Here is a 267309-nt window from a genome sequence, read left to right on the forward strand (position 1 = left end):
GAGCTATTGTCATTTCTGACCAGACTCTTGTTCCCTAGAGGTAAGCCAGGCTATTCATTAGGAGTGTCAGTGGAATGGTGCCTCAAGATCCCTTTAGGCTCTATGGTGGGCGTAACTGTGCGTCCAGTGCAAGGGAATAAGAGGGTACAAGGAATCCTCTTCTTCAGTGAATAGGCCACCCACATTGTCGCCACCTGTGCATTCTGGAGCAAGGACTGGGCAGAGGTTTGGCTCCACTCACAGCAATGCATTTGTATCAGTGTGGGAAAGCGGGAATAAATGATACAAGACAGAGCTCATGCAACTTACTTCTCCCCAGGGCAATCAGGGACTGATTCATGAGTGAGTCACAACTCAGTCCCTATCCTCCTCTGCTGGCAGCAGAGCTCTGTGCCAGCCCTTAACGTGGCCTGGACTGCACGGTGCCTATGTAGCCCTTGATAATGTCATGAAGTACGAGGCCAGAATTAACTGCAGTCTTCAAAATGCCATTCCGCAGACAGGGCCTGGGTAAATTATGCTTCTCTGGTGGAAATTTCTCAGTTGACTCTTAGTAGATAAAAGAGAGCCTCTGACACCCCAATGAATGGTGTGCCACTTCCAAAGAAGCTCATCTGAAAATCAAAATCGGGATACCCAAGCCAACTAGCAGAGATAGTTAAAATCAGAAGGGAAGTAAATCCAACCAAGCACCACAAAACAGATATCTTTGACCATTTCCTCTTTTTTCATCCTTGACAGTCATTTCACCTTGTTCATATTTTGAGTGCTAGCTCGCAAGAGTATAAAAGTGGGTAGAAGTAACACCAGCAAAGCATCAAGTGAAGGAGAACCAGTTTTTACATTTCTGCTCTGAACAAGTGTGGACCATATTCTAGCCTGCAAGCTTAGAAAGCAAAAACAGAAATGATTAATTACTCTAATTAGGGCTCTAAATGGGGAAAAGCTAGCTCCCTCGAGCAAAAGCACACTGAATTTCCTCATTTATGTGCAATTGTAGTGCTCAGAGGAAGAAGCCATCAAAGTGCATCTCCAAAACAAACATTTTCCGACTTTAATTTAAAAACACATTCAGGCCCTCAAAACTAAAATAACTAATGCCGAGATGCAAGAGGCTAACTAGCCCCTGGCCAACACAGCTCAGCTGAAGCAAGCTTTTTCCCTATGGAACTCTTACAAAAACCAGTGCATGGAACAACAATAATCTTTATGTCAGAAGTGTGTAACTGAGTCCTGAGAGAGAGTGAGCTGGCTGATACCAATTGCAGAGCAGGGGGACTGATTCTGACCTCTGTGATGAGAATCAGAAAGAAACCAGAAACAGTCTCATAGTACCAAAGAGAGAGCAGCCTGTGAAAGGAATGTGTACATCATTGACCACTTGCTCTGCCCAATGGTAAACAGAAAATCCCAGCAAAGTTTTTTGGTGACAGGATGGAAAATGTTATGCAAAAAACCTTTTAGTTAGATTCTCAATTTGCTCCACTCAGTCCAGTCACAGACCAATGTAGCAATATTCTTTCCTTGTACAAGATTCATTCCTATCCCAGTAGCCTAATAATGAATCATTATGCTAATTTTTGCTCATGTTTTATAATGGATGCAAACTACACAATAGTCATAAATTGGGGAAATACTGACTCATCTCTAAATGACAGCACAAGAAGCGTGGATGCTTTGATCAGAGTGAAATTAACTTACTCCTCAAACAGTTAATATTGAAGTTAATGAGCTACATGCTTCCCCTTTCTTAATGAAAATGAAAAAATGAAGATTACTTACCAGGGACTGCAGCAGTTCAAGATGAGTGTCTGTACATTCACCCCACTGGGAGATGCGTTGGTGATAAGAATTTTCTTCTGACTTGGCTAGAACGCACTGAGGAACTGTGAAATCCCCGAGTATGGAAGATCCTTCCCTTCCTTTATTCCCAGGAGAACCACTAATCTCATCTGAAGGAAAGGGCAACTGTGCATATTCAAACATTTAATAATTTTATGGTGCACTCTGGAGCGTAATCCATAGAGTTTAAGATCACAATGATTTACACATTCTAAAGAGGCAAGTCACTTGGGATCCAGCAAAGGTGTTACTTGGTCTTACCAGAACAAGTGAGCAGGATGCCTGGACATTCCCAGAAGATGGTGCCTGGAATGGGCTGAAGACATCAAGAACCAGATGAGGGAAGGAAGCTTCCCAGGTTTCCCTGGAGATGATATCCCACTGCTGGAGGGTTAGCAGACTGCCAGGCTGACAGCATAGGAAGTAAGGTAGAACCAGGGCCTGTGGGGAGATAGTGCTACTATGGTAAGGGTTTCAGGGTTTGGTGGGGCCAGGTCTTAAAGTTTTGGAAAATTCCAATCAACTTCCGACTTGCCGAGGTTTATCCAGCTGAATCCAAGGGCCTAAACCTTCTTTCAGGCATCACTAATCTCACATAAAATTAATATTGTAAATTACAGTAATCCCTAGGAATTTAGGCCTCACATTCCCTTCTCTGCTTCTCTCTTGCTCCTGGGGTGTGTATATGTGTAGTAATTTGCTATTAGTTTATGCTAATATGCTGGGGACAGACTTAAGACTCTGCTTACTCCCCACCTATATGCTCTATTGGGGAGTAGTAAATGCACAGCACTCAAGTACTGCTGCACAGGGATATCGCCAATGTCACAATCCAGACCAATGAGACTTCTTATGTAGTAAGGGTGGCAGAACCCAGCTCTTAGATATTAGGTACCACAATTGTTCTTTAAATGGAACATGAGATGTGAAGTCCATTCTGTTATAGTGCATTTTCAAAGAAAGCGTATTAGCTGAACTAATTTCAGATCAAGAGGAAATCAGTGATTTGTGAATGTCACATTAAAATCAAGTGGTGGGGAAATGTACATAAATAAAAATATAAACATTATAAACCTCATCAGAATCGCAAAGCAGCATTACACATGGAGCCAGTTGTCTCAGAGGTTAGTGGTGTGCCAGTCCCTGAGGGCCCCTAAATATAAAAAGATAAATGCATTTAGTACCTGCAATTAGCTTGTCACAGAAGGGCCACATTTTATCATTATTGCTGTCTGCAGATGAAAGCTTTTCCATCAAGAAAGCATTGGCCATTTAAGAAAGCCAATCCTCATGGGGCAGCCAGGTCATCCTTTTCCATTTTCTCAGAATGACCCTCTTACCGGAGACCAGTAAGAGATCCATTTAGAAGCAAATGGAGTGAGATTTAGCCTGTGATCTTCAAACCAGAATACAAAATTCAGCTGATGGAATAATTAAAGGAACATCAAAGAGGGGGAAAGAACCCTGCGGGGTTTGATTAATGGGGGTTGCATGAACTTCACTCGTAAGCTTCCTTTGCAGTCATCTTCAATAGGTGAACTCCTGTAATTTCACCAGGAGACTGAGATGAACATCCAGATGGAACATTCACACTCCTCAGTCCGCTGCTACTCCCCATTTCTTCTTGGGAACCAGGGACCTTAGCCCCCCCACCCCACATTGCTGCAGACGGAGAAAACACCTTCTGTCCGATGACAGTCACTGCTAGACTGAGACACAGGCAGATAGCATCAACATAGGCCATCGCAGCTACACGCTAGGAATTAAGGGGCTTCATTTCCCTGTTGCAGGGTTGCTAGAGAACTGCTGAGGTTTCTCTGGATACCATGAAAGCGATAACAAGGCCCTACCTACCTCTCCCTATGTGGAACAGTGGCTGCAGCCAGAGTGGGAATATTTCCCCTCTTATGCTCCTCCGTGAGGGCTCACGCTGCTCTTGCCTCCTGGAGACCCTGATGGATTAGAAGGTGATGGCTCCCACTTAAATCCCATCCCAAAGCAACGGGATCAGGGAGCCTCTGGACTTCCTTTAACACAGGTTAGCTAGGGGTGTGATGGCACCTCCCATAAGGCTTTATGGAAATATGCTTAGAATGTGTTTTATGCTACATATGCCATGTAACATATCTCAAAGGCTATGATCTACTGAATGTATTGTTCCTATTTGTATGCATGTATCGTTATTCAAGGTTATGAATGTTGGCTGTGTACTGGCTTGATTTCTAAATAACCTTAGTAGAGCATTCGGTCAACTCCTGGAGAAAGAAATGTTGAAATTAAGTACCTAATCAAGAAACACTTAAAGGACAATGGATCTTGGAATGCTCCAATCCACATAAGGAGTCTACTTGAGGACGTTCAAGGTAGCATGTAAACAATGGATGCTACCTGTAAAAACTGTGAGTCATGCATGGACATGTGACTTTTCCAGGTGACTTCTAAACTCCATCTTGGAGCTGGACTTTGCATAGGAGTGAGGAGAAAGTCTGTTTAAACCCCTGGGAGACTCCTCCATTTTGTCTTCAGCTGGCTAAAGAGAGAGTATCTTCACTCCCCAGGATACTTGGAAGAAACTGGAACAAAGGGCAGTGACTGCAAGGGATGTGAGTGACTGCTGGACCCAGTTTGTAAAAGGAGATTAGTCTGTAAAAGGGAGCATTCTGGAACTGGTGAGGATCTTATCTGTATTCAGTTTGATTAGACATAGATTTGCGCATTTTATTTTATTTTGCATGGTGACTTACTTTGTTCTGTCTGTTACTACATGGACCCACTTAAATCCTACTTTCTGTATTTAATAAAATCACTTTTTACTTATTAATTAACTCTGAGTATGTATTAATACGTGGGGAGCAAACAACTGTGCATCTCTCTCTATCAGTGTTATAGAGGGCGAACAATTTATGAGTTTTTACCCTGCATAAGTTTTATACAGAGTAAAATGGATTTATTTGGGTTTAGACTCCATTGGAAGTTGAGCATTTCAGTGTTAAAGACAGGAACACTTCTGTGAGCTGCTTTCAGGTAAACCTACAGCTTTGGGGCAAGTAATTCAGATCCTGGATCTTTGTTGGAGCAGACGAGAGTGTCTGGCTCAGCAAGACAGGGTGCTGGAGTTCTGAGCTGGCAGGAAAAGCAGAGGTAGAAGCAGTCTTGGCACATCAGTTGGTAGTTCCCAAGGGGGTTTCTGTGATCCAACCCATCACAAGGGGATCTCTAGGCATTACAGGAGCTTCTGGGGGGGAAGAGGGACCTGAGATGTACGCTGCGGTAATAGGGATGCCAACTTTCTAATTGCTGAAAACCGGACACCCCCTGTCCAACCCCTCCCCCCAGAGGTCCCACCCTCACCTCTTCTCCAGGCCCTGCCCCCCATTCACTCCTCTCCCCCTCTCCCTCCATCATTCGCTCCCCCTCCACCCCGTTACTCACACCCTCCTGTCCCAGGATTCACCTGCCACCTGCCACCCTGGGTGGGGAGGAGCTGACGTGGAGCCTGCCTCCCCCCCAGTTGGAGCACAGAGGGTGGAGGAGGGAGTCGGCTCCTGGAGCGAGAAACTGAGGCAGGGGCACAGTGTGTGTGTGTGGGGAGTCCCTGGAGCAAGGGGCAGGGACAGGAACACAGCGGGGCAGGGATGAGGTGGACAGGATCCCCCCCTCCCAGGCAGAGGTAGCCCTGGCACTGAAGCTGGGTCTGGTAGCAAGATAGCCACTTCTCTCCCTCAGCAGCTGAGCAGAAAACAGCTCCCCCAGGCCCCAGCAGCAGCTGCTGCTCTTCCTGCCCTCTTGGCAGGGAGCTTGAGGCCTGGTCTACACTACGCATTTAAATCGAATTTAGCAGCGTTAAACCAATTTAACCCTGCACCTGTCCACACAACGAGGCCCTTTATATCGATATAAAGGGCTCTTTAAATTGGTTTCTGTACTCCTCCCCAACGAGAGGAGTAGTGCTGAAATCGGTATTGCCATGTCGGATTAGGGTTAGTGTGGCTGCAAATCGACGATATTGGCCTCCGGGCAGTATCTCACAGTGCACCATTGTGACCGCTCTGGACAGCAATCTGAACTCGGATGCACTGGCCAGGTAGACAGGAAAAGTCCCGCGAACTTTTGAGTTTCATTTCCTGTTTTCCCAGCATGGAGCTCTGATCAGCACGGGTGGAGATGCAGTCCCAAATCCAAAAAGAGCTCCAGCCTGGACTGTACGGGAGATACTGGATCTGATGGCTGTATGGGGAGACGAATCTGTTCTATCAGAGCTCCGTTCCAGAAGATGAAATGACAAAGCATTTGAAAAAATCTCCAGGCTATGATAGACAGAGGCCACAGCAGGGACTCAGGACAATGCTGCGAGACAAGCGTAACGGAAAGCCAAAGAATCAAATGGACACTCATGGAGGGAGGAAGGGGGCAGTGAGGACTCCAGCTATCCCACAGTCCCCACAGTCTCCGAAAAGCATTTGCATTCTTGACTGAGCTTCCAGTGCCTGAAGGGTCAAAAACATTTTCCCGGGTGTTTCAGGGTATATGTCGTCAATTTACACCCTCCTCCCCGAAAGAAAAGGGAAAAAAAACATTTCCCGCCTTTTTTCAATATCACCCTATGTCTGCTGCATGCTGCTGGTAGACAGGGTGCTGCAGCGCTGAACACCAGCATCCCCTTCCCGGGGGCAGACGGTACAATATGACTGTTATCCATCGTCATTGTCAGCCCATGAGTGCTTCTGGCTGGTCTCGGTGAAGTCGGCCGGGGGCGCCTGGGTAAAAATGAGAATGACTCCCTGTCATCCCCGGCAGATGGTACAGAACGGCTGGTAACAGTCTTCATCATAGCAACTGGAGACTGAGCTCTATCAGCCCCCCCCCCTCCCCTTTCATGTCTAAAGAAAAGATTCTGTACAGCCTGGACTATCATAGCAGCGAGAGGCTGGGTTCCTTTCCCTAACCACCCTTTAATGTCCTGCCTGGACTATCATAGCAGCGGGAGGCTTCCTCCCCCTCATTTTATCTCACTAAAAAGTTAGTGTTTCTTATTTCTGCATTCTTTATTACTTCATCACACAAATGAGGGGGACACTGCCACGGTAGCCCATGAGGGTTGGGGGAGGAGGGAAGCAACAGGTGAGGTTGTTGCAGGGGCACCCCCTAGAATGGCACGCAGCTCGTCATTTCTGCAGGATCTCTGGGGCTCTGACCTGGAGCAGCTGTGCTCTCTGGCTCTCTAGTAGACTTGCCCCATATTCTAGGCAGGACTGACTCTATTTTTAGACAAAACATAAAGAAGGGAATGACCCGGGGAGTCATTTCCATTTTTGTCCATGCGCCCCCGGCCGACCTCAGCGAGGCCAGCCAGGAGCACCCATGAGAGCAGCAGACGGTACAGAACAACTGATGACCGTCATCTCATTGCCAATTTACAATGGCAGACGGTGTAAAAGGGATGATAACCATCTCTGCTACCTTGCAAAGGCAAATGAATGCTGCTGTGTAGCACTGCAGTACCGCGTCTGTCAGCAGCATCCAGTATACATATGGTGACAGTGACAAAAGGCAAAATGGGCTCCATGGTTGCCGTGCTATGGCGTCTGCCAGGGCAAACCAGGGAAAAAGGGCGCAAAATGATTGTCTGCCATTGCTTTCACGGAGGAAGGATTGAGTGACGACATTTACCCAGAATCACCCGCGACACTGTTTTTGCATTGGGATCTCAACTCAGAATTCCAATGGGCAGGGGAGACTGCGGGAACTATGGGATAGCTACAAGATAGCTACCCACAGTGCAACGCTCCGGAAAGCCTCAGTACATGGACGCACATCACCGAATTAATGTGCTTAGTGTGGCTGCATGCGCTCGACTTCATACAATCTGTTTTACAAAACCGGTTTATGAAAAATTGGAATAATCCCGTAGTGTAGACATACTCTGATTGTGGTTACTGTGGTAACTGGACTTTTAGTATCCAGTCAGCACTGTTGACCGGACGCTGCCAGATCCCCTTTACTGGAGGCAAAGTGGGGATTGGGGTGGAGGCTGACAGCTTGCGACCCCCCATGTAATAACCTCATGACCTCCTGAGGGGGTCCCAACCCCCAGTTTGAGAATCCCTGCCCTAGATCCTCCTCCTCCTCACACAATCCTGGCACCAGAGGTTCCCTGCTAGCTATAATCTGAGGCCAGACATGCTTTTAGGTAGCATTTTTATTTCCACCTTTAAAAAAAAAATCTCTCTTGGGGAAAAATGCTCAACCAAGCATCCCTGGGTTCGGCTTCCCCGTGCAGAGGCACTGGTTTCCATGGCTGGCCACCCCCTTCATTCCTGCACATTGAAGACACCACGGTGAGTAAGTCTAAGTACGTCGACTTCAGCTACGTTATTCAGGCCTAGATCAGGCCTAGGACAGAGAATGGAGAATAAGCTCTGTTCTACACTAGGGGGGAATCGATCTAAGTTACACAACTTCAGCTACATGCATAATGTAGCTGAAGTCGACGTTTGTACATGGACTTATGTTGTTTTCATCGTGGTAAGTCGACTGCTGCTGCTCCCCCATCAACTCTGCCTACGTCTCTCGCGAAGCTGGAGTACAGGAGCCAACGGGAGAGCACTCAGGGGTCAATTTAATGCATCTAGACTAGACACACTAAATCGACCCCAGCTGGATCTATCACTGCCCGCCAATTTGGCGGGTAGTGTAGACATACTCTAAGAAAGCAAAAAAATGAGCATCCCCTGCCAAGGGCTTGTGCCCCTGAAAGGTGAGGGCAGTTCATCTGAGCCCATTCATTCACACACACACACACACACACACACACACACACACACACACACACACACACACACACACACACACACACACACGTTATACTAACCCATTCACACACATGCTGCCAGTCCCTCAAAAGCAGGTTTTAGCCAGTGGAGGCAGTGCAAGCAACATCCTCACAGCTTCCATCTGGGCCAACCCAGGCAAATCAGGGTGGGGTTAAGGAACAGCAGTGGGAGGAGAGGATTGACGGGATTGGATGGAGCAGAGTCCAGCCAATCACCCCAAGTTGGTGCGCTGACCAACTCCACATCCAGCTCATTTGGAGTTCCCTGGCAATTGGGGAAGGCTCACATATATGCGGGACCAATAGCCAGCAGTGAGTGGGGGATAGCCACCCGTATGTAGGCAGTGACAAGGCCCAATCCTTGGAGGGATTAACATGGGTACTTCTGGGGTCTCCATGCTCTGCTGCTGCTGCTGCTGGATGCACAGGGCAGTTCCACAGATGCCAGAGCAGGGACATATTGCTCTTGCCCCGTCCTGTGGACACTAATTTATCCATGTTCTTAGGAGGTAATTTGCCCATGCACAAAGCAGCCAGTCCTGGCTGCCTCACAGAGCATCCAAGTTCCCCTCAAGCCTCCCCCGAGAGATAGAGGCTTCTATGGAAATGGGAAGTGGCTGCCATTTATCGGCATGCAGCACTCCTGGGATACCACACAGGAACCAGGGATGTGTAAACTCACAGATCTCAAAGGGGGATCAGCTGAACACCAGACAGCTTTGTAAGGTCAGAACATGGAGTATGCCCAAGATCCCACTCACCGTATCAGATCCAGTTGGGAGGAAGACATCGTAACAGCAATTCATTATTTAATTAGATTTCAGTGACAATACAAAGACTCCTACCCAAGGCTCTAGAGGCTCTAGCTATCATATCATTAGCACCACACAATCCCAGCAGCATTAAAATAATCATTTCAAACAGGAACTCAGCCAATTACCCACCTTTGTGTCCTTTCCTTGTTCCTGGAGCACACCACCAACCTCTCCAAACACCAAGCAAGCAGACATCCCACTAGATGATGGGAGACACATTGCTTATCCCTGGGGCAGATCCTCACTGTGGCACTGAGTCCCCAGACTCCCAACCGGGGGAGCTGAGCTGGAGTGGGAGAGAATGACACCTCCTGCACTGGCTGCCCCTGGCCTTTCTTTCACAGTCAGAGCTGGAGAACGTGCAGACCCAAACTGTGTGTCCGAAAAATGGAAGAGTGTCAGGTAGGAGGGGCTCAGCATGCAAATGAGCATATTAGCACCTCCTCATCCGCATGCACTTGCAAAAATCTGTGACCTTCACAGGAAAGTCCCTTGAGATTCTCCACTCCCAGCACATGCAGCCGTGGAACTGACCCAATATGTTGGCTGGGATTGAAGCTCGAGCCCGGCCACTGCCTTACAGCAAGACTCAGACACAGCAGCCGCTAGGCCAAAGCACTTGAATCCAACCTTTCAAGAGTTATTAAAAAACAATCCCTCCTGGGCCTGCTCTGGCCATGGCCTCACTTAGAGATGGGACAAGCCTGAAATAAGACAGTTTCCCAACATTCACACTGATACCATCCCTTTAATAAAAACAACACCAAGCAGCTAACGCTCATAGCAGTAATAAGTAGTTAATGGTTATCCCTTAACAAGGCTAACAGCAGCAATTCTCAACAGCTAATCACAATGGCAACGTTAACAAAAACAGTGTCCTTACACATAAATAATAGTAATCGTTAGTTAACAGTAATAATGAGAAGAGTGAACAACCATTCCAGAATGGAATGGTCCATCACGGACTCCTCTGTGAAGAGTTACAAAAGGATCTCACAAAACTGAGTGACTGGGCAACAAAATGGCAGATGAAATTCAATGTTGATAAATGCAAAGTAATACACATTGGGAAATATAATTCCAGCTATATAGACAAAATGATGGGTTCTATGATTGCTGTTACCACTCAAGAAATATTTTTGAGTCATTGTGGATAGTTCTCTGAGAACATCAGCTCAATGTACAGCAGCAGTCAAAAATGCAAACAGAACTTTAGGGACCATTAGGAAAGAGATTGATAAAACAGAAAATATAATGGCACTATATAAAACCACAGTACAGCCACAGTTTGAATACTGTGTGCAGTTCTGGTCACCCCATCTTAAAAAAGATGTATTAGAATTAGAAAAGGTACAGAGAAGGACAACAAAAATGATTAGGGGAATGGAAGTTGTGTCACATTTTTGCCTGCCATCTGGAGGCTACATTGTTGCTTTCTGCTCCATACATTCCTCTGCACACAGCCCCCCTTCCTAAATTGACTTGGATTGTCAGCATTACTTATTTCGCCCACCAGTGAACCCTCTTGCACTGAACTTCACCCAGCCAAATTAGCCACTTGGGATCCTCCTCCCACCACTGGGAAGGTGTGACACTCTGTACCTCAAAATAGCACCCTGGAACCTTTATATTCACCACTGTGACATTGTGATCCGTTTTGAACAAAGGATGCCTTGTGAGATATCATTGTGCAAGTCTTGATCTGTTGAACAGGAATAACCTGTTGGATTGTATGTACTCTCACAGTATGTGAAGTTATGAAGTATTACTCTATGTGTTACTGAAATACATTGTGAGGTTGAGAACACCCACAACCAGCCTTTCAGTTACAACAAAGGAGTAGCCATCAGTAGCCAGACAGCGTTAATGGCTCATCAACACACCATCCACTACCCCAGAGACTTCTCAGAGAAGGCATGTACACCAGGGGGCAGACTAACTCACGTCACAGCAAACATCTTTCCAGCAAGCTGGTAGAAAGTATAAAAGACAGACAGTGACATCGTCATTTGGCTCCTTTCCTCTTAAACTCAACACCTGGAGGAACGTCTGGGAGGACAAAGACTTTGAACTGGGGAAGTTTGGTCCTAGACTGCAAGGTAGTGCCAGCCTCTGTATTGTGGAACTGTAACCTGCTTGTACCCTCAGTCAGGGTGAGAAAAGCTGTTTGATTCAACATTTGCTTAGACTAAAAAATTAGGCTCTAGAATGTCTGTTTCTATTTTTATTTCTTAAGGTAAGTATTGTATCTCTGAGCTTTATGTCTACCACTTATAATCACTTACAATCTATTTTTCTGCAGTTAATAAAGTTATTTTAATGTTTTATCCTTCCCAGGAAGTTTGTGTAAAGTGTTTGGGAAATCTCAGGTCAGGTTACAGAGGCTGGTGCATATCCATATGGAGAAGTGGTGAACTAAGTAATGAACTTACCCTGGTCAGGCTTCTGACCAGTGCAAGACGGTACATTTCTGGGGTGCAAGACTGAGGAGCTGGGGGGAACTGGCTGGAGCGTCGCAAGTTATGGTTCATGAGTGGCTGGGAGATCGTTCAGGTAACACATCTGGGTGTGTCCCTGCCTATGGATGGCTGTGTAAGTGCAGTGCCTATCAGAGGTTAGTAGCTTGACATCAGCATCACAACGTGAGAGGCAACTCAGGTGTGTGGGTTTGGAGAGCTCAGTGGTTCCACAGTCCAGGTTGTACCACGGAGACCCTATCACAGGATCTCCCCTCTTCTAGATCAGTGGCTCTCAACCTTTCCAGACTATTGTACTCCTTTCAGGAGTGCGATTTGTCTTGTGTACCCCAAGTTTCACCTCACTTAAAAACTTACAAAATCAGACATAAACATACAAAAGTGTCACAGCCACACTATTACTGAAAAATTGCTGACTTTCTCATTTTTACCAAGTAATTATAAAATATGTCAATTGGCATATAAATATTGTGCTTACATTTCAGAGTCTAGTACACAGAGCAGTATAAACAAGTTATTGTCTGTATGCAATTTTAGTTTGTACTGACTTCACTAGTGCGTTTTATGTAGCCTGTTGTAAAACTAGGCAAATATCTAGATGAATTGATGTACCTGTGATGTTGCACTTCATATGATTTTATGAAAATATGCTAATAAGTGTGAATATAATGTAACTGGAATATGCTTCATGGAAAACGTCTCTTGTAAGTTATCACTACAAAGCTTATAATCTACTGAATATGGTCATCCTATTTGTATGTATGTATCATTCTTGTATCTGAAACTAGAAATATGAACTATAACTCTGAGGGCCTATTGTTGTTATACAAAGTGTGGGCCATTAATGGTGGTTTGGAATCTTGATGGCTCCCATCAACCAGGACAATTGACTGTGGATGGCTCTGTTTGCTTGCAAGCCTTCCTGTGAGTCAGGCTGGGAGGAATGAAGGTTTGGGGTCTCCTAGGACGTGTGGCCTTGTCACCTGGTACTGGAATCCATCTTAAACCTGGTGCTTTTCCATTTAGGAGGAGGGGTGGGAACCCAGAGAGACAAAAGATTCCTGCCTTGTGCCAAAGATATATAAGAGGGTGGAACAGAACAAAGGGGGCTGCAATCACGAGAAATCCCCTAGCTACCACCTGAGCTGGAAACAAGGGCTGTACCAGGGGAAAGGATTGTGCCCAGACTAGGAAGGCATCCAGTCTTTGATAGAAGCTTATTGAAATGTTTGAGAGTGAGATTTTATCTGTATTCAATGTTCTTACTGTACTAGGTTTAGACTTGTATGTTTTATTTTATTTTGCTTGGTAATTCACTTTGTTCTGTCTGTTATTACTTGGAACCACTGAAATCCTACTTTTTGTATTTAATAAAATCACTTTTTACTTATTAATTAACCCAGAGTATGCAGTAATACTCGGGGGGGGGGACAGCTGTGCATATCTCTCTATCAGTGTTATAGGGGGCGAACAATTTACGAGTTTACCCTGTATAAGTATACAGGGAAAAACAGATTTATTTGGGGTTTGGACCCCATTGGGAACTAGGCATCTGGGTGTTGGAGACAGGAACACTTCTTAAGACGTTTTCAGTTAAGCCTGCAGCGTGTGTAGGACATGATTCAGACCTGGGTCTGTATTGCAGCAGGCTAGCGTGTCTGGCTCAAACCAGGCAGGACACTGAAGTCCCAAGCTGGCAGGGAAAACAGACCCAGAGGTAGTCAAACTACATCAGGTGGCAGTCCCAAAGGGGGGTTTCTGTGATCCAACCTGTCACCGTACCCTCTGGAAGACCTCTGTGTACCCCCAGGGGTATGTGTACCCTTGAGTGAGAATCACTGTTCTAGAATTGTAGCTATTTCCCCTTGTGGGGTCCTGGAGTGCTGTGGTACCACTCCATATTGGCATAGCCTGTTGTAGCACGCCAAATGCACAATGACTGAGGCAAGCACTGTAGATGCTTCACCTGCTAAGGCACTTGTCATGACCTTGGATTTCCCATGGCCAAGTCTTAGGTAACTCCTGACACCACCAAATTTTGCATTTGGAAATTTGATACTGTCTCACCCCTCTCTCTCCTCCCTTATTCCAAAGGCCCTGGTCCCAGGAGCAGGTGCTCATTGATAAATATGGTAGGCGCTCTTCAAGGGAGACTGCAGGAAAACCCAGGCACCACAGCTCCACTCCAGACTGGATTAACAAACTCGTACCTTATTAATTACAAGTAAACCCATGAATAAACTAATTTAGAGTCTCTTCTGTGCATTTCCAACCTTGCCCCAGAAAAACTCACCTCCAGCTGGCCAGCCTCAAATCCCCTCCCCCAGGTCCTTGCCTGCTGCCGGAATTTGAACCAACACTCCATGGTGACTCTTAGCAACCTGAAGGGACTTGCAGAGTCCTCAATTGTAATGTCAAGGTTCCCTGTCCAACCATAACTTTTGTTTCCCACCAAGCCCACATGTAAAATAACATTAATGCAACACATTAACTCATGTTCTCCGCAGTTGTGAGAAACTGCACGCCTGGTAGTCCCAGACTCCCAACACGCTTCCCAACGGCCACCACACCACACTCCCCCATGGCCTCCCATGTTCATGTAGATGGAATAAATGGGCCCAAGAGTCAATGGTGTCCCAGCTCCCCACACACTCTGTCCTCCCTGACCACCCCTCAAAACCCATCTGCCCACCCCAGCACCATGCTCCTCCTATAGACCCAGCTCCTTTGACATCGCCACACCCAGTGATTCCCCCAGCACTACACTCCTTCCACAGTTCCAGACCCACAGCCTCTCTGACAATCCTCCTTCCCAATTGCCCCGGCATCAGCATCTGTGGTGCACAGACCCTGCATTAAAATACTGCTTCTACTTACACCATCACATGCCCTACGGTATCGTGTGTAAAGAAGGGTAAGTAGTAGAATTCCACTGGTAGCATAAGAACTTTATTTGCAACAAGCTTAATCTTATTATACTCGCTTTCTTTCCCCAGTGGGGACATAGCAGCAGAAGAAATCTGTGCCAGGTGGACTTCCCACAAACCCATGCCTCCACCAGAAGCAGCCAGGGAGGAATATCAAGCGACTTTTGGAGATTTGAGAATGAGAAAAAAGAGAGTGAGTTTTTCTAAAGTTTGGAAGGCAGACTGCCCCTCCTCTCCCAGGAACATCCCACTGGGGCAAGGCGCCCACAGGTTCTGCCTCTCGTGAGGAAGCAGCTCTGCTTCTCCAGTCTTCCCCACCATCTTGTCGTCTGGAGGACATTTTACAGCCACAACACACACTGCTGAATACTAAGTCCTAACTCCTTTCCTCTCTCCCAGAGCAAAGGAGGGCAGTAGGGGTGCCATGACAAAGTATTTCCATGAAATAAACTGCCTGGCGCTATGAACAGCCTCCTTTTTTGTTGTGCTCAATCCTACCTATTGTTATTGTCTCTGTTATTTCCACTGTTATGCCACCGTACTTACAGTACACCCACAATTACACTCCTCCCATTCCTGGCATTCGACCAGGTATAGTGCTAAAAAGGAACCCACAGACCTGTCTTGCCCATTGCATTTGGCAAACCAGACAATCATTCCTCCACTTAGATGATCCCATGGCACAAACCCCTACTTCATCTAACACAGTCCAAATGCGGAGGGACTGTCCAAGGAAACTGCAAGCATAGGAAACCAGATACCAGACACCTATTCTGTATCCGCTGCACCAGATTATTACCTGGGCACAAGCCTGAAGCAGGCAGCTCTAAAGCTACACAAACTAAAACTGATGCTGATCAATGCAAAATTAATTGCCAACACGCTATACATTCCCTCATCAGTTATGAAACACCCAGTACAGCTTGCGTCACAGAGACCTGTCTGGATGCTACCAAAACCCCTGTGCTAGCCCGCTTATCTCCTCAGGGTACTCTGTCCATCACAGACCCAGACAGGATAAGGCAGCAGGCAGCACTGCGTTCACCTGCTCATCAATTATCGTGTCCTAGAGAGGTGCCTCAGGTAAGAAAAGTTAATTTGAATTCATTCATCTAATAGAAACCAGAGCCAACGCTGACAGACTTCATGCTTATCTTCAGACTACCACAGACTAAGGGTACATAAAGGATCTCACACGTGTCTTGTCGTCTATGGTGGCAAAATACTCCAGAGATTTGTCATCCTGGGAGAAGTACGCGATGTCTTCTCGGAATCTCAGTTCAAGACCTGTGAATCTGACCCCTTCCTTTCCTGGCTGGTGAAAGAATCATGAGTAACTGGGGCCACTAATGACCAAAATAGCCAATGCCTCATCCAGAGAAGGGATCTTTCTTTCCTTCTTCAAACACACAATTGTCTGATCAAATCTACTCTGGAGGCATTGGTTCTATTACCCAGTATCAAGCCTCCTGTTCCTGAGGACACTCATAGAGAAGCTAGCCAAAAGCTGACAACAAGCTCATCTAACTGAAATAATATCCTAGGCCAGCACTGTCCAGGTCAGATCAGGACATGGGACAGAAACAGATTGCCTAAAGCTCCAGGTTGAGGACCGTAGAACAAACTCCTACAGGAACTAAGAGTCATCACAAACTTCCCCACCTTCTGCTCCAAGTGCAAGGTGCAATTCTTTGACCTGCTTCTTCCAATATAAATTTTCCCTCCTACAAAAAAACAAACTAGTACATTGCACACACACTTCTCCCCCTGGACAGAGGATAACAAACCACACATGACAGATGTCGGCCATATTGCTTAATGCACATCTGGAAAGTGCTGCAATACTATAGTAATGCAGGCAGCATAAGAACCTATAGAAAATGGAACAGAATTTATTTCCTGCCAATGCTCTATTTTTTATGACTGGCCACACATCTGGGAGGTGGAGACCAGAAGACTTCTGACCTCTCTTCTGGTGGATTTAATGAATAAATTTACAACAGAAAAAATCTCAGTATATCCTCTCGCATCTGAAATCCAAGCTCAGTGGAAGAATGAACTCCAAGGTTATCCATAGCCTTGCACCTTGCACCATATACAAAGTGGGTGTGAAATGACAGTAACCTTTTATGCCCAGTTGGTGAGGGAGGGGAGAATCAGGCCCAAGTGTCCCTGTCTGTAAAGAACAGGACAAGATCTGGTTCTGTCAAGGGAATGGCTAACTTCCTACCAGACCCATCTCCATAGGGAAGCTACTGAAGGGCACCACCTGCTCTCCTCACGGACTCTCCATTCCTACCTCCAGCTTCCCACTCCCTCACCCCCCACATTCATCCGCTCCTCAGTCACTTTCTTTGCCTACTGATGGCATAGGTCTGGCCCTGCTCTCCAGGCTGACCAGGAGAGCTATACCCCTGTCCTACCTTGACTCTGCTGGCCGTTCCCCACCTGCTTTGAGCACAGCAGGGCAGAGCAGAGGGGCAGATGTGCAACAGGCAGAGAGGGGATGGCCCCATGATACCAGTATTGCTAGCCCAGGAATCAGCCCCAGTAAAATCATGAGATAACTTCTTTAATGTTTTCAGTCTTCTGATTGCTTACCCTGTTGCACAGTGTGCAAGATCACATCAGGTTGAACATTCAACCTTAAATGCATACGCAAATGCCTGGCCTTCCCCATGGCTGCTCAGTGGGGTTCTCCATTTACCCTCTTCTCGGGGGTTACAGTAAAAAGAACAGCTCCCCTGCTCCGCTAAGAGCAGAGTGAGCTCCTCCTCTGCCTCTGCTTGAGTAAGCAGCAGTTTACCCTACAACTCCCCCAGCCCCCTTCCTTGCTGGGAGGTGAAGTGAGAGCTCCCCGTTCTGTTTCAATCTGCTCTAGCCACTGTCTCCCTTATCTCCTGCAGAGAGAGAGCGGTTAATGCCCCTCCCTGCAGATCTTCCATCCATGACTTCCCACCCCTCCCCTCAGTCATCTGCCTCTATCTGCTCCTTTCTGCCTCAGCCCGCCCCTCCTACAGTCTTCCGTTTCCCTGCAGTCTGTTGCCATTGCATACTGTACCCTTCCTGCCCCCATAGCCATCTTCCCCCGTCCTGTGCCCATTTCCACCCCCAGCTCCTCACCCCTCACTCCAATATCCATCCCCTCCTCAGTCACACTCTCTTTGCCTAATGACCGGTCAGTGTTCAGCCATTTTCACTGAGGGCAGCCTGGTTTCAGTTCAGTCCAGGCAAGTAACAGCCATCTTTGCTCCTAGCCACCCGCAAACGTTAGAAAAATGGTAGTGTTAACTGAACAGAGAGGAATCTAGCTTTCATTCCCCTAAGAGCAAGGGGGGAGGGAGGATTAGCCACTTTGAAAAAGAGCAACTCTTCACAAGCTTGTCCTGACTGGTTGCCAACTCTCATGATGTTTGGAGTGCTTTTTTCAAGGCATCTCATAGCTTTCATTTTTGGGGCGCTTAAAACGTAGCCTTTTTGGATAAAGGCAACACTAACTCCTGTTCCTGCTGTCAGTGGGACTGAAGCCACAGGCTGCCGTCAGCCAAGATAGCCATTCCTTCCCTATAGCCTTTGCAGGTGAAAATGAGGAGGTTGCCGGTAAAGATGGTCACCAGCTCCCATTGTTTCTAAGGAAGCTGAAGCCAGGCTGCCCTCTGAGAAGATGACGGTCTCATCAATGGTCACCAGGCTCAGGCAGGAGCACTGGAATGGGGGAAGAGACCCAAGTGAGTAGGGATCGGGGCCACGATTCTGATGTTGGTGGCACCCCACTTTTAGGAAGCTTCCGCCGCCCCTGGGCACAGGCAACCTAATTCTGGTATTTTCTGACATCTGAGTGATTGACTCTGCCACTTTATCTATTTCAGACATAATACATATGAAAACAATTACCACCGTTTTTAGCATATATTCACAGACATTGAAAGAAGTAAGGTTACAGCCTGGTCCTCCTCTGCCAGTTGTGCGATTCTTTGGAAAATACAGCAAATACAAGTAAATACAGATTTACAGAAGCACTGTGACGTCTTGGGACAGATTCTTATCTGATTTATACTGGTGTACATCTGGAGTTACTTCACTTAAATCAATGGAGGTATTCGGGGGATTAAGACCAAAGTAAATGAGAGCAGACTTATCTTCATTTTTCACCACGTCTGTATTTAAATGGTTCCTTTTTATTTGCAACAATAATGCATATAAATATAAGACTTGTTATGGTTGATTAGCCCAGTGGTGATCCACGCCAACATCCTGTCCTCAACAGTGGCCAGTGTCAGCTATTGCAGAGGAAGAAGCAAGAAACCCCCGTGCATTGGACGGTTATGAAATAATCTGCCCTCAGAGGAAATTTCTTCTGAACCCCTATTAATTGGAGGTTGGCTTATGCCTCAAGGTATGCACAACACTGAAAGAAGTTGTTACTATTTCAGTACAATTAAGCATGTTATGTAACTAAACTGAAATGCACTTTTTTGGCCCTCATTAAAAGAGTGATTATTTCATGGGCTAACCTATAATGTTTATTTATGTACTTACATGGTCCCTGTTGCTACAGTATCTGAGCACCTGTACTATCTATCTGTCCTAACTAGAAAATGCCAGGGAAAGCCATACAGACGTCTCATTGTCTTTAGTATCAGAGGGGTAGCTGTGTTAGTCTGGATCTGTAAAAGCGGCAAAGAGTCCTGTGGCACCTTATAGACTAACAGATATATAGGAGCATGAGCTTTTGTGGGTGAATACCCACTTCGTCAGATGTAAGATCCCACAAAAGCTCATGCTCCAATATGTCTGTTAGTCTATAAGGTGCCACAGGACTCTTTGCCGCTCTCATTGTCTTTAGCATTCCTTAGGTGGAGATTTGTAGGTTAATTCATATCTTCAGGAGCCATTTTTAGTGATGCAAGGAGCCAGGTTCCAAAGCTGGCAGGCAGTTTATAGAAGCAGAAATGGAGAGTCTAATCTATTGATTACTTTCAGGGAGATGAATAAATTCTTTAAAAGTTGTTCAACAACCAAATGCTTGTCAAAGCAATGCTATGTGAAGACAAACAGCAGGTTCTTATGTTAGTTACATTGGCATTTGCCCCAGGTAATTCTTCTGAAATCAGTTGAGTTCCTCTGCATTTACAGTGATGTAACAGAGATCAGAATCTAGCCAATAGCCATAGTCAGAAATCACTGAAAATCCAGTGAGAACCAGGAGTTATACTTGTCTAAGTGAGAGGTAAATCAGGCCCATTACTGGAGAACAGCCATTCTGGAGAGTGCAAAACTATGAATCGTCCCAGCTTCAGATATCAAAAGCCCCATGGACCACTCAGTACATAGCCACAGAACCTGCTGAGAGGGGAGTGTTATCTTACAGGTGGCTGAGTAATGCTCATCCCTTTCCAGGATATTCATGCAGTCTGATGGCCATATATAGCATGTGACAAATAATATGGAGTAATTTCTTCCCTATTTAATGAGAAAGGATTTTTCTGTGTTAATTTAGTGATGGTGAAAAGAGCCAGTAACCAAAATCATGGAGTCCAGTGCCCCCGTTATCTGCAGAACAGGTGCACCACGGATAGTGGCAGACACTAGTGTCTCAATATTGCTGCATCCCTGACTGGAGGAAATGCCCTTAGGAATAAGATCATTCAGTCTCCAGGTCTCTTCAATTTTTTTGCATCTCTCCTGAGACTGCCAATTAGAGCCAGTTGTGATGGTGGTTTTTGTGATATGGGTAACTGTCCATTGGCAACAGGACTGAGAGTGAACAGGTAACAGGTGGAATCGGCTTTTGGCTACAGCTGAACTGAATTCACATGGTAACCCAGAGGGGATTCACAGAGGACATAAACCCTGAGAATTCAGTTTCCAGCAGAGAAATAGTGTTAAAGGAACTGTAGGCCAAAATAATGGGGTTTCTCCTGGATGATAGGTACAGTTCATTGACAGCCATGCACAAGGAGAAGATGACATGGAAGAGAAGTCCTTGCACCCAGAAAAATATCATATCCATCACCCCAAGCTCACTGGAAACAAACCGACAGGAAGAGAAAGAAAGACAAACCCCTCCAAAAGAAAGGAAATTAGCAGTCTTTTTTTGGGGGGGAGGGGGTCAAGCAATTGTATTTCTATGGACTTATCCCGTGAGCTGGAAAGAGATCTCACGATTGCTCCATTGTCTGAATACAGGAAATCTAAGAATATTTGTGGTGTTCATTAAAGGGCTCAGCTTTGTGAAGAGATGTGTGACACATTTATGATTTCACATGAGCGAAGAGCTGACAGCAGCCTCCTCTGCTTCAGATGTGACTCGGCCACCCTCCCACACACCCCAAAGACTGTGGATATAAAATCCCAAAGATCCCTTGGGTCTGTGATGTGAGTGCCCTGGAAACAGTTTAAAGAAAGAGATGTTAAATACAAATTCTAGTCACTTACAAACATAGGTCTGGGAAATACGTTCATGTTAGTTCAGTGGTGGCTGCTGCATAGCTGTGTATATTTTTAATATAATAGTTGAAGTATGTAAAGCATTTTGGGATCCCTCAGTACAAAAGGCACTGTAGAGAAGCCATATTTTTATTGGCAACACTGTAACAATGCCTGTGATTTTATCACAAGGCTCTCACTAGTGTTTCTCGCAAAGCCCCAGCTTCCGGAATCATGTGATAAAATTTCATCTTTTGTTTTAAAGAAGTTTCTCCACAAACATGAAGGCTAGAAAAGCTTGAAAGAGTGAAACATAAAAGCTAAAAAAAAAAAAAAAAACCTCCAACCAAACGAAACAAAAATAGAAAGGAAAGTTATCTTACTTGAAAACTGGAGTTCGAAATGGACTCTGCACATTCACGGGATCTGCCACCCAGGTGCAGCTCAGACAGTGAGACCTTAAATAATAGTGCTCATTGAAACACTTTCAAGCCCTCTCTTGTCCCTCACCCTGACTGTTCCTGAATGTTCTGAGGGCGAGGCAATAAAAGATGACTTAACACAAAGATCACCTCAGTTCCTCTGCCTCCTCGGCTCCATTCTAATTACGCCTCTGAGGAAGAGGAGATGGTGGGCAGGGAGTGTCAACATGCAGAATCCTTCCCTGAAAATTCCAGTTACAAGCAAGAAACTGCCATTTCTCCTTTGAGTGGTTTCCGCATATTCCCACTCATGAGACAGATTGGCAAGCAGTAGTCCCATTAAGGGAGGTGGGATGAGAAGTCCTAATTAAAAAAGTGATTGAAGGCCTGCTCTGCCAAATTGAGGATCAGATCTGGACACTAGATCCAGAGAGTAATGTCTTGTAACAATGTGTTTGGAGCTTTACAGCTTTACAGATTTCTACAATTAGTATGTGTCTAAAGCAGTGATCCTCAAATTTCTTACCTCACGCCCCACCTTACCACTGTCTGCACACACACACCCCAGGAATCTGGGCCGGGAACAGGGCCATGGACAGAGCCGCGGCAGGGATCAGGGGCTGAGGCTGGAGCCAGCGCCATAGGCAGACTGGACCCGGGGCCAAGGCTAGGGCCATGGTTAGGGCCACAGCAGAGCTGGGGGCAGAGCAAGGCTAGGTGGCACTCCCTTCCCACCCACGCCCCATGGGGACTGACCCATGCCCCGTCTTGCTCTCGAACATTCCTCTATGCCCTCCTAGGGAGCATGCCCCAGTTTGGGGACCACTGGTTTAAGGCATGCCATTGAGGCCACCTGAGCTCTCGTAGAGTGGGAGATTATCCAGAGGAACCAGGATGCCAGCCAAAGTGTAGGCCTCTAGTATACAGAGCTTAAACCATCTGGATAATGTCTATGACGATATAGCCTGCCCTTTTTTTATGATCAGCATAGGAAAATGCCAGAACTCTTTAACCCTGTCTAAATAGTAAACTAAAGTTCCCCTTACATCTAACATATGCAGTTTGGCTTTACCCTTACATGTCTAAATGCGTAGATTTACTGACTGACTAATGTAGAAATCTGTGACCGCTTCAGGGAGAAATTTGGGATGATGTACTAATACTTTGTCCTGACGAAAAGCCATAAATGGTGGCTCTGACATAAGCCTGTAATTCGCTCATTCTTCTTGCAGATATGATTACAACCTACAATGCTGCTTTAACCAATAAGTGAAAGAGAGAACATGGACATTTCATTAGCTGTATGAGAACTAAATTAAGATCCCATGAAGGTATAAGGCAGGGATTTCAAACTCAATTTACCTTAGGGCCAGTGCCAGTCCTCAAACCCTCCCAGCAGGCCAATAATGTCACTGACGATGGTGTTCAGAAAAGAAAATGTTTATATTGTATTTTTTATTTTGAATTTATTAGAAATAATAAAACTGTCATACAACTTTATACAATTTTTCGCCTGTCAGAGTTTTTAGTGTTTGCCAGACACCTGGCAACACTTCAGTTCTGTCAGTTTGATGTTTGGCCTCAGTGACTGAGCAGCTGAAACCTTCAGGATTTCAGCAAGGTGAGCATCAGATAGTTGGGTTCGCGATTTTGACTTGTTTATATTCATTGTGCAAAAAAGTGATTCTGCCTTCATGGCTGACTCTGTTCCTTTCCCCCAGCTAATGGGAGTTGTTGGGGGCGGTGCCTGCAGCAGACATTACGGGCAGTGTGGCTGCATGTGTCTCCTCCATGGGCTGCAGTGGGGAGGTTCTTGGGCCACAGATGGCCGTGGGCCTGGACTTTGAGACCCTGGTATAAGGCTTCTGATAGGAGAATAGCCATTGAAACCTTCTTGAAATGTTTTAACCATTTCATGGGCACACATTGATTCATTGTTAATGAATGAATGGAAAGCAGATATTGCTGATAGATGAACCTTAATCAATGATGGCGACAAGCCCAAGAGTTTATGCTGCAACAAATCCTCAAATATGGAATGGATTGGAGCCATGGTTGGGTGTATACTGCTGGGATCTGCCCACTTATGAATCTTTTCCATTTTAAATTGTAACACTTCTAAGACATTTTGAACAAGATTGTTCCAACTCCATTATGAGCTATCACCCCACAGTGGAGTGAAAGGAGTCCAGGTTTGGATAATAAACTTGATCATTTTGCTGGGTCAGGAGGTCTAGGCTGACAGGGAGTGGTTGGTGGATCCCTGCCGAGAGCTGAAGCAAGTTTGGGAACCATTGCTGTGTGCTTAAAATCTTGTCCTTGTCCTGTTTTTTCTTTCTTATGACCTCCTATATGAGGTAAAGGGAGGAAAAGCATAAAGAAGCCCTTGGCTCCAGGTTAGAAGAAACGCATCTGAAATAGAATGATTATCCCTCCCTGCTCTTGAACAAAGTTTTTGGCATTTCACACTTTGTTTGGTTGTAAAGAGGCCCTTGTCTGGGTGGCTCCAGCAGCCAAAGATCTCCTTTAGTACTGACGTTTTGAGTGACCGCTCATGAACGTCCATCACATTTCTCCTTAATTAGCTTACCAGATTGCTCTCTTTCCCTGCCAAGTTCAAGGGTACTGGATGCATATTGTGGAGAATGCACCATTCTCACAGACCTATTGCCTCCCTCCAAAGCTGCATGGAGGGCACCTCACTGTTTGATTATACAAAACATTGCTGTGGTGTTGCCTTGAACAACTTGATGCTGGAGAGGAGGCGGAAAAGTTTTTAATGGCCAACACATCGCACTCACCTTGCAAAGGCTGATCTATAACTTCCTTATTAGGGATTCCAAAGTCCCTGCACTGTCAGATTGTGGTGGTGAGCTCCCCAGCCTGTGCTGGATGCATCTGTGGTCACAGCTGTATACCAAGCTGGCTGGTTGAAAGCTATCCTTTGAGGCTGTTGTAAGGCCGAATCCAATACTTCAGAGACAGAAGCACCTTTTTCAGAGTGATCAACTTTGGACACATGCTGCTGTGCCATGTCTGCAGTTGCCTGCCAGTCAGTGTTGAAGGGGTCTCATTTTGAGATGTGCATAAGGAATGAAGTAAGTTGCTGAAGCTGTAAAGCCCATAGAGCATGACTGAGGCACTGCCAAAGTCACGGCCATGAAAAACACGTCACGGCCCATGAAATCTGGCCTCTTGTGTGCTCTTACCCTATACTAGACGGATTGCAGAGGGGAGACCAGGGTTTCTTAAATTCAGGGTCTAGACCCAAAAGAGAGTTGCATGGGGATCTCAAGGTTATTGGGGAGGGGCAGCCAAAGAGTGGTGGCTGTTGGCAGGCCACCCAGCTCTGAAGGCCGTGCCCCACCAGCAGCAGTGCAGAAGTAAGGGTGGCAACACCATACCATGCCATCTTTACTTCTGTGCTGCTGCCTTCAGAGCTGGGCGGCCGGAGAGCGGCAGCTGCTGGCTGAGAGCCCAGCTCTGCATGCAGTAGTGCAGAAGTAAAGGTGGCAATACCATACCAGGCCATCCTTACTGCTGCACTGCTGCTGGCAGTGGCTCTGCTTCAAAGCTGGGCTCCTAGCCAGCAGCCACTGCTCTGCAGCTGCCCAGCTCTGAAGGCAGCGCTGCCACCAGTAGCAGTGCAGAAATAAGGTAGCAGTACTGCAACCCCTCCACCCCCACAATAACCTCGCAACCCGCCCATGACTTCTTTTTGGGTCAGGACCCCTACAATTACACCACCATGAAATGTCATATTTAAATAACTGAAATAATGAAATTTACGATTTTTAAAATCCTATGACCGTGAAATTGCCCAAAATGGACCATGAATTTGGTAGGGTGCTAAGTATGACCCTTTGGCAAAGCGATAAGGTGCAGAGTGTCTATTGCTGCCTGGCTCTTCAGAAATCTCTTGAGGACAGAGCACTCTGCCCATGTGAGAGTCTAGGATAGCTCAAATGAAGGGAACACCCTGAAAGTGTTGCAAAAGAGTTAATTTTTTCCATTTATCACAAGACCTAGCCTCTCAAAGAGAGTGCATGTGCATGAGATGGTGCGGTAAAGGTCTTCCTCTGATGGTACCTTCATTAACGAATCGTCCAAATAACAGTAAATGTGTAATCCTTAAGTGAGCACCTACTGCAGACGTACATTTTGTAAACTCTCTTGGGGGCAGTAGAAAGGCCAGAAGGGAGGACCTTGTACTGAAAATTATCCTTCTTCATAGTGAAATGGAGGTATTTGCAATGAGAGCATCTTATGGAAATAGGTGTCCTAACTTGACAGTTGGAAATAAACCTTTTGGAGAAAGGACGAATATGTTAGAGGCCAGGATTAGCATTCCAAAACAAAATCTTCTGATGCAAGTACAGAGCTTTTTGAGGTCCAGTATACAGCACAGATCTCCATCCTTCTTTGGAACCAGGAGGTATTTTGAATCAGATTCTCTGCCCCTTTACTTCTTCTATAGCCCCTATCTTCAGAGAATCAAGAACCTCTTGTCTCAACAGGCTGTCATGAGAGGAGACCCTGAATAGGGATGGGAGATACAACTGGGAGGAGGAATGGTTCAAATTGTATCAGAGACCCATGTGAATGCTTTCTAAAATCCACTTGTCTCTGGTTCCAGTACTGAGTATATCTAAGAAGCAACACACACAGTGTGAGGGGTAAGGAGGGCAAATGGGTTAAAACTGGACTGCAGCTCTCAGGCATTATATCAAACTTGGGACGTAAGGCCCAACACAGATGTTGAAGATGATTTACCCCTTTTTCACAATTTGAAACACCTTCTCCTTTGCTGAGAAAGCTATTAAAGGAGGATTTGAAGAAGTTATCATTATCTTCTTTATCAAGTGTGAAATGGAGGAAGATGATGGATTTTGCCATCTCTAGTACTTCCGTTCCAGGGCCACACCCTCCTTCTCCCGCAAAGGAGAGATCCTCAAACTTGGATTTAGATCTTCAGAGCTCCCTCCAGAAACCTCAGCCTAGCATATCTTCTGATGGAGATTGATTCTGTAAAGACTCAAACAGAAGCATCTGAAGAATCAAATGTTGCTCTTACAGCATGTGCTGTTACCTGCTGATTCTCTGCAATGAGGGCATTTACAAACTTTGTCTGTCATCTGGCAAAGACTTGGCAAAATACAAACCTTTTCTCGCAGAGCTGGAATTGGTAGTGTGCCACTATGACCTGATTATTTGCAACACTCTAGCCTAGAGTTGAGAAGGAGATGAATTTCCTCTTCTAAAAACATCCATTTCCTTTCTATCCCTATCTGACTGAGTAGAATGCACCTATCCTTTAGATGTCTGAACATCCACCAGGGAGTTTGGGACCAGGGGTGTGTGGAAATATGAGAAACCCTCTTGGGGAAGCTGATGTAATTTGTCTCCTTTTTTAAGCATCACCTGAACAGAAACTGGATTTGACCAGCTGAATTTCACACATTTCAAAAGTCTATCTAAGACAGACAGTGAAACTCTACTCAACAATGGAGAATCAAACTTATTACATTCATGTCATGCTTTTTCAAGCCAATCTCATGATTTGCTGGGGGAGGGAGCTGGCTCATATTTGAACACTTACGACTGGCAATTTCCTAAAAACTGTTTTCCTACAAATATCCTCAGCTATATTTGTTGGTAACATTAAAACTTACATCAGATGGTGATAGTCTGGGCTATTAAAGAGTCTCTACAATGAAAAATACCAGAACATTTAAATTAGCCTGAAAATGTCAAATTGAGATAATTTTCTCCAGTTAACTATACCACTCTATTCCTAAATTCATACCCCCCAGTAACAGTGTGAGTTTCCTTTTTAATTATGCAAACATTTTATAAAACACAATTCTGTGTGCATTTTTATGCCATATTTTGCTGCTAGAGTAAAGCTAATAAATCACTTGACTTCCAGGAAAGGAAAGTTACTTTAAACTTCATAGAAATTCAGTGGGATTTTCAGAAACACTAAGTGTCGGCCTCACTCTCCTCCCACTGAAATCAGTGGCATCGGTATCAGTGGGCATGGTGAGCGCAATTTTTTTTCCTCAGAAGCAGAATTTTTTGAAAGGCCAGCTCATCTCCTGGGACGCAGGATTCTGACCCTGACTGCTATTCACGACCAGAATAATGAGTAGGTCCATGAGGCGCAGGCCTACGATGCAATGATTTTGGAGGCAACGCTTTGAAGAACCAGATAAGGAGATACAATAGTAGCAAATCTGGCTAGGCAAGCAGACGACCAGCCAGTGTGCATTCAACACTTACTGGACACTGCTTGGCAAAATACCAGTTTATTTACCTTACTCGAGAAATTCCTCCTACTCACTTTCTGCTCAACATTGATCAGCTAAGGTCTAATAAATCTGGCTGTTCCAAACAATTCACTCACTTGAAATTTCTAGCATCGTCAGAGAGCTGGAAAACATTAGGCATAACGCATTAGCGCCCACAACCTTTATACCAGAACGCTCGGTTGCTTTGTAGTTTGGATCAATTAATTTTCTATACGTGTGTGTACCTGTTACTATAGACCTGTCCAATGCCATTATGATTTGGGGGTGGGGTGGCATGCAGGGAAGAGGGAGCTACTGGTTTTGTCTGACTTTATATGGTTGATCCTAAAGTTGAGCTGTTAAAAAAACCTTCTGGTGTGGCTTGTGAGGGATCTTAGCTGGATCAACATTGTGAAGACAAACTGGCTCCCAATAAGTTTTACTGGTGGAAACACATTTTAATTATTATTCTGCCTGCTGCACACACCTTGACCTGGCCCATCCAATCAGAACTGAAGTCTCCCACTCTGCCCATCCATTACACCAGAAATCAAGCCTCCTTGCCCATTAATAGAGGGTGCCGTGTGAAGAAGAAGGGGAGAGAGATGGAATCTCTTCTATTTCTTTCTTACTAAGAGATCAGCTCTGTGCTCCCCCCAACCATCCACCCCCTATCACTGCTCTCAGGGCACGATGCAAAGCCCTTGGAAATGAGCCAGAAAAAATCTTCTCCATTGGCTCAAGCCCTCAGTGCTCCTGCTGCCTCATATACCTAGGAGACGGATTTGCCATTATTGCTAGTCTGAACTAGCATGGGCTCCGCATTGCCTAGAGGCCCTGTGAAATCAATAAAGGAAAGAGCTACATGATCCTGGGGACTCACTTTATTAAATCACTCCTTGACTGCTCTTACACATTGCAGGGTGGGGGAGGGGACCAACAGGGAAAGGAAACTGTTCCACAGAGAATGCCCAAGGCCAGAAGATAAAAGGAAAAAGGAGAATACAATGGATATAAATAAGCTCCCCAAAGCCCTGGACTTTAGAAACGTGGAAAATATGCAAATAGACATTTTCACTGTCCTTAAAAGCAATCAGAAGACAGAAGTCCGTCACTATTGTCACCTGATTTAGGAGGCTAATATTTATTAAATTTGGATAGGATGGGTTATAGGCTCACCAATCAATTTGATGAGAAGATAAGAAGGTTTTCCCAGAATCAGGCTACACAGAATATGCAAAAGGTCTCTCGGGGATATGACAGGATGCTCACACCGATACCAATATAGTCTCAAAGACTTTTATTGAGATAAATAGAATTATAATCGAATAGTAATGAAATGGTAAAATTATCCAAGTTACAAATGCAATATTATTATTCTAAAGATACATATGATATTATGCACTATAAAGTTTTTGATTAATATACCCACACCTTTCCTTGATGACCTGGTGATAAGAGACGAAGGACCAGCCTTGCCTTGAGTTTCTCAGATCTTGAGTGGGAGGTGCAGAGCTTCAAAGAAGGTGGAGAGCTAAGAGCTATTGAAGCTAATTTACAATTTCACTTAACTAACAAACTAAAACTAAGAAAGATGGTTGGAACTTAGAAACTTTGATGCCTAGCTTTTTAGGTGCGTAGATGATAGACGCATCCTTGGTTCGGTGTGCTCTCTCTCTATGTCCTAACTTAGTTCACTCACCCTGCAAAATGTTGGGGTGCACTTACTCCATAGGCTGGTATGTTTGTACATATTGATGATACACACACACATATTCATGATATTAGATCGGGGTTCTCAAACTTCATTGCACCGTGACCTCCTGACAACTAAAATTACTACACAACCCCAAAAATGGGGGGGACTGATGCCTGAGCCTGCCTGAGCCCTGCTGCCCCAGGTGGGGTGAGAGGGCAAAGCCAAAGCCCAAATCCCACTGCCCCAGATGGGGACGGTCAAACCAAAGCCCAAGGAATCCAGGCCCATGCAGGGGGCCTGCAACCTGAGCCCTGCTGCCCAGGGCTGAAGCCCTCTGGCTTCAGCATTGGCCCAGGCAGTGGGGCTGGAGTTGGAGCTCGGGCTTTGGACCTGGGCCCCAGCAAGTCTAAGCCAGCCCTGGAGTCCCCATTAAAATGGGGTCCCGATCCACAGTTTGAGAACTGCTGCATTAGATCATTCCCACATTTAGGGGGAGGAATAGCTCAGTGATTTGAGCATTGGCCTACTCAATCCAGGCTTGTGAGTTCAGTCCTTGAGGGGGCCATTTAGGGAACTGTCTGGGGATTTGTCCTGCTCTGAGCAAGGGGTTGGACTACATGACCTCCTGAGGTCCCTTCCAACCCTGATATTCTATGATTTTTGTCCTCCCGGTTCTTTCCTTGTGGGGTACTTGTTTACAGAGGGCTTCGGAAAGCCCCCTAAGCCAACCTGCTTCAATACATCCTTTATCTATCCAAGTTAAAGGTCACTGCCATATATGGACCTTATGCTTTAATGTATCACTATCTATCTGAGTGAAAGGTCCCAGACATATGTATGCTAACTTTACCTTAGCTTAACAGACAGAATATGGCCTGTAGGTCCCTTGCGTTGTAGCCGAACTATTTTAATATAAACCTATAAAACTATGATAATAAAACAAATAATCAAAACCATACGAAAATAAGAAACCTATACGAAAAGATATATAGGCCAGCAAGCAGGCTAACCCTAGGGGCTACACCGTATGACTCGGGGACAACTGGACATACACACACACACAGAGGGTGTTGTTTTCAGGCTCTGCTGTCTTGAATGCAGCTTCTAGCCCAGGCTGGGTGTGGCCAGGAGGAGGTCAGAGTTTGGTAACACAGGAGCAGCACAACCTTTAGACAGGCAAGGGTTCCTTTACTGCGAACTGCATCAGGTACCTTAGCAAAGATGCAGGAGAGAAATTGGCTGTGACAGAGGGCACTTCTGATGCATGCTGTTCTCCTCTCCGCAAAGGAGCAGAAAGGTGGTATGGTCTCGTTGACTTACCCTCCTTCCCAGCATGCAGGGTGTCTCCCTTAATGGGAATTCAGTGTTTCTCCCTGGAGCGCGCACTGCAGAGCAAGATATCCACCATCATCCAAAAGGAAAGAGGAGCTCTAGGTGGACAGGATGATCCATTTGCCATATGTTTCCCTGCAGAATACAACAGCCTACAGAAAACGATGATGCTTATTGTCGCCAGCAAAGATTAAAAGCTGAGTCCTTTGATTAGGGAGTCACATGAGCCCCTGGGAGAAGAGATTGGCTGCTGGGCTGGGTATGAGCAGCAAGGTCAGGTTAGAGAGCCTGAATTACCCCTCCAGGGTACAATTAAAATCTGTCAGGCTAGCAAACGAACTGAAAAGAGCTGCTGAATCCTTCAGCCAGGCCCTGTACTGCTGCTGCAAGAGAATAAAGCAGCAACAGTGGGCTCACTGTGCCAGGACTAGACAGGCAGACTGGAGGAGCAGCATCTGGGTAGCCGGAAGGGGAAGCACAGAGCTAGAAGCAGAGACTCATTGGAACAGCTGTGAAAGGGATGGGAACAAAGATCACAGCAAGGCAGTGGCTTCCCCTCTATATTGATAATGCATCCAAAGCCAGGATGTTCATAGAAAGTTAAGGTTGCAAAGTCGAGCACTCAGTTATTAGGAAATGCCAGAACTAAGGTAGCCTGTGCAGGCCTAATTCAGCCCATTTGTGCCTGTGCTTTATGATATCGTCTCTACTTACATGATCACATACTGTCTGTTCCAGAGGGCCCTGCTTCCATGTTTTTGTTTTGCTTGTTTTTTTGGGTGGAGGGGGGGAGCAGAGTATGGTGAAGAACAGCAATAGGACACAGGGATTAGGCAACATACCCAGGCTATATGATGACTCAGTGGCAGGACCCACCCTACTAATCTACCTCTCCTCTGTTATATCTTGGATTGTGCAAGTTCAGTGGCACCGTCCATGAATGGCTCCAGTTTAGGGGGAAGAGTGAACAAGGCAGCGGTATGCCACTCCACGTGCAGTCCCTGGTCAGGGGCATGGTGTGGGGGAAAGGGGTATTATGCTCTGGCTAGTCCTGGCCAGGGCCAGCTTTAGGGTGATTCAGCTGATTCCCCGGAATCGGGCCCCGTGCCCCTAAAAGAGCCCTGCAACATCCCGAAGGAGCTGCTGCTCAAGTCCAGCCACTGTTTTTGGCAGCAGCTCAATCGCTGCCGCGGAGGAAAATCCTGCCGCCGAAGGCACCGACAGCCAATTGAGCTGCTGCCGAAGACAGCAGTGGGACTTCAGCGGCAGCTCCTTCGAATCGGGCCCCACGGTGCCTAAAGCCAGCCCTGATCTTGGCTGTTAGAATTGTCCCTTGGAGCTGTTTTCAGCCGTACATAGGTCAGTACAATCCTAAGGCTGATGCAACTGACACTGGGAGGGTTGACCTGGCCTGATCTGATCTGACCTCTGCCCACCCAGAACTGGGAGGAAGCCAAATTGCCTTCCCTTTGGGTTCTGCATTTAATACAGCATGGTTGGAGCAAGAAGCAGGACGTGCACATGACAATGTTACACGGGGCATTGGAACAATTTGTATCATGGAGGTGCTGCGAGCCATTGAACCAAACTGTAAACCACTCCAAGCTGCTGCACTCCTAGCTCCACACCCCTGGGGCTACATCTGAAAAACTGAACTGAACACTTGACACTACTAAAGGATTTTAATAACTTTAATATTTCTATTGCTGTTAGCACCCAGAGGCCCCAGGGAGGATCAAGGCACCTGCTGCAAAGATCTCACACTAGCTTCTTGCACTAAATTTCTCTTGCTCATCTAGTATTTTAACTGTAGCTCTTATTTCCAGTATTTCTTCTTGACTTCCTCACCTGAGCAGTTATAAAGGTTACATTCTGCTTGGCTCACTACTGAATAGAAAGCGCTCTCAGACATCTTTGTAGATCCAGGCCAAAAAGCCAACTGTTTTTCTAAAAGTTCTGCGAAATTTTTTTTATTTTTGAAGATCATTTTTGATAAAAACAACTGGCTGTCAGTAGCAATTATTCATGTGCAAAAACCAAAGAGATGGGCTTTTTGTTTTTTAACCAAATTTTTGCTTTCTAAATTTTCCATCAAAAAGCATTTTGATGAAAGAATTCCAGTCAGCAATTCCACTTCTTCTCCTTGGAGAAAGGGCCCCAGCACGTTCCAAGTGACAGTCTGGAGCACAAGTTGTTTCCAGTTCTCTTTATTTTCACACGCCATTCAAATAGGTGGCAATACCAAGATTTTTTCTCTTTTAACATGGCTGCCAACTTGACCTTTAACACAATATACAATTTATTCTAACTTATCTCAAAAGCTGCATAGTCCTACAATAAGTTAATTGCACACATTAAAAAAATCTAATACCTCCACCTAGTGTACTACTATAAACATGAGAAGTGTTTACATTTGATCCTTTAATTCTTTAAGAAGCATTGTTGAGAAGCTATGCTGCAGCACACAGGGAAGATTAGAACATGAACCAACTGATAACACTTAGTAATCTTGTGTAAACATAAAACCCCAAACCAAGATGTTGCTGCAGCTTCTAAATTGGACACCTAACTAAAATATTCGCACACTGCATAATGTTGCATGCAGTGTTAGTGTAGCCATGTTGGATTTTAGAGCGAAAGTGAATAATGGACCATCATCTTTTGTGAAGAATGACAAGTTTTGAAGCTTACACAGAAGCTTGTCTCTCTCACCAACAGAAGGTCCAGTAAAAGGTATCACCTCACCCACCTTCTCTCTCTAGTATACTGCATAAGGCGGGGGTAGGGTGGGAAATCACTAAACTCTTTGGTCTTGGGGTCAGTTCTTAAACTTCGACTGATATTGTGGAGTAAGATCCATATTGGTTTGAACAGCCAGCCAGAGCTACTAGATGGCATAATTCATGTAGCTATTTACTCCAGTTGCTACTACATAACGCTAATTTTGTGCAAGCAGCAGTCACAGAACGGCAGCCTGAGGACGATTTGGCTTCCCATTGATTCTTGTCTTTTGGAATAATTTATTTAGAGTTTTGCCAACCTCGCAAGTTCAAATATCATGAGGCAGACAAAAAGAAATCACGAGAATTCAAAAGAAATAGTTATTTTAAGCCAAATGTTTTTCTCTCTCCGTTTTAGGACGTTTGAGCTGCTGCGGGAATAAATTGTTCTGTTGGTGTGTGCATGTCTCAGGAAACTTAGCCAGGACTGGGACCACACTAAAAGCAACAACAGAAAAGAGAAGGTCCGTAGCCTTAATGGGCAAATGGGAATGGTCTCTATTGTAGCCTATGGGCCTTCCCCCTTCCATCATAGCCCGTTTAATACGTCCCCCAGCCACACACAAAAAACACAACCACTAATCTGAGGAAATTGACATTTGACTGGCCCCTGTCCACCAGCTCTCTCCCTGCTGCACTCTAAACTCTGAACCCAGCTCCTTCCTGTGGACTCTGCCTCCACCCCTCGGATCATGTCCCTGTCCAGCTGTCCCTTTCCTGCTCCCATAGAGCAGCCCTGCAATGTTGGAGGTGGCATGGGGGTCCTAGATTCCTTCGTCTTCCCCAGCTCCCCATTGCTCCTCCCCAGCGCAGCATTATACAGCGTGAAGCAGAGGGGTGGAGCTGCCTCTTGCAGCTCAGCTTGCTCCCATTAGTTGCTGCTCCTTGGCTCTGTGCAGACATCACATGCCAGGGACGCAGCCTTTAACGGTGGCAGCCTGAAGGGCAGGCCACAGCCTAGGTTGCCATGATGGGCATCTAATGGCTGAACGGGAAGAGAAACACCAGCTCCAGCTGAGTTACAAATCCCTGAGTTGCCAGGAATTGCTTGCGAGAAGCAAGTAAAAAGTGCTCCCCAAAAAAATCACAAGACTCCTGCACAGAGCTGGCAACGCTGCCTTCAGTAGGGCTGTGTGAGTACTGTGCTGTCCCATTCTCAAAGGAAGGCATGATACAAGATTACTTTCCCAGCTGTGTGTGGTGGCACTCGCTATTTCTCCAGTTGAGGCAAAGTCTCCTGCTACTAACAATAAAACAGAGGTACAGTACCAAACCTTATTTTCTTTGAAATTGGTTTAATCCACAGACAAGTTCTCAGATTTCAGAAGCAGGTTCCCAGAACCAATAGCTTTAAAACCAATTATATATGGATGGGAATTAACACTTCAGCAATCTGCTGTGAGAATGCACATAGCAACACTGGTGATAATCATTCTTTGCACATACACGGCCAAGCCTATCCTTTCATACTTGATATCTTTCAACTGCAGAAATCACATTATGATCACTTCAAACCCTAGAAAATAATCACTTCAAAAGATGATAAAGCTCTAAACATCCCACACAGAACTGATTGCTCTGAGATCTCTATTCTTTTTAGCACTGTGAATGCATACTTAATATTTTTCAGTAGCTACTAAGAAACTGAAGACAGAAAAGGCTTCTAAAAGAACACATACTATTTTAAGAGGATCCAAATTGAATAAGTTCCAACCAAAATGTTCCTAGGTTGAAAAGTTTTCTATAGCAACTTGTGAATACAAAAAACCACCAATCTCCAACACACTCCTAGCTAATGTATCTTTCCATCACACGCCAACACTACAATATAGAAAAATGGGCAAGCGGGGTTGGGTTTCATTGCAAATATTTTAATAAAGTTGCAGTAAGTCACAACTTATTGGGAAGATTGTAAAGAAAAGTAAATTACCCACCAAAACCAAACATATACTTCCCAGGGGTAAGGCACCAATAATCAGAAACTAGAGGAAATTAATAAGCAATAGAACTTCAGGGCCTGTGCCTGGATTTGCTGGGCAGGATCCTTCATGGGTTCAGACTGCAGGAGCAGGGCCCATAGATGTCCATGCAAAATTTCCCTTGGATTTCAATGGATCAGACTGCAGATCCCAGGCAGCCTGCTGCAGAATTGGGCTCTTAGAGTCACACATCTCAAGTTTTGAGCCCTTCTATTGATTTTTTTGCCCAGCCTAGGTGAGATTCCATTTCAGTAAGAGAAGATACAGAATTTGGGCCAAGATTTTAAAAACCCAGGAGCCTAACGTTGGGTGTCCAAAGCAGAGGGCTGGTTTTCAAGAGTGCGGAACACCCAGCAGTGCCTGTTGATGCCCTTGGGGACAGCAGTGTTCTCATCATATTGGAAAGTCGGGTGACATATTTACGCACCTAGCACTAGGCAGCTACTTCTGAAAATACCGGCTGCAGCTCCCAACACAAGGTCGCCGCCTCTGTAGTTCACTGAATGCTGTCAGCAGCATGGCCAACCCCATCCTTTCAAAAATCATGAATCAGACCTTCAAGAATAATGAGTTCAGGGGGTTATTTTTTAAAAAAAATTCAATGTGGGGGCTTTTCATTTGCCTTTTGGTTTCTGAGCCTTCAGGACCAAGGCAGGTCACATTTTAAAGCTTTCCTCCACAACCATGAGAGCTAGAGATGGTCAGTTTTTCAACAAAAGCTGAGATTCTCATGAAATCACTTGACTCCAGGAGCTAGGGTCATAAGAGAAACAGCAAATATCTTGAGTCTCAATAAAGGCATATGAGCTGGCCACACTCTCAGTAACAGCCTGAGTCTAACCCACAGCCTGAGTCACCTGCTAGGCTGCGGAAGCTCTCACAGCCTCCTGCACAGTGGTGGAGCTAATGAGGGACCAGGGAGGCAACTGTCCCATCCCCTGGCAGGCTTTAGGTGCACATGTGGTGCCTTTTGGAGTCAATAGGTATAACTGAATGTGGCCCCACCAACAACCCATCGACCCTCAGGCTCCACCACTGCTCCCGCACACGTCTTTGTGAGTGGTGAAAGTGCCACTGTGGAGCTGATCCTCCCCTCAGATGGATTCCACCTGCCGTTAAATGGGTTTGTCAGCTTGCGGGACTGCTGCCCTTTCATGGACTGCTTGCAATTACTCTGCGTGATGCTGCTTAACTAACCTTGACTTTCTCAACCCATTCGCTCCCACTCTTGTTCGACTGCTTGGCTGCAATTAACTTGATCCTTAATGTAGCCCTTCCAAGTGGCTGAAAGTTTGCTCCTGCCTGTAAATTCATCGCTAGCTTTCTCCTTCTTGCTGCTACTTAATACAAGCTCAGCAACTGCTCTAACATTGCCTTTCCTGCTCACAGGTCCCCTCCCCCACACCTTTTCACTGTCTTTGTTTCACTCGGCTCTTGCTCCTTTTCATGCCCACTTCGTCCTCCAATGCCTTGTAGAGTATTAAAAAGAAAGTGTAAGTCCAACCTTGCCGCCAAAGCCACCATGTAATTAAGTACTAAAATAGAAGGAAACACGATGCCTATGTGAAAGAACAAGAAATCACAAGATCATATTTGTTCCCTTTCCCCCCCACCTTAATCACTTATTTGTATTGCCCTCCTAGAGGCCTCTATCAAAGATCAGGGCTTCATTACATCCTTTGTGGTAAATAAGAGTAAAAGACCATGTCTGCCCAGCAAAGCTTAGGAGGTGCCGTTTCTCACCCCTAGCAGGAGATGTTCACTGCTCCCCTCTCTACATGATGCCCAACCACTGCCTCTATCTTCCACCAATCCCAGCCCCAAAGCTTTGGCTGGCCGAGCGTGCCGCATCTGGCTACAATACTCACCCATCTTTAAGACTGGCTCTGTATCTACAGAGAAGCAGAGGGCTGATACCAGTTCCAGCCCCGAGATGCCCATCCTGCTCCCTCTTTGGGGGAATACAGGCTCCCAAGTTCTCTACTGCATTGCCTGTCCACAGAATCCAGCACATACGGAGGCCTTAAGGCCATCAGATCAGCAAGGAAAATCCACCAGGGTTAGTTGAATCACAGCAGAACAGCCTGACAACGAAAGACCATGGATGCACATACATACACCAGAATAGATTGCTACTGCCTCTGCTTTCTCCTCACAGAGAGCATTAACCATGGTGCCTGTTCTAACATTGCTGTTTTAAATAGCAGTTATCCCCACAAGTCCACGAACTCAACGGTGAAACACAAGGAGGAAAGCTTGTGATAACCTATAAATCCCAAATTAATTCATGCTGATCACTGCTGTCAAATTATTTTAAGTGGATTAATAGTGACAGATACAGTCGAAGGAGTATCAAAACTGTTTGGGAAGGTTTAGTGTTTGACAACACATCTCAAGACAGGCCCCACACAGCAAATTTGAATCTCTATAACCTAAATCATCATCTTCTATATGCTACAAAGATCACTGATCAAGAAAGCTAGGGCCCCAAGTCAGCAAGGTAATTAAACACATATCTAACTTTAAGACCAGGAGTAGTTCTACTGAGATCAACCCAATTACTCACGTGGTTAAGCACCTTTCTGAACCAGGGCCTGAGTGCATAGATTCAGCTCCTAAGGCCACATTTCTATGAGATTTGTGGGTGCTTCCGCATCCTTGAAAGTCCCATCATTGTTATTCAGGTATGTAAATATGGACTCAGAAACTTAACTTCAGGTTCCCAGTTGTGAAGAAGTTTGATTCTTTTTTCCATACGCTTATAAACAGGCTACTCGGTTACCGGATGTTCTGGTTCCAGGTGATTATTCAAAATCTATGAGATAAGTCTGAAAATTGATGTTTGTGAGAAAAAGCCAACGTGACCATAAAAGGATCCTGTCACCTGGCTTTTACAGTTGCAGTTTGATTTCAGAACCAGTTAACGTACTGAGGTCTTAAAGTATTGACAATAAAATGCCTGTGATCAAATTGCAGCTTTTACAGCTTGAAAATCATTGACAGTTTCCCTCCCTGTATTTCCTCTGCAGCAAAAGTCATCCAAAGAACTTCTGAGCTCTCTGACCCGACAGGCCAAGGCTGTTTTTATGATTTATTTTTATTTTATGTTCCTGCCTTTTCATTCGCTAGTCCTTCAATTCCCTGAATTTATTGTCAGCTCCAATTGCCTTCCCAAGTAACTTATCCATCCTCTTAGAACCCTCTTGGTGAAACCCTTCCCCCAGAGCTCCTAATTTAGGCTGTTTCCTCACTGTTAGATCACGTGCCTGAGATTTTGATCATCTTGCAGCTTGTGTCTTCGAATACAAGTGCATCCAATTACAGCTCCATCCTACTCCTCTTCTAGGCCGTTGCTGCTGGAGCAGACGTCTCCCGGCTGACTCTAAAGTCACAGCTAAGGGAAGATTTTTGTGTTCCCTTTAATGTCTCATAAAAGACTCTTGTTTGAATTCAGTAAAAGGCTCCAAATCAATAGTCACTCACTATACAGTGCAGTGTTGCCATAGCATATAGCCGTGGTTCTCAACCAGGGATCTGAGGGCCCCTGGGAGGCCACGAGCAGGTTTCAAGGGATCCGCCAAGCAGGGCCAGCATTAGACTCACTTAGGCCCAGGGCAGAAAGCCAAAGCCCCACTGCATGGGGCCGAAGCCCAGGTCCCTGCCACCCAGGGCTGAAGCCGAAGCCTGAGCTATGTAGCATGGCGGTGGCGGAGGGGCCTGTGGCATGGGACCCCAGGCAATTGCCCTTCTTGCTGCCCCCTAACACCAGCCCTGGCTTTTATAAGCAGAAAACCAGTTATTGTGGCACAGGTGGGCGTGGAGTTTTTATAGCATGCTGGGGGGTGGGGGGGACTCAGAAAGATAAAGGTTGAGAACCCCTGGCATATATGACAAGGGGCAACATTTTCTCTAAGAGCTTAGCTCCCCTTTAGGCACTTACATGACATTGCCAGATTTCCAAAAAAGCTCAGTACCCAACTCTGAACTGGAGCTGCTGAGTGCTCAGCACATTAGGAAGTGCTCCGTGTGCTCTGCTCAAACTCCCCCGCTGGACTGTTGCTTTCCTAGCTTGACACCGTTCATTGCAGAATGACAGCCCCCAAAGAGGAATAACCTCTTAGGTTTAACAGTCCAAGCTCCAGTCAATGCAGAATTGTTCCCTAAAGCGGTATTTTGAGTTTTGTCCAGTCTGTTTTTAAATAATTTAAGCAACTGGACTTCCACCACTTCCCTGTGGAGACAATATTCCCCACCTACAGGACGGCACACATCACTAATAGGAATTTCTCCTTAACAAGATATTTGTTTTTCCTTAGCACAATTATTCATAGATTCTAGGACTGGAAGGGACCTCGAGAGGTCACTGAGTCCAGTCCCCTGCCCTCATGGGCATTCGTTATATCATTGCTCTTCATTATACACTCACCAAACTTCCTGAACAATCCCTCTCCTGTGGCGGAAGTAACTTTAAAATGCTTCTTACTGGTCATCCCATTGAATCACCATTTAGTGGAGTTACACACCCACGAGGCCCCCTACACCCTACATAAAGCTCTGCAGAAGTCAGTGGGGCTCCATGCTGGCAATGGGATCTGCCTGCATGCAGCTCTTTGCAGAACAGGGGTCTTACAAATTAGCATCTTCAGCCCTTTAAACATCTGTCTGGTCAGAATTTTTTCCAGCTTGTCAACATGATGCTGTTGCTGTGGGCAGACCTCAACAGAGTAGACTATTGCAAGACAAAAAAACTACATTGAAGTGGAGTTATGGTTGAGAGTACATATTGCTGGTGTGAGAGTAAAAATGTTACAGGGGTGTGTAACTATCCCAAAAACAAGCATTACAGCCTCAAGAAATTCAGGGCGAAGGTTACACTTAAAATGAATCAACCATGATAAGGTATGGAGATGCACAGTTAAGACGCCCACACCAGTGACACCTTGCCATAGTGGTTAAGATGTTTTAGTGATTCTGTTCCAGGTTAAAGTAATTTTCAAGACAAATATTTTTCCTCCTGTGATGGGGCGTCTGCCCCACACTGGGCTCTAAGGGATTAATAGGGTCCTAGGAAGGCTGTGCAGGATGCAGCTAATCAGAGATGCTCTGAGAGGAGCGGCCAATCAGGGCCGGGCAGGCCCATATCAGAAGAGTTGCAGGGCAGAGCAAGCTCAGTAGCTGGCTGGAGCTGCAGGGGAGAAAACCAGGCTCCTAGCAGGAGGAAGGAGTGTCAGCACCTTGGACAGAGCTGTGCTGCAAGCAGTGACTGAGGGAGCTACAGCTCCTGGATGGCTGCTCAGGCCTGCAGGCAGAGGCCCTGAGGTAAGGGCAGAGGAAGATGCTGGAGCTGTATGAGAAGTGGCCCTGGGACAATGGATGGCAGTTGCCACCGAGAGAGTGGCTGGACAGAGATTGCAGGTCCCCCAGAAGGGGGGAAACACAGAGGGTGGCACAGCCGGAGGTCCGTGTCACTGAAGAGGATGCCACAGTCTTGGGAGTGGCACAGGTCCTGGAACAAAAGTGCCAGGGGCAAGACACCACCAGAGGAGGGTGCCCTGGCGAGCAGAACTAATTCCCATGACAGTCCGCAGGAGGTGCCAGAGTGGTGAGTGAACCCCATCACACTCCCCTATTCTTATCACTACACCACAGTTCTGAGAGTAGCCATGCTCACCCTAGGCAGTCCAAAAACCAGAGTGACTTTTTCTAGCCATATCGCATCGCAAAATCATTGCTCATTTATTGACCACTATGAAACCCACGTCTCTTCCAGCACTACTGCTTTCTATATCCCAAACAAAGAAACAAAAAAACCTATTTCCAAAACCATCCAAAGCCACTAGATAAGCGTTTACTTACTTGTCACATGGTTTACAGAATTCAAGCACTTAAAAATTAATAGTTATTAATAGTTAAGTACAAGAACTCTTACGCTGCCAACTTGGCATTCTTATCAGTTACAACAAAAGCATGCTCCATTACAACACATTGCATTGTAGGCTGGTAGGGTTTTTTAGAAATGAATTGTTGCCTTGAATTCAGTATCTAATGATCCTCTGAAAGGACTATCAGTCAGGTGAGCAGTATCAGGTAGTATAATTTTGAATTATGTACAAGAGCCACTGTGACAGGTTGGATCCCCCTTCTGGGAGGCCACCTGATGTACTGGGATGTCACTGAGCCTCTCCTGCTCCACCAGCCTGGGTTCCCTCTCCCTGCTTTGCTGGATTAGGCTCTCCGGCCTCTTGCAGCACCCACACACAGGTAGGGCCACACCCACCTGCAGCCACAGACCAAAGTCAGCTCTGTGTGAGAGGACTCCCCCAGCACTCATGTTCCCACCCCTTTTGGGAGATAGTATTATTTGGGGTTTATCTTTCACTATATAGAAAAATCTGCACAAAGCACGGTCATAAAATCCCGCCCTCTTCCTCAGTGTGAAGAGAGATATGCATGACTTCTTCCCTCCTGTTAGAAATTACATAAACTGGGTTTAATAAAGTTATTTTGTTTATTATTAACTACAAAAGATAGATTAAGTGGTTAAAGGGATAGCGAACAGAACAAAGCAGATTACCTTAGTAAAGACTGATCTTAACACACTAGATAGGTAGGATACAAATGAGCAAATTCTCACCCTGAGTGATAAACAGGCTGGCAAATTCTTAAGGCACAGGTTACCTGGGCTTTTCCAGGTTTTCTTACACAAGCTTCAAATCCTTTCAGCCTGGGACCACCACTTCCCACAGGTCAGTCTTTGTTCCTTAGGTGATTTCAGGTGTGTTGTTGTAGGGAGAGTGAGGTCCAGTCATGTTGTCATTGTCCCTCTTTTACGTCATTCCCCCCCCCCTTGCTGGAAAGCTTTTTTGCTGTGACCTGGGTCAAATAGTTCCCCTTGTATAGAGCTATCTGACCTGGGTCAAAGAGTTCCCATTTTACAGGGAGCTATCACTGAGAGGTTTCTATTGCACACAGTTCGTGGGGTGATGTTTATGTTCGTGTGCATTTCTTCAACAAGCCACTAACATAGTTTGGTCTCATCCAATATAGCACATTTGGAATACAGAGACATGGTCAATATTCCCAGCTTCAGATATAAAAATGATACATGCAGACAAATTGGATAAATACATTCAGTAAATCAGAACCTTTCCAATGATACCTTACAAGACCCATCTTGCATAAAGTATATCTTAGTTATACCATATTCATATCACAACCTATTTCTAAAAAGAATATGGGGTGTAACATCGCAGCCACATTAAAAGAACACTAAGACTGCAAGGTTAAGCACTCAAAAGTTCAGTGTCAGAATTAGAACTTGCCCATATAAGTCTGTTCAACCCTAAGCATAGATATATATATCAGGCAGTTCCCTCTCCCCATCCCCTCTGGATTGAAGTCAGGTATCTTCCCCTCCTGCTCCATGGGCACTAATGAGGGGGCACTGATAGCCCAGGAGAGAGCCTGTTTGCCTGCTCTCAGTTCTGGTGCCTTGGGTCAGCGTAACCCCTAGCAGCCGGGAGAAGTAATTGCAGAAAGTGTCCGGTTCAGCCCCTGCAATCCTGGGATAGAGCACGCTCAGTTATTCTGTTGGGAGGGCACATGCACGTGATGGTCACATGTAGGAGCTGGGAACCACTGGAGCCTACCCAGAATGGGTGAAATATTCAGAGAAAAATGCTGCCAACTTCTAACCAGCCTCTACTGAGCACATACAAATCCCAATTTTCTAAGGCTTAGAACTTGTCTGAATTTGGGCAGATTTTCATGGGGTCAGCAAAAGGCACACACCTGACACCAGGGCAACCTCTTGTCAAATGTTAAGTTCCTGCTTCTAAGCATGGGGGCACTAGAACTGCTCAACAAACCAATTGTAATTTTCAAAGTTTTATTATGAAACACAGGCTGCTTTTGAGTCATTTTCACTTAGCCCCTTTTATTGCTAGTTTGGGCCTAATCGAGCTTTCATTAATTCAGTGGGAGCTGGACTGGATCCTAAAGCAATTGTTTTTTCCTGCTTATGTGGGCGTTTTACATAGCAACAGGATTGCAAAAATGTGTTAAAAAAGGAACATGTGAACGAACATGTGCCACAGAAATTGACAAGGGGTTTCAAGGCTGGGAGTATGACCTGAAACCTCTTCGAACCGGCTAGGTTTCAGTTTGACATTAGTCGTCTGAAATAAAGGCAATGTAGGAAAATAGAGGATTGAGTGTATGCTTTATAAAAAGTTGTGTACACCCTTGAAAATGTATGCAGCATTTATTTACATACAGTTGACTTATATGCAGCTATGTGATGGAAGGATTTTAGAACCTGTGAGAGGAAAGGCAAGAAAGCTTGGAAGGTGTGTAGGTGAAATTACTTTGGAGCAAGAAATGCTGTCAAATGCATATAGTAAATTGGAAAGAGTGAAAAAAACCCCTCTAATCTTCCAGTTACAGTAATAACCAGTTACAGTAATGATGTTAGTTCTAACAATAGTAGCTACATTTTCAAAGAGGGTGTTTTTTTCATTACAGTTCCCTCAAGACAATTTTCCCCCTCCCCTATATTTAGCCAAACAGTCTCTTCAAAAAGGATTATTTCCCTGACATGTTCAGGCCTTTTGAGTTATCCATTGAAAAAACATTTAAAGAAAAAAGTTATTCTCTTTTCATTCACAGACATCTGAAAGAATTTTGCTAAAAAATTACAGAGAACAAGCATGGAAAATTACAGCCCCCAAGATGAAAGTTTCATAATCTTGTGTGTGAGAAAACGGGGGATTATGGAAACTGTTCTGTACCATTTACTAAAGTGGTGGGTGCATATGCCTAGAATTCACACTGGATTCACAGTTCTTCCCATTATTCTAGCTCTTCAATTGCTCTCTGCTGTGGCATGGATCAGTGTGAAGTATTAACTGTTCTCAGGTCTTGCCATACGAACACGGTTGGTCTTCAGGGGAACTGTTCATGGAAAGCACATAAGAAGACACAGTGAGGGGTCCCTAAAGGGCAGTTTGCTCATAAGCATGAAAGCCTGAATTGACAACACAGTAAAAAATCCACTTCCATCAGTATTGTCCTTACACGGATCTCCTTTTCTGAACCACCACCATCCTGCTTCCAGGGCCGGCTCTAGCAATTTCGCCGCCCCAAGCAGGGCGGCACGCCATGGGGGGAGCTCTGCCGCTCGCTGGTCCCGCGGCTCCGGTGGACCTCCTGCAGGCTTCCCTGCGGGGGGTCCGGTGGAGCTGCTGCAGGCGTGTCTGTGGGAGGTCCACTGGAGCCGCGGGACCAGTGGACCGTCTGCAGCCACGCCTGCCGCAGCTCCGCCGGAGCCACCTGCTGCCCTCCTAGCAACCAGCAGAGTGCCCCCCACGGCATGCTGGCCCAAGCACGCGCTTGGCGTGCTGTGGCCTGGAGCCGGCCCTGCCTGCTTCTTTTTCTCTTCCCAAGCCATCCTCCCAATCACACTCTTTGTATCCTTCTCCCTTGACATCTTAATGCTCTTAGTCATACTTGAACTGGGCAAATCAAGCACAGCAAACCTATTTGCAAGTTATTTGTGAACAGACGTCAACCTTCTACTAAATTGGTCATTAGTCAATGACTGCTTTCTGCAAGCAAGGAATAGGCTGAAATGTCTCTATGGGCTTTGATCATTGCTTCAAGCATTAACTGCTCTTGAGTGGCTATTTGCTCTGTGCTCCCCTTGGTCACTGGTTTATGTCCCCAGACTGGATGACTCAAATCCAAAGTGCGTCCAACAAGCCCATGCAGATTCCTGCTGCTTTTCTCCATACTGCCCCTTATGTTTACAGTACTGCCCTTATTCCTCTTGGGAACTCACTTGTCTTTGCAAAGACTCTCTCTCTCTCTCTGTGCCATCAGAGATTAGACCTTCCAATATGCTGCAGCTGGATTCAGTCTGCCTGACTGAGGCCCCAACCCTGTGAACGCATGCAAGTACATCCTTCACCGGGGTTTCTCCATGTGCCCAAGGGTTTGCAGGGCTGGGGCCTTTGATTTTGGGATCCTTAGGACAGGGAACCTGTTTTCCACTTTGTATGTTCAACACTACTGAGAACAATTGTGCTCTAATTCTATTATTATTCAACAGCTACAAGCTCACATAAATGAGCCCGACAGTCACATGATCAGATACATCGGCAAATTGCTGCAGCCTTTGCTGCCAGGGCTTAAAGAAATTCTAAGCAACACAGCATCAGACAAGAAAAGAACTTTAAGGATAGGGTTAAGAAGAGGGCTTGGTGTCTCGCTGCTCCCACTGACGTCACTGGTAAAACTCCTTTGGACTCACTGAGAATGGAATTAGGCCAACATGCAGTGCATTAGAACACTCCACTCTAAAAATACACAAATGTTTGGTATTTGTATTTTATTTGAATGGTGTGTTTAAGAATAAATTAACGTTTCAAGAAAATTAACGGAACCAATGAAGAGCATTTTAATTTAAACATTCAGCAACATGTAAAACATTAACAGAGAAGCCAAGTTTCCTTTATACTTAGCAAGAGTGTTTTTCAGTCACATGCAGAAATGAATTATATAATGCTTTGCATCAAACAAATAGGAACACTATGTGATCTCAGTGCCTTTGTTTTAGATAATTTACATTTGCTGCACTCCATACAAATGAGCACATTTACTGGAAACTGAGTGATTTCACGCTGCTAATCTACAATTGTATTATCAAAATTGTAGTCTTTAAATAACTTGTTTACACTACGCATGTTCTCTAGCTATACCATCTTGCGCTGTGACCACATCACTTCTTCCAAACACTCCTGCACGAAAGTGGGTTAGCACTTACATTGAAGGCTTCCAAGTAATTCAAGAAGAAATGCTGGCAGTTCAGCAGTTGGCATTGCTCTTCCCGTATCTGTCCGGATCCCATATCTGTGAAACATTGGCAGAGCACTCTGCTGTTGAAGGTGGATGAAAAATTTGTACCCTCTCTAGATGGTGTCTATGGGAGGGCTTTGGCTTCCTTGACCATGGGATGCTGTTCCAGGAAGGAGCACTGAAGGGAAGAGATGGGGTCCATGTGACCAAGAACAGGACACAAACTCACCAAACTAGTGAAAGGGGCTTTAAACTAGGTTCCAAAGGGGCAAGTGACAAAAGCCAATATAGGTAGGTATAAAAAGAGGTGACATTAATACAGGACTTTCTGTTGTGGGGGGAATGGAAAACTACAGTAGCATCATAGGAGCAACAAGAAGGAAATCATTGGAGAAATCTGCTCAACATAGTTATCTATATGCAAATGCAAGAAGTATGGGGGAAAAAAAGGAAGAACTGGAAGTGTTAATACATAAGATAAATTATGACTCAGTTGGGATCACTGACACCCAGAGCATGGGGTTGCGTCCCTGACTATCTTGGCTAATAGCCATCGATGGACCTATCTTCCATGAACTTATCTAATACTTTTCTGAATACAGTTACTGAAAGGAAGGAGTGAGAGCTAAGAATAAGGACAATGGACTTCGAAAAAGCAGTCTCCAAAAAACTCAGAACTGGTAGATATGGTCCCAAGCAAAGAAAATCTAAGGGGGAAAAAAAAGAGTTTGAGTGTGCTGTTTCTCAGCGAGTGTAAGAGTAAAAATGGTACAGGGGTGTGTAACTATCCCTACAGCAATATTAATTTCTCAGAGACAATATTAAAGACACAACAACAGAGTATCCCAATGCAAAGGAAAGACAGGAAGAATAGTAAGAGGCCAATATGGCTCCACCAGGAGCTCTTTAGTAACCTGAAAATCAAAAAAAGTGGAAACATGGACAAACTGGCAAGGCTGAGTATAAAAGAACAGCACAAGCCCGAAGGGACGAAATCAGAAGGCTAAGGCACAAAATGAGTTACACCTAGCAAGGTATGTAAAAGAAGAGGTTCTTTACCTTTCTCTTGCTCCTAATGTATTTAAAGAAAAGTGTAAGTCCTCTCCTTAGTGGGGAAAGAGAACTAATAGCGGATGACATCGAAAAGTCTGAGATTTTAATGCCTGTTTTGCTTCAGTCTTCACTAAAAAGGTTAATTGTGACCAGATACTTAACATCTAAAGTCAACACAGGTGAAGAAGCATAAGCCAAAATCTGGAAAGGGCAGTTCAAAGAATATTTAAATCAGATACATGTATTCTATTTGGCAGGGTCTGATGAAATTCATCCTAGGTACTTAAGGAACTAGCTGAAGCAATCTCTGAATTGTTAGCAATTATCTTCAAGAACTCAGGGAGGCTGGGTGAGGTCCCTGAAGACTGGAAAAGGGCAAACATAGTACCTATCTTTAAAAAGAGGAACAAAAAAGATCCAAATTCAGCCTAACTTCAATACCTGGAAAGATACTGGAACAAATTATTAAACAATAAGTTTATTATAAGCACCTCTTAGAGGAGAGTATGGTAATATGCAATAGCTAACATGGATTTGTCAAGAACAAATCATGCCAAACTAACCTAATTTCCTCCTTTGACAGGATTACTAATCTAGTGGATGGGGGAAGCTGTAGATGTGGTTATATCTTGATTTTAGTAAGGCTTTTGACAGTCCCACATGACATTCTCACAAGCAAACTAGGGAACTGTGGTCTAACTGAAATTACTGTAAGGTGGGTGGCACAACTGGTAGAAAGACCATACTCAGAGTAATCATCAGTGCTTCACTTTCAAACGGAGAGGGCATATCTACTAGAGTCCTGTAGGAGTCAGTCGTTGGTCCAGTACAAGTCAAGCTAGGAGGGGTTGTAAGCACTTTGGAGGACAGGCTTAGAATTCAAAACAACCTTGAGAATTAGTCTAAAAATCAACAACATGAAATTCAATAAAGAGAAGTGCTAAATACTTCACTTAGGTATGAAAAATCAAATGCACAAATACAAAATGGGGAGTAGCTGCCTAGGTTGCAGTACTGCTGAAAAGGGATGTGGGGGTTAGAGTGAATCACTAATTGAATATGAGTCAACAATGTGATGCAGTTGCAAAAAAGACTAATATTCTGGGGTATATTAAAAGGATTGACTCCTCTTGGATTAACAGGAGTGTTGTATGTAAAAGGGAAGGTAATTATTCCACTCTATTCAGCATTGGTGAGACCTCAGTTGGAGTCATGTGATCAGTTTTGGGTGCCACACTTCAGAAAAGATGTGGACAACTGGAGAGAGTCCAGAGAAGAGCAACAAAAATAATAAAAGGTTTGAAAAAACCAAGACTGAGGGAGGACCTAGTAACAGGCTTCAAATATGCTAAGGGATGTTATAAAAAAGGAAGTTGATTGATTGTTCTTCATGACCACTGAAGGTAGAAGTAATCAGCTTAATCTTCAGCAAAGGAGATTTATGTTAGATATTAGGAAAAACTCTCTAACTATAAGTGTAGTTAAACTCTGGAATAGGTTTCCAATCGAGATTGTGGAATACCCATCACTAGAGGTTTGTAAAAACAGGTTAGACAAACTGCTGTCAGATATAGTCTAGGTTTACCTGGATCTGCCTCAGGGGATTTAATAGAGAACCTCGAGGTCCCTTCCAGCCCTACATTTCTACATGTAATTATTCTGCTGCTTCCCATTCTGGTTTGAGCCTGACACAGTTTATTTCACTGGTGCCTGTCCTAAACAATCACGTAGTATTGCTGTATGCTGCTAAGCAGAGAAGGTTGAAGCATCCTCTTGGCTACCTCACAATCGTAGTTGGAGACCACACTAAAACAACTACACAACAAAAGACATTAAGGCAAAGTTAAGGTTGCAGACACTGACAGTGGTTTGAGTGTGAGAGCAAGAAAATGAAAAATTCAGGACAAATAGGTTACTATTTCATCTCTCAAACATGGCACTTTAAAAGCTTCTCCCCATCCTATGTCAGCCAACTATCATCCCTTCCTTATGTGCAGAACGTTGAAAATGTGCACCATGCAATATTGGTTTTGTAGTTTGCTTCATACATACACATCTCCGATACAATCGATTGCTGGGCCCCCTCTTCAGAAAGTAGATGGTCTGCTGCAAGTAGCACTAACATATAGGGTACTCCTTGAATAGGTTCTTCTAGAAAAGTTAATAAAATCAGATGAAAACATCAATCCACATGAGTAAGCTTGCCAGATCTCAGCGTTCACTTTAAGGCTAATGCTCGTCAGTCTCATTGAGCCTATCCTGAAGAAAATCAACCTGGTAGTCACTGGTTTTGGTTTACCTGTGTCTGATGAGGACATCCAGTCTAGATAACTTATTTCTCAGACTAGAGCATCACAAAATGCTGCCATTTTGTTCAAACAATTTTTGCCTATATGCAGCAATGGTTTCTAAGAGCTCTCTTCCCTGGGCCCTGCTCACTAGGAGAACCAAGATGAAAACCTTCCTGAACAGCAGCCACTTCTCTCCCTACTGCTATTGTTTTCTTGTTTCACTCTGTCCCTGTTCTTCACAGACGTTTTGGAGCATGAGCTTTCGTGGGTGAATACCCACTTCGTTGGATGCATGTAGTGGAAGTTTCCAGGGGCAGGTATATATATATGCAGGCAAGCCAGAGATAATTAGGTTAGTTCAGTCAGGGAGGATGAGGCCCTGTTCTAGCAGTTGAGGTGTGAAAACCAAGGGAGGAGAAACTGGTTTTGTAGTTGGCAAGCCATTCACAGTCTTTGTTTAATCCTGAGCTGATGGTGTCAAATTTGCAGATGAACTGAAGCTCAGCAGTTTCTCTTTGAAGTCTGGTCCTGAAGTTTTTTTGCTGCAGGATGGCCACCTTAAGGTCTGCTATAGTGTGGCCAGGGAGGCTGAAGTGTTCTCCTACAGGTTTTTGTATATTGCCATTCCTACTATCTAATTTGTGTCCGTTTATCCTTTTCCGTAGCGACTGTCCAGTTTGGCCGATGTACATAGCAGAGGGGCATTGCTGGCATATATTACATAGGTGGACGTGCAGGTGAATGAACTGGTGATGGTGTGGCTGATCTGGTTAGGTCCTGTGATGGTGTCGCTGGTGTAGATATGTGGGCAGAGTTGGCATCGAGGTTTGTTGCATGGATTGGTTCCTGAGCTAGAGTTACTATGGTGCGGTGTGCAGTTACTGGTGAGAATATGTTTCAGGTTGGCAGGTTGCCTGTGGGCGAGGACTGGCCTGCCACCCAAGGCCTGTGAAAGTGTGGGATCGTTGTCCAGGGTGGCTTGTAGATCCCTGATGATGTGTTGGAGGGTTTTTAGCTGGGGACTGTATGTGATGGCCAGTGGAGTCCTGTTGGTTTCTTTCTTGGGTTTGTCTTGCAGTAGGAGGCTTCTGGGTACACTTCTGGCTCTGTTGATCCATTTCCTTATTTCCTCGTGCGGGTACTGTAGTTTTGAGAATGCTTGGTGGAGATTTTGTAGATGTTGGTCTCTGTCTGAGAGGTTAGAGCAGAGGCGATTGTACCTCAGTGCTTGGCTGTAGACAATGGATCGTGTGATGTGCCCGGGATGGAAGCTGGAGGCATGAAGGTAGGCATAGGGGTCGGTAGGTTTTCGGTATAGGGTGGTGTTAATGTGACCATCACTTATTTGCACCGTGGTGTCCAGGAAGTGGACCTCCTGTGTAGATTGGTCCAGGCTGAGGTTGATGGTGGGGTGGAAGCTGTTGAAATCGTGGTGGAATTTTTCCAGAGTCTCCTTCCCATGGGTCCAGATGATGAAGATGTCATCAATGTAGCGTAGGTAGAGAAGGGGCGTGAGTGGACGAGAGCCGAGGAAGCGTTGTTCCAGGTCGGCCATAAAAATATTGGCATATTGTGGGGCCATGTGGGTGCCCATAGCGGTGCCACTGATCTGGAGATATAGATTGTCATCAAATTGGAAATAGTTGTGTCTGAGCATAAAGGCACAGAGCTCAGCTGTCAGTTGTGCTGTGGCATCATCAGGGATACTGTTCCTGACAGCTTGTATTCCATCTGTGTGTGGGATGTTCGTGTAGAGAGCCTCTACATCCATGGTGGCTAGGATGGTGTTTTCTGGAAGGTCACCAATGCATTGTAGTTTCCTCAGGAAATCAGTGGTGTCACGAAGATAGCTGGGAGTGCTGATGGCATAGGGACTGAGTAGAGAGTCCACATATCCAGACAGTCCTTCAGTGTGAGTGCCAATGCCCAAGATGATGGGGCGTCCAGGATTTCCAGGTTTGTGGATCTGGGTAGTAGATAGAATAACTCTGGTCGGGGCTGTAAGGGTAGGTTGATTTGTTACGGTGTTAGTGTAGGGAGTGTTCTGAGTAGATGTTGCAGTTTCTTAGTGTATTCCTCAGTGGGAACTGAGGGAAGTGGCCTGTAGAATTTGGTGTTGGAGAGTTGTCTGGCGGCCTCCTTTTGGTAGTCAGACTTGTTCATGATGACAACAGCACCTCCTTTATCAGCCTCTTTGATGACAATGTCAGGGTGGTTTCTGAGGCTGTGGATGGCATTGTGTTCTGCACGACATAGGTTATGAGGTTCAATCGCATCTGCTCTAACCCCTCAGACAAAGACCAACATCTACAAAATCTCCACCAAGCATTCTCAAAACTACAATACCCGCATGAGGAAATAAGGAAACAGATCAACAGAGCCAGAAGTGTACCCAGAAGCCTCCTACTGCAAGACAAACCCAAGAAAGAAACCAACAGGTCTCCACTAGCCATCACATACAGTCCCCAGCTAAAACTCCTCCTACGCATCATCAGGGATCTACAAGCCATCCTGGACAACGATCCCACACTTTCACAGGCCTTGGGTGGCAGGCCAGTCCTTGCCCACAGGCAACCTGCCAACCTGAAACATTCTCACCAGTAACTGCACACCGCACCATAGTAACTCTAGTTCAGGAACCAATCCATGCAACAAACCTCGATGCCAACTCTGCCCACATATCTACACCAGCGACACCATCACAGGACCTAACCAGATCAGCCACAGCATCACCGGTTCATTCACCTGCACGTCCACCAATGTAATATACGCCATCATATGCCAGCAATGCCCCTCTGCTATGTACATCGGCCAAACTGGACAGTCGCTACGGAAAAGGATAAACGGACACAGATCAGATAGTAGGAACGGCAATATACAAAAACCTGTAGGAGAACACTTCAACCTCCCTGGCCACAGTATAGCAGACCTTAAGGTGGCCATCCTGCAGCAAAAAAACTTCAGGATCAGACTTCAAAGAGAAACTGCTGAGCTTCAGTTCATCTGCAAATTTGACACCATCAGCTCAGGATTAAACAAAGACTGTGAATGGCTTGCCAACTACAAAACCAGTTTCTCCTCCCTTGGTTTTCACACCTCAACTGCTAGAACAGGGCCTCATCCTCCCTGACTGAACTAACCTCATTATCTCTAGCTTGCCTGCATATATATACCTGCCCCTGGAAATTTCCACTACATGCATCTGATGAAGTGGGTATTCACCCACGAAAGCTCATGCTCCTAAACGTCTGTTAGTCTATAAGGTGCCACAGCATTCTTTGCTGCTTTTACAGATCCAGACTAACACGGCTACCCTTCTGATACCTGTTCTTCACCTCACTTTCATCTTCTATAATTTGCTTTCCCCTCTTGCTCCTCTGACAGTTCTTTACATGTGTAACACCTGACACCCTTCTGAAGGGTCATTATGCTTCTCACAACACTTTCCTCAGCTCTCCATCTGCCCAAACCAGACTGCATAGAACTTTCTGGCTTACACATTCCATCCTCTTAAAGGGACATCCCTTGAAACCTTCTTCTTTCTGACGGAATAGCAGTATAGAGAAAAGTATTGCTTCATTTACAGTGTAGTCCTGTTATCACACTTAACTTACCTGCTGCATGTGTTTTGCAAGCCACACAACTTTGTACCCATTTACCATCACTCGTAGTCAGGAAAGACGCATGTCACCTCAACTACGTTCCTATAAAGTGCACTATACTGCAGTCTCCCTGCTGGTATGTTCATATTTGCTTGCACCGGTGCTCTGCTACTTGATAGGTTCTGAGCTAATGGGAAACTTAAGGTTTGGCTTCTTTGGCTACAGTCTCATGGGTATTGGTAGGAACCGGATTGGGAAATTGTGGAAGGGAATTTTATTTTATTTTATTTTTTTAAAAACATATAAAAGAAGGTGGAAATGAGCTAGCCAATTTCAGAATGTCATCATTAGAGGCACAAGCAATGGAATCTCTTGCTGGGAAATCTTCAATACTCTTGTCCAGTATTTGATTTAATGAGGACATGAATAGCAGGGGGACAATAACCCCTCCCACCCCTGCATAAAGGTTGCCTGGTTGCAACAATACCCGGATGACATTTAGTAACTAGAGTAATGCTACCAGCAGTATCAAGTTACACAAGAAGTTTTAATTTATAACAGAATTCAGTTACTTCAGTCAATTCATGGTATTGGTTTAATTTTGAACCCACTGACACCAACAACTCTAGTCACATGAACACAGTAATGGCCATCCAGCAGCAGAGCCCAATGAAGGCAATCTGGGGTCCCCAGCCACACCAGAGTTTCAACCCTTGCACCATGGCCCCAGCTGGTACTTGAAGTGGCAATATCCTGGGTCCCCCCGTTCCTTCCCAGAGAGGCAAGGGCAGCTGTATGGGCCCCGTCCACCCTGACAGGATTGGCAGTAGGAACTCCCATTGATCAGGAGCAGCTGCGAAGGTCCCCTTTACCCCCTGGAGCAGCAGCATTGGCAGACATTCAGGCCCATTATGTCCCTCAGCAGCCAGGGTGTGTCTGCTTGTTTGGGGGTGCAGAAGCACAGGGCTCTGCCCTTCCTGCCTTGCAGAGATCTGTACTGGGGGGCTAGCAAAGCCCCCACAGCAGTGGGTCATGGACTTAACATCCCATCAAGGCACATGGGGCTGTTCACACATCTCCCGTCTACTGTTCCAGATTTCTGCAGACGCAGTTACATTTCACTGTGTTGGTTACACTTGAGTCATGTTTTCAAGCATTACTTCAAAAGCATTCGAGGTAGGAGCTTTGTTTTCAAAGCAGGTGGAGATTCTGAGGTCATCTCATGTTTTCAGAAGCCAGAGCCCTAGCCAAGAGCCTACTGTGTCCATGCCTTAATCCAGCCTTGCCCAGCAACATTAACAAGTTGTGAGTAAACTGAGCTCTCTAGCAGCATTGAACTAAGGGTAACAAATCAGATTTGCCAAACCAGTAAGTCTAATGCTTTCCCATTGGGGAACAGACCCTCAACCTTCCCCGAACACCCTACCAAATAAATGGTTTTTGCTGCATGCCTAGAAGGTTCTCAAGTCTGGTCTACTTCAAATCAAAGAGGGGACGCAAGGCCCTCATAGTGAATGTCCTGCCAGCAGCCCCCTCCCTTTTTTAATTGAAAAGGAGCTTTTTAGGGAAAACATCCCCTTAAATTCCACCTGGAGACCAATAAGGAGCCAGAGCAGACCCTGGCACCTGAGTGTCATGTGTTGTCGGGGAGATGCTCTACTCACAAAGAGCTACGCCACTTTCTGCACCCGCTTCTGTCTCAAAAAATGGCAGTCTGGTTCACCACACTGCAATGGTTTAACCTTGAGGCGCTAAAGGGGTGAACAGTGGCAAGGTCGCATCTGAACAGAAAGGTCGCATCCTCAGGGCCAAGTGCAGATGATAAAAAAAAGATGACAGGGTTACAGCTGGAATATCCAGTAGCACAGCTGGGGTCCAAAACACACTACAATGGGTCTGTCTACACTACCACGGTAGGTTGACCTACGCTACGCAACTCCAGCTATGTGAATAATGTAGCTGGAGTCGACGTACCTTAGATCAAGTTACCGTCTACAATGCAGGAGGGCAATGGACTCCCATTGACTTACCTTACTCTTCTTGTCAGGGTGTGTGTGTGTGTGGCGGGGGGGGATACAGGGGTCGACTGAAGAGTGATCTGCAGTCGATTTGGTGGGTCTTTACTAGACCTGCTAAATTGACCGCTGGTGGATCGATCTCAGAGCGTCGATCCCGGCTGTAGTGTAGACCTGCTCTAAGTTGCAAACTCTGGTGACCAATGGCAGACACTCCTTCAGAACTAGTGATATTATCTTGGCTATCTCCTCAGGCTGTTTTCCCCAACATCCCCTCCATCTTTTCTGGGTTGAGCTATATATAGCCAGCACACTTGCATCCATGCCCCAATCTCAATTTGAGATTGGCTGGTGTGTTGAGCTGCATCCTTCTCCAAGCTGGATGAGTGGATGAGAAGCACACATTTGGGTGTCGTCAGCATACTGAAACACACCGTAACCAATACCTCCTTACGAACCCCCCTCAGGACCCCATGTGCAGCTATGCTATTTTCCACGCTACAAAGGCATTTCTCTGTAAAACTATGAGAAAAGGATTCCAGGCTGCTCCACTGATATTCTGACACTTGCTCTCCAAACTTCTGAGTACTGTGCATTTGAACAGCAACAAATCTCATGAACTTCAAGGTGACAGTTCAAAAGTCTCTCTCATCATTTTTCAAGCTGCTTTTTCTTAAAAAGAACCTCACCTTCTCTTGTTGAAGTGCTGCTACTATTCTTGTTCAGACCCTTCCAATGTCAAGTGCAGCAAAAAGTGGTGAAGCTGGAAAAACGTTCATTATGAAGTAGATTTGAGATAGGAAAGCGTACATTGTGTACATAAAGCAGTATGCACTCTGAGTCTGACCATTCATCTCTCCTATAGAATGAATCTACTTCTGGAGCCCACTTTTTTCCTTACTAGCTAGAAGCCATAAAACCAGAACTCAGGAAAAAGAAGGATACCACCATTTACCTATGCGTGATACTTTCTGAATTCATTTGCAGTGCCTGTTCCCCTTGTTTAAACTCAAGCTTTGGGCCTAACTCCCCATTTCACCACACCAGCTCCATGTGGGTGGAACTCAATTCCAAGCACACCAGCAACAATATTTCATTTAAAAAACTTAAGAGTGAGAACCACAGCTCAAAAACTGAAGCCACCACATTTTCTTGCCATACAGCCAAAAATGAAGAGTTAGGGCCTGTGGATGGGTGATCAAAATGCCTCCCTCACAGCTCAGGCCTGACAAGCCCAAACACCCTACTGTAACACGTAGAGTAGTTGTCCATCTGCTGCCCCTCGGTGTGACCTGCACACACTTCCACACTGTGTGGAGGCAATGCAACTGTGGGAGTTAGTGCTGGTCCAATCAAAATTTCTTTTTGCAAACTGCTGTTGACTATCATATCCTTCCAAGCTGAGCATGCCATATTACAGCGGTGTCATCTCTCATCTCACCGCCCACAAGGCCAAAGGAAGAGTTCCCAACATATGAGGATAAATTGCTTAGATAAGTATCTTCAGGCCAGAAGGGACTACTATGATCATTCAGTCTGACCTCCTGCAGAACAATCCATACAATTGCAATCAATAATTCCTGTAGTGGAGGATTTTAAATTGATTTGCTGGACCCCAGAGGCAGCTTCCCATATCTGTGTGTGTTAGCATTTCTCCCTCCACCCATCAGGCTCTAGGCCCCTGTAATTACATCCTAGACTAAAATTAGGAAGTGTTGCTCAGGAATTTACCAAATATAGAAGATGGCAATAATCCCTATGCTGTTGCCAAGCAACAAATAACCAGAAAAATATTCGACCTGAGTATAAAGAGAATTCTCATTGTGCTATGTGCGTGCGAGACATTTTAGCAAATACAAAATACTTCCAATATTCAACACTTTGTAGTTAAAGCGTTTTTATTTAAGAAAGGGTATCCAGAAAATGAAAGTTTGCCCTAACACAGGTCACAATTAATGATGTTCAAGAGCCATCAGTTTCTTATGTAGTTTTCTCCAGCTGAACACCAGTTATAGAAGGCCAACATTTTGAGATTGCCCATTCACAGAATTCACATTATCGTGATTAAAATAGGCCGTTGGCTCCTTTTGGTAACAGAGATGCCATATACCAGAATAGATGTGGCCTCTTTCTGAACCTCACAGTGTCTGAAAGTTGAGATGAAGGTTATAAGCAACCCTAACAAATGGGCCATCAGCCTCAGGAGTGAATTACAGGTCTCAAAAGCATTTGTTTTCAAACGGATGCAGTACAAGAGGGTACATCATCTGTTAAACCCATCAATATACCTCTAATACATTTAACTGTGATACTGATTGTGATTATGTTACTACACAGGTCAGAGTGAGAGTTTAAAAAAATATGGAAAGACTACTTAAATCTAGTATAGTTAACATTGATTTGTTTTCTTGATGATAGCTTGGAAAATAGCAAGATGTGCATTTACTGTGCCACATTCCCTGGGGGCATGTTGTGAGGTTTCAGGCTATCAGACAAGTGCATCCGGAGCATAAGTAGGGAATCTGACATCATAACATACCTTAGTGCTTGAAACTGACTCTATTAGCCCTTCCAATGCTCAAAGCTCTAATGCTTCTGTAATGTGTGAAAATCAAACAGGTTAAAATCTAATCATACATATTTAATAATAAGCAGCAACACATTCTAGAACTGAGCATTCAGACTCTGTAAAAGATTCATTACTTTGTCTGCCCTTAATGCTTCTTATTCATTGTATGATGCTCAGGAAAAGGAATACAGAAGTCTCACACACTTAATCATGGCATTCCTCTACAGGATGGAATACTGCATTTATAGGGAAAAATGCATACATTAAGAAAACTGCTAGAAAAACTGACACTGAATTATTGCACAGAACCCACCCACTAGTTTGATGAAAAGGTTAAATATATACGGGGAAAAACACAAATATCAGTTAAAGAATATAAGATCTTGTAAGTTTCACCAAGAAATCCTGCATTATCTTGCAGTGACAATCTAAAAGGAAGGAAACTGTCATTCCACATTATGGTGACTGCAAAGTCAATCCCACACATTTACAGCATGTAAAATACATATTTCTCATTTCATAAATGCCTGCTAGGCACTGACATACGTATTTACACAAATCTGCAATTTCAAGGAACTCACGTTTATAGAATTACATATTATTTAATAGAACTGAAAATATTTAATACCACAGTGAGTTGTCAGGCTTCAACTATCAAAGTATCTACCAATGTAGGCTTGGCATTACATATTGCCTTCACCTAGTAACCTTCTCATTGTCAACCTCAAATATACATAAACAAGTAAGATTTGAACATTATTTGTTCCACACAATAGAAAAATAATATTCTTCAATTTACAAACACACCTTAATCTTATGACTAAAGTCCACAAGGTTACTTCAAACTAATGTTATTCCAGTTTATAATGGCTTTTGGGACTGTGGTTTTAATGAATTACCTTTAATATTTTATTGTCTAGCTAAAAATAGCTGTATAAAGATTGTGCCACAAACCAGCAATTTTAGAGTAACTGAAGAAATCTAAACTTAGTGAGCACAGTTTTTCACCTAATTGAATGAGGACAGTCAAGTGTGTCCTCATTTAAAGCCCGATATCTCCCATTGATCGGGATCAGGCCCTTAACATTGAAGGCAATGGTGACACTGACAAAACACCAATAAGACTTCATTACTAAGGAAGTTCTTAATATCTGATGCCTCATTAAATAAGATGGTAGTGGCTGCAATGGTGAAGATGGTAAAGATCTGAGTTCTGAAGTAACTGATACAGAATAAGGGAGCTGTAACTAATGATGAAAAGGTGGGTTTACTCTGATTAAACATTCTGAAACACAAACCTATTTAAATAAAACAAGCCTTTTATAACATACGTTTTCCAACAAATGAAAGAATTAAATTTCACAGGATAATTTAAAACCATTATTTTCATTATACGACTCCAGTCTGTGGAGTACTGTGATGACAGCCTTTGGAACAATACATTCACTTTCAGTCGTGGATTTTCTGAGACCGGTTCTGATCCATGGCTGTAAAGAACAGGCAAACAGCAGCTGTGATGAATACACGCACTCCCTCATAAAGAAGTTTAGGTGAGAACACACTCCATATGAACAAGTGGTACCGTAGACCCGTTACCAAAATGATGTAGACTGTGACTGGAACCGAACATATCAGTGCATAGCAGAAACAGCCATGACCCATTGCTGCCGAATTCCTGTTAAAAGAAAAAAAAAAAGTTAATGTTCACGTACTATAGATTCCAAGATCAGAGGGATCATTTTAGCTATCTGGTATGACCTCCTTGTGTGACACAAGCCAAAGAACATCCCCCTCCAACTGCAAACTCAGAGCAGATACTTTAGAAAAACACCTTGCGGTGATTTAAAAATGGTCAGTTATGGAGAGTCCACCATGACCTTTGGTAAACTGTTCCAATGGTTAATTACTGTCACTGTCAAAAATTTACACCTTATTTCCTGTCTGAATTGGCCCAGCTTTAACTTCCAGCCACTGGATCATGTTCTACCTCTCTGTTGGACTGAAGACATCATTATTAAATACTGTTCCCCCTGTATGTACTTAGACTGTACTCAAGTCACCCCATAACCTTCTCTCTGTTAATCTGAATAGACTGAGCTCCTTGAGTCTATCACTATAAGGCATTTTTTCTAATTCTTTAATAATTCCTGTGACATTTCTCTGAACCTTCTCCAATTTATCAACATCCTTCTTGAATTGCGGGCACCAGAACTAGAAATAGTATACCAGCCGCGGTTGTACCAGTGCCAAATACAGAAGTAAAATAACCTCTTTACTGCTATTTGAGATCCTGTTTATACATGCAAGTATCACATTAGCTCTTTTGGCCACAGCATCACATTGGGAGCTCATGTTCTCTGATAATTCACCATGACCCCAAATCTTTTTGAGTCCTCCATCCAGTAAGCATGGCCCAGGGCAGTAGTACCCAAACTTTTTCATCTGGCAGGTGCCAGATGATAAGCCGCCGAGGACCATGGCTGGCTGATAAGCATCCGCCGAAACGCTGTCGAGAAGCGGCAACATCAAGAGCTGTCACTGCTGAAATGCCACTGAGAAGCAGCAGCATCAAGAGGTGTCGCTACTGAAATGCCACTGAGAAGCAGCATCATCAAGAGGTGTCGCCACCGAAATGCCGCCAAAAATTAGCGGCATTTCGGCGGCGATGCCTCTTGATGCGGCTGCTTTTCGGCAGCTTTTTGGTGGCGATGCCTCTTGACGTTGCTGCTTTTTGGTGACATTTCAGCAGATGCTTGTCCGCCGGCCAGTACGTGGGTGCAGATAGATGCTCCAGCAGGTGCCATGGAGCCCACAGGCACTGCATTGGGGATCACTGGCCCAGAGTCTTTATTCTTTGATGCATACATTTACACTCAGTTGTATTAAAACACATATTGTTTGCCTGTGCCTAACTTACCAAGTTGTGTGTCAGCTGCAAACTTTATCAGTGATGATTTTATGTTTACTTTCCAAGTCACTGCTAAAAATGTTAAATAGCATAGGGTCAAGAACTTATCCCTGTAGGGAACACATCTGCTCAATGAGGATTCCCTATTTGCAATTGCATTTTGAGACTTACCAGTTAGCCAGTTTTTAATCCATTTAATATCATTCTACTCTTTTTTAATAAAAATATCATGTGGTCCAAGTCAAATGCCTTACAAAAGTCTTAGTAACAGAAGTCAACACTATTACTTTTACCAACCCAACTTGTAATCTCATCAAAGTTAGTCTGACAAGGTCTGTTTTGCGTAAACCCATGTTGATTTGCATTAATTACATTACCTTCCTTTGATTCTTGATTAATCGAGTCTCATGTCAGCCACGCCATTATTTTGCCCGGGATCAATGCCAGGCTGACAGGCCTATAATTATTCAGGAAATCCCATTTACCCTTTTTAAAAACTGGCAGAACATTAGCTTTCTTCTGGTACTTCCCCACTGCTTCAAAACTTATTGAAAATAAACATTAATGGTCCAGTGAGCACCTCAGCCAGCTCTTTTAAAACTCTGGGATGCAAGTTATCTGAGCCTGCTGAGTTAATAAAATGTTGAACCTTAGTAGTTTCTGTTTAACATCCTTCAGAGACTGGAGTGGAATGGAAAGTGTTATCAACATGCAATAAGATGTCATCTGTTTTTCCCCCAAATACAGAACTGAAATCTTTATTGAACACTTCTGCCTTGCTGCATTATTACTGATAATAGTAACAGCCCAGTACCAATGTCAGGATTCTCACCCCCATCCCGCAAAATGAACAAACACCTGTTATATAGATCTCTCAACTTTTCGTATCTTCATCTAACATTGTTTTATTATAAAGGCACCTCTTACATGATCATCTTTATTTAGAAGACTAATGCCATATTTATTATTCAACGGCAATAATGTAACTAAAAAGGGTTTCTCTATTGCCTTATATATCTTTGTCCTTTTCCGTACAGCCTCTGAAGCATCTGTCACTGCAGCAGCTGACCACCACAATAAAGGTGCCTGATACTATGGCGATGGGAGTCATCTGTGTATGGAGATAGATATCCAGATGTCTACTTTCAATATTTTTTCTATGTAAAGACTCCATAAAAGTTATGTTGGCAACTTTTAACAATGAAGGATGTGTCTTTTGCACTGTTCCCCTTCTGATGCACAAGCCCCACGTTTCTGCAGAACCATTCTATAGGAAGGGGTGATGACAATTTTCCCAAGACTAGTTTTCCCCTCTTTGCTGGATGGTACAGAACAGAAAAGGATTATTTATGTCTTAGTGAGAGCTCTCTAACATTAGTAAAGGGTAATTGGGCAGTGCACAAAACTTGGCACTCTCAAAATGAACTGCTGCCAAGAAGCGAAGATACTGTATTAAAGCAATGTAAAAATGAGAGTATTAGAAAAGTTAACAAGCTTGGCTTTATATATGCCCTCCAGAAAAAGATTGTATTTCAAAGTGAGAGAGAGCAGTCAATTAAATCCATGTCATAAAGGCTGACAGCTTAGCATCATCCTAACCATAAATTAGTCTTCTCATAAAGTACAGATCTGCCAATCCAGTGAAATATTAGAAGTCTGATGGAAGTAGTATATTCTCATTTTTTGACATAGTTTTTAACAGATTTCCCTCATGACCCAAACCCCAGGCTATACCGTCTCCATTGGTAAAACTGCAACTCTATCCCTTTTCCTTCTCTTCTGCAACTCTGAACTTCTGCAACTTTTATCCGGCCCCCCACCCCCCATTCTCATTTGCCCCCTTTTCTCCCTTCCCTTTAGCTAGCAGGATCCCGCATCACAGGAGAGCTCAGCCGGATGTTCCTCTCTCAGAATGATCTAGCCCAGTTGTTTTGCCCAATGTGTCGCAACAAGCTTCTTCTCAACTCAATCTGTGTGGTCGGAATCCTGGTACCCACATGATACGAGTCAGAAGACACCCAAATGAGGCAGTGTGGAAATGGAAGGCTCTGTAGAAAGTACCCAGGATTGCAAGATATGCAGACTCACTGTTTCTATTCAGAGGCACTTCCCTCTATAGTAGTGATGTCACAGTAGTGCATACCCTCCCTGCCTTCCACATGCGTGTGTCTTGACTTAGCTCGGCAGAGATTGCTCACCCACTCCAAATTATGCGCGCCTGGTCAGGTTGGTAGATGGAACAAAGCTCAGTGAATGGAGGGAATAATATGATAAGAAAGTTTCTTTCCACAAAGATTTTTATTTTCTTAGTAACCAAGCCCATGAACAGAATCCATAGATTATAGTTTGTATAGACTCAGATTCTGAGTGGATAGTGAATGACATTCCTCTCAGTTTTTAACTACATGAACCTTGATATTCTTCTGAACAGAAAATCATTTAAGATGGCCAGGTAGGTCTAAGATACACTGTCTTTTTATATTAGTGACAAAATATCAAGCCCTCAAATTGTCATGGTTTATATGGGTCACTAAATACATGAATATACTATTCTTTAAGTTCAGTTAGTAACTTCAGGCCAAATCCTGCTCCCATTGAAATCAACTGCAAAACTCCTACTGATTTCAGGGGGAAAAATAATGGGCCACTGCAGCATATTTCCACTCTGGCAATTGATTAAAAATGGCAGTGCCATATTCATTGTTACTCAGCAACTCCAGAACAAATATGCTCAGTTTATAAATAAATGTCATTCCCTAACTACCAAGCCACGGAAACTCAGCTAAGATAGAAGAATAGGCTAGGTTTCTCCCTTCTTACACATAACCAATAAAATATTCTGTAGGCAAAATTAGACCTCAGTTACACCAGTAAATTTCTATTGTCTTCATTGGCTTGTGCAAATGTAACTGATTCTAAATTTAATACGGTATTTTGTTACTACATAGACTGAACAGAATCTGCAGCTCACTCAATCCTAGCAGTCTGTGCTAACTGAAGTAAAAAGTAGCGGAAATTTGTCACTAAACATATGGCATGTCTACACTTACCGAGGATCGACACTGCAGATATCGATGCACTGGGGATCAATTTAGCAGGTCTAGTGAAGACCTGCTAAATCAACTGCAGATCACCCTTCTGTCGACTCCGACAGGAACGAGAAGCGTAAGATAAGTCGATGAGACAGTGTCTCCCATTGACTCAGTGCAGTGTAGACCCACAGTAAGTAAAAGACAATTACTCACCTTTGTAACTGTTCGAGATGTGTTGCTCATATCCATTCCAATTAGGTGTGCGGGCACCACGTGCACGTTCATCGGAAGATTTTTATCCTAGCAATACTTGGTGGGTCAGCTGGGTCACCCCCTGGAGTGGCATCGTTATGGCGCTGGATATATGCCCCTGCCGACCCAACGAGCCTTCAGTTCCTTCTTGCTGGCTACTCTGACAGAGGAGAAGGAGGGCGGGTTTGGAATGGATATGAGCAACACATCTCAAAGAACAACAGTTACAAAGGTGAGTAACTGTCTTTTCTTCTTTGAGTGCTTGCTTATATCGATTTCATTTAGGTGACTCCCAAGCCTTACCTAGGCGGTGGGGTAGGAGTGGGATGTTGCAGAATGTAAGACTGCTGAGCCAAACACCGCATCATCCCTGGACTGTTGCACCAATGCTTAATGTGATGCAAAGCTGTGAACCGATGACCAGGTAGCTGCACGACATATCTCCTGGATGGGTATATGCGCCAGGAAGGCGGCAGATGAAGCTTGAGCCCGAGTAGAGTGGGCGGCAAGGTGACTAGTTGGAACGTGGGCCAAGTCATAGCAGGTACAGATACAGGATGTCACAAGATGAAATTCGCTGCAAGGAGACCGGCAAGCCCTTCATTCGATCTGCCACCGCTACGAAGAGCTGGGGTGTCCATCTAAATGGCTTTGTTCTTTCAATATAAAAGGCGAGAGCCCTACGGATGTCTAAGGAGTGCAGCTGCTGTTCCCGACGCAACAAGTGGGGCTTCGGGAAGAAGACTGGAAGGAAGATGTCTTGATTGACATGAAAAGCCAACACCACCTTAGGGAGGAAGGTGGGGTGTGGTCGCAGCTGTACCTCGTCCTTATGAAACACTGTGCAGGGTGGGTCTGCTGTGAGAGCCCAAAGCTTGAACACTCACCTCGCCGATGTAATGGCGACGAGGAAGGCTGTCTTCCAGGAGAGGTACAGCAGCGAGCAGGTGACTAGCCGCTCGAAGGGAGCGCCCATAAGCTTGGCTAGAACGAGACTGAGGTCCCAGGTCGGGGCAGGACGTCGAACCTGTGGGTACAAACTTTCCAAGCCCTTGGGGAACCTTGAAACCATAGGGTGAGAAAAGACTGAGCGTCCGTTCTCCCCTGAGTGGAAGGCTGAGATGGCCGACAGATGCACTTTTATGGATGAAACCACTAGGCCGTGTTGCTTCAAGGACAAGAGGTAGTCCAGGACCATAGGGACTGGTATCTGTGTGAGAACAGCGTTACGTTGAGCGCATCAGCAGGAGAAACGCTTCCACTTGGCCAGGTGTCAACCTAGTGGAAGGTTTCCTACTGCCTAAGAGCACCTGTTGCACCGAGGCAGAGCAGTGCAACTCGGACTGGCTTAACCACGCAGCAACCATGCTGTGAAGTGAAGAGACTGTAGGTTTGGATGGCGAAGTCTGCTGTAGTCCTGACTTATGAGATCCGGCCAAAGTAGTAGGGGAAATGGGTTGGTCACCGACAGGTCGATCAACATGGTGTACCAGTGCTGCGTCGACCACACTGGGGCGATCATGACCAGGCAGGCCCTGTCTCTGCAGAGCTTGAGCAGGACTCTGTGGACCAGCGGGAACGGTGGAAAGGCATACAGCAGATGGTTCATTCACAGTATCAGGAATGCGTCTGAGAGGGAGCCAGAGAGCGACCCTGGAAGGAGCAGAACACGTGGCATTTCTGATTCTCGCGAGAGGTGAAAATTCATCCAGATGTCTGGATGAATGGATGACATCTGGATGAATCGACCACTCGTGGGTTAGGAAGGATCTGCTGAGGTAATCTGCCAGGGTGTTCTGAACTCCTGGGAGAAAGGATGCTACCAGGTCGATTGAGTGAGCTATGCAAAACTCCCAGAGCTGAATGGCTTCCTAACAAAGAGGGGAAGAGTGAGCTCCGCCCTTCCTGTTTATATAAAATATGGCTGTTGTGTTGTCCCTAAATGCTGAGGCACAACGGCCTTGGAGTTGATGAGAAAACACCTGGAACGCTAGGCAAACTGCTCACAGCTCCCGCACATTGATGTGTAAGGTTAACTCTTGAACCGACCAAAGGCCTTGTGTATGGAGACCCTCTAGGTGGGCACCCCAACCCAGAGATGATGCGTCTGTGGTTAGGGCCATCAAAGGTTGCAGTGGTTGGAATGGCATTCCTGCACAGACCAGGGAGGGGTTCAGCCACCAGGTCAGAGATGCTAAAATGTTCGAGGGAACCGTGACTACCATATCCAGGCTGTCTCGGCATGGTCAGTACACTGAGGCGAGCCAGGTTTGAAGTGGACAGAGGTGCAGTCTGGCGTGTTTGGTCACGAAGGTGCAGGCAGCCATGTGGCCTAGGAAACTGAGACGAGTGTGAATTGACGTTGTCGGGAAGGTTTGAAGGCCTTGAAAAACTGTTGCCATCGCTTGGAAGCAAGGCTGTGGCAGGCAAGCTCTGGCAAGACTGGAGTCCAGAATCACCCCAATGAAGTCTATTCTCTGCGTGGGTACCAGATTCGACTTCTCGGCGTTAATCATCAGGCCTAGTCTCGTGAAGAGATCTTTGATGATGCAGAGGTGACTACTCACCTGTGACTTGGAGGTCCCTCGAATGAGCCAATCATTGAGATACGGGTAGACGTGCACCCGATGATGGTGAAGAGAGGCAGCAACTACCACCATGCATTTTGTGAATACTCGCAGGGCCGTAGAAAGGCCGAATGGAAGGACCGTGAATTGAAAACGTTGATGATTGACCACGAAACGAAGGTACGGTCTGTGTGGTGGGTAAATTGCGATGTGGAAATACACGTCCTTCATATTGGTGGCGGCATACCAGTCTCTGGGATCCAAGGACGGGATGATGGTCCCCAGGGATACCATGCGGAACTTCAACTTTATCATGAACTTGTTGAGTCCTCGCAGGTCTAGAATCGGTCTAAGACCTCCCTTCGCCTTGGGGATTAGGAAGTAGTTGGAATAAAACCCCTTGCCCCTCAGGTCTTTTGGTACCTCCTCTATAGCTCCAATGGTTAGGAGCGTCTGGACCTCCCGTAAGAGGAATTGCTTGTGAGAGGGGTCCCTGAAGAGGGACGAGGAGGTGGGGTGGGAAGGAGGGAGTGAAACAAACTGAAGGTAGTATCCCAATTCCACCGTGCGCAGGACACAATGATCTGATGTTAGCTGGGACCACGCACGGAGGAAATGGGAGAGGCAGTTGTAAAAAGGTGGAGAAGGATCCGGGAAAACAACTGGTGCGCCGTCCTTGGGCGCCCCTTCAAAAGTTCTTTTTGGGCCCTGCAGATGGCTTTGGGCCCTGCAGATGATTTTGACCGCCCTGGGGTCCAGACTGCCTTCTACGATTCCCCCTGCCACGCCTTCTGGTGAAGTCCTGTCATGGCCTAGGAAGGGGGTAAGTGCGGTGAGGCTGGGGGCAGAAAGACCAGTGTGGGTTACTGGGGTGTGCACCCCAGCGAGCGCATAATTACTCTATTGTCCTTTAGACTTTCCAGCCTAAGGTCGGTCTTTTCTGAGGATAGCCCCTGGCCTTCAAAGGGCAAGTCCTGTAAAGTCTGCTGTAATTCAGGTGGAAGGCCTGACACCTGGAGCCAGGAGATGCATCTCATCGCCACTCCAGAAGCTAGAGTCCTAGCAGCAGAGTCCGCTGCGTCCAGAGAAGCTTGGAGGGAGGTTCTTGCTACCTTTTTCCCTTCTTCCAACAGGGCCGCAAATTCTTGGCGGGACTCCTGGGGAACAACCTCCGTGAACTTCCCCAGGGACATCCATGTATTATAGTTGTATCTGCTTAGGAGGTCCTGCTGGTTTGCTACCCTAAGCTGGAGGCCCCCAGCCGAATATATTTTGCGGCCTAGCAAGTCCATGCGCCTTGCCTCTTTGGACTTGGGAGCAGGAGCTTGCTGGCCATGACGTTCCCGCTCGTTGACCGACTGCACTACTAGGGAGCAAGGAGGAGGGTGCACGTACAGATATTTGTAGCCCTTGGAGGGCACCATGTACTTTCGCTCTACTCCCCTGGCAATGGGGGGAATAGAGGTTGGGGATTGCCAGATGGTATCAGCGTTCACCTGTATAGTGCGAATGAAGGGCAGGGCCACTCTTGTAGGGATGTCTGCTGACAAGATGTCCACGACTGGGTCCTCTATTTCAGGGACCTCCTCTACATGCAGATTCATATTCTGCGCCACCCGCCTCAAAAGGTCCTGATGGGCCTTAGGTCAATTGGGGGAGGGCCGGAGGAGGATGTCCCTGCCACTGCCTCATCTGGTGAGGAAGAAGAGAAAGGCCAGGGACAAGAGGATCCTGTGGGGGCTCCTATTCTTGAGGAGTGACGTCAGGCTCAAGTGGGGCCTGGGTATCTGCTGGTGGTACCGAAGCCTCATTCGTACCCATGGTGGGGGCGGCTTATAGTTGCCTCTGGCATCAGGTGTTCCGATGGAGCAGACCGTGGTGCAGCTGATGGATCACCTTGGGCTTGGTGGTACGCCTAATGTGTCCAGAAAGACCACTGATGGGCCCCTTGCTCGTGGCCATGGCTCTCCGGAAACGTGTGGCTAGGCACGTCCAAGTCGCGGTCCTGTGCGTAGGAAACACTACCAGCATGAGACGACACCGAGGTGTGTCTCGATGGCTAAGGCAGTGCTGAGCGGCCCTGAGAAGGAGCCCTGTCTCTGGCTGGTCGTTCCCGGGATGGCACTGGGGAGCTGTACCGGGAGCTGTAACGGTACCGTGAGCGAGACCGGGACCTACAACCATATTGGTGCCGGGAGGTCCACCGCGATCTCGATCCCCTTCGCCTGGAATGGCTGCGAGATGAGCGGTGCCATGAACGGTGCCGGGAGCTGGATTGGTACCAGGTAGGTGAGCGAGAGACTGAGCAGTGCCATGAATGTGACCGGTACCGCAATGGAGAGTGGTGCTGGGACTGTGAGTGGCGTCGGGACCGGGATTGGTGGCATGACTGAGATGGTCGGCGGGACCGAGATCTTGAACGATGTCTCTCAGCGGCTCACATGGAGGGTGGCCTCAGCAAGGCAGGCTTCCCAATAGATTGGATGACCCGCACTGGCGGTGCCAGGGGTTGAGGCAGCGCGGTCTCCGTCAGCGCAATCAACTCCCGTGCCATGGAAGTCTCCAGCGTGGATGGGAGAGCGAGCTCGACCATGGTGTGAGCCGGTGAGCTTTCAGGCACCGGACTCAATGGCCCTTGCAGGACTGGAACCGACGGTGCTGCGGCAGATGTCGGTGCCAGGCGATCTGTCTTAGACATATGCTCCTTCTACGGTGCGGATGATACCGAAGCCACTGGAGCTTTGAGTTGCTTCCTGGGCCGCAAGAACAGGGAGCAGTGCTGAGCCGACATTGGTGCAGGGGAGGGTCGGTACCGGGACTGCTTCACGGCACTGGAGCGGTCCGGAGCCAAAGGACCGCTCCTTACAGAAGCAGATTGTTCAATGCTCGGTACCGACGGTGCTGGGCTAAGTGCCGCCTCCATGAGGAGCTGTTTCAGACTAAAGTCTCGTTCCTTCTTCGTCCTCAGCTTAAAGGCTTTACAGATGCGGCACTTGTCAGGAAGATGGGTTTCCTCAAGGCACTTGAGGCAGGAGTCGTGGGGATCCCCTGTTGGCATCAGCTTTTGGCAGGCCGAGCACGGTTTGAATCCTGGTGACCCGGGCATGGGTCCCAGTACCTGGGGGGGGGGAAGGGGCTAATCCCCAGTCTCCCTTCAACTATATACACTAACTATATATATACAAACAACTAAGACTAACTATAACTGTAAAAGTTCGAACTATATACACAACTAACAGTAAAGAACTACGAGTAAGCTAGGGAAGTGGAGATCAGCTAAGCCGCGCTCCACAATTCCAACAACCGTCACGGGCGGTAAGAAGGAACTGAAGGGCCGTTGGGACGGCAGGGGTATATATCCGGAGCCATAAAGGCGCCACTCCAGGGGGTGACCCAGCTGACCTACCGAGTGTTGCTAGGGTAAAAATCTTCTAACGAACGTGAACGCAGCATGCGCACACCTAATTGGAATCGATATGAGCAAGCACTCGAAGAAGAAACCTAAGCTATGTTATTCACATAGCTGGAGTTGCGTCAATTAGGCAGATTTACCCCCATAGTATAGACAAGACCTTAGCTAATCTGACTGAATAAACAAAAGACAAGACCTGTTCAGTATGAAGATAATTGTTGTTTGTTTCTTGGTTTTGTTTTACAGTCAATTCTCAGAGTCACACACTTTGAGGACAGATGTGACCGGGTGAAGATTATTTATGGCTGAATGCGTCTGATGTCTGTTAAACACTAAAGAGTATGAATGAGATTGTCAAAGGAATCTACATGAGTTAGGTGACCAACTCAATGGTAATTATGCGTTTAACTGCTGTAGGCCCCTTTGACAAAGCCCAGCCTTTATTTTTTTAAAACAAAGACAGTTTCTGTTCCCAATGTTCCCCCGCCAATACATTTGATATAGCCTTATGTTAAGTGAAAGATTTCACAATCTCAAAAATTAATCAGTTGGAAGGTCTAAAAATGGCAATTCCCTTGATTAGAAATAAATTGATTAAGAGCAAATTTTAATGGACGGAATGGTATTTAGGCATGTACTGACTGACAAAAATAGACAAATGCTGATTTTGATATCCCATACTATAAACTGAAAAACATAGGAAAATACAGTTTTCTATCAAAAAAAGATGAACCTTTCCAATACTTTTCCCATCAGGACTAGAAAAACAGTATCTAAGCTAAATAGTAATATAGAAAGCACAGAACTACTCAGATACAGTAATATCTGACTACCTTCTATTTGTATAACACTTAAAATTCAAAAAGAGCTCACCACAACTTCAAAGTAGGATTCACCTTCCCTCTAAATGAAATGCAGCCAATGTGGGGGAGAAAGGAGAACTGTTTCATCGCTCATAGCAACACTGCACTACACTTTCTGGAATTATGACAGAATGTGAGTAGCCTAAAGCTGACTCACCACTCTGTGCAACTTGCAAGCATCCCACATGGGCCAAACAAAAGAGAGAAATGGTTAAGAACTGGATGATTAAGCTACTAACAAAATGATTCGGCTCATCAGCTATGGACACTTAAAAGACGAGGGGGAGGGAGGGGAAGGTTGGGCCAGAGAAGCCCAAGGTCTAAGATGAGATTCCTTGCCCCCATTCCTGTTGTGAGGGACAAGTGTAACCCACAAGCCTAACAGGGAGAGATCTTTAAGAATCTAAAGGGAAGAAAGGGGGAGGAATGAGTTGTGGCTGGGTCATTGCTCTGAGATGCACAATTAACATTTAACCCCCAGAAATGTCTGGAATTGGGTGTGGTAGTTTTGGGTATGCTGTGTAGCGGGGGTTTGAAATCTTTCTTTCTGAGGCTCCCTCTATGTGCCATAAAAACTCCAGGGCCCAGTGGGGCACTCAGGGCTATGGGCCAGGGAGTCCCTCAGGCATAGGCCTAGTCTAACTTCTATTTCAGGGCATCAGGGGCCAGCGGGGCTTAGGCCAATTGCCAGGTGGGGTCTGGGCAGGGAATGCCACATCCACCCCCGACTCACCTCAGCAGGCACCCAGCCTGTCTGGGTTGTGGGCACAACCAAAAATTATCACTCAAAAGGGCAGGGTGCTCAACTCAAAAAGTCTGAAAATCGTTCAGGGTGCAGAGATGGGGTGGCTAAGGGCTGTGTGCAGGCAGTGGGGTAGCTCAGGATACAAGGAGGGGATAGCTAGGGCTGTGTGCAGGAGGGCCCCCACCTGCAGTCTCTGCTCCCTGATGGCTCTGCCGGGAAACAAACAGGCTGCTTCCATCTAACTTTGAAGCATTGTGCAGCAGGTTACTGATATTGTTAGATTTCTGACGGGGAAGGAGGGGCAGTGCTAGTTACATAAAGGGGAAGTTGACTCTCAGACTGTACAAAGCTGAGGAACCAAGACTTAAGTGACCCTAACCCTAAAGCTTCTGGAACTTAGAGTTACTATTTCTTCTGTGGGAACTACTTTATTTAGATTTAATGTGAGTTTTTATATTTATGTACAACTGTGAAGATAATGTATGTGGATTATAACATAGCCTTGTTATTAAGTAGAAATTAAGTTATTTGATTATGTTTCTTTATCATTCTAAAATTTTATTAAGTTGGCATCTAAATATTAACTTAATTCCTCTTGTTCTTTTTGGACTTGATTGTGAGGAGACTGACCCTCTGCAATCCTTGCTGACAATCCTCAGTGACTGAATTCTGAATCTCCATGTGCTTTTCTAGGAGTTGGGTAGAAGCACTAGGAGAAGGTTGGTAAAGTAAACTCGAGCCCACACAAAGGTTTCAAACACTTGTATAGCACATTATAAATGAAGCACACAGTGTTCAACCTGTGCAGGAATGTAAGAAGACTGTGTGCAGTGAGGAATCCAGGCTGAGGTAGTTCAGTGCTGACAGGAAGGGATTTCAGTAAGCCGAATGTAGTTATTTTTAATATATTTTAGATGGGTATAAGAGCTAATCCCCTAACTCATGAAGAAAGGGTCATGAAATGTGTAGTGGGCATAAGTGATTACAATGGTTTTAATGTCATATTCCCCAAACAGTCCTTCAGCAGCACAACATTCCATAAAAATGCTGGCGTTCTGGTTTGCTAATGGCTCCAAGAACAACTACTGTACTTAGCATGAAGACTATTCCATAGTAGATTGATTTTCCTTGAATGTCTCCAAACCCAATAAAACTCAGACCCAGTTGGCTTAACTGATGAAATCACAATCTTTGGGTAATTAGGTTAAAGTTTTTGAGTAATAAAAAAAATACACCTTCCATTTCAGCGTTTGATACTAATATCAGCAAACCATTGAGTAGGGCTGCTATAGCATTTGATCACTCAGAGGCTCTACCATGAGAACACCCTCTGGACTCAGTAAATGACATTAACCATCATCCCAATTGGGTGATTTACCACCATCCCATTTAAAACTTTTAACTTGACAGATGAGTTCAACTAGGTGAAGGAGTCACATGAGACAGCTGTTCCACTGCCCTAGTCTATACAGTGTACATTTTGGTGGGGACTTTAAAGCATCAGCCAGTTGTGTTCGTTAACAGCCTGACAGCCACAGAGTGCCTTTAAAAATGAGCATATGCAGGACTAAGGCAAGTTATAGGCTCCATCTAAAACTCTGATCTATGGCTGCTTTCCTAGCATATTACTTCCTTTGTTGGTGAGGTAAGGGATAAGGTACAGAAAGAGGGAGAAGTACGTACTGTGGATAAAGTGCCATTAGAAACATCTGTTGATATTTATTCATGTTTTAGTGCGGTGCAGGAGGTTGCATCCATTTTTACTCTTTAAAAGTTCAGCTCATTTCCTAGATTATCTTCCGACACTACGGAGTACTCAGAATTCATGAAGTGTAGAAATACTTAAACGTATGCTGACAATAACTAGAACCAGAAAAATCAAAGGCTTATCAGACTCTTGCGCAGCAAATAGCTGCACTGAATGATGCAATTACTGCAAATTCCCTATTCCGAGTACTAAATATAGTCCAGCTCAAATCTTCCTTCTAAATTAATATTTAATGACATACAGGGAGGCAAAGCCGGGAACTCCCACACTATTTATGGATTTTCTGCTCGCCTTGCTCTTACAAATCCCAACCGTTAACATTCTTCACCAAATCCTTCACCCTATAATGGCTCGCTCATCTATTTCTACTAAAAATAGGGTATACTGTATGGAGGTGAACTTAAAAAATAAAAACATTATGCTGGCAAAAAATGTGAGAAGAAAACCACTTTTTTCTTATAAAAGTACATCACCCATTTACACTGAATACTTGTGTGACCAGGTGCCTGGATGCACCACACTGAGGATGCTATATTCAGGGCAGACTGCAAGGAATAGGGCAGCCAAATCCCCAAAGTGGTGCTTTATTCTCTAATTAGATTCACCAAGCCAGTAACAAAACAGCTCCTGTAATACCACCCGTTACCAAGAAGCCAAATACAGTCTCCTTTAAGCGTTCCAGCCCGTGACTCCCATCTAGACAGCCAAGTCTAATATAGTGAGAGGTTTCTGAAAACCTGATTCACCACATATGAGGTTCACCAGTCCCAAAGGACCAGACACTGATTACCAGGCCAATACGAGTCTCAGATCTTACACAATAACCACGCAGATGCCAGTCCTTTAGTAACTAAAACACTAAAAGTTTAATAATAAAAGAGAAAAAGAAGGAAGAAAGTTGCTGTAGTTAGAAGATCAATATACATACAGGTAAGCGTAAAGGCCTTAGGTCAGTTTGAAAGCAGAGATGGTGAGGCTGCTGATTTGTAAAAGTCTTTTGGGAATCAATTTTAAAGGTTATAGTCCAATGAACAGTTCAGGTTCAAGTTCTTCCATGAGACCTTCAGAATAATCCAGGTTAAACCTGGAAACTTCAGTCTTTAAGGCTCAGACCTTCCCTGTTAAAGTTTAGGCAGACGGGAGATAAAAAGGATCAGCCTTGAAGCTGTCTTTATAGTTCCCTACCCAGCTGATAAGTCTCTTGACAGCAATTGTCACAGCAGGACCTTCCCCCCACCCCGATGAAGAATGGGCAGTGCAGATTATTGTTTTGAAACTAATCTGTTTCCTGTGCATACACAGGTAGACTATCTGTATCCATTCACATAAGACAATTAGCCTGGCAAACTATTAAGACAGCTCACAGGTGGTTTACTATGTGGAATTATAACTTCCAAAGACAGATTAGGACAATAATATGATTATACCACAAGTCCCATCTAAATGATAATATCCCCTTTTGATCTCTAATAGAATAGAGTAATGAAGCATTATGAGACAGGAGCAGGATTAGTATCTACAAGCTAAGTAGATCACACTGTTAAACTTGTAACAAGATTCAGGTAAACACAGACAAATACCCTTAGCACCTACCTTTGATTTCTATTCCTACAAATAAATGGGATAATGATTGCTCGGGTTAATGACTGCTCGTCTAGGACATCTCTTTGAAATTCACACACGTGTAGATTGTCCTGATAACTCAACGAGAGGCATTGAAATGTAATGAGTCGTTCCCGAATTGACCAGTCTGTCAGTATCACAACTTGGCAGACCCCAGGTCATATTTCATTCTTTAAAATAAAAGAGAGCTGGCAGGCACTAGACACATTGCCATAGGAATTGTAAAAAATCATAGTTTGCATTAATACAGCTCTTGATCAGAAGAGAAAAAGATGCTGTAGAACAATGTAAACTTCCTGAAGCAAGAACATGCCCTTCTCCTCTGAACAATTTTACTGTGAAACAGATACAAGGCAAACAGCCAACAGAAAACAACAATTGCTAGTTTGTGTCTATTTTATCATCTTCTTTTCATCGCTGTTCTCTTTTGACATTTCTGTTCTCCTGGTTTCTCTCCCACACTGAATATTAGTGTTTACGAGATTACTTTTTCCTTGGTGTACTGAACTGCATTTTTCAAAACTGAGTCTTATTTTATTTCCTGCTCTTCTCTGTATAGGTCCAGTTGTATTTGTCTGCGATGCCATCCAGTTAGTACTATATGAAAACAGTCAGTGTACTGTCAACCTGTCCCCCATAGATTATTGAAAGCCTGGACCAATCCCTGTGGCACCCCTCCTGTAACACACGATATTCCTGCAATCCATATGACATTGTTCAGATTCGACTAATTACAGTTAATTTGACAATGAGAAATACTGAGAAACACTATCTGGTATCTAAACCTCAGCTGATATACCTCTACTGCATGCCTTTCATCCACTATTTGTATAGTTCTATTTAACAAGAATTGAAAGGAATAATCCTGCATTGATAGGCAGATGGACTGGATGGCTTCATTAGGTCCTTTCTATCTCCAAACTGCTGGTGTGGATACTTTGGTACTGGTGATAAATCAGCCTAGATTTTGTATAATTTGTTTAGCATTCATGTCACAGGATCATAGTAGGTCCTGGCAGCAGGAGTTTCAAGCCCTCTCCCCAAACCACAGAGGTCAGAATGTTTTGGGGAAGCCTCACAACTGCATTAGGCCTCACATGTTTCTCAGGAAAATGGTTGGCTATTGGGGGAGCTTAAGCCATTTTACAAGTTCAGGGGCTGTTGCAGGCTATGATATGGCTTGGACTAATGCAGTCTCTGATATGGCCTTGGTTTTAAGTGGCTGTTAATCCTTGGGACTTCATTGCTCTGGATTTCAGCATCAAAAGAGGGAAGGCAAGTGAGAGCAGAGAAGAGAGGGTCAGGTCCATTTTCACCACAGGCAGGACAGGTGGCCCTGAGAAGCCACTTTGCTGTGGATTTAATAAAGTTTCACCCACTGGCCAAAAAATCCAGATGTCTGTCCTTGCCATTAGCAAAGCTGCTTCAAAAAACCCAATTTTGACCCCAAGGTCCATCTAGCACAAGTAACTGCTTCCAGAAAGCATTTTAATGCTCTGTGAATCCCATATACTCCTCTTTATACCATTTGTTCATGTCACGATTGGCTTCCTGACTTCTTTCATTCAACATTCAAATTTGGCGCTGGTGTAGATAAGTCTCTGCATTAAGCATCTTCACATAACTTTCATATGACTTTGTATTATGCCTCTATTTTCATACAACTTTGTATCAGATCCTTATATTGAAAACTTTGTTGAGCCTTGGCATAATGTTAAAAAAAAAAAAAGTCTTTTTGCTAGGAATAGAATGTTGGAAAGCAGATGAAAGTTCACACTGTTACAATACCAATAACAATGAATGTTGATAAAAAGGAGACAGACTTGATTGGTATAAGCAAAAGGGCTACAGATATAACCCAGGGACTAAGTTGCGGTTGCAAATTAAAAAAGATAGAGAAAGAGATTGGAACCTGAAAATAATAGACTAAAATTGGTGTCAGAAGTTAGATAATGCCCAGAGAATGGTCAACACCTTATGGAAAGACTTTTGGGAGAAAAAACAGACTTCTACAGGATTCCCTCCAATTGTTCTTCATTTTTGTCTTACTGTTAAAGGAAGTTCCATGCCAAAACACCCAAGCTTAATTGTAACATTAACATGTCATGCTCTCAAAAATGTTCACATATTTATATGTCTTAGAATATTGTCCGTGTTCAATTCACATAGTACTACTGCTTTGCAAAACGGTCATGAAAACGTAGCAGCGTTGGCACAGAATCTACCTGCCTAGCCTTTACCATGAGGATTGACAGGTAGCATAAAAACTAATGATAAAACAAGATGACTTACTCAAACTAGGTAGTATTTAGCAAGGGTGTATTTTTCAAATAAAATAGTGCAAACTGAAATTTCATATACACCTTTATATACAGTACACATGCTATACCATGCATTAATACAAGACTTTACCCACACCTACAAGGTGAAAAATAGCTTTGCTGCTATACCTCCTCCCATGCATTGGTGTATAGAGCTGTCATAGCCCTATAAAACCATGTGTTACGGGAATAACCTATAAAAACCCTGTTCTGGAACTAGGTCCTGATGATAGTTAATTTTGTTTATAACTGATTTATCTTGTGGCGGACAAGGTAAGTGAGATATCTTTTATTGGACCAATTTCTCTTGGCGAGAGACACAAACTTTCAAACTTACACAGAGCTCTGTGCATCTTGTGTTAAAACAGATTCCTGTTTATACAATCCTCTCTTCTGGGATAGTTTTTTTTTAAGAGGTCGTGATAGCAGCAAAATGGCTAATTTTAACAAGATGGAAAGCAAAAGACATCAAAGTTCAATCAATGCATTAATTCTCTCCTTCTGAAGGCTTGAGAAAATAACTTTGTATGAATAAATGAAATGCATACAATATAACAGTTCTCATTCCCAGATTTAAATGTCCATGTTTTATGGCTAGGTGACAGACAGATCACGAATAAAAAATTATCCCAATGCCCATCTGAACTCACTTGGCCTTCAGCTCTTTCACTTAACAGTGGCAGTAGTTTCAATACACGTATTAACAGCTATGTATACGTGTTTCAAACCAAGCAGTACTTGAAGAGATGCACTATTCTTGTTATAATTTTGTTACGTACCTATCCTTTACTTCTGTGACGGTCAATGTGCATTTATGCATGGTTTGCCATTCTTTTGTCTTTAATATAATTTATACAAATTAAGATGTTACCATTGCTTCAAACATTTACTATAAAATACTTTTCACATTAATTTTGTGAATGCAACACAACAGGCCAGATCCTCAGCTGATGTAAATCGGCCTATCTTCAATGAAATCAATATAATTATGCCAGTTTACACCAACTGACGAACTGGCCCAGAGTTTAAATCACTAAGATATAACCGCCAAATCATTTAAAATTCCCAACTAGTGAAACACAAAATATTTCACAGTACAGCATTAGTAAAATGTCTCACTCCTCTTCCAAAATCCAGTTCGAAATTCTAAAGAATTTCACTAGAATAAATGCCTGAGGCATTTCATATCAGCAGTTAGGAATTAGTCTAGTTTTACTTTGTTAAATATATGTATGTAAAGCTTCCTCCTCTCCCCTTTTCTGAATGAATGACTATTTTACATCCTCTTAACCAGGGATTCACAGATTCCAAGACCAGAAAGAACCATTGTGATCATCTAGTCCGATCTCCTGTACCGCACAGGCCCTAGAACTTCCCCAAAATAATTCCCAGAGCAGTTTTTAGACAAATAACCAAACATTGATTTTAAAAGTATCAGTGATGGAGAAGCCTCCACAACCCTTGCTAAATTGTCCCAGTGGTTTATTACTCTCACCATTAAACATTTATACCTTATTTCCAGTCTGAATTTGTCTAGCTTCAACTTCCAGCCATTATATCACGTTACATCTTTCTTTGTTAGACTGAAGAGCCTTATTAAATATTTGTTCCCCATGGTAGGTACTTATAGACTAATCAAGTCATCCTTTAATCTTCTTTATTAAGCTAAATAGTTCCTTGAGTGTACCACAGAGGAATGTTTGCTAATCTTTTAATCAGTCTTGTAGCTCTTCTCTAAACCTTTTCCAATTCATTGACATCTTTCTTGAATTGTGGACACCAGAACTGGACACAGTATTACAGCACCAGTTGCAACTGTGCCAAATACAGAGGTAAAACAACCTCTCTACTTCCCCTGTTTATGCAACCCAGGATTGCATTAGCCCTTTTGGCAACAGAGTCACAGTGGGAGCCCATCTTCAGTTAATTATTCAGTATGACCCCCACATCTTTTTCAGAGTCACTGCTTCCCAGGACTGTAATTATAACCTACTTTTAAAACTTTTGGAGACAAGTTATCTGGACCTGCTGATTTAAAACTAGCTAATTTCAGTCACTTCTGTTTAACTACTCCAGAGATATTAGTGGAATGGAAGAACTGTTATTTCTACAATGACATAACATCATCTGTTTTTTCCCAAATACAGAACAGAAATAGTATCAGAGGGTAGCCGTGTTAGTCTGGATCTGTAAAAGCAGCAAAGAATCCTGTGGCACCTTATAGACTAACAGACGTTTTGGAGCATGAGCTTTCGTGGGTGAATACCCACTTCCTCAGATGCATGTAATGGAAATATCCAGGGGCAGGTATATATATGTGTGCTAGCAAGCAAGCTAGAGATAACGAGGTCAGTTCAATCAGGGAGGATGAGGCCCTGTTCTAGCAGTTGAGGTGTGAAAACCAAGAGAGGAGAAACTGGTTCTGTAATTGGCAAGCCATTCACAGTCTTTGTTCAATCCTGAGCTGATGGTGTCAAATTTGCAGATGAACTGAAGCTCAGCAGTTTCTCTTTGAAGTCTGGTCCTGAAGTTTTTTTGCTGCAGGATGGCCACCTTAAGGTCTGCTATAGTGTGGCCAGGGAGGTTGAAGTGCTCTCCTACAGGTTTTTGTATATTGCCATTCCTGATGTCTGATTTGTGTCCATTTATCCTTTTCCGTAGAGACTGTCCAGTTTGGCCGATGTACATAGCAGAGGGGCATTGCTGGCATATGATGGCGTATATAACATTGGTGGATGTGCAGGTGAATGAACCAGTGATGGTGTGGCTGATCTGGTTAGGTCCTGTGATGGTGTCGCTGGTGTAGATATGTGGGCAGAGTTGGCATCGAGGTTTGTTGCATGGATTGGTTCCTGAGCTAGAGTTATTATGGTGCGGTGTGCAGTTACTGGTGAGAATATGTTTCAGGTTGGCAGGTTGTCTGTGGGCAAGGATTGGCCTGCCACCCAAGGCCTGTGAAAGTGTGGGATCATTGTCCAGGATGGGTTGTAGATCCTTGATGATGCGTTGGAGGGGTTTTAGCTGGGGGCTGTATGTGATGGCCAGTGGAGTCCTGTTGGTTTCTCTCTTGGGTTTGTCTTGCAGTAGGAGGCTTCTGGGTACACGTCTGGCTCTGTTGATCTGTTTCCTTATTTCCTCATGCGGGTATTGTAGTTTTGAGAATGCTTGGTGGAGATTTTGTAGGTGTTGGTCTCTGTCTGAGGGGTTAGAGCAGATGCGGTTGTACCTCAGTGCTTGGCTGTAGACAATGGATCGTGTGATGTGCCCGGGATGGAAGCTGGAGGCATGAAGGTAGGCATAGCGGTCGGTGGGTTTTCGATATAGGGTGGTGTTAATGTGACCATCACTTATTTGCACCGTGGTGTCAAGAAAGTGGACCTCCCGTGTAGATTGGTCCAGGCTGAGGTTGATGGTGGGGTGGAAGCTGTTGAAATCATGGTGGAATTTTTCCAGAGTCTCCTTCCCATGGGTCCAGAACAGAAATATTTATTGATCATTTCTTCCTTTTCTGCATCATTATTGATAACTCTACCATTTCCATCTAATAATGGACCAATACCATTGTCAGGATTCTTTTTGTTCCTAATATATTTTTTAAAATTCCTCCTTATTGTCAGGTTTCAGAGTAGCAGCCGTGTTAGTCTGTATGTGCAAAAAGAAATTTTTCTGCTGTCCCTTTACTTCCCTTACCAATTTTCTACAATTCCCATCTTCTGATTTACATTCATGACTATCAAATTCTCCTTTCTTCCACTTGTTACATTTTTTTTTTTATGGCTGCCTTCATTTCTCCTCTAAACCACGTCAGTTTTTTAACCAGGATGGCCTTCTTCCTCAATTGTGTTTTTTTGGGCATCTAGTAAAGTGTTCTTAAATGATTTCTAATTATCATTCACATTTTTCTGATTAAATTCCTCCTCCCCACTGAAGCTCACAGTTGTTTTCAGCTTCGTGAAACTGGCCCTATTAAAGCACCATAAATAAAACACGTAACTGGTTTTGGCTTTATTCTTCTTGCACATTATAAATGTGATCAAGTCATGATCACTTTTACCTAAGCTATCATTTTTTAGTTCTGTGATCAGCTCCTCTTTATCTTTCAGGACAAGGTCTAATAAAGAATTCCCCCTTGCTGGCTGCAACACTTTTTGAGTTAGGAAATTGTCATTTATAATGTTGAGAAATTCTAAGGATTTCAAGAAAAATTGCAGCTGAAGATCATTTTGTGCAAGATGACCTTGAAGGGACTTAAAATAGTTATTTACTTGGTTATTTAGTAGTTAAAATGAGATTGACCAGCCTATAATGTAACAATAAAGAAGGTAACAGGACAAGCCAGCAAGAGAATGAGGATCTTCCATGGAGATACTCTACTTGCGCTACATTGATGACATCACCATCATCTGGACTCATGGAAAAGAAGCCCTTGAGGAATTCCACCGTGATTTTAACAATTTCCATCCCACCATCAACCTCAGCCTAGACCAATCCACACAAGTGGTCCATTTCCTAGACACTACTGTGCTGAATAAGTGATGGTCACATAAACACCACCCTATACCTGAAACCCACTGACCGCTATACTTACCTACATGCCTCCAGCTTCCATCCAGGACACACCACATGATCCATTGTCTACAGCCAAGCTCTAAGATACAACCGTATTTGCTCCAATCCCTCAGAGAGAGATAAACACCTACAAGATCTCTATCATGCATTCTTAAAACTACAATACCCACCTGCTGAAATGAAAAAACAGATTGACAGAGCCAGAAGAGTACCCAGAAGCCACCTATTACAGGACAGGCCCAACAAAGAAAATAATAGAACGCCACTAGCCATCACCTACAGCCCCCAACTAAAACCTCTCCAGCGCATCAAAGATCTGCAACTTATCCTTAAAGATGATCCCTCACTCTCACAGATCTTGGGAGACAGGCCAGTCCTCACTTATAGACAACCTCCCAACCTGAAGCAAATACTCACCAGCAACCGCACACCATACAACAGAAACACTAACCCAGGAACCTATCCTTGCAACAAAGCCCGATGCCAGCTCTGTCCACATATCTATTCAAGTGACACCATCATAGGACCTAATCACATCATCCATGCCATCAGGGACTCATTCACCTGCACATCTACCAACGTGATATATGCCATCATGTGCCAGCAATGCCCCTCTGCCATGTACATTGGCCAAACTGGACAATCTCTACGCAAAAGAATAAATGGACACAAATCTGACATCAGGAATCATAACATTCAAAAACCAGTGGGAGAACTTCAGCCTCTCTAACCACTCAGTGACAGACTTGAAGGTGGCAATTTTGCAACAAAAAAACTTCAGAAACAGATTCCAAAGAGAGACTGCTGAACTCAAATTAATATGCAAATTAGATACAATTAACTCAGGCTTAAACAGAGACTGGGAATGGCTGGGTCATTACACTAATTGAATCTATTTCCCTATGTTAAGTTCTCCTCACACCTTCTATGGGTCATCTTAATTATCACTTCAAAAGTTTTTCTTCTCCTGCTGATGATAGCTCATCTCAATTGATTAGACTCTTCCTGTTGGTATGCATACTTCCACCTTTTCACATTCTCTATATGTATAAATATCTCCTGTGTGTTCCATTCTATGCATCCGAAGAAGTGAGCTGTAGCTCACGAAGCTCATGCTGAAATAAATTTGTTAGTCTCTAAGGTGCCACAAGTACTCCTGTTCTTTTTGTGGATACAGACTAACACGGCTGCTGCTCTGAAAACTGTTAAATTAGTTCACATAGCTGGCAGATTTTTAGGTAATGCTTTCCCCTTTGGGTTGGGAAAAACTCATTTAGTGTACATCTGATTCCCTCCAACACAAGCTGTTTAGTCTACTTTCAGGCACCAGTTACTTTGAATACTGATTTATTTTAATTAAGAGCTACATTACAGGACCACTCTTGCCTTCCTAAAGAATGACAAACAGGAGTTTCAAAGTTATGCACTCCAAGAGATAGCTTGCCAGGGTAGCATAGGGAAGGAAGATACCCAAGCCTTACACAACAATGGACAGTATCCCAATATTTAATCTTATATACAGCTAATTGATTAAAAATGTCAGTTTATCTTGGGTACAGTTCGGACAAAGATTAAAGTTAATTTAAAGGTGAAAAACAAGAAACCAGAGACATGTTTGAACTTAAAAGGATTCTTGCCTAGATTTGTGGACTGTTAACCCTTTTCACCTGTTTGCGTGGCTGAACATGTCATCAGGAAGCTAAAGGAAACACTGTTTTTGGCTAGCCATTCAAGATTAAATGAACACACTAACAAGCAGCACTGTGCTGGACCAGACTGGCAAGCTGGTACTCCCCTCTGCTCCCAAAGCTGCTATTTGGCATTCCAGAATTTGAGTTTTCATTTTTAAAAAAATGAAACTTAAACCTCTAGCCATTAGGGTTGCAAAGAAAACCTTCAAAATCTGAACAGACTGCAAACTAATGTAGGGACAACTGCCTGTTTGCAGACAATGTAAAGGTATGAATTACCCCCACTCATCTCGATGAAGTGTTAACTCAATTTAAGTAACTTAAATTTCACCTATTTTATTGCCGATCAGAGCATGTAAAAGAAAGGAACGTTAATAAAAAAAGACCCGCACAGTCTCCTATAACTGGACAGTCTCTACGTAAAAGGATAAATGGACACAAATCAGACATCAAGAATAGTAACATACAAAAGCCAGTAGGAGAACACTTCAATCTCCCATGATATTCAATAACATATATAAAAGTAACTAGGAGTCCGGTGGCACCTTATGCACAAATAAAATCTGTTAGTCTTTAAGGTGCTACCAGACTCCTCATCGTTTTTATGGATACAGACTACACAGCAACCCCTCTGAGATTTAAAAGCAGCCATTCTTCAACAAAAAAAACTTCAAAAATAGACTTCAAAGAGAAACTGCAGAGCCACAATTCATTTCCAAATGTAATTTGGGCTTGAATAGGGACTGGGAGTGGCTGCTCACTATAAAAGCAGTTTTCCCTCTCTTGGTATTGACACTTTCTCATCAATTATTGAGAGTGGACCACATCCACCCTGACTGAATTGGCCTTCTACATTGGTTCTCCACTTGAAAGGTAACACCCTCGTCTTCATGTGCAAATATATATTTATGCCTGTATCTGTAATTTTCACTCCATGCATCTGAAGTAGGTTTTTTTTACCCACGAAAGTTTATGCCCAAATAAATCTGTTAGTCTTTAAGGTGCCACAGGACTCCCCGTTGTTTTTATTTTCTCTTATCTCTTCTGCACACTTCTCAATGAGTGATGCTGCCAACAAGTCAAAGAAGAGGAGTGGACCTAGATGGGACATCCAAACCCCACCAAAGAGGAACCAAGCTGAGCCTACCCACGCAGTCCCCCAGCTCCCAAAACCTTGCATTGCTGTATCCAGACTTACTGACTCTTACATGCCACTTCCTGTACTGCTTATAGCACATGTAACTGCACAACCAGGCCAGGCACATGGGAATGCTCCCATTTGCTTCCCAACACATTTCACTTTCATCTAAACTTTGATGAACTCTAGCCATAACTAGTAATATGCACCAATGATTATAGTTTTAAGCTATGTTTTCTATATTTGATTTTATCTTGGGTTTGTCAAGGTAAGTTTTAAATCTCATTTCTGTATATTGAAATTTGTTTCACAGCATTAGGTTTGAAAGTTCTTTCTGAACGACGTGCTGGCCAGTGTACTTGCTTAAAAGATGAACCCATCTTTTTCCATATTTTATCTTTTGCCTCTTTTTATTAATATGTAGCATTTTATCCTGTATACTTGAGAATCAATAAAAACAGATTTGAGAACAAACTGGTTCAGTTATCATAGAATCATAGAAGAATAGGGTTGGAAGAGACCTCAGGAGGTCACCTAGTCCAGCCCCCTGCTCAAAATAGGACCAACACCAACAATCATCCCAGCTAGGGCTTTGTCAAACCTGACCTTAAAAACCTCTAAGGAAGGAGATTCCACCACCTCCCTAGGTAACCCATTCCAGTGCTTCACCACCCTCCTAGTGAAAAAGTGTTTCCTAATATCCAACCTAAACCTTCCCCATTGCAACTTGAGACCACCATTTGCTCCTTGCAATGAAGATAACTTCTCAGCACATTAGATACACTAAATATAAAAGAAGCCCTTAAAATTAAGGTTTCAGAGTAACAGCCATGTTAGTCTGTATCCACAAAAAGAACAGGAGTACTTGTGGCACCTCAGAGACTAAGGTCAAATCAATTTTGTTAGTCTCTACGGTGCCACAAGTACTCCTGTTCTTTTTACTTAAAATTAAAGGTGAAGCCCTAATAGGAGGAAAAAGTCAGGTGAAGACAATGAAGTACCATCTATATACTACACTTTATAGTACAATCAGGGGAATCATGTTACAGTCAAAATTAGTAACACAGACAGGACCAAATGGTATCCTTTTAATTGAAATGAAGCCTTGGGTACCCACTAGCAATCTCCCGTGTCCCAACCTCTGAAACTAGTATGTATCAATGCAATGTTCCGTTCACCCTTATGATCAGTTTCCACAACTATCACTTTTATTAACTGTTCTAAAATCCTTTATTATATTCAGACATGCCAAATAGCCTCTAAATCTACTTCTAAATCACGCTTTAATCCCCTGTAAACCCTTGCAAGTGCTGGAGTTTTAACTGCTCTTGTCCTTAGTGCAGTCTATTGTCTAGAAAGTCATTGCTTTGTGCCTACTTATTTTGGTACCCATGCCCTGGGCAGCAGGTAGGTGAGCAAAAGCATGCTAACGGTCAGGAAACTGAACTAACGGGGAAAAGACTGCACCAATCATGCAGGTGTCAGTAGCCTGTCCATACCATAATGTGAACGAGGCAATGCACAGATGATGTTTGGCCAGAAGTGGGTCTTCTGTGGAAGGGGAAGCAATGTATCAGCCTTTTTATGGCATGATACATTCACTTTGATTCCCGGAAGTGAATTGTGTATGCCAGTGCTTTGCATCCTATTTTCATTTGTGGACTCCTAAAAAGTTTTGAATGGAGCTGCAGACCACTCTAGAAATCTTAGATATAATCTGCAGACCTCTAGGGGTCTGCGGATCACAGGTAGAAAACCAGTGGTGTATGCTGTGAGCCCCACTGGAGGGGTAAGATGTGAACTGATAGCTGGAGGGCATTTTCAAAAGACTCAATCCTTTGATGATACACACAAAACTTCACCATCTTTCCTTGATAATTAGCTAGGCTGTGGCTTGCATTCTTCATTCAGCATTTCCCAAAAAGGTACTTAAGGGGACTTGAATATTACCATGACCTACAGAAAGAGGCACAAAAGCCATCTAGAAATTGTAATCACAGAAGACTCTGATAAAACAACATTTCTAAAGTCAGAGGATGTCTGATCCAAAGACCTGCAGAGATACACACAGTACAATATATCCAGAATGCTCCTTTTAAGTGGCACGCTGTAGAGCCCTGCAGCGGGACTGGACTCCTGTGGGTCCCGCAGGACCCTCTGCCATAATAGTGGGAGTGGGATTATAGAATAGTTCCACACAGGGCTCTAGCATGCATCTCTAACAGAACAGGAACCCATACTGGTAAGAGCTCGGTATCAGCATCTAGCTTTTACTGTTCACAAAGGAAAGGAAGGGCAAAGCTGCTGCTCAATTTCATTTTGCCAAAGGTTCTTCTGCTTCCTAGGGGGAAAAGATACAGGACAATTACATGGAATGAAGAATGGCAAGAAGGAACATGCAAAGGGATGAAGAGCCAAGGGGGAAGTAATTACAGGAGTATACCTGTTTTTCAGTGCTCTTCATGTTGAATTGTTCTCCGCTTTTCTGACAGCTTAAATCTGTGTTGCAGTATGTGATGAATTTCTTATATTAGAATGGCCATACTGGGTCAGACCAATGGTCCATCTAGCCCAGAATCCTGTCTTATCACAGTGGCCATTGTCAGGTGCTTCAAAGGGAATGAACAGAACAGGCAATCATCAATGATCCATTCCCTATCTTCTACTCCTACACCCTACTTCTACTCCTGGCAATCAGAGTTAGGGACACTCAGAACATGGGTGTGCATCCCTGACCATCTTGGCTAATAGCCAATGATGGACCTATCTTCCATGAATTGATCTAGTTCTTTTTTGAGCCCAATTATAGTTTTGGCTTTCACATCCCCTGGCAATGAGTTCCACAGATTAAGTTCCTTCCTGACAGGATTTCCTGAGATGAGTGAATGAATGAGCTGGAGCCCTGACTTCGAGTAACCAACGCTTCTCTCTCTCTTGTACCCACTTGTCTGTGGTCTAGAGACATTCCACTAATCTTAAACTGGGCTAAAATGAACCAATATTTTATTATCCGGCTTTTTGATACATTGCCGGTACCACTGGCCTTGCTAACCAAGTAGGAGTTCCAAGGTTTCCTTCTGGAACAGCTTTTATCCCTTCTTTTGCAGTTCTAGCCAGCGAATGAGTGAAGGGAATGTTTCTGCCTGTTGGCCTTCTAGTCCGAGTTCTGTTTGATAAGCAAAGGGCCAGCTTTAGTTTAGATGCATTATCGCCAACTATCTCATCCACTTTTCCCCGCAAAAGGAGAGTGCTTGGGAACTTTGAGGTCCCCAGGATTTATTGAAATGGTCTCTGCTACCCAGGGACATATATAGATTTGGCACCTGGCTACTAAGTTAGACGTCATGACTTGTGCTGCAAGGCACATAACGTCCATGCAGGCAACTGTACCAGAAGTGAATCCTATGGATATTATCTTAAAGATGGACAGGTAGTCAGGATGGTCCTTCCTGTCTAGAGACTTTAGGTCTTCTAGCCAGACCACAATAGCTCTGGGGAAGCAAGTAGGGCCAAAGAGTCTCTTACAGCTGCTAAAGAAGCCTCAAAGTCTCTCCATAGGGTGGCTTCCAGCCTTCTGTCCTTTGCATCCTGGGCAGGAAGGTCACCTTCTGATGATATAACTACTACAGTTTCAGGGTTAACTGTAACTTTGATCCCCGTCTCCCCCATCTACCTCAAGGGCACCCACTTAAAGTTTCAGGCTCCCAGCTGTCATTGCTTTCCCTTAATATTATGCAACTTTTAGAAAACATTCTACATAATTCATTAATTTTTGTTAATCTGTTCTACAACCCTGGGTTTGTTTTTTCGTTATGTAGTTTAAACAGCCTGTTCCACTAATGATAGAAATAACTTAGAACCATCATAAGTAATCTTTTCTAGGGCTTTTCTGGGAGGCCTTTCAAGTCTCCCTAGAGTTCTGCTAACAGTTCCTGTCCAAACTCTTAATTTTCCTTGGAAAAAATATTGGTTTGCTGAGCATTAGAACCAAGTCAGTGAAGGAAGCAGCTCCTTCCTACCCAGGCCTAATGTCACTTAACCGTATTATGACTATAAACTGATACCAAGTATTAGAGAAGGGAGTTACCTTACAAGTGGAGAGCCAGTGCTGACAAGGCCAATTCAGTCAGGGTGGATGTGGTCCATTCCCAATAATTGATGAGGAGGTGTCAATACCAAGAAAGGGAAAATTGCTTCTGTAGTGAGCCAGCCACTCCCAGTCTCTATTCAAGCTCAAATTGATGGTGTTAAGTTTGCAAATGAATTGTCGCTCTGCAGTTTCTCTTTGACATGTGTTTTTGAAGGTTTTTTTTGTTGAAGGATGGCTACTTTTAAATCTGTTACTGAGGGTCCAGGGAAACTGATGTGTTCTCCTGCTGGCTTTTGTATGTTACTAATCCTGATGTCTGATTTGTGTCCATTTATCTTTTCATGTAGAGACTCTGGTTTGGCCAATATGCATGATAGAGGGGCATTGCTAGCACAGGATGGCATATATCACATTAGTAGATGTGCAGGTGATGAGTATCTGATGGTGTGGCTGGGTGTTATGATGGTGTCACTAAGGTAGATATGGGGAACAGAGAAGGCAATACGGTTTGTTCCAGGGATCGGTTCCTAAGTTAATGTTTCTGTGGTGTGGTGTGTAGTTGCTGGTGAGTATTTGCTTCAGGTTGGGGAGCTGTCCATAAGCGAGGATTGGCCTGCCTACCAAGGCCTGTGAGAGTGAGGGATCATTTTCCGATCTAGGTTGTAGACTGTTGATGATCCGCTGGAGAGGTTTCAGCTGGGGGCTGTATGTGATGGCCAGTGGTGTTCTGTTGTTTTGCTTGTTGGGCCTGTTCTGTAGTAAGTGACTTCTGGGTACCTGTCTCGCTCCGTCAATTTGTTTCCTCACTTCCCCAGGTGGGGATTCTAGTTTTAAGAAAGCTTGATAGAGATCTTGTCAGTGTTTGTCCCTGTCTGCGGGCTTGGAGCAAATGCGGTTGTATCTTAGGGCTTGGCTGTAGACAATGGATCATGTGATTTTCAAGGATGGAAGCTGGAGGCATGTAGGTAAGTATAGTGGTCAGTAGGTTTCCAGTATAGGGTGGTGTTTATGTGACCATCACTTATTTACACTGTAGTATCCAGAAAGTGGACTGGTGTGGACTGGTCCAGGCTGAGGTTGATGGTGGGGTGTAATTCTTCAAGGGCCTCCTTTCCATGGGTCCATATGATGAAGATGTCATCAATATAGCGCAAGTAGAGGAGAGGTGCTAGGGAATGAGAGCTGAGGAAGCGTTGTTCTAAGTCAGCCATAAAATGTTGGCATACTGTGGATCCATGCAGGTACCCACAGCAGTGCCGCTGACTTAAAGGTATAAGTTGTCCCCAAATCTGAAATGGTTGTGGGTGAGGACAAAGCGCACGTCCAGACTAACCCGCGGCATCGGCAGGTTAAAATCGATTGCTCAGGGATCGATATATCGCGTCTAGTCTGGACGCGATGTATCGATCCCCGAGCGCGCTTACATCGATTCCGGAACTCCATCAACCCGAACGGAGTTCCAGAATCGACACGGAGAGCCGCGGACATCGATGCAGCGCCATCCAGACGGGTGAGTACCTCGATTTTAGAAATTCGACTTCAGCTACGTTATTCCCGTAGCTGAAGTTGCGTATCTAAAATCGATTTTAATACCTAGTCTGGACGTGGCCAAAGTAACAAAGCTCAGCCACCAGGTGTGCTGTGGTCTCATCAGGGATACTGTTCCTGACAGCTTGTCATCCATCCTCATGTGGAATATTGGTGTAAAGACCTTCTACATCCATGGTGGCCAGAGTGGTGTTTTCAGGAAGATCACCAATGCATTGTTGTTTCCTCAGGAAGTTGGTGGTGTCTCGAAGATAGCCGGGAGTGCTGGTAGCATAGGGTCTCAGGAGAGAGTCCAACTAGCCAGATAATCCTGCTGTAAGAGTGCCAATGCCTGAGATGATAGGGCATCCAGGATTTCCAGGTTTATGGATCTTGGGTAGCAGATAGAATACCCCTGGTCGGGGCTCTAGGGGTGTGTCTGTGTAGATTTGTTCTTGTGCTGTAGCAGGGAGTTTCTTGAGCAGATGATGTAGTTTCTTTTGGTACTCCTCAGTGGGATTGGAGGATAGTGGCCTGTACAATGTGGTGTTGCAGAGTTGCCTGGCAACCTCCTGTTCATAATCTGACCTGTTCATGATGACTACAGCACTTCCTTTGATTATAATGTCAGAGTTGTTTCTGAGGCTGTGGATGGCATTGCGTTCTCTACAGCTGAGGTTATGGGGAAAGCGACGCTGTTTGTTCACAATTGCAGCCTGTGCACGTCCGGGGAAGCACTTTATATAGAAGTCCAGTCTGTCATTCGACTGTCAGGAGGAGTCCACGCAGTTATTAATTATTGGCAGTAGACCACATATACTCTGACTGAATTGACCTTGTCAGCACTGGTTCTCCACTTGTAAGGTAACTCCCTTCTCTTCATGTGCCAGTATATTTATGCCTGCATCTGTAATTTTCACTCCAAGCATCTGCAGAAGTGGAGTTTTTACCCACGAAAGCTTATGTACAAATAAATGTGTTAGCCTTTAAGGTGCCCACCAGACTCCTTGTTGTTTTTATGACTATAAACTGTTAGTACTGCAGTTGGCTCTGCTCTGGGACCTCATCAGTACCTGTATTTATTCTTGAACAGAACCACTTCATCCTATGAGAATTAATTTCTGCAGTCTTTGCAACTGGAGTTGGAAATGCTGGTTGCATAAAATAGCTTATGAAATTTAATAAAGGATCAGATACTGATGTTTTTGTAATAGAACCACACTACACAGGCAATCTCTCGGAAGCACAGTGAACAGGTAGTAGGTTTGCAGAGACAGTGGAAACTGCTTGGCAAAATAAAACCATGCACTACCGAACCTACTTCCTGTAAGATGTAAGAGGAAAAAAACCAGGAGATGAGATACTGTAAAGTCTAAGATCAGAATTTTTGGTGGAAGCCAGTAATCCATAGGCACTCTGCTTTTGACTGAAAATCATGTGCAATGAAAGAGAACAGCTACAACATCCAAATATTGAACACCAGCTTCTGCCACCCTTATTCCTGTCAAGTAGGAACAAATAGTTCTAATAGTTCTCTTGGTTCTGGTAGAAACAGTCACATAGTAAGGTGCTACTCAGCATGACTGGGAGTGGCAATCCAGACCCAACTATTTAACGCAGTGACCATCTGTTATGCATTAGTACTGGATCTAGCACAAGGAGGACCTGTCTTACAACTGAGTCCTTAGACTGTGCAGTACAGAACTTATTTCTGACATGCAGGACTACATTTCTTGAATATTTTAAATCCTAATCCCCTTAGAGCAATGCTTCTCAAATTTGAGACCCCCTTGTGTAGGGCAAGCCCGTGGTGGGCCAGGTCAGTTTGTTTTCCTGCCCCATCCGCAAGTCTGCCCTATTGTGGCTCCCACTGGCCACGGTTCGCTGCTCTGGGCCAACAGGAGCTGCTGGAAGCAGCGTGGGCCGAGGGACGTACTTGCCATCGCTTCCAGCAGCTCCCATTGGCCTGCAGTGGCGAACTGCGGCCAGTGGGAGCTGTAATCGGCAGGACCTGCAGACGGGGCAGGTAAACAAACCAACCCAGCCCACCAAGGGCTTTCCTTAAACAAGCGGCAACCCTAGTTTGAGAAACACTGCCTTAGAACACGCACATCCTGTATCTGTTAGTAAAACTTTTAAAATAGATATTTATAAATTCAGGGCTCACTTCTACCCGCTGCCAACTGCACGGTGTTTCATCTCCTGAAGTATGGATGCATAGTTGGCCCACAGGGGGAGGAGATGACATTTATGTTTCAGTCAACTTTGAAGCAACTTGTCATGCATTTGTGACACAAGTGATTGTAGGCAACCCTGGTTGGCTGAATGGTTCTTGCTTAGAAACAGATGACCAAATCCTGCCTTAACACACAGACTGTGTAATACTAGTGGTAGCAATGGGTCACATGGGCCAAGAGCAAGGGCAGAACTAGGCTCGTAGAGGTATGTCTACACAGCGTTTTGGAGCCCACAGTAGTGAGCCTTCCAGTCTCAGTCAACAGACTCAGGGTAGTGCTGTATAGCCAGCACTTTTAAGGTGCAGCCCAGGCTAGAGCTCAGGCTCTGAAGCTCGCCCGCCCCCCGGCTTCAGAGCCCGAGCTCTAGCCCAAGCCACAACTTCAAACAGGGTACTAGCAGAAGCCTTGTTAGTCCAAGTCTGTCGACTCTGGCTGGAAGGCTCGCTCCAATGTGTTCCAAAACACAGTGTAGACAAACCCTAGGAGACTTAACTGGAAATGTCAAAATCTCAGGTCACTGGAATGCCCCAAAGGGTGTCAGTTGTGCAATGTTAGCTTCAAAGGAAATTCATCTGCCTCTCCTGTAGTCATAATGTGTTGTGAGAGCTCAAAGAAAACAAGATATTTGGTAGCCCTTTCCCATATTGTTAACACTTATTCCTAGTCTCAAGCTATTTCCAGGCAGGCATATGCACTGCACAAGAAAGATATGTAGATATTTCTGGTGTAGGTTTTAAAACTGGCTAGGCTTACTGCAGGAGGCAGGACCTGAATGAGCAGCATGGATTCCTCCTTCTCTATAATGTTATTACATTAACATGGTGGGACCAATTCTTTAGCTTCTTCTTCCAGAGGCTGATGGACATGAGCAGCAGTAGCAGCATTTTAAAAAGCAGCATCATTACTGCAATTCAGAGAAAATTCTTGCTTTGCCTCTTCATAGCTAAGAAAAATTGACTTTGAAATGGGTTGTATGAGCATTGCACGTCATTCAATTTATACAGGGGGTAAAAGGATTACTTCAGATAATCCTTGCGCTAGGGATAAAACTGTCAGAAGGTTAAATGGAGAAGGAGCTGTCTTGCGCTACAGTATTTCCTCTAGCCAACATATCCTCGTTTTATTTTGTCAGCACTGTAATACTTTTGCAGTAACTTAAATAATAAGTCCCTTAAGTTATTTCTGCATGCCTATTAGACTAGCAACAAACAGTTTATTGAATGACACATTTACTGTTAAAAACATTAAACATTTTATCGTTATTAGCAAGCTATTGTTCTGTGCAATTTCCATCTACAATATCTGAAAAGGCACTCATATTCAACTGAATGTCTACTGTGCCAGTATGAGTACAGAAGATTTATTAAAATCTAAGATGATGAAGGTTGTAAAACTATGTTTCATTTCCGGGTTCCAGGAGATATCCAACAGTACACACTGAAATCAAAGCTCATCAGGCCAATTAAAATATTGATTCAAACTTTTTAAAGAATTTGAAAATCAGTGAATGGCACAACAGGAAATTGGAAAGGCAGAAGCAACTTTACTGCTTCTCTACACACATTTAAAAATGCCTCACAAAATATTTTACAAGAGGTCTATATAAAGAATGTTTAGAACATAAAAGGATTTTTAACAGCTAGAGTTGCAATATGTTTAAGTAGTAATTCAGACCCGTTGACCCCTTTCCCCCCTCCAGTGTTCCAGCCTTAATTCCAAGGAAAGTGGACTCTGAGCAAAGGACATAGCCTTTGAATTGCTAGTTACAAAACCCTGGGTTAAAAGGAAAAGATACAGGGTATGTCCACATTGTAATTAAAAACCTGAAGCAGGCCTATGCCAGCTGACTTGGGCTAAGTTGCTATTCAATTGCAGTGCAGACGTTCGGGCTCGGTTTGGAGCTAAGGCTCCAGGACCCTGCAAGGTGGGAGGGTCCCACAGGTCGGACTGCAGCCCAAGCCCAAATGTCTATACTACAATTAAACAGCCCCGCAGCCTAAGCCCCACGAGCATGAGTCTGCTGGCATAGGTCAGCTGCAGGTGTCTAATTGTAGTGCAGGCAAACCCAACCTGCCAGTATCTGCAGCACCCAGATTCAAACAAACCCTGAAAGGCTAAAGATGCTGCAAGCTCTACCTAATATATTCAGATGAAACACTGGTCTGCTGCATTTGACCTTAACCAATCAATGACAACAAACAATGGCAATATATCTAAGTGAGCTATAGAGCTGTCCAAAGGGAAAACAGTTCAATCAAGTGATGTCACAGTTCAGAACTAAGCATTGGCAGAGCTGTTTGACAGACGCTTAAGCCAGCCCTACGCCTGGCTCAAACCAATACTATTAGTCTAACTTTCATCCACAAAACACAGACATTAGAAGAAACACTTAGAGATGACGTTTGACTTGGAAGTGCTAAACATCACGACCTCTCTTACTTACGTGCTGAGGTTAGGATTCTGGTTTCTGTGACAACAGTAAAGGAGATCTGTTTCCTATAGCAAAAACTAAGTGTGTTTCCCACACTGTTTGTACATGTGTGATATCAGCTGCTACAGAAGCAAACTCAACTTTGCATCTGGGTCTTGGAAAGTAAATGAAGTTGATTTTCAAATATTTATTTTTAAAACGTATTTGCATTTTAAATTTATAAATATATTCCAGAATTGGAGATTTATCCTTTCCAATTTTCAACCATACAAAAATGATTTTGTTAAATACTTTGCTAATTTCCAAGTGTAAAGTGTTCCTGATTTATACAAAATTATGTACTAGGCCTAAAACTTCAATTTCTTTGACAGAATTTAAAATTTCTAAAAATAAATAGTTACAAAAAAAACATGCAGCATTTTCTTTAATGAATTCTTTAAACTCTGAATGGATTAGTCAATGGGCCATTGCTATGGTTACACTGATAAAGGAAGGAAAAATTTGTTCAGTCTCCAAAAATCCAACCTAGAACTGAGAAATATTTTTGCTGCTGCAGAGGCATATTATTCAACCAAATCAATACGAGCTTCCACTTAAGAAGCTACCTCAAAAACACTGTTACAAAATTTTAACTTTCATCTTTATTAAAAAAGCATTCTAAAAATGTGCTGTACAAGCCATTCTCCCTTTGGAAAATCATTAGAAGACTGATATCCATCTGCATGAATACCGTACACTGCCAAATGTAAAGTTATCAAAATATTCTTAAAACTTCTCAAATTTTAAACCTGAAACTGAAGTAAAAAAATTACAGGAGCTTTGTCTTACTTCTCTCCCTCACAGTACTACAATGATACAAAAGCTGCTTTACCCCACTGTGCTGGGCACTGACACAGACGAAGAGAGGGAGTCTCTGCTCCAGGGAGCTCACAATCTAAGTGACAAGTGAACGAATGGGGATGGGGATGTAACACCATACATATGAACATGGAGATGATTAACAAACCTATGCCAGATCCATGTTTTGGGTTGGGTTTTTTTTTGGGGGGGGGGGGGTGGGAGGAGGGTGTTGAAAACATGGGAATAAAAATAGAGTAAGGAAAAGGGAGTTAGTAAGAGCAGAGAACGATAAAAAGGGCAGGAAGAGCGACAAAGGGCTAAAGTTCAGGGGGGGAAAGCCATATGAGCTCCAGGTTCTTAAACGGGTTTACATCATGTGGATGCTTTTCTGTATCTGGGATAATCATTTAATACTTTTAATTTTATCAGCTTTTAATACAATTACCTGCTAATTCCAGAACTCAAGTAGCACAGCAAGTGAATGGCCCAAAGCAAAGGTCCTGCATACGTTGCAAACCCTGTAAGAAAAATTGCTGGTATTTCCACATAGTTGTTTAATCCCACAAAACCAGCTGTAATATCCACTGAAGCGATACTATTTGAGTTTCCCTGAAAATAAAACAAAAATATCACTTAGATGTCTGAAAGGCAGAATGAAATAGTACATAGAAACATAGAATATCACGGTTGGAAGGGACCTCAGGAGATCATCTAGTCCAACCCCCTGCTCAAAGCAGGACCAATCCCCAGACATATCAAAGAGTTTAACTAACATGTAGGTTTAAAGGCTTAGGTCTTTCAGCCCTAAATCAGTATTCTGGATTTAACTAAAGAAATGTACAAGAAAGAGGTTCTACTTTAGAGCATAAATGAGGAACACAAACAAATAAAAAGTGACTATTTGCTTGTCCTATTTTGTTTTCCTCAAATTTACCTCTTGTTTAATGAATCAACACAAAAACTTTACACAAGCAGCACAGTGAACTGTATTTGGTGATTTTAGTCTTAGTCCTGAGGAGAATGTGATCCATATCAAACTGCCATTATGCATAATTCAAAAAGAAAAAAAGTTCTACAGTTAGCATTCTCAGGACTAAATTCACAGAGAGACTTTATCTCTTTCCCCAAGAGAAGATGGTGCTTCCAATTTAGAGTTCTAGTGGACAAAGGAACAATATCTGCAACTTACTACATCTGTCTAACTGGACTGTCATAAATACCTTTGTTAAATTATTCATTAAGTCTTATGTTTCCTCATTGCTGAGTAAGTCACAGTCAGCCATTTGATCACGACTGTACAACACTGTAGCAATGCTTTAAGAGAGTGCAAGAGACTAGGTGAGGGTGCTATAACTTCATAACAACCCTTTTGTTGACGGGATGCATCTTACTGTCAGTTGTCTATGTTTATGAATAGAGACATGCATAAGAAATAGTAGTCAACAGTCTGAATTAGGGTCCAGTGTAATTTCTCATAGCACCACAAAAGGTATTCTAAGAAGGACATGCATTCTCTAGTCTCTCAGCCTTGGGAGAGGTGTAACATGAATGGTCGGCAATAAGATCAGGAGGGAGGGGAAGAATAGTAAAAGATGGACTACAGATAAGTAGTAAGGAAGGAAACATTCTGCCTGTAGTCTGATGCCAATGAGATATGGGGGGGGGGGGAATTCTCTACAGAATACATACATAACTTGACAATTCACAGTGTGTCAGCTTTTATTCAAAAATATTACTGAAATTTTTCAAACACTATTGGTTTACTAGATTATTATGGCATGGCGATATGGTAGAATTTGCAAGAGACAATTCACTGTTACAGGAAAACATTCAGTGGTAATCCATCATGCTTTGGAACCCCTGAAGCATGAAGCTTTTCTCACAAGCAAGAATAAAAACAAATCTTTGGCAAACACAGAACTACATTAATATGGCATATATGCTGTAGAGAATAACTCCTTTATGTTCAAAAGTCTGACGGAAGGGAGGCAACCATACGCCTCTGAAAACAGCACTCATTTTGCTCAAAACATGAAATTTCATATGGTCAGAAGCACCTCTGACTATGTGGAAGCTATTAGTTGCATTACCTTGAGAACATTTTGTGACACTGGCAATGTCAGACTAACGAGTTTCCAATCCGCTTTAACACTAGTTTAACGACACAATGTGAGTGTTCTTCTGTTCACTTTTCCTCGAGACCTGCCCTTAAACACATGACTCTCTTTTTGTAGCTAGAGCATCATGCAGAATAAATAGCTGTACAAGCAGGTTGTGCAAGAAAAATCTCAGGAGTTATTTTAAATAATTATTTGAATCCAACCATTAATTTAATATGAAATTATGAAAGGCAAGAACAATATTCAAGGTTTTAACCTACAATTTCCTTCCTCCCTCTTGCAGGCACATTGTTACAAAGACAGTTAAAGTAGCCAAGTCTGGCCAATGCAATCAAATGGAAGCCTCATCTGCCAATGGTCATCCATTCCTGACAATTTTACATTGTAAGTGCTTTTGAATAAAATGTTACTAATATGAACCTCTCCATATATTTTCAATTGCTCTTTTCTTAATTATGAAGCTGATCGTGGAATACTAACTGAAACCTCAACTTATGAACTGGTTTTGGAGACTTTTTAAAGACATTATTTACTTTAAGCTGTCACTGCTTGTAAACATCAGGTTTCAGCATGAAGACAATGGTCTACACTTTTTAGGGCTCTCTATAATTAATGAAGACTAAAGTAACCTTTACTTTTATTGTCACTGTATGCTCTAAATTAAACAGCAATGATAAAGCCACAGGGCACTTCCAGGGAATTAATGATCCGATGGAAGGAGTGGATGGCTTGAGGTTCAGGAAAATAATGATAATCAGTCAAGCTTGTTGAAAAATTCACTGAGGTTCTTAAGCTATTGACTTACAGTAACAACCCGACACATGAAAAAGATACTGATTTAACTATTAAATTTGTTACAGTTGGTTAATAAGCTTGATTTTTTAAAATGTTTTCTTCATCTTCTAAAACAATGTAGCACTTAAAATGAAAAAGCAACAGAAGTCAAAGTAAACCGGCTTTCACATCTTCATCTCAATAACACCCCTTAATTATACTGCTCCAGCCACTGGCAAATTAACATCTTTCCTCTAAAGATAAAAGTATCATATATAAAAGTTATTATAAAAATTGGGGAAATAGTTAAGTGTCCCTGATAATTTCCCTGACGAAAAGCATGGCCAGCAACCTTCACACCTCATATAGAATATATTCCCAGATAGCCGGAGAAAAAGCCACAGCAATTCCTTATGACTGAACACCCCCCAATGTGTCTCTCATTCAGAAGGAAGCCAATCCAATCAACAGGGATGGAAATGCTGGTTGAGGTAGCCAGGGACCAACACAAAAAGCAAAAAGAGAGGGAAAAATGTCACCCTCCCAAATCAATGTCCATATATAACGTATCCTTACATTCTATATCCCCAATATTACCCTGAATTAGATTTGCCACCCTTACTCACAATGGAGCAGTTCTACTTTTGAAATCAATGAGACTCCTCAGGGAGTAAGGTATAGTTCAATGTATTGACTGAGGATGGAAGAATTTGGCCCTTCTTCGGATTCTCAACTGAAATTACACTTAAAATAGTTTTCATCTCCCGGACAGAACTAGATTTGTCTGTTGCTATTTTAAATATCAAGTCAGTTAACATTATTATATTAATTATTTGTATTGCAGTAGCACCTAGGAGTCCAGTCATTAACTGGGACTCCATGTTAAAATGGAATATTTTTATACAAACCCGCGTGATCCAAGCAGGGTGAATGAACATGATTTTACGTGCCAGTGTTTTTGCTAATGTTACAGTTCACAATGAAGCTATTTACTGGAGTTAGCTGATCTTCTCCCCATTTGAAAAAAAACAGTGGTGTTAAATATTTATACTATGGCAGGAAATCAAAGCACTTCTGAGAATTTGGCAAAACGTCTCAAATTATTTAACAAACACCTTCATTAACATGGACCACAGAAGTTTTTCAAAAGCTTTTAAAATTTTCACGTTAGTCCACTTAACCCTTGAGTCTTCCCATTGCCCACTCAAACTACTACCCGCTCCACAAATGAACTTCACATATTTCCTTTTGTATATACTTTATTTCTAAAGCTCTATACCTTCAAGAAATTAGTTGATGTTATAATATTAAGAATAAAACAATTCTGAAAGTTGTATCACTATTTTCAGAAGCTATCCTTCCCCATATGTGCCAGGATAGATTTTACCATACTATATTTTATTAGTAGTAGCCTTTAGAGAGATACTAAAATAGACCAGAAAAGTTATAAATTGACTGCAATTTTATATAAGCTTAGTTCATATTCTTGCCAATAGCACTGTACATTATATATATGTGTGTGTGTGTATATGTATAGATAGATGTATACATACACACACACACACACACACACCCCGCTACCTCGATATAACACCGACTGATATAACACGATTTTGGATATAATGCAGTAAAGCAGTGTTTGGGGTGGGGGTGGAGGGCTGTGCACTCCGGTGGATCAAAGCAAATTCAATATAACAGAGTTTCACTTATAACGCAGTAAGATTTTTTGGCTCCCAAGGACAGCATTATATCGAGGTAGAGATGTATATGCAAGCTAGCACTATTTATTTGTTTTCTACATGTATGTGCAAACATTATTCCACACTAAATAGCACAGGTTGGTGGAGAATAAAGTTAACTGAAACCTAGGGGCCTCATCCTGCATGAATAGTTCCACTGACTTGAGTCTTTGCATGATCAGGCCCTATGGTGCAATTTAACCCAACATATGGTAGAATAACTACAGACATTATTTTCATGGATGCCATATTATGAGTTTACCTGAAAATAGAAGAAAGCTTGGCCAAACCAATAATGCATAATAGTAATTTGAGCTGCATCAAATTTTAGTGGCTTCCAGATACATCTTGTCATTATCATTTGAATCAGCAGGCAAAACACCAAAACTGGCAGGTTATGGGGTCTAAATAGCAGGGCTGCTAGCAGAACCAATCCACTATATACTTCCCATAAACCAATACTCTTGGACTTGCAGTCTGCAGATATAACCTGTGATTTGAGTAAATCTTTGGTTCCAGTGAAGATTATGCCAAGAACAAAGACATAAACAAAACGAGCTTCAATAATTCCCCTAAAAAGGAAAACCAGAAAGATAAATTTATTAGTATCTATTTTCACAAGTCAATTTTTTTTTTTAAAAGAGAGGTATGAGACAAAGATGATTCTGAGAAATGCATCAAAATTCAAGTGCGATCACTGGCCAAGTGTGTCATAAAATGTATTTCAAACAGAACAGCTTTAGAATATTTCAAATTTAAACCATGTTACCCCAACAAAACAGCTTTGGCAAAGACCACATTAGTTTTTTAATTACTAAGTTAGCTAACATCACTGCAATGATTTGTTACTCCTATCCAGTTCCATCTAAACTTATTAACATCCAGATGGTTTGTCAGTTTAACACATCATGAACCTTGACATTTAAAATCCTAAATCTAAAAAGATGTCGAAAGAAACTTTTGACAAGTAATTGTTTGGGTTATGTCAGCTCTTTCAAGTGACAGACATTAAGAGTATATCAAAATATTACTCAACCATGTTTTTATTTCAGCCAAACAGAGAACCAGGATCTCTAGTTCCCTTAGAAAATCCAGCACAGTGGGCATGGATGGACTTTTCACAATAATCTCCCAATTTTAAACAGTATACACCTAACTAGAATCATCGGATGCATAGTACATCATCACCTTCAACTCTGGTAACATGTGCAAACTGCAAATTAGTAGCAGGTGAAGAGAGGTTAACATTAAGCTTGAGATTTTAAGCACACCAGATTTAGGAAACTGAAAAGTTAAAAGTTCATACAACAGGAACTTCACTAGGTTATACTTTTGACAAAGTAATTAGATCACTTTATTCAGTTAAATATATAATCAACTTTGAATATATACAAAAGCAGCAATATGGCTTACTGTTTTATGAATATTTTCTTGTGTATTTAATTTCTCAACTTTCACATTCCATTCAGAGAATTTGGGTGTTTTTTTGTGTTTTTTAACATGTAATGTGTTTATATTTTCCTCCCCCCCCCCCCCCGCACCCCAAGTATTATTGTAAAAATTCACCTCCGCTTGCATATACATTTCTGCATGGGATACCTTACTGAAAATAAAGTACATGTGCAAAGAGCGGTTAAGATTTTTTAAAAAGTTCGTTTAAAATCAGGTTCTGAAATTTGTATTTAGGCACAAAGTGGCATGACTTATTAATTTTCATGGTTCAAGGCACAAGGAAACCACTAAAATGAGGCTAGGAAGCTTCTCTGGTCAGGTTTTTATGTAACTTTCTGATATAGGGTTTCCTGTACCATCCTCTGAAGCATACAATACAATCTGCTGTGGAGGACAGGTCACTGGTGGGTACAACTGGAGAGGATAAATGGTAGAAAAGGAAAAGAATTAAGAAACAACCAGGAAAAACTAACCTTTTCAAAATAATCATAAAAGTTTATCAATAAATGTTGCTGACCTGTAATCCCTGACCTGATTTTAGGGAGCAATATTAAATTGCATATTTTGTGCTAAGGCATATTAACATGCTTTAGGATAGTAAAATAGAAGTTAGAGCTGTAATAGTAGTAGGAAAACAAAATATTAATATTTGAGATAGGCTTTGCAGTAAGTTGAGGCCTAGTAAAGTCTGTTAGTTTGTTAATTTAAGTATTGTTAGCTTAAGCAGCAGATAGTTAGCAGAAGGCCTAACATTTAGCATAAGAGTAAGTGCTTAACCTAGAGTTATACAATTTAGCGATTTATAATAGACAAGTTAATAACAAAAGAACAAACCAAATTTAATATTGGGGAGATTTTTAGTATGTGAGACCATGAGATAATACACTTTCCATTGTTTCCAGTATGGTAATGAGGTTAATGCAGTATTGATGCAAACAGCTATGTTAGCAAGTGGAACTCCAGTTATGGTTTTCCAGACCGCCAGACATGGATGGGGGTCAGGATTCAGTCAAATATGGTCACCAGACATGTGAGTGTGTCCAGGGGAAGGAGGCATGAGGTATTAAAAAAAAGGCATAAATACAACAGGACATTGGAATCAACAAAGTAGGTGGCAGCCCAAATATTATTTCCGCTCATGATGAACTTCCCCAAAATGATTCCTAGAGTGTATCTTTTGGAAAAACATCCAATCTTGATTTAAAGATGGTCAGTTATGGAGAATCCACCATAAGCCTTGGTAAGTTGTTCCAATGGTTAATTACTCTCACCGTTAAAAAATTATGCTTTCAATTTGACCAGCTTCAACTTCCAGCCATTGGATCATGCTATACTTTTCTACGATAGACTGAAGAGCTTATTATTAAATATTTGCTCCCTGTGTTGGTACTTATAGATTGTAATCAAGTCACTCATTAACCTTCTCTTCATTAAGCTAAATTAATTAAGCTCCTTAAGTCTATCACTATATGTTTTCTAACCTGTTAATTATTCTTGGGGTTCTTCTCTGAATGCTCTCCAGTTTATCAACATTCTTCTTTAAGAATGCAGCCATTCTTTTGGTTTATTGGTAGTACTAAAAACATTTTACCAATTTTCTGTTTTAGAATATCAGAACACACCACATTTCACCACTTCTCAAGCCAAACGAGTATTTTAGGTAATGTATGCTAAACACTTCCTACAACTGATATTTTAGTACACCCAAAAATTGATCTTTATTCTCTATTTCCAGGTACCATCACAGCCACAGTATCATGCTTGAAAGCATTTGAGAGGGGAGCAAAAGTTTTTGAAAAACCTGAAGTGATCACTGGGCTCCAGAATTTTGAGAACTGCCATTCTAGAAGAAGAGAGCATGAGACAAGGCAAAGCAGAACTGGGAGAAAGAGAAGGTGTCTAGATGCAAACTAAAAATTAATGGGTGCATCTCTGTTCATTGGGCAAACTGGACCAAAGTCAACATTCACTGTGGACTACTGAGCCACTCAATAGTACAATGGGGTCCTAGTCCACAACCAGGGCTCCTCTGTGCTATGTAATACAAATATATGAAAAATGCTCAAAAATAATATTTTTAGGAAATCAAGTACAATAGAGTTTTCCCATTGCCACAATTAATGACTTTATATGTTCTGAATGAAGTGCAAACATGCCCTGGCTCTGTAGATACCAGAATCAATTCAGATCTTAAAGTAAACTGATTCAGGGCTCTCAGGTGCTCAAGATGTGGTAGTCTGGATCACATAACCCAACTTTGGATAAATCTGATTCCAACCAGGAAAGCATTCACAATCTCCTGGAAAAAGTCAAAGCAACACTTTTCCCTTTCAGATGCATATGTTTCAACTCTTTGTGAAACCAATTTGCACTAGCATCCTGAACAACTCTTAACAGGCTACCTTGACCAAAAAAACTACATTTTCATATCGGATAAAGAGACTAGAAATGTAAAGGGGGGGGGGGAATTGGGCTGATTATCTGGGGCTCCAGTTCTTTTCAGTAGTACCAACGTTAATAATTTTTGGTCCTATGTTATTCTGTCAAGCCAATAAAGGCTGGAGAAACCTGACACTAATAATGTGTCAAGTATCAGGGGGGTGGCTGAGTCAGTCTGGATCTGTAAAAGCAGCAAAGGGTCCTGTGGCACCTTATAGACTAACAGACGTTTTCGAGCATGAGTTTTCGTGGGTGAATACCCACTTCGTCAGATGCATGTGGTGGAAATTTCCAGGGGCAGGTATATATATATGCAGGCAAATTAGAGATAATGAGGTAGTTCAATCAGGGAGGATGAGGCCCTGTTCTAGCAGTTGAGGTGTGAAAACCAAGGGAGGAGAAACTGGTTCTGTAATTGGCAAGCCATTCACAGTCTTTGTTTAATCCTGAGCTGATGGTGTCAAATTTGCAGATGAACTGAAGCTCAGCAGTTTCTCTTTGAAGTCTGGTCCTGAAGTTGCCAATTACAGAACCAGTTTCTCCTCCCTTGGTTTTCACACCTCAACTGCTAGAACAGGGCCTCATCCTCCCTGATTGAACTACCTCATTATCTCTAGCTTGCCTGCCTATATATACCTGCCCCTGGAAATTTCCACTACATGCATCTGAGGAAGTGGGTATTCACCCACGAAAGCTCATGCTCCAAAACGTCTGTTAGTCTATAAGGTGCCATAGGACTCTTTGCTGCTTTTACTAATAATGTGGACTTCCTAAATAGAAAGACAAAAAAACCGACAGCCACCATGAAGCCTTCAAAGCAATTTTTTTTGAAGGCTGAGACACAAATGAAACCTCACACGACAAGCTAGTGTTCACTTGCACATTGGAGTACTATATTCAAGTGTTTTCCACTTAATGTACAGGTCATATGAAAGTCAGAACTTCCTTGCATTGATATTTTTTCATCTGCAAAGCAATTAGCCAGTAGCTATTGAACAGTGTTGCCCGCCAAGAGATTTTTTCCCATGTGATCATGATATATACCCTACTGACAACTTCTGTTTTTGGAAATGAGTTCTGTCCACTCCGCTCCCCCATCCCCCAAAAATTCAGCTGAAAATGTCTGTCGTCCTTTAAAGGCTTTTTCTCTCCCTTGCTTATGTAGTAAATATACAGTCCTTGCCTCAGAATTTAAAATCTAGTTTAATGACAAGATGCAACAGGTGGGGAAAGGTAAATTAACAATATGTGCATATATTTGTACAAGAAAGCTGTCTTCACAACATAGCTCACCACCTGGCAGGGATCTGCAGGCATCACGGCAGAGTGTCTTAAAGGATTTGATGGACAGTGTTTTGGACTGACCTGAGTTCAAACAGGGCACAAAGTTGGAGAAGAAAACAGGGTGGATTTGATTTAAATCACTAGTCAGGAAGACTCGATTTAATCATGGATTTCTACATAAAAGTGCATTCTTGTTGGTTCCTATAACCATAATGCATAGTCTTCACACCTCAGAAATAGATGTAGATTTTTAGAAGGTACACACTATACATTTTTTAAGTGATGTTCCTTTCATCATCTTCAATGCAGCTTCCTCATGAGAAGAAACACTTCTTCTCATGATGTTGTTTCGCACAACTAGGCCTTGCATTTCTTTGTTGCACTGTTTGCATTTTGTACACATGCCTGTCTTACCCACAAGGAAAGGAACTTCATTAAAATATTCCTAAACTGGGTCTCTTTTACAGTCGGCTGCCTTATAAGTTTTCCCTTCTAGTGAGAGAATGGTATGGTAGATCTCAAATCATTGAAGGTTACACTCAGAAAGACCTCAAGACTTCTGGAATATGCTGCTCAAACAGTTTCACTTTTGTTTCTACTCTCTCCCTTCTCACATTGATCTCCAGACTTCTTCTCCTTGTCCAGATCTATTCAGCCCCCCAACAATCTTTTCTTTGTTGAACTTTTTGAAACTTTGCACTTTTAGAGAGGGGTCAGAGATTGACTCTGTGCACAAATTTGCAGAGGGACAATAGGGCTGAGGTCTGTTATTTCTCACTTCTATATATTATTATTTATTTAAAAACATTTTTGCTGTTAACAAGCATGTTATCTCTGGAGAGACAAATCCACAGTTTGAGAACTGCAAAACTAAGCTTCTCTGATGGTATCTTCTAGGCACAGCACTGAGTCCCACTGGGTAGATAGAAAGATTATTTAGTTAATCTATACAGAAGCCCTGGAATCCATGGGAACTGAGGGGGTGGCACCTGTGAGTGGAGGCAGCACACAGAGCCACCTAGCCATGCCTCCAGCTAGGAGCAGCAGGGACAGGTTGCTGCTTGCTGGGAGCTACCTGAGGTAACCAACCCCCAGATCCAGCACCCTGAACACCCTCCCATGCCCTAACCTCCTGCCACAAGCCCTCTCCCTCACCCAAACGCCCTCCCTCTTATTAACCTGCATTTTTCACTTACCAACAACCCCCATCCCCCCAACATGCCGGATAAGACAGCTTTTACCATATCAAGTTATTTCACTAATTATCCTCACAGGAGTCATTTAAATATATTGAGACAAGTTACAAGAAAAAAATCTTTAGAGAACAGTAACAGGTGTTTCCCTTAATTAACAGCTTAGATAAAAGCTGTGACTTATTTGGCCAATGAAGTTTCAAACTCGCAACTGTCCCAAACAAGCACATACATTAAGATGATGGAACATCGTCTTACCTTATTCACACTACCATTTTTTAAATTATTTTTCCACTGTCCACATTTTATCTTTTTAAATAAGCAATTAGAGGGAAAGAGAAGGGCCAAATTATTCTTCAATGGTTTTTAATTGAAAGACTATCTTAGCACAAGCCATGGAAGAGTGTGCACATTTTAAATTACCTTTTTCCTCATCCACCTTGAGCAGCAGCCACAACCGGAAACTGTAGTTTTATCTTCAGTGGACGGGGAGAGGGAAATTTCAGACCAGAGACTCTCTTTCCTGCAGAGTCTCCAAGGGCAGGAGAACGCTACTGGGCTGTTTATTCTTCTTCCTCTTGTAATAACTGTCATCAAATGAGGCACCTGCACTTTGCAGTCGAGCATAGAGGAAACTGCCTCTGATCCATGCCTGGACACACGGGGGCAACCTCTGCTGTCCAGTGGGATATTTGAGAAGTGCAGAGGCAGAAAGTTCAAGCGTTTTGTTGCTGTTGTTTTTAATAGAGCTATTTTTCTTCCACTGATCACATAAGAAGTGAGACCAGACCATTACTGCCTCCAGTATCAAATATGCTGTAAATAGCGCACGTCAGATGCTATATATGAATTCTATTTTTCTTCAGGTAAGCAAGGATTAATTGGGATTTCTTAAAAAGCTTCCAAAAATATTCTATTATAGACAAAACTGGCAGCAATGGCAAATGAAGGTTGCCTAACACTTAATTTCAGTGGTTTGCAACTCTGCCAAATTTCCATGCTAGTCTCTGCCTTTGGCTATTTTTTTTTTTTTTTTTTTTTTTTTTTGAGAGATGCAGCAAATAGCTCAGCTAAGGATTTTCAAGGATTATGTTAGGGAAATATTTTTTTTCCCCAATGTGAAAACATTTTCTTAACATTTCATTAAGAAGCTCTAGCATTTCCATACTTTGAAGCAGGGTTGAAATTCAGCAAGGTGATGATACTTAGATCAGAGGGATGCCTTTTGTCGTCCCTGTGAAATATGTATTCAAACTTGTCTGATTAAATTTCTGACAACTGTCGTTTATCCATGTTCAACAGACAAAGTGTGGCAGCAAATTTCTCCAAAGATTCCATTTGTACTGAGCATGCTCAATCCCCACACAGTTCATAGATCAAGTTCAAGGGGCTGAAAGAGCTAAATAGCGTCCAGGAGGAGCAGTTGCTGGGGGATGCTTTAGTGCTGGGTACTAGAACAAGGCAGGGATCGTCTCTCCTATATCTTCAGTGCTCCCCCTTAGTGGTGCCCAAGCTAAACTGGAGAAGGAAGAATCTGTCTGACTGGAATGCAGATGAATGACATGCAGCAAGGACACAGTAACATGCTAGGGGATAGGTCACAGCAGGCAGAAGGGTCTGAAACCACTTGAGGACATTCCTTTCCAGTCCATGGAATTGAAGCCAAGAGTCCTGAGTCAACATTCTTCTGCTATCGATCATTGTCTGAAATTCACTGGCAAAATGTGTCTCTCTTTAGTGCCTGGCCTATAAAGAGGTTAAGAGCCTATGCTTTCTACAAATTATCCCATTACCTCAAATAGCAGAGGTCTGGGCCGCAGATCTAAAGGTTCCTACCCTGTTAACAAACCACGTGTGGGCTTAATATGGTTCCAAACAGTGGATTTTTTTGTTTGCTTTTTAAAAATGAGGAAATTACACACAAAAAGCTATGTTCAAATAATATTAGGATTGCAAAGTCAAGCACTTAAAAGTTAGGAAATGCCAGAATTAAGGTTTCCTGTGCAATCCTAATTCAGCCCCCTAATACAGTCCATGATTGCATGATCACACACTTTTCTCACAGAACGTCTGCTTCATTTAGCATAAATTCAAAGGTTGTATAGTGGATGAGGCTTCTGTCTGGAGGGACCTGTGTCATTTGTTGCAGAAACTAGTTGGTGTGAGGTAAATACAGGCAGACTTACAACACAATTGGTTCCTTACAATTGTATCATAAGTCGGAACTCAGAACTGCAGTCTACTCCATTGTTGGAGAGAGCGTCGTAAACTCAAAACCTGTAGCTGTAAGTTGAATCAGGGTTCAATGCAGAAGTGTTGTAAGTGCCGTTTGCTGTAACTCGAACATTGTAAAGTCGAGGACTGCCTGTAACGTACGGGACTCCATGAACTGAAAGGATGACCATGTGATTAGGGAAACACATTGACACCAAAGATCTGAGTTCTATTCATGCCTCTGCCACCAAGCTTCTAACTGATGCTGGGCAAGTCACAAATCAAACTTTTCACAAGTGCCCACTCTGTTTCTCACTTTCTTAGTGCTCAGTTTGAGAAACTTGGGGCTTCATTTGCAGACCCACTGAGCACTCAAGTGCAACTGAAGTCAATGGAAGCTGTGCTATTAACGTATGTGCTATAAAAGTAGTAACACCTCTGTCAAGAGCATCCACTAGGGCCCAATTTTCAATATTGGCTTTAATCTCTGTGCATCTTAGTTCCTCATCTGTAAAATGGGAATATCATCATCTCACAAGGGATCCTCTGAATCAGTTCATTAATGTCTGTGTAGCAATCAGCAGCTATGGTGAGGTGCTCCTGAGAAAATCCCATGAGGAAATAATTCTGTATGGAATTCAGGGTTTGGATAGTGTGCAGTAAATAAGGCACAAGTAAAGAGAAATATTCAACAGCTACCCATTCAGTGAACACCATTCATTTTGTGCACTGAATGAGGCAGGGAATCCTGATGTAAAAATAGTAAGTGATCATGAAGTTACAGATTGCTGGCAATGTACACACATAATGGGGCTGAGTGAAGGTTACACAGAAATTTTTTTGACTTTCCCACCTGTTAGGTGCTTGACTTTGCAACCTTACCATTCTTTTAACATAGTTTTTATATGTAACCTAATACACAACATATATTTCTCAGATTATGGTCAAGTTACAAAACTAGGAAAAGCGTAACTTGCAAAGTTCACATAGCAAATAAGTTACAAATAAAAACCACCAATTTCCTGATCTGCAGTCCAGTATTGGACCACCTTGCCTTTCCAGATATTTCTACCAGACTGAATCAGAGTTCCGGCGCATATGCAAGGCAAGGTAGAAAGACCTGTATTACTGCAGCCCATACTGTATGTATTCTGCACTTGATTCTCTGTGGCAGTCTTTTTATCTTAAAAAGGTAAAGGTAGTTGGCAGTTTTAAAGTGGATGTCCTGCCAAAGCAAATACCAGGGAAGCCCTGATGTAATGCTAAGGATAGCATAAAGACAAGGTTGAGGTGTATTGGCAGAGTTGTGCACCAAAGCTTGTAGTGTACCTGCTCTCATTTTCAAAAAGCACTAAAATTTTCCAATTTAAAACGCCTTGTGCCATTTCTACAACTAAATAGTCGTTTAATGTTAACATGCAAGTCTCACTCTTAAATGTGAGACTCAGTCAGCCACCACTTAACTGATTGTGAAGTTTGGTTTTATTAATTTAAATAACTTTTAAGCCACTGCATAATCAACGCTATAAATGAAAGGTCTGACATAGCAGTTTAAGCAAATCACCATAGTCACATTTAAAATTAAGCTGAGAGAGTAAAAAAGCCCTGAATTTCTCAGTTAGAATTGACTGAGAAATTCAGGGCTTTTTTACTCTCTCAGCTTAATTTTAAATGTGACTATGGTGATTCTAATTGCAATTAAGATGCTGACTATAGAATAATTCAGCTGTTAGTGAAAGTTTTGCTCACTTTGTAAATTTAAGAACTCCACTTACTGTAACTATTTTTAATTTGCAGCTCAGATGCCGTGAACATTCTGTTCCACATTGCAGTAATTTCCCTCCCACTGAAGGAACTGCATTCTACCCTAAGGAACTGTAGTCAAACATAAAACTAAAAATCATATTTAGCAATCAGATGTATTTCCAGACAAACACATTCAAGCACCATAGCCAGATTCTGTAGTCCAAGTAAAAGCCAATGGAGATTTTTGTATGCAGACGATCAAATACCTTACTACTAATTAAGGAAGTGAAGTTCTCTTCAAATATCTTCACTGCATATAAAAGACATATATGCAGCACTGGTACACTTGGCCTTAGTCTGAAAATCTTTTCCTAGGATGCTTTCCAAGGTCATTCTCAATCTCCACTTCTTACAGAGGGTGTGGCCTCTGATCCCAAATCCTGAACCCAAGCTACCCAGACTCAGGTCAAATTCTAAGTGATCTCTGCACAACTTATTCTAGCCACAAGCCAATCATCTTTCTACAATTTCCCCCAAAAGACTACAGGAATGCATCCTGGGGATTTCCCATAACTCTGATGCTCCCTTTAGAACATGTTGGAGCTGCAGGTCCAGCTATAGCATAAAAAAAATGAAGACTACCAGATAGGTTATAAAAGAATCAAAGCTGCTCTCCTGCACTCCAAAAGTAGCTAATGCTGAGTATGAGGAAAAAAGCCCTCCTGAATAGAAGCATCACTGGGCTGTTTCCTCTCACATGGTAAACAACATATCACCTGCTGACAGTTGTGGTGGGAAAGGAGACTCAAAACTCTTAGCTTTGAAAGTTTTCAGTTATATAACACTGCAGGCTTTAGACTCCAAAAGCAGACATCTATGACAGCTTGAAAGGGCATGTTATACAACTCTCAGCTGTAAGAAACAAAGGCACAGGGAAACTGTTTCCTGAATGTATTTTTAGCCTTGTAGTCGAATAGTAAACCATTTCATTGTTATAAATAAGTCAGTTTGGCATTGTTCTGTACTAAATGTAGCAAATCAACACAATAATAAAACAAAACAACAAAGGCAGTAATCTTTATAAGACAGACTAAATAATGGAAATGGAAAAAAATGGGAACAGGCTAGATCAGTAAGCTGTGCCTCAAGGTGGTCAGCGTGTGTGTCAGCCTTTGACAGGTTTCCAATCTGAGATATGGTACAGTAACACGCCACTTTATTGTACTCAAAAATTATCTAAAGACATAACACGAAACCTGTTAGTGCACATCCTTAAAAGAACCGTCCCTTCGCTCATAACAGCCTGATTCTAACAGAGATAACTGCTATTTTTCAGTATCCGAAGTGTTACGACTGTTCTAGAAGTTGATTTACATATCTGCTGATGAACTTACTTTGAGATATCTTTGCTGTCTTGTTGCCATGGAAATACAATATTTCCAATTGCTGCCCGGTAACTGTAGACTCCCAAGAGCCCAAGTGCCATTGCTATTTTCGAAACCAGGGAGCATCTCCTCTGAACCAGAATAAAGATCATAACTAAGGAGATAGCTGCCAGAAGCGACAGTACAGCTTTATGTTCAGAACTGTAAAAGAAAAAAAAAATCTATAATTACTGCTAAAATACATTTAACATAGCTCCGGCTACTGTACTGAATTACCAGATTAATCACTGCACTGACATCTGTTACTAGCTTTCTCAGAGATGTGGTCAAATATGTTAATATCTTTAGAAAAACAATTTTCTTAATGAGGTTTTCTATTCAAGCATGCATGTTTAAAAGTAATCATGTCTCATCATATGTTAGCTGGTCTGTTTTAACTGGATAAAACAAAATTTCATATGATATAATACAAATTCTAGTTATTTAAAACCAACATTTTATAGTTATATACATTATATACACATGGAAAATTCACTATCACTTCTACTACGGCACTCCAGTTTAACTAATATAAGGCAGCAAGGATTGTTACAGTACTTCACACGCACCTCTTTAAATGATAAAATGTGTATATATATGCAGAGTTATTTAATTTTAGATGTATAAAGTGTATAAAATGTTCCTTAGCCCTCACATCTAAGGACTCACACACACTGTAGCACACAAGTTTTCCTCCAATAGCAAAATAAGAACAATCACCAAAACAAAACAAACCTATTAGTACAATGGGGATCCTGGTCCATGACTATGAATCCTAGTGTTATGGTAACACAATAAATAGAAAACAAGACAGACATAGGCCTTGCATCATGCCCTAAAGGTGCACAGAAGTTCTCTCTTTTAGATCAGCAGGTGGCATGAATTCCATAGTCAAGTGCTATACACTGAAAACCTCGCTCATTGCCAAATACTGAAACACAGGCAGTGCTGGCACACAGACACTATAGGAAAACCTAAATCACATAAGATAGAGTACTTCATCTGACCTCAGCTACCCTCATAGTAAATGAGGAGATATGAAGTTTCCAATACTGGGATCTAGGCTTTTTTTTTTTTTTTAAATCTGCAACTGAACACAAAAGCCAAGCAGGAAACCAGCAGCTGAATGTCCATCTCTATATACTAATATTTTGCAGTTGCTCCAAGTGCCATGACTTTGATTGCGCAGGCCAGAATCACACCTACAGTGTGAGGGCCGGGGCTACACCGTGCCATGCTCTCACACTTTGAAATGCTATGAGGAAAGACTGCCAGCTTCTGGCAGACTGACACTGGACCTAGGCTATATTAACATGAGCTCCGCACTGTAGCATGGGAGTAGGCAATTGTTTCTTTCATTTATTCAATATATAGTTCTTAAAATTTGTTGTGCTTTCTTTTCTTATTACCTGCTTTTCTTTGTATTCTATAAGAAAACACAAGACAGCTATTTCAGCTACACAGATGGGAGTCTGCCACGCTAGGGATGAAAGAAAAACACTCCTTCATCCTTCCATGTGACCAAGTCATCTCCCTATCCAGTTTGGTGAGGCTCACAGGGGAGGTAGTGCTCTTTGTAGGGAAGGGAGGTGAAGGGCGATGCTGGAGCATCAGGAGATGCAAGTACATTTACTGGATGTAATCTTACCGTATTCTCTTCCCCAGTAGCCTTTTTTCAGATCTCAAGAGCCTGGGAAATGTTGCGGAGGTGGTGTGGACTGCTCTGGCAACCCCCAAGATGGTATGTACACCGGCAGCTCTATATGTGTACATGCATGCAATAAATCAGTTACCTACCTGTACAGTAACTGTTCTTTCAGATGTGTGTGCAGACATGTATTCCACAACCTGACCGCCGTCCCCTCTGCATAGAGTCTTAACTCTTGACATTCAGTGCAAAGGAACTCAAGCAGGCCAGGCTGGTGCTGCCCTTAAATAAACTAAGGAGAGACTAAAAGTCAGAGACCATAAGCACCACCCTACAGGCACTGCTAGGTAAAGTTCTTCAGCTTCAGCGCAGTGGGTGTGCGCACATCAGAGTGGAATACACATCTGCACTCACATATCAAACAACAACTGTTACCGTACAGGTAGGTAAGTCTTTTCTTCTTCATGTGGTTGCAGACATGTACTCCACTCAGGTGATTCACAAGCCGCATCGGTAGGAGGTGATGCTCAGAGTCTACTTAAAGAATGACCACACTCTATCTTTGAAAAATTGAGTATACTGGGTCTCTGCCATTAAGGCATGTCAGCTGACTTACTCAGACTTTAAGGTCAGAAGGGACCATCATGATTTATCTAGTCTGACCTTCTGCACATCAGAGGCCACAGAACCGCACCCACCCACTTCTGTAATAGACCCCTAACCTCTGGCTGAGTTACTGAAGTCCTCAAATCATGATTTAAAGACTTCAAGTGACAAAGAATTCACTGTTTACTCTAGTTCAAACCAGTAAATGATCCTGGACCCAACCTGCAGAGAAAGGCAAAAAAAACCTACCCAGAGTCTCTGCCAATCAACCTGGGGGAAAATTCCTTCCTGACCCCAAATACGATGATCTGTTAGACCCTGAGCATGTTGGTGAGACCCGTCAGTCAGATACCTGGGAAATAATTCATTGTAGTAACTCAGAGCCTTCCCCCTCTAGGGTCCCATCTCTGGCTGTGGCAGATATTTGCTCATAGCAGTTGCAGATGGGCCACATCCAATTGTAGGCAACCTCACCATACCATCCCTTCTGTAAATTTATCAATTTCAGTCTCGAAACTAGTTAGGCTTTTTAACCCCACAGCTGTCCTTGGAAGACTATTCCAGAACTTCACTCCTCTGATGGTTACAAAATTTCATCTAATTTCAAGACTTAACTTGTTGATGGCCAGTTTATACTCATTTGTTCTTGTGCCAACACTGGCCCTTAACTTAAATAACTCCACTTCCTCCCTGGTGTTTACCCTTCTGATGTATTTATAGACAGCAATCATATCTCCCCTCAGCCTCTGTTCTGTTAAGCTAAACAAGCTCCTTAAGTCTTCTCTCATAAGGTAGGTTCTCCATTCCTCTGATCCTAGTAGCCTCCTTCTCTGCACCTGTGCCAGTTTGAATTCATCTTTCTTAAACATGGAAGACCAGAACTGCACACACTATTTCAGATGAGGTCTCATCAGTAATTTGTATAATGGTAACAACACTCCCCTATCTCTACAGGAAATACCTTGCCTGATGCATCCTAGGATTTCACTAGCCTTTTTCACAGCCACATCACACTGGCAACTCAGTCATCAATAAACCCAGGTCTTTCTTTTCCTCCTATGTTATTTCCAACTGGTAAGTACCCAGCGTATAGCAAAAGTTCCTGTTTAGTCAGTCGCTAAGAGCATGACCTTACATTTTGCACTATTAAATTCTATTTCTATTATTCCATTTTTCAAGTTCATCCAAATCTTAATGCAACTTAGATGCAACATGTTTCTGGGGAAAGAACCTGAAAAATGCCTATTTGTTTCTTATTACATCAGCCACTTTTCATTATATTTCTAGTCTCTTGCTGTTCCAATGAAGACAGAATGCATTTGTTTACCAGCTTTGACCTCTTCTTACCAGCGCGAATATAGGCAGAGTGAAAGGAATGATAAATGAGCTCATGATTTTTATTTTAGGCAAGCAAAGCCATTTCCACTTGTTTACTTTCATTTTACTAATGTGCTGTACATATTAGTACAACGTATTCTACACTCCCAGAGTAAATTGATTTTTTGTTGTTAAAGAATAATACATTTTTGAAAGACACCCTCTAGGGTACATATAGCAAGCTTTGCAGCTTGTAATTATGTGTAATTTGTTTTCCTAAGGGCTAGTCCAGCAATATATTTACAGTGAAATGCCCTCCTTGCTCCTTGGGCTGTTGTGATAGTGTTCTATAGGCCATGCATTTATTTCCCTGATAGAAAAGAAAGCCTTGCATGGGTCTCTTAAGGCCTTCTTTGGCTGACAAATAAGAAAGGTGAAAAATACACTAGAGAGAAGCTTGTGACATAAAAACCAAGAAAATCAGAAAAAGGGAGAGGGCAGATGGTATACTACAACTATTCAGCACACACAACAATTTTAATGTGTTGATTGAGAATTTTTAACTATGTTTTTATCACCTTTTATATGACATTGCTGTCATAACATATTTCCCAGATTTGGACCTTAGTGTCCAAAATATGGGTGTTAGCATGAAAATCTCCAAGCTTAGTTACCAGCTTGGACCTGGTAAAGCTGCCACCACCCAAAAAATTAGAGTGTTTTGGGGCACTCTGGTCCCCCCAAAAAGCTTCCCTGGGGACCCCAAAGACCCAAATTCCTTGAGTCTTACAACAAAGGGGAATAAACCATTTCCCCCCCCTTCTCCCTTCCAGGTGTTCCCTCCCTGGGTTCCTGGAGAGATACACAGAAGCAAGCTCTGTGAATCTAAACAGAGGGACTCCACCCTCCCCGTTTCCAGTCCTGGAAACACAAGTACTTCCCTCTTCACCCAGAGGGTATGCAAAGTCAGGCTTAGTAAATCTAACACAAGAGATTTTCCCCCTGACTTCTTCCTCCCACCAATTCCCTGGTGAGTTGCAGACTTAATTCCCTGGAATTCCCACTAAAGAAAAACTCCAACAGGTCTAAAAAAGAAAGCTTTATATAAAAAAGAAAGAAAAGGACATAAAAATGGTCTCTCTGTATTAAGGTGACAAATACAGGGTCATTTGCTTAAAAGAAAAAAAATGAATAAACAGCCTTATCCAAAAAAGAATACAATTTAAACATTCCAGCAACTATACACATGTAAATACAAAAGAAAACAATATAAACTTTATTGTCTTACTATCTTTGTACTTACAACTTGGAAACAGAAGATTAGGAAGCCAGGAGATAGAAAAATCACTCCCATAGCCGAGAGGGTCAGGCACAAGACAAAGAACAAAGAACTCACACACAAAAACTTCCCTCCACCCAGATTTTAAAAAAGTCTTGTTTCCTGATTGGTCCTCTGGTCAGGTGTTTCAGATTACTGGTGTTACCCCTTTACAGGTAAAAGAACATTAACCCTTAGCTATCTGTTTATGACAATTGCATATGCCTTATGTTTTTGTAATGCTGTCAACATAGCTTTGGAGTTCCAAAAGGTTTCCACTGAATTCTTGCAAGAAAGGGGAAAAGGACAAAATACACTCTCTGTTACATTAAGACAATCTATTCATCCTTTGTATAGAACCAAGAGTAGTACATACGTACCAAAAACTGAACAGAATGCTTTATTGATTTGGGTATTGATCTCATCCCTAACAGCTGATTTCAAAGTGTTGTAGGTAAATTTATTTTTTGAGTTCTGCTTCTAGAATTTCTAACTGGGCAAGGAGCACATAAAACTCAATTTGCCTTCCACAAGCAAAGGTAGAGAATCTTGCTCCTCAACATCTCCTTAGCATTGTAGGCAAAAGTTAGCCTGAGGTTGGCCCCTGATCTTTAAAAAGTCAATAAAGGAGAAAACTTTACTGATTTATCCTGCAGCCAAACCACAAGGAAGGGAAAACTGGATGGGCTACGTCTAAAACTACTGGGATATAATGGCTCCAAGTAAAATTCTGAATTTTTATGACTATCAAATGAATCATTAAAAGTTCACTTGGCAAAAACAAACAAGCAGCAGGTGCTAAAAAAGGGGGAAAAGGCAACCCTTACAGAATGGTGCACTTTCAGGAAAGAGAAAAAAACTTTATGCTGTTCGGTTTATTACAGTCTACCTCTCAGCCTGTACTGCAAATGAAAACATTTCAACTTAACCCTGATCAAAATATTAGTAGGAAAATGGTCACCAGTATCATCAAGTTCTCGATGGAAATAACCTGAGACAATGCCAAAGCTATAATGCCTCAAGACCAACTGCAGAAAATGCCACTGTGTCAGCCAAACAGGATGATGCAGATGAACATTCTTCGGTTCTGCAGAAGGACATTTCCAGAGTAAAAAAGACATTCCTGATGGACTAAACACTCTTCAACATTTACTTGAAGAGATTCAGGTCCAAGATAGGATGCAGATGCAGTCAGACCTAACTCTTCAGTCCAAAAATGTTACATTGCAGATATCCCTACAATTGCCACTGCTGCTAGCTTGGGCACAGTCTGATGCAGTATTGCACAGGCAGCACCTGAAATATAGGAGCCTGCTGGCATTAGGACATACTCCATACTCAGCTTAGCTCCAACACTGCTGTGATGACTTTTTTATTTAGGTCTTTCTGAATAACTAGACAGGTCAAGTAGATGGTAGTTTGAGAGCTGCCTCTTCTACCTCAAACAGGTCTAAGTGCCAAATTTTTTTATTTTATTTTATCAGCCACATCGCAGAAAGGATAGATTTTTATAACTGAGACAGAATGCATATACAAATTAAAATACACATCTCATCAAAATACTCATGTCTTATGTTTTCTCCTTGTACCCACACCTGAAATTAATTATATCTAGCATGTTAGAGGGCAGATGAAGAGAAAGGGAGCTTTTCACTTGTATAATTCAAAAGACTTTTTTTTTTTTTTTTGCTGTCAGGACCTCTGGCTCTTCTGAGTGTGCTGAACTGTCAACCGTTCAGGATCATGGTTAGAGTTACAAGTCTCCTGAGAAAGATTCTTCCTGCACATTAAAGCTCAGGGAGCGGTTTCAAAGGTTACAGCCAAACTCTTCTTACGGGATGAAGCATCTGCCCTGACTTCAGGTAGCGATGGCATTCTGAAGAGAACAAGTTGCATGAGATGACCTGTTATAACTGGGACTGGAGGATTAATGGATGCTCACATACTAGAGTCCTACTTCGTGATATGGGAGAAGCACAGCCTGAAAGCACAAAGGTTTCCAGTGACAGGTCTAGGTCGATCTGAGCATTGTAAAAGTGGAATGAGATCATAGTGTGGCAGGTGGAAGGCCTTTTTGAGCGTCATTCTGTACAGAGAGGAGCAAATTCTCACCAGCTAGAAATTGATTAGTCTCCATGTAAGGAGAATGCACATCTCAGACCTGAGGAAAGACACCAAAACAGATATTTACTAGTGCTGATAGGCTTTTCTCAAGCAAAAATAGATCTTCACTTTTTCAAATGAGAAGAGAAGTGTACACAGAGACACTATATCTGACACTGAAATAGTAGGACTGGTTTCACTAGTGTTTTCATTTATACTTATTTTGCTAAGACTAGATATATAAATTTCTATTACCACTGGCTCAACTAGAAGTGTATTATATAAATCTGTCTAACAAACAATTTTATAAACCACTAGAACCACCTAATCACCTCCTCTCCTTACTCAATGCCAGTCAACTTGCCTAGCAGTCCCAGTTCCCCCTTCACAGTTCCTCACCTGTCTCCCCCCAGCTCCTCATCCAGTCTCAGAGACCTGCCCAGCCAACTGACTCCAAGCCCCCATCTCTCCCGCCTTCATGGCTTCCTGTCTCAGTCTGCATATACAGTCTGGTCAAAACTAGGAGTGGAGAGGCTGGAGTATGCTCGGCGAGGATGGAATCTTTTGAGACTTCAGGTGTTAAGGTCTATCAAACCACTACTGGGCATGCGCAAACTGCAACTTTTCAAAAGCTTATCATCAGCTGGCCAAATGTGGGCAGGTTTCATGGAGATGACAAAAGGCCCCCCTCCCCCCGTCAAATTTCAAGTCCCTGCTCCAAAACATGGGGGCATTAGAACTTCTCTAACAAAAGGTCACCATATTTTTTTTTTAAATTACCAAAATGTATTTTTCCCTAGCCTCATTCTCAGAAACTGCTGAACCGTTTTCTCTGAAATTTTGAAAAAAATATTCAGCATGAGGCAGACACTTGTCATGGAAAATTCATCCCAAAATGTTGCAGTTTAGGAAAAGTTACAAGCAACTAAATACAGGGTCTTAAAATAGGACCCTTAAATGTCAGGCAACCTTAACAGGTGGTGCTAATAGCACTTACCAGTTGCAAAGAAACTCAAAACTGACTAAATGTAAACTGATGAAGTATTGCCATCTTTAGCCTGCAGATCAACTGTTTCACCGTCTCTATTACTGCTCATGGTTTCCTCCAAACAGAAACAGCACGATTAGTATGATTGGTATAATTTTTACTCAGCTCTTCAGAATTCAGTGATGGAGAGGGAGGGTACCAGAGGCCTCTTTCCTCTGCCTCAGAGTAGCTAAGAGGCTTTTAGAGGGCATAGAAGAGACAGAAAGAACGGTTACTTGCTAGTGAATGTCGTTCTCTAAGAATGCTGGTTTCACGTTCACACTTATGGGATGTAGATCACATACCAATAAGGTTCAGGAACCTTCTAGAAAAGCACTGCCTGTTGGGATCACAGACATTCCCACTCACAGAACTGTAAGACGCTGTACAATCACTACATGCCGCAGTTCCAATGGCAGTTTTAGCAGGCCTTCACAGATTCAATTGCACCCACAGAAATCATGAACCCCTACTAAAGCCACAACCCTGGTGGTGCTGCAAGCCTGTGTGCCAGATCATAACACCTGGAAGAGGGAGCCCCATGGCACAGGAGCCCACCATAGTGGGAGAGAGGGGGTGTACAGGGCACCCTACTCCACATTAGGCCAGGATTAGGTTTGCAATGCTGAGGCAGAGTGCTGCTGCAGGTGTCTGTGCCTCGCTTGGCTACAATAAGAATTTAGTGTAGTGCTTCTATTGAATTGAGAGATTACATCCGATCTGGCTCAGTTCCTTCCATAAATTCTTGAGTCATTAAAAGAGTAGAACATTGAGGAGAAGAAAAAGTGGGCAGATGTTTTGGTTCTGTGTATTCACATTTTGAAGGGCATCCATTATTGGTAACTGATTTGCCAAGATGGTCTCTATATTCCCACCTGTGGGAGAGGGTATCTGCAGAACCCCCAGGAAGGTGTGCCAAGGAGTACAAGGGCTGCCATTGTGCCTCGACTCCATAGTCGTGAAAAGGGGGCGGTGGGATAGTAGTCTCCTTGTACCTCTCCCACCCCACAGAATCAGGGGCAAATTAATCCTTTGTATGTACACAAGAAAGATACTTCAGAAGTTAACAGACTTCATTAGACCGTAACTAACCCAATGTCTATTGTAACTCTTACAAGCAGCCTCTCAAACCTGATCCCCCTAGAGAAGCGCTCTGTGTGTCACTTCAGACTACATGACAAATTTAACATTCATTCTTTAATCTTTCTGCTAGTCTCAGGATGGAGAAGTTTGACTAAAGAAGTCCACATCTATTTGCTAGTCAGAAAGTCCCAGTTTTTGTCACAGCAAATGCACATTCCCTCAGTGTGGTTTTCCAGTAGGAAACTGGTCTCAGCAAGTCATATGCTCAGATGAATAATACATGACACTTTAATTCATGTGTTGCCAAAGATGTGTTGCGAGGACATTTCTTCACATTGCACAGCAGAGGCTTCTAAATGATGGTCTGGAAAGCACTGGTTGGTTACATAGTGCTGCTTCCCTGTCCAGCTGCTAAACTGCAGTAAGACACCCAAAACAAATACTTTCCTAATATTACTTCTCACTATAAGCTGTTGCTGCAATTTGCATTAACCTAAAATAATGCAGTGAAAACATCTGAAAACCCTGCTCCACAATATTTCTGAAGTCATTTGCCAATAAATGACCTCAAATTTCTAAATGTAATGCCCTATAGTGTTAGGTTTAAGAAACATTTTCCCCCCTCCCCCCTACACCCATAGCCTATGTGACCAATCAGAAAGCACTCCAAGCACCATTATTGTCCATTATAAGAACATAAAAATGGCCCTACTGGCTCTGACCAAAGGTCCATCTAGCTCAGTATCCTGTCTTCCAACAATGTTCAGTGCCAGGTGCCCCAGAGAGAATGAACAGAACAGGCAATCGCCAAGTGATCCATCCCCTGTTGCTCATTCCAGAGGCTAGGGACACCATTCCTGCCATCCTGGCTAATAGCCATTGTCGGACCTATTCTCCATGAATTTATCTAGTTCTTTTTTGAACCCTGTTAGGGGCTTGGCCTTCATAACATCCTCTGGCAAGGAGTTCCACAGGTTGACTGTGCGTTTTGTGAGAAATAAGTCCTTTTATTTGTTTTAAACCTGCTGTCAATTTTATTTGGTGACGCCTAGTTCTCGTGTTATGAGTAGTAAACAACCCTTCCTTATCTACTTTCTCTACACCAGTTATGATTTTACAGACCTCAATCATATCTCCCCATAGCCATCTTTTTTCCGAGCTGAAAAGTCCCAGTCTTATTAATGTCTCCTCATACAGAAGCTCTTCCATATCCCTAATCATTTTTGTTGCCCTTTTCTGAACCTTTTCCAATTCCAATGTATCTTTTTTGAGATGGGGCAACCACTTCTGCACACACTATTCAGATGTGGGCGTACCATGGATTTATATAGAGGTAACATGATATTTTATGTCCTATTATCTATCCCTTTCTTAATTATTCCCAGCATTCTGTTCACTTTTTTGATTGCTGCTGCACAATGAATGGATGTTTTCAGAGAACTATCCAAAATGACTCCAAGATCTCTTTCTTGAGCGGTACCAGCCAATTTAGACCCCATCATTTTATATGTATAATTGGGATTATGCTTTCCAACGTGCATTACTTTGCATTTATCAACATTAAATTTCATCTGCCATTTTGTTGCCCAGTCACCCAGTTTTGAGAGATCCTTTGTAGCTCTTCACAGTCTGCCTGGGTCTTAACTATCCTTATCAATTTTGTATCATCTGCAAATTTTGCCACCTCACTGTTTACCCCTTTTTTCCAGATCTTTTATGAATATGTTGAATAGGACTGGTCCCAGAACAGACCCCTGAAGGACACCACTACTTACCTCTCTCCATTCTAAGAACTGACCATTTATACATACCCTGTTTTTCCTATTTTTTAATCAGTTACAAATCCATGAGATCATCTTCCCTCTTATCCCATGGCAGATTACTTTGCGTAAGAACTTTTGGTGAGGGACCCTATCAAAGGCTTTCTGAAAATCTAAGTACACTATAACCACTGGATTCCCTTGGTCCACATGCTTGTTGACCCCCTCAAAGAATTCTAGTACATTTGGTAAGGCATGATTTCCCTTTACTAAAACCATGTTGACTCTTCCTAAACAAATTATGTTCATCTACATATCTGACAATATTGTTCTTTATTATAGTTTCAACAAGTTTGCTAGGTACTGAAGTCAGGCTTACAGGACTGTTATTGCCGAGATCACCTCTGGAGCCCTTTTTAAAAATTGGTGTCACATTAGCTATCCTCCAGTCATCTGGTACAGAAGCTGATGTAAATGATAGGTTACAGACTACAGGTAGTAGTTCTGCAATTTCATATTTGAGGTCCTTCAGAACTCTAGGGTGAATACCATCTTGTCCTGGTGACTTATTGCTGTTTAATTTATCAATTTGTTCCAAAACCTCCTATAATGATACCTCAATCTGGGACAGTTCCTCAGATCTGTCACCTAAAAAGAATGGCTCAGGTTTGGGAATCTCCCTCACATCCTCAGCCGTGAAGACCTATGCAAAGAATTCATTTAGTTTCTCTGCAATGATCTTATTGTTCTTGAGTGCTCCTTTAGCATCTCGATCGTCCAGTTGCCCCACTGGTTGTTTAGCAGGCTTCCTGCTTCTGATGTACTTAAAAAAACATTTGCTATTATTTTTTGAGTCTTTGGCTAACTGTTCCTCAAATTCTTTTTTGGCCTTTCTAATTGTATTTTTACGCTTCATTTGCCAGTGTTTATGCTCCTTTCTGTTTTCCTCACTAGGATTTAATTTCTACTTTTTAAAGGATGCCTTTTTGCCTCTCACTGCTTATTTCCTATTATTTTACCATTTTCCATCCTCTCGTCCTCACTAGGACATAGGGATTCTCTATTAATAGATCCTCCCCTAAGGGATGTCCAAACCATGTGCTCCTCTGCACCTGTCGGCTTTCCCCCAACCTTTAGTTAAAAAAATGCTCAATGACCTTTTTAATGTTAAGTGCCAGCAATCTGCTTTCATTTTGGTTTAGGTTGAGCCCATCCTTCCTGTATAGGCTCCCCGTTTCCCAAAAGTTTCCCCAGTTCCTAATAAATCTAAACCCCTTCTCCCTTCATCATTGCCTCATCCATGCATTGAGACTCCAGTTCTGCCTGTCTTCCTGGCCCTGCACATGGAACTGGGAGCATCTCAGAGAATGCTACCATGGAGATCCTGGACTTCAATCTCTTACATAGCAGCCTAAATTTGGCCTCCAGGACCTCTCTCCTATCCTTCCCTATGTCACTGGTACCTACAAGTTAGGAATTACGCATTGAATGTTCTGCTTTAAATAATATACATTAATTCTATTACACGAGTCTCTATATACTATGCCAGCCACTGATGACTTAGTTATTGACAGGGCCAGCTCCAGGTTTTCTGCCGCCCCAAGCGGGAAAAAAAACAACAAAAAACAAAACACAGGAATGAGGGACTGAGGGACGCTCCACCGAATTGCCGCCGAAGACCCGGACGTGCCACCCCAGTAGCAGCCAGAGTGCTGTCCCTTGGTATTGGCTGCCCCAAGCACCTGCTTCCTTAGCTGGTGCCTGGAGCTGGCCCTGGTTATTGAAGAACATTAAACTGCTGATTAAAAAACACATGCTTTAAAGTTTTCAAGGATTAGATTATAAATCTTGATTAGTGCTAAGGATATATGCCTAGTGGTGGTAAATACATTACACAGGACAACTACTCCAACAAGAATAGTTGTAAAAATAGTGAAACCCCCCCACAGCACTTAATACTCACTTCCTTCAACTATTTACAGTATTTTCTATTTACAGAATATTAGATCATTATCTCCTTAGCTAAACACACAAAGACAGACATGACATTCTAAGTAAGTAGGAACTATCATCCAACTAAGATACCTACCTTGTCAACCAATGTCCGAAGTCGGGTCGATGACCCCACTGAACTCCCGTCTGATTCAAGGAACGAAGTAACCGACAGCAAATAAGGATGATCCATGGACTTGCTAAACCCATCCACTTTTCTGAGCCTTTTAGAAATTCACCTGAAGAGCTGACTTTGCCCAATTTTGAGTCACATGATGATATATCAACATTCCTGCACTGGGCAGTTTCCTCAATATCTTCAAAATTTTGTTTGACAGCAGTACTAAGCTGAAGATCACATTCTTTCACTAGAAAGTAGTGTCTACAAATTTCCTGGCACAGTGCCAGGCAAAGAGTATTGATAAGAAAATACCAGGTTTGGTGCTCCTCTTCAACAAAGCTGCTTGCTCCCAGGCTCATGGCATGGCCAACAGTTCCTGCCAGCATGAGTACATCTAGTTCTGACCAGCTGGAATTGGAGACAGCTGGGTTCTGTGAACAGAAAAATGTGTCATTGGTGAAATAATCTGAAAAACATATTGTTACTTCAGTTTGTGTTTAAAATGTGCTTATAGCGACTTCAGTGACAACAAATCCTAAGCAAAAAGACAAATTATGTAATTTTTCTCAATGGCATTTTCTGCACTTTTTTACTCTTAAATAAGGTTAATTTTAGTGTAATCCATTGAGTTAGCATCATAACACATTTAATTATACTATTTCAAGTCATTTTATATCTCCTCAAGGTAACGAATGTCTCTCTGAATAATCACCAATACACACTTAAGCTTCAGGTTCTCTACAGTCTTGTGACAGAAGGCGTGGAGCAGCTCTTGCTTGCTGCACATCAATAGATCTAAAAATAGAACTCTTGCAGCAATCAAAAAACTGAGAAGAGATACCACTAACAAGCACCACTCTAGTGCTCTATTCATTCTTGGTTTGATAAAGTGAAAAAATCATCTCAAATTACCAGCAGCTATTTCAGACATCCTGCTGCCTATTGTTACCTTGCAAACTGATCTGCGTATTTATTTCATGATAAAGAGTCTGTTAAATAGTGGGTGTTTAAATGTGTATTTCACATGTTATATATGGCTACAACAATAATACTCTTGGCCTGATTTCTTCATTATTTCAATTTCCAGCTCACTGCAGCTACACGGAACCATCCTCAGTGCCCAGGGCTGGGAAGAGAGGGCTATCTACTTGCGAAGCATGCCAATGAGCACTTTGGGAGAAGTGCTGCCTGAACAATCCTTTCTTTTCATTTTAAGTATTTTTCTCGGTTGGGAAATACACTAAAGAAAGAACACATCATGAATAAGAACTATTGATACTTTAAAGAACAGTACAGAGACCATTTTAAAGCCAAATCCCAAACATGGTAAATTATTTATACTTAAAAACAAAGTTCTCTGAATGCCTATTCTGTAGATTCATTTTCTTAGGTATGTGCTCCTACACTTGCCCCTGTGAGCGCTGAGCGCTGAATATCCAGGAACTTTATACAGACTAGTCAAATGTACTTTCCTCAAAACTGTGTATAACTGCACTATGATTTCTAAGCTTTAGTTCTTTTTTTAGACCTCTCTCCCTTACAACAGGCAACCAAAGACAGTAAAGTGATAGTCTGTTAAACATATAAAATCATGAAGTCTGAAGACCACTGGTGTAGCTCACTTCAGAATGGATTTAATTTCCTAAGCAACAGTTCACAGCTGTGAGGGTAGGAGAAAGGCGGCATGTATGGAAAGCACACACTACAGCTCACTGTGCTATTTGACATGACTGAAAATTAACGTAATGGTCAAGTCATTGTATCTAAAGATGGTGACTAGCTGCAGTGGCCCAGGACATAATATTTTGTTGCACAGAGTACCTTGCTAAAAGCACTGGCCGTGGTGTGTGGAAAACCAAGCACCCTCTGTAGACAGTTACATATCAGCCTAGCTAAGCAATCAAGTTTTTCTACTCTATGCAGCTGTTATTAAATTTTTAAAAAGTGTTCGCCCAGGAACAAGCACCTCCAACAGTTAATTTGACAGTTCTGATTACATGGAGGACACACAGTTCAACCCTGAGATGCTTACAAGAAAACTAGCTTGTGCTCAGCACGTTTGGTTTTGCATGGTCAGTGATTTCACCTTAAATAGCTTGTCTTAGTAACCACTCCAGGGTTTAAGCTTTATCAGAAAAACATTTGCCAACAATTAAACATTAGTACTGTATATGAGAGATCACAATTTTTTCCTGTACTTACAAAGTATCTTCATTATCTCAGATACTGCTGTGTGGTAACTGTTGGACATAGTTATTGTTTATGTGCCATTAAGTACTGACTTCAGAAGTAGACCATGTATATCAGATTTTTCAGTTTCATAATGTTGACTATCTCCATGTTTTCCAATGCAAACTCCAAAATGTTGGCTTACCTTGTAAGATTTGCTAACAAGTTATAAATTTTCATCCCAAAATTAAACCTATATCTAATCAGATAGCAGTCTTAATTAGATGCTGGGGCTAAACTTATCTGGAGTTTTGATTTGTGGGAACCAAGCTGCGCAAAGCCTAAATGTAGTCTTTGTTATTCACCACCTGGAGTTTGTGAGCAGAGTAAAGAGGGCAGGTGATGTACCTGAAGTACGTATTAGATATTATTAATTCATACTAACAGCATGGACTGCGTGTGTGTATGGGGTTGGGGAGTAAAGGAGCATATTACACCAAAACCTCTGCATTTACAAATTAAAATTACAGAATGTGATGATACAGAATTCAAATTTCAACTGAAGGAGTTTCCAGCTGAAATATATCCCAAGTCAGTGATCTAAACTTACTATCATCTGAAGCCTGTTTGGTGGATTATGTACTTATACTTACTCATTCCAGTTAATGCACTAGGTTACATCACAGCAACCACCAACATCAGCACTAACCTCTTGTTTAACAGTCTCAGCAGAGAGACCCAAAGAGTGAAAATGCATTGAGATTGAATTGTGCGTAAGCATGTCATTAGAGCACAGGAGATTTAAGTCGCAGCAATGCCAATGCATTCAGTTCTGCGCCAACTCACGCACCCAGAAGCTACAGGAATCTCAGATCCCTTCACCCTCCTATCAGACAATTTATGTGTTTTCTTTTAAAGATTTAACACTCCTCTTACAGAAATATATATATATATATATATATATATATATATATATATATATATATATATATATATATATATATATATATCGTACCTTATGGTTATCAGCACCAACCCAGGTGCCCTTGACACAACAGTAAGCTTCATAAATTTGAAGCAATTGAAATGTAAGTCACTGGGGAATCATGAAACAACTTTATGGGAGCAATCAAACTAATGGGAAAGTTTCTAGTGTTTCTCCAAACTTGCTCCATTTCTACGCCCATGTGAATACAGTTTCAATGCAGCAGCTTAGTGTGACAAAACACTCCTGTTGCAGAGCCAATTACTTCAGCAGAATTACACTGGTAACCAAACAATCCCTCTACACATCAGCATGTCTCATGCACTCTCAAGGTCTTGGAAACAGTAAGAAAAATAGATTAATCAGGACTGATATAAATCCTCGTTGCATTGTTGTGGCTTTTCTGACTATTAATAAACATTATGGCAGTGCTTCAAGACGCCGATCAGGACTGGAGCCCCATTGCGCTGGGCACTGTACAGATTTAGGTAAGACAATTCCTGTTCTCGAAGGCTTACAACCTACAAGTCAAAATGGGGTAGAGGATAGGGACATAATATATAAATAAACATAGTGAACTGACAAAGCTTTGGTATATGTTTTGTTGGTTAATCGGGAAGCTAATGGAATGAACTGAGTACAACCGAAGTTCACCTACCTCACCAGGACGAGCAAACAAACAGGGTTCTTTACACATCACTGTCAAATGGACCTGTTCCCATAAGGGCATATCCTCCTGACCTCCATAACAAGAACCCTGTTTTCTCCTCCTGCTCCCACAGGCAGGTCCCCCATACACACACAACTCTACTGTTCCTGAGAGAGGGACACGTTCAGTGATCAACCCTACATTCCCTCACACAGAAAGCACGTACAAAATAAATCTGTGCCTCATTACTGAATGTCATCATTAAAAGGTTAGCTATGACTTGACTCACGGAATACTAAATTTAGATTTCTGTGTCAGTAGCTGACTTAATAAAAACTACCCTGAAATAGATTTTGTCAAAGCATTGGGCCGGGGGTACCACGATTAGGGTTCCATCCTTCAAACTCTTGAGCATCTTCACCCCCAGTAATTTTCTAGTCATTGCTGGTACACAACACCATAAAAGGTCTGACACCCTCATTGTATCAAGCAAACTGTATTTAGAATCCTTACTTTATAAATATGGATTTTCTAAGCAGCAGACTTGCAAAGCCCACCTAGCATCTGCAAGTCAAGTTGGGTTCTTTCTAGTTTGTGCATCACCACGGGTAATAACAATTCTGGAGCCCAAATAAGTTTTCCATGCAATTCTGTTGCCACCCCCATTGGGTTAATCAATGTAACTAGGACATAATTAGACAATGGGAATGCACAGCCCCTCGCAATTGAAATTAAAATTTCTGTTAACATGTGGGGCAGAAAAATACAGTTCACTCACAAAGCTGTGCAGCTTCTGGAGCACTGATAGTACAGAGTTATTTTTTACTAAATATCAGTGATTAAATGAGTAAGTAATTTTTACAGTCACTTTTCAGACTAGAAATTATAAGGCTTGGGGGATGTTGGTAAAGAGTCTAACATTCCAGAAGTCATGTTCTTGGATTCTGTTCATTTGGACACAAAGTGAGCTAAGCTGTATTTCCAACTGTGATACCTTCCACGGAACAGCACTGATTACAACTGTTCCCAATAAGGTTTTTTGGGAATGCTGGGATCACATTTCAAAGCTACCAAATCACTGCACCATCTCATTCATTTGTTAAAAAAAACAACAACAATTAAAAAAAAGGTAGTAATAATGAAAGAAAAGGTCTTAATGTGAATGCAGTTTGGTGCTTTGGTAATTAAACAAGAGATAAAAAAACACCATATGGGGGAAACCAATAAAAATCAAGCAGAAGGCAAAAATTCAATGAAATAGAATTATTTGAATTGCATTTTATTAATGGAAGTAATACTGGAGAACTGTCGCATTCTGAGCACTTTCAAAATGTCCCTTACTTCGGCTCGCCCCAATAATTTAAGAAAAATAGCAAAACATGACTACGAACAGGAAAACTACATATAGTGGACCCTCACTAGAACACACTTCTATATAGCACAAATTCGCTTACAGCGCGGGACTGCACATGGCTCCCAAATTTAATTACTGGAATCCATAGGAACGCGGTCCCTGCGTTAATGCAGGACCGTGCATGGATCCAAAACCCCGTGTTCTAGAGAGGGTCCTGTGTATTATACTTCAAGACAATCCAGTAACTTTGAATTGAGGCATTACTCAAATAAGTTAACAGTTTTGAAGATTTGCTAGGATTTAAAGGACTGCAGCACTATTTAAAGCTTTACATGTCACTGAGGGAGCAAGTGATTGTGAAGAGATGTACTAATCAAAAGTTATTTATAGTATCCAGCAGGAACCAGATGTTAACACTGCCTAGAGCATTATGGTCTCAGAAAATTCATAAACTTGATAATCAGCTCCTACATTCAAGCACAGGAAAAAAGCCACACTGAAGGACGTGTACTTCAGAGACTTTCTTCACAGATATGAACTAAAATACTTATATAAATAAAAGATCTGAACCCATTAACAGATGGTCTTGAATACATTTCAGAAGTATATATTTGTATTGTAAAGCATACATTGAGAAGAGGGATTTATTCAACCTAATAAGATGCATGTTCTAGGCTCTACACTGGCAACATCAAACTCTGAAACTGGAAAAGAACAGCCTTCCTTGAGATGTTATCTCAGTTCCTGCAGAATCCTGATATCAGATATTGCAGTGGTTCTCAAACTTACTTGATCACGCCTCACACTTCTGTGTGTCTGTAGTATCGATGCCCCTCACTCCTGCCACACAAGTACATATACCAATTTAAAAGTTTCACTAAATATTAAAAACAGTAAGGTCCTGCCACACCCTTACTTCTGTGGTGCTGGCAGCGGTGCTTCCCTCGGATATGGGCGCCCAGCCAGCCACTTCTGCTCTCCAGCCACTGTCATAAACAGGTAGTTAAGGGTTAATGTCTCTTTTACCTGTAAAGGGTTAACAAACAGGGAACCAAAAACACCTGACCAGAGGACCAATCAGGAAACAAGACACTTTCAAATCTGGGTGGAGGGAACCCTTTGTTTGTGTTTTTTGGGTTTTGCTTTTTTCTCTCTGGGTCCTGAAAGGGACTAGAAGTGCAACTAGGTTTCTTGCCAATCTCCCTGCTACAGTCTCTTATATATTCAGAACAGTGAGTATTAAGTAGGAAAGGCGGTTATAGTCTTTTGATTGTTTTCTGTATTTGCAAATGTGTAGTTTGCTGGAAGTATTTTAAATTGCATTTTGCTGGGGGGTGGGGGGGCTTCTCTCTAGTGTCTATATGCTGAAAGACCCTGTAACTTTTACTATCTAAATTACAGAGACAACTTTTACTTTTTTCTTTCTTTTTATTAAAAGTTTTGCTTTTTAAGACCTGTTTGATTTTTTCCCCTTGTTGAGGCTCAAGGGAATTGAGTCTTTACTTAACAGGGAAGGAGAAGGGAGGGGAGAAGGGTAGAATCCCTTTGTTTTAGATTCACGGAGCTTGAATCTGACTCTCTCTCCAGGATAGCCCAGGGAGGGAACGCCTGGGAGGGGGAGAGAAAGGGGGAATCCCTTTGTTTAGATTCAAGGAGCTTGAATCTGTCTCTCTCTCCAGGATAACCCAGGGAGGGAACGCCTGGGAGGGGGAGAGAAAGGGGGGGAAACCAACCTGATTTCTGTGTGTTGTGATTCAAGGAGTTTGAATCACAGTATCTTCCAGGGTAACCCAGGGAGGGGACGCCTGGGAGAGGCAACTGTGAGGGAAAGGGTTTACTTTCCTTGTGCTAAGATCCAGAGGGTCTTGGTCTTGGGGGTCCCCGGGCAAGGTTTTGGGGGGACCCGAGTGTACCAGGCACTGGAATTCCTGGTTGGTGGCAGCGTATCAGATCTAAGCAGGTAATTAAGCTTAGAGGAATTCATGCTGGTACCCCAATATTTTGGACTTTGAGGTTCAGATTGGGGATAGAATACCATGATACAGCCACACAGCTCTGAAGGCAGAGTGGAGACAGGCAGCTGCTGGCCAGGTGCCCGGCTCAGCAGGCAGAGTGGAGACAGGCAGCTGTTGGCCAGGTGCCCGGCTCTGAAGGCAGTACAGCCCTCAGCAGCCGCAACACAGAAGTAAGAGTGGCATGGAATACAGAACTGTATGAACTCCAAGAAATTTGCTCTTTATGCCCTAACCAACCCACAAAAAAATGTGTCATTTCACTGCGATTTAAGTGGACCCCTATTGATATGTGTGGAGCAATCAACTTTGCTAGTTATTCATTGCTGTGGATAAAATGGGGGCAGTAAGCTTTATTTTTCCCAAAAAAAGCTTCCCATGTCCCCCCCAGAATATACTCCGCGCCCTGCTCCCTAGTGTGAGAACCTCTGTGATACTGTAATGCAAGGAAAAAAGGAAATGATTGTATAGTACTATTTGTAATTCATGTCTATTCGTGTATACCTCTAGCAATCCATCTTCATATATTTCAATTAAAATCATCTGTCTAAGCATCGGCAACTGGAGATGGGAATAAAGTATGTGTAGACATACCTGAGCTGGCTTTAATCCAGCGTGAATATCAATAGTGTCCATGCTGCTGCAAGCCCACCCAGTCCCCTGGATACTATTACACGGGGAGCCAGTTTGTGTTGCCACAGCGTCACTGCTATTAATATCACGCTAGCTAAATTAAAGCCAGCTCAGGTACATGTACATATGCTTCAATCACACCTCCAAGTGCAGTGTAGACAAACCCTCAGCACCACTACACTTCCTTACAAAACATGATATACAAAAATTTCCCTTGGACTGAGTCTCAAAAACCTCCCTATCCAACAGACACTGCTGCACCTCAATCTGCGAAATCCACTCCCCCATTTAACCCAGGCCCTTAGGAAACGCATGGGAAAACATGCAAGTCTTCCAGCATGACTTGAAAGTCAAACATCTGGAAACAGGTGAACAACTTCCATTTTAATGTTTATTTTTCAGTTTTTCATGGTATGACAACACTGCAGCAGGGAGCAAGCCTCCCAAAAGATGCAGACTCATGCAAGCAGGGATCCAGCTAGCACTCTAAAAACAGCAATGTGGACGTTGTGGCTCCAGCAGAAACTTTGTCTAGCCACCCAAGCTCAGACCCAGTGGGAGAGGAGAAGCGGGTGAGGTTTGAGAGCCCAAACTGCTGCCCAAGCCACAATGCTCACCTGGCTAGCATGAGAGCCTGTCTACCCGGGCTGGAAGGCTCACTTCCAGCTCAAGTGTTGACAAGTGGCAGCTGGTCAACCTTGGCACAAGTGGGGTATAGTAGAAACGCCTGGGGCTCCCCACACCATAACTCCCCCTTAGCCCTAGCTCTCTGGGAGCTCTTCCCCCTAATTCTCACCCTGCTTGGCCCTGGTCCCTGAAGTCTCTGTCCTCTCTTTACCCTAATTCCTCCCTTCTCCCAAGACCCTGGTGCTTACTCACTGCCCTGCCTGCCCCACGAAAGTTCACCGTTAGCCGCAAGTCCTTAGGGCTCCCTCTGCCCTAGGCCGGGAGCAACAGATTTACCAGCTCAGAAGGGGGCTCTTCTGCCCATTTGGCCCTTCTTCCTGATTCCTTAGCTCCTGGTCAACTTCTCCTCCAGCTTCTTCTCCCCCCGCACACTGCACGGTGAAGGACTGATAGGAGGCAAGCCACCAGGATTCTGAGTGTGGTCCGAGGCGTTGGATTCACTGCCCAAACCACAGGCAGCAGTGACTATACAGCACTGTAAAGTGTTACACTCAAATTGCCCACATTCAAAATCCCAGTGGCTTGCCTCCTGGGAGATGGAGGACACCTGGAGGCTGTTATTAAATACAAATTGCTAACAGAATGTAGTTGCTGTGTTCTCAATTCATATTTAGTGACACACACGTGTTTATGTGGGCTTTTACAGGAGGTGCGGTGCCCCAGCGTCCTCTACACATAAGCCACCACTGGTGTAGACACACTCCTTCAAAGTTATTAGCATCCTCTAAAAACCACCAAGGGAGGCTGGCATCATGGACCATTCAGAGATGGGGGTTGACATCTCAATAGTGAATGAGAAATGATAGGTAGGGCATGGAGTGACTGTGATGGACCCTGAAAGTGAAGACAAACAGCTTATGTTCGATGCTATAGAAAAGAGCAAGCATGTGGAGGGATGACATGGACAAAGCAACAGGCTAGTAAAATGATATTTGAAGCAGCATTCTGAATGATATGAGCAGCACAAGATTTGTCACGGCCAGAGAAAGGGATGTTGCAGTAATCAAGACACAAGATGACAGAGCCTGGACAATAATTTTAGCTATATCTTATATTATGGTGAAAGAATCTGCAAGACTGAGATATGTCATGGGTATGAGGACCTACAGAAATGCCCAAGTTGAACACATCACCCAGGCTATGGCCTGAGTGAGAGGTAGGAATGGTGCTGTTGTCCGTAGCGATCAAGAAAAGAGGCAAGGGAAGATTAGGAGCAGACTAGCATGACCCGTGTATCCTGATTAAGTGTTGACAGATTTATCACAATGCTTTTGTGCAAGGAGTAAGGACTCCCACACGAAGCTTAACTCAATTTTCTGGTCTTCATGGATTTAACATCTTAACTGTATTGCCTAATTTCTTTGCTATGCATTTTAGGATATTTTCAAGAAAACATCTTCAGTCACACATAAAACTCAAGACAGCAAAAGAAGAATTTCTGCAGCCCTAAAGCTACATGAATTTGTGTTGTGCTTGTAAGTGAAGTGACTCATTGGCTCAAGAAACAAAAAGTTCCCTTTAACCTGACTTTGGGCAGATCAGTACAAATGCACATTTTTGAGTCTATGGCTAGACTTGGCAGAATTTGATTTCTTTAATAAATTCAATGGATGATATAGATGTTTCTTTCTAAGCATTTTTTTTAATTATCTATTTAAGTTTTCACAGTTGTGGAAAATTGGGGGGGGCGGGGGAGACACAATGATTTAATGATGCTGAGATTCAAAAAGTTAAACCTATCTAAACGAGCCACTGCTCCAGCTCCACTAATGCCAGCATTACAACACATTTTACATACATTAAGGTAGGACTCAAATTTAACATTCTCAAGCAGCATTTTTTTATTTTTATTTTTTTTTTTTTTTTACTTTGCCTATTGTAAATTTTGATCATCACTGCAAATTGTGTGCCTGTGTCTGTACACCAACATTTACCAACACAAATCTAATCATTCCAAGAACCTTCCAGCAAACCGCCCACAGGGATGGGAGAGGCATTCTTGCCTTGAGTAATGGAATGCTTAATGCAATGCTATATAAAGGAACATGGCTCTCTGCTTATCCTCAGCCCCTTCCAGCTGTTGGAGTGTGGGGATCTTCGCTGATAATTCATATGAACTCAGGTTACAGGTAAGCAACTTTTTCCTAGTACTAACCTTTTTTTTTTTGGCTTGTTGCTATTTATAAAACTGGGGGGGGGGACAACTATGAAAAAATGTGGAAAACTGTAGAAAGAAAAAGAGTATCCAGCACTGTTCACCATGACTAAATGTTTCCATCTCAGCAGAGAATATTAAGGCACTATGAAATGTTAGCAGTGTCAAGGTCAGACTACTTTTAGTTAAAGCAACACTAATCTAAGAAATACATCTCCTTATTTCATAGTAAATAGAATAAAAGCTAAAAGTCAAAGCCTAAGTAAGAAAATTCAGAGATGACTGAAGTGTGTATAGGCCATTTTGAGATCAACATTCCTTTTCAAGAGTAGACTATACAATCGGGGGTCTTGCTCAGCAGATCTGTCTGTTCGTTGATTAGTTCATTACTTTAGCAAGTATTTTCTATTTGGCACCAGACCACAAAACCAATGATTCTTTTTACAATCAAGAAACTATACAGCTTCTGTATTAAATATTAATTGATTTTGCATTATCACCACCTGCTGAGGAGGGGCAGTCAGTTTCATACAGCTGATGTGGTTTTAAAACCTCTGAATTTGTTTTATGAAACTAAAAAGCTAACAATGCCTGTTTTCTTACTCAAAATGTGTTCATGTTCCAGGATCTGGAAAATACAACCAGTTATCTTCAGTGTGCAGTATTCCAGCATCACGCAAACTGCTTTAGTTATATATGCAAGTGTCATTGCGTACGAGGTATGTAACTAGTACACTGCATAAATTGTTTCTGATCTAGTAAATCAAATGCAAAATTACACTCATCAGAACATTTCTTAAAGTAATGTGAAAATGAACATTTTTTATGATCTTCATTATAGTAATCAGTATGATGCCACAGTGACTATATCACATTTCAATGTCACTCTCTTAAAGTGGGTTCAAATTATACTATACCTTTAGCATACACCAGGAACTTCAGATAAGACTTTGCTCAAGGATACATCATAAACAGCAAAAGGATTCAACTATATTTCTTAAGGAGTGGTCTCACCTTAGCTGGAAGTTTGGGATTCTCAAGCATCTTTCCAAAGGCGGATAAAATTACACACATAAGTGCAGAAATCAGCATCATCACTCCAACTGCCATTAACCATGATATACTGCAGAAATAGCACAAGCTTTCCGCTGATGTGCATACAATTACATGAACTGCACACAGCATCAGGCACATCAAGTAAAACAGCAGAGAAAACAGCGGAGGGGAGAGTGGCACTTCAAATTCAGCCCTGCTGCTCAGTGCTTTCGGCATGCTGAGCAAAAGCAGAAGCAGAACCTAGAAAAGACAGCAAAAATATTGGGACGGTCACTAGATAGATTCAAAACTACAGTTGGAGTATGCAGCAAACATCCAAAGGAAAACAGTGTTGATGTTTTCCATACTGCATTACTAGTAAACATATTTTGCACCAAGGTTGTGTGTGATGGAAGGTACATGCCAAACTGGGCAGCTTTATGTCAATTGTAACTGAAGAATACACTTATATTTTAGTGTTTTTAAAGTGATACACAAACTGTTGCACAGAAATCCTGCAAACCCTCAATATACAAAACTCCCACTGATTTCAATGGCATCCCTGCACAGGGAGGGCTTGCAGAATACACCTATCTCCGAGAACTGGAAAGGACTTTGAAAAGTCATTGAGTCCAGCACCTCTGCCTTCACTAGGCAGGACCAAGTACTGATTTTTGCTCCAGCTCCCTAAGTGGCCCCCTCAAGGATTAAATTCACAACCCTGGGTTTAAGCAGGCCAATGCTCAAACCACTGAGCTATCCCTCCCTCCATGATTACTCACCTCGTGCAAAAACTGCAGTTTTTTGAGATGTGTCCTCCTATGGGAGCGCCACTCCAGGTGCACATGCGTCCCCTCTGTAGGGTTGCCAACTTTCTAATTCAAGAAAACCAAACACCCTTGCCCCGCTCACTGCCCCACCCCTTCCAAAGACCTGCCCTTGCCCCCCCTCTTCTGAGGCCCCACTTCCCTGCTCACTCCATCCTCTCTCCCTCTGTCACCTGCTCTCCCCCACCCTCTCTCATGTTCATTTTCATTCCAAGGCCCAAACAGGCATATTATTGTTTTGACAGATGTATTATGCTAAGTTCACTTTTTATTTTTTTACAGGACACCAGAGCTGGCAGCAAAATGGTCAAAGAGGGGTTTTTTTTGGTTTTTTGTTTTATTTTGTTTTACAAAAATGAAATTTCACAAAGGTTTTCATGATTCTTTCCCTGCCCTCTTCCCATTTTTTGTAACCAGCTCCATGTTTTTTGTTCACTAAAGTTATTGTAATTTTATCTGTGGAATTAGAACCACAGATTATCACAGCTGCAATGGGTCCATTAAAGGCCCACTCCTGAATCCCAAATACAAATCCATAGAACAAAACCACAGCAATGCACCTGTCCAGACACCTGTATAAATAAATCTGTAGAAACGGACTCCCACACCTACATGCAGATACATACGTGTATCCATGTGTACACATCTTACATGCACTAACAGATACTTCCACATTATTTAATATTACAATTATTGTTTAGTGCCTAGAGACCCCAACTAAGATCAGGGCTCCGGTGATGCGTGCTGGACGTACACATAAAGAGAGAGAGCCTGCAACAAAGAGTTTATAATGTAGCTCGACAAAGGTGGGGAGAAATGCATGATATATTGGCTCTTCTGAAATTACTGGTCAACAACATTCACTTTAAGAAATAATACATTTCTTCTACAGTTCCCTTCTCTATTAAAAATTTGTTATGAAATTAATACACACATTTTATTTCATCAATTTTTTTGTGTGCAAGCCAGCAAAAAGAATAAAAGGCAAAGAATTAAGCTGCAAATTTTATTCACCTCGGTATACACACATGCAGCAATACACACATCTCCCTACACAAAGACACACAGTCTCTTACATTCTTACAGTGCATGCACACACTTGCCTACACTGAGATGGGTTTTCATATACTTTTCCAGGGACTGCCTAAAATCACCCAACTGGGAACGGAGAAGGGTGAGCTGGAGTGGAAAAGATGGGGAGGGGTGTGTGGAGGAGAGAGGCTGGGGAGGGAAAGAGGCCAAGGACAAGAGCAGGGTGGGGGTGAGAGGGGGCAGTGAAGGAGAGAGGAGGGGTTGTAGAGGGGTATGTGGGGTGGATGGGGATGCAGAAGGCTACAGGGGAATGAGGATGTGGGGGACACAGGGGTGTACAGGGACATAATGGGAGTGCAACAGTGTTTGGAGATGAATGGAGTGCAGGGCTGTGGGGGCAATGGACATGGGGTGGCAGCTCTGGGAGGTGAAGAGGATGGGTGGGAGAGTGCTGTAAGGGGTACAGAGCTGGGATGGGTAGGTGTGGGGGGCAGAACAAGATGGGATGTGGGAGGAATGCAGTGAGGAGTATAGGGGTGCGGGGGGTTGGGGCAGGGAGATGGGGGTGCAGAAGGATTGGAGCAGGGAAGCCGTGCACATGTACTAATCAGCCTCATGCCCCAGGTCATTGTTACATAGCGCTGCACGGATGAACCTACCCTCAGTTCCTTCTCTACTGTGGAGCTGTAGAATAGAGAACGCCAAAGCAGAGGGGAAGATGGGCCCGCAGTGGAGCACCATAGGACACAGTTCTCGAAGAACGACAGTTACTGCACATGGTGAGTAACCATTTCTTCTCTTTTGAAGAGAGTCTTCATGGGTGCTCCATTCCAGGTGACTACCAAGCACTTTCCCTTTCTGGAGGAGGGGGCTTTAGAGTCAAGTCCAGTATGGAAGAACGTACACCTGAGCTGAACATAGTATCAGCAGCAGAGTCATGAGTTATTGCATAGTGATCACCAAACGTATGTACAGAAGACCAAGCAGCAGCTTTATATATTTTAATAATGGGCTCGTTTTTGAAAAATACCATAGAGTTGAAAAGGGACCTTGTAGCATGGGTTCATATGGCTGAAGATGCTTAAATATGATGAGATTTGTAGCAAGAATTAATGCAGTCGGATATCCACTTGGACAGTCTGATTAGAGATTACAGACCTTTTTGATCTATTTGTGAGCAAGACAAACAATATGGTCTTTAGCCCTATCCTGGTAGAAAGCCAAGGCTCCCCTGACATCAAGAGTATGCACCAGTGCTTCGTTTATCTAGGTGAGGTTTAGGGTGGAAGACTGGCAAGTGAATGGGTTGGTTAATATGGAACTCAGAGAAGACTATGTAAAAATTTGGGGTATGGTCGCAAAGTGATCTTGTCCTTAAAAAGTACTGTGAAAGGGCGGCATGCCATGAATACCCCTATTTCCCCAATCTGTTGCACTGATGATATGGCTAAGAGGAATGCCATTTTCATTGATGAATGGATGAGTGAGCAGGTAGCGATGGGTTCAAATGGTGGTCTTGTAAGACATTTAAGAAGCAGATTGAGGTCCCAAACCAGAGTTGGAGACTTGACTGTTGGAAAAAGATTTCCTAGCTCCCTGAGGAACCTCACTGCTGTTGGGGGTGCAAAAATGGAATAACCCTCTATTGGAGAATAGAAAGCCATCTTGGCTGCCAGGTGGACTCTAACGGAGCTCAGCAATAGCCCAGACCTTGTTAGTGTTAGGATACAGTCCTGTATACCTGGCAGCAATGACGTCGTCAGTGGAATATGTCTGAGATTACACCAACAGACAAAACTTGCCCATTTTTGAGAGTATGTGTTGTGAGTAGACTGCTTCCTCCAGTGTAATAGTACACAATCTTCTCTGAGCAAATTGTCTCTAATCTTGTGATCAACCAACCATGCTTTGAGACAAAGCACTACTAGGTTGGGGTGAAGGATCTTCCTGCCTGCCTGGGAGGGGACATGGGAAGCAGCCTGGAGAGTGACCAGTAAGCAAACAGTCAGCTGTATCAGGTAAGGAAATCAAGTTTGTTTTGTCCAGCTCTGAACTATTACGATGACTCTGGCTTTGCCCTTTTTTATTTTGAGTAGAACTTTGGGTATTAGAAGAGAGCCAGTGGGAACGTGTACAGAAGATCCAAAGACTAATGAAAGTGAGAAGCATCCCCCCCCCCAAGGATCAGTGACCCAGCCCACCTCTGGAGCAAAACTGGGCCCAGTTTTTCTCCAGATAAACTTGTTTATCTCCATTGCAAACAAGTCTCTCGTGGAAAGTGGGTCATGCCCCATTGCCAGAATATGTGGTGTAATGTGCTAGAATCTATTTCCCACTCATCGCTTTGGAAGAAGTGCCTGCTAAGTGTATCCGCAGTCACATTCTGAACCTCTGGAAGATATGCTGCTGTGATGACAACCTGATTGTGTATGCGCCAATTCCAAAGATTGACAGCCTCAGTGCAGAGGGAGGGGAGCTTGCTCCTCCTCCTTGCCAGTTGACGTAAAACTTGCATGACATGTTGTCCATCATGATCCTTATGTGTTTGCCCCTGATTCGTGGTAGAAACTGGAGACAGGCAGATGATATGACCACTCAGTTCCAGGAGGTTGACGTGTTGCATGGTCTCTTGTAATAACCATTTTCCCTGGGCTGTGAGAGTATCCAGATGTGCTCCTCACCCTCACAGGGAGGCATCTGTCATTATGACGACCACTGGGGAAAGATGTGCAAATGGGACTCCTGCACAAATGTGATAGTATTTCCACCAACTGAAGGATTCCTTTAGTTAGGTGGGTATGGAAGGTATAGCATATTTAAACTGTGTCTGTTTGGTGAATAGACAGTCCTGAGCCACCCTTGAGTAGCTCTGGAGTCTTGTGTGGTCTATGCTAAAGGTACCAGCTGTCACATACCCCAACAACTGAAGATAGTTCTTGACCAGGGCGCTGAGCTGGATAGCATGGGTTACATTGGAAAGGCCCACAAACCTATGCAGTGGAAGGGAGGTTCTTGCAGTGTTACTGAACTTGAGAGGCGCTCCTATGAATTCTAAATTTTGACCTTCTAAGAGGTCAAAGTGGATTTTTGAATTTTCAGTTGTAGGCCCAATTTGAGGAAGAGGTCTACAGCTTTGGAATTTGCTCATGAAGTTAGCTCCAGGGAGCGACCCTTCAGCAGTCAATCATCTAGGTAAGGGAACACTAAAAAAAAATACCTTTCCTGCAGAGCTGTGCTGCTACTACCGACATGACCTTTGAAAAGACCCTCAGGGCAGGTAACAGGACGAAAGGGAGCACCTTGTACTGAAAGTGGTCCGAGCCAACGGCAAAATGTAGGAATCATTTGTAAAATGGGTGGGTTGCAATGTGGAAATATGCATTCTGAAGGTCAAGAGCCGAGAATAAATCCCCTTGATCTAATGATGGAATTATCGCGGCAATGTCTACATTTTTAAATTTTTGTACCTTCATACAGAAGTGTTGAATAGCCTCAAATCTAGGATAGGTCTCCAACCACCACTCATTTTTGATACCAGGAAGTACCTTGAATAAAATCCCTTTTCTCTGTGCTGCATGGGAACTGGTTCTATAGTACCCAGGCATAGGAGATAGTTATTTCTTGGCAAAAACTCTCATAAGAGAGAGGTCCTTGAAGAGCAACAGGGAAAGTGAGTTGGTCTGCGGAAGAGTAGTAAAATAGATGGTGTACCCTATGGAGATGATCTCCAAAACCCATTTTTCTGTGGTGACTGACTCCCAAGCCCACCTGAAAGGGTAAAGACAGTTGCCAATGCGATGAAAGCAGGTGAACTGGTGCCACTCATAAGGATGAGGAGGCTAATTCAGACCCTTAATTAGCCCATCAAAATTGCTGATTGGAAGTGATAGGCCAAAGATTGAGAGGTGGATGGTTTCCATCTCTGGAATTTCTGCCTCTTCTGATGGGGTTCATACAACCTCTGGGAGGTCAGGAATTGGGCAGGACAGAATCTGAACTGTCTGGGACTTGCTACACCTTCTCTTGTAGGCAGGTGTATAGATCCCAAGAGAATGCAAAGTAACCCTGGAGTCCATGCCAACCTCCTCAAGAGAGATCTGCAAGGAGTCAGCAATTCCCTTAACCAGATCATGAAACTGTTTAAAGTCATCCACCATGGATGGAAGGAGGAGGCGTAAGTGCTTCATCAGGAGACGAAGGGGAGAAGTTGACCAAAAGATAGACCTCTTCATGGGCTCTAGCTTCCTGCTTCTCAAAGGTTTCTTCTCGAGGATCAGGTCTTCTAGAGGGGGCATCTGATGAAGGTTGCCTATCTCTGCAACAAGTGGTGCTTGAAGTTGAAAAACTGCTGGCACGGGCTGTCCAAAGGTTCAACTAAGGCCAAGAAGATGGTGCAAAAGGCACATGAGACTCTGGTAGATATTTTGTGAGAGTGGTGATTGGCTCAGAGACTTCTGGAAAGGTGCCTCTATAGGGGTGAGGAGGAGAGTACTGGCCCAATATTTGGGAAATCAAGGCAAGATCTTCATCAGAATCCTCTTCCTCAAACTCTATATGGAATGGTGAAGCCCCAGGAGAAATGAGAGATGAAAAGGCCAGTACCAGGTGAATTTACAGCTATCTCAATGCCCTAAATAATGAAAGTATGTCAGAGCCAAGAGCAGAGAAGCAGGAATCTCAGACACAGCCAGGTCTTGCAGAAAACAAAACTCCTGCAGTACAGAATGTGCTGTCAGTACAGAGCCAGTTGTCTGCACCAAAGTAGCAGCGGCTGCGGGAGCTGACAGCACCATGAGTCTCAGCCAGTCTGAGAGAAGTGTGGTTGTAGCCTGAGTGAACTTCTTTGGTACCAAGGAAGTAGAGGAAGAGCTCTTCTTGCCACCTCAGTCCGCTGACAGCACCGATGGATCTCTCCAGGTGCAAGGCTTTGCCATCTTTCTGTCAAATGGTGCCCTTGGTACCTGAGGAACCAGCAGCCTCATGAGTACCGGACTGGAGAACAGATAGTGCTGATGTAGCTGAAGACACTGACAACCTCTGCTTTTTAGAACTAGATTCCTTACCTGGTCAACTTGGGTTACAGTCTTTGGAAGACTTATGAGAGGAGTCTTGGGTTTTTCTCTTAGATGCCCTTGAGGAGTGTGGCTCAGAGAGTTGAGACAGCAGAGCTGCTCGGAGACTGGTGTATGGAATGTGAGGGGGGAGGTGGGTCCCTTGGCCTGGGTCAGAAGCTGTATGGAGCAGGAGTTGAGGGCATTGAGCTTTTTGCAGGAAGCACTCCTTTCCCAGGATTACACCTTTAAGCACAAAGAATAAATGTTCCTACATCTGAGAATTTGACCCTGATTGCTGAAATGTGAACTTTACATCATCATTAAGCACAAACAGAACGTTGGCATAGCTGCTCTTTTCTTTTTATATAGAGCAGCTCTGTTCATGAAGCAATATTGGCTAGTGGATACAAGAGCAGTTAAAGTTGGAGCACATCTGCACACTTACTGTAAATATCAAAGCATAGAAAGCATAAACCGAAGAGATTATACCAAAAGCTTCTTAACACTTATCCCATAAAATAATTTTGGTGTGTTAAGAAGTTATACTTCATCTTTCAATGGGAAAGAGTTAACATTGTGAAACAGTTCCCATTTCCGACAGTAATCATTACTAAGACCATACTATGTAATCAAAAGAGCAAATTGAATGTTTCTGCTCTTAGCTGCTTCATAACTAGATGTGAATTCACAAGAACATAAATTGGGAAGGGACCTCCTGGGACATCAAGTCCACTGTCCCCTAGCACAGCCAATGCCATCATACCACCTCCTTCCTAAACTTATCAATTCATACCTCCAGGACTATCACAGTCCCCACCATCATTGAATACATGTCGTATTGTGCCACTTGCTTGCTCAGTGAAGAACTCAGGATCTTCAGAGCCTCTAAATATTGCTTAAGGACCTTTTTGCCAAGGTTTAAGAGGACTTCTGAATTATTTCCCTCTAGGTAGAGTTTGATCCAATTCCCATGGGATTTTTCTGCTATCTTAAAATGCTCAAATCCAGGATCTAGTAAGAAAGGAACAGGTAAAAGGATAAGTAAGTAAATTAGTAATTATCAGAGTCCTGATTATATTTTTACACTTCCCAGGAAAACCTTGCTTCAGGACCTAAAACAATTGTAATTTCACCCCGAGAAAGATATAAATCCTAAATATGTAATCAAATCTATAATGAGGTAATTATCCCAGAATAAGACTGATTAATCCCCAAACAATGAAACAGTAAAGCCCTCAAAGTTGAAAATAAGTAAACCTACTGAAAACGAAATATCTATAAAAAATTAGAAGAACTTTCCCAACTGACACACACTTATATACTTAAGTCTTGTCAGAACTCATATGTTCTCCATTAGGATCACTAGTTATTCATAATCAGTATAGACCAAGCTCGATATCTTCTGTTGGTGGTTCTCTAGAGGGAACACCAGTTCTTTCCTTCAACTTGGGTAGGAAAAGCACCAGGAATTTGTATATAATGTGATATGAACTATTTTATTTTAGTTTTAAACAATAACACTGCCAGCAATGCCTTTTCTGATTTAAAGTGTGAAGTTTTCCATATTTGTCTCACTGTCCAATAAGACACGGCTTGTTTTCTGGGTTCTATCCAGCATATTCAAAATGTCTTTTTGCAATATGGGGCATGTAACTTACACTATTGATGGTAAAGAATGAGTTTGTTAGAGCCTTAAATCAGTGGATAAGCATAAAGCACACAGGTCAAGCCAGTCTCTCATTCAGAAGTGGACACAGGTACCATGAGACTAATATTAGACTGCATCCCTGAAAAGAAATCCTTTTAAAATGTCCAACCTGAAACACTGCAAGTAGCCTGGTTTATCAGATTACCTACCAGCTGAGAATCAGGTCCCTTTCAAGCCTGATTCCTAAAACCCTAACTTCTAAAAACCTTGGTACTGTATGTTTGCAAGTTCCCAAGGTTCTCTACTGGAATTAATCCCTTTTAAAGGTTATAGTTTCACAGAAAAGTCCTGTTTCTTAGGAGCACACTATTAAGGAAGCTACAGCAGCCAAAAGCGACAAAGAGTCCTGAGGCACCTTATAGACTAACAGACGTATTGGAGCATGAGCTTTCGTGGGTGAATACCCACTTCGTCAGATGTATTCACCCACAAAAGCTTATGCTCCAACACGTCTGTTAGTCTATAAGGTGCCACAGGACTCTGTCACTTTTTACAGATCCAGACTAACACGGCTACCCTTCTAATACAACAGCCAAGATATTTCCAAGACATGAAGACTTCAGCCCGATTGTCAAGCCTTTTAAATCTGAGTCCGTGAAAAGTGAAGGGATTATGATCAGATAGTCCGACCTTGTGCACGACACAGGTCATAGAATTTCACTAAATGGCTCCTGCACCCAATCCATCACTTCTTGTTGAGCTAGGGCACATCTTCTGGAGAGAGATTTCATCTGGATTTAAAGACTTCAAGTGACAGAAGCCACTACATCCCTAGGTAAATTGCTCCAATGGTTCATTACCTTATTTTAGTCTAAATTTTCTTAGCTTCAGCTTCCAGCACTGAATCTTATGTCTTCCTGATAAATGAAAGAACCCTCTGTCAAGTCTTCTACTCACGCAGGTACTTGCAATCTGTAGTCAAGTCATCTCCTAAATGTCGCTTGGATAAACTAAATAAGCTAAACTTCTTTAGCCTCTTAGCTAGTGTCAATCGAATTTCTAGTATCAAGAAAAACAAATTTCAGCAAATCAAAGTTTTGAAAGGAACAACTTGAGAAACAACCCCTCACAAAATTGTTTTAGGGGTGGTTTTCAGAGTCACTGGCTTTGCCCAAGTGCTGGCCATGAAAACATGCATTTTCAAGGCCTTAAAGAGTTAACGTACCCTCGGGGAAGGAGGCGGCTTTATCAGGCAAGTACCAACATCTTCTGTAGAATCTAAGTTTTCATTTTAAAAATGAAGTTTCTAACGCTTATGGTTGCAAAGATAAGTTTCCAAATGTGAACTGTGAATTTAGGAACTGTAATCCTCCCAAGTCTGCACACAGAGCTGGTGCTCCTGCTCCTGCTGGTTTGTCAAGCTGCAGAAGTGAAAACTGCTGCTATTCAGAAACTTCTAAGCAAAGGTAAAACTGACTGCAAATCTAGGAGCAGTAACAAAGGCAAGAGCGGAGTGGAAGACTCAAACTGAAGCAGTGGGAAAAATCCTATCAGAGAAACTGCCACCCCGCTCAGCAGCTAGAAATCTCAGGAACAAGGAGAGTGGCAGAGATGCACCTACACAGCTGCCAAGCTGTTGAAGGAAAATAATGTACCTTCTCCCTTCAAGAAGTCAGAGGGTGTTGTTTCAGTGGTGCCACACACTAATTAGTGAAAGTCTGATATGAAAGATGGAGGCCTCAAACATTTTGGTAGGAAACTATGCACGCTCTCCCTTCCAGCAGCCTGAAAAAGATGGTTTCTCAACTGATCATTGTCTCTGGACAGTGGCCATCCCATATTTTCTATCAGTGCCCATGGCCAGCAACGTGTTGGAATACCCTGGCCATGCCCCCTTTAATTCCTGAATCCACAGGTTGCTGTGTAACCGTGGGCAAGTCACTTAATCTGTGCTTCAAAACCCCATCTATAAAATGGGGTGATCCTCCATTCCCTGTCTTGTCCTTTTGGTTTGTAAGCATTTGGGCCTGGAGCTATTTCGGACACCACTGTACCAGGCACTGTTGAAACCTCTAGACACTATTGTAAAACACATTTTCTGTTACAGGAAAATATAAAGTGAAGTAAAAACAGAAGAGTAAAAAGTTAATAATTTTCTTATTTCTGTTATGCTTTCAGAGTATTTATAATATAAAGTTGATTCGCAATAAATTCAGTACAGGGTGTGCAGTACACAAGGAAAATACATCTTAGCCATTCACGGGGAGGTTTGAATTGTGTGGCAAGACAATTTTTTCCACACTGCCCAGTAACACCTTACTCTTCAGGCTGTTAAGTGTATGGTTTTCAAACTCCCTGTAGTTTTTTCTCTTCAGACTGTGCTTTTAAGCCTATCAACAGCTATCTCAAACCATAATTTAAAATAAAACAGGGTTGAACTACCTACCAATATTGCAAAGGCTAAGGTGACTGAAAGAAGAAATACCTGAGATTTGCAAAGACAAAATGAACTTTCCCAGAGAGAATGGCAGATCTGTTATTCCAAGACTCATCTTCCTCAGTGCTCTCGGGAAGATCTGAGACGCAGAAGATAACTGCTAGTTTTTCAATTGTAGAAACTCATTTACTCTCTGTAAACATCTGAATAGGAGTTTTAGTACTCTCCCCCCGAGACTGTAGTGCCACCATCTTTACCTCTGGATTTTAACCAACTCCCTACAAATTCAGTTTTTCTCCCCACTCTAGGATGGAAAGCATCTAGTTTATTCAGTTACATCAAATTTTGTTCCAAGAAAGTTACCGACACAATATGGTGTCAAGGAAACATCCACTGAATATTTCTGTTGAGATAAGCAGAAGTATTTGTTGCAATAATAGTAAATGAATAAGGGCTCCTCTAGACAAACAATTTGTGTACTGCAATCTGGAGTGCAAGTCTATCCCCTGCTAGCCTGCCGTAAATCAACTGTCCATATGGTCCCTGCTACCAAGCACTAAAATTGCCTAGTACCCTTGGATATATTCCCATTTCAAAGCAGAGTTCCTGCAAAGTTTGCAATAATGACTGTCAGACTTGAAGGTATTTTCCTTACCCCCAGGACTCTCACCAACTACCTTCTAAAGCAGCCTCCAACGGTTGTGAAATTAAGAATTCCATCCATGAATTTTTGGTGCATAATCTTCTAAGATTACAGATGATTTCAGCTAAATTTATTCCAGCAGTTACAAATTAAACCAGTACGTCCAGCACAAAAATTGAAGTTGCTGGAATCAAAGGACTTTTCTACTCTGAACAGTGAATGGGTAAAAACGGCACTCACTCACTTGGGCCCATCTGCTCCTCGTATATATTCAGTTACAGCTGCTTACTTTAGGGACAGGGATTCTTTGCTTTTTTTAATAAAACTTTTTACTCCCTGGCAGAGCTGCAGCTAGAAGTGTGAGCTAAATTCTTTTTCTTCTGCAGCAACAAAACTCTTTAGAGAGAGTTTGTCAGTTACAGCTGTGCAATCCTATTGAAGACAATGTTGCACACATGTAACTGACTGCAATCATTCTGCCTGCAGAATCTTTTGAGGAATAATGCATGAGAACAGAAGGGCCCAGATTCAATTTGCATGACTGGTTGAACTTAGAAACTTTACTTAATATTGAATCTTGAATGACAAATGGAACATCAGAATGCCTTTTCACAGTCATTTTTCAGTGTAGACTGACTTCATATTGCCATCCCAAATCCCCTTGTTGTTGTGATCACTGTCAGCCATTTTATTACGTGATCACTGTACAGCCACTTCTGCCCTGAAACAAATCTCCATTTGTATACATTGCCTGGTTTGAGACTTAATATTACAAAGGTATTAAACTTTTCCTCTGCTAATTTTTCCTTCTGTACCATTTTCACTTACAGCAGCGTTTCGCAGATTGGCCTCTGTGGACCCCTGGGGGTACACAGGCGCCGCTGATCAACTCCTCCCACTCCTTCTCAGCACCTCCTGAACAGCTATTCCCTGGCATGCAGGAGGCACTGGGAGGGAGAAGGAGGAACAGGGACAGGATACACTCAGGGGAGGGTCAGAATCATGTCCGGGGCCGCTGGCCCCACTGATCAACTCCTCCCCCTCCTTCCCAGCACCTCCTGCATGCTGGCATGGGGGGAGGGAAGAGACAGGGAAGAGGAGGGGTAGGGGTGGGGACTCGGGAGAAGGGGTGGAGTGGGGCCAGGGTCTGGGGCTGAGCGGAAGGCTTGGGAGTCCATGGCAAATTTGTAAATCAAAATGTGGGTCCTCGGGTTACTAAAGTTTAAGAACCGTTGTCTTATGGATTAGTTAAGTGTGAGGCTTGGCAAAATACCTCTAACTGTTGTAACCAAAGCTGCATCTTTCATATCAGCCCCTGTCCAGTATACATGATCAGTCTGAACCTGAACTCATTTCTGGCTGCTGGAAAGAAGAAGAAACTTTCTCTTTCCTCCTTATGAACCCAGAGGAGTGCTGGCTGCTCCAAGGACTCCTTACTCTACCTTTCACCCCAAGCCTTCTAGATGCAGAAAGAAGGTGGGAGAAGAACAGAGTAAAGGTGATGAAGGGTCCAAGCACCTACATGTAATGAGGAAAAGACTCCATTCTATTCCTTCACCCGCCTTCTTCGGAACCTCTTCTCTCTCTCTCTCCACTTAATCTCTGCCCACACCATTCCAGAACAGCATCAGCAGGAAATTGACGTGATTCTTCACAGTTTCATTGCAGCCCAAATGTGTCTTATCAGCAATGACACGAACCAGAGTCTAGTTATTTTACTTTGCTGCTTCCTGGCAGAGCTTAGAGCAGCAGCAGAGGCACTGGAGGCACTTCCAGATGCCAAAGACAACACTTCACTGGTTTGCATATGTATATTCATTTCCATAAGCAGAAGGGCTAGAACCGTGTTTTTAAAACAAAAAATCTGGAGAAATTGATGAGTCTGATCCCCTGGCTTGTCAGGGAGAGCTTCCCACTCACTACCCGCAAATGAACTTTCCAAGCCAAGTATTACACCATTTCACAGGACTGTAGATCTAACATGCTATTTTAGTCTATTTATGGGGTACTTTATATAGAAAGCATGTTTTCCTTTGTAATCTTATTTGGACATTACTGTATAGCACCTCAATATGCTAAATAGGTATTTAAATTTGTAAATAAAAAATATAGCTGAGAAATAGCACATGGTCACATAAAACTATAATCTAACAAATACGAGGATAGCATGAAGTTACCTTCACTCCAAATTTGCTAACTTATGCTTGTGATGTTCTGTACCTCGGGGGAATACCCAGCACCCCCATGTTCATCCTTATAATATAATTGTGTCGTATCTAATGCAAAGTGTGTCATTTTGGGTGTCTTCAAAAAGCTCATAATGTACTGAGCATTGTTATTATGGTAATGTTATAGCAAAGTTTTTATAGTAACGTTATAGGATATAATTTCATGTATACAGTTATGAGGCTGAAAATGTGTCCAAGGCCAGGCAAAAACTCTCTAAGAGCAGAGGCGCAGTTCACACCTCATCAGGGCATGTATAGGACAAACCCAGCCCAGCCTCACAGGAACAAAGGACATTGGCCTAGGCAACAACAAAGGATCTGCTGGAATCCTGAGTGAGTCCTTCCCTTGGTCAGTTTGAGACTATGATGAAGTAATGCTCACCTGACTCTGAAGGGGGGAGGCAAAGCCAAGAGGGAAGAACAAACATGATAAAAGGGAGACATTTGCCATGCTCTTCCACCTCCGTTTACAGACACCACCACCAAGCGACTAAAGCACTGATCAAAGGGGAGAGCCTGGCTGAAGGGCAACCAACCAGCCTGTGGTGAGAAGCATCTAAGTTTGTACGGGCATTGAAAGTGTTAAGATCAGCTTAGAATGTGTTTTGCTTTTATTTCATTTGACCACATCTGACTTGTTATGCTTTGACTTACAATCACTTAAAATTTATCTTTGTAGTTAATAAATCTTTTTGGTTTGAAGCGTGTCAGACTCTCATTGGGATAACAAGCCTAGTACATATCAATTACTTTGTTAAATTGACACATTCATATAACCTTGCAGTGCCCAGCGGGCATAACTGGACACTGCAAGACGGAAGTTCCTAGGTTTGTGTCTGGGACCAGACACATTAGCTAGTGACATTCGGTTGCACAATCCAAGGAGCAGCTTACATGCTGGAGGCTGTGCGTGAACAGCCCAGGAATAGGGATTCTCACAGCAGAGCAAGGTAAGGATGGCTCCCAAAGTGAAGGACTGGAATGACCTAGCACATCACCAGTCCAGCCAACACCAGATGGGAACATCACAATGCTTAAGAGCAATATTGTTTATATTTTTGCACTGGATTTTTTTAACATCAATATTAATTCTCCATCTTTGTTATTCCAAATACATCTATTTTTAAAAACAGTTGAATCTAACCACAATTTGACAGCTACAAATAATCCAGTTCTAAGAAAGCTATATAGGAAACTAATATATAGGTGAATGTCCTTGTGGCTCTGTAACTCCTACCTTCTCAAGCAAAGAGAGAAGAAAATGCTTAAATTCAGTGCATTAGTAACAGCACTATGGTGTCAAGTATCAGAGGGTAGCCGTGTTAGTCTGGATCTGTAAAAGCAGCAAAGAATCCTGTGGCACCTTATAGACAAACAGACGTTTTGGAGCATGAGCTTTCGTGGGTGAATACCCACTTCCTCAGATGCATGTCACTATGGTGGACATATCTGGGTCATGGAGACTTAAGAATTCTGGTTGGATTTTATTCCTGACTGCTATATAGTGGATTGGATACAGCAAATTTACACGAAAACAATGATTATCAAACATAAGACAATTCGTTCATTTCAGTTTTTTGAGGTAGTTCAAACATTTACATTTGCCATTATGGTATGGTTATAACCTCAAAAGACACTGGGTTTGCTTTTCTTCAGATGAAATTATTTTTTCCACGTCACTTAATCACTTATCTTTTAAGTCCTCCTGCTGAATTCAGTTTTTTGTAGATCACTGAGCATGTCAAGTTCTATTTTACTAGATTTTGTAACATGCACTCCCAATGTGCAGCTTATGCTGTCTCAATGTCTTGCAGATCCCCTGGTTAAGAGCAGGATTCAAGGAATAGGTAGCTCTTATAAATGTGGCTGTAATTATGCATGTTAATTCAGAATTATGTACTTCCATTCACACACACCATACAAGCTCCCTAGGACATTTCATTTTCTGACAGTAGGAAGATTGCTCTCCTAGAGTAACTGAAGTAACATTACGTAATGCATCCACTGAAACATCGAGGACCACAAAGAATAATATAAAACAAGATTTTGACCAAACTCCATAAGATAATTATGTAAGACTATTTTATGGCATAAATCATAGGAAAGAGTTTCAAAGTCTTATTTAACTTAAAAAGGGGGAGGATTAATCCAGGGGAAGCCAACCTACGGCACACGTGCCTAAGGCGGCACACGAGCTGATTTTCAGTGGCACTTACACTGCCCGGGTCCTGGCCACCAGGCCGGGGGTCTCTGCATTTTAATTTAATTTTAAATGAAGCTTCTTAAACATTTTTGAAACCTTATTTACTTTACATACAACAATAGTTTAGTTATATATTATAGACTTATAGAAAGAGACCTTCTAAAAACATTAACATGTATTACTGGCACGCGAAACCTTAAATCAGAGTGAGTAAATGAAGACCCAGCACACCACTTCTGAAAGGTTGCTGACCTCTGGATTAATCTTTAGCTCTCACTTCTTCCCAGTCTCTCCACCCTGAGCCTCCTTTCTCATCATGCATCATGAATTTTCCTGGATAAAGCTAGAATTATCTGTCCCACAGGGAAGTTCATAAGTGTCAGTTAGGAGGGAGGGGCTGACAGCTGGGCCTCATTAAGGACACAAGCCTTTTAGCCTCTGAGTTGAAGAGGAGGCCTTTTGATTCAGGGAGGAACAAAGTCTTCCTGGAATCTAGGCCAAGATGATCTCTGCATACACGGTGTATGTGGCCACATCTTCCATTACACTGGGTAGCTTTGTACTGCTCCCAAGGTCAAAAGCTGCCTCAAAACCAGCTGTCCCAGTGACAAGAGTCTTCATACAAAATGGGAAATGACTGCCTAAGAAGGAGTAGTTCAGAAAGGGATCTGGGAATCATAGTAGATCACAAGCTAAATATGAGTCAGCAGTGTAACAGTGTTTGCAAAAAAAAGCAAACACTCTGGGATGGATTAGCAGGCGTGTTGAAAGCAAGACACCAAAGGTAATTCTTCTGCTCTACTTCATGCTGATTCTTCTGCTCTACTTCATGCTCTTCAATGGAGCCACGGGACCAGCAGACCCTCCGCAGGCACGCCTGCGGGAGGTCCACCACAGCCGCGGGACCAGCGACCGGCAGAGCGCCCCCCATGGCATGCTGCCATGCTTGGGGCGGCGAAATGTCTAGAGCCGCCCCTGGGAGTAGTGTGTCAATTCTGGGTGCCACATTTCAGGAAAGATGTAAGCAAATTGGAGAAAATCCAGAGAAGAGCAACAAAAATGATTAAAGGGCTAGAAAACATGACCTATTAGAGAAGACTGAAAAAACTGGGTTTGGTTTGTCTGGAGAAGAGAAAATCAAGAGGGGACATAACAGTTTTCAAGTACATAAAAGGTTGTTACAAGGTGGAGGGAAGTAAATTGTTCTTGTTAACCTCTAAGGATAGGACAAGAAGCAATGGGCCTCACTGTCCGGATGCCTGACTCCAGACTGCCAAAACAAGTCTTCTACTCTCAACTCAGCCAAGGCAGAAAAACCTCAGAGGAGGGCAGAAAAAATGTTACAGGGATGTCCTCAAGGTTAACAGGAGGAAAATCAACATTAATGTCAACTTGTGGGAATTTATAACCCAGGACCGACAACAATGGAGGAACTACTGGAGACAGGGAACTCAGCACTTTGAAAATCAGATGCAACTACATGTAATGGAAGAACAGAAGTGAGACAGCGTGTAATATGGCCCGACCTAATACCCGAAGGTCACCCTCCCTGCTCAAAAACACATCTGCAACACGGCAGAGTCTGCAGCTCCAGAATAGGCTTCAGTCATCAATGGACCCACAGATCATTTGAAATGGACAATCCATGAAAGACAATCATCCTCAACTTTGAGGGATTCCTGATGATATACATATATACATATACACACACTTCTACCTTTTTTCAGGCACCCAAGCATCATATTTAATACATTTATTGCTGATGCTACACACTGGACAGATTTTTTTTTCAGTTCACTACCTTAGCCTGTTACTCCTTGATCATTTTCCCCTTCAAAAGATCCTACTGCTTTTGGCCTCAAGGGACAAGAAAAGTTCAAACTACGTTTAGAAAAAATTGTTATTTCATATTTATATCCATCATCTGAAATTTCTCAAGGCATCATAGTTTTTAACTGGCCAAAACACAGAGTTTGCAAGCTTCAACTCACAACCAATCTCCTCCTTGAATGAAACGTTTCTTATCCCTGCTAATTTCTGGTTAGCAGCTTCTCCACCACAAATAAGTATTGCATCTTCTCTGTAGAATTCAGAGATGATCCAACCGGTACTCAAGGTTCCAGTTGCCAGAAGCTGGGAATGGGTGACGGGGATGGATCATGTGATGATTCCCTGTTCTGTTCATTCCCTCTGGGACACCTGGCACTGACCACTGTCGGAAGACAGGATATTAGGCTAGATGGACCCCTGGTCTGACCCAGTAAGGCCGTTCTTATGTTATGATCTAAGCGCTGCTGTTCAACTCAGGCCACTAGAAGAATTTTTTAAAACCTGCAGAAGCCCTCCAGCAACCTATTAGCATTCAGACAACCTGAAATTACATTAACTAACCTAAATATATAATTGCCTTCAAGTCTCTCTTTAGAGAAAAAAAATTATTTTGTACTCCAGTCATTTACCAGACTATCATAGTGAGCTGTATGAGAAGAGAATCTGCTAAGAGAAAGAAAATTAGCAGGCAAGAAATTTCTCATTCTGCAGCACAGCTTCTCTTCTCATTCATCACAAGTGGGAAGTAGTGAGCAGTGATTCACAGACATAGGAATAAAGGATAAAGCAGATTTCGTCATTATGGTAAAGTTATCAGCAGAAACAGAAGTTGCCCCTAAAAAGCAAATCCTTGTAATTTAAAAAAGTATGTGAGATCCAATACAGTCACACCTTCTTCTACCAAAGGATGCTTGTATAGAGGAATGGAAGCCTAAATTGCAAGACTTCCTCTGATGAGCCTCAGACTTGTCTCCCACAGTGTCAGGCATCTTGAAAACCTCCATGAATGGTAACCCAGATACTTAGCATGTAAATGGTGCAAGATTTTAACATCTTGCCTGGTGCAACTTTGAGGCCTTATGTCCTGGCATTTTGGTTGGAATGAGATGAACAAGGAACAATTGGTGTGTTCACTTCATATGCTTGAGATTTTTTTATTGCTCTTGGAGTGCCCATTTATGCCACCCGCTTCTAAAGGCATGCTAAGGATTGAAACAAAATGGGATAATTATTTTCCAGGAATTATGGAAAGAAGAATTTACCTTGAGCATAAAGGTTTCTCAAGCTCTAATAGCAGCAAGGGCAGCTACCCACTTTGTCCTGGTGCTCAGTTGTAGGCCCCATTGCTGTACAACAAACAGCACTGTACAAAGATACAGGCTGTTAATTGTAGGTGGTCCAGGTCCTAATGAAATGGAGTGCCTGCTATAAAAAGTCTAGTCTTTCCTGGAGGTGTCACAGGCTGTCTATGAAGTTCACAGAAATATCTTCTGGACCAGTGGAGAAGTAGGAGGAAGACCTGAATTCTTTTCTATATCCTTTGTATGAATGGTCCTGAAACACATTACATCTCTCTCTTTGCCTGGAGCATAATATCCATTGCCACAGAGAAGCTTTGACCTCTGGTTACTCCCCGGTTTGGGAGGAAGAGATACTTGTGCTTCAACTCGGAAGCCAGCCTCTAACAGGAGGTAGGAGGAAACTTGCCTAAAGGGAATGTTATGCCATAACTTACTGGCCACTGTCAGACACAATACTGGACAATGAACCACTGGTCTGACCCTACAGGGCCATGTCTATGCTTTCTTTTTCCAAACACGCAACTGACACAGCTGTCCAAGTAAGCTGAAGGGATAAGTACTTTAGATTTGGGGAATTCACCCTCTAGGTATGCTCTCCTCCCTTCAGGATTGTTTCCATAGTGAGTGTGCATGACTGGCTGAGAGTGAAAACTGGACTGGCTTTCAGCATGTTTGTATTTGCCTGCCCACAAAGACCCATTTAGATGTGATCCACAAATGACACTTAATTTTGCATTGCCTCTGGAGGAATTTCTACAAGCAAATTGAGAAATCCCATTCAGGAGATTGCATAGCACCAGCTGTTCAGTGGGGATAACTGGTTACAGATGATCATTGATACTAAGAGGTTTTTGTTCTTGGCAAATCTTTACCACGATGGTATAATTATGGCCAGAGTCATGCCTGTTTTGACCCCAGGTTAGCAATTCTCTGCAGTAGATTCAAAAAGTTCCGGATTTTGAACTGCTGTGTTTGAATCCTTTCTAATAGCTAGCAAGTTATGCATGGGTCTGTCTCTCTGTACTGGGCACTGACTACCTTTTCATCCATGAACAAGTATATACATAAGAAATGTCAGGTGGTCACAAGTTAAGACTCACTGCAGAGGGTAGAACAAAAGGAGGCATCTTGTACAAGAATTATAATATCTCTTACACGAATGCTCCCTCTGCCTTTGTTATGCTGAGGATTTTGTTTGGGGGAGTGGGGAGGAATCTAAATTTCCTTGACAGCTTCAGTTTTCTCCCCTCTGCTAGGAGAATAGTCTCTTCTTAAATACCTTAGGTGCTGGTAGCAAGCAACAGATTTCTGTGTTGGCTTTGACAGTGATGAATGAGGCCTTTATATATATTCTCAGCTACTAATTTCTTTGAGAAACATGTGCTATCATAACACTAAAGTAGTGAAGTTTGGTATTATTTTTTTAATTACACAGAAGTCAGTAGCTCCTGCACAGAGTGCCTCATTCATGTATTTACATATCAAACTTCAGTCACATCTGACTTTACTTGAGATGCCTACTTTATGTGATCATGTCTCTTGCCCTTTGATTAGCAGCTTGACCCCATATCTATGAACCTTAATTTAAAATGGCATGCAATAACAAACACTAATATGCTTAATTTAGCATGTACTGTTCTCAGAACTCACCTCGACTGACCTATCAGTTTGTATTGGTGAGTTGTGTTCTTGTTCCTAAAAACCTCAAATTGACGTTTAAGTGTCTCCTGCTGATTGAGAAACAGGACACTGCTAGATACTAGAAAAATAACTTCAATTGACTTACCCTTTTCATATGTCGGCATGTTCTCCTGAAGTAGTGTACTAAGCTGGAACCCATTTAAATGCAAGAACCTTAGTTGTTCTCTCATTGTCTTCCCTTCTATAACGGAGAGTATAATATTCCCAACGCTGTTTCTTGAAATTGGCAGGCCAAGACCTATTGCCAACGTAGCAGCTAAGTCTGTCTGTTGCACAAGTTCTGACTGTTTTAAAGGGCCTAGAATAAGAAGGAGAATACTTATATTACAAAATGATTCTGATTTGGAAGGAGGAGCTGCCAGCTTGGGTAGTCTCCGTACATGTTCATGTGAACTAGATCAGACATCTTCCCACACCAGGGGCTGCTTAAAAACAGATTGCTTGGTCACAGTATAGCTCCTCTTCCTTTCCAGCTGCTGCACCGCAATAGAGGACAGCAAAAGTGTTATTAAATTCTTATGCAACATTACTCTTCCACATTAGTAATTATTGTAGTTTTAAGCAAACATGCATGTAATTATGAATAGGACAGGATGGTCCATGAAACCACCTTTGAACTAAGTTGTGGTCCACATTATGAAAGTGCATGACAATCCCTGTACTATATAAAAACACTAACGAAGTTGGAGGTGACATTCACTGAAGCGTACACTCTGAACTATTCTCAGATTTAAAAAATTCTGTGACTAATAATTTGAAATAACACACATTCATCATTTTCTTGAAAATTATCTGTATTGAGATGACACCCAAAGACTGACTTAATATCTGGGCTCCAACATGGTAGGCAAAAAGCACAAGAGATTTTAACCAGGAGGAACTAAAGCTGCAATTCTGCTATTCCACGTAAGCAGGCCTAATGATTTCAATGAGGCTTTGTGCAGGGTACCACCACATGCTGCAGCTTGCAGGATCAGGGCCCCAAGGCCAATCCCATAGACTCTTCAACACATGAATAACTTCACTCACATGAGTGCTATTGTGTGCATGCATATGTGCTTAAGTGCTTGCTGTGTCAGGTGCTAACTTTCTGGAAAACTATCAGCGTTTCCTTGTGTGTGTGCCTTGCAAGCTGCATGACGGCATTTTAAAAGATTCTTTTAAGAGCTTGTGTCTACAAGAATAGCCAAGATGGGTCCTGCTATAAATAAATTCACTTCCTGAGAAAAGATCACTATAGTGTCTATTACTCTTATAGCGCCTTGTTAGAGCATTAGAAGTTCTCTTCTCATTTTCAGTCTTGCTTTGATGGTGTGACCCTAAGAGTCCCTCAATTCAACTGGCAGAGGGTACACCATACTGCAACTTACATCAGGCCTGACACACTCAGTGTTCCCAACACACTGTTGCCATAATATGTATCTAAATATGAATCTAAAGCAGAGGTGGGCAAACTACGGCAGATGTGACTGTCCTGCCAGGACTTTGAGCTCCCGGCCGGGGAGGGTTCCCCCTCCCCCGCAGCCTCAGCTCGCTGTGCCGCCAGCCCTCTGGGTGGCAGGGCTACGAGCTCCTGCAGGGCAGCACGGTAGGGTGGCTAACTCCGGTCGGGAGGTGTGGCTGCCAGTCCTGCTGCTCTGAGTGGCATGGTAAGGGGGCAGGGAGCAGTGGGATTGATAAGGGGCAGAAGGTCCGGGGGGGGCAGTCAGGGGGACAGGGAGCAGTTGGATGGGGCGGAGGTTCGGGGGGACGGTCAGGGGATGGGGAACAGTGGGGGTTGGATAGGAATAGGAGTCCCAGGGGACAGGGGTATGGATAGGGGTCACGGCAGTCAGGGGAAAGGGAGCAGGGGAGGGGTTAGATAGAGGGTGGGGTCCCAGATGGCGGTCAGGGGACGGGGAGCAGGATGGGTTGAGGGTTCTGATGGGGGGAGGAATGGGAGGGGACAGGCTGTTTGGGGAGGCACAACCTTCCGTACCCAGTGTTCGATACAATTTCAGAACCCCAATGTGGTCCTCAAGCCAAAAAAAGTTTTCCCACTCCTGATCTAAAGGGTGCCATGTAAGGTATCATATGTAAACCAGTGAAACACTGGTCCTGGAAATCACGGTAGGTTGCATACAAAGAGTTATAGGCATGCACTGGAAACAGGTTCTTCAAAGGTGTTTGGAAAGCAGTCCATAAACCCAGCCTTCCCTAGACAGAGGGACTTTGACCAGAGGGTATACAGGTAGAGAACAATTACACAGAAGGTAAACAAAGTAATCAAACCCAGAAGAAGAGCAAATTACGATGAGGATGTGAAATCAGCTTAGTTAGCACACTTGGGACCCCCGAGTCTGAATCCTGCTTCCCAGCAGATCACCCTGACTCTTTAGGCAAAGACAATGAACTTTGGAAAATACAAGGAAGCAAAAAGCAACTGGAGTTAGCTATGACTTAGACCACATAGGGAACTGAATCCTCTGAGCATATGAACACGGGATTCTCTTGGCCTGAAAGACAGGAGCTGCTGGTAACTTGATCTAAGTGAGAAACCTGCTTATGAAAAGATTGTAACTTGCTAAAATTACGTTTTAGTGACTGAAAGCATGTTTTGTTTGTAACCATAACTGTCTTTTATTCTTGCTTAGAATCACTGAAATCTCTGGTCATGTCTACACTAGCAAGTTTACAGCAGCACAGCTATACCGATACAGTTGTGCCACTGTAAGGCCGCTCATGTAGCTGCACTATGCCAACAGGAGAGAGCTCTCCCGTCAACATAATAAAACCACCTAAATGAGCGGTGGTAGCTAGGTAGGCAGGAGGGCATCTCCAAACAACATAATGCTGTGCAAAATGAATGTCGCTCGAGGGGCGCTTTTCTCACACCCCTGAGCAACATAGGCTTTGCCGACATAAGTGGAAGTGTAGACATGGCCTCTGTTCCTCATTAATAAACTTTTTCTTAGTTTTAATACAACCATCTCCGTACTGTTATATTGAACTAAGTGAGAGCCTTCAGCAAATCTAACAGACTGATGTGTCTGGAGGCAGGAAACAATTTCTGTGAATGTCCAGCGAGAGAGAACAGACACTGCTGGGAGACATCTCTGGGGAACTCATGTTCACAGATTGTTACCTATAAGGCAAGATTTAAACTGGCAGAGCCTTGAGGCATTTGCTGGCAAGGCAGACAAGCTGCTGGTCAGGGGCCTGATGCATAGTTTAGCAGCAACAAAGCTCTCATTTGCTGAGACAGAAGGTAACAGTGGCTTACAGTTCTGGGAGTCTTAAGCAGAATGTCACAAACGGTTCCTATTTATTCCCATGCTCATTCAAAATGCCACCTACAATCCTTAAGTCTTCTTTGCATGTAATCCTTGCATGCTAGTCTCAGCAACTTTCAGAATGTCATTAAAGACAAAAATGCATCCGACGAAGTGGGTATTCACCCACGAAAGCTCATGCTCCAATACGTCTGTTAGTCTACAGGATGCCACAGGACTCCCTGCTGCTATTAAAGATAAAAAGTTACCTACTGGTATACTTGATTGGTAACAACTGGTTGATATGTAGATTATACCAAACTTATTTAGTAGCAATTGGGATTTGCATCTCCCTAATAGGTTACACAAGTAATACTTGACCAGCACACTAATTCAAATATAACTGCCAGTAGGATTACCCAATTTGCATAAACAAGATCTACCAAATTAAACATAGCCTGAATTATTTGCTCATTTGCAAGAGTAAGACCATTTAGAAAGAGTGACTAAAATTCCAACTAGAGAGAGAATGGATAGCAAGGGAAAGCTACGTATGAGTTGCAAGGCTCACTATTAGTAACACAAATATCAAGGGACAAAATGCCATAACAACTTCAGCAGACTCTTCAAGGTATCATGCAGTTGACATTGATAAAATTTAACAAGGAGCAACAATCAGCTCTTGATTTGGTTATTTCAGTATCTGAAAGCAACCCAACTGCCCTTGTTGACACAGTGTTGAGTGCATCAGCTGGAGACCAGCTCTGCAGATGGAAGTGCATCAGCTGTGCTGAAGTATCCTCCAGCAAGAGGACTAAGCCAAGTACCCTAGGGCAAGATTTAAAAGCAAGAAAGTCAGATGTCATAGCAAATGGGTGGCGGTAGGCCAGGGAGCAGGGGACAGAGCAAATTTATCTCACTGTAACTTAATTTAACTGATTATTTGGACAAAGTGTTTGAACATAATTAAAAGTTATGCAAACCGTGGAATAAATATCTTTATAAACACAAACAAGCCACTGACATTCCCTCCCCTTTTCCTCTTACTATGGACTAATGCACTTTTCACAATGGAATGTGGTGTCAATCAGAAAAACCTTTAGTGCCGTACAGTTAGAAACTTGACCAATAGAATGACTACACTCATGCTCAGCGTTCTGCATTCCGGGATTGGAGCCAGGCATCCACATTGTCAGTATTTCAACCTCTTGTCCCTCTACAGCAAGAGCCCCACTTCTCTTCCTAACACCATCACTCCAGTCTTTAGTCCTCCCACTCAGCACCGGGAATGGACATTTACTCTTTCCCCCGTCTCCCCACCCCGATCTGGGGCACAAGAGAAGGGCAGGAGGAAGTTCTTCTCAGGTAAAGGCAAGGTTAGGCAGAACTCACTTCAAGCAGCAATTCAGTTCCAATCTTGTCTCCTAGTGGCCAATAATCAGCCTACCTCTTCAGAAAAGACTCTTTTATTAGACTCCTGAAGCCTTTAGGAAGTTAGCCAATCCTAAAGTGATGGCCACATGGAAAACAGATTGTTTCTTAAGAGGCTAAAACACAGAGGTCATGTTTTAGCAGGACGTCAATGCACACCAAGGATAGTAAACACACAAGGCCAATGTGTTACAGTTTATTTCTCTACTAACGCAAAGCCTTGTTAAACTATCTGTAAATAGAAAAGTGTCTTATGCAACGTAACGATCTACACGAGGGGTAGGCAACCTCTGACACGGGTGCCAAAGGCGGCACGCGAGCTGATTTTCAGTGGCACTCACACTGCCCGGGTCCTAGCCACCGGTCCAATGGGCTCTGCATTTTAATTTAATTTTAAATGAAGCTTCTTAAACATTTTAAGAGCCTTATTTACTTTACATACAACAATAGTTTAGTTATATATTATAGACTTATAGAAAGAGACTTTCTCAAAATGTTAAAATGTATTACTGGCATGTGAAACCTTAAATTAGAGTGAATAAATGAAGATTCTGCACACCACTTCTGAAAGGTTGCCGACCCCTGGTCTACACCAATGTATAACAAAGCTTTGAACCTGAAAGTTTAGAGCCATTATAAACTAAACTAGAGATGAAAGCATATTCTAAAAGACTGTTTAAAAATCACCTACAATTGTACAGTTCTGAATAGGTTTTTTTTATTAAAAGACTGAAATTCTTCCATCCTTACTGTGACAAAGTGGGGGTTCTGTCTGTACCACTTCTGAAGTGTGGATATTTTATGAAATTGTATCATGAAGTTACCATGTCATGGAAAGCCTACATGTATGTGGATCCACCATGAATTAGCATGATTGTGTCATGTCTCCACCAGGCCAGAGAGAATGGTAAGTGATCTGCACTCGGAACAATTGTCTATTCAGAGTAAAGCGTCTTGGGAAAATGGGTTTGTTCTGGATGGAAGACACTTCTTCCCCTTGTTGAAAGGGAAGGGGGTTTGAGAGCTGTGGAAAATTACACAACAAAAGACACAGACGACCCCAGCAGTAGTCTATAAAGGGACTCAGAGGATGAACTGCGACTGGGGAAACTGAGCACTCAGCCAACAGCTGCCATTCTCCAGTTGCCCAGCTCTGAACGCAGCACCACCACCAACAGCAGCATGGAAGTAAGGGTGGTAAACCAGTAAACATGCATGCTGCTATTAGGCCACATCAGGAGTTGCAGTTCTACCAGAATCAATGTTGGAAAAAGGATGAGCAAGGAGAAATAGACACTTGTTCACATGTCAAAAATCCGCCTGGACAGAGATCAGAGGACCAAAAGAAGAGGCAGGTCATGTCTGGGAAAACCCAGACATATGTTGACCCTCACAGCAGTCCTAATGGGTGGCCAGAAAGGGACACTCACTAGGATTCGTGACACTTACCATTTCTCTTTTCAAAAGCAGAGCTGATAAATAGCAGAGGTGTGTGAACTTCTTCCTCTGAGGAACCTCCATGACTGCCTGTTTCGGACATCCCATGATCACCACACACAATAAGTAAGTTGGGCAAAGAAGATTCTTCTTCCTGCAACTCGCAGAAAAAAAAAAGGCTCCAGTAATATCAGAAATGCACATGCTTCAGAAGAATTTTATTATTTTTTACCATTTTAATAAAAAATTTTCCTTTAATAATTTGTTTTTAAAATGGCTCTGCTTCCAGAGCAGATTAGCAGAGATGCACTCAGCAGCTGCTGACTGCAGTACAGGTACATTGCCAGGATGCCGCATTTTGAGACTGCTTCCACTCTTCTCCTTAATTTTGAAGTTTTAAAGCAAGAACAGCAGATGAAAAACCCCAATTCTTAAAGTTTTTCTCTTTTTTCAAAAAAAAAAAAAAAAAAAAGAGCATAAATTTGTTAGTCTCTAAGGTGTCACGAATACTCCTATTCTTTTTGCAAATCAAGTGTGGCGTTCTTGAGCCAAACGAATGGTTTCAAAAGAGAAAAGGATCCGAGACAAAACAATAGCTACTCTAACAAATACTAGGATCTTTCAGAGTAACGAGCTAGCTCAGGAGTTAGTCCTGTTCTTCGCAAACGGAGGTGCTGCTGTGGAGAAGAGCCTTTCCGAAACTACCAGCCTCGGAGTCAACCAAAAAAAAAACAAACAACAAAATAAAACCACCTAAGTAGAACACACAAAATTCGTTTTCAGGAAAAATTCAGCTGCATTTTTGAACATTAGGATTGCAGTATAATATTGGCTTTTGTCACATGCTTCCAGCTGTGCCCTCTGCCTAAAACAGGGGCCTTATAGAGTGGAGGGGAATTGTTTTTCTAGTCCATGAGCATTTGTGCTGTGTTACAGAGGAAAATCTTCAAAGCATTTTAGTGAAGCTCCTGAGCCAACTAGATAGCTTTGAGGATTTTGACTTTTCTGCCGGGCACTTCCACAAAAATCCTGGGCTTCATGAAAGTAGACACTGTTTTGGCTAGAGATCCTCTCAATCTTAAGACTGGAAAATACATAAACTGTCAGTTCAAATTTCATTACACATCATATCGACAAAAGCATAAGAGCAAGGAAATGAAGTCAAGTCATTCAACCGTATATACTCTCGGTTCCTCCACCTGGAAACAAACTTTACCACAGAGACTACACCACCATAACTCTGCCCCAGTAAGGGTAATAGCTTTCCAGCACCCACTTTCCCCTCCCACACCATATATTAAGGAGTGTGATTCCCCAGAACTGCGCAGAAAGGATAGAGGTGATGAAGACAGAACTATTTGTGGTGGTGCTGATGTTGAAGTGCTGGGAAATTGGCATTCGTGCTGGGACAGAGTTAAGTTTGCAGTATGTCTACAGTAACGTACTACTGGGGGAATTCTGCACCACTACACAAGTGCAGAATTAATGTTTCCCACAGATTTCCCCCTCCCTCAGCAGAGTAATTGATTCTGACGAGAAGGCAAAGGGAAGCTGCAAGAGGGATCATGCTGTAATTACAGCTTTTGCCTACCGGGGCCGATGCAACACCAGAAGAGAGGGCAGCTGGCTCACAGGCCAGAGCAGCTGTAGAGAGGGAGGCTGCCTTCCTCACAGCACCCTGCCTGGGGAGCCAGGTGAGGAGGCACAGCATATGGGGTGGATAGACAGAGCAGGGTACACAAGGCAGCTGTGGATGTGGGGGGGGTGTCACACAGATGGGCTAGTGGGGAGGACAGACTGGGGCAGGAGCACAGGAGCTAGTGAGGGGCTAACATTGAGCCAGGGCTGAATGGGTGTGAGGATGCAGGACCACAAGGGGACGGGGCAGCTATGCCTGGCTGAATGGGGAGCGGAGATGCAGGGACATGTGGGGACAGGGGCAGATGTGCCTGACTGAATGAGAGAGGCTAGGAGTCAACCAGGATCTGCATGGGAAAGGCTCCACAACTCTAGAACAATCCCATCCCTTCCCCCCAAAAAAGCCAAAACTGTTCCATACTTTTCCCACCCATATCCAAAAACCCTCCAAGTTCACTCCCAGGCTCCTTCCCAAGCAATTACTTTCCCCTCCCTCAGCTCCTCCATTACCCCTGACTCCCCCAAGCCTTTTCACTGCTTCCGAAGAGTGCAGGAAACACATTTCTGTATTGTGGATTAAATGAATTATTTCTCAAAATTCTGTACTAAGATGCCTAGTAAGGAATCTATTTGTCAAAAAACATTTCCTGAATCTTTTTTGTTGTCTATATTGTTAGAGACATACTTGCTGACAGGTATTTTGAAATAAATTACTAAAATGAGTGAAACTGGCATGATGATAGTGTTATTTTGACAAATAAAATATGCAGAGTTTGCAGAATTTTAAAATATGATACGCAGAATTTTTAACTTTTTGGTGCAGAACAACCCCAGGAGTCCTAGCACATGATGGTTCTGGTAGCAAAGTAGCAGCTTTCAGTGGAGTTCTGTTGGATGCTTTAACTTCATTTCCTCATTTTTGTAGCTTTGTGTTAGTTATAGCTGAACTTTAACTGAGCATTCTTGTGTGTTAACACTGATTTGAAATATATGCACAATTGCTAGCACCGCAGAATGGAAATACACTGCACCCAAATGAAAGTTATTTAGGTTGATACCCCTTGTCACATTAGATTGATTGTGCTTGTATAGTATTGTAATAACTTGAACATTTTAAAGTAAGACCTGATCCTGCACAGTTTTGACAGTCTTTTCTTCCTATGATTTCGATAGCAGCTCATGCGTGCTCACCACCGCTTTTGAAAAGCAGGTTATATTTAGGAGCCTAAATATGCCTTTAGGCACCTAACTTTAGGCACCTGCTTTTCAAGTCTTGGCCAGTGTACTCAAGAATATCTGTTGTGAAAGTAAAATCTTTAAAAACAGGAACTGTTGCTACAGCATGACATACTGCCTGGGGAGTAAGACATGCCAATTTGAAGTATACTGAAATAACTATCACCTTAGTCTTCCAGGAATATTACAGCAGTGTTAGTCTAGCACTATTAGATTTGCGTCCAGAAGTAAGTGTTTCACCTTTGAGAGGAGTGAAGTATGAATCTTCTTGAGGATGTTATCCATTTCATAAAGCTTTGGTCCCACCAAAGGGCTGTTTGGTCCAGTCAGATGACCAATATGGTCCAATCCTAGGTAGTGAAGTATTAATATATCCCAGTCTTCTCTTTTTAAGACACTATCCAAATGCCTGGTAACATTATCATCCACCTTGTAGACGAAAGTAAAACATTTTAGAAAAATCACATCTTCCTATTCTACTACAAGTAAAGGAAAATTAAGTTGCTTAATTTGGCACCACACATTCAAGCTCCATAGAAGTTATGTGAGAACTGCAGGGTGCTGTGTAAATCAGCTTGAAGCCCAGAACCTTAATTGTAGGTACCCAGTTTTAAAAGTCTTGGCCCCCACTTCACCCGTTTCAGCTGAAGAGACCCCAAAACAGATAAGAATGTATATATACAAAAAAAATCAAAGATAACAGGTCTGTCAAGCCACTGAAAGACATTCCTTTTCTTAAAAAAAAAGTTTAACCTTTTGACTAATTTTCCTCCCTTAGTCCCCTGTGTTTCACCTCTGTCTCCTTCCCTACTGGTCAGTAGGGAGTACTGTTTCCAATCTTAACTCTTCTGTGCTTCTACTGGTTTTCACTAGAGGAGCCCAGCCCCTCCCTTCCCATTCATTCTTGATACAATTTAAAGTTTTTAAGCTTTCTACTGAGTTTGACAGCCCATTTTGAGTTTTACATTCATTCTAAGTTCTTCTCATTTCAAAAGAAAATCTTTGTAAACATTCAGTTCAATACTAACGTGTCTACTGAGCAATCAAGGCCTTGTAACAATGGAATAATACACACTGAAAGCTTCAGATCATGTCAACGTTTCTAGAGGAGCAATGGATGTAGTTAAGAGGTGAAAAAACCATTTCCACTAACTCCTGCAGGCCTAACAAGAAAGAAGAGAGTTAGCCTTTCAAACACGGAAATAGAAAATACTCATGGCAGCAGCCACCTAACGGTCTCTCAGTTTACTGGAAGAAGGAATTACAACTTCCAAATATTAACTGAAATTGTGGACATTTTTCCAGTGTAACATTCAACACACAAAAACAAGTGACTTAAAAACTTGATTATTTCCCTCCTCCCTTTTTGCTAAAATAATTGCACAAGCCACAGGAGCTATACAAAATCAATGCTTTCTAATACTGTCTGAACTATGGGATTACAAATTTGGCATGGCACATAGCACTGGTTCTAACTAGGGTAGTCCTTTAAGCCACTAAATTCATGTCAGAAATGAAGGGAGGGAACAGAACACAGTAATTAGACTTACATGATTTTTAAGGTGCAAAGCTATACAACTGGCCAGGAGAGGGCAATCTGAGGGGGGGGAGGAGGTCATAGGGGTGCGGCAGGAGACCTTGTTTTCTATTGTTCAACTGCATTAATTTCTGTTGCTGGTGATTTGTGAGAAACCAAACTTTCAATGCTGTGACTGCCACTAGTCCCAGACTTCCGACCATGAAATCGTTCAATCCCTGCCACTGTAATCTGATCCTTTAGAACAAGATGGAGAGTTTAGCACAAACAGGCTTATGTAAAAGGAACAAACCAGTGCAGTAGCCTGCTTACATCCGCATGTTACCCTATGTGGGGCCAACATGCCACTGCACTGTCCCATGGGAGCACAAAGAGGCATTCTGTTTAAGAAACACAGTTCCTCCCAGGGCTCCTGCATTGCAATGGAATTGGTGTGCAGGGAAGAATAGTTTGAAGCACTCTTTCATGTAGGAGCTGTACACTTCCCCCACGCAGCCAGCTGGCTACCACACCCCTGGCCTTCTGCAATCAGTTGCTCAGAGGAGGGAGCCCCTGGGCTTGCATGAGCACCCAAAGCTGCAACATGGGTAGCCTTTTCAGGACTGCACCAGTGGAAGGAACCCTTCATCCCTCCTATGCTACTACACAGCCATGTTAGAGCACATGCCAATCTAGACAAAACTGGGTATTTTTGATAGTATAGCTAGGATCTCTGATCATGCAGCTAACAGACTTTTTAATATTGGTTTGTTCTATGGGATAGGAGAGTGGACTGAAAACATGCCTAGCTTTGTTTAAAATTCCACAAAATGATCTAGTCTCCCACCACTACAAAGCTTTGTGGGTAAATCACATGAATATTAAAGAGGAGTTATTCACAGACCTCCTGCACATTAAGGGACAAATGAAATGGCATATGCTTACTCTTCTCAAGTTAATTAGGCCTGGAAAAACTGTTTGTTTGTTTTTTAAATGAGCATGCAGCTATACTAAGTGTTTCCTATTGCCCCCCCCCCATGATTATAGTATCCAAGCACCTTCCACATGAAATTCATGGGAACAGCAAAATCCCTAGCTTCATACTGTGAATACTTTTTAAAAATAGGGTATATTTGTCCAGTTTTCAATTAGTAGCCAATGTCTTGCATACTCCAAAACATGGCCGATGGTTTTTGAGAAGAAAGTACTCACTAAACGTTTGAAAAAATTGTGCGCCCAGTATATAATTTGACTTTGTAAAAGTGTCTTACCTCAGTATAATCCGACACAAAAAATGACGTAGTTCCATCATATTCCACAAAATGCTTTGGAAACAGTTTAACCCAAGTGTCGTCACCATAAAAGATTATTCTTTTCCCAGCTGTTTTTGCCTGCCATATCAGGTTGTCTTCCGAGAGTGCTGGAGAATTAAGGTTCATGATAACATCAATGAAGCCAGGTATGCTACCAGTCATCAAAGCCTAGATAAAAAAAAGTAAAGTAAAGGAAACAGCAGAAGCTAAGATACTTGTGTGAAAAAATAAATGAGTAAAATTAACAGTGGCCAGGTTGGGGGGGAGTAGGGGGGAGAGGAGAATCAAGCTTACAACGTCAACGCCTAATAAATGAATTAACCTATGAATTGCCATACCAGCGTCCAGTATCCTGTCTCTGACTGTGGTCACTGGAGGTGCTATACTGAGAATGCTCATTCAGGGCAAACTGCAAATAATAGGACAGACGATCCGCAGAACTGGTGGTTTAATTTATAATAAGGTTTCACCAAGCTGGTAACCAAACAGCTTCTGTAATGTCCTCCTGGTTACCAAGAAGCCAAAACACAGTTCTCTTTAAGCAATCCAGCCTTTGGCTCCCACCCAGACAGCCAAGTCTAATATAGTGAGGCTTAAACCTTATTCACCATATATAAAGATTTACCAACCCCAAGAGACCATTACCCATCAGGTCAATGAATATTTCAGATCTTACCCAAATACACACTTACTGCCAAATCCTTATTAACTAAATCTAAGATTTATTAATAAAGAAAAAAAAAGTTTCTATGGTTAAAGATCATTATACATACAGATATATGAGTAAAGTCCTTAGGTCAGTTTCATAGCAGAAATGATGAGGCTGCTGATTTGTAAAAATCATTCTGGAATCAATTTAAAAGGTTATAGTCCAATAGGCAGTCCATGTGCAGAGTTTGTTCAAATTCTTCCATGAAAATTGCAGGGTTAAGCCAGAGCAGACTGGAGACCTCAGTCTTACGGGGTTTAGACTTTCCAAGTCAAAGTTTAAGCAGATCTGAGACAGCAAGGATCAGGCCCAAAACTTCCTTTATAGCTTGAAGCTCAGCGAATAAGCTTCTTGGCAGCAAATGATCACAGCAGGCCTTCCTTGGATGAAGAATAAGTAATGTACACTGTTGCTCTGAAGCTAACCTTTGTTTCCTAGGCATACATTGGTAACTAGTTGCATTCATTAGAATAGGGCAATTCATCATTCAAACAGTTCACAGGTAATTTTACTATGCAGAATCACACATTTCAAAGAGAAAATAAGGCAGAGGTCAGCAACCTTTCAGACGTGATGTGCCGAGTCTTCATTTATTCACTCCAATTTAAGGTTTCGCATGCTGGTAATATATTTTAATGTTTTTAGAAGGTCTCTCTCTGCAAGTCTATAAACTATTGTTGTATGTAAAGTAAACAAGTTTTTAAAAACGTTTAAACAGCTTCATTTAAAATTAAATTAAGATGAAGATCTTATCCGTTTAGTGCAGTGGTTCTTAACCTGGGGTGCACACACTCCCTGGGGCAGGGCCGGTGCAAGGATATTTTGTACTCTAGGCGAAACTTCCGCCTTGTGCCGCCCCCCCCCACCCCTCGCACATCGGTTCCTTAAGGGGCAAATCCCAACGAGCCTTTATAGACCTCAGGGGCCAGGTGTGCCCAGGAGCTGCTCCCTAGACCAGGTTCCCCCCTCCCCACCCCCTGAACTCCCCTGGAGAGTACATGTGCCCCCTGACTCCCTCCTCGCCATGCTCAGGCTCTGCAGCTCCCGGGAGTGTGAGCCAGTGCTGCTGCCCCTCCCGCAGCAGGCTCAGGGCCCTGCACCTCGGTGGCTCACACTCCTGGGAGCTGCAGAACCTGAGTGCAGTGAGGGGGAGCCGGGGGGCGCGCCTGCCGTCAGTCTGGGGTCTCGGCCGCTGGCCCCACTCAGCCTCCTGCCAGCCTGAGGTTCCATTCACTCAGCTGGCAGTGGGCTGAGCGGGACCGGCGGCCAGGACTCCGGCTGGCAGCCGTGTACCAGGCAAAATCGGCTCGCATGCCACTTTTGGCATGCGTACCGTAAGTTGCCGACCCCTGAATTAAGGCAATATTACTACACCACAAGTATCATTTAAATGACATCCCCTTTTGATCTCTGAATCAATAGAACATGGCAATGCAACATTATAGGCAGGAACAGAAATTTAGCACCTACAGGCTAATAGATCCTGTTAAAATTTTAACAAGATATAGGTAAACACAGACAAATATAATTACTATCTACTTTTAATCTTCTAACAATACAGACCTACATACCTAGCACTCTAGTCTATGTAACATGGCCCTGTTATCCATCTACAAGCAATGGCCCTGTTTATCATTTCAATACTCTTCTAATATGTCCTCCTAAGGGTTGCTTTCAGGTCAACCAGCCTGCTGGTTCCTTAACCGCTAGTTCAGTATCACAACAAATTGCCATACCAGAGGGTATCTAGTCCTGTACCCTGTCTCTGGCATTAGCTAGTGCTAATTGGTTTACATGAAGGCACAATAAATTCCATAATAGATCATTTTCCCATAGGGGAAAGCCCAGGCAATAGTTGTATTTAAGCCCACACAGATACAGCCCATAGTAAAAGTTGATACACTTACAACATGTGAGGATAAAAAATTTACAGTCCATAACAATGTCATTTAAAAAAAATCCTACTAAGCTCTCGGCCTCAATTAGGGACAGGAATATTCACATACTATGCTCTGAGTAGCAACAAGAAAGATTCTTAATTTAACCAATTTTGTGGAACCTTACCAAATGTTAAGGATGACTCAATTTAAAAAATAAAGGTCTAATACATTCCAAAGAGGGAACAAAATTTAGGAATAAGAGAAAGGTGTATTAATCATGGATGGCAAGAGTTTCTAAAGAACAGTCTAAAAATAAATATTTGAAGGGGCACAGAAGTTTTCAAACATCAGCCCACAGACAGCTGCCAAAAAAACCTGCAAAGTGAGAAAGTTTCAGCCCAAGGAAGCAGAAGGCTTCTTGTTTTCACAGAAGTAAGTGTTTACAGTGATAAAGTATTGTTTATGTCTCTGCTGGTCCAAAAATATTAGACTGCTAGCCAAAGCAGAAAAGTAAAGCTCATGCTCCAATACGTCCGTTAGTCTATAAGGTGCCACAGGACTCTTTGCTGCTATTTATGTACTGAACTATTTTATTGCATTTATGTTTTTATTCTGAGAACAGAAATAATGTTCTACAATTGACAATGCATGTTTGGCTAGGAAGTTGCTGTATCTTGCAATGTTGTTTTCTTTATGTTTGCATCTTTTATAAAGCTATAGTTATCTAAGCAGAAGCAGTGGGATTCTTTGATGTTAAGTGTACTCAAACTTTTTATCTGAGATGAAATAATTTAAGACAGCCTCCAGGTTTGTGTACAAATAGCATGAATCAGGAGGGAAAAATTCAAGTGATTAAGAGTTTTATTATGAATGAAATTCTAGGATTCTACCATTTGCTTTATATTACAGTCTATAATATTGTTGGTTAGTGTGATAGACCCAGACCAGTTGGGAACAGCAGAGTAGTAGAAAGGAGTTATACTGGCCACTGGATAAGCAGTTTTCTGTTCCCTGAGTGACCAGAGCAGGGGCTGCTCCAGGCTAATGAGAACACCTGACTCCAATTAAAGGGCTAAGAGTCAGGTGAGGCTCTTAAGCACCTGACTCTAATTAAGGCCCCTCTGATGCTATAAAAGGGCTTACTCCAGTCAGGCCAGAGGAGAGGAAGTGTGTGCAAGGAAGTGGGAGCAAAAGGCATGCAAGAAGCTGAGAGTGAGCAGGCACACTGCTGGAGGACTGAGAAGTACAAGCGTTATCAGACATCAGGAGGCAGGTCCGGTGGTGAGGACAAAGAAGGTGTTGGGAGGAAGCCATGGGGAAGTAGCCCAGAGAGTTGTAGCTGTTACATAACTGTACCAGGAGGCACTCTAGACAGCTGCAGTCCACAGGGCCCTGGGCTGGAACCCGGAGTAGAGGGCGGGCCTGGGTTCCCCCAAAACCTCCCAACTCCTGATCAAACACAGGAGCAATTGACCTGGACTATGGCTTCTACCAGAGGGGAAGGTCTCTGGGCTGCTTCCCAACCCATAGGGTGAATCTGTGAGGTAAGCAAATCCGCCAATAAGCACAGGACCCATCAAGGTAGAGGAGGAACTTTGCCACATTAGTTTTGCAGACTTACTGGTCTGCTGAGCTCAGCAACACCGAATACAAGTTATTCTCTGCAAATTTCCATTTTAGAGTAAAAAGTGTATGGAAAGCACCTCGGATACCAAAATTCAAATTATCTACCCTAAAAATGAATAATCACTACGCAATTGAAACTGAACAAGTCCGAGACCCAGCTAGAATACATCGATGCTAAATCCACCTGTATGGGCTTCAGATCCAGATAACTAATGCTGCTATGATCATCACTGCTCCCAAAAAAAAGAGCCAAGCACTCCTGGATTTCTGTTAACTTAACCATCATTGAACAACATCACATTGCTTCTTTGACAAGAGATATGGTCATATTGTAATCTAAACTGTGTTCGGAACTTGGACCAGAGTCCCAGGGGAGACAACCGAGGTCACTCAATTAGGATGAACTACAAAGAATGGAGCTGACGATCCCCAAAACTGGTGGATATTCCAATACTTAGATTTACCAAGCCAGCACAAAACAGCTTCTATAATACCTCACTGGTTATCCAGAAGACAATAACACAGTCTCCTTAAAGTAACCCAGCCTTAGGCCGCGACCCAGACACCCAAGTCAAATCATACAAAAAATTTTACCAATCCCAAAGGATCAGACACATTACTTTCCAAGTTAATGGATATTTCAGATCTTACCCAAATATATGCTGACACCCAATTCTTATTAACTGAACTAAAATGTCTATATACATACACTACATACACACGAGTACAGTTCTTGAGATTAGATCCATAGTGGAGATGGTGAGCTTTGTAGTTGCAAAGAGTTATTTCAGAAATAGTCCATAGGTTATAGCCCAATGTTCATATTCAGGGTGATTCCAGATTAGGACTGGAGATCTCAATCTTGGGTTTAAGCTTCCCCTGTATGAAGCCTCAAGCAGATCTGAGATAAAAAGGATTGGGGCCCAAGGCACAGCTTGGAGTCCATAGGCGAATAATAGGCACTCATGGGGACTTTGAAGAGGACCCATTTCCTAAGCATCACCAATAATTATCTATACAGATTCACCTAAAGCAATTGCTCATTTTCCATCAGTCTCAGGTGATTTGCTATACATTTCAAAGAGAGATGAACACAGTGATATCCTAGATTTACAGTTCATTTAAATAATATTCCCTTTTGATCTCTGAATCAATAGCTATAGTGACGGACAGAAACTATCTGTTTACATGGCTAACATTTAACAAAATATAAGTACACTGTGATGTTGCACCCCATAATGCTTTATGGAAATATGCTTATGAATGCAAACATGACAACTGGAATATGTTTTATGCTACATATGCAATGTAACATCTCTGCAACGGTTATGATCTACTGAATATACTCATGCTATTCGTATGCATGTATCATTGTTGTATTAGAAGTTATGAATATTGGCTGTGTACTTGTTTGATTTTAAGTAGCCTTAGTAAGGCATTTGGTCAGCTTCTTTAGAAAGGAATTTGCAAGTTAAGGGCCCAGTCAAGAAATACTTAATGAACAATGGATCTTGGAAGACTCCAATCCACATAAGAAGTATTCCTGGAGACATTCAAGATAGCATGTGAGCAATGGCTGCTGCCCGTAAAAACTGAGTCATGCATGGACATATGACTTGCCCATGTGACTCCAAAAGTCCATATTGGAGCTGGATTTTGCATAGAAGAGAGGAGGGGGTCTCCACCCACAAGAGAAAGTCTATTTAATCCCCTGGGAGACCCCTCCATTTTGTCTTCAGCTGGCTCAAGAGATATCCTTTAGGGGTGGAGAGGCTACCTGAAAGAAACTGGAACAAAGGACAGTAACCAGAGGGGTGAGAGTGACTGCTGGGCCCAGACTAGAAGGAGGCTAAACTGTAAAAGAAGCTTACTGGAACATCTGAGAATGAGATTTTGTCTGTAATCACTTTCTTACTGTATTAGGTTTAGACTTGCATGTTTTATATTATTTTGCTTGGTAATTCACTTTGTTCTGTCTGTTATTACTTGGAACCACTTAAATCCTACTGTTTGTATTTAATAAAATCACTTTTTAAGTATTAACCCAGAGTATGCATTAATATGTGGGGGGAGGGGTAAACAGCTGTGCATGTCTCTCTATCAGTATTATAGAGGGCAAACAATTTATGAGTTTACCCTGTATAAGTTTTTTATAGAGGGTAAAATGGATTTATTTGAGGTTCGGACACCACTGGGAGTTGGGCATTGAGTGTCAGAGACAGGAACACTTCTTAAGCTGTTTTCAGTTAAGCCTGCAGCTGTTGGGGGACGTGGTTCAGACCTGGGTCCGGGTTTGTAGCCTGGCTAGTGTGTCTGACTCAAACCAGGCAGTGCACTGAAGTCCCAAGCTGGCAGGGAAAGCAGGCTCAGAGGTAGTCTCAACACATCAGGTGGCAGTCCCCAAGGGGGTTTCTGCGACCCAACCCGTCACATATACTCAGACAATTAGTATCACCTCCAATTCTCTAACAATATAGGGCTGCATTTCAAAATTCTAGCATGGAGTGGCCCTAATTACCATTCACACACTTTTCTAACATCTCTAATGGTTGACTCTGGGTCAATTAGCCTGCAAACTGCTTAACCCTTTCAGGCTATGCATCACAGCAACAAAACCCCACACAGACTGCAAAGCTTTTATGGTAAGCACTGCTCAGAACCTGCACCCCCGAGCCTCAACCAGAGCTCTCACCCCCCTCCCACACCCAATTCCGAATTTTGTGAGTATTCATGGCCCACCATACAATTTCTATTCCCAAATCTAGCCCTCGGGCCAAAAAGTTTGCCCACCCCTCCCTTACATGATATACTTTGTACAAAAGTTTTGTTGCAATTGTCTAACCATGGCAATTATCAATGATACACACGGTCATATTTCAATCCTACAGCATCACAATCCATAACAAAGATTAATGGAAATAGGGCAGCAGGAATCTGTGGAATTCCTGCAGAACTGTTAAAAAGCCCTAGGCCAGCTGTTCTTTTGTGGCTCCAGGTGCCATCCAATGTTATTTGGGGACCAGCGTCAGTCCTGTCCAACAGGCAAAAAGGCATTATTTTACTGCTGTGGAAAGATTGTTTTAACTATTGTGGCATTAACTCTTCTATCAGTCGCTGGGAAAGTTTTTACTTTGGGCTTGTTGACCCAAGCTGCCGATATATTAAGGAGCAAGAGAAGACCACAACAAGCTGGCTTTATTCTTGGCTGTTCCATGACGGAACAGATTTCACAGCACTACAGCTTGTTGAGAAAACAAGCGAATTCAAGCACTCCATTCACATTGTATTTGTGAATATCAAGGCAGAGTTTGACTCTGACAGGGAATCACTCTGGCTGACCTTGAAACTCGCAGGACTCTCCGACAAGTATTGTAGAACATTCCATCTCTTAAATGACAACTTCTCAGGCTGCGTTCTTGTAAATTGGAAAAGAATCGCCTTTCTGCAAATTAGATCAGCAGCTCAACAAAGGATGTGTCGCTGCCGCAGAACTCTTCAATGCCATCATAGACTATGAGCTTAACCACACACTAAGTAAGTGTCATTCAGACATACGCATTGTTAGGAAACTGGAGAGCCCCGAAACAGGCCACACCATAAGACACTCCTTTTTCCCTGCAGAGAGGACCTTTACCCTTTCTTGTTTTTAATGTTATCTTTTTAGTATGTGTTTCAGGTTTTCCAGCAGTAGGGGAAGCCATGATTAGGGCATGCCTGTCTTAGGGCACATGTGTTGCCTACAGTACTTAAAGTGGGTTAAAAGCTTTTTTGTGGGATGTGGTGAAGTGGTGACAAACTCTAGACAGAGAAACAGATTAGGCCACCCAGCAGGAAATGAGATTTTACTTACTCACTATAATTGTAGCCTATGATCATGTATTTAGGTCTTACTGTCGTTTTCAACAAATTGTTAAAGCCACCTGGTCTCTCTCAAACTTGAATGAATTGCTCTGGGGAAGGGCAGTTCATAACAGCCTAAAATACAAAGAACCTCACTGACACTGATTTTGCCAACAGCACAGCACTAGTCGTTGAATCAATGGACAAGCTGATTGCAGTACCTAAACTCCTGGAAAGTTCATTTGCAAAAATCAGCCTGAAAATTAATTGGGGCAAAAGCAAAATTATTCTAGTTGGCAACTTTGAACAGGCTGTGGGCTCCAGCATTTAGTGGATGACGACACAATAGAGATTGTCAGCACTTTCACCTATCTGGGCTCTGTTCTGGATACCATGGGAAGCAAAAGAACTTGAAGCTTATACTGCAAAGGTGTTGTCAGCAATGGGGTGCTTCATCAAAAACGACTTGCAAACCAAACATCTTGATTAGCGGAGACAAGATGGGGATGAAGATATACAACGCTTCGGTGGCCTGAATCCTGACCTATGGGACTGAAACATGGCCCCTCACTGTTTAGATTGAAGAGACATTTGGACACCACTCAAATGAAGCATCTCTGAGGACTGAAAACATAAAATGGTTCAAATTCAAGTCAAATGAGGAGAGCCATCTTCTAACTAATTAGGTCCCGCTCTCTCAAATGGTCGCTCAATGCTCTCTAAGGTAGTATGGTCATTTTCTCTGAATGCCTACCAATCTTCCCTGTGAGAATCATCTTTGACTTGACTCCAATGAAAGCAGGATGGAAAAGACACACAGACATCCCCAGAAGATCTAAAATATGATGGTTGGACAGCATCAGACACCTGTCCCTAGCAGGCATTCTACCTTGTAATACACCAGGTTTGGTTCAGGACAGAACATAATGGAGGCCTGTAACGCATTCTGTGGCATCTATGCTGCATAGACAGCACAAGAACTAACTACCTAGCTATGCAACTAGAAGGGATGTAAGCTTTTTCATTTTTTAAACAGACATTTGATTCTAGAGAATAATAAAGACCCTAATTCCACAATTGCCATGGAATTTTGAGGACAAGAATTTCAACAACCCAGCTGGGAAAGAAACTTGAGAAGTTAGTTCCCTCCTCATGTAATATTTATTGTGTTTAATTTTAACTTTTGTTCTTTGAAACAAAGCTTCTATACAGCATACATTCCAATCATGCAAGCAAAGTATTGGAGAGACATTTTGAAGTCATATTATATAAAAAAAAAAATAATCTTGGTTTCAAAAGCCAGTTATGGTTGCTAAGTGACTATAGAGTAGTTTCTCTTACCAGATTATTTACATAATCTAAACACTAAAAGCAAAACAAAGAATAGTTAAGTACATAAAGCTTACACGACTCTCAAACACATTTTTATCTAATACAAAGAAATGCTTGAACTCTGACAAAGATTTCAACATCTTGATTTCAGCATCTTTTAACAGATACTGTTTGGACAATATATTTAAACAACTGATTACATTTTTCATGAAAGTACTCACAATTGCTGTTTGAGACTAATGTACTGGGAGTTTAGTAGCAGTGATTATGACAGTGAACCTGGGCACCCCTCGATACCAACTGGTAGATGGCACATCATACCATAACTACATCAGGCCTGACATACATTGCCCTAACACACAGTTGTCATAATCTGTATTTAAAAGGTGTCATGTGAAGGATTATATGCAACCTGGTAACATACTGGTTCCAAAAATCACTATGTGGTGTAGGTACAAAGTGTATAGAGTTTGAGACTTGCGCTGGAAATAGGTTCCTAATATATGTTTGGCAGGAAGCATATAAGCCCAGCCTGCCCTAGACCAAGGATTGTGCATTTATCTAATCAGTGTAATCACAGGCAGAGGACAATGTATTCACATTTAAAGGTAAACAAAGCCATCAAGCTAAACAAGCAGGGGAGAAGACCGCTTAATAATCACACCATGGGACAGAATCTGCACCCCAGGAAATCTTCATGGCTCTTTAAACAGAGACGATTAACTAATATAAGTGGGAACAGAGAGGTTTTAGTTATCCATCATTGAAGGGACTCAGGGTTCAGTGCCCTGTGAGCCTATGAAAGCTGGATTCTCTTGCCCTGGAACGAAAGAATAGCAAGAAACTGACCCAGACTTTAAAGTGAGAAGGGTCCATCATGATCATCTAGTCTGACATCTTGCACATCACAGGCCCCAGAACCTCACCCACCCACTCCTGTAATAGACCCTTAACCTCCTGCTGAGTTACTGAAGTCCTAAAATCTTGGTTTAAAGACTTCAAGTTACAGAGAATCCACCATTTATTCTAGTTCAAATCAGCAAGTGACCCATGTCCCAAGTTGCAGAGGAAAGCAAAAAAATCCAGAGTTTCTGCCAATGTGACCTGGGGGAGAATCTGACAATACTGAGCATCTGGGCCAGACACCTGGGAAAGAATTTTCAGATGCAAGTCAGAGCCCTCCTGTCATAAACAGATAGCTAAGGGTTAATGTCTCTTTCACCTGAAGCACCTGACCAGAGGACCAATCAGGAAACCGGATTTTTTCAACTTTGGGTGGAGGGAATTTTGTGTCTGAGGTCTTTGTTTTCTGTCTGCCTGCTTTCTCTGAGCTTTGGAGAAGTAGTTTCTGCTTTCTAATCTTCTGTTTCTAAGTGTAAGGACAAAGAGATCAGATAGTAAGTTATATGGTTTCTTTTCTTTGGTATTTGCATGAATATAAGTGCTGGAGTGCTTTGATTTGTATTCTTTTTGAATAAGGCTGTTTATTCATATTTCTTTTAAGCAATTAACCCTGTATGTGTCACCTTAATACAGAGAGACCATTTGTATGTATTTTTTCTTTCTTTTTGAGACCTGTTGGAGTTTTCTTTTCTGGGAAATTTCAGGGAAATTGAGTCTGTACTCATCAGGGAATTGGTGGGAGGAAGAAATCAGGGGGAGATCTATGTGTATTGGATTTGCTAGCCTGATTTTGCATTCCCTCTGGGTGAAGAGGAAAGTGCTTTTGTTTCCAGGACTGGGAACGGAGAGGGGGAGTCACTCTGTTTGGATTCACAGAGCTTGTGTCTGTGTATCTCTCCAGGAGCACCTGGAGGGGGGAAGGGAAAAAGGATTATTTCCCTTTGTTGTGAGACTCAAGGGATTTGGGGCTTGGGGTCCCCAGGGAAGGTTTTTCAGGGGGACCAGAGTGCCCCAAAACACTCTAATTTTTTGGGTGGTGGCAGCAAGTACCAGGTCCAAGCTGGTAACTAAGCTTGGAGGTTTTCATGCTAACCCCCATATTTTGGACGCTAAGGTCCAAATCTGGGACTAAAGTTATGATACCTCCCCATACAGTGTCCTATCTCCAAGGACTGGAGATATTTTCTAACAGTCATCACGGATGAGCCGTAGGTCGTCGTAGGCACTTGATCATACTCATCCCTTCCATAAACTTATCAAGCTCAGTCTTGAAACAAGTTAGATTTTTTTGCCACTACCACCCTTAGAAGACTGTTCCAGAACTTCACTCCTCTGCTGGCTAGAAACCTTCATCTAATTTAAAGCCTAAACTTGTTGATGGCCAGTTAATAGCTATTTGTACCAGTGCCAACACTGGCCCTTAACTTAAATAATTGCTCTCCTTCCCTGGTATATATCCCTCTTTATTTAATTGACACCAACCATATCTCCCCCTCAGCCTTCATTTTGTTAGGCTAAACAAGCCAAGCTCCTTAAATCTCCTGCAATAATGTAGGTTCTCCATTCCTCTGATCATCCTAGCAGCCCCTCTCTGCACCTGTTCCAGTTTGAATTCATCTTTCTTAAACATGGAAGACCAGAACTGCACCCATAATTCCACATGAGGTCTCACCAGCGCCTTGTATATTAGTAATAACACTTCTTTATGTCTATTGGAAATATCTCACCTGATGCATTCGAGGATTACATAAGCCTTTTTCACAGCCGCATCACATTGGCAGCTCAGAGTTATCCTGCAATCGACCAATATACCCAGGCCTTTCTCCTCTGTTGCTTCCAACTGATATCTCCCCAGCTTATAGCAAAAGTTCTTGTTGGTCCCTATATGCATAACTTCGCACTATTACATTTCATCCCATTTCTCAAGATCATACAAGAGGACTTTCTGACCTCCAGGAGGGAGAATTCCATGCTGAACCATCCCTTCAAATCCTTGTAAGCTTTTTGCTTTTTCTTAGTAACTTGTCTGACATGCTTGTTCATCCACTTTGGTCTGCAAACCTTCCCTACAATTTTTTCCCCCTAGCTTGGGATGTAGGCTCCAGATAGTTTCTGCAGCTTTGACTTAAAATAATTCAAAGCCTGCTCCACATTCAGATCTTCGAGTTCTTCGGTTCAGTCCACTTCCTTAAGTAATTCCCTTAATTTTTTTAAATTATCCTTTTGAAATCAAGGACCCCAGTTACTGACCTGTTTTGTTTATCCTTCCATTTAGCTGAAACTAAACTAATTCATGATCACTCCAATCAAGGTTGTCCTCTACAACCAGTTCTTCTGTGAGGTCCTTGCTACTTACCAAAACAAAATTACCTCTTCTTGATTTGGTGACTATTTGGTGAAGAATCTGACAGCTGTCACATCCAGGAACATCTGGGCCCTACCATTATAAGTAGCACTTGTCCTCCCATCTATAGCTGAGAAATTAACATCTTCCATAATCACACAATTCCCAGAAGTATTTATTTCATTAAAAATATTAAAAAGGTCTCTAATCCACATCAAATCCTGGAAGTCTGAAGCAGACCAAGTAATATAGGTCAGAAATCGGTTTAAACAAAGATAGTAACTTGCTGAAGTTATGTTTTAGTCACCAGAAAACTTGTTTTATTTTGTTTGACTTGTAACCACACGTTTCTTTTATTCTTACTTATCACTTAAATGTCTGTTCTTTGTTAATAAACTTATTCTGGTTTATTATAAAAAAATCTGTGTCACATATTAAAGTGAATTTTCAGTCTTCAACTAAACTAGTAAGCTGCTGTTTGCTCTCTCTCTTTGGAGGCAGTGAACTTAACTTCTAACAGTGGCCAGTGAGAGGGACTGGACGCTGCAGAGAGATGTTTCTGGGGAACTTGTGAATTGGAGTTTGTTGATTGTTACCTGCAAGAAAAGATTTGGACTGACAAGGTAGATGAAGTGGCATGTCAAAGCAGCAGCAAAAGGTCTCTCCTGCTGAGGCTGATTAGAGGTAATGCAGTGGCTTACGGTTCTGAGTACACCAAGCATGACAACACAGAGACATTGTAACTTACATTTAAACAGAAACCACAATTGTGGTTTTAGTGGGGAGGGATAGCTCAGTGGTTTGAGCATTGGCCTGCTAAATCCAGGGTTGTAAATTCAATTCTTGAGGGGGCCATTTAAGGATCTGGGGCAAAAAAATCTGTCTGGGGATTGGTCCTGCTTTCAGCAGGGGGTTGGACTAGATGACCTCCTGAGGTCCCTGACATTCTATGATTCTAACTCCCTAGCACACAGTCTTCTGTCTCCAAGATTATCAGGGTCTTCACTCAGACTACCTGACGAGTCACACTGGATCTGATCTTCAAAGTCAGAGTGAACATTGGGGACCCAGCACTCTGCTCTCCTGGTCCAACAAACCCTCTCAGCCAGGTAAAGATCAGAGGTTTCTCTATCCCGACCATATGATGGAATCAATTATGTTAGATATTTTTAGATCATCATAGGAAACTATATCACCCCACTGTAAGACAAGCTGGCAACAAGCTGGTAGAGCAATACAATCACCATGCCTCAAAATCTGTCAGCGTCTTAACCCCAAATCAGCTCCAATGATCACCACGGTGTGGCTCACCACCAGATTAAATCAGTTGAAGCACACAAGTAAACAAGTACAATCCAATCAGAATGCACCCATAATGAACACGGACTTTTTGCAAGACTATGCTGCCGCAGTAAAGAACATTATTTCTAGTCCATCAAAACCATAAAATCATGGATGGCAAAACAATTTTGTCTAGTGAACTAACCAACCGCTGGACCCAAGCGCTGACAACTGCGGAGAGCTCTCAAATCTATTCTACAGAAAAGATCAACTAAATTTGAAAGAAACTCACCAAGGCTGACCTTCCTAAACTAGACCATTTAGTATTAATCTCTCTGCTACTTCTCATGGAGTTTGGGCCTGTCACATACAATGAAACCCCAGAATCTGAAAAATATTCAAGTCATCACTCCTGATGAACAGAGCTAGTGTCTCCCATCACTCCCTCTCTGGTGAAAGCCAGCAAGGAAAAACTGTAACCTGTGCTGGGAAAAATAACGAATACCTCTTCCAGAGGAGTAAACCTCTCCAACTATTGCTTACATTCAGCCTCCCTTTCCTAGCTAGAAACACTGAAGCTCCAGAAAAAACAGGACATCTTCAGGCATCCTGGATGCTGAAGAATCTGGCTTTAGACCAGGACAAAGCGCAGACGATCCTAGCATTACCAATGATCGTCTCCTCTTTGCAATGTGTACTGGTCATTTATCAATGCTCATACTAACTCCCTCTACAGCCTCAGTCAACAGAAAGGTACTGCGCATTCATTTATTGAGTATGCTGGAAGTCAGCTATTCAGTGTGTTAAAATGACTTCAGTTATTCTTTCCAACAGGACCCAGACAGCGGTGATAGGCTACTGTTCCCATCTCCAGAAGTAGATACCTGGGGAGCAAGCGAGAGATCTAACCTGCTTCTCCCCAGCTTTAATATCTATAAGTAATGATTTCAAGAAAAGGTAAGGTACCACAGACTCTGCTGCTAACAGCATGCCAAAAACAAACTATATTTCAGTTTCCAAAGACAACCCATGCCATCACAAGAATGTAATCATACCTAGATCAGCATCTGAATGAATAGATGTCAAGACAGCTACACTCTTCATAGTAATCAACCAACCTGCACCCTTGGGCCTAAAATTCTGGTTGTACAGCTCCAAAGCTATAGGCCCTTCCTAGAGCTACAGAAAAAGCTCTACTAATGATCAGTTAGAGAGAAACCCCTTTCTTAGTATCTTAGAAAGAGTATGAGAGTAATATACTCAAGCAGTGCCCTATCCTTCATCCACTGAAATCAATGACAGAAGATCTTGCATTAAAATCAGCGGGAGCAGGACTGACCAACACGCAACAATAAATTTCAACTTTACTTTACAAGCTATTTTCTTTAAATGCAACTGTTGCATCTTTTCAAAGATACTTAATAACATATGAAGAGTTTGAAGTGGTAATGAAAAGCAAGTTTTATACTAAGGAAACAAGAGGCAATGAAAACCAGTAGACCAAGAATGTGGCAAGCTGCGTTCTATTCCTTGTTTGGCCATTAGCCTGTGAGCTGACTTACAATAAGTAATTTCACCTCTGTGCCTCAGTTTCCCTCTGTAAAATGAGGAGAGTGGCACCTTACTTCATAAAAAATGGAGATCTATGGCTGAGATGCACTGAGAGTTAAGTATTAGACAAACATTCACAATTTAATTGTAGTGACCTGATACTCAGTTGGATCAATTTTCTTTAAAAACTCTGCAAAAACATTCTAGAATAAATCTGGATTTTAGGTCAAATCAGTTTTCCCACCCAAAGTTACAAGGAGGGACTAGAATAGGCTTTTAAAATGGAAGCTGTTGGCAAACAACTAGAGAGGCTATTGCCTCTCCATAACGACAGTAAAAATTGCCTAAGTAAAGCTACTTGTAATACCACCTTAGCGGCTCTTACATTGTCAATTGTGGAGCTAATATGTAAAGATTCATTAGTTTAAGAAGTGGCAACCATTGTCATTTACCCTCCCATCAAGTCTCTTCAGCTTCGAAACTGCCCTCTGCCTTTCTTTGTGGCTTCCCCTCTCCAATTTGCAAGGAAACTTGTGGGAGCTAAATTAGAACCTACTGGTGGCCATTCTTCTCTGTCACCATTACACCAAAAAATTGTTCAGGCAGCCATACTGCAGCAAGAGTGCTCTTAAGCTTATTAAAGGAGTGAGCTTGAGAATGTAAGGATATTGCAAGATTTTGAAAATAGAATGGAGAATCCTCTGGAGCAGCAATCCTCCTCTTCAGCCAATAAAGGCTGCAATTACAGTCGTTCAAGTATCGCTGTAAGCAATGGGAAGACAACTTCCTTTCCATTCTCATCTCCTGTAACACTAGGGCAAGGAGAACAAGGTGTCATGCTAGCTTGCACCCCGGCTGGGTAGGACACAATGATACTTGGGAGCAACGACTAACAAATTACAACACATTAAGACAACCAAAATGGGACTGCTTACCTTAATTCGAGGCATGGTGACAGTAGGTGGCTTCACTTCAGCAATGAAACTGTGGCATGTTCCTTTTTCAACAAGTTGTGTAGTGTAGGGCATGAACTGTTTACCCTTTGATCCAAACACAAAATCATCTCTCAAAGCATCTATCAACACAATGACCGCTTTTTTGAAAAGAGGTGATGGAATCTTGGTCCAATTAGAAGTCACTCCTAAAATAAATGTAAACATAAAATGTGCAGAGCATCAATGCAAGTTAAGGGTCCACAACAAAAATGGTCAGTACTTCACATAAGACTTCTGCAACAGTTGTAATTGCCAGTGACAGCAATTTAGAAGTTAAAAAGTCAGCCCACCTTTTCAAGATTTGAAATTCCAGTCTATTATCAGTATTTGGCTGTGCATGTTCTGGTTTTCATTGTAAACAAGATAGGACTGTACTGTTTTTAGTTTGCCTGCAGCTGGAATTTATGGCTATCCACAACCACCTTAAGAACAGGAGTACTTGTGGCATGTTAGAGACTAACAAATTTATTTGAGCTTATGCTCATGCTCAAATAAATTTGTTAGTCTCAGGTGCCACAAGTACTCCTGTTCTTTTTGCAGATACGGCTGCTACTCTGAAACCTGTCATATCCACCTTGGCATCATGAAATCAAAAGATTCAGTTCACGCGGTCTTTAGTCTGTCTTAGGTCCAAATAATGCACTGACCTGGAGTGGTGCCCATCACTGAGGGGAAGTGCTAGATGCAGTAAGTTGAAATTGGGTAAAACGGCTTGTGAGCCCTCTAGTGACTGCCACTGCATTTTATGTTTTAGAAGCCAGCTCGTAGTTTTTATACAGTTGTGTATATTTAGAAAATATGGTTATCTGGAATTCTATTGTGCCTGTGCTTTTATATATTGTTATGTAAAGAACAAAACAGATATGGACTCAGCTGAAACAAGTACTAATCATACAGTCTTACACTTCACAGACAGGGGCAATGTAACAAGAGCAGTCAAGATTCAGAGAAGCAAAAAGCTGTGGCAACAGCCCCACTTCCCCCTCCTTGTGGGGAGCTAGTGGTCCAGTCCCATTCCAGAGAGGAGGTGGGCCAGTCCTATCCCCTGGGGAAGAGGGGGGTTGGTGGGCTAAGGTGTGTGTGTGAGGAGGGGGTGTCTCACTGATGGCTGGCCCAGAGCAGACATTAGAATCCAGCTTGCTCCATGCTCAGCTCTGGCCCAGGCTACCACTGCTGCTTCCTGTCCAGCTAACAGGGAGACAAAGGACCAGTCAAATTAAACTTTATTTTCGTTCTTCTGCCAATGCCTCAGCTCCTGCTGGGTTTATTCTCTCTCATGGATCATAAAACCAAATAAAACAAAAAGACCCCAAACTCTTGGGCTCCTGGAGCTTGTTTTCCAGCTTCCAGCTCAAAGCAAACTTTTAAAGCCAAATTCTAACCACCTGTAAAAGGGATTAATAATGGACTTGCTCTCAAGCTGTTAATTAGAACAACATGAATGAGGCTGTTATAATAAAAGGTACGGGGACTATGGCAAACACAGGTAGCCTGTGATAGAAAGGAATTCATGTCTCAAATGAACATGGGTGAGTGTGATCCATGTACAAAAATCATGCAAGGAGCAAGGGCAGACTCTCCATGTGCACGTGCTAATGATGACCCAAGGATTTTCAAAAATGGGATCTGACAAGGTTTGTTAAGAAGGAAAAGTGAGCAAGGGCGCAGAAAGGCAACGGATGGTGACACAGTTACCTATGCAGGTTACCTGGGCCGAGCAAGGGATTGGAAGCAGGAAAGGGGCTGGATACCTGGGTCAAGCAGGGGTAAGGGAAGTGGAAGAGGAGCTGACTACCTAGGCAAGGCCAGGAGGAAAAAGAAGGGTTGAAGGGAACCGGTCACCTGGACCGGACCGGACCAGACCAGGGAAAGGAGGAAGGTGGATAGGCTGCTTACCTAGACAGGGCAGTGGAAGGAGTGAACAGGGAGGACGGTGGCAGGGGCGATGATTATACCTAGGTGGGGTGATTACCTGGGCTGGGCAGCAGAAGGAGGGACCGAGGGTTGCCCAGGCCAAGAGGGAGATGGGCAGGAAGTCCTGGTTACTTAGGCAAGCCGGGGGAAGGGGCAGGCCGGATACCTGACCCATGCCGCGGGGTGAGAGGACGGTGGGGGCTGGTTACCTAGGCTAGGCAGGGGAAGGAGGTGGTTACCCGGGCCAGGCAAGAAGAGACTGGCAGGGCCTGGTAAGGAAATAGAGGACAGTGGGGGATGGTTACCCGGACCGGGTCGGGGAAGGTGAGGGCGGAGGGGGAAGGGTGCTGGTTACTTGGGTTGGGCAAGAAGAGACCGGGTTGGGACTGGTTACCTGGGCCAGGCGGGGGAAGGCAGGAGATGGGGGCTGTTTACCCAGACTGGACCAAGGATGGGGGCTGGTTACCTGGGCTGGGTGGATTACCCAAGCGGGGAAGGAGAGGTCGGAAGGGGCTGGTTACCTGGGCCTGGTGGGGAAAGAGAGGACAGTGGGGGCTGGTTACCTGGGCCGGGGAAGGCAAGGACGGCAGAGGCTGGTTACCTGGGCCGGGCGGGGGAAGGAGAGGACAGCGGGGGCTGGTTACCCAGGCCGGGCCAGGGATGGGGGCTGGTTACCTGGGCCAGGCGGATTACCCAGGCAGGGAAGGAGAGGACAGTGGGGGCTGGTTACCTGGGCCGGACGGTTACCTGGGCTAGGCGGGGGAAGGAGGTGGTTACCCGGGCCGGGCAAGAAGAGGCTAGCAAGGGATAGTTACCCGGGCCTGGCAGGGACATAGAGGATGGTGGGGGCTGGTTACCCGGGCCGGGCGGGGGCTGGTTACCCGGGGCCAGGGAAGAAGGCAGCGGCGGGGGCTGGTTACCTGGGCCGGGGAAGGAGAGGACGGGTGCTGGGGGCCGGTTACGCAAGCCAGGCCAGGGAAGGAGGCTGGTTACCAGGCGGGCCGGGAAAGGAGAGGGTAGCGGGGTCTGGGGGCAGGTTACCCAGGCCAGGCCGGGTCGGGGCTGGTTATCCGGGCCGGGCAAGGAGAGGGGGGCTGGGGCTGGGGGCTGGTTACCTGGGCTGGGCAAGGAGAGGGGGGCTGGGGCTGGTTACCTGGGCCGGGCCGGGCCGGGGAAGGAGAGGGGGGCTGGGGCTGGGGGCTGGTTACCCCGGGCCGTGCCGGGGAAGGAGAGGGGCGCGGGGGCCGGGGCTGGTTACCCGGGCCGGGGAACGAGAGGGCGGCGGGGCTGGTTACCTGGGCCGGGCTGGGCCGGGGAAGGAGAGGGGGGCGGGGGCCGGGGCTGGTTACCCGGGCCGTGCCGGGGAAGGAGAGGGCGGCGGGGCTGGTTACCCGGGCCGGGCTGGGGAAGGAGAGTCGGGCGGGGGCCGGGGCTGGTTACCTGGGCCGGGCTGGGCCGGGGAAGGAGAAGGGGGCGGGGGCCGGGGCTGGTTACCCGGGCCGTGCCGGGGAAGGAGAGTCGGGCGGGGGCCGGGGCTGGTTACCCGGGCCGTGCCGGGGAAGGAGAGGGGGGCGGGGGCCGGGGCTGGTTACCCGGGCCGGGCCGGGGAAGGAGAGGGCGGCGGGGCTGGTTACCCGGGCCGGGGAAGGAGAAGGCGGCGTGGCTGGTTACCCGGGCCGGGCCGGGCCAGGGAAGGAGAGGGCGGCTGGGGCTGGGGCTGGGGGCTGGTTACCCGGGCCGGGCTGGGCCGGGCCAGGGAAGGAGAGGGCGGCTGGGGCTGGGGCTGGGGGCTGGTTACCCGGGCCGGGCCGGGCCGGGGAAGGAGAGGGCGGCGGGGCTGGTTACCTGGGCCGGGCCGGGGAAGGAGAGTCGGGCGGGGGCCGGGGCTGGTTACCCGGGCCGGGCCGGGGAACGAGAGGGGGGCGGGGGCCGGGGCTGGTTACCCGGGCCGGGCCGGGGAAGGAGAGGGGGACGGGGGCCGGGGCTGGTTACCCGGGCCGGGCCGGGGAAGAAGAGGGGGGCTGGGGGCTGGTTACCCGGGCCGGGCCGGGCCGGGGAAGGAGAGGGGGGCGGGGGCCGGGGCTGGTTACCCGAGCCGGGCCGGGGAAGGAGAGGGGGGCTGGGGCTGGTTACCTGGGCCGGGCCGGGCAAGGAGAGGGGGGCTGGGGCTGGTTACCTGGGCCGGGCCGGGCAAGGAGAGGGGGGCTGGGGCTGGTTACCTGGGCCGGGCCGGGCAAGGAGAGGGGGGCTGGGGCTGGTTACCTGGGCCGGGCCGGGCAAGGAGAGGGGGGCTGGGGCTGGTTACCTGGGCCGGGCCGGGCAAGGAGAGGGGGGCCGGGGCTGGTTACCTGGGCCGGGCCGGGCAAGGAGAGGGGGGCCGGGGCTGGTTACCCGAGCCGGGCCGGGGAAGGAGAGGGGGGCTAGGAATGGGGGCTGGTTACCTGGGCCGGGCGGGGGCGGCTCAGCGGGCGGGGCCCCGCGGGCCTCTCTCCGGGGCAGGGATCTCACGGGCACCGGGAAGAAGCCCCGGAGGAACAGCCCCACCCCGAGCGCCTGCACCAGGAGGCAGCCGGCGGCGAAGACCCCCGAGCGCAGCCGCATCCTCGGCGCTAGGGCGGCCCGCGGGCAGCAGCGCTCCCAGCCCGTCCGGCTCAGGTGCAGGGGGCGGGGCGGCCCAGACAGCGCGGCGATTGGCTCGTGCCTAACCAACCGGCAGCCTCCGCCTGCAAAACAGACCGAACCTCAGCGCTACACCGGCCCGAGCCCGGAAGGGCCACTCAGAAAACTACAGCTCCCAGCAGCCCATCCACAGCCCCCTGCTCTATGGAGCGGCGCAGGGATCAATCCGCGTTGCCCTCTCCCAATCTTGCCCAGGCGTCTTGTAGGGACTGGGAGGTGTCACTGGTGCTGCCTCTTGGTCCTTGCAGCCCCACAGCAGCAGCTGACATTTGCCTCACGCCGGGGCAGTGAGCAGCTGCATGGCCAAAAGCACTGGCCCTGGGTGTGAATATGTAGGCTAAGGCCGGCCCAGCCTGGGACTAGGGCCAGTCACCCAGTCAGCTGCATGCACGTGCCTTCAAGGGCCTGGCACATCAGTAGGTCCTGCCCCTTGCCCAGCATGTGTTAGTGAACAGTGGCAAGCGAGGGAGAGGGTTGTGTTGGGCATGCAGCAGCAAGGGAGGGTGGACAAAAGGAGCAAGGGCAGAGAAATCTGGGCAAAGCCGGGTCTGGTCAAGTGATCTCAGCTGCTCTCCAGACCGAAAGGCACCAAGCAGCACCCAGTTCCCTGGACGCTACCTGGCCTAGGGGAACTGGGTTGGGAAAGAAGAGGCTAGGAGAAATAGCCAGCAGTCAGCCCACCACTCTTTTGCTCAATGCGAATTGAATTAGTTTTGTGTATTGTTCCTATGCACACAATGCTGCCATGCATTGCTCTGGCAGTCCTCCAGCTGCTACATGTTAATGACCTGTCTGTGAATCTGCATGATATCTGCTGCTCTGACCTCAAGTTGACCAGATAGCCCCCCTCTCATTTAAAAACGTACACAAGGCCAGAATTTACCTGTTTGCTCCTGGATTTAGCTATATCTCCATTGGTGTGAGATTACTCCAGAAGACCTACAACAGGCATCTAGCAGCTGCTTGGAGTCATGCTGAGATCCTGGATCCTGTTGCCACCTGAGGAGAAGTGTGGGTGCAGCAAGATCTTGTGTGGACAGCTCTGCAGAATAAAGATCTTTTTTGTGACCATTGTTAAGGAGATGTCTGCCGGGGTCACAACCGAGACATTGCTGGATAAAGAGCAAAGAACTCAGGAGGACTTATGTTAAAACCAAGGAATGGTGTGGAAATGAAAGTGTAAACTCTCCATTTTTTGAAGAGATGGATGGGATTTTGAACAATTACACTGCCACCAAGCATTATGAACCCTGTTATCCCCTCTCTGCTTTCCAAACCCCCAAGGATGAGTAGCAGAAGTCATGGGAGGAGGAACACAAGGAAGACAGTGAAGAGTTCTCTCTGAGGGCAGCTACGTAGGAAGCAAGCCCAATCTCCAGACAAAACCCAGACCAGGACTGAGGAGGCAGATTGTGTAGAGAGAATGTCAGTATGTTAAGTATTTATCTTTACAATTTATTATAGTGTACAGCTGTGCTAACTTCTGTTCTGGGTGCCCCATGCACCATACAAGCTAGAAGCTTTTCTGAGTCCTCAGCCCCCACCTCTCTCCTGCAGTCCACCCATGCACTACACCCCCAGAATGCCCACCCCATACACTTTTTCAGAATGGCGTCTGTCCTGGCCAGGCAGTTGACTTCTGATTCATGCTAAAGCCCTGACTCTTGACTCTTTTCAAACCCACACCATGGAGGGTACATACCAATCTAATTCCTTTCTTCTCCCTACATCTGTCCAGCCTGGTGAACACCCCCAAACTCCATTCACCTGCTCAAAATAACTGTCAGCAGCATGGAGCAGCTGCAACTTGTACCCCACTTCCCCTCCCCTTCCTCAGCATATTTGAATAATGAAAACATTCAATTGTGCGAAATTCAGCAGTCTGAGACAGTGGTTCTAGGAAAAGAAGTTTGGTTAGAGTTCTTAGTTTACAGGAGGTAGGTGCGGGCACTCCATGTCATACAGCTGCCATTTGAGGCATAAATGGCCTGTAATAGGCATTCATACAGGAAAACCTTAGGGATAGCCAAGCTGAACAACTCTGAATGGCTATTTGCAGGCTTACATAGAGACAGACTAGGAGCAGTTCATGCATCAAACTGTCAGTGCTGAAACCAATCAATTTCTCCCTGCAGTTTCAGTATATCTGCAGTGGAGATAAAGCAGCATCTAAGATGGAGAAATTGCTCAATTTAGGTCTGATGCTGTGAGGTCATTGTCCTCGCTGCGGCTCACAATTCCCTTCCACTCCTGCTGCACTTCAGGGGGAACCATCAGGCTGGGAAGTTAGTCACCAAGTCTCGCTGGTCTGCCCTTTGCCTTTTTGAATAAGGCCACTGGCTGCCTCCTAGGCACCCAGCTCAGTGTAACATCATGGAGTGTCAGGGCAGCTTGAAGCAATGTAGAGGGGATTACTATCCAGCTTGTCCCCAGATGCCCCCCAGTAACCTATCCTGTATCACTCCAAGGCACAGCAAAACCAAACTGGGAACATAATTCCCAGCCCCCACAGCCTCCAAGGCACAACAGCCTGTGATGTACAAGGGGGGTGTGGGGAGGGGAGCCTGGGCCCTCCCACTCCACCAGACTCCGACCCAGGGCCCTTTGAGAGCTGTCAATGCTCTGACAGCCAGGGCTGCCCAAGGGGCCCTCTCTGAGCCACTTTCTAGCACATCCCCCACCCTCTGTGACTGTCTCAAAATCACTGTCTGGGTTTAGGTGGTGTGAATGATATCTGCTCACCAGAAGGCACCCTCTCAGGCAGCAACTGCCTCCACTGGCGGTATGGCCCAGCCTCCCGGGCCAGCTTAGGCCAAGGACTTTCCCCTGCTGGGGTAGTTTGAACAAAAATAAAGGGGGATTAACCAAGTCCAGTGTTCGTATAAAAGGGAGAGGGGAATGCTTCCCTTTCCGGCTCTCTCTGCAGCAGGTCCTCCTTTCACCTCAGGGAGGGACCGCTAGGCAGCTGTTTAAGGAGAAGTTCTGCCTTTCCTCAGCTCTTCGCTTCAAGCTGCAGATCTGCTCTCTTTCCTGAGCAGACACCAAATGACCTGCTCCCCTGCCTTTTAACTCCTATTCCAGTTGGTGCATTTGCTACAGGTGTGGTGGGGTGGAGCTGGCAGAGCCCAGAGCAATTCCTTAATCCCTTAGCCTCCAGTATGGGGTTTGTACATCCCATCACAGATGAGAAGAATATCAGGGACGGAAAGTCATAAATGTTGTTTAAAAAAATTCTATTGTAGCCTCTCTGGAATGGGAACAATAACTGGTTGTGGTTTTGTCCTGTTCCCGCAGCCACGGCACCTGCAGTGTCTGGACCTGCAAGGACAGGGCTTTTACCAATGGCTGTGTGGCTGGCTAATCTGAAGGGGAAGAAACAGAAAACTCAGGATGAAACGTTTGCAGCTTCACTGCAGACTCCCTAGAAAAATTGATACTGGAGAGGAGGGGTTGTATTTGACATAACAGAGGAGAAAACCCAGAGAATTATCCAAAGAGAGCATTGAAAAGGCCAGAGATAGTTGCAGTGGTCAAAGCCAGCATTGCCGTGGTACTGTAGAGAAAGACAGGGAGATGCAGAGGCAACTGGAGGAGACAAGACAGAGTTAGAGTGCTCTGCTGCAGTGCATGCTGGTTGCGGGCACACAGAAAATCCAGTGCCCTCAACCAGACCCCGCCATGTTCTGTAGCTGGGAAATTATTCACCAAGTCTCGCTGGTCTGCCCTTTACCTTTTTGAATAAGGCCACTGGCTGCCTCCTAGGCACCCACCTCAGTGTAACATCATGGATGCATTAACAAGTGTGTTGTGAGCAAGACACGAGAAGTCATTCTTCCGCTCTACTCTGCACTGGTCAGTCCTCAACTGGAATATTGTGTCCAGTTCTGGGCACCACATTTCAAGAAAGCTGTGGAGAAATTGGAGAGGGTCCAGAGAAGAGCAACAAGAATGATTAAAGGTCTAGAGAACATGACCTATGAAGGAAGGCTGAAATAATTAGGTTTGTTTAGTTTGGAAAAGAGAAGACTGAGAGGGGACATGATAGCAGTTTTCAGGTATCTAAAAGGGTGTCATAAGGAGGAGGGAGAAAACTTGTTCACTTTAGCCTCTAAGGATAGAACAAGAAGCAATGGGCTTAAACTGCAGCAAGGGAGGTTTAGGTTGGACATTAGGAAAAACTTCCTAACTGTCAGAGTGGTTAAACGCTGGAATAAATTGCCTAGGAAGGTTGTGGAATCTCCATCGCTGGAGATATTTAAGAGTAGGTTAGATAAATGTCTATCAGGGATGGTCTAGACAGTATTTGGTCCTGCCATGAGGACAGGGGACTGGACTCGATGACCTCTCGAGGTCCCTTCCAGGCCTAGAATCTGTTAATCTATGAATCTATGCTGGCGGTAGAACAAACATCCTCTCTCTCTAATTAGAGTGCTACTTGCAAAGTTGTCACTAGGAAATTAGACAATGTACTTGGAGAGGTGATGGGGGTAGGGGCGGACACCACTTGTTCTGTGCCCAAGCCTTTAAATAAAATCAAGTATGAACAGGAGAGCCATCCTCCTTTTATACACAGTGCATATACTATATCAATTGAGACACACATTTATGAAATAGTTCTCTTGGCAGCATATAGCCAGTTACAATACAATCCCCAAGAATTACTGTTTCATCAGAAAATCCAAAAGGACATAAGGTAACTTTTACCATCTTTCCATTCTTTAGTACCTGGCAAATTGTATGTATGTCAAGTCTCTGCTGGTTTCAACAGAGCCAGAGCATCAAAAGGGTTATCTAAGGCAGTTCACTGAAGTGCGAATCTCTACTTCATGGTACTGAAGTGGAAGTCTCAAAGGCTTTGTAGTGACTGAGCTGAAAGACAAGGCACACGGGTTGTCATTTTAAAGCCCGCTACAAAGGGGACATTTTAATCACATAAGTGAAGGAGGCAGCAGAATTATACAGTAGCTTTACCCACAAACAAAGGGTGAGTTCCACCTCACACCCCACGTTCAGTTTCAGATACTAAGGCGAGGGGCCCTATATAAGCGTAATAGAATTTGGAATTGAGTGCTTCAGAGGCAATCAAAGGCTGTGAAAGCCTCTAACAACCCCCTGCGGGAAGTGAGAGCCATTTGGTTTGTGTCCTGCAGGCTAAAGACTAATGGGTGAAAAGACATAGCTCCTGAGCTTGCTGTTAGGATGATTTAAAAGAAAAAAAGAAAGAAAAGCAAACCTGTAGATTAAACAAATTGAAAGAACTATATGGTGCAGTAGGTAAACTCATCCATTGCCACAGGAATCAAAATGACAAGGGAAAAGTGGCTTGATAGCATCATCTTGGTCCCTATTTGTACGTGCTAAATTGTATTGAGGTGTGAATATCAGTCTGTGCTTACAAGGGTCCCCGTCTGTGTTAGAATAGCAGTGGTACATGGAGTGAGATACTTTGGCAGAATGGAAAGAATCATCTAGATGCTTGCACTCTACCTGATCGCAGCAAGTGCGTTTCAGGTCAGATGAGATCAATGTCAGTCTTTTCATTGGCTCCAATGAACTTCAAATAAAGCCCTTAGGTCAACAGGTTAAAAACATGGGTGTCTAAGGTTATTCACTGAGTCCATATCTAGGCACAAAATAAGTGACCTGATTTTGAAGAGTGCACAGCACCCAGCAGCTCCTGTCACTTACTAACATGATTCCAGCCACGTAGCCTTCAGGACTGAAACTGCTGGGAAAGCCACCCAGAGTCTGAGAGCCAGCTGAGCTGCTGCAGAAGCAGCATGAGTACGAACAGACAGCCACTGATAACCTTTCCTACAGCGTTGACTTGGTCTTGCTCTGCCTTGTGCTGACTACTGGCTGTTTGCCCCAAGCCCCTTCTTCCTCCTTCCCCAGTCTCTTAGCTTAAGCCTCATTCCACAGCTGCCCCTTAGCTTCCTCCCCTCCCATGCTCTGTCCTCCTTACCTGTTACCCCTCCTCCTTCCTTTGTTCTTCTGTTTAGTTACTCACCTCTTGACTAACACCCACACTGCAATAAAATCATGGCACCTATTTGCCCCCATCACAGTCATTTCTCTTCTTGTATGTTACATCCTTTTCCCCGGACCTTTCTGTGTGTCTGGCTGTTTCAGTTGCAAGCTCAACATGGCAGGGGCCGTCTACCACTCTGTTTGTACAGCACCTGGCACCACGGGGCCCTATGTGCTACTATAATAAACTCAATTAAGACGTTGAAATTAGAAATTTAAATAAATGAATTACTGAAATAGAAATTCATCAAAAGTACAGTCCCAGGTAATAACTCACAGACAAGTGTTTTCCCCATCACAGGTTCAACTTTCTCTAACCTCAACTATTCATTTAAGATTTCTAGTTTCTTTTGACAAGTTTCAGAGTAGCAGCCATGTTTTGAAATTCACAAGGAGATACAAGAACAGCCAGATACTCAATAACCCTGATCCTGATTGACTTAAAGCCCTGATGTTGTATTAGCCCACTGCCAAAAACAACGGCTAACTCTAGCTTAAAAATATTAACACAGTAAGACACTTATCTTGTCTTAGAAGCTGTTGATTTCTGTGACACCATAATCCTGTAGTATTTCTAAGATATGAATGCTGGAAACATTGATTTTTAGCATATGTTTTTTTTCCTCGGCTCCTTTTTCACTGTGTCTAAACACAACACGATTTCTAGCATAAGAAGTTTATTCATCTTAACACACAGTCTCTTATTTAATCTATTTTTAGGTATTCAGATTGAAAATTGGAATGAGGCTAGTACATATTAAATATGCAACTTGTTTACAGGATTCTCAACTAAAAGTGTGCACTTTGGGAATCATATTTTACATATAATAATCACATCACCACTTAGGGAAAAGAAGTACACCTATAAGACTCTTTCCTGCTGTTTGTCAGTGATTGCAGCAGTGAGTCAAGAGGTCGTACTGCAGTGGTTTCCAAACTATAGGTCCTCTAGTATACGTGCAAGGTCATGCTGGATGGAGGACACCATTTTGTAGAGCACGTATTTTTAGTGGGGGTCTGCAAAGGCCCCATATAAGGTCATGGGAATGGGGTCATCTAGGCAAAAAGTTTGGGAACTGCAGTCCGACTCATTATTGCCCTGGTCCAGGAAAGAAAAATGTACATGGGGTAGTTAAAAACAAAAATGTTCATTGCAACAAAAGACAGTCATTTACCTATATTCCAGTTCCCTAAGATGCTTAATGAACCAAAGACTTGGCAAGTACAGCATTAATATGCTCATCAAGAAGGATTTTCAAGCCTTTACCTATTTACTCTCAGAACTCTCGTCTTTCGAAGTAATTCAGACAACACTTACTGCCTCGATTCTACTATCAGAAATACAGATTATGGCCGAACCACCTCCATTGTATAGGGTTTCTAAGATCTGCCCCTTTCCCATAATGCTTTATTTAAAGGAGATTGACAGGAAAGCTTCTTTCCCCCTACTTTTTCTGTAGCACAAGCTAGGAGTTGCACTAACATTCTGTTTGTTGTCAAAGTAAGTAGTAGTACTCTGGTGATATTCATTAAACACTGTATATCAGAAGTGATGAATCAGTTTTCCTGAATCATGAGCTGTTATAACCTTAGTCCCAGATTTGGACCTTAGCGTCCAAAATATGGGGATTAGCATGAAAACCTCCAAGCTTAGTTACCAGCTTGGACCTGGTACTTGCTGCCACCACCCAAAAAATTAGAGTGTTTTGGGGCACTCTGGTCCCCCTGAAAAACCTTCCCTGGGGACCCCAAGACCCAAATCCCTTGAGTCTCACAACAAAGGGAAATAATCCTTTTTCCCTTCCCCCCTCCAGGTGCTCCTGGAGAGATACACAGACACAAGCTCTGTGAATCCAAACAGAGTGACTCCCCCTCTCCGTTCCCGGTCCTGGAAACAAAAAGGACTTTTCTATTCCCCCAGAGGGAATGCAAAATCAGGCTAGCCAATTCAACACACACCGATCTCCCCTGATTTCTTCCTCCCACCAATTCCCTGGTGAGTACAGACTCAATTTCCCTGAAGTAAAGAAAAACTCCAACAGGTCTTAAAAGAAAGCTTTATAAAAAAAAGAAAGAAAAATACATATAAATGTTCTCTCTGTATTAAGGTGACACAATACAGGGCAATTTCTTAAAAGAATATTGAATAAACAGCCTTATTCAAAAAGAATACAAATCAAAGCACTCCAGCACTTATATTCATGCAAATACCAAAGAAAAGAAACCATATAACTTACTATCTGATCTCTTTGTCCTTACACTTAGAAACAGAAGATTAGAAAACAGAACTACTTCTCCAAAGCTCAGAGGAAGCAGGCAGACCGAAAAAAAAGACCTCGGACACAAAATTCCCTCCACCCAAAGTTGAAAAAATCCGGTTTCCTGATTGGTCCTCTGGTCAGGTGCTTCAGGTGAAAGAGACATTAACCCTTAGCTATCTGTTTATGACACGCCCCCCAAATTGCAGACAGTGGGGAAGCTCACTGGCGGCGATTTCCTTCTAGAACTTGAAAATAAACAGATTAATACAACACATGCACCTTTACATATACTACTAAGTATATAACTAACAGACTTTTACATTTTAAGAACACTTTTTAACTACTGGATTCTGGGAAACTCTCACGGGAGAGTGCATCAGCAACTTTGTTAGAAGCTCCTGTGATGTGTTGAATTTCAAAATCAAAATCTTGGAGAGCTAAACTCCAACGAAGAAGTTTCTTGTTGTTCCCCTTGGCAGTGTGAAGCCACTTTAGTGCAGCATGGTCAGTTTGTAGTTTGAACCGCCGTCCCCAAACATATGGGCGTAGCTTTTCCAGGGCGTACACAATGGCATAGCATTCCTTTTCACTGACTGACCAGTGACTTTCCCTCTCAGACAGTTTCTTGCTGAGAAACACGACAGGATGGAAGTTGTGATCTGTGTATCTCTCCAGGAGCACCTGGAGGGGGGAAGGGAAAAAGGATTATTTCCCTTTGTTGTGAGACTCAAGGGATTTGGGTCTTGGGGTCCCCAGGGAAGGTTTTTCAGGGGGACCAGAGTGCCCCAAAACACTCTAATTTTTTGGGTGGTGGCAGCAAGTACCAGGTCCAAGCTGGTAACTAAGCTTGGAGGTTTTCATGCTAACCCCCATATTTTGGACGCTAAGGTCCAAATCTGGGACTAAGCTTATAACATGAGTGGCAGCGGGTGGGAGATAGACAGAATCCAGAAGCCAGTAGGAATATTATGTTTTTCTTTTCTCTGCTAAGGGCTTTTTAGCACAGAGAAAAAGTTTGGTTTTAAAAGGGAACCAGAGAGAATTTTTTTTTCTGCTCTCTCTGGCAGTTTGTGGCTTGCATGTTAAGCAAGAAGCCATTACCAGACTGTTAAGAGTCTTTTGTCACACAATAGCACTCCCATTGAGAGTCATACCAGCACTATATAAATGCAAATAAAGTGGTTTTTCAGGTTTACTTAACATTGAAGATTAGCTAAAGGCACTGTTGCTAGGCAGACTTCAGGAGGCAACAGAGAGCCTGCAGTTCAGAAGAGAAACACCGGAGGGCACCCCAACACAAGAAAACAGGAACCATGTCTACCAAGGCAAAAATTGAGGCCGAAGACCAATTCAGAGAAGCTGAACACAGGCGACAACTGGAAATAAAACAAACAGAGATGGAAATAAGAGAGAGAGAGAAAGAGAGGCAGCCTACAAAAGAAAACTAGAAGAAGAAGAGGTAGCCTACCAAAGAGAACAGGCAGCCAAAGAGGCAGCACACAAAAGAAAACTAGAAGAAGAAGAGGTGGCCCACCGCCGAGACATGGAAAAACAACAAAAAGAAATGGAAAAACAACAAAAAGAGAATGAAAAGAAAGAAAAATACATACAAATGTTCTCTCTGTATTAAGGTGACACAATACAGGGCAATTTCTTAAAAGAATATTGAATAAACAGCCTTATTCAAAAAGAATACAAATCAAAGCACTCCAGCACTTATATTCATGCAAATACCAAAGAAAAGAAACCATATAACTTACTATCTGATCTCTTTGTCCTTACACTTAGAAACAGAAGATTAGAAAACAGAACTACTTCTCCAAAGCTCAGAGGAAGCAGGCAGACCGAAAAAAAAGACCTCGGACACAAAATTCCCTCCACCCAAAGTTGAAAAAATCCGGTTTCCTGATTGGTCCTCTGGTCAGGTGCTTCAGGTGAAAGAGACATTAACCCTTAGCTATCTGTTTATGACATGAGCGTAGCTCTAAAGGTGGTATTTAAAAAAAAAATCATGTTTGTCCACTTTGGGATTTTTGAGCTTTCAGGTAAAAACAGTTTGCACTCACTTCAGGTTCAAAATTCAACCTTAAATGCAAAAAATGAGCCTTTTTGATGTTTTGCTGCCCCTCCAATCTCTGCCTTACCCAGTCTTCTGCTCCACACTCATTCTCCATTCAGTGTGCCACTAATCTCAGTATTTTGCAGTGGAATGGACATTACTGAGGTATTGTGCAGATATTGTGAAAATGTGCAGAAAACAAACTTCAAGGCTAGAATGCTTAGCACTCAGAACTGACAAAGTGTTCAATTATTGTTAATCATTTAATCAGCAAGAAGAATTTTTTTGGATATATAATTTTTTTCTGTCAACCTGTAATAGGCTAGTATTTTGATAATAGCCAAATCTTTTAATCCGATATTCAATTTATATAGCAATATATTCTAATAGTAAGAAGAATAGTCAGAGTAAATGGATATATGAAAAACATTCATGTGGAAGATGGTAAGATGTATGATAAATAATCCAAATTCAGGAATATTAGTAAAAGAATAGTGATATTATACTCTAAATGTCAAACAATCACATTTCTGATATACCGGTACCAGGAAACTATGGTGTTAGACCTGGCACAAAGGACACTGATATTATCTGAGACTGGTATGAAGGTGCTGGCTGTGATGCCAGAATTGCTGTTCCATTCTGAAATGGGCTTAAAATGGAGCATAAATTCCTGTTTTAATACTATGTGTAGGAGACTTACAAGTCTGAGTCTTCAATGTTCGTTTTGATGTCCTTTGAACAGTCTATATATTTTGGTTTGGTTTCTTTCAAAAGATTTTTAATATGAATTGTTTGAAATTAGTCTCTGGCTGAAACTTGTCAGGATTTCGCCTCTTTCCTTGTCAAATATGTGTCTTTAAAACTGTGTACAGCTACACCAGTTTTAGCAGAGGGGGTGAGTTTTGAGAAAAGCTGGTGCAATAGCTGTTTAATAGATTTAGAATTCGATCTGCTTTGCCATCATGCTTCATAATGAAAGCTCAATCTTCAGCAGAGGCCGGCACACAAAAATTTCCTTAAGGAAGAACTCACAAATTGCCCTTCTTAAAAACCGCTGCCATCTCCTATTGTTCTCACTGGAGCTGAGGCCACAAACCACCATCAGTTAAAATGGCTGCCATTCCCTTACAATACATTGAGGAAGAAGTTACAGGCTACAGTTAGCAAAGATGGTCATCATCTCCTATTGTCCCAAAGAATGAAGGCAGCCTGTCCACCCCTGGAAAAATGGCAGCACCTTAAACTGTCTGGAGGAACTGTGAGGTGTAGGTGAACATGAAGGGCAGTGGAATCAAATGGGAAAGATAGTGATGTGGGGGTGAGGGAGTGTGTAGGGAAAAATGGACTGACAAGGAGGGAAGCAGGTGGGAGCGGTGGCACAGAATCATAGAACTGGAAGGGACCTTGATAGGTCATCTAGTCCAGTCCCCTGCACTGAGGCAGCACTGAGTATTATCTAGAACATCCCTGACAGGTGTTTGTCCAACCTGTTCTTGAAAACCTTCAATGACAGGGATTCCACAACCTCCCTAAATAATTTGTGCAGTGACGTGCACAGAAAGGAAAGGGAAGGGCTACAGAGAGCAATATTCCTTCAATATTTCTCCATAAATTTCTAAGGATGTTTACACTACTTGACCCAATAACCTTTTAAGGGCAACTGGCCAGGGGGTTACCGGAATGTCCTGATTCTGGTGTGTGCTGTCCAGTTCACCAAAAAGAGTGTCGTGTGAGTTCTCACATGAAAGCCAGGCACAATGGTCAGTACTGACATTGTGAAATGAATGTACAGATACTATGTAAGGAGTTATATGTATACACTGAACACGTCTTAAAGTCTGTATCACGTCAGAGTTGACAAACGGGATTTCTGTCCGACAAGAGATGTTTATTCACCTGTCTTTCTGTTGAAATGTACATTAAGTATTGTCTCATTCAGAGTGGGTGTCCCACCACCTGTTTAAGTTGAACACAGGTGAAGGATTTTAAATATTTCAGAAAGAAACTAACAGGCAGAGAAACACAGCCCGAAAGGGAACCTTATCTGGAGAAACACTTGAAAGTTTTGCTGGGCTATATTTGGGGAACAAAGATGACATCCCATCATCCTGCACCTAGGAAGTAAATGGGAAGTGTGTTGACATTCATGAAAACAGGATCGCAACCGGCCTTGGTTGAGATACTGCAGAGGACTTTTGGGGCGAGATAAATTTCTTTAGACAAGAGTAACTTCTTAGCTGAGTTTAGTCTCTAGAAAACTTACTACGGTTTTGTTTTATATGTAATCTTTTATTTCCATTATCCTTACTCACTCTCTCTTTAGTCTTTGGTAATAAAAGCATATCCTCATTTTCACTCTAAATATATCTCAGTGCCGTGACACTGAGTAAGGTGCTGATCCGGAGCTGATGTGGTATTTCTGTGAGTGTTCTGTGGCTAAGGGAATGGACACTACAGGAGAATGTTTCAAAGAGGCTCAGGGACTGGGGTGCACCTATTGTTAACCTGCAAAGCAAAGTAAGGTCTGCACAGCACAGAGGAGAGCACATGGGTGGCTATCGAGCTGACATCCAGTGAAGCACATCCAAGTCTCCCTCACCCTGGAAGCAGGGGGTAACAAGGTGACTCACAGTCCTGGGTCCCTCGAGAATCATCGCACATTGATATCACTGAGTGTGTTAAATTTCAGCAACTACTCATTATGTACGATTAAACTGACTTTCTTGGACACCGAGCAGAAGCATGTTTAGTCTGTTGTGGATTTTTTAAAATTAGTTAATTTATTTTATATTAATATGTTGAGACCCTTCTAAATTATTATTGATGCCCATGTAAAGATTGAATCACATGTAATAAAGCTCTTGATTCACAAACTTGCTTATTTAACATATAATTTAAAAGTAATTTAAATGGCATCTCCTTGTCTGATCTGAACAGCCCTAGATGTAAAAACACTTGTAAAGTTAACCCTGAACAAAAAGCAAGCACTCATTCAAATGCAGAGTGTGTGAGCAGGCCAGCAGGGAGTGGTGGGGGAGGAGCTGGGCCTGCAGGGAGAAAGGTGGGGTGAATAGGACCCCAGTACAGTGCAGCTAGAGAAAACTCAGCTGAGCTAGGCTACCCAGCGTACATCAAAGGGTTGCAGCACTCTTTGGGCCAGTCCAAAGCCTAGGCTCTCACCAATTTCAGTGGAACTTGAACAAAACGTCCTGTGTAAACCAGTCGGGTGCCTGATTGGCATTTATCGACCTGGACACAGTTAGATTCACCGCTGCCACTGCAGACATCCATGCACAAAACACACATGGACATAGAAGCATCAGGAGGTCTTCTCCACATCACTCCCCTCCAAGGCTGATGATTCTTCTTCACTTTCCACAAGCATTAAATATATCGATATGTCCAACAATATCACAAGGACTGAAGCATTCCAGTTAGGCTATTTTATCAACTTTACCATTTGCAAAACTTATTTTAAAACAAAGCTAAAATTTTTTAGAAGGAAGGGCATATGAATTCTAGGTTTCTTGGACCCCAAATACAAGCTCTAAAACCTTCCCTGGAGGTTGGCAAGCACTTGATGAGCACTGTTCCACGACATGTCAAAGATTGATGAAAGCAACAGCAGCTTAAAAAGCTAGATTGAGCAACTACATTGTTCGTTAGGTCAGTGCCTATAAAATACCTACCTCTCTCCTATTTTAACTGATTTAGCAGATCACATTCCAAGCTGGTCTTACGGCATTCAAGCAAAGAATGTCATAGGTTAAAGCAGTGCTAGCATCAACATCCTGGGATTTTACAAGATAGCGGTGGGTTAAGTAATTTCACTAGTCCGAGACTTGCTAAGTGATCATGGGTTAGAATTTTGACGTATGTTACTTAGAGTGCTATTTTCTGTATACTTAACAGTAATAGACTCATAGACTCATAGACTCTAGGACTGGAAGGGACCTCGAGAGGTCATCGAGTCCAGTCCCCTGCCCTCATGGCAGGACCAAATACTGTCTAGACCATCCCTAATAGATATTTATCTAACCTACTCTTAAATATCTCCAGCGATGGAGATTCCACAACTTCCCTAGGCAATCTATTCCAGTGTTTAACTACCCTGACAGTTAGGAACTTTTTCCTAATGTCCAACCTAAATCTCCCTTGCTGCAGTTTAAGCCCATTGCTTCTTGTTCTATCATTGGAGGCTAAGGTGAACAAGTTTTCTCCCTCCTCCTGATGACACCCTTTTAGATACCTGAAAACTGATATCAGGTCCCCTCTCAGTCTTCTCTTTTCCAAACTAAATAAACCCAATTCCTTCAGCCTTCCTTCATAGGTCATGTTCTCAAGGCCTTTAATCATTCTTGTTGCTCTTCTCTGGACCCTCTCCAATTTCTCCACATCTTTCTTGAAATGTGGTGCCCAGAACTGGACACAATACTCCAGTTGAGGCCTAACCAGCGCAGAGTAAAGCGGAAGAATGACTTCTCGTGTCTTGTTTACAACACACCTGTTAATGCATCCCAGAATCATGTTTGCTTTTTTTGCAACAGTATCACACTGTTCACTCATATTAAGCTTGTGGTCCACTATGACCCCTAGATCTCTTTCTGCCATACTCCTTCCTAGATAGTCTCTTCCCATTCTGTATGTGTGAAACTGATTGTTCCTTCCTAAGTGGAGCACTTTGCATTTATCTTTATTGAACTTCATCCTGTTTACCTCAGACCATTTCTCCAATTTATCCAGATCATTTTGAATTTTGACCCTGTCCTCCAGAGCAGTTGCAATCCCTCCCAGTTTGGTATCGTCCGCAAACTTAATAAGCGTACTTTCTATGCCAACATCTAAATCGTTGATGAAGATATTGAACAGAACCGGTCCCAAAACAGACCCCTGCGGAACCCCACTTGTTATACCTTTCCAGCAGGATTGGGAGCCATTAACAACTACTCTCTGAGTACGGTTATCCAGCCAGTTATGCACCCACCTTATAGTAGCCCCATCTAAATTGTACTTTCCTAGCTTATCTATAAGAATATCATGCGAAACTGTATCAAATGCCTTACTAAAGTCTAGGTATATCACATCCACCGCTTCTCCCTTATCCACAAGGCTTGTTATCCTATCAAAGAATGCTATCAGATTAGTTTGACACGATTTGTTCTTTACAAATCCATGCTGGCTATTCCCTATCACCTTACTACCTTCCAAGTGTTTGCAGATGATTTCTTTGATTACCTGCTCCATTATCTTCCCTGGCACAGAAGTTAAACTAACTGGTCTGTAGTTTCCTGGGTTGTTTTTATTTCCCTTTTTATAGATGGGCACTATATTTGCCCCCTTCCAGTCTTCTGGAATCTCCCCCGTCTCCCATGATTTCCCAAAGATAATAGCTAGAGGCTCAGATACCTCTTCCATTAACTCCTTGAGTATTCTAGGATGCATTCCATCAGGCCCTGGTGACTTGCAGGCATCTAACTTTTCTAGGTGATTTTTTACTTGCTCTTTCCTTATTTTCTCTTCTAAACCTACCCTCTTCCCGTAAGCATTCACTATACTAGACATTCCTTCAGACTTCTCAGTGAAGACCGAAACAAAGAAGTCATTAAGCATCTCTGCCATTTCCAAGTCTCCCGTTACTGGTCAAAAACAATGTAACTTGAACAGAATGAATACTGTATCTTTGGTGACTGATGTAGAATTCTGTAATGTTTTTAAGGAACCACATGAGGTTTGCCCTCTAATGGGATCTACTCAGCCTAAATGCCACACAGTGCTTCAGAAGTGTGCCCTTAGGACCTGGTCCAAAGCCAGTTATATCAGTGGAAAGACTCCCATTGACTTCAAGGAGTTTTGCATTAGGCCATTAAGCATCAAGCTATTATATTGTCTTCCTGCAGAGAATCAGTTTCAAAATAATGAGCCAGACCAGGGAAAATCTAGGTCTCTCTTTGACCTGAAGCGTCTAGCTACTCAGTGTATTGTTAAAAATGGGAATTGCTTTCAACAGCTCACTTTCAGTTTCATCAGTGGCTTTACTAACTTATGGATAGTCTTATTAGGGAACAGGACAGGTGTCCTCAAGCCCCACAGAAATTCTGGTACTGGTGAGACATATAGATGCAGCAGAGTCCCAAGCAAAACAATATTTGTTTAACATAGCATTAAATAGAACAAGGAGTGAAACCTGAGTTCACCCACTAAAATACTACTAAATGCTCTCTGCTGAATAGTTACAGAATTCAGAGCCCTGCAGGTCAGTTTCTCATTGCAGGTGAAATAAGCGATGCAGAATTTGGGTAACTTTGTACAAATAAACTAGTAACACTATATACATCAGTCCTTGGACAGAAATGGTCAGAAATGACAGACAGCCAATCCCCTCTTCCAGAAAACTCAGCCCAAACACCTACGCCTGGTTCACAAGAAGCAACTTTGCCTTTATGTTTCTAATTTGTCAATGCTTGGTGCAGTGAGTCAATACATTGTTTAAAACAGCTCCCTCAAGAAGAACTACATCTTCAAATGATAGTACAGCGTTTCTTCAATGACCATACACTGTTGCAAGCAAAAAAGACAACAAACAAGAAAAACCTTGTCAGGCTGCCCCAATGGCATCAGAAAAGGAGCAATGAAGCACAGACAGATTTTGCCGCTCTTACTCACGCTGGATAGAACCTTATTCTATGAGTGTTCTTACTGGAGCAAGGTACTAATCAGCATGAACACAGGTTGCAGTATCTGGCTCTGAATTAACAATCAAAATAGCTCCGAAAGAAAGCAACATGCATCTAAACACTGCTGATGTTCCTTATTGTCAGCAGCGATTCTATTTTGCTTCTGGCTGAAATAATTTTCAGCAATAAAAGGGAGGGAGGCACCATATTTGTACGGAACACAGGGAACTTCAGCACTAAAGGGAGTGACCTCACAAGGCTGTGTCTACACTACAGAGCTTACAGCGGCACAGCTACACCGTTGCAGTTCCACCACCGTAGCGCTGCTAGTGCAGATACTCTAAGCCGATGGGAGAGAGCTCTCCTGTTGACTTAATTACTCCAGCCCCTGCAAGTGGTGGTAGTTATGACAGCAGTAGGAGCTCTCCTGCTGACATAGTGCCGTCCACACTGGAGCTTAGGCCGGTGTAACTTACGTCGCTCCGGGGGGGTGGCTTATTCACACTCCTAAGCAACATAAGTTATACCAACCTAAATTGTAATGTGTTACAAAGCCCTCCAGAGCATTTGTTTTCCCATGCTTGTACGGAACACTTCAAAGTGTCTCCTAATGGGAGTTTTGCATGAGGACTGCCATGAAATGGCACCAGTTAGCATGCAATACCATTTACATTTATTTTCATGTGTACATTCTCCACCGCTTCAAAGGCACTGATAGAAGCTGGAGTATAGACAGGGCCCAGGTATTTTTACTATTGTCCTCTCACCTGACAGTGATAAAAAACACTTAGCAGCCATAACGACACTGCTGCAGCTTCCAGAAGTGGAGAATTACTGGTCCAAATTTCCCCCAGGTGCATATACCCATGAAGAGGCCATCAGAGTAAGTCACAAGAAAATAAAATAAAGTTACATTTTGTTCTTCAATGTGCAAGATCTGTTAACATAAGAACACTCCCCTCACTACCATGTGAAACCTAATTACTTGTAAATGTAGGATTTTTTTCCTCCAGTTGGAAACAATGAATTTCCTCCTCTTTTTTTAAAAAAAAACTAAAATACTGAAAAAATTTAAAAGCTAAAAGGTTTTCCTCAGTTGTGGTCTGAACCTAGCAAAGCTTTCTCATGCAAGTCGCGCTACTCAAGTCAATGAAACTATTTGAAAGAGGCGGGTTGCATAATAATTTGTACCATACTCTCCACATGATCCTGAGCAACCTGTTCCCTGAAGCATAGGAAATATACAGCTAGGGAGCTAATGACAATCTGCAGCTGCCCCTCATTTGAACACTCCAAATAGCTTGATCACTTAGATTAACATAAAGACACCAAAGAATGATTCTGGTACAATAACAGACAATGTTCACAATACAGACCTTTCCACTTGGATCTGAAATCTGTCATTTTCATGGCATCTAATTTCATCAGTCAATAAACAGCAAGAGTGAAAATATAAATGGAGTTTAGCTTTTCAGGTTGGTGTGGCTGGCACAAGGACAATGTGAAGATCTCTTTGAAAGAGACAGATTGTTTGTCTCTGACTTGGGGATGAGCCAGAGCAGAGTTTCAGGAGTATCTTCAACCTGATTGTAATCCCAGTTTTTGATATTGCAAGCGAAGCTCAAGTCAGTCTGTTGCCTGAGGGATGAGGCAAAGAGAGAGAGAGAACCTGTACTCCCTAGGATCTTCTCAGCCATGCAAGCTGCTTTCTGGCTACACCCACCTGGCCCCCATCGTGGAAACCCACTGCTTTAGGTTCTCTAGGATACAACAGTTGCAGGAGTCTCCCCCTAAAGTTTCCATGGCTTTGCTACTTTCCTCATTCTGTGCAAGCATATCTATAGCTCAGAGGATGCTTTTGGACCATACTGCACAAGTTACTAGGTTTGAATTTAAATAATATACCAAATGCAGCCTCGTAGACGGAAGTAAAAGGAATAGAATTCACAGCACATCAAGCCTCTGGTAATCAGTGATGTAGTTTACTGATTCAAGTAAATGCCAGTCCTTTAGGACAAGCAATGACACGGTGGGAATGAGAACTACACAGAAAGTACAGGCGTTCAAGGGGCTGAACCCTAGGGAGGCAATTACTGGGCAGTGAAGGATGCCAGTCTAAAGCTGCAGCAATTTAATAAATTAAAAGATGTGCTGAGCGCTTCCATAGACACGTCATCAGGAGCTGAGAGAAAAATACAGCTGGATGTGCTAGTTATAGTGGATATACTAGAGGGGGATCTGGCAGGGACAGTGCCTAACACTTTCCACTAGAAAGAATTCCTGTGATCTTTTCTTAACACCCCCGCTCTTTGCAGCAGGTCTTTGCTATTCAGCAAAGGGACACACCTCAGGCTACAGAAGTGTCTTTTTTCCCTCCACCCATGCAATTCAATGGAGAGACAGCTGAGGGCACAGTTCAATACGCAAAAGAAGCTATATGAGCAAAAGCCCTTTTTGCCAGCGTAACTGCATCTCCACAAGGACTTTTGCTGGCATAGCTATATCTTACAGGTGTGTGGGTTCTGCTCCCTGCCTCCCCACCCACCAGCACATGATGTTGGCAAAAACACTGATCAAGACTCAGTTATACCATGCCCTGAACCTGGTAAATGGCCTCAGTATCCTATTACCCTTCCAACAACAGAGTGCACGCCAAGCCAGGCTCCCGCAAGCACCAGCAAACCATCCGCCCCACCCCTTTCTTCCTGCTCCTTGGGTGCTAGTAGAAAGGAGCACTGGGAGTAGGGAGACCAGATAGCAACTGTGAAAAACAGAACAGGGGGTGGGAGGTAATAGGCGCCTATATAAGAAAAAGACCCAAAAAACGGGACTGTCACTATAAAAACAGGACATCTGGTCACCCTACCTGGGAGCATGGGAGAGAATCTCCCTGCTCTCAGTTCTGGAGTCTGGCCCCATCCTGGACCACAGCAGCGAGAATCAGCAATTGCAAGGGAAGTCCTTCTCAGCCCCTGCAGCCCTGGGTTGGAGCATGCTTAGTGAAGACAGGATCATCAGAGAAATTAGCTGCAAAGCTCTAAATCTCCACACAGCATGTGCGAACAGATTCTTTCCTAAGGATGACAGCCTAGCCAGATTTGGATGGATTATTACTAGGACAGCAAAGGGAATGTCCCTGATATAAAGGCCACTCTTGGCCAAATGTCAAGTCCCTGCTGCAAAGCATGGAGGTACTGAAGCTTCTCAAAGAAGAGGTCACCATTTTTTTTTTAACATGGGCAAAACATATTTCTCCCTAATCATGTTCTCATAAGGCTTAACGATTTTATCTGAAATTTTCCACACACAAAAAATTCAGCCAGAAGCAAACACCTAGCTTTGGAAGTGTCACCCTGAACAGTTACCTTGGCAAAATTGTAAGGAACTGAAAACGGGGTCTTATAATGTAAAGTGTCAGGCACCCTTAAGCACAAGTGGAGCTGGTAGCACCACCAATATAGACCGGACTAGATCAACAGCTCAGATGGTAAATAGTCATTGGGACAAAGGTAACTCGGTCAATCGCCTTTATTTGTCTCCAGTTAATTTGCATGGTACAACTATTAATTGAAATGAGTTGGTGGGGTGGGACTGTATACATGTCAAAACAGGGCTGGTTGAAAAAGGTCCACCAAAACTATTTGATGGAAATTTGAGTTTTTGACAGACTAAAATATTTTAGTCACAGTGCTTCATGGGAAATGTAGTTTATTTGCCTTATGGCCCCATTTTCTGTGGTCTATGCTCTCTGGCTGGACTGTATCTCCCATGTGGCAACTGTTCCCTTGTCCAAGAGAGGAGACCATGGTGCATCATGAGAGACTGTACTCTGACCAGGGCATTCAGCCTATAGGTGGGAACGGAAGCATGAGGCATCAGATGTATAATTCCTATGAGGCACCACAGTAGCATTTCTGAATTGAAGTATTTTGTGTTTTGGATTTTTGGCAGAAATCAAACTTTTATTTGGAAAATTTAGACTAATTAGTTTTGTTTACATCAAAAATTTCTCGGAGGGGAGAAGGAACCTATTTTAGCCACTGTAATCAAGAATTCTCACAGACTTCACTATGCAGAAAAGACAAAAGTAATCAATAAATGGTTCTGTTCTGTATTTGGAAAGAAACAGGATAATTTATCTTTTATTGATAAGGAAACACTTTCCATTCCATCAGTAACTAGGAGATTGTTAAACAGCAGTTATTAAAGTTGTGGTTTTTTTTAAATCAGCAAGGCTGGATCACTTGCTGTCATAACCTAGTCCCAGATTTGGACCTTAGCGTCCAAAATATGGGGGTTAGCATGAAAAACCTCCAAGCTTAGTTACCAGCTTGGACCTGGTACTGCTGCCACCACCCAAAAAATTAGAGTGTTTTGGGGCACTCTGGTCCCCCCGAAACCCTTCCCTGGGGACCCCAAGACCCAAACCCTTGAGTCTCACAACAAAGGGAAATAAATTTTTTCCCTTCCCCCCTCCAGGTGCTCCTGGAGAGATACACAGAAGCAACCTCCGTGAATCTAAGCAGAGGGAGTCCACCCTCTGTAATTCCAGTCCTGGAAACAAAAGCACTTTCCTCTTCACCCAGAGGGAATGCAAAATCAGGCTAGTAAATCTAACACACACAGACCTCCCCCTGACTTCTTCCTCCCACCAATTCCCTGGTAAGCTGCAGACCCAATTCCCTGAAGTTCCCCACTAAAGAAAAACTCCAACAGGTCTTAAAAGAAAGCTTTATAGAAAAAGAAAGAAAAATACATACAAATGGTCTCTCTGTATTAAGGTGACAAATATAGGGTCAATTGCTTAAAAGAAATATGAATAAACAGCCTCATTCAAAAAGAATACAATTCAAAGCACTTCAGCAATTATAGACATGTAAATACAAAAGAACATATAAATCCCTATCTGATCTTTGGTACTCACAACTGGGAAACAGAAGATTAGAAAGAAAATAGAAAAACTTCTCATCCGAGAGAGCATACAGGCAGAAGACAAAGAACCCAGACACAAAATTCCCTCCACCCAGAGTTGAAAAAAATCCTGTTTCCTGATTGGTCCTCTGGTCAGGTGGTTCAGATTACTTCTTTCAGGTGAAAGAGACATTAACCCTTAGCTATCTGTTTATGACACTTGCACTCAAGAGTACTAAAATAATTAGGCGAGAAGGAACCTGAACCATTAATGTTGATTTTTAACAAATCTTGGAACACTGGGGAAATTCCAGACATTGGGGGACAAGCTAATGTCATGCCGATATTTTAAAAAGGCAAACAGGATACCCTTGGTAGCTAAAAGCGATTAGCATGACATCGATCCTGGACAAAAATCACAGAAAGACAGATATGGAATGCAATTGGTAAAGAATTCATAGATGTAGTATAATTAATTCCAATCAATGTTGTTTTCTGGAAAATACATCTTGTCAGACAAATTTGATATGGCATTTTGACGAGATTACAAGTTTCGTAGATGACTTGATATAGTATTTTTAGACTTCTGTAAGATATTTGCCTTGGTACCTCATATTTGCAGTGTTGTTGAAACTGCTGGTCCCAGGATATTAGAGCGACAAGTGGGTGAGGTAATATCTTTTACTGGACCAACTTCTGTAGGTGAGAGAGACAAGCTGTCAAGTTCCACAGAGCTATTCTTCTTCAGCTTGTCTCTTTCACCAAGAGAAGCTGGGCCAGTAAAATATTACCTCACCCGCCTTGTGTCTCTTAGTTCCTCATGATATTCTGATAAGGAGTTTGCACTGTACAAAATGAATATAGCTTATATTAAGTTGATTAAAAACTGATTCTCTAAATCACAAAAAGTAATTTCACATGGGGAATTGGCATCCAGTTGGGGTATTTCTTGTGGGGTCCCACAGGGATCTGTTCTTGACCAAATGCTATTCAATATCTTTATCAATGGTATGGAAGAAAATATAACATCAGTGCTGGTATAATTTGCAGCTGACAATAATTAGTTGGAGTAGGGACAGGTCAGCTTTGCCGGTAGATCTGAAACACTTGATAAGGTGGGACACGCATAGTCATACGACCAGGAGCAAAGAATGTTGGTCGCACATACAAGATGGGGAGAGAGTATCGTGCAATGTACTGGCACTGAAAGGGACTAGGGAGTAACAGCAGGTAACTGACTGAATGTGAGCTCCCAGTGTGATGTTATATCTAAAAGGACAAATACAATCCTCAGATGCATAAGCAGGGAAATTATCAAGGAGAAACAGGAAGGTGGCATTAGCTTTGTATTAACTGTCCAAAAACATCATTAACACAGAATTAAGATTGCCCAGGCATGCCTCAAACCTTTCCAGAAAATTGAGTTCAACTACACTCAAACCTCTCAAAAGCAGGAAACGAGAAGTGAAGATAACACAAAGTTCTGAAAAAAATCACAAAATTCAAAGCTACAATACACAGCGCCCCCACAATGCCCCACCATGCCAATCACACGTTAGCACTTTGCCCCGACAGATGCTACAGAACACTCTGGGAACAGAACACACAAGCAGGGGGTTCATCAACTCATCTAGATATTTGCCTAGTTTTACAACAAGCTACCTAAAAAGCACTAGCAAAGTCAGAACAAACTAAAGTGTCATACAATGTCTTGTATCAGGGGGTAGCTGTGTTAGTCTGTATCCACAAAAACAACAAGGAGTCCAGTGGCACCTTAAAGACTAGCAGATTTTTTGGGGCATAAGCTTTCGTGGGTAAAAACCCCCACTTCTTGATGCATCTGAAGAAGTGAGGTTTTTTACCCACGAAAGCTTATGCCCAAATAAATCTGCTAGTCTTTAAGGTGCCACTGGACTCCTTGTTGTTTTTATACGTCTTGTTTATACTGCTCTATATACTATACACTGACATGTAAGTACAATATTTATATTTCAATTGATTTAAAATTATAAGGTACAAATGAGAAAGTCAGCAATTTGTCAGTGATAACGTGCTGTGTCACTTTTGTATGTTTATGTCTGATTTTATAGCAAGTAGTTTTGAAGTGAGGTGAAACCTGGGCGTCTGCAAGACAAATCAGACTCCTGAAAGGGGTACAGTAGTCTGGAAAAGTTGAGAGCCACTGATCTAACACACCTCTTTGCAAAGGCAAACCTCACATTTAGGTCAGGAATAGTGAACAGCAGCTACCTACATTTGGCCTACACTCAGACAAATACAGACCACCCCAGACTTGCAAAACATTGCCGTCCCTTCCTCCTGGCCCTGACAATTCCATCTGAAACATGGCCTTCACTTGCCCCTCACTAAGTCCCAGAGACCAATCATATACCACCAAAGTGCGAGACAAGACAACCTCATGCACTGCTGCTGACACAACCTACAGAAGTCAGTGCTGAAAGGAGGCATGCTTGATTTCTCAAGGTACATATGCACCTGTCTTCACATCACAGTGACAACTGCTCCAATCACCCCCCCCCACCCCAGCATTCGATACAGCCTCACCTAACACAGTGAATGCAACCGGAGTGCGTGCAGGTAAATGCTGCAATTCAACCATAGGGAATGCAACACAAACAACGGCAGATTCTTAGTCTTTCATATCTACTTATGACGGCACCACCTTTACTGACCCACACCCAGTGACTAGTGCCAGCTCCAAGGGGCAGACTTCAGGCTGCATTAAAGGAGGGCATGTACTTTAACTCTTCAGTTCTTGGTTTTCAGAGGTTTGAGTGTCTCTGAACTGGATGTTCTGGAAAGGCACAAGGCACCACTGGGCAACCCTGTTAAGTTTTTAAGCAGTTAATTTCCCTATTTATTCTTATCAGCATCCACTGGTTCCACAGCTCAGCTTTCCCTCTCCACTGCCTCTGGCTCCTTGGAAGGGAATAAACCAGCCACAGAGGCCCCTGGACACATGTTAGTCCTTTCACTGCTGAGCATCATCTCATCTCTTCGCCCCCGTCTCTGTCCAGTCCTCCTTCCCCAGCTGTCCTCCCCGGGGAGAAGTGTGCATTGGCAGTGACCCCACAAGTGGAGGAACTGAAGAGAAGATGCAGAAACAATGCAGAGACTGATGTGGAGTCAATGGGGACACGTTTCAAAGGGTGGACACAAATAGGGGCATGACTCTTAGTAGGGTTTGGGGGAGCAGAGCTGAAGCTTCCTCCATAGCCCACTGCACAGCTCTGACCTCCTTTCTTTTCCACTCTCCCCTCCTTCACTGCTCTGACCTCTGCTAGAAGCAGCAGCACTAAAGGGAAGGGTCAGCCCAGAGCCTTTTCCCCACTGTAGGAGGCAGCGTGAGAAAGGGTGTGTCATAAACAGATAGCTAAGGGTTAATGTTCTTTTACCTGTAAAGGGGTAACACCAGTAACCTGAAACACCTGACCAGAGGACCAATCAGGAAACAAGACTTTTTCAAATCTGAGTGGAGGGAAGTTTTGTGTGTGAGTTCTTTGTTCTTTGTCTTGGGTCTGACCCTCTCGGCTATGAAAGTGATTTTTCTATCTCCAGCTTTCTAATCTTCTGTTTCCAAGTTGTAAGTACAAAAATAGTAAGGCAATAAGGTTTATATTGTTTTCTTTTGTATTTACATGTGCGTAGTTGCTGGAATGTTTTGAATTGTGTTCTTTGTGGATAAGGCTGTTTATTCATATTTCTTTTAAGCAATTGACCCTGTATGTCACCTTAATACAGAGAGACCATTTTTATGTATTTTTCTTTCTTCTTATAAAGCTTTCTTTTTTAGACCTGTTGGAGTTTTTCTTTAGTGGGAATTCCAGGGAATTGAGTCTGCAGCTCACCAGGGAATTGGTGGGAAGAAGAAGTCAGGGGGAAAATCTCTCTGTGTTAGATTTACTAAGCCTGACTTTGCATACCCTCTGGCTGAAGGGGGAAGTACTTGTATTTCCAGGACTGGAAACTGGGAGGGTGGAGTCCCTCTGTTTAGATTCAGGGAGATTGCTCTGTGTATCTCTCCAGGAACCCAGGGAGGGAACACCTGGAGGGGGAAGGGAAATGGTTTATTCCCCCTTGTTGTGAGACTCAAGGAATTTGGGTCTTTGGGGTCCCCAGGGAAGGTTGTTGGGGGGACCAGAGTGCCCCAAAACACTCTAATTTTTTGGGTGGTGGCAGCTTTACCAGGTCCAAGCCGGTAACTAAGCTTGGAGGTTTTCATGCTAACACCCATATTTTGGACGCTAAGGTCCAAATCTGGGAAATATGTTATGACAGGGTGTTCTGGTTTTTTTCCCGCTGACCAGGGAGCAGAGAAGGGTGCCCCTGAGCCCCTTCCCTTGGCCAGGTGGCAGAGTCATGGGGAGGAATTCTTGAGCAACGAATCGTATGTGTAGGGCAGGGCACAGCCAGGACCATTTTGCTCCTGCTTCAAGTATGTTACTGCAGGGGAAACTTCCCGAACTCCCCTTTTCTGGTTCTGCTCTGGCAGCACTTCTGAGCTCCCAGAGAGCCCTTTGACAATCCCTTACTTGTTGAAAGAGCATAGAAAAGCTGAATTTTTGGAAACCCAGTTCTTTCTCAGAGCCTGCTGGTCACTGAACTGGGTTTTTTAAAGCAGTGTTTAAACAATTTCCTACTCTAATGGGGGGTAGTCATCTAGGGGTGTGTAGGTCCCTCTGTTGTTATGCCCTGCACTGCTCCCACATTCCCTCGTGTCCCCTCTACACACACTGCTGACTGCCATATTTCCTGGCTTAGCCCCAAAAAGTTATAACAACCAGAATATATTATGAGCAGGGGGCTGACTATTAGTAACCCCCTGATCAAATGACCCAGTGACTTGCTTTCCTTTGATCACACTCAGTCCCACTGTTCAGGAATTGGATGAAGAGCGGGCAGCAGGATTATGCTCCCCTGACTGCTTATTAGCATATTTCATCTTTCCTCTGTTTAATTAATGCTAATTTTCTTGACAATACATCTAAAGTAGGGCTGTTGATTAATCGCAATTAACTCAATAAAAAGTAATCACCATTAAAAAAATTAATCATGATTAATCACAGCTTTAATCATACTGTTAAATAATAGAATACCAATTGAAATTTATTAAATATTTTGGATGTTCTACATTTTCATATATATGTATTCTGTGTTATAATTGAAATCAAAGTGTATGTAATTTTTATTATAAATATTTGCACTCTAAAAATGATAAACAAAATAAATAGTATTTTTCAGTTCACTTCATACTAGTACTGTAGTGCAATCTCTTTATCATAAAAGTGCAACTTACAAATGTAATTTTTGTTGTTGCACAACTGCACTCAAAAACAAAACAATGTAAAACTTTAGAGCCTATAAGTCCACTCAGTCCTACTTCTTGTTCAGCCAATCACTAAGACCAACACATTTATTTACATTTACAGGAGATAATGCTGCCCTCTTCTTATGTACAATGCCACCAGAAAGTGAGAACAGGCATTGGCATGGCACTTTTGTAGCTGGCATTACAAGGTATTTACATGCCAGATAGGCTAAACATTCGTATGCCCATTCATGCTTCAGCCACCATTCCAAAGGACATGCTTCCATGCTGATCACACTCGTTAAAAAAATAATGCATTAATTAAATTTGTGACTGAACTCCCCGGGGGAGAATTGTATGACCCCTGCTCTGTTTTACCCACATTCTGCCATATATTTCATGTGATAGCAATCTCGGATGATGACCTAGCACATGTTGTTCCTTTTAAGAACACTTTCACTGCAGATTTGACAAAATGCAAAGAAGGTACCAATATGAGATTTCTAATGATAGTTACAGCACATGACCCAAGATTTAAGAATCTGAAGTGCCTTCCAAAATCTGAGAGGGACGAGTTGTGGAATGTGCTTTCAGAAGTCTTAAAAGAGCAACACTCCAATGTGGAAACTACAGAACACGAATCACTCTGGTTGAAGCATGAAGGGACATATAACTCTTTGGCACATCTGGCACGTAAATATCTTGTGACACTGGCTACAACTGTGCAAATGCCTGTTCTCATTTTCAGGTGACATTGTAAACAAGAAGCAGGCAGCATTATCTCCTGCAAATGTAAACAAACTTGTAAAATTTTACAGTGTTTTATTTTTGAATGCATTTTTTATACATAATTCTACATTTGTAAATTCAACTTCCATGATAATGAGATTGCACTACAGTACTTGTATTTGGTGAATTGCAAAATACTATTTCTTTTGTTTGTTTTTTTTACAGTGCAAATACTTGTAACCAAAAATAAATATAAAGTGAGCACTGTACACTTTCTATTCTGTGTTGTAATTGAAATTGATACATCTGAAAATGCAGAAAAGATCCAAAAATATTTAAATAAATGGTATTCTATTATTGATTAACAGTGCTATGAAAGATTAATTAAAGTAATTAACTATTGTGGTGATTAATTTTTTTAATCGCTTGACAGCCCTACTCTAAAAGTAAAATAAGTCTGCATGTGGATTTCAGAGAACTTTAAAATATCAAACTAGAAACTTTGGTTTCATGGCAAAGTGTCCAAAAGGAGCCCCAGCAGAATGCCAACAAAGAAATTCATGTGCACAACACACATTCTCTGAAAGCTGCCAAGAATAGGACTTGAGCTCCCAATATGTGGATAAAGCCCAGGTTCAGCGGCCACAGCATGTCACCTAGAACCTCGCAGTTACTGTGACAAGAGCCTGCCTGCAAACCCTATATGGCATTAACAGAGCCAGAGACTTGCTTCTCATGAGCATTTCACCTCTGGCATGTCAGTTTGGCTCAAACCAAGCTGGAGTTCTAAATTTAGCTGTCAATAACTTTTGCTTCCCCACAGAGGCTGGAGCTGCCATCCTAGCTGAGCTCAATCCTGAGTGGGTGAAACCTGTTTGAGGTGGATCAGAGCCTTAGAGCCCCAGATAGGCACACACAAAAAAGGCTAAGAAACAGGTGATTTTGTAAAGACATGATTTGGAGTCTGTATTTTGGGAACCCCTTGTTCAAGTGACCCTAAATTTGGGCCACCAGCTCTACCCTTCATCCACATGAGGCACAGCAATTTTCAGGGCAATCAGAGTCAGCGTATGAATTTCAGAGCATTTCTAATTGGTCTTCCTTTAACCAGTAAGCGAGGCTCAACCTTGAGTGGCTGCTCTGCTATCATATGGCATTAGTGAGCCCATTACTGGAAAACCGTGTTCAGCTCTGGCAGTCACACTTCAACAAGGGTGTAAAATTGGAAGGGGTGTTCAGGAAGGAGTGACAAGAAAGATTCATGAGCTGGAAAACATGCCTCACAGTGAGAGACTAAAGAATCTCAGGGTAAGAGACAGTTGAGGTATTTTGATCCGGCTACAAGTTCCCTCAGGGGATAAGAGATTATTGATATTAGATGCCTCTTGAATCGAACAGAAAATAGTAGACTGAGATTCAGTGGTTAGAAGCTGAAGCTAAACTATTCAGACTAGAAATAAAATGCAAATGATTAATAATGAGGAAGAGACTGCAACTTTAACTCTTCAATGGTGGAATGCTGATGGAGTCTAAGCTACAGCTAAAAGCTGTCCTTCCCTGGTAAACACTCTTTGCACTGACTTTGCAGTAAATCATCACCATCCTTACTGAAGAATAAAGGTGGAAGAAACATACCAGACAATGTAGTTTTGAGTCGAGGTCAAAGAAAAACCTTGCACATTTCTAAATGACCTTCTCACTTCAGTGATATAGTTGATTGCTGTGTAGACAGCGACAGAATCTCACGCTCAAGGTCTGACTCATCCAGCTGTACTTAATGACTTCCTGAACACCAAGACCAAATTCAGATTGGAGTTCAAGCCCTTGTAGTTTATTCCTTCCAGCCTCTTGGCATTTAAATTACATCACATTAGACTGCCTTACATACATTTTAAACCCCTTAACAACATGTGACTTACTACATTTTTGCCAGATGACAGGAGCTCTCAAAAATGGGTAGCAAAAAGGCCCACAGTTGCACGGGGTTTTCTCCAGTGGCAGTGCAGACCTGCACCATCCCTGTGGGAGCTCAAGGAGGCAAAATTCCTGAGCTTGCTGGTGAAGAAGGTGAGCACATCAGCTGCTGCCTCCCTTCAGAGGTCATGGCCTACTTCCTTTGCTATCTCAGTCCCCTTCAGGGCATTGGTGTTGGGTGGAAAGGGCACAGCTATTGTCCCATCCCCTCTGGGTGCTATATGTACCCCCAGGGTGAAGGAAGGGAGAAGTCCCTGTGTTCCCCTGATACAGGCCCTCCAAGAGCAATTCTGGGCCCCGGGGCAGAACAGTCAATGGGCCCCCGTGCACACACAAGCCACACCCGCGGTCTCACCTGCGCTGGCTAGTACCCAGCGAGCTGCCAGCTGCGCTGCTGGGCACGCTCTTCTGGCACAGCCATGGCTCCACATGCCCACCCCATAGGGTTGCCAACTGCCTAATTGTGCAAATCCAAGGACCCTTGCCCCACCCCTTTCCTGAGGCCATGCCCCTGACCCGCCCTTTGTCCAAAGCCCCACCCCCTGTTCACACCCTCCCTCTACCCTCACTCACTTCCACCAGGCTGGGGCAGGGGGTTGGGATGCAGGAGGGGGTGCAGGGTGCACATTCTGGGAGGGAGTTTGGGTGGGGAGGGAGGGGTCAGACTATGGGAGGGTGTACGGGTGCGGGGGGTGCAGGCTCTGGGAGGAAGTTTGGGTGTGGGCTCTAGGCTTGGGCAGGGGGGTGCAGGGTGCAGGTTCTGGGAGGGAGTTTGGCTGGGGGAGGAGGGAAAGGTCAGACTATGGGAGGGTGTATGGGTGCGGGGGGTGCAGGCTCTGGGAGGGAGTTTGGGTGTGGGCTCTAGGCTGGGGCAGGTGGGTGCAGGGTGCAGGTTCTGGGAGGGAGTTTGGCTGGGGGAGGAGGGAAAGGTCAGGCTATGGGAGGGTGTATAGGTGCGGGGGGTGCAGGTTCTGGGAGGGAGTTTGGGTGTGGGCTCTAGGCTGGGGCAGGGGTTTGGGGTGCAGGAGGAGGTCAGGGAGTCAGCACTTACCTTGGGTGGCTCCCGAAAGCGACCAGCACACCCCTCTGGCAGCAGCTCCTAGGTAGAGGGTCCAGGGGATCTCCGCACACCACTGCCCACAGGCACCACCCCTGCAGCTCCCATTGGCTGCAGTTCCTGACCAATGAGAACTGCGGAATCAGTGCTGGGGGTGGGGTAGTGCAGGGAGACTCCCTCCCCACCTCCCCCAGGGCCTTACGGCCATTCCAGCCACTTCCTGGAGTGGCGCGGAGTGAAAGCAGGCTTAGCCCCACTGCACCAACGGCAGCAGTGGCTTCTGGGCCCTTTTAAATCATCTGGGCCCCTGGGCAATTGCCCCCTTTGCCCCCTCTCAGTGGGGCCTGCCCTGATCACAGGGACATCTCTTATGTGGTCTACCCAAGGTGGGGGCTGAGATAAGAGAGCTGCCTGTGGACACTTCCGCACTGCAACTCAATCTTAAAGGCCAGGCTCAATCTTAGTGATGTGCTAACTGCCAGTCTCTGCTCTATGCAGCCAGGAGACATGGCACCTCATTCCCAGGCCCGTAATTAACTAAGAAGAGATTGGGAGGCTGTAAAAAATTGTGGGGAGACTAAAAAAAAAAAAGTCAGTCGGCTCCAGGGTTCCTCCTCTAGAAAAATCTGAAAATAGCAAGAGAAATTTCCTGCACTTATAAGACTTAAAATATTTTCAGAATAAAAGGGCTCAAATTCGGTACTCGGAAAACTTCACAGTGGGGCAAGCATCTCAATCAGAGCAACACACACTCATTGAAATCAGAGGTACCCCAAGCACTTTCATTTCCCATTGGATGCACAGAGGAAAAAGAGCACCTGGGGCACGAGCTGAGGCCTGACCCCGAGGCTGTGAACCAAGCTTAGGCTGTGTATTAAAGCAGATGTTTACAAGTTCACTACATGACCTTGGCAAAGGTACTGCTAGCGCAGCTGAAACACAGGCACTCCGAAAAAGCCACGGATACTGGGTATGTGTGAGAACATACTCCAAAAGATTAGCCCAGGGAGATGCTGGCCTAGTGCCAGATAAGAGGGTCTCCTAGAAGTAATGAATAGGGATGTGTTGCCAGAGACACCTGGAGCATGATACAAGAGGAGGTCACAAGCAGTTGTCTTGAAACATGTAAGATGGTGTAGCGGCCGGTGTGGCTCCCCCCCTGCCCAGGAGAAGGCGAGCCCCCTGGAAGCCTGAGTGGGCGGAGCTACAGAGCAGTGAGCTCGCCCCCCAGAGGATCAGGCGACTACCAGGAAGCACAAAAGCCGGCCGTCAGAGCTCAGTTAGAGCCCAGCCACTGCCGGGAGCAGACCTGCCACAGGGAGCTCAAGACTGGGAAGCCTCTGGGGCCCAGGGCAGTTCCCCTGGCTGGCTGGAGCTGCCCCACGCCCGCTACCGGGAGGAGCCGCCGGAGCCGCCCCGCGCCCACTACCGGGAGGAGCCGCCGGAGCCTCCCCGCGCCCGCTACCGGGAGGAGCCGCCGGAGCCTCCCCGCACCCGCTACCGGGAGGAGCCGCCCCGCGCCCGCTACCGGGAGGAGCCGCCGGAGCCGCCCCACGCCCGCTACCGGGAGGAGCCGCCCCGCACCCGCTACCGGGAGGAGCCGCCGGAGCCACCCCGCGCCCGCTACTGGGAGGAGCTGCCGGAGCTTCCCCATGCCTGCTGTTACCCCGAGGAACCCCCGGAGCCAGCCTGGCCGGATTTCCCGGAGGAGCTGCCAGACGTACCACCCAGCCCCGGCCGCGAGGAGCCCATGCTGTCAGACTTCCCGGGGGCTGACGCCATGGACCAGGTAGGCCTGGAGGGGGAAATTGGAAGTAGCCCGGGGGCAGCCGACCCCAGTCAGGCTGCAGACGTACCTTAGCCTATGTCAGTGTGTTGCGGCCAGGATCCCCACTGACAGCAGCGAGCCTTGGCCGCTGCTAGGGCCCCGGGCTGGGACGCAGTGGAGTGGGAGGGCCTGTGTCCCCCCTGCCACCCTCCCAAGGGTGGCAGCCTCCCCCTCTCCCTGGCCTGAGGAGACCATCAAGGCTAGTTGTTTGCTCAGCCCAGCAACAGAGGGCCTGAGCTCCCAATTGACTGTATATTGTTGCCCAGCCCTGAGACAGAGGGCTTGAGCTCCTCACTAACTGTATATTGTTGCTCAGCCTTGCAGCAGAAGGCCTGAGCTCCTGATTGACTGTGTCTTGCTGCTCAGCCCTGCAGCAGCGAGTCTGAGCCCCTAAGTAACCATGTATTGCTGCTCAGCCCTGCAGCAGAGGGCCTGAGCTCCCCATTGACTATATACTGTTGCTCAGCCTTGCATCCGAAGGCCTGAGCTCTTAACTGACTGTGTATTGTTGCTCCGCCTTGCAGCAGAAGGCCTGAGCCCCCAAGTGACTGTGCATTGTCACGTAGCCCTGAAGCAGAGGGCCGGACCCGACCATGTGTAGCGGGCCAGTGTGGCTCCCCTCCGCCTTCGGGGAGGGTCAAGCCCTGGTTGCACACCTCTACAGATGGTATGAGAGTTGTTTAGCTCAGTCTATAAATATTAGGATGCCTCACCTTTACCCTTTGTGCGGCCTTGGGAACAGCAGAAATTCCCACTGCTGATGAGATGTTCCTTGCCACTGGACACTCTTGTGTTAGTGTACCCGTAGCCATGGAGCCAGGGCACTACTACTGTGTCTTGAGGGCAATAAATCTGGCGGAGCACCTTTGTCACTGAACCATGCCAGTGGTCATTCTTTCTGTCAAGGTCTGCTGAACCAACTATCTTTGCAGGGTTTGGACAGCACACAGAGAGAGCACACATGCACCTACCCGACAGCAGTGCACACAGAAAGGGGCCTGGAGTTTCATAGATGCATATGCACAGCCTCTTTTTATGCACAAATATGTGGCTCTTGCAAGCCAATCAACCCCAGTACAACAGAGCTAAGCATGTAAATTAAATGCCGAGATGTCAAGGCCAGGAGGGACCATTTTGATGGTGTAGGCTGACCTCCTGCATAACAGGACCTAGAATTTCACTCAGTGATTCCTGCTCTCAAGCCCCATAGCTCATGGCTGAACTGCAGCTATCTTTTAGAAAAACATCCAATCTCGATTTAAAGACTAAGCGATGGAGAATCTACCACATGCCAGTCTGCTACAATGGTTAATTACTTTGATATGTTTCCAGTTTGAACGTCACCATTTTAAACTTTGAGCTGTTGGATTTTATACCATTGCTGGACTGAAGTGTGTTATGGTATCACTCAGACTAGATCAGTTTATGCAGCAAGGTTATTAGCAACCAGTAGAGAGCCCTTATAAGCAGGTATACAACACTTTTCCCTCTGTAGTTCTCAAAGTGCTCTGCAAAGAAATGTAAGCATCGTCACCTCCATTTTCCAAACTGGGAACACGAAATAGACACCTCACCCAAGACCACGGAAGCAAACTACACTGAAAAACACATACCCAAGCGGGTCTTTTTTGGCACTGAAAGCCAAGCTGCTATCCTGTGCCACAACACACAACCTGCTCATATGAGGCATGGAACAGTCGTTTTCAGTTTTTATTTTATTTAATTTTTCCCAGGAATTTATCGATGTTTATTACTACAATAATGAAAATCAGAGCAAAAAAACTCTTAATTTTTCTGGGTAAATATTGGGTTTGATATCAGTGGACAAAAGGACAGGGGGGGAGAGGGAAAGTATTCTGTAGATTAATGCTTTGTTGAATGGAATTCAATGTGGTTTGCTGCAGAACTAAAATAGAACTCAAAACACAATGCCAGCTCTGAGTTTAAGAAAACAAAACATCTCTAATCCCCAAATAAAACTTGTCATTTGAATCAACAGTTTACTGTTGTAGACGTCGAACTATTAGCCTATAAATATTTACATTTAATAACCGGGCCATACTCAGGGCCGGTGCAAGGATATTTTGCGCCCTAGGCGAAAATTCCATCTTGCGCCCCCTCCCCCAAATCATATACATTATACGCAATACACGGTCACAGAGTAACATGTTATAATTTAGAATTTATGTTTCCGCGCTTTAAGTTTAGCAAATTTAGAAACAAGTTCCTCCAAGTCAATGCTGTGAGCAATGTCATGTTCTATTGACAAGGTAGATAGCCCAACAAGTCTTCGTTGCAACATTGATGTTCGCATATATGTTTTTATCAACTTGAGCTTCGAGAAGCTTTGCTCACCACTGGCCACAGAAACTGGGAGAGTCAAGAGGATGCGAAGAGCAATAACTGTGTTAGGGACACTATCTGTCAGCTTATTTTCCCATATGAAGTTCAATACATCTTGCGGTGATGAACTCCTTTGGACTCGTCTTGCAATAGCTTGCAATTCACTGCACAAGTCAAAGGCATCAATATCCTTGGATTCACCATGTTGCAAAGCTTTCTCCAGATTCAAGCAATGTTCCATAATTTGCTTTGGTGTTTTATTTTGCAAACTGTAAACATCATATATGAAGCCAAATACTGAACTAATTTGCTGCATCAATGTGAATCTTTCTTCAACCGAATGTATTGCTGTGTCAATGACCGCAAAGTAAAAGTTCACTTTGAATTTTTCTTCCGGATCATAAATAGGTTCGTCATCTGCTTCATATGTGAACTGCTTCCTCTTCTTTCTAATACGGATTGGATCTGGTTCAAAAAGTGCCAATACATCAAACTCCTCCACAAGTTCACCTGCATCTACCAATGTTTTCTCAAAGGCTGCGTCACTTCTGCAGCCCACAAGAAACTTCTTGGTTTCTCCAAGTTGATTAATGGCATCACATATATCAAATTCTTTTGCCTGAAGTTGTTTGATAGTTATGTTGATCTCAGACAATATGTCATACCACAAAACAAGAGAAACAAGAAACTTGAAACTAGAAATGGCTTTTGTAAGAGCCTTTGCATCAACTCGTGATGTATCGCCAGATGATCCTGTCAGAGTATTGTCTTCATAGATGTCTACCAGAGCATCACAGATGTCACCAATGAAAGCAGGATGGAAAAGCTCCCCCCGCAGAAGACCTAAGACATGATGGCTGGATACATAAACAGACACCTGTCCCTCACAGGCACTACCTCATAACATGCCAATTTTGCTCAGGACAGAACATCATAGAGGAATAATATGCATTCAAGCAACAGCATGACAACTAACCTAACCAGTCCATTCAACTTTTTTGACTGCTTCTTGGGCACTGGTGAGGGGTAGCGGTGCCAGACTGAGCCCAGTGATGGGTGCACTACAAATCTACAGACTGCGGCAAGGTGCTGGGCCTAGAGTCCTGCTGAGACTGCTGTCCTGCACCAAGTGGAGCACAGCCTCCATGAGGAGAGAACTCAAACAAATATCACGCTTCTTCTGCATGATTCCCCCAAGCACTTCTTCAGGCAGCTGCTATGGGGGTCACTCACAGGCTTAGGCCTGCCTGTTGCAGGCAAAACACAGCAGCAGGGCTTAAAACTCAGACAGGGCCGCCCAGAGGACTCAGGGGGCCTTGGGCAAAGCAAAATCAGGGGCCCCTTCCATAAAACATTTGCAATACTATAGTAACATGTATTAGGAAATGTAAAAAATAACTAGTGAAATACATTCAAAAATTAATTTGTAATAATTTGAAAATAAACTAAATACATTATTTAAAAACATTAAAAGCTGTAATGGTATGTATACATTTGCAATTACATAATGGGCAGTTGCTGGGTGATTGTGATAGTTGGTACCAATGGGCTGTCGTTGCCTGGGGGTGGTGCTGTTATTGCCCACAACTGGGTAGGGAGCTGGGCTCTGGGTTCAGGGGTGCCCAGCTCACAGGGGCTGGGCTCAGGGATGTGGGGAGATAGGGTCAGGGGGGTGTCCAGCTCAGAAGGACTGGGCTCGGAGCTGGGGGTCAGGGATGTGTGGGGGGATGGGGTCGAGGGGGTTTCCAGCTCAGAAGGACTGGGCTCAGAGCTGGGGGGTCAGGGCTGTGGGGGGGATGGGGTCAGGGGGGTGCCTGGGGGCACTGGGGCAGCTCAGCTCTGCAGGCTGCTGTTCTCTCCAGCCGTCCAGGCACAAGGGGAGCAGGAGCAGGGACCAGCTAAGGACCAAGGGGGCAGGAGCACAGGCACCTGAGGCCGACCTGTGGGGAGGCACTTGCTTACCTTGCCCAATGCATGAGCGTTGGGGTCCTCTTCCTTCCTCCGCTCCACCAGATCACTGCTGAGGCTCTTTTCTTCTCCGTGCCCCTCACTGGGGCTGACATGGAGGCTGAGCCAGGGGGCAGCCGCGGCTTTCCTCCAGAAGCGAAGCCCTGGTGTTGCGCTGCTGTCGCAGCGCCCCTGCCACGTGCCCTAAGCAGAGCTGCGCAGCTCTGCCCAGCCGCCGGCTCTGGGAGGGAGAGGGATTCTGAGCCTCTTCCTGCAGCTCAGGGATTCCCCTGGGTCAGCGCAGCCGCGGTCAGCCCAAACCCTGGGCTGCCGCGGCGGCATGCTGACCTCGGGGGTTCCCTGGGCAGCCGGGCTGCCGCAGCGGCTCCTTGACCCCAGGGGTGCCCCTGGCTGCTGGGCTGCCGCGTGGCGGCGCGCTGACCCCGGGGGCGCCCTGACCTTGGGGGCGCCCCGGGCTGCTGGGCTGCCGCGGCTGCGCACTGACCCCGGGGGTGCCCTGGGCTGCCGGCTATAGGTAGCTGCTGCCGCGGGCAGCTCAGACTGCCTCTCCAGCAGCAGCGGCTGCAAGAATTTAAAAAAATTTTTGGGGACGCCGCTTTTTGGCGCCCTCAAATCTTGGCGCCCTAGGCAACCGCCTAGTTCGCCTAAATGGTTGCACCGGCCCTGGCCATACTATTTGCCGCGCGTACACTCAACTTCATCCTCTTCTCCTGTTTTTGTTTTTTCCAAACTTTCGAATACTTCCTTGTGTTCTGAATCGTATTCTGACACAGATTTTCATTTTCTTCCCATTTTAGGGTGTCAGATCTTTAAACGGTTATCTGTTAACAACTTGAAACGTGTACGTGGTGGGCGTGAGATTCATCAGTACGTTCAGATGCGCACACTCTTCAGAGCTTGTGTGCTGCCTGTTTGTTTATTGGGTGTATCTTCTAGACTAACACAGAGCCTGACTCCAACAGGCAGCTTTGCGCATACACACAGACTAATGTATCATAACACATATTTCTCATGCAATTAATTGTATTTTCCTAATAAAACAAGTTATTTTTTATATATTTGAATGATACAAAAGTAGGGTGAAAATCGGAAAAAATGAATAATACTTTTTTGTAAAATCCAGGATTTTTTCGGTAAAAATGGGTTTAAACTGAAAATGAAGGGACTTTCATATAGGCCAAGAATCTCTCTATAGGAAGTGTCCTGCAGGAACGATTTCCTGATTTTTAGCCACTAGCCAATTAGAAGGAAGACATATGCCTATCTTAAGACATTTTATTTAAGGAGGGCACTGGGTCTGGGCTCTCAGAATAGCCAAATGAGCCAGACTGCTGGCGACAGTCTGCAGAGCCCAATTCCCCAAGCTCGAGGCTGCATAGTTCTGTAATATTAGAATCAGTGCGATTTTGTGATTCTTGGAACACAGAGCATGAGAGTAATTGTGGGAGTGAACAGCTCCAATTACCTAGGAGCGGTTCCTGAAGCACTGGCTCCGATGACATCACTCTGTGATAATAATGAAGAGGAGTCTTTGTACATCAAGTTATTTGAAATATTTGCTAGCTTGCTCTAGCACTTCCATGACAAGTTAACATCAGCTAGTATCAGTTCTTACAGCTTGGTTCCTGTTAGCTTGGTGCTGTAACACCGGTAACCAAGTGATATTTAAAACAACTTTCCCCTTGTTATTTTTCAAGAAATCAAAACTTTGATCTTTGCTTTCACGTAATCCACACAAGATGAGAATCCAGACGCCAGAAAGGCTAAGACAGAAACAAGGACAGACTCCTTGATGATAGTAGGACTACTTTACCAGGTTGCTTTTTATGGAAAATTGAGAAACTAGGTTGGAAGTTTCAATCTTGCCAAATCTCCTTGGTTTTTTTTAAATTTACAAAAAGATAAATTGGAGTTTCATTCACTGAAATGACTGATCCCTCTGGCAACACTGCAAATGTTTCTATCTGAGTGAGATGAAGTAATGAAAATACCTGCACCTTAATTAAACTCACACCACTACCTAATGCCACACTACCATAATGCTGTATTTCTTAAAGGGCAATGAGCACTTTTTTCAGGTTTGTAATCTAAGAAAAATGAATGCTCATGGGGTTACTAAATGAATAGAGCATCTAGCCTCATTCAGGCACCCGTGTAAGTACCAGCCATCTTGAGCACAAGTACTAATGGCAGATTTGTTAGCGTTTTGTCATCATGTTTACCTCATTTTAGTTTACACAAGTGTGTAAACAGACAGTATTGTACGCAGTGTGGGAGAATAACAGAGTCTTCACTCTTAGGTTGGTTGCAACATGTCAGAGGCAGTTTATTCTCGAGCAATATTGCAAGGGGGAGAGTGCACAATGACAGGTCTCCCAAAAGATAAACAATGAAGGCAAGCGTTTATACCTTTTGTTACATACACTAATGATCAACAACTGCATTTTGTTTATACATATTCCTTCCTGATAGCTCACTTTTCTCAGCAGTTCTTGCTATAGTCTGCCTTCCATTCTTATCTAATACAAGGTCAAAACAACCTCTTACAGTTCTTTTTCACTTGTCCAGGCAAGTCTCGCGTTATTAGCTCTTAGAGTTAGCGTGACTCTTGCTCTTCCTAGAAGACTAAGATGTCTGCGCTTTTTTTCCACTTCCACAACAGAAACAACCTATCTAACTCTATATGAAACAAGCTGAACTTGAAATATGAATCAAGATAGGTGACCTTAAATCTTATTAAAAATACGTAGAATCTGTTTGGCCCACACAAGGTTGTGGTTAGATTTATAGGGCCCTCCTGTGTAATAAGGCTGGGCACCACTGGGCTAGGTGACCATAATGGTCCCTTCTGGCTTTGGAATCCATTGGTGTATGTGAAGAAGTGAGATTTCAGTGGGGTGGCGGATAGCCAGGGAGACACTGAGTAGAGAAAAGGAGACCTTCTGGGTGAGGGAAGAGGTGCGGAAAGGGACTGGGAAGTGGAAAGGATGACAAGGGGAGGCCTATCCCGAGAGAACTGAAGGTGAAAACGGAAGGGGGAAAGACACTAAAGAAAGTGGGAGGGAGCCCAGGAGAGGGAAGAGGCCCAGTTGGGAAAGAGAAACTTGGGCTGAGCTCTTGTCTGAAGACATCCCAGGGGAGACATCCCAGCAGGAAGATGGAATAAGTGGATTTGGCAGGAAGATGGAGAAATAGGGACAATGAGGGATGGGGAAGAAGAAAATAAAAAGAGGAAAAGGGAAATGTTGGAAGGGCAGAAAAACAAATGCCGAAAAGGACTGAGAAAAAGAAGAGATTGGAGTGAAAGTTAACAACCATCCGTGGAAACACAATAGATCGCCGTGACCCAAAGACCTCTTGGTGTCAACAGGCAGAGGTCACAGGGGTACATAAGTGTTCCAGGCATCCCCTGGGTCTGGTATCTATCTACCGCTTCACGCAGGAGAGCCATGCAAGACCTGTATCGAAAGCCTATGTCACACTGGTCATCACAATCACTGCAAGATGTATTTTGCGGAAAACATGTGAAGGGTTATGTATAGGGCCCTAGCAAATTCATGGCCATGAAAAACATGTCATGGACCTTGAAATCTGGTCTTTCGTGTGCTTTTACCCTATACTGTACCAGTTTCACAGGGAACGCCAGAGTTTCTCAAACTGGGGGGTCCTGACCCAAAAGAAAGTTGCAGCGGGATCACAAGGGTTATTTTAGGGGGGGACTGTGGTATTACCACCCTTACTTCTGCACTGCCTTCAGAGCTGGGTGGCCGGAGAGGGGAGGCTGTGGCTTGACGCCCAGCTTTGAAGGCAATGCCCCGCCAGCTGTAGCACAGAAGTAAGGGTAGCAATGCCATACTATTCCACTCTTACTTCCGTGCTGCTGCCTTCAGAGCTGGGCGGCTGGAAAGTGGTGGCTGCTGACTGAGGGCCCAGCTTTGCAAGTAGCAGCACAGAAGTAAGGGTGGCAATACCATACCATGCCATCCTTGCTGCTGCTGGTGGCGGCTCTGGCTTCAAAGCTGGGGTCTCAGGCAGCAGCTGTCAATCTCTGGCCACCCAGTTCTGAAGGCAGTGCCGCCACCTGCGGCAGCACAAAAGTAAGGGTAGCAATACCATAGCCCCTTCCCCCCACCAATAACCTTGCAATCTCGCCACAACTCCTATTTGGGTCAGGACCCCTACAATAACAGCACTGTGACATTTCTGATTTAAATAGCTGAAAGCATGAAATTTACAATTTTTAAAATCCTGTGACTGTGAAATTGGTCCGTGAATTTGGTAGGGCCCTAGTTATGTTCTCCAGGGCTGTGAGCAAAGGCAAGTCAACAAGAAGTGATCCACATCCTCCTGTCAGGCAGGGGGGGAAGAGACACTTACCTCGCTCTGGCTGGTCATTTGCAAAGTGAATATTGTCTGGCTCATGGTAGATGTCCATCTACAGTCTGAGCAACATGCTAATCAACAGATTGCAGGGGGCTAGGAAAAAACAAAACCAGCCGAGGTTAGCCTGTTTAGGGGTAAAACAACGAGCTTTTGAAACTATAGGTTTTTAAGACCCAGCTTGAGACAATCCTGGCTGGGATGATTATTTGGTGTTGGTTCTGCTTTGAAACCAGTGGGACTACTGAAAGCTCTGGCAGAAGGGCTTGGGGTACACCAGCTTGCAAGAGACAAGTAAAGTTTAAGCTCTAGGAAACCTGCTATAGTTTTGTTTCATATATAACCACTTGTTTCCAATATTCTCACTCTCAAATTAGTTGAGCCTCTGTTCTTTGATAATAAACGTGTTCTTGTTTCCGCTCTGTTATAGCAGTGTGGTGTGTTAAACAGAATGCTGGTCCTGAGTTGACTCGTGCAAGCAGGTGTGCTCTGTTCCTTTGGGAGGAGTGAACCTGAGATTCTGGGAGTGCTGAACGGATGAAGGACCGGGCACTACAGGGAATGTGTGGAGGACTCTGGGGTTGGTGTAGGCCTATCGCTAACCTCTGCAGAGAGCACAAGGAGGGCTGGAAGGCAGAGCCTGTGTGGCCAGAGGCTGGTGGATTCAAGGAGCTGATCCTTCACAGGCACAGACAAGACAATCAGAAAACCAGAAAAGTTAGATTTCCACACAGTGGTTTTTTGCTGCAGACAGACAAGCACTGTCAAATCAGGGGTCACTCAGCCGGTCATCATTTGCTCTCTCCTGTTAATTTGCATACTTTAATCCCATTGGTGTGTCATGGAATGAAAATGCAGGTGACTTTCACAGAGTCGGTGGGTGCTGGTGGTTCAGGACGAGTAACTGGGGCTGCTTCAGATCAAGGGCTGAATTGGCCAAGTAGGTGCGAAGCTGGAGATTTGCGTTGTGGCTCCTTCCCTCCACACTGTACCTGGCTCAAACAAAACCGGTCACTTTTGCCCAGTCAGAACTGTTTAGTTCATCTAAACAGTGCCCATTCAGTGCTGCAGGGAGAGAGATTCCTCTGCCTTCAGCACCAGGTGGGCACTGGCGAGCGGAGCGATGGACCAAGGCAGGCAGCCGAGTCAGGGTTCCAGGAGGGAGGAAAAGAGTGAGGAATGGCTGAGTTGCCTCTGATGTCACAGTGCTCATGGTCTCCTGCTTGCAGCATGAAATGGGCCCTGTCAAGGGGAAGCTTTTGTTGAAATGAAACTACTAAAACAATGGCGAGAAGGAGGAGGAGCAGAGTAGAGAAATTACCAGTCACAGGTAGGGTTAGTGGCAGTACCCTGTAAAACAGCTACAAGTTCAGGGACAGAGACTGCACGCCTGCCTTTCACGCCAGCTGCCAGCTCGGCATGTGTCAGAAACCACGCAGCCCTCTATTATGGCCCTGGCATCAATACAAGGGTCTGCCCTGAAGAGCTAACAACTGAAACAAAAAAAAAATAGCTCCTGTGAATGCTATGTAACAACACATCCAGACTTAGATTTTATCTAGCAGAGACACTGTTGACATGGCCATAGGAGGAAGAAACGGGCACTCCATCATGGTGAGTATGGGAATGGGTAACGTGGTTTGGCTTTCTTTTCAGCAGTGATGCTGGCTCTTCAAATCTTTTTTCTTTGTACGTCTGTGTGTTTGATGAGCAGTCAGGGCCCTGTGGATCTGGTGCATCTTTATTGGCCTCTGCCAAATTTTGCTCAGTGAGAATGCAAATTATTAAATACAAACTCGCACCGGAAGGTTTCTTATTCTCTTTTTTTTTTTTTTTTTTTTTTTTTTACATCTTAATCTTTTTGAAAAGTGTTCTGAGAAAGGTGCATGGGCTGCCACCTGCTCCATTTTCAGCCTTCCCTCGAGGTCCATTTTCAGGTCCCTAGATCAGCCTGTGTTTTCGGTGCCAGTGCCAGTCATGGGAGAGGGATAGCTCAGTGGTTTGAGCACTGGTCTGCTAAACCCAGGATTGCGAGTTCAGTCTTTGAGAGGGTCATTTGGAGATTTAGTTGGGGGTTGGTCCTGCTTTGAGCAGGGGATTGGACTAGATGGATGACCTCCTGAGGTCCCTTCCAAACCTGATATTCTATGACCCTCACACGTTGCATTTCAGGAATCAAGAGACCATGGGTACCTGCTTTGAAGAAAGATTCAGGATAAAAATCAGGAGACTTGTCTACTTGCTTCTCACTCTGCCCTGATGGGGATTCCTAGGCTAAGATGAAATAACCACATCACTGCCTCCCCCTTCCCTTCACAATGTCAGTCCAAATAAACAGGGTTTATTGGGGCTGCAGGACCGGTAGGAACATGGTTCTGCAGGACCTGTGTTTCCACAGAAGCTGGGAGGTGGAATGGGTCACACAGCCACCATTGGGATGGCTTGGGCCTCTGCTGGATCTTCTGAGATGATCACATCTGGGGAGTTATAGGGGGTAGCCAGAGGTTTCCAGGTCAAACTAGTTCTCCAGGGGAGATTGCTAACCACCCAAGCAGCTGAAAGAATCAGGTGGCAATTCAGCTTCCAGTCTTGAATGTGAGCATTTTACACATGCAGGAGACAATATGACCCTCTCCCTTCAACAGCGTTAGAATGCAATTCAATCAGCTATTGTCAGAAGAGCGGCTAAGCCTGCCTGTTTTTCCATCAATGTTACTGCGGTTTGAGTGCCATCTGTGCACAGGTGATCTGCCATCCGTTTATAAATCAGGTGCAGGGAACTGGGGAGTTCTTTAATTGATATGCTTTTCTCCAAAGTCCTTTAACATGGTAAGCATGTCAAATATTTTTAATGATTGAAACCAGTTCATTTCAATAAAACGCCAGCTAAGTACTTAAAAAAAATTTTTTTTAACCCTCACACTGTTAAATCAAAATGATGCCAAGAAAGTTAAAACATGAAGGGAAATGCTGGCAAAACATAGACAAGACACTAAAAGAGGCAGTGACCAAAGTCAAAGAGCATCAATTGGCATCTACTTAAGAGCAAAGAGAATATTACAAAAGCTCTGCTTAGCTCAGAAAGTGAATTCAGTGCTAGCAAAATAAGCACCTCTTTCAATCAGCCTCCACATATTCCTATTTCCATACTCAATTAGCTTCACAAGAGCACTAAGAGTTGTCTGAAGTCGCCTTAACGTAATCATCCCTTGAGGGAAATTTCCTTTTGCATCTTTGCACAAATTGCTCTTACTGACTAGGTGATCATTTCACTCTGGGAGATGGGAGAATGCCTCTTCCTATCGGACTCAATTCAAACATCTTTTTTCAAAAACATAACCCATCATTTTCGGCACATCTTGTGTTTCCATTCTTGTGTCTGAAATTAGGACACACTTGGAAACACTAATTACTTCATCATCTAGCAGCAGATTTAATCTAGCTGTGTCTCTTATTCAGAGTAACAAACCCCTTCCTTTGGATTCAACACCGAACGTTCCCCAGATGCTAACGTACACATGTTGCATTTATCACATTTCGCAGCGATGGAAACCTTCCTAACCATAAAACTAGCAACACCTCTGCAACGCAGTCTGACAAGTCTGTTAGAGAATTATCCTCTGTACTGCCAGATAGTAGAAGCTGTTTCAGGAAAGGAAGAGAAGGGGTGGATGATAATCAGCATGTGCTAATGACAGAGATGAGACTGCATCAGCTGGGTTTGGCAGCCAGGATTTTGCAGATTGGCAAGAGGCATCTATCCTAGAGAATCCCGTCATTAGTAACTGAGCAAGGATTGCCTGGCAAAGTCCCAGCTCTGGCCAAGGCCACAGGCACTAGCGAAGAACTGACAAACTCATAGCTGGAACCCAACCAGCTCACCTGGATGTTAGTTTTGTTCAAAATAGGTATTAGTCTTACAAGAATGTATTTACTGTTTAGACTGGGGCGGGCAAACTTTTTGGCCTGAGGACCATATTGGGTTTCGTAAATTGTATGGAGGGCCGGTTAGGGGAGGGGGTCATGCCCCCCCCAGGACTCCTGCCCCATCCGCCACCACCCACTCTCTGTCCCCTGACCACTCCCGGACCTCCACTGCCCCATCCAACCCCTCTTCTCATTCCTGACAAGCCCCACCCCCCCAGGACTCCTGCCCCATCCAACCACCCCTTCTCCCTGTCCCCTGACTGCCCCTGGAATCCCTGCCCCTGACTGCTCCCCACCCCCCTCTCCAACCTTCCTCCTTCCTGACTGCCCCCCAGGACCCCTGCCCCCATTCAACCCCCTGTTCCCTTCCCCCGACCACCCTGCCCCTATCCACACCTCCACCCCCTGACCACCACCCTGAACTCCCCTGCCCCCTTACTGTTCTGCCTGGAGCACCGGTGGCTGGCAGTGCTACAGCCGCACCGCCCAGCTGGAGCCAGGCCACACTGCTACAGCAGTGGAAGAGGGGAGGGAAGGGAAAGAGCCCCAGGAACTCACAGCCCGGCTGCCCAGAGCATTGCACCAGCGGCGGGGCGAGCTGAGGCTGCGAGGGAGGGGGACAGCAGAGGAGGGGCTAGGGGCAGCCTCCCGGGCAGGATGGTCCCGCAGGCTGTAGTTTGCTCACCTCTGGCTTAGGCAATGACTGAATCACTTCTACTTAGAGCAGCAACTTCTGCCCGCTGGAGTGAAGGGATTAAGATAGCCAGAGTACCAAGATTTACATTTTCACAGATGGCTCAAAAACAGTGCAAAACTCTGTAATTTGACTGGGTAATAGTGACTGTCAGCAAATCAGAGGGCAGGGATTTGCATAATACTGATTATGCAAATCAGGCCCTCACACCCAGAGTGCAGGGAATTGAATAACTTGTGGGGAGCTGGGGGAGAGAACTGGGGGAGTGCTGTGACTGACTAGCACCCTCGCTGGCTGTCACTTGCAGTTCCGTATGATATTAGACATTAGGAAATAAATACATGGATGTAAGAAACGACATGTTGGGAGGATGCCAGATGCCCGGAGTGCAGGGTTCATTCTCAGCTTGAACGCTTCTGGCTTAGCTTCGGGGTTACACCAACTATGGCATATGGTACTTCCCAACAGTGTGGTTTTGGCTGGGACTGAGAGTTTACTGTCCCGGGGCTATGAGCAGGCAGCAGGCCACTCACTGAGCTGAGAACTCCTCCAGAGGCAGGTGACAGGGAAGGGAAGAGGCGAAGAGGGTGCACGTGAAGGAGTGTCCTAAGTCCTAACCCTTTAAGGGACAGGCTGGAGTCTACAATCAGCCAAGGAAGCCTCCTGCTCTGCCCTGGGGCTGGGCGGTTAAGCAGGAACAGGAAGCTGAACAGAAGAGAGGGGACTAGGAGTTATGCATGTTGTGGGGTTCTCCCCCCAACTCCCAGATTGGGTCCAGAGACTTTTGTTTGCTAACCAAGTCTAAGTCTGGGAGCCCTGAGGAAAGAGCCTTTATGAATTCTATTAAGAATGCTCCTTCCGTGAGACCTTCTTAAATGGGACACACTTGTTTTGGTTTTCCTTTGCTTGGATCCTCTATGGTACAATGCAGCAGCAGGACCAGGAGTAGCAGTGGAAGGCTGAGAGGAGTTTGGGGACTGAAGCTGGGTAAAGGGCTTTATATCAGTGATTTAAACCACTCCCCGTGGATTTAAATCCAGTTGCGGCTTTGTAAAACAAACTTGAGCTACTGCAACTTCAGATGAAGATTTATAATTAAGTAAACTATAAATGCAGTGTTTTAAATGCTACTACTAGTAGAGTGTCACTTGAATCTTTCAAACTCCCGTAGACAATACGTAAATAATGTAATTGACAATTAAAGCCCTAATCCGGCAAACACTTGTGCAGCTATGTAACTTTGCTCATGTGAATAATCCCATTTGACTGCATGGGGACTACTCCTGTGCTGAGAGATAAACATGACTAAGTGTTTTCAGCACTGGGCTAAAATTGGATCTTTATTAATACTTTTCTTAGTACTGTATCATAAAACCTTTGTCACTTCAAAACAAAAGCAAACTTGACTTTTACTAGATTTTTAAAGGTATGAGGTGTTGCTATGATCAGCTTATTGAGTAGATGGGTTTTAGGCTCTGAAGTGCCTAACTCACTTTTGAAAATGAGATTAGGCTTCTAAATCAGTTAAGCTTTGCAATGCTGAACACATCAACACTTAAATACCTTTAAAAATCTGGGCTTTCATACATGAACCGAATTAGTATGAACAGAAGCAAAACATTTCAGTGATAGGGACCTAAAGTGGGGCTTCTAAACCCATGTGCAGGCCGGTGAAGGGTGAGATTTTCCAAAGCACATCAGTGATTCAGAGTATGTCAACTTCGGGGTGTAATTCCGAGCTCAAGCAGATGTACCACGCAAGGTTTGATTGAGTTAGCAGGCTAAGAATAGAATTATAACCGTGGCAGCATGAGCAGTGGGAGGTGATATATACCTAACCCGAACTTCAGGCCTGGTCTACACTACGTGTTTATACCTATTTTAGCAGCATTAAACTGATTTAATGCCGCACCGGTCCACACTATAATGCCCTTTAAATCGATATAAAGGGCTCTTTAAATCGGTTTCTGTACTCCTCCTCAACGAGAGGAGTAGCGCTAAAATCGGTATTATTATATCGGATTAGGGTTAGTGTGGCCGCAAATCGATGGTATTGGCCTCCGGGCCGTATCCCACAGCGCACTACTGACCGCTCTGGACAGCTATCTGAACTCGGATGCACTGGCCAGGTAGACAGGAAAAGCCCCACAAACTTTTGAATTTCATTTCCTGTTTGGCCAGCGTGGAGAGCTCACCAGCACAGGTGACCACGCAGAGCTCATCAGCACAGGTAACAATGCAGTCTCCTGAAAGTAGAAAAAGAGCTCCAGCGTGGACCACACGGGAGGTACAGGATCTGATCGCTATATGGGGAGAGGATTCAGTGCTAACAGAACTCCGTTCCAGAAGACGAAATGAAAAAACTTTTGAAAAAATTTCCAAAGCCACGAAGGAGAGAGGCCACACCAGGGACTCAGTGCAGTGCAGAGTGAAAGTGAAGGAGCTCAGACAAGCCTACCAGAAAACCAAAGAGGCAAACGGAAGGTCCGGGGCAGGGCCAAAAACATGCCGCTTCTACGCTGAGCTGCGTGCAATTTTAGGGGGCTGCGCCACCACTACTCCCCCCCGTCCTTGGATTCCGAGGTGGGGGTTATAATCTCAGCCATGCCTGAGGATTATGTGGACGGGGAAGGTGAGGAGGAGGAAGAGGAGGAAGAGCTTGCAGAGAGCACACAGCACTCTGTTAGCCCCAACAGCCAGGAGCTTTTTCTGACCCAGACGGAATTACCGTCCTAGCCCTCCCAAGCCATTAGCCCAGACTGTGAAGCCATGGAAGCGACCTTTGGTGAGTGTACCTTTGTAAATATAAAACATGGTTTAAAAGCAAGCTTTTTTTAATGATTGATTTGCCCTGAGGGCTTGCGATGCATTCCCAGCCAGTAAAGTTATTGCAAAAGTTTGTTAACATGTCTGGGGATGGAGCGGAAATCCTCCAGGGACATCTCCATGAAGCGCTCCTGGAGGTACTCCAAAAGCCTTTGCAGAAGGTTTCTGGGCAAGGCAGCCTTGTTCCGTCCACCATGGTAGGACACTTTACCACGCCATGCATGTAGCAAGTAATCGGGTATCATTGCATGATAAAGCATAGCTGCGTATGGTCCCGGTGATTGCAGGCATTCAAGAAACATCCGTTCTTTATCTCGCTCTGTTATCCTCAGCAGAGTGATATCGTTCATGGTAACCTGGTTGAAATTCAGGAATTTAATTAAGGGGACAGAGATGGCCTTTTTCCTACAGGGGTGTTTGCCTGTTGCTTATAAGAAATCCTTCTTTGCATGTAGTCAAGCAGGGGGAGGGGAGGAAGGATAGCGCTGAGCTTTCTCGCGTTTGGCTAGCAGGAATCTTCCCAGCTACCAGCCACGCGGTGGGGGGGGGAAGGGGGGTGATTAGCAGTGATCTTCCATGATACCAGTCATGCGGTGGGGGAAGGGGGTAAAGCGATCATCCTAGAGAATTGGAGGGGGGGTGGGGGTGGCTTCTGTGAATGGAAGTGAAGGCTGCTGAAGCCGAAAGGCAATGGCTTAACATGGCCGCTGCAAGCTGAATTCTGATGCCCGGACCTGCGTCTGTGAGATCTGTAACACCAGAGCCCAGGCACTCAAACTTAACATGCAAAATGCGACCTTGTAGTGAAATCACATGTGCTGTGTACGGTGAATAGTGTTGTTCACTGTGAAAGAGTATAACCACTGTTCTGTAAAATGTATCTTTTTAAATACTTGTCTCCCTTTTTTCCCTCCCTCATGCAGCTGCACATTTTTCAAGCCTCCCTACTCCATCCCGAAGGCTAGCTCAGATAAGGCGGAGGAAGAGGAGGACGTGAGACGAAATGTTCTCTGAAATCATGGAAGTAACCCGCAATGAAAGAGCTCATCTAAATCAGTGGAAGAACGTGGTATCAAATTACAGGAAAGATGCCAGTGAACGTGAGGATAGGGACCAACGTGAGGACAGGAGGGATGCTCGAGATGAGAGGTGGTGGCAGGAAGATCAGAGGTGTAGGCAGGAAGATCAGCAGTGGCGGAATGAAACGCTGGGTCTGCTGCGTGATCAAACTGACATCCTCCGACGTCTGGTGGAGCTTCAGGAAGAGCAGCAAGGTCACAGAGTGCTGCTGCAGCCCCTGTGTCACTACCCTCAGTACTCACCATGTTCCATATCTTCCTCATCCAGACGTGTAAGAACGCGTGGGGGAAGGCTTTGTGCACCCACCCATTCCACCCCCGTGGACAGCCCAACCAAAAGGCTGTCATTACATTGAAATGATTTTAGTGGCCTTTTCCTTCCCTCCTATCCTCCTCCCAAACCACACCCTTGCCAGTTCTCTCCCTCTTTTTATAATGAGCTTTTTAATAAAGAATACATGATTTTTAAATGATAGTGACTTTATTTTCTTAAGCAAGCTGTAATCGAAGGGGGAGGGTGGGTTGCTTACAGGGAATGAGTCAATCAAGGGGGTGGGATTCATCAAGGGGTAACAAACACAGCAGTCACACCGTACCCTGGCCCGTGATGAAACTCGTTTTCAAAGCTTCTCTGATGCGCACCACTTCCCGGTGTTCTCTTCTAATCGCCCTGGTGTCTGGCTGCATGTAATCAGCGGCCAGGTGATTTGCCTCAGCCTCCCATCCCGCCATAAAGGTCTCCCCCTTACTCTCACAGAGATTGTGGAGCACACAGCAAGCAGCAATAACAAAGGGGACATTGGTTTGGCTGAGGTCTGAGCGAGTCAGTAATGTGCGCCAGTGTGCCTTTAAATGGCCAAATGCACATTCTACCACCATTCTGCACTTGCTCAGCCTGTAGTTGAACAGCTCCTGACCACTGTCCAGGCTGCCTGTGTATGGCTTCATAAGCCATGGCATCAAGAGGTAGGCTGGGTCTCCCAGGATAACTACAGGCATTTCAACATCCCCAACAGTTATTTTCTGGTCTGGGAAGTAAATTCCTTGCTGCAGCATTTTGAACAGAGAGAGCAGTGATTCTGAAGATGTGAGCGTCATGAACCCTTCCTGGCCATCCCACGTGGATGTTGGTGAAACGTCTCTTGTGATCCACCATTGCTTGCAGCACCATTGAAAAGTACCCCTTGCGGTTTACATACTGGGTGGCCTGGTGCGCCGGTGCCAAGATAGGGATATGGGTTCCATCTATCGCCCCCCCACAGTTAGGGAATCCCATTACAGCAAAGCCATCCACTATGGCCTGCACGTTTCCTAGAGTCACAACCTTTTGTAGCAGCAGCTTAGTGATTGCTTTGGCTACTTGCATCACAGCAGCCCCCACAGTAGATTTTCCCACTCCAAATTGATTCCCGACTGACCGGTAGCTGTCTGGCGTTGCAAGCTTCCACAGGGCTATTGCCATTCGCTTCTCCACTGTGAGGGCTGCTCTCATCTTGGTATTATGGCGTTTCAGGGCAGGGGAAAGCAAGTCACAAAGTTCCATGAAAGTGCTCTTACACATGCGAAAGTTTCGCAGCCACTGCGAATCGTCCCACACCTGCAAAACTACGCGGTCCCATCAGTCTGTGCTTGTTTCTCGGGCCCAAAATCGGCGTTCAATAGGTAGAACCTGCCCCATTACCAGCAGGAGCTCCAAAGCGCAGGGGCCCGCGGTTAAGGAGAATTCAGTTTCCATGTCCTCGTCACTCTCGTCGCTGCGCTGCCGTAGCTGCCTCCTCCTCCTCGCCTGGCTTTGCAGTTCATGGTTCACCATGGACAGCACGAGAATGCGTGAGGTGTTTACAATGTTCACGATCGCGGTGTTGATCTGAGCGGGGTCCATGCTTGCAGTGCTATGGCATCTGCACAGTTCACCCAGGAAAAAAGGCGCGAAACGGTTGTCTGCTGCTTTCACTTAGGGAGGGGTGAGGCTGTACCCAGAACCACCGCGACAATGATTTTTGCCCATCAGGCACTGGGCTCTCTAACCCGAATTCCAAGGGGCGGGGGAGACTGCAGGAACTATGGGATAGCTACGGGATAGCTACCCACAGTGCTACGCTCCAGAAATCGACGCTAGCCTCTGACCATGGACGCACACCACCGAATTAATGTGCCTAGTGTGGCCACGCACAATCGACTTTATACTATCTGTTTTATAAAACCGGTTTATGTTAAACCGAATTTATCCCATAGTGTAGACGTACCCTCAGGCTCATACTCAGAGGAGCTAGCCCCTACCTCCACAGCAGCTATCCTTCTAGTCTTAGCTGCTAGCTCAGTCAGAGCTGGGGCTTTAAGGAAAAACAACAAATACTGTGAAATTTGCTCTACAAATCCCAAGAGTTGGTATGACGGCATTGCTAGATACCGTGGAGTAGTCACCAAAGCCAATTCTGCGTCCACTGCAGTCAGTTCAAGTTTTGCTGCTCACATCAGTGAGAGCTGGATTAGGCCTGTACTTTGGTTCAGTGAAAATTGAATCATTAAAAATATTTAATCCACTGGGGAAAATTAATCCCTGATGTAACTAGACTGAAATCAGTTCTGCTAAGAATGAATTAGGCCCATTATAGGTGTTGTAAATGTTCTATGATTACTTTAACCTAACAAGTTTGTTGGGACTATTTAATGGATTTATATTTGGGTTCTATGAACTTTCAAGGGCAGACAGAATTAAAGCATTTGCTACATGATTCGAGGGTGGAGGAAACGGTGGAAGTTCAGCAAGGAGACTAGAAAGAGAAAGTGAGGGGGGATGGTTTCCCAGCTAACCAGCATCACTAGCTCAATACCGCTTTGGGTGTAAAGAATCCATGGTGTGAAGCTGAGAGAAATGGAGAATTGTCCTTGGAGGATCTAGACTGACAGACCATGACAGCTACAAAGGACTAAATTGTGATCCCTTTACTCACGCACAGCAGCCCTGCGTGGTGCAAAGTACTTTCCAACGTTAGTGAGGGTATTTCAGTTTTGCCCAAAAAGAAGCAACGCATCTATGGGAAGTGGAGCAACTGGACAAGCCTTAGCGTTGTGCGTATTGGGGATAACTCACATTGGAAAACATAGTCCAAACTATACATATACAATGATAGGGCCTAAATTAGCTGTTACCACTCAAGAGAGAGATCTTGGAGTCACGGGGTATGTCTACACTACGAGATTATTTCGATTTTACATAAACTGGTTTTGTAAAACAGATTGTACAAAGTCGAGTGCACGCGGCCACACTAAGCACATTAATTCGGTGGTGTGCGTCCATGTACCAAGGCTAGCATTGATTTCTGGAGCGTTGCACTGTGGGTAGCTATCCCGTAGCTATCCCATAGTTCCCGCAGTCTCCCCCGCCCTTTGGAATTCTGAGTTGAGATTCCAATGCATGATGGTGCAAAAACAGTGTCGTGGGTGATTCTGGGTAAATGTCGTCACTCATTCCTTCCTCCGGGAAAACAACGGCAGACAACCATTTCGTGCCCTTTTTCCCTGGATTGCCCTGGCAGATGCCATAGCATGGCAACCATGGAGCCTGTTTTGCCTTTTGTCACTGTCACCGTATGTGTACTGGATGCCGCTGACAGAGGCGGTACTGCTCCCCTCCCCCTGCTACACAGCAGCATTCATTTGCCTTTGCAAGGTAGCAGAGATGGTTACCATCTCTATTGCACCGTCAGCCATTGTAAATTGGCGATAAGATGATGGTTATCAATCCTTTTGTACCGTCTGCTGCTGTCATGGGTGCTCCTGGCTGGCCTTGCTGAGGTCAGCCGGGGGCACATGGACAAAAATGAGATTGACTCCCCAGGTCATTCTCTTCTTTATGTTTTGTCTAAAAATAGAGTCAGTCCTGCCTAGAATATGGGGCAAGTCTACTAGAGAGCCAGAGAGCACAGCCACTCTGGGTCAGAGCCCCAGAGATCCTGCAGAAATGATGAGCTGCATGCCATTCTAGGGGGTGCCCCTGCAACAACCCCACCTGTTGCTTCCCTCCTTCCCCAACCCTCCTGGGCTACAGTGGCAGCGTCCCCTCATTTGTGTGATGAAGTAATAAAGAATGCAGGAATAAGAAACACTGACTTTTTAGTGAGTAAAATGAGGGGGAGGCAGCCTCCAGCTGCTATGATAGTCCAGGCAGGACATTAAAGGGTGGTGGGGGAGAGGAGCCCAGCCTCCCGCTGCTATGATAGTCCAGGGAGTACAGAATCTTTTCTTTAGACATGAAAGGGGGGGGCGCTGATGGAGCTCAGGCTCCAGCTGCTATGATGAGGACGGTTATCCAGCATTTTGTACTGTCTTCCAGGAATGACAGGGAGTCATTCCCATTTTTACCCAGGCGCCCCGGCCAACCCAACCAAGGCCAGCCAGGAGCACTCATGGGATGATGACAGTTTTCCACCATTTTGTACCATCTGCCATCAGGAAAGGAAGGGGAGGGGATGCTGCTGTTCAGCGCCGCAGCACCGCGTCTACCAGCAGCATGCAGTAGACATATGGTGACATTGAAAAATGGCAAGAAACGATTTTTTTCCCTTTTCTTTCATGGGGGGGAGGGGGGTAAATTGACGAGATATACCCTGAACCACCCCAGGCAATGTTTTTGACCCTTCAGGCATGGGGAGCTCAGCCAAGAATGCAAATGCTTTTCGGAGACTGAGGGGACTGTGGGATAGCTGGAATCCTCAGTTCCCTCTTCCTCCCTCCATGAACATCCATTTGATTCTTTGGCTTTCTATTACGCTTGTCACGCAGCATTGTCCTGAGTCCCTGCTGTGGCCTCTGTCTATCATAGCCTGGAGATTTTTTCAAATGCTTTGTCATTTCGTCTTCTATAACAGAGCTCTGATAGAACAGATTTGTCTCCCCATACAGCAATCAGATCCAGTATCTCCTGTACGATCCAGGCTGGAGCTCTTTTTGGATTTGGTACTGCATTGCCACCCGTGCTGATCAGAGCTCCACACTGGCCAAACAGGAAATGAAATTCAAAAGTTCGCAGGGTTTTTCCTGTCTACCTGGCCAGTGCATCCGAGTTCAGATTGCTTTCCAGAGCGGTCACAATGGTGCACAGCGGGATACCGCCCAGAGGCCAATACCATCGATTTGCAGCCACACTAACCCTAATCCGACATGGCAATATCGATTTCAGCGCTACTCCCCTCATCGGGGAGGAGTACAGAAACTGGTTTAAAGAGCTCTTCATATCTATATAAAAGGCCTCATTGTGTGGACAGGTGCAGGGTTAAATCGGTTTAACACTGCTAAATTCGGTTTAAAAGCATAGTGTAGACCAGGCCATGGATAGTTCTCTGAAAACATCCACTCAATATGCATCAGCAGTCAAAAAAGTGAACAGAATGTTGGGAATCATTAAGAAAGGGATAGAAAATAAGACAGAAAATATCATGTTGCCTCTATATAAATCCACGGTACACCCACATCTTGAATACTGTGTGCAGATGTGGTTGCCCTATCTCAAGATATTTTGAAATTGGAAAAGGTTCAGAAAAGGGCAACAAAAATGATTAGGGGTATGGAACAGCTTCCATATGAGGGGAGATCAATAAGATTGGGACTTTTCAGCTTGGAAAAGAGACGACTAAGGGGGGGGATATGATAGAGATCTGTAAAATCATGACTGGCATAGAAAAAGTAAATGAGGAAGTATTATTTACTCCTTCTCGTAACACAAGAACTGGGGGGGGTCACCAAATAAAATTAATAGGCAGTAGATTAAAAACAAACAAAAGGAAGTATTTCTTCACACAACACACCGTCAACCTGTGGCACTCTTTGCCATAGGATGTTGTGAAGGCCAAGACTATAACAGGGTTAAAAAAAGAACTAGATAAATTCATGGAGGATAGGGCCATCAATGGCTATTAGCCAGGATGGGCAAGAATGGTGTCTCTAGCCTCTGTTTTCCAGAAGCTGGGAATGGACAACAGGGGATGGATCACTGAATGATTCCCTGTTCTGTTCATTCCCCTTGGGGCACCTGGCATTGGCCATTGTCGGAAGACGGGATGCTGGGCTAGATGGGCCTTTGGTCTGATCCAGTGTGGCCATTCTTATGTCCTGATGACTAAGAGCTAGTCCTTTCCTCAAACTGGCATGAGCTGGAACTCAATGTGCATCATGAGGAAGGTGGATCCCATGCTTTGCTTTGTTAGTGTATAGTCTCAAATATAAATAAGGGTGTGTGACAGAAAGCTGAGAGCGGTCGCTGACCCAGCACTCTGATCATTTAAGCATTAATTAGCTCCACCGGGAAAGGCTTGATGGGGAAGGAGAGTACTAAACTGCCTAAGCAGACTGGGGATTGATGAGCCAAGGAGCTAATTATCCCACCAGCTGGGGAGGCTCGTTAAAAGCATAGAAAGGAAGTGCAAAATGTAGGGAGGGTCTAGCAGAGCCCATAGGAAAGTAGGTCTCTGGCTGCTGAGAGACCTTCTTCCTGGAGACAAAGCTGAAGGACACTAACTAGAAGTACTGCACAAGGTTGTGAAGAGGGACTTGGTGGTGGTAAAGTTAAGGAAACTCACAGAGGTGTTGACAAGCAAGAGGTATCCAAGCTTGTGAGAGAGAGAAGCCTGCCCTGCACAGGAGGGCCGAATAAAGCACAAAGAGTGTTGATTACACCCAGGATCCAGTCCTACCCTAGAATAAGGGATGTACAGAATTTTAATCTGGAATGCTAACTACAATTGATTATTCTTCCACTGGGTATTAAAAAAAAAGTTCATGCTTAAATTCCTGCACTCCTTGTGTCCATGATAGATCATAGTGACTTGTCTTTCAGTCTGTTTAAATGTTGCTCACCCTTGACAATAATAACGTAACACTATTTGCATAGTGTTGAAATTTTTAAAAAACCACATCATCTGTATCAGCCACAGCAGCTACCTTATACTTGACACCAATGGAATTAGATTTTAAAGCTCACCTCATTTTGTTTACTGTACACAACACACTTTATCAGATTAATGATGCAGGAGAATTTCCAGCCCTCCCTCTGGGCAAATCTCTAAGTGTTTGATTTTAAGACATTATTAATGACTTATGGTGATACCTATTCACACTAGGCCAGATTCTCATCTCAGTTACACCAGTGTAAATCCAGAGTAATCCCTTCAAAGTCAATAGAGTCATTGAATTTACCAGACAGCAGATTTCACCAAGTACTTGTATCATTACATAGTGTTACTGGTGCTCATTATTCTAAAATGTTTAATACTATGGATGGGCAAACCTTGGGGCATTTATAGTGGGAGTGTAAGAAAATAATAGAAACTAAATTTCTTTTATTCTATTTGCAATTGACTATTTCAGTTTAATCACTTTTCTCTTTAGAATCTGCTTCCGATGCATCCTTATCCTAATTTTCTACACAGGAAATAACAGCTGGATGACAGAAGAGACTCGGAGCCCTGATCCTCATGTGTGCCTGAATCCCATCACGTTTGCATTCCTTCCATCCTCAGAGAAACTGAGGTCCAATTCAACTTCCAGCATAATTCAGAGCAGCCTCAAGGCTATTCTAATTTACAGCTGCCTGCGGTGGCCATTATGCTGATGAGCTGCACTCTGGCCAACGTCCCTTTAGACCTGGCCCCCATAGTAGGAATTTGTATAGCTCTCTGCCGGTCAAGGCTGAATTGTGGGCTGCAGTGTGTGACAACCAAAATGAGGGATATGAAATTATTTATACAAGAAAATTAAAAAGCTGTAGGATTTTGCCCCTTAGTGGACATGGCTTCCAATAAGCTCAGTTTCTTTTAGAGGTAAATAATTCATCAAACGGGAGGGGAGCATCATTTTAGACTGTAGGGAACTTTGAAAGTCAAGAATGATGTCTTTTGAAAGGAGGCGTATTCGAGAAGTATAAGCAGGGCGGATAGAAGGGGATGATACAGAGCTGATTTCATGTCTCCCAGTGATTTTCCCCATGTTGTGGGGCAGGTCCTCAGCTGCCCTGGTAGGGCGTGGGCATAACCACACTTCCATCATCAGAGCAGCTTAAAGGAGTCTTATCACATGCCAAGGTCTGGCCCCTCTGTGTTTTTAGACATACAGCTGGTTGGAAAGCGTTGAGCAAGAGGGGACAGCCAAATTCCAAAGGAAAATTCCTCATCCTACTTTTCCCAGTCAAACAAAAGCAGTGGAGAAAGCTGTGAAACTCGTTGCAGATGAGCAGATGAAGAGCTGAACTGTATTGCCTAAGTACGGTCAAAGTTGTACTTAAAAGCAGCCGGTCTCTCTGAGCAGCTCTGCACAACCCCATTGGGAAGTGAAGGGCAGGACTTGAGGAGTCCTGCTTGAAAAGACTGCCGAGCTTCCAGTTTGCACTGGCCGAAAAATGGTTTTGGTGTTGAACCTACACGCCCTCTTTACTTCATCCCATTGCAAATACCTCTGTGCCTTGACCCGCTCTAAATAATGGCTCGCCAGCCTTCGTTTTACATTCTTTAAAAATTATTGCAGATTTTACAAGGGTAACCAGACAGCAAGTGTGAAAAATCAGGATGCGGTGGGGAGTAATAGGAGCTAATATAAGAAAAAGACCCCATAATTGAGACTGCCCCTATAAAATCAGGACATCTGGTCACCCTAGATTTTACTCATATTCCCCCTTACTCCTCATTCAGTTCCACACTACAAGTCTCTCTTAGCTCAGTCTTCCCCCCCGGCCCCCTGCTTACCATTCCTGTTGCTCTTCGCTCCCTTTCACTTGTTGAGGTTTCTCTTGCATGGAGGAACCCAAGTGCTTTATCTTTTCCTCTCATTTCCTTCCATGTACATGAGATGACAGTAAGGCTGATGTCACATTTCCGTGGTGTGTGCTATGTGACACAGACACAACAACCAAACCAACCCCGACAGCTACGGTGGAATCACACCTGGAATACTGCGTTCAATTCCAGATGCCTCCAGGCCTGACCAATGAATGAGAGGGCAGAGAAGGGCAGCAGAAACGGCAGGAGAATGCAGATAGCCTGGCTGGGTGAAATCTGTATAGCTGGGCTGAGTGATGAACAAGGGGGATCTGATAAACATCCCAGAGGGAGAAAAAATGTAGTTGTTCAAGGGGGCCTCACTGGCAGTCAAGGGATAAAATTTTAGAGGCAGGGGGCGGGCAAGAATCTACAATAAGATCTTCCTGCTGAACAAGCTGTTAAATTGTTTAGTGGACTTGTGAGGAAAGTTGGCAGAAACCCCAGGGCTTGAAACAGTTACAATTATGTTGGATATTTGCCAGTGCTTTTGTCCAACGAAGAACAGTCCTGCCTGGGCAGGGAAATAAACAGAAATGCTGATTTTGCTTGAAATTCCACATTTGGCCATTCATAGGATGGGAGCCAAGTTACCAGACATCCAAACAGTGATAGACTCATAGACTCAAGGTCAGAAGGGACCATTATGATCATCTAGTCTGATCTCCTGCACAACTCAGGCCACAGAATCTCACCCACCCACTCCTGTAACAAACCCCTAACCTATGTCTGAGCTATTGAAGTCCTCAAATTGTGGTTTGAAGACCTCAAGCTGCAGAGAATCCACCAAGTGACCCATGCCCCACGCTGCAGAGGGAGGCGAAAACCCCCCAGGGCCTCTGCCAATCTTCCCTGGAGGAAAATTCCTTCCTGACCCCAAATATGGCGATCAGCTAAACCCTGAGCATGTGGGCAAGACTCACCAGCAAGCACCCAGGAAAGAATCCTCAGCAGTAACTCAGATCCCATCTCATCTAACTTCCCATCATAGATCATTAGGCATATTTACCGCTAATAGTCAAAGTTCAATTAATTGCCAGAATTAGGCTATCCCATCATACCATCCCCTACATACACTTATCAAGCTTAGTCTTAAAGCCAGGTATGTCTTTTGCCCCCACTACTCCCCTTGGAAAGCTGTTCCAGAACTTCACTCCTCTAATGGTTAGAAACCTTCATCTAATTTCAAGTCTAAACTTCCTAGTGTCGTTTATATCTTTCCTATAAAAAGGTTACAGTGGCAAACGGAGTTCCTGCATGTGGTGCAAACTCAGAGAAAAATGCCAATAAAAGCAAGCCAGACCTTTGCGCAATGACTTTCCCCCAGCTAGAATTGATAGGCATTTGCCCTTTCAGGCCAGGAGGTGGCAGTATAAGCTAAGAAATGTATTCAATTATTATTAATTATTATTATTATACTAGTTTGTATTCATGTGCATTGTTATCCAAGGAACTGTCAAAGGCCAATATTTCTCTGACTGCACCTGTCTTCCATTTGTGTTGATAGCTGTAGATTTGTGGTCACGAGGGATCAGGGTTTCCATGCAGTAGAAATTGAAAGGGGCTGTCTTTGTTTCTCCAGTAGATTTTGTCTTTCAGCATGTGTGCTGCTTCACAGTCCTTGAATCCCTGTACTTGCTCCCCCTTTTCCGCTGTATCAGTTTCAATCTGCTTTGCTTTCGGAGGCATTGGTGACTGCCTCTCTAGCTGTTTCTCCTGCTGTCCCCTCTGTTCTGCCACCACTAGCTAACAAGTGTCTTTGCACCTTCTTTCCCTGTAGGCATGAAACATTCTCTGCAAACTGATCTGAAAGGCTGCTACTCTTTGAGGCCTACAAGGCCATTTAATAACCGAGAGGCCAGAGCAGCTGGATAGCTGTGGCACATCTAACAAAGTGTATTGTACATATAACAAATTGAGCACAGAACAGGATTCTATTAAGCCTCTGCCTTTTTATCTGTAATTTCCTGGACTATAAGCTTTTTGGGGCAAGGGACTGAACCATCCTATATGTAGACTGCTCCTAGCACATTGCAACAGTGTGGCCTGCTGCCTTCCTAGCAGAGAGAAGTTAGTGTTGCTCAGCAGAGGAAGACAGTCCTTGCCCAAGGGGATTACATGCTAAGAATGACAGACAACAATTCAGAGAGATGCAGCACCAGGAAGTGCTGGAGTCATGGCAGGGTGGTGGTGCCGGAACTGGGCAGCAGTGTTTTTTAAAATGAGTAAAAACTCTCCTAAGGTGGTGGATTAACATGGCCATGCTTCACAGAAGAGGACTCTTGCAGGGGTATTGAAATAGAAGAAGGCGGAGTGATTCTCTTCAACTGCATAACTTCTTAATATTTAAAGGCCTTATTTGAAAGTTGTCATGGATTCTCCATCACTGGCACCTTTCAAATCAAGACTGGATGTTTTTCTAACAGATCTGCTCTCCTTCAGACAGGAATTATTGTGGGGAAGTCCTATGGCCTCTGTTATAGAGGACGTCCGACAAGCTGATCACAATGGTCCCTTCTGGCCTGGGAATCTATTAAACGATCATAGAACAGGAAGGGCTGTAAAATGCTGGTAATAAAGAGAAACACAGAGAGGGCTGTGTAGGAGATGAGCTTTCTCAGGGTTAGTGTGTTTGTTCCTTGTTTGAATGGCCAACTGATTTGGGGTCAGAATTTAACGCCCGCCATTAGTGATTTCTTTCTGCTTGTCTAGAGTAAAATTACTAAGGACATCCACAGCTTTCACTGTGTCTGAATTTGGCCCATTATATTGAAATTCTGCTGAAGGTGATGGTCCTGTGGTCCTGCCTCCCAAGGCATAGGCATATGGTGTGGAACTGGTGTGCAGACAAGGTCTATGTTGCATACTAGAAAGATGAGTGCCAGAGGGCTGGGGGAATGAGGGAGGTAGGATGCCTCCCCGTGCTTCCCGCAGAGCAGTTCAGCTCTGCATCACCTCCAGCCACAGCCTGTGCACTAAAGGCACAATAGAATACAGCAGTTGCTAGGTAACAGTATTTTGCTCTGGAAGGGGCATGTTAAATCAACTAGTGTTGGTTCAGATGATGTAATGCTGCTGATCCAGTATGTGCTAGAATTTGTAGGGGAGCTCTCTGTCTCCAACACTATGTCTTTGTAACTGAGACCACTACAGCTCTCATGCTCACAAAACTAGCTCTGTTAATGAAGCAGGCATCTCTCATTAGCTTCTTGACTCCAAACAGAACAAGTAGGGAATCATGGAGCTGCTCACGATGCTATTAACCCCAAGTTGACGTTTGTTCTTGCATCCATTTTGCCAATAATGACTTGTGTTTTGAAACCAAGAACGGTCAAGCTATTGTCAAGGAAATTCTCCAAGAGTTAAATGGAAATCAAGATGGTGGAAATGAAAGCACCAATGAGGGTAGAAACTCAGGGTCAAATACTCCATTAGCAATTGCCAGTGAGGCTGTCAACATCACTTAGCATTTTAGAAATTCATAATGAAATTGACAAGATCCAACTACTGCAGATTAGAAATGTGTGGAGAATCTGTCAGGAACTGACCTGAAAAGGCAGATGAAAGTATTGAACTCAAACAGCATTAATCTAATGGAAATGAAGCACTTTGCAAGACAATAAATTTTACATTAATGAGCATCAAATACAGTGAGTGTAGCTGTCTTATTTCTTTAAATACTATTTCTATGCAGAAATAACAGTGCACTGCAGCATGCTTATTGAATACTATATTTTATTCAACACTCCAAGAACACCATATTCCAAAACTAAAGTGGATTATTTATATAATCAGCTTTAAATATTGAATATTTGCTTCAGCTTGTTCAGTAAATATCAACAAGCATGTTTCTTAGCTGATACTTTAAACATATTAGAGGTCAAAAAGAAAATTACTATTCTGAGTATATCAAATCTGCTGTCACAAGGTTTTTGACTCAAACTCTAAAATCTACCTATGGATAAATATACTTGGGATTGCTTAAGAATACGGGCATTCTGTGGATATAGAACTGTCAACCATTCAAAATGTGAAAAACACTTCAGCTGCTATCTCTCTGCAGAACATGTGTGTTTTCATTGCACCAGATTCTGCAGCCCACATGCTAAGTTGGACAGCTTGTGGCCTGAGAGAGGCAGAATCAGTCCCCGACAAACTGTGGGCCCAAACATAGATCTATAGACTAAGGCCAGAAGAGATTATTATGACATTCTACTCCAATTTATCTCTGCATAACACAGGCCAAAGAACCTCACCAAGTAGCTTTGGGCATCAAGCCCATAACCTCTGTTTGAGCTGTAGCATCTCTCTTAAGATGATCTTCAGGGTTGATTTAAAAACTACAAAAAGCTAGAGAATCCACCAAATCCCTAGTTAAGTTATGCTACGCTGCATAGCATGCAGTCAACGCGGGGAGGAATGACATGAGTCAAAGACAGGAATCTGGCAGAAGAACTGAAGAGTGTGAACGTAGCTGAGTTCAGCAGACTATTCTTTATGAATAATGAAAGGATTGACTGGAGACAAGTCTATGGTGGAGAGAACCACTTGTGGAACACTGTAAATGCCTTCTGTGATGGGAGGCTGGTTCAGAGTCGATGATCCTCATTTAAACAGATGGGTGCCAACCAGCTGGATTCAAAACTCTGAGAGCTTGTTGGATGTGAGGGGCAGAAGGTTTTATGTTAAAGAATCTGAAATGCTTTCAGTTAGAATGACAGAAAGACAATGTTCTGCAAAAGATCAACTGTAAGACTAAAAATTAGTATTATCTATTTAAGTGAATACCGAAAAAGGCAATGAATGTGGGGAAAGAACTTAGAAGACATGCTAAAGGATGCTCCAGACAAGCAGAACAGAATGTTAGTGGGAGGCTTATCACAGTGAGACTGTCTGTGTCAATGGGAACAAGCTACACAAGACAGACAAAGGAAGGAAGAGGTTCAAGGGTCCTGTTATAGTTTCAAAGGTGTTTAACAGACTGACCCAGAGAGATACGATTTGATAATGAAGGGAGTTATGGGGGAAATAGATCAGGTAAGGAAACATTTACAAAATTACAGATCATGGCATTAATTTTTTTACAAACCACTGCTCTCCAACTCCAGTGCTAGAGTAGTGGGGAGTGGGGTGGGAGAGGAAGGAAATAATTGAGGATCAAAAAATGGAGATTATGTACTTGTAACTGGAGGTTCTTCAAGATGTGCTGTCCCTGTGTGTATTCCACACATGGGTATGCATGACCATCATGTGACTGAGTTCAGAATTTCTTCCGAGCAGCATCTATTGGCCTGCACATGCACCGTAGCTCTCTTTGCACTCCCAACCCAGGGCATAAAAGATGGGGTGGGCCAATGCCTCTCCATTCTCCCTTTCTGACTGCAGTGTAACAAATCTGCAGCAGAGAGGACAGCAGGCAGGTATTGGAATCTAGATAGGGACCACATAGCTCGAAGAGCCTCCAGTGATAGGTAAGTAACTTTCATTTCTTCTTCCAGTGATGGTCCTTAGGTGTATTCAACATATGGGAGATTAACAAGAAATGTCAAATAGGTCCTGGGTTTGAGGACACGGATGTGTTAGCTGACTCTAGCTCTGCCGTCTCCACAGCCATAGCTGCAGTTGACGACTGACCCAGGGCACAATGTCTTAGGGAGGTATGCAAAGAGCTCCAAGCAGCTGCCCTACATCTCTCTAGTACAGGTACATCTCAGAGATGCACCTGAAGGAGCTTGCCCCTTGGTGGAATGAGCCTTTACCCTTTCTGGGATGGTGGAGGGATGCCAAATAGTTGGTAACAAAGAGTAATACAACCCAAGATCCATTTCAAAAGTCTGAGCTGATACAGGTTGACCTCTTGATCATTCCTGAAACAAACAGTTTTAGGTGTCTTTCTACTGTCTTTTGTTCTTTGTAGAAAAAGGCCAACGCCCTGTAGATGTCCAGAGAATGCAGTCTTCTCTCCTCTTCTGAGACATGTGGTTTAGGAAAAAATGCAGGTAAGTGGATGACCTGACTTATATGAAACTTGGAAACTACCTTGGGTAGTAACCTGGGGTGGGGGTGTAGTGAGACCTTTTCTTAATAGAAGGACCCGCCATAAGTGCTCCCAGTTCACTGACTCTTCTAGTTGATGTTATAGCTTTCAGAAAGGCCATTGTCATGGACAGACAGGTCACAGAGCACATGGCCAATGGCTCAAAGGAATCTTAGTGAGACATGATAGAACAAAATAGAGGTTCCACTGAGGTGTGAACTTCACCATTGATGGAAAGGTTCTGAGAAACCCCTTCAGAAATCCAGTTGTGACAGATGTGTGAAGCTCACAGTTATCCATTGAAGGATGGAGCGCTGATTGCTGCTATATGCACCTGCTGGGAACTGAATGCAAGACTTGAAGATTGAGAGTAAGTAGACACTCTAGGCTATCAGGGATTCTGGTGGTGTCCAGAGACAAATTGCATTGATGAGCCCCTGTGGAGAAACTGAGTAACAGTTTCTCATAGAAACTTTTCTATGTTGGTTAAGGACAGTCCGTTGGGGAATTTTGCACCTGCAGTAAGCAGAGTGCTGAGAGGGTTATGTGATGTTTGAGGCACCAGTTCCAGAGAATGGTTAATGTTATGCACAAAGAGAGAGCTTCCATTCCCCCATGTTGTTTATATAAAATACTATTTTCATATTATCTAACATTATCTGAACATGTTTGGGTGGGTGGAAGGCATTGCAGGCCTAATGGACAGTGCTGAGTTCTAGTAATTTTATTTATTTGCATTCTGGACTCCCAGGGGGTCCAGATGCCCTGTGCCATATGATCCCCCTTTTGTGCACCCCTGGTAACAATGCTTGCTGCGGGTGCTGGTGTGAGGAAAGGGATACCAACCTGAACCTTCTCCGGTTTTGTCCACCAGACAAGAGAACCTCCTAACTTGGGCAGAATTATGAGGTTGTCGTTTATGGTGCCCTTCTTCGAAGAGAACCAGGCTTGTAGGCAGATGTAGCCTGGAGGATGGTGTCGTGTGTGCATGAAGCCCCGTGGTCAAGAAGGGAAAGGAAAGTTCTGACTGATGTCCTGGGTCTGATAGTGACCTGGTATAGGAGTGCTCTCAAGACCTGAAACCTTTGGAGAGGTCGACACATTCTTGCTGCAGTTGAGTCTAATGTCGTCCCTATGCAGGCTATGCACTTCAAGGGAGGCCAACGTGGATATTTTGTGATTGATGCAGGAACCTAGAGAAGGTCCAGGACAGGGCAGAACACAGGTTGCCCAGTGGACTTCTTCATAGGAGTTGCCTGAGAGAAGCCAGTCTTGAGGTAGGGAAAGATGATAAATCCGTCTCTTCTCATTCAAGCAGCCACCGCTGGCAGGGACAAGGGGAGCCAGCATTGGCTGAGCAGGTAGTTGGACGTGTTATGGTGTGAGTCTTCTGGCTGCTCTGATTTATGCTGCAGACCATATTCTTGCTAGGACAGGTCCCATTTGTACCATCCCCACTCTCTGACCAGTTCACTGCACTCTGTGGGTGCCAGCTAGGCTCTGGCCAGGAGACACAGTTTGAGGTACGCACTTACACGTGTCTCTGCAAGCCATGCAATGGAGAACGTTCATAACCCCCTGGCTCGTCTAAACAGCTTTTGTCTCAGTATAAGTGGGGGGATGGATTTTTTTAAAACCAAAATAGTTTACCCCTAGTGTGTTACGCAGTTATGCTGGTGCAGCTAAGCCCCCTTCCTGTACAGGAATAAACTATACTGGTATTTCTACCATTGTAACTATGTTGCTCTGCATCAACTCAATCAGTATGATTAAACTAGTACAACTTTCATGCATAGGCAACACCTGAGTGTTTCTTATACTCAGTTCTTCCACAGTGGATGAGTGTCTCCTTTAGACACCATCTGGGCACACCTAACCTGTAGTAGCTGAAGAAATATCAAGGTGGGTTAAATTCAGTTCTGAGCTGCTCAACTTTCAATACCGTTCTGCCTTGGGAAAAGGCACCACTGGTCAGCAGGGCATCCTGTCCTTTAAAGTTGGGGCCTTCCTGTCCTAAGGGAAAAGCTGGTAGCGCGCACAGCCAGGGAGTCAATGAGAATGGCAGCGCTGTACGTAGGAAGCAGGTGGCCTTTCCCCCAAGATAGGCTTTTGTCTCATCTCCTAAGGGATGCCTCCTTTTGTTTTGTCTTTGGAGCTTCAGCAAGCTGATTTGGGGTCTCTTCCCATGCCATATAGAAGTGCCGCATGTTCAACCCAGCTGTATTGATACCCTTCAGGCAGGCGCACAAGGAGGGATTTGTATGACACCTGGGGAAGAACATTTGTTATCCAGCTGACTCAGCCAAACATAGCGGGAACTTACACCAACATTCAAGGTCTTGCTGCAAGGCATGTGAAAAGGCTTTCAAACGTGCACCCTAGCTAATGTAACTGAGCCTGGTGTCATTATCCATTGAACGCTGCTTGGAAGGCAGCTGAGCTCTTGATTCCCCCACTTGCCCAGAGAAGTAATTTTGCCCCAAAAGTTGGAAGTGGGGAACAGACAGTCCCCTGCACCACTGCAGAGCCATCCCTCCCCCCATCCCCCAGGAGATTTCAGAACCTCAGCGTTCTTCCCCTCCTCACCTACAAACCCCCAGCACTCACCTTGGCTTCCCTCTGGCTCTCACCCTACAACGTTTCAAGTGGCTCCCATCCTGTGCTCAACTGCGTATTTCTGGGAGCAGCTGGTTCATGTTTCCACCATCCCCTGCATCCATCCTCTGTCCCCTCTCGATTCCTCAGTGTGAAATCCCACTAGGCTCCCCTGCTCTCCACAAACTCCTCCCATGTCTCCTCTCTCCCCACCCCAGCCCCCCAGTCTCTCCTCCCACTTTTCCCTCGCGCATCTCTCTGTTGTACCGGGGTTCTTCTCACAACGATACCAACCTTCCCTTCCAAACCTTCCAGCCACGTCCCTCTCCCAACTCTCTGCCAAACTTCTAAATCCCTCCCCCGCATCTCTTCTCCCTTTCCCAACCCCCGCTTGCTTTCTTCATGGCTTGCTCCTCTGGCGGTATCCCTTCCCTGCCCCCTCCCAGGTGCTCTGGCATCCACTCCAGGTCCTGCTGCTATCCTCCCTCCTGGTGTCTCCTTTCACCCTCCCCCTGCCCTCAGGGCTCCCGTCATCCCCCCACGCACCACAGACATTCCTCCATCCCTGGCCTCCCCAGACCACCTACCGATGCTCTCATAGCAGCCTCCCCTGCCCTTCCTCACAGGCAGCAGCCTCCCCTGAAATGTTGCCCTTCCCCCAGAGAAGCCCATTCTTCTCTCTGCTGCACCAAACATCCAGCTGCCTCTTGACTCTACCCTCCCCCATACTGTCCCTTGTTTCCTCCAGGGCTGCTCCTACCCCTCATCCCTTGCCTGGACCCTCCAGGGCTCCTCTTCCCTCTCCTCCAAGCCCATGTAGTCCTCACCATGGTGTGTCTCTATCCCCAGGAGCTCCCCCCTTCCCTTGTATCTCTGCCCCAAGGGCCTCGCACCTCAAGCAGTTGGGGGAGGGGAGAAGGGAAGCTGCTGATTTCAGGGCAGGCCTGGCTCCTGCTCCATAGACTCTTAGAGCCTGGAGGTGAGTGGGCAGAGGCCAAGCAAGGTGGGGAGCTGACTGCAGGTAGGAGTCACAGCTGCAGAAGCCAGCTAGAGCAGCCCAAGAGGCAGGAGGTTTCAACATGGCTTCCCACCCATTAGTAACAGCTGAGAGGCAGCCAGGTGATAGGGGAAGCAGCCTCAGACCACTTTGACCCCCTCATTCACAGCCAACCAAGAACTGAGGGGAGTTACTCCCATCCCTTCCAGCTGAGAGATGACACCTCCCCCCCTGCCTTCTAAGGATACCAGATACTCTGCTCCCTGCTTCAGGTGCTATAGGTCAGGAAGCTCTCTGGACCCTCCACATTCTGCCCCCATTGGAGCATCTTTAAACTGGATCGTTGAAAGCCTATCTTCACATATCCACTCAGGGACCTCATTCAGTCTGACATTGCACTCCATAATGTTTTATGGAAATATGCTTATGAGAGTAAATATGATGTGACTGGAATATGTTTCACGCAAAACGTCTCTTGTAAGGTATCACTACAAAGCTTATGATCTACTATGTTCATCCTATTTGTTCGCATGTATTATTTCTCTGTCTGGAGTTAGGAGAATAAGATATGAACTTGTATTACAGATGTAAACATATCAAGTGGAAGCCACTAAAGGTGCTTCAGAATCAATGAACTAAATGGCTCTGTTTACCTGGAAGCCTTCCTGTGTATGTGTTGGCCAGCTCCTGGGTAATGAAGAATGAGGTCTTACAGTGACATGTGATAATGTCACCTGAACTGGAATCCATATTAAACTTGGTACTTTTCCATTTAGAAGGAGGGGTGGGGAGCCAGAGAGACAAAGGACTCCCGCCTTGTGCCAAAGCTATAAAAGAGGGTGGAGCAAGACAAAGAGGGTCCCAGTCATGAGAAAGCCCCTGCTTTCCACCTAAGATGCCTGCTGGAACTAACAAGGTCTGTACCAGGGGAAAGAATTGGGTCCAGATTAGGAATGAGTCTAGTCTGTGAAAGAAGCTAATTGGAACGTCTCTGAGGGTGAGATTTACCTGTAACTGGTTTCTTAATGTATTAGGCTTAGACTTGAGTGTTTTGTTTTATTTTGCTTGGTGACTTATTATTTCTGTCTGTTATTACTTGAAACCACTTAAATCCTACTTTTTATACTTAATAAAATCATTTTTGTTTATTAGTAAACCTAGAGACACTGGGAGAGCAAACAGCTGTGCATATCTCTGTCAGAGTTATAGAGGGCAGACAATTTATGAGTTCACCCTGTATAAGCTTTATACAGAGTAAAACGGATTTATTTGGGGTTTGGATCCCATTGGGAACTGGGTGTCTGGGTGCTGGAGATAGGTGACCTACTGAGCAGTTTTTGGTTGAAGTCTGCAGCTTTGGGGGTGTGGACCAGACCTGGGTCTGTGTTGCAGCAGGCTAGTGTGTCTGGCTCAACAAGGCAGGGTTCTGGAGTCAAAAGCTGGCAGGGAAAACGGGCTCAGAGGTAATCTCAGCACATCTGGTGACAGTCCCAAGGGGGTCTCTGTGACCGAACCTGTCACACAGTCTGCATAAGCGTGTAACTGTAAGTATGATGCTTGCTTAACTGTAACTCACATTAATGGGGTGACCACTTGCCTGCCTAATGTAAACACAAACATTTAAAGAGGCTTTGGAAATAAGTTTTCTGAGGAAAAGTTAAGTTCTTTCCTCTTCTTGTAAAGAAAGAAATAGGCAGAAACTGTGTTTGGTTTGTTTTAATTGATCATTGATTGAATCATATCACATTTCAAACAAAGTGCTTTGTTCAAAAACATTGTGCCCAACATTAATAGCCCATTCATTTTTTGTTTACAAGGTTTAATCTTAGACTATTTCCTTTATATACATACACACACATGTATAGATTTTCATTTCACTAGTAGCAAAAGGACTTGATACATTGCATTTCCTGATAAAGATGCCAAAAATAAGGTTCAAACTTCCTGTGTCCTTCCACTCACCAAAAACAAAAAACTCAAATAAAAAATACAGTAGCAACTACATGAAATTACAAAGTATCTCCAAGTGACTTAAATCTTCCTAATTTAGATGCTGATCACATCTAGGAGGACTAAATTGCAAATATACAGTACATTCAATGAAAGAGAGGTTTCTAGATGCCTCTCAATCCTGTTTTGCAGCACTTCATCAAAAAACTTCTATCAGAAAATGCATCCTTCATAGAATAGTTGCATTCATATTTTTGGAGTGTCTGTTTTAAAATGTGAGGCAGTATAACCACGTGTGGCAATAAACTTATCTGAAGCAGGGAGTAAGTGAATTATGCAAGATTCAAAGAGATTAGGACCATGGGCCATTTGGTATTCTCTTACCTTAATACACAGATTTCAATATTCTATGACCATTGCTAAACATTCTGAATATACATCTCTGGTAGTTAAAAGATTTCTGCACTAGGAGCAGACTAAAGCAGTGGGAAAGTGACAGATTCTTATTAGTGATTTTGAAGGCTGATTACCTTCAACTCCAACAGAAAAATGTCAGCTGACCCACGAAGAAGAGTGCAAGACCAAAACATTAAGGTTTTATTTTAACCTCATTCACAATATCAAAGCATTTGTGATAAAGAAGTTCTTGGAAAACTAAGTGTAGAACTTATACAAGTGAATCACTTTTAAGATCAATTAAACTCATAAGGCCCTGCAACTATTTTTCATAGGCAGCAAATAAAACTATTGGCTGTGACAATGTGGGCCCACACTGCCAGTGGCTGGAAAATTAAAGTCCTGATCTGGAGACACTGAACATTTGTGAGTTCCAATGACTGAGAATTGCAAGTCCTCAGCACCTCCCAAGTCATGTGTGTACTTGTGCAAAATCTTAATGCCCAGAACAAACTCTGCTTGGAGAGGAACTCATTCTGCTCATGGCACAAAGCCAACTCTTCTAAAAGGAGGTACCCCCCCCAATTCAATCTAGTGAGTGTGAGCACTACAGGAGCAGCAGTTCACTTTACACCAAGAAGTGCAAAGGGAAAGACCACTTGCTGGTTTTGCTGATGGATGAAAAAGGGCTGAAAGTGTCCCTGCTATTGCTATATATGCTCACGTCTTTCCTGGCCAGTGTGGCTTAGGATGACAATTTCAGGTCCTGCCTACCTTCTTTGCTGGAGGAAAGAAGTGACAAAGCAGAAGGGCTATTTAATCAGACTGTTCTTTCAGTGGCCTTCTTAACTCCATAGCTAACACCCACTAGGGAGAAAAGACTTCTCCGTTAATGATTCTATATGGCTACCAATGGATGAAAATACCAAAATGCTCAATTCTAAATCACTATTCTATTCCTATTGAGTATGTCCGAGTTCTCAAGCCAAGGTAGGGAAAGTCAGGCTTGGCTTGCCAGGTGTTCTTATAGTTAAAGAAAAAGCAAGCGAATTTCATCACCACCACCACACATTTTCGGAAAGATATTGCCCTCCTTTTCAGTCATCTTTAAAGTACACAACCATTCTTAACCACGTCTTCATTGTCAGTTCTCCTTTGGGTCAGATCCATAGTCACAGCTCAATTGTCCTACCCTACAGAGCTGACAAATTCTTGTCTAGTTTATTAAACCAGAAACAAAATTACTAGGACTGTCCCTCACTTTCACATTGTATATTCCCTTCCCTCACTGCCCTGTCCCCCCTCAAAAATAATGGTCCTTGCAGCCAAGCCTTGGTCCTGGATGTAACTGATTGCAGGCAGGCAGTGCTGCTCTGAAAACAGCTGGAGAACAGAGTCCAGAAACTATATAAGTCTTAGCCCCTGATTCTGCATTTGATGATGATGGTGCCAGGCAGTTAATGGAGTAACAGTGATTTTTTCACACTGCTGTTTGAAGTGAGTTTAGAATCTGGCTGTTGACCTCTGGTCCTCCACAATGATTTACGCTACATCATCTTAAGTTTTTCCTGCACTACAGCGGTGTTGACTTTGTCAAGGACTAACTCCTTTGTGGCCGCAGTCATGACCTGATAACGCGCAAAGGCGGTTGCTTTTCATTCACAGTAGGCCTGAAAGGACTCCAGATCCAGACCCCAAAGCATTACAGTTCAGTATACCAAGTGCGGTCTTTAGAGGCTGCACTGCTTGTCGACTGAAATACAATGGATAACCAGACGGAATACCACCTTTGCAAACACAGCAAGTGCAAAGTTTAAGACATAATACACGACTATATCAACAGGCCGGCAATCTGTATGAACTCCAATTCATCTGTGATGGATATCAAATTAACTTCTCAGGGGACAATTGTTTCTAACTCTTAAGTGCACATTGTTACCTTCAGTTTTTGCTTCAGACTCTAAAATGCTCTAAATATTTGTTTTATGTCGTGTAGTTGAAGCCGTGTGGGTCCCACTGTATGAGACAGGGTGGGTGAGGTAATATCCTTTACTGGACTAACCTGAAGAAGACCTCTGTGTGGTTCGAAAGCCCGTCTCTCTCATTAACAGAAGTTGGTCCAAAAAAGGTATTACCTCACCCACCTTGTCTCGCTAAATATTTTTGATGACAAAGCACCACACGCTGAGTTACTAACAGAGCATATAAAATCAAGTTGTGATGGGTACTTGTTCTAGTTTTAAAGACTTAGCATGCTCGGCAATGAGATGCTGAGGAGGAAGGGGAGAGAACACCACAACCAGTAAGGGGCAGTCCAGTGAGAAGAGCTACTGTTTACATTTAAATGAGCAGTTAACAAGTGAAAAGGTAAACAGGCATCATTTCAGTATGGTTGAAGGCATGGATCTGTGAGCAGGATTAGCTGGTACATCCAGCTGCATTGCATTTTGTAATGAATTGTAAGGGCTGCAGTTAAACTGAAAACCCATTGCAGGTTTGCATTATCAGTAGGGTGCCCAGATAGCAGGTGGAAAAATCGGGACAGAGGGTGGGGAGTAATAGGAGCCTATATAAGAAAAAGCCCCAAATATCAGGACTGTCCCTATAAAATCAGGACATCTGGTCACCCTAGTTACCAGCGAGGTTCCAAGTACAAAGAAAGGAGTTTGCAGGGCACTGGGCTACAGACCAGTGAGGCTGGGATTACTGAGCACATGTCTACTTCTCCTCCAGCTGCAGAGGGAGCAACGAGAGGTTCCTGCTGCCACTTCAATCTCATTAGGAGCAGAAGTCGATGGACCAGCTCTGTGCTAGATCTTTTTTATTGTTCATTTATTTTTCATTTTCCATCCTCTCTCCATTAAACTCCTTGCAAGCTTTCTGGGGAAGGGCTGTTTTTCCTCTTGCTTCTCAAGGGCCCAGCACGCACTTGTTGCTATGTAAATAAAAGTAGCTGTGGATCAGGCCTCAGCCAGGGGCAAGAGGGAGCAGGATGATATGGTTCTCTGCAACTGATCAGACCTACTTCTGCTCCCTAGTGCTCAACTGCTTGTAAACCTCACTAACCGGCTCAAACGCCTCCCCCTTCACATAGCTGAGCCCCCAAAACTTCCTCTGGAGAGAACGGAAACTGGAACACCTAGAACTTCTGAAAAGCAAGACTCCAGTGAGGTTCTACTGTACGTCGAATCTTTAACCAGGGTTTAACAATAAAATTAGGAATAGCTTTTCCAAAGTGTTCAAATTAGGAAAAACTGACAATCACCATTACTCCTTAATACAACTGTTAAATACCCAACTAACTTATTCTGCTAATGCCATTCTAGGTAAAAGAAAAACAGCCCTGAACTCAGCAGTTCCTCTTGACGTGTACTCACTAGCCACTTACACACTCCATCCACACTGTGTCTGGCTGTAGGGAAAGACTAACTAAAATAGCTGCATTATTTTAAATTAGAACACGTATTTAGATGTGAATCTTTTGGACTGTGGGTGTGTCATGCATAATTGTTTCATCAAAGATTAAATTAAATTAATCACAACATTCAACCAATAGAACGAGTGTGTCCAGGGTATGCAGTGGTGGCACTTCCTGTCCCCAGCCACGGTGGAGATCCGCTGCTCCTTATACTAGAGGCCATGGCATCTCAACACTGAGGATAATTGTGATTTCTGAAAAACCACAGATGGAAACATGAACAGTTCTTTACTGAAACCCACTGTCTCCTATATCCAGTCTTGTATCCCGTAATAAAAAACTGAGTCAAAGGCAATCAAGTGTCTCTAGCAAGATTTACTAAACTACACATCCATACAGCATCTTCCATCCCCAAAGACTTCATACATCTCTATCACTTCACCTGTCAATTAAATGGAGATAGCTGGGGTGAAAGGCAGGCAACTCATTCCTTACAGTGCCCAACAGTTGGTTAAGGGGGTGACCCTATGCTGTTGATTATTCGTATCGCCTCTCCATACTTCATTACTTCACTAAGACTTCACAGTAACTGGCAGAATTGGTCTTTTCTTAAAAAATCCACTACCATACTCCCCAGTTCTCCTAGACTTCAAAGGACCCCACACTGGAAACCTAGCCACATTTCAAACTGACTTGAGTTTCTGGTCCTGTACTTGTCCTTCCCGTGCCTTGCCAATTTTTATTATTTTAAAATTGCTCCCTGTGGTTGTCCCCAAAACCTGCACAGTGGTGATACAAGAGAAACAGCGAAAGTGACTGCATACAAAGTGCTGTGAAATACACAAACAGAAAAAAGTAGTTCTCTAACCTTTTCCGTTCCAGTAATCTTAGTTGCTATACTTGTAGCAAAGAAAACAAACAAACATGATTTAAAAATGGACAAAGTCCCTTTAAAAAGGTCACTGAACATCCTGGTCCAACGTTTAAAACTGCACTACTGCCTAATGGTCCAAACCACCCCTTCACGCCCCGTGTATACAATTTATATTGCTTTACATTACCTTGCCCCAGACAGATTTGTACAAGTCCTTATAACCTTGATACTTCAGCCCTCCCAAGAGGACCCTAAATTTCATGAAAATTGGCCTTGTATACAAGAACTATGAAAGGCCCCAAACATGTAAAGTGAGTTTATCATGTCCATTCCACTCTAGGAGTGTGTGCACCCACATGCAGAGTTGTCAGATACTTTTGCCTTAGTGGTGTTTGTAGGGCCGGCTCTGGCACCCTCTGGAGTGCCGCACTCATATGTTGGTATATCAGGCGCCAGCAGCCCTATGTCCTCTCAGTTCCTTCTTGCTGGCAACTCGGACAGAGAGCCAGGAGAACAGGTAATGGAATGGACATGAATAACACATCTTGAAGAACAGTTACGAAAGGTAGGTAACCGTTTTTAATTCGAGTGCTTGCTCATGTTGATTCCATTCTAGATGACTCACAAGCGGTATCCCTGGGGGTGGTCTCAGAATTAACGGATGCGCAGCTTGTAATACTGCTCTAGCAAAGCCAGTATCGTCTCGGGCTTGCTGAGTAAACACATAGTGAGATGCGAACGTGTGAATGGACGACCAGGTGGCGGCCCTGCAGATGCTTAGAATTGGCACATGGGCCAGGAAGGCCGCTGCCAAGGCTTTTACTCTAGTTGAGTGGGTGGTTACAATTGCCGGTGGAGGCACTTTTGCCTGATGATAGTAAAATCAGATGCAGGCAGTCATCCAAGATGAAAGTTCTCTAGGTGGACACTGGACAACTTTTCATCCTATTGGCCACAACAGTGTCGACTTGCAGAACGGCTTGGACCTCTTGCTGTAGGCGGCTTCGGGGAGGCATGCTACCACAAGATGAATGGCATGCTGCACACGGAAGTCCCAGAGCTGGAGGGCTTCCTGGTAGAGGGCCGGTGACCTGGCTCTGTCTTGCTTTTGTTGATATAAAA

The 267309-nt window shown here is 43.9% G+C and overlaps 2 protein-coding genes across 11 annotated transcripts in view; one reads left to right on the forward strand and one right to left on the reverse strand.

The window, feature by feature from the left end:
- Positions 1 to 3963, forward strand: part of TMEM271 (transmembrane protein 271) — a 13862-nt gene extending 9899 nt beyond the window's left edge. The window contains exon 1 of the mRNA XM_030567624.1: positions 1 to 3963. This exon is cut by the window's left edge and continues 9899 nt beyond it. The gene's annotated coding sequence lies outside the window, so the exon portion shown is untranslated.
- A 53556-nt stretch (positions 3964 to 57519) lies between these two features.
- Positions 57520 to 191159, reverse strand: PIGG (phosphatidylinositol glycan anchor biosynthesis class G). 10 transcript variants are annotated; one of them, XM_030566185.1, is made up of 13 exons: positions 191073 to 191159; positions 186389 to 186594; positions 169946 to 170155; positions 167399 to 167587; positions 164297 to 164438; positions 158251 to 158463; positions 144968 to 145185; positions 137241 to 137522; positions 125559 to 126013; positions 112578 to 112769; positions 101118 to 101427; positions 96668 to 96831; positions 57520 to 59883 (listed from the first exon to the last, which is right to left on the reverse strand). In XM_030566185.1, exons 2-13 carry the CDS (start codon positions 186479 to 186481, stop codon positions 59658 to 59660), a joined length of 2694 nt encoding a protein of 897 aa, XP_030422045.1. In that variant the 5' UTR covers positions 186482 to 186594; positions 191073 to 191159; the 3' UTR covers positions 57520 to 59657. The 10 variants fall into 10 exon arrangements, with proteins under 10 accessions (XP_030422045.1, XP_030422043.1, XP_030422044.1 ...); XM_030566183.1 differs by lacking the exon at positions 191073 to 191159 and adding an exon at positions 190804 to 190993; XM_030566184.1 differs by lacking the exon at positions 191073 to 191159 and adding an exon at positions 187096 to 187204.
- Between the last annotated feature and the right edge of the window lie 76150 nt (positions 191160 to 267309).

Source organism: Gopherus evgoodei, chromosome 6, assembly GCF_007399415.2.
Source record: "Gopherus evgoodei ecotype Sinaloan lineage chromosome 6, rGopEvg1_v1.p, whole genome shotgun sequence".
Classification (NCBI taxonomy): Eukaryota; Metazoa; Chordata; order Testudines; family Testudinidae; genus Gopherus; species Gopherus evgoodei.

Coding starts and splice junctions, on each gene's coding strand:
- PIGG (XM_030566183.1), bottom strand. CDS start 190,963: ATGCGGCTGCGCTCGGGGGTCTTCGCCGCCGGCTGCCTCCTGGTGCAG. Junction 126,014..137,240: donor ATCCCAAACTTCCAGCTAAG/GTGAGACCACTC, acceptor TTCTGTTCACAG/AACCCAGCTGTCTCCAATTC. Junction 101,428..112,577: donor GACAGCAAAGATATCTCAAA/GTAAGTTCATCA, acceptor TTTCCTTTTTAG/GGGAATTATTGAAGCTCGTT.